General features: G+C 42.2%; 9 protein-coding genes and 2 long non-coding RNA genes across 19 annotated transcripts; 7 read left to right on the top strand and 4 right to left on the bottom strand.

Moving 5' to 3' along the window:
* Positions 1-512: 512 nt before the first annotated feature.
* prkcha (protein kinase C, eta, a) lies at positions 513-23539 on the top strand. The gene is made up of 14 exons (XM_086126485.1): positions 513-1115; positions 7719-7782; positions 8677-8830; positions 8914-8948; positions 9028-9101; positions 10475-10604; positions 10704-10840; positions 10926-11054; positions 11173-11346; positions 12794-12948; positions 15126-15264; positions 17247-17435; positions 19554-19700; positions 19794-23539. The coding sequence occupies exons 1-14, from the start codon at positions 762-764 to the stop codon at positions 19941-19943; spliced, it is 2031 nt and encodes a 676-aa protein (XP_085982611.1). The 5' UTR covers positions 513-761; the 3' UTR covers positions 19944-23539.
* Positions 23540-25092: 1553 nt separating this feature from the next.
* Positions 25093-25756, bottom strand: LOC147196268 (uncharacterized). The gene is made up of 3 exons (XR_015102617.1): positions 25525-25756; positions 25251-25388; positions 25093-25171 (listed from the first exon to the last, which is right to left on the bottom strand). It is a non-coding gene; the product is annotated as an uncharacterized LOC147196268 (long non-coding RNA).
* Positions 25757-25927: 171 nt separating this feature from the next.
* On the top strand, positions 25928-41342 carry hif1aa (hypoxia inducible factor 1 subunit alpha a). Its single transcript, XM_086126484.1, has 15 exons — positions 25928-26238; positions 32026-32216; positions 33500-33651; positions 33839-33923; positions 34383-34492; positions 34937-35130; positions 35282-35388; positions 35516-35663; positions 36626-36942; positions 37032-37231; positions 38691-38810; positions 38899-39155; positions 39249-39348; positions 40082-40169; positions 40262-41342. The coding sequence occupies exons 1-15, from the start codon at positions 26207-26209 to the stop codon at positions 40423-40425; spliced, it is 2265 nt and encodes a 754-aa protein (XP_085982610.1). The 5' UTR covers positions 25928-26206; the 3' UTR covers positions 40426-41342.
* Positions 41343-41616: 274 nt separating this feature from the next.
* On the bottom strand, positions 41617-45884 carry LOC147196265 (serine protease HTRA2, mitochondrial-like). 5 transcript variants are annotated; one of them, XM_086126492.1, is made up of 8 exons: positions 45273-45881; positions 44372-44576; positions 43013-43207; positions 42905-42937; positions 42373-42487; positions 42202-42271; positions 42000-42095; positions 41617-41854 (listed from the first exon to the last, which is right to left on the bottom strand). In XM_086126492.1, the coding sequence occupies exons 1-8, from the start codon at positions 45710-45712 to the stop codon at positions 41689-41691; spliced, it is 1320 nt and encodes a 439-aa protein (XP_085982618.1). In that variant the 5' UTR covers positions 45713-45881; the 3' UTR covers positions 41617-41688. The 5 variants fall into 5 exon arrangements, with proteins under 5 accessions (XP_085982618.1, XP_085982619.1, XP_085982616.1 ...); XM_086126493.1 differs by having other exon boundaries at positions 42379-42487; positions 45273-45880; XM_086126490.1 differs by having other exon boundaries at positions 42905-43207; positions 45273-45721; positions 45826-45878.
* Positions 41896-44080, top strand: LOC147196266 (uncharacterized). Its single transcript, XR_015102596.1, has 2 exons — positions 41896-42297; positions 42394-44080. It is a non-coding gene; the product is annotated as an uncharacterized LOC147196266 (long non-coding RNA).
* Positions 45885-46435: 551 nt separating the features above from the next.
* LOC147196264 (rho GTPase-activating protein 11A-like) lies at positions 46436-54663 on the top strand. The gene is made up of 11 exons (XM_086128168.1): positions 46436-47179; positions 48210-48277; positions 49025-49121; positions 49210-49466; positions 50624-50787; positions 50875-51015; positions 51429-51602; positions 51688-51817; positions 52323-52431; positions 53026-53140; positions 53234-54663. The coding sequence occupies exons 1-11, from the start codon at positions 47051-47053 to the stop codon at positions 54622-54624; spliced, it is 2775 nt and encodes a 924-aa protein (XP_085984294.1). The 5' UTR covers positions 46436-47050; the 3' UTR covers positions 54625-54663.
* Positions 54664-67243: 12580 nt separating this feature from the next.
* LOC147196263 (gremlin-1-like) lies at positions 67244-68979 on the top strand. Its single transcript, XM_086127540.1, has 2 exons — positions 67244-67489; positions 67771-68979. Exon 2 carries the CDS (start codon positions 67772-67774, stop codon positions 68321-68323), a length of 552 nt encoding a protein of 183 aa, XP_085983666.1. The 5' UTR covers positions 67244-67489; position 67771; the 3' UTR covers positions 68324-68979.
* A 1642-nt stretch (positions 68980-70621) lies between these two features.
* Positions 70622-117411, bottom strand: LOC147196262 (formin-like). Of its 3 annotated transcripts, XM_086126748.1 has the most exons (19): positions 117293-117411; positions 114980-116581; positions 110582-110748; positions 106752-106872; positions 105558-105619; positions 103459-104132; positions 99966-100107; positions 94898-94985; positions 90813-90874; positions 90563-90651; positions 89299-89428; positions 89077-89223; positions 88925-88984; positions 88734-88854; positions 83740-83832; positions 77336-77387; positions 73745-73894; positions 71903-71984; positions 70622-71813 (listed from the first exon to the last, which is right to left on the bottom strand). In XM_086126748.1, exons 2-19 carry the CDS (start codon positions 116469-116471, stop codon positions 71769-71771), a joined length of 3777 nt encoding a protein of 1258 aa, XP_085982874.1. In that variant the 5' UTR covers positions 116472-116581; positions 117293-117411; the 3' UTR covers positions 70622-71768. The 3 variants fall into 3 exon arrangements, with proteins under 3 accessions (XP_085982874.1, XP_085982875.1, XP_085982876.1); XM_086126749.1 differs by lacking the exon at positions 88925-88984; XM_086126750.1 differs by lacking the exons at positions 110582-110748; positions 114980-116581; positions 117293-117411 and adding an exon at positions 106993-109114.
* Positions 117412-119319: 1908 nt separating this feature from the next.
* Positions 119320-203825, top strand: LOC147196261 (ryanodine receptor 3-like). Of its 2 annotated transcripts, XM_086128237.1 has the most exons (106): positions 119320-119540; positions 130567-130686; positions 134156-134260; positions 134791-134811; positions 137253-137267; positions 137629-137703; positions 138186-138264; positions 138720-138832; positions 140001-140100; positions 140584-140677; positions 141861-141935; positions 142256-142412; positions 142922-143086; positions 143367-143488; positions 144069-144249; positions 145458-145593; positions 146259-146354; positions 146482-146600; positions 146714-146847; positions 148005-148246; positions 148357-148549; positions 150919-151135; positions 151211-151315; positions 153360-153463; positions 154081-154164; positions 154260-154419; positions 154655-154799; positions 154969-155171; positions 155639-155813; positions 156506-156714; positions 156796-156995; positions 157265-157331; positions 157410-157570; positions 157647-157812; positions 158313-158399; positions 159064-159290; positions 160597-161407; positions 161569-161769; positions 162737-162839; positions 164014-164145; positions 166055-166328; positions 166424-166538; positions 167388-167520; positions 167727-167830; positions 168229-168364; positions 168442-168628; positions 168785-168893; positions 168981-169101; positions 170227-170396; positions 170719-170939; positions 171164-171254; positions 171810-171950; positions 173977-174140; positions 174237-174315; positions 174679-174768; positions 174859-175005; positions 175102-175164; positions 175307-175382; positions 176885-177008; positions 177085-177200; positions 177279-177346; positions 177426-177547; positions 177708-177757; positions 178504-178564; positions 179651-179889; positions 181597-181678; positions 181770-181900; positions 181996-182319; positions 182903-183143; positions 183209-183296; positions 183370-183462; positions 184639-184653; positions 185720-185890; positions 185962-186021; positions 186236-186370; positions 187386-187498; positions 188915-189011; positions 190573-190682; positions 190758-190809; positions 190874-190924; positions 191001-191100; positions 191174-191253; positions 191330-191406; positions 191506-191579; positions 193188-193205; positions 194279-194359; positions 194447-194535; positions 194638-194766; positions 194856-194960; positions 195189-195270; positions 195386-196716; positions 197396-197454; positions 197810-197981; positions 198066-198152; positions 198220-198417; positions 198932-199062; positions 199145-199187; positions 200249-200376; positions 200438-200498; positions 200574-200720; positions 200873-201007; positions 201078-201234; positions 201727-201791; positions 201885-201985; positions 202699-202750; positions 202968-203825. In XM_086128237.1, exons 1-106 carry the CDS (start codon positions 119493-119495, stop codon positions 203061-203063), a joined length of 14709 nt encoding a protein of 4902 aa, XP_085984363.1. In that variant the 5' UTR covers positions 119320-119492; the 3' UTR covers positions 203064-203825. The 2 variants fall into 2 exon arrangements, with proteins under 2 accessions (XP_085984363.1, XP_085984362.1); XM_086128236.1 differs by lacking the exons at positions 119320-119540; positions 130567-130686; positions 134156-134260; ... (15 more) ...; positions 146714-146847; positions 193188-193205 and having other exon boundaries at positions 148235-148549; positions 194279-194535.
* Positions 203826-211047: 7222 nt separating this feature from the next.
* On the top strand, positions 211048-214671 carry tmem179ab (transmembrane protein 179a, genome duplicate B). The gene is made up of 4 exons (XM_086127036.1): positions 211048-211369; positions 212538-212675; positions 213226-213304; positions 213389-214671. Exons 1-4 carry the CDS (start codon positions 211068-211070, stop codon positions 213560-213562), a joined length of 693 nt encoding a protein of 230 aa, XP_085983162.1. The 5' UTR covers positions 211048-211067; the 3' UTR covers positions 213563-214671.
* c13h14orf180 (chromosome 13 C14orf180 homolog) lies at positions 214297-228066 on the bottom strand. 2 transcript variants are annotated; one of them, XM_086127034.1, is made up of 9 exons: positions 227688-228066; positions 227252-227282; positions 224871-224957; positions 222507-222627; positions 220880-220910; positions 220627-220735; positions 219516-219679; positions 219149-219281; positions 214297-216970 (listed from the first exon to the last, which is right to left on the bottom strand). In XM_086127034.1, the coding sequence occupies exons 1-9, from the start codon at positions 227838-227840 to the stop codon at positions 216753-216755; spliced, it is 1047 nt and encodes a 348-aa protein (XP_085983160.1). In that variant the 5' UTR covers positions 227841-228066; the 3' UTR covers positions 214297-216752. The 2 variants fall into 2 exon arrangements, with proteins under 2 accessions (XP_085983160.1, XP_085983161.1); XM_086127035.1 differs by lacking the exons at positions 227252-227282; positions 227688-228066 and adding an exon at positions 226030-226654.
* Between the last annotated feature and the right edge of the window lie 6927 nt (positions 228067-234993).

Here is a 234993-nt window from a genome sequence, read left to right as displayed (position 1 = left end):
ACACTTTCAAAGATGCTCACCTTCTTCATAGTGCATGTATGAATGTACAGTTATTGATAAGATAAGAAAACCTTTATTTGTCTCACAATGGATAAATTCCCAAAGATAACATGATTCAAGCGTGGAGGTGGAGGTAATCAACACTACACAAAAAACACAAGAAGAAACACGAACGTCAAATCATTCAAAATTATATTTATATTGTTAGGTGAACCCCAAAATGTGAAGATTATCTCAGGTTATGTGAAATATTTTTGTTGCAAACGAATAAATGTAGCCCTACTCCCAAAAATGTATGACGCACCACATACACACGCACACACAAAGTTGGGTAAACGTTCAACTCCTGACTAGGTTGCCCGCGAGATGGCGCTGTAGGACTTTGGGGACAGGGAAGAGCGATGGAAGCTCGAAATGATGCACACGGATATTGTAGTTTTTTCGTCACACCTATCGCCCCATAGACCCACGTGACTATAACGTAGCCCTCCACAGCCCTGACAGGTGTTTTTTTTTTCCCCCAGAGTTATGCGGAACTTGTACGTCTCGATCGGCGTGTGTTTGTTGCTTCCTTTGTTGAGGAGTCAGCCCACTCGAGATTCAAAGCAGAGGAAGCAGAACTACAAACAAACAGAACTACAACAAGTGCACTCAGCATGGACGCAGCGGCAGTGTCCTCTCGTTCGTCTCGAGCCCTCCTTTAAGACCTCCTGTTGGCTTCGTTCTTTCCCTTTTGATATTCAACCTCTCTAGTGGCAGGCATGAAGTTTTACGGCCGTATCCAGCTCCGAATCGGGGAAGCGTTGGACCTGAAACCAACCACTTTCTCCCGGCGCCACTCCAAGATTTTCATGAAGAACGCCTCGACGAACATGGACCCGTACATTGTCCTTAAAGTGGACGATGTCAAAGTGGGTCAAACTCACACCAAACAGAAAACCAACTCTCCGACCTACAATGAGGACTTTTCCTTCTCCGTGCAAGACGGACAACACGTCGAGCTGGCTGTTTTCCACGAAACCCCCATCGGATACGACGACTTTGTGGCGAATTGCACCATCCGCTTTGTGGACCTCATCACGAAAGCCAACACTGACAAGTTCGACGAGGGATGGGTGAGTAAACGCAAAAGGGGGTCACAACTGGGGGCCAACTACAATGACAGCGCTCCACCAAGGCCGGAAAATCCTCATTTGTATCTGAGGTCATTTGTGGCTCCATCACCTGCTGCAAATTCATTATTATTCACCAATTGTTTACAGATAAAATGAAGAGTAAGCCAATGAAGCATTCTTTGTTCCATCCATGAGTTAACTATTGTCCTCTCGTAAATGTATTCGTGGTTCGTATTAACGAATTTTAATACTCACAGATTTAAAAAACAAACAAACAAATCGTCCTTTGAGTAGTGAAAAGCTTAGCGAGTATCTGTTCTTGTGCTCACTCCAAAGTATTGCTTTTGTGGTATCCTGTGTTATCTTTGTGCCAAAGAGCTATGTTAAAGTGAGTCGAGAAGGTTCTTCAAGACACAAGTAGTGCTTTGCTTTCATCTTTTGGCATTCCCGGTACTAAGGAACGATTTTGGATAATTTATTAGACAAAAGGTGCTTTGCCACCATCTTATGACATTTATAGACAATATAAACCTTTCATGGCAACGTTACAAGGTTTCCCCAAAATCTCAGTCTCTCAAAATGCTCAGTCTGTTTGAAATGGCCACTTTAACCTCAATACAACACACAAAGAATTTGGGAAATTGGATGCCAGTTGGATTCAGAAAATGGAGCTGACAGCATATGAGGATGATGAAACATCCGATTACTATGTTCCAGTTTTTCTTTTTATATAAAAATGTTTTACCTTGACCAGAATACTGCATTGCATGTTAGCCAAAGGTGCAATCCTGGTGGATTCATCCTTGTAGAAAATAAAAGCAAGTTGCCATGACTACTTCGGTACTTCCGGCAGAAGTTGCTTCTTCTTCAGTGGCCACGGCAATTGTATTGTATGGTAACTGTATTTTATGTTCATTTATGTTGCTACCTCTTCGCCAGGACTCCATTGAAAAAGAGGTTTTTTAATCTCAATGGGATATTTCCTGATTAAATTAAGATGGGAAACGAAATTAAAAGTTAAACCATTTTCGACTCACAAGAATAACTTGTACCTAGTTATTAAGCGAACATTTCGTCGAAAGCAGAGGGGATTCCGCTACCATTTCTGAATGCAGCCTTTAATCAGCAACTTCGTTATGATCACAAACAGACAAAAAAAACCGGACAAAAATAAAGTTGTAGTTCTTATCTTAACAAGAAGAAAATGATGCATTTTGTTTAGATCAAAAATACAACTCGTATGTTTTTTTTACATTGGGTAAAATTTTATTCTTTAAAAAATGGGACTACATTCTTGGAAAAAAAAAGGAATCTCACTCCTGCAATAACATGCTTGAATTTTTTCTCCCCTTTAATCTCTTTATCTCTGCAGGGATATCAGATTTATGTCCTAATGCTATCAGAGCTTTTTGAGAACCACTGCCTTGATCAACTTCAGCCTCAACAAAATGATAAAATATTAATTTTCAGGATTTCAATCCTTTAAATTGCTGATTAATTTTTTGAACAATTTTTAATGACAAGAAAACTCAGCAAAAAATATTTTTTTCCATATAAAAGGTAATAGAGGGATGATGTTTTGATTGTTAATAGAGGTTTGTACAGAATATGTCAAAGATCAACAGAAACATTGATTGCATCTTTCATCACCACTCAAGCCCCCGTCTAACCCTACTATTTATTAAATGGAAATCTTGTGTAGAGGTGGTTTGTGTGTGTGTGTGTGTGTGGTGGTGGGGGGGGTAAAAAAACGAAATAATTCAAGTAATAAAATTGGAATGTAAAAATCCTAAAACGTATGCAATGTTGGGTAGTTTTGCGGAAGAGTAATTCTGAACCTGAAGTTCTTTAAGTGATTAAACAGAAAAAAACCATGGGTTTTTGTCCTCAGGGTAGAGTAAAAAATAAATAAATAAATAAATATACACACACACACACACACACACACACACACGTATGTATGTATATATATATATATATATATATATATATATACACACACACACACACCGCCAAAATATTGCATGAGTGTTTGACATTGTTGACTCACACCTAAGTAAAGAGAAGTTAGCCACGCCCGACGGACCTGTTATGAAGAGGGATTTTTATATTTTTTAATACAAGCTTTTCTGGTCATTTCCTTGTTGGTCATTAGTCATGTTTTTTTTAAGTCAAGTCAACTGTATTTATAGAGCACTTTCAAACAGTCATCGCTGCATACAAAGTGCTGTACATGGAGCAATTTAACATGCACAATAAACAGTAAGACAAATCGGTAATAAAGGCGGTAGAAAGCACCAAACAGAAAAACCAAGAACAAATCTAAGGTACATACATCATACATACATTTAATGTACATACATCAGCATCGACTTCTTAACAATGTTTGTGGAATGAATTGAAGGAATAAGACTGCCGTATTGTCGCAATAAATGCCATTTCTGGTAAACTCAGATATGACTGTCGGCACTGATCCCACCCTTCTTCATCATCAACTCAGAAACCACAAACACATCTTGTAAATGTCACTTTGAAACACACCCACCGCTGGTGGGGGGGAAGTGAGAAGTGTGTGTGTTCTCTCTGTGAGCAGTTAACACGTTTCAGCGCCAGCCCAGATGCATAAAATCTGTCCTGGACTCACCAAATATTTTTAGCGACTCGACCAAGTCCAACTGTGTTTTTGATCCCTGAAAATTAACGCCCTCTTTCAAATGAAAGTCAAAGTTCAGATAATCAAAATAGGCACCTGATTGGTTAACCTAACCGCAATGGAGTCGGGCACAGCAAACCCTGCCACGGCGACGCATTCATGGTCATTCTTTAGCTTCGTGTTCATCGCTGTTTTGTAGTCTCCTCTCACTGCTTGGTGCAGTTTGCTCCACCCCAATCTCCTCATCTCTACCCTGAGGTCGACCACAAAAGCAACATCGTTTTTGACATTTTGTTGTTGATTAATAAAGCAAAGGCTTCCGTGACATTTGACAAGAGTGTTGAACTTAATGACTTTTCTCAAATTTTGTGGTCAGGAAAATAGTATTTTTCTGTCTTATGCTAAATTCTTGATCTCATCTGGACTTGGACTTAGACTTGGACTCGAAGCTTGAGACTCTGACCTGACTTTGATTTGGAGCTTGATGACTCGAACTTGACTTGACTACAGCTCAACTACAGTTGCAACTTTTGGTATTTTTGATTAAAAATCGGTTTGTTTTCTGCCTTTTCTTCTTCTCTGCTTCCCTAGAATAGATCCGCCTCATTTTCCTAATTTCCTCACAACACACCAGCAATTTTGTTTCGCTAATTGCCACCTTCTTCCTCAGTCAAGTCTATACTCGCACAATTGGAAGTGGGGCACTCAGGAGAATCATGATAAGTTAGCCATTTTTCTGTGGGATTTCTTTTTTTTTTTACTGTGGAAATTAAGACCAAAACAATTATGATTACGAGGGTTGGGCAATTACCAATATCGGGTATCAGTATTGGGCTGATTCAAGGCATCGGGTATTCGTGAAGGCTGCCAACAACAGCCACAGATACTTAAAGGCCCCATAAATCTGACATTCAGTAAGTCCTCCTTGCGAGCAGTCGTTGCTATACTGCAGCAGTTAGAAACGTGGGCAAATCATGTACAACAAAGAATTAAAGGTTTGTTGATAATTATTTGTCATTGTTAATCAAAATGTGATATTTTAAAACTACTGGTGGTATCGGTGAATAATCATTGGTGAAAAAAGTGATTTATTTCACAGTTTTTAGAAGACACTGGGAGTCCCTGGATATTTGGGGCGCCGGGACATTCTTGTTTGCCTAATGATAAATCCGCACCTTTCTTTGATCCAACAAATAAAAGCTTCAATATGATGATCAATATGTGTGATGCAAAAGTGAGTGGAGATCGTAAAATTCTCGTGAATGTCTGCTGAAAGTTGTGTGTGTATATATACAGGTGTATATATATATATATATATATAATTTTTAAATTTGTGTAGTTAGTCTCTCTGAGCTGCTGTTTGCATCTCTGTCATATTACACAAAATAATGCTCCTTGAGTCGTGCCAAGGTCTGTGGTTCAATTTCACATAGCTGATGACTTCTTCAGATATCAAACTAGTTCAGACCAAATCAACGGCAACTCCACTGCTTGCAGCCAAGTAGTGCACTCCATTTCGCTTAAGATGCTTCAATATAATCGATTTTTTTGCCATTCAATAATGGTTAAAGCACTGCACACACATCCAGAAATGGCAAAATAAATGTGTTGGTTCATAAGCTTTGACCTTTACAGAATTAAAATTAATTCACCACACAGGTGAACAGACATATTGATGATAATGTGCAACGATAAAGAGGAATATTGCAAGGGTCACTCTCTTATCTCCTGGCATCTTTGCCGAGTCTCTGAAACTTTTTTCGCATGTGGCCAGTCCGCATGCCCCACTGGTGTGTTCACGTTGCACACAAAACACGAAGCGCTTCTATTTAGGACAGGAAAGCAAAATATGTGCTCATATTCAAGTTGTTATCACCATGACATTTAGACCCGACTTTTTTCCCTACCCACTTAATGCGACTTTGCACCTCATTGCAGTGAATGCTGCTTGCTCGACTGAAACGGCCATCTGCTTTAAAAAAAAAAAAGAGAGAATACTTAAGATGTTAAGCCTTTAGAAAACACTACCCCCCCCCCCTTCCCCCATCTACAACTTTAGATAGCATAAAAACTTCTCCAATATTGTTGGGCTGCTGGTGTCAGATTCTGAACCAAACCGAATAATGTTTTGGATTCCAAAAATACAGCCTCAGTCAAAGTGAGATAACAAAAATATTTATTACAGAAAAGCGCACCGACAAAGTACAAACTGAAATTGCTGGCCAGAAGGAGCCAGGAAAAACAAAACAACTATGCATAAAACAAAAAGCAATTACAAAGGCAAGGTACAAGAGATCACTGCTTATATACAAACAAAATATCACAAATCCAATAACGCAAAACCAAAGCTCAAGATCCATAAAAAGGAGTCATGAAAATACTTACAAAGCTCAATGACAGAACGAGAGCGACTATGAAATCTATGAAGTGGTCTAGAATACAACAATTGAAGCACAACAGCGAGCAAGATCAATAATCCGACAACCGTTTGGCAGTCCTGAAATCCATGTCAGGTTTGATTGGTAAAGGCAGAACAGGTGCGACAGCTGGGGGGAAACGCCCTTCGCTCCAGCCGGGACTGAAAACAAAACAGAAAGACAGACACAACAGATGGATATTGAATCAAATATGAAGTTACCAAAGACTAATACTGTCGATCACAAGTCAGGGGACGTGGTGAATGAAACACTTTTAAATTCTTTCAAATTAGATGTCAAAGATGAGTTTTGATCAGGGCCTGCCAATCAAGTGCGACATTACACAACCGTTTACATCAACTTTTGTGAGACGCCCACTTCCAAAACTTGACTGACACGAAATTTCCAATTTGAGTTCGTCATTGTGGGGACTCACTTTTACTTTCAGACTCGGGACTGCTTGAGAGCAAACGATAGCTCGCCTAGTCTTCATGCCAGCGTTGGGATTGGCTCGACTGCCGAGGGGCGGCCAAAATCCGGGTTGAAAAGTGGGCTTGATCAGACATTACGACACCTGGGAATGTTTTTAAAGTGAAGAAAAATGAAAAATGTCTCCATTTTCAGCAGCCCCAGAAGTTGAAACCGTAGACGCTTTTCCACGCCTTCATGTGTTGCTTGTTTTTTTTTTTCGTTCTTTTTTTTTTAATTGTCTTCATTTTACTTTTCATTGATTGAAAAGCAAGCTTTGTTAGCTTTATATCCGGCCAGTGACTTGGTTTTTGAGGATTAGTGAATTTCATAAATTCTAAAGGAAGCTGCAATGAATGCCTTAGCAAAGAGCTGCAGGGAGGAAACTCCCAACTTGGGTGATGCCCGTGCGCACCACACATCAGGCGACGCTTCCCTGCAATTCATTTCCACAGTCTTAAAACGTACGACTGTACTTCCAATGGTGTGTCTTTGTCCAAAGCTCGAAGCCGAGTCTTCAACCTCATTTTCATAGTTTTCTTTAAACTCTATTGTGGTGGTGGATGAAAGCAAAAATTATGAAAATCTCTGTTCTAATCCTGTTCGCGTCATGCGTTTGTGAGACATCGCTTAACAGCTGCGGCACAGGCCTCCACAACCAGCGCAACCTGCCTGACCCGCTTTGTTTTTTCTGTCAAGGTTTTTAAATTCCTAACTCATTATATACTTCCAGGAACTAGTATGCATTTACCCACACATACAGGAACTCAACTGTCTCTTCATCACACTTTTCTAATACACTCATTACAATATGTTTTTATTTTCCTGGTGAATATTTAAGCTTTTCGTGCGCCCCGTAATAACCTGATAACACGGTAAGCCGTCCACTGTAGTAACCGCTGTCCCTGAAAGGGTCAAACATACCTTGTACAGTACATCACACATTGATTTTGATTTGTTATCTTGCGTTCTATTTCTTATTATGCCTGAGTTGAAAGATAAAGTGCTGTGGTTTATATCTAAATTGGCATTCCCGTGCAAAATGTTTTGCATCTCTGTCTGCAGAAGGACTTGGAGCCCGAAGGCCGCATTTACGTCCTTATTAAGCTGAACGGATCCTTCATAGATGGTGAGGTCACTGCAATGCCATGTCTTGTTATCTCCTCCAAGAAAATGTTGGTTTGACTTCTTCTTTGACTCTGTTCTAAATAATAGGTAGCTAGTCTTTGAGTATCAACCCTTTCATGCACCCTGTAACCTGATAACCTGTCCACTCTAGTAACCGCTGTCCCTGAAAGGGGTTAATTAGAATGCACACGTTAGCGCAATTTGCTACAGTATGTGCATGCAGGTGCCCATGTTTCAATGTCAAAGCAAACCTAATCCAGACTGCACATTTGGAATCAATTTCAATTCAGTATACTGCTCCTCTGCGCTCCGTATAGGACAGTGTTTACAACCTTTATTCAGCCAAGTCACGGATCTTACCTCGTTGTCACGGCACGCCACCAAACATGTCTCACAAAAAGTATACGCACTAAAATAACAATGATGTTCTCTCATTGACATGCTCGGTTTGACACCTGGGCCTGTTCGACCGAACACAAAGCTATTCTGTTGTCTGAACGAACACAGACTGATGGACAGGTTACACTATACCTTCTGCCATCTCGTGGAAAACCTGTCGCTCTATTTTGCTGTCACCAGAAGATGAACAAGAAGGGATTATTTGCAGTAAATAAATCTGAATTTTGGAACCAAATGGGTGAAATTGGACAATCGACGACGAGGCACAGGTTGGGAGTCGTTGCCTTTGAATGCTTCTGTGTCATAATAGACTTGACAACAGGCTCGTATGCAAATTAGACAATGGTTGTTTTAGCGTGACTCGACTAGTTTGGTAAGTATCAAATCATTTGTATCTAAGATGGATATGAAATGTTACCTCATGCGGTGATGTGAACTTCCTTCCTGGTTTGTCAATTGATTGTGTGCTTGTCTTTTTTTTTTTTTTTTTAAACAGACGAGGCCATCGTGATGCCGGTAAACCACAAGGAGTTCAGCAGGAAACGTCAGGGGGCCGTGAGACGGAAAGTCCACCAGGTCAACGGGCACAAGTTCATGTCCACTTTTCTTCGCCAGCCCACCTTCTGTTTTCACTGCAAAGATTTCATCTGGTGAGCAAGTCGGTCAAGCCCAGGTCACCGCTGCTTGCATAGATTTGAAACTTAATTAGTTTCGGTCATGATTTTTGTTACAGGGGTGTTTTTGGAAAGCAGGGCTACCAGTGCCAAGGTGAACTTACCGTCTTCCCCTCCTTACTGTCGAGCTTTGCTTCTGATTTTGACTTTTTTGTTTTTCCACCCCCATCTAGTGTGTACATGTGTGGTTCACAAGCGATGCCACGAGCAAGTTGTCACTGTGTGTCCACGCATGAAGGGGTCAGAGGTACCATCACTCCCCTATGTCTTTTGTAGTACCTGATTGTAGGGCCTGACTGATAGGGATTTTTAGAGGCTGATGTAGAGGCCAAATACAGATTTATCGGCCGGTTAATTTAAAAATCTGTCATGCATAAAATACTTAATTTTTTTTCCCACGTACATTTCAATGGGTGTCAATTATACACGGATTTTCGCTAGTCGCTGTTCCTCGCGATGAGTTTATAAATATCTTGTTTCAAAAATAATAATAATAACCTTCCCTTTTCAGTTCCCCCAATGCATTGCGTGGCGCTATACATTTAATTCATCAAGTTAACCCATGTCAAAAGTGTGTTTGCGTTACCGGTTGTTGAATGCGTGTCATATTTAGCACATTTATGTTGCCCTGTTTTGAAGTTCATGATTATTCTTCCATCCATCCATTTTCCGAACCGCTCAACCCTCACAAGGGTCGCAGGGGGTGCTGGAGCCTATCCCAGCCGTCTTCGGGCAGTAGGCGGGGGACACCGCTAGCCAATCGCAGGGCACACAGAGACGAACAACCATGCGCGCTCACATTCACACCTAGGGACAATTTAGTGTGTTCAATCAGCCTGCCATGCATGTTTTTGGAACGCGGGAGGAAACCGGAGCACCCGGAGAAAACCCACGCAGGCCCGGGGAAAACATGCAAACTCCACACAGGGAGGCCAGAGCCGGAATTGAACCCGGTACCTCTGCACTGTGAAGTCGACGTGCTAACCACTGGACTACCGGGCCGCCATGATTATTCTTTATTTATTGATTTAGTAACAAAGCGTGACTTTCGTTTGTGCGTGACATCCTTGCTCACCTAACCGCTGCTTGTAAAAAAAAAAAAAGATTGCGTTTCATTGATGAACACATTTCATGAAATATATTGAAGAGTCAAAGGTCATTGTATAGATTGATGCGTCATAAATAAGGAAGCCGGTGTAACTTGTGTACAACTGCTGTAAAGGGTTCGAGTAGATGGTAAAAACAACGGGCAAACATCGACCATGCGGCCGATGATTTTGGCCGATGTTGTAAGGGCCATAATCAGCCGATTTAATCGGCCTGCCCACGAATAGGTCAGATCCGACTTGAGTCTCTTGCTACTGGAAAGTACATGAACCACATCGTAGATGCCACACACTCTGACACACATCTATAATTTGTCAAGGTGGCTCGAGAGATGCAACACAACCTGATTTAAACCTCATTTACAACACCTATCCGCTGTTCTATATTTTGAGCGATCGACTACTTCATTGCTTCTTGTTTATTATCTGTTCAAGTGTCACATTTTTTTGTGACTATATTTAACGCAGCATGGTGGAAGCAGCTCTTAAACGTCACACTGTGTCACTTTTGCAGTACGTCAGCCCAGGCTTCAGCATCAACATTCCTCACCAGTTCCATATTCACAACTACAAGTCACCCGCTTTCTGTAACCACTGTGGATCGCTCCTATGGGGATTTGTCCGGCAGGGCCTACACTGCAAGAGTAAGACGCCCAAAATCAAGATTTAGGCAGTAGTTTCTCACTCTGCTCCTGTCTACAAGTATATCGTATCATTTTGTGTTCTGTGATTTCTCATTCCAGTCTGTAAACTCAATGTTCACATTCGATGCGAAGGCAACGTTGCACAGAACTGCGGCGTCAACACCGTGGAGCTGGCCAAAAAGCTGGCAGAGATGGGTATACATGCCGGCGAGCTCTCTGAAAGAAACACCTCAAGAGTATGAGAATTTTCGACAACACAAATTCTGCTTCATCGTGGTTGTTCTTCCACCAATCTTTTTCTCTTCCTTTTTGCCTTTACAGTTCGGTTCAGGTAAAACCAAGATGCCCTCTGAAAGGAAGAAGAGTGTGAAAAGTCAGCCAGAGATGCCTCAATATGGAATCTCAGACTTCACATTTCTTCAAGTGCTAGGCAAGGGGAGCTTCGGCAAGGTGGGAAAGACTTCCAGGGGGGTGGCCGGAAATGTGGTGTCCAATAATGACTTGATGGCCTTTCAGGTTAAAAAATAAATAGATACATTTCAAAAATGCATGTGTGACATCTCTGCAGGTGCTGCTTGCCAGACTCAACAATAGAGAGCGGGTTTTCGCAGTCAAGGTGCTGAAAAAAGACATCATCTTGCAGGACGATGACGTGGAGTGTACCATGACTGAAAAGAGGGTGCTGACACTGGCCAGCGTTCACCCGTACCTCACTCAGCTCTACTGCTGCTTCCAGACACAGGTCAGTGGAGACGCAAGACACACACATACTGTGCATATGTCTGTTTACGCTAACCTCTTATGGTTGAATGTACAGGTGACTAAAAGACACAGAAATTCTGGAACACTAAAATATGTTTTGTAGGTGTTTGTGTAATAGCCGTGGTTTAATGTATTGCTTTGGTTATTTATTGTGTGTATTGCTTTTGTGGTTCTGTGGTTGTTTTTGTCTATTTGGTTCAGGTTGGCGCAGATGTATTTTAGTATTTATCAATATTTGGTAAGTTTGTCATGTATTGTTGCTTACTTGTACACCTTTTATTGCCCCTTACAATTATCGTTGTTGTTTTAAAATACACAAGAACTTCTACAGTACTCAGCAAGAATGACTATGAGTGTCCTTTTTATCCGTACTGTCTCGATTTCACTAAAACGTAGCGTTACTAGACTTTCATTGGCATGTTCCAACCTTTGCAACATGACCACAGTTTTTATTCCCCCAGTCCAGAATTGCGTTACATTAGTTGTTCAGCAGAGGGCAGCAGAGGAGACGGTATACTTAGCTCTTTTTCCACCCCTGGCAATCTTAACCTTCTTTTCAATGTTTGAGCCTTAATTGTCCTACTTCACCCAGGTTTAAAATAGAGCAGCGCGAAGACGAGCATTAACACCGAGGCCACTCCCTTGAACCTATTCACAGTGCGGTCAAGTGGCTTTTGTTCCACCACATCATGTATTGTTTTAAACCAACACTGGAAAGTACACTGTGTGTGTTCAAGTGAAATTTGAAGAACATGACAGGAAATTGTGGTGGGAAGTTGCATCTGCCTCCTCCAGTTTTTAAACTTTTTTTTTTTTGACGGTTGTCACTCGTTAGTAAGGGAGCTCATCAAGATCAAAACGCCAAAATGTGATACAGCACCAATATGCCCGATAATAAGATAAGAAAACCTTTATTAGTCTCGCAATGGAGAAATTCCCAATGACACATTGTGTGTGAAGTGTGTTTACATCATGCAACCACTGTAAAAATAAAGTTTTAAGAACAAAAGACAACTGAAAAAAAGTTAGTCCTATGCATTATTAAATGTAGAACTGCAGACCACTCCGGTTTTCAGCAGTGCACTCCTTTTGCTGCCTGTCTGACCAACTAATGAAGCGTTACAGCCAGTCCCGTGAATCACATCCTTGTATTTCAGCACTACGTATCTACCAAAGCCTGTAATGAGAAAGAAAGATTTATGGATTTGATCAATTTTTTTCCACCCCACTAACTTCAAACCACATTTAGTTCTCCAGCAAGCCATTACAGCCGCGTGAAGTGTATGAGCTGCCCGCCATGTCCTTGAAGTGAGCTTGGCCTCGTGACAAGTCATGACTGATAACACGAGCGTTTCTCCGGGGCCACTGGGTCTGCAACTATAAGTGTATGTACACAAATATATGTTATATCCTCATCTCATATCCAGGACCGTCTGTTCTTCGTGATGGAGTTTGTCAATGGTGGGGATCTGATGTTCCACATTCAGAAGTCCAGAAGATTTGATGAGTTCCGGGCATGTTTCTACACCGCGGAGATCACCTCGGCTCTCATGTTCCTGCATGGCAAAGGCATCATCTATCGGTATGAATGACACACACACACACACACACAAAACAATTCCACATACATCTATAAAACTTATGGGAATGACTAAATGGAAACGAAAAGGAATGAGCAAATACACAGCAGCAGGGAATAAATAATTATTCTGCGAACGAATATTCCCAGAATGTTGATGAATAACCCACATGCAGTTTTAATTTTTTTTTTTTTTTTTTTACTTTGTACAATACAGTGCCTTGTCTTCTGTTGCGTCCATCCATCCATCCATGCATTTTCTAATCCGCTTATCCTCACAAGGGTCGCGGGCATGCTGGAGCCTATCCCAGGTGTCTTCGGGCAGTAGGTGGGGGACACCCTGAACCAGTTGCCAGCCAATCGCAGGGCACATATAGACAAACGACCATTTGCGCTCATAATCACACCTAGGGACAATTTGGAGTACCCAATCAACCTGCTGTGCATGTTTTTGGAATGTGGGAGGAAATCGGAATACCCGGAGAAAACCCACACAAGCACCGTGAGAACATGTAAACTCCACACAGGAAGGCCGGAGCCAGAATCGAACGCTGCACATCTGCGCTGAGAGCCGGACGTGCTAACCAGTCACCCACCGCGCCTCCCTTCTCTTATGTCAATTCAGACTTTTTTATTTTTACTCTTAAATCTTTCAATTTTGTGCTCTTGAAATATCTTTCTGTAAATTAATTTGGGGTAAAAATCACCCCTGATGCATGCTACTGTGTGGGGTCATATTGAGCTTACCCTCAGCCTCCTCTTTGTTTTCCATGTACTCACTGAATATGGTCAACCCCACCCAACACTTGCTGAGGGCTCCATGCCACGACTTGACGATAAAGGGCATCATGTACTCTGTCAAACCTGAGTTATATTTATCAGGCTAATGTGTCCCGTGTCAGCCATAAGTGCATGTTATAGCATGCCTGTTGGTTGCAGAGGGCTCACACAGGTTGCATGCTACAACCGCAATAACACACATCAAGCCAGGATAAGAAGAACACTCAAGCACTCTCGATCTATGATGTTGTGTAATGTGAAGTTTCTCTCGTAACTGCTGTAGCTTCAGCTATTGTCTTCTCTTGGATGATAGGAATCCTGTTTGTGGTTTTTCTTGCAAATACTGAACTCAACTGAAACAGTTTACAATGTTCCAACGCTTTAAACTGCTGCTTAGTGACGGAGGAAAAAAAACAACTCACCGTCTGGAAAAAAAAAGCTCAGTTTCTGTGTCATGTTCTTAGTCACTGTTATTTGGAAATTTGGTTATTTAGTGCAGCTTCATGTTGGACCTTGCAAGCTGAAAAAAAAAATCCAGATCAATCTCAGCTGGTCTGGTAACTTCGGTCTGGTAACTGGAAGTCTTTTCGTTCAATTTACATGTAACTTTCAAATAATCAATTAGGTTGCTTTTTGCGCAGTGAGCATATAGTGCTGTTTCCTGGCGAGTGTTTATTGCACTTCAACAGTTCTTAATCTTCCTTTACGTGCACTGCATCAGACAGAGAACAGAGAGCTGTCCTGAATATTGTAGCAGAACCTACATACCTACATACACAAGTTATTTGTAACACCTTTCTGTATGATGCACTACAGTTCTATAACTCATAAAAAATATCGAGAGAATTTCACAAAAGAACAATGTTAAATCAATACTTCTCTCACAGTGTCAATCAAAACCGAAGCATTGTTCTCTTTGTAATGGGACTTCTCGACAGCTGAGGTTTTATTTGTTCACTGACGTTTTGACCTTACGAAATGCTGCTGACACCAGGGATAGATAGTTCAATTCTGCAGAAATCTACGTGTTAGTAAGTTACGTGCAGTAAAATTCTAACGCTGTTTATCAAGCTTTTCTATCATCTATAGCACAGTGCTTGAAGCTTTATTTGATCATTCTCCAACGGGGCAATCGGTCAACAGAATGTTCCTTTCCTCTTCTTCGCTGTCTGTATGCCGCTCATACGCATGACAAATGCTTCTCTCACATGACAATTGGCCCTCAATCAATCTTTCCTCCCCGCTACAGATTTTGACTAATTGTCTGTTGGATTTTGATCACTGGCTGGCTTGCAGCCACTTGCTCGCAACCCATTGATCTATCTCCAGGAGAAAGATGATCATGTCACAACGCAATTACTGTGATTTTCAATTGTCAGTTTGTTTGTGTTGCCTTTCAGGGATCTCAAGCTGGATAATGTTCTCCTTGACAAGGACGGCCACTGTAAACTGGCAGACTTTGGCATGTGTAAAGAAGGCATATTTGAAGGCATCGGAGCGAGAACCTTCTGCGGTACTCCTGATTACATTGCCCCAGAGGTCAGTTCAGACTTATCGAACTTTTTAAATGACAGAAAGGCAGACATGGTTGATGCCTTCTTGTAACCCACATGCGCTCTCATGTGGTCATATGCAAGGCCCCTCCCCCTTCCCAGCACAGACAGACTCCCTCATGACTAACTGGAAGCCAGCAAACCTTGGCTTGGGGTCACATTTTCAACACTGCTGGAGTTCATATCTATTTGGTGGAATTTTCCTTAACCTAAGCATGTTTGGCCTTCACGACAAGAGAATATTCGTGCCTGGCCCATTACCCTGAAATGGCATGCACTAAAAAAACGAAACAAAACACCTGAAACATGAAAAATTGCTCACTAGAAGATCTGACATGAAAAATAGTCATGTTGCTGGGCCACAATACATTGTGTGCCCATGACAAAGGAGTGTTTGGTCGTTTTATAGCTACTGGAAGAACTTGAAGACAAAGTCCACGTTCAAAACATTGTGAGGGCACTGAGACTGAGCTGCTAGGATATTGACCTTACGAGCCTATTCTTACAATTGTTCGCCACAAACCAGCACAATCTACTCATGCCTGAGACTCTTATCACTCTTCTATTACGTAGATGCACCGACCAAAAATCCACTGACAAGAAATTTGTTGTTAATTTTGCCCATGGTCAATCAACTCAGTTTAGTCAAATGCCCATTTGTTGATTTTTTTTTTTTTTTTCACTCTGCAGGTATGTACATTATTCAGCATAATGCAATACTGTATGACCAGTACACCATCGGCACCAGCATGTTACCGTACTTGGGTATGGTGGTCACTAGTGTCACCATTTGAAAGGACTACTACTACTACTACTACTCCCAACAACACTCGTTTCCTCATTTGAGGAGTTCTCCGGTTGCCTCTGAACTGTGTGCAAAACAAACAAGGGTTTATGAATATGTAGTATGTGCATGAAACCTAGTGTAGTAACTCAACTCATTATCTCACTGATGCCAGGAACATCCTGTTCCAACCCATGTGTTGAAAAGCGGCTTGAAAAATGTTTGCAAGAAAAACATTATTTGAAGTAGAAAGTCCCAAGCCCTGATAAATAGGGAGGTTTTGAGTCAAATACTTTGTGACTGCACATAAGTAGATTTTTTCAGGGGCTTGAGGGTTTTTTTTTTCTTTTTTTCGGTGGGGGGGGGCATGACTCTTCACTTTTGCTACCTACATTTGAAAATGTAGCCTTCACTCCTTACTTTGTCGAAATGAGTTAGTGGTCGAGATGTTGATCGATTGAGATCTTGAGTTCCTATAAGACAAAAAAAAAGAAAGAAATGCAAGGAATATGGACCAGGGAGCATTAGCGATCTTCAACATCCTGGGTCTTATTTAAGAGAATTGTTTGATGTTGTTGCCGATGAAAAAGATTGGTGGTGAATGCTTTCTCTTGTGCATCCTCTGATGTTCAAATAATTTGTCTCGGATCTGAAAAATCACATTGCAGGGTGTTTTCTTTCAGTAGTTATCATTAATCATTCAACCCCCCCCCCCCCCCCCCCAAATGTCAACATTACTGTGTTCCATTACCATGAGAAAATTAGCAGCGTTCACGTGAGCAAAGCTGTGGGAACATTATTATTTATTTGTTATTTTGGAGGCATAAAAGTCTTGACTCAACGCAAGCTTACATTTTCAGAACATTTACTATGAAATAAAAGAGGGAAACGATTTTGTATTCCCTCCATTGTTTACGGTTGTACAAACAGATATTGTAAATAAGTGACAGTAAAATGTAATTACTAAGTAAAGGTGTTGAATAAGTACCTTTGCCACTTCTGGCAAATTGCACACACGAACACATACGCACAAAAGCGATGGCGAGGGATCCATTTAATGTTTCTACCTCACAAGAATAGACCAAACATCCCTCTGCTGCACCTCATGTAGTTCACATTTCCTGGAAGACTCCCTTGGCCGTGATCATGAATGTTGTCTGCCGACATGTGGCATTGTTTCACAGATCCTTCAGGAAATGGTGTACGGCGCCTCTGTTGATTGGTGGGCGCTCGGAGTGCTACTGTACGAGATGCTGCAAGGCCACGCGCCCTTCGAGGCCGAAAATGAAGATGACCTCTTTGAGGCCATCCTCCATGAAGAGATTGCTTATGCCGCTTGGCTCAGTGTCGAGTCCGTGAATATCCTCAAAGCTGTGAGTCTCTCTATTTACTGTTTATATTCTTTAAAAAGGAACATTGATTTAATTCGGGATGTGAGTCACTTTCTGTCCTTGGCAGCCATTAAATCTGCTCTGATTGCATCTGTTGGACTCGGATGTTTTTTCCACGCTGAACTAATGATAGAGAAAATCCATTTCTCACTTGGTTTGTGTCCCCCATCGCGCAGGACAAGACATTAAGCCGCGATCATTAACAAAATGATCAATTTGCCACATTCCTAAGTAGCTCTTGCAGAACCAGAATTGAAATGGGCTACGTTCTGCTTTGTTTGGTTGATTATTTGTCACGCTTCAGACTGACTGAGACACTCACTGCAGAGTGGCGGGCAGGCTTACAAGCGCTTTGCCGGCCAGCTGTTTGGACCACTTCTTACATAACTATATTAAGCCATGGTCCACTGCCCTGTCTCAGCGAACTGGCTATAAATACAACAACGTGGGCACGTCCCCCGTCATTGGCTGTGCTGCTTCACTAACCCATGTTGTTACGCCAACATGCTTGACGAAGTATTGCGCTAAGCTCATTTGTGTGTCACATGTTACATAAAAAGTCCTCTAAGTGTGAGCGGATTTTGAACGTGCTGCTCCATTTATAATGACAGACGATCGCCGCAAGGTTCTCCTTGTTTCCGTGAACAGGTTCAAACAGTTCCTGTTATTCTATTGGATCTATAAGGGGTAATGCTGATATTTACAGGATAAGTTCGTGATAAAAACTCACTTTATTCAAGTACCGGTAACTGGAAGTTCTTTTTTTAACTAGCATCAAGATGTGCTGGAGAGAATATTATCTATCCAGCATCTTCATGGAATCCACAATCTAAAAATGACTTAATTCAGTTCATATTTGGAGCTAGCAGTTACTTTACATGGATTTTCGAATCGAAATAAAACATTTGCATTTACTTTGGAAAACAGTGATCAACATTTTTGCCTGTTTTCTGACGTGTTACAGAGCAAACCCCTCACTGAATCCTAATTAATTAGTGTATTCATTTTCCGCACTGTTCATTTGAAAGAGTCTTCTATTTTTGAATAAAGGGTTGGAAATGGAAACATGTTTTTAAAAAAAAATCAGATTCATTGACTAATCAACAAAATCATCGACAGATTAATTGATTATTTAATCGTTAATCGTTAGTTGCAGGCAGCCCTATTTCTAGATTCATGAGAGGGCATGAGAGCTCTCCATTGAAAGCCACTAAGCCAATTGATTTGGGAAGTCTTATTCATCTGTCTAGTGACTTGGTGTTTATCTCGTGGCTGTCACCGGGGAGTGAAAGGCTCATTTGTTTTGTTGGCCGAGTCTGAATGTCATTGCCAGCCTTAAGATGTGCACCTTGTCCCCAAAATACATTTGCTTATTCGCTCTCTTGCTGAAGGCGAGTCAAAACAGTCAGTCGTCTTTCATTTTTGGCCACACCCCGGAGCAGCTGTCAGAGCTGGACCCGTGATTTACGTTTTGATTGTTTCTTTGTGTACAACACCAGGAAGCTGGAACGGTTTCAACACTACTGTTGAAACAAGCTGAACTTTTCTCAACTGGTGCGTTGCATGTTGTGCCAAGAAAAAAAATCTGGGTGTGTTTTTGTGAGTTGGGAGGTGAGGCCTTACTCACTGAATGTCGACTTGCATGAGCTTCAGTTCACCCTCTGAAATCGTTGCGCTGTAGTGAGAGAGAGATACTTTCTCATAATGTCTTGGATAGATCACAATTTCAAGTTCTTTTCTTTATAACGTCGTACTTAATCTAGTACAGGGGTGTCAAATTCATTTTTGTCGTGGGCCACGTTGTCGTCACTATTTCCCTTGGAGGGCCGTTATGACTGTTAAACCATATAAATAAGTCAACTACTGTAATGAGGGGTTTGGTAACAAGAAAATGCTAACAATATCTCTCTTATTTTGGTCCAGATTTTAGCAATCCGCATAGAAGTTGACATGTTTGATTTGCTTTCGCGGGCCACATAGAATGATGTGTCGGGCCAGATCTGGCCCCCGGGCCTTGAGTTTGACACCTGTGATCTAGTATCATTTTGTGGGATGACACGTTTTTTTTCCCAACTTCATCTCCATTTCTTCAATACATAGCTCCTGACCAAAAACCCACTCCAGCGGCTGGGTTGTGTGCCATCGGAGGGTGGTGAAATTGCTGTGACCAGCCATGCCTTTTTCAGAAACATTGACTGGGAGATGCTGAATCGTAGAGCCATCGAGCCACCTTTCAAGCCCAAGATCGTACGCCACACATCCTCCTCTATAAATACCAAGCAGACGCGATGCAGTTTATGTGATCATCTCATCTCGACATATACCTTTTGTCTCTCTCAGAAAACACCAGAAGACGTCAACAACTTTGACCCGGACTTTACAAGAGAAGAGCCCACCCTCACGCCAATCGATGACTCCTCTCTGTCCTCCACCAATCAGGATGAGTTTGAAGACTTTTCATACACTTCACCCGAAATGCTGGAAAACTAAGAGTGTCAGTGCTGATTTGCTAATCAGCCTGTGCTCTCGGTCTATGTCCAAGACAGTTCTCGGCCGTACAGTATGACTCTGTTACATTCCCCACAGGCATGAGAGCGTAAAATGGATTGGAGTCAGTCAGACACAGGACACGCTTCTCAAATGACATTTTGCTTGGACTGACTACAATATGGCGTGATGGACTTGTACATTTTTTTTTTTTTGCCAAACTGTATGTATGTAGTTTTCTACCGTTGAAATAACTCACATTATGGTTGACTTGGTACTTCATGTTGTGCTTCAGCAAATTGGGCATAGAGTCATCTCTTTTTTTTACTTCCAGCAATTTACTGAATGACAAACTGGCTGAGTGTGTAGAATCATTTGTGACACACACCACCCTGGGCGGCGAAAATCTTTTTTCCCTCTAAGCCACTCCCACTAGATAAATAAAAATAAAATCTTGTATTGAAGAATGAAGCTTAAAGTTGGCACTCTACACGATGCAAGTGGGAAGATATTATGTTGTTAAATGTAGACTGAGACAGTATTTGTTTTTGTTTTTCTTATCAGTCACAGTCTAGCAAACTCATGTCACCCCTCCAAACTCTACCGATCATGTTGAGGATGATGCAAGATTTCATTTGTGGTAAAAGCTCATGTGAGTCATTCTACAACCTCTGAACTTTTAAAAATGTTGACATACATTCGTCTGTTCACCCAGGATGAATGCTAGTGATATTTTTGAACTTGTCGGCAACTACTGAATTATTTCTTATTTCTCTTGTCGCTTTACAGTTGCAGTCATTTATTTGTGGCTCCTATCTGTTCTCTGTTTCATTCCTCCAAAAAACAAAAAGTGGTATTTGGCAGCCATTCAGTATCTGGGAGCCCACTGTAGGCCCTTTTACAAACCTGTAAATTAGAACTTTGTACAGTCCTAGACTAAAGCAACAGGCTAATCATCGGGGGAGTTGACTGGGAACTAGTGAAGAATAAACAGGAAACACTATGTCATTACCGTCACTTTTGATCCAAACCGGAAGACATGACAGGGGTGAATGATGCTTTTGCATGGTGCCTTGAGAGCATAGGCTCCTTTATAGGCGATACAAAAATCAACTTTTCAAACAAGAAAGAAAGAGTCTTTCTTCTTCAATGGCAGAATCTTAAACAATTCTGCTACCACATGATGAAACTGCCCCCGATGTGGAATGCACCTCCCTTAAGAGCACAACTGTACTTCCTGTTAGCTTGAAGGAGGAAGCCTGCATTTGTTTATCTTCGACCCCCTACTATGTGGCAATTGTCTGACAACTAACAGCAGTGTTACCTGTTTATTCGGAGCGGAGTGAAACTGTTCACAAGTGACCACATTTTGCACCACTTACTATATAATAAAGAAATACCCATTAGCACACAATGAGGTTTAACTCTCTCAGAATCGACGGTCTTTATTGACACTTATTGACCTTAACTCACGCAGCTCAGCAAGATCTACTCGTTTTAAATGCTGTAACTTTCAAGCTCCAGTGTTGGTTTTCTGAGATTGGCCATAAAAATCAATCTTATCCAAGGTGTAATGTCTTGGTCCGAAGGCCTCGACGGCCTACTAATATTCAGGACATTGTGTTGTGCCCATGATGGTGAATACCGTACATGGTAGTTGAACGAATGAGACCCAAGATGAAATGGCCTGGCGGTTTGTTTAGCCATTAAGGCGGCCCAGTTTGGCAGCTTTCCTCAGGTAATGTAGAAATGGGAGGAGAGATTTAAGAGCCTTGTCTCAAATTTCATTACTGAGATTAACTGATGGCTGCCAGCATGTCTGTGTGTGCCATTTGATTGAATTAGGACAGTCCCATGTGCATTGGCCCTACAAGTAGAGACTGGAACAAAAAAAAAAGAAACTTCTGTAGAAATACAAGAGGTCCACAGATGAGGCATTTGAGAGCGCCAAGCAAAGACTCACAGCTTTAGCTACCTGCCTGAAGAGGTACACGAGAGAGGTCGAGGCCAGGAGAATAAACATTATGTTCTCTGATAACTCAGCTAAAGTCTCCTATGAGGCTGTGGAACACCACTCTGGAGGCCAGCTCAAAGCCAGTTGCACAGGTAAATATGCTCCAAGGCAGATTTTAAAAAATTGTGGGGTTTTTTCAGCTATTATCTCACGTTTTCCTAATATGTTCTGTGTTTTCCTTTCACAAAGGTATTGGACTGGTCCATGCTTTACGACCAACAGAAAGATCCTTCTTAATTATGTGGAAAAACCTCTGTAAGCATTTACCCTTCTTGTTTGAAAAAACAATTGTCAAACCTGTCTCAAATCCTCCATGCAGAATTATTTAGAACACAGTGCAGAGAAGGGGTGTCTTTTTATTTCATGATTCCATTAATGACTTTTCACACGACTTGCATTTTGTTCCCAAGTTGGGAAATCTAAAAAAAATGAAATAATCAATATCGAATTTTTTTTCTATTTAAAACTAAAGAAAGAGCATTTTTGTATTGAACTGCACTCATTAAAAAAAAAAAAAAAAAAAGAGCGGGGCTACAGTATTGGTAAAATCCTAACAATTGCAGGACATATTCAGTGTTAGCCTAGTCAGGTCAAGGACCTTTTAATGAGTAAACCATTTGTTTTGCAATCATTGACATGCATACCAAAGCCAGTGAGTAGTTTTTGGTGTGGTCAAACATGTAAAAATAAATCCTGAACACTTTCTACTATACATGGAGCACAGCAATCTGCTGCTGCATTTTCCCACCGTCAGAAGGGGATGCAAGGTTAAAGGGGAGGCAGGGGCGCCTGTCTTCCTTTTCCTGATCCACAACAAAGCATTTAAAAGCAATATGTGAAAAACATCCGAGAAAAAACACACAGTGGGTTTAAAACCAGGGGTCACCAACCTTTTTATAAACTGGAAACTACTTCTTGGGCAATGATTAATGCAAAGGGATGCCAGTTTTATATGCATTTTGAAAATAAATTGGCTAAAATGATTAAGGGATAAATTATCTCATTGCACCTTTGGTCATATGCTCCGATACGGACCTTTGAACTACACCGTGGTGCCTCGAGATATAAGCAAAATACACATTTTGGGAGATATAAGCTTTTTTTAGATATTTTTTTGCTTTGAAAAGCAAGCACAAATTATAGATGCAGGCAGTAAACACAACCAAACGACTCATGTCACAACAAGCAGCGGTTTGGCAGTTCGAGAACAACTTTCAAAAACATAACTTTGCCTGAAAAAAGGCTGTTTGATGCGCAAAACATGTACACAGACCACAAAACAATACTAACGGGTCTATAGTTCTTATTTATTGTGAAAAACGACCAATATTACTTCAGCTGACTGAGTCATTCATAAAACTCTTCTTCATATGTGTCGCTGTCCATATCACACTGCCATCACACTGCCCCTAAGCGGCCAAGGAAGGCACACCAGGAGGAACAGCAAAATGTCAACTGAACCGAAGTGTTCAATACTACTAACAGTTTAATACTTCACTTTGTATTGAATTATTTTGCTGTATGTTTTCATAAAGTACATTTTGGAGTGTTATTTATCCTCATTAAAACACATTTTAAAATTGTGCACCAAGTTTGAGGTTTGTTAGCTTTTTTTTAATTTTTAACAAACATGGAAAAGGCAACATGAAAAACTTGTGAATCGTTCCAGAATTGGATGATAATTTAGGCACCAACAACAAAATTAGATAAGAGATATTTTGTCTTATTCCATATTTTTCTGTTTTGCGCTAAAAAATTATTGCTGAATAAATGATTTGCAATTAAATAAAGTTGTAGTTGAATAAAAATTAACTTTGTGTAATGCTGTACTTAAATTAAAATAGTAGGGGTGCAAATCAATGCGGATGTTTTGGAGAATTCATACTAGCTGTGTGAGCTGCTACATGTGTACTCACTGGTCAAGAGCAAATTTAACTACAATGGATCCCAGATACAGTACGTGCGGATTCACATATTCGCATATTTGTTTCAATATTTTTTGGTTTTTTTGGGCGGGGGGTTAATGCTTGTTGGAAATTTATCCCCCCCTCCCCCCCAACAACTTGTAGTGAGGAGTTGTTGGGTTTGTCTTTTTCCTTTGCATTTATAATAACCGTAATGCATGACTTCACAAATAGCAGGGGGTCTACGGCAGTGATTTCCAACCAATGTGCCGGGACACATTGTGTGCCATGAGAGCTCTCAAGGTGTGCGGTGGGAAACTATAAAATTTTATCTAATTGGTCAGAATTTTCCATCCATCCATCCATCATCTACCGCTTATCCGGGGCCGGGTCGCGGGGGCAACAGCTTTAGCAGGGAAGCCCAGACTTCCCTCTCCCTAGCTACTTCTTCCAGCTCTCCCCGGGGGATCCCGAGACGTTCCCAGGCCAGCTGGGTGACATAGTCTCTCCAGCGTGTCCTGGGTCTTCCTCGGGGTCTCCTCCCGGTGGGACATGCCCGGAACACCTCACCAGGGAGGCGCTCAGGGGGCATCCGAATCAGATGCCCAAGCCACCTCATCTGGCTCCTCTCGATGTGGAGGAGAAGCGGCTCGACTCTGAGCCCCTCCCGGATGACCGAGCTTCTCATCTTATCTCTAAGGGAGAGCCCGGACACCCTGCGGAGAAAACTCATTTCGGCCGCTTGTATCCGGGATCTCGTTCTTTCGGTCACGACCCATAGCTCGTGACCATAGATGAGGGTTGGAACGTAGATCGACCGGTAAATTGAGAGCTTCGCCCTTTGGCTCAGCTCCTTCTTCACCACGACAGACCGATACAACGTCCGCAGGTCAGAATTTTTTTTTTTTAATCTATAACAAATAGTTTGTCTTTCCCATCTATCTATACCGGCAATGTATCGTGGCAGACAGAATAAAAAAATTATCTTCTAAAAGAATGCAATTGACCTGTGTGGCCACTTTTTATAACAGTTCTGTATGGTGGTGTGCCGTGAGATTTTTCAAACTTAAAATGTGTGCCTTATATCAATAGAGGTTGGGAATCATTGGTCTACAGAATAATTTTAAAAAAAAAAGAAAAACTTAGACAATGATTTTTTTTCTGATAATTTGAGTAACAGAGTTCCATCGGTTTAAGTGACACACTACAATAGGAAAAACTGGAGAGGCTTTACCTTATCTCTCCTAATGGTCAAGGCAATCAGCTTGATGATAACATTTCTGCTGAGTCATGTGGCTCACTTTTCTTTTCATCTGCAATGGATTCAACGGTTTTAGTAACAAGATTGCAGGTACATTCATCCATTTTCTAGCGGGTCACGGGGGCAGCAACCTTAGCAGGGAAGCCCAGACTTCCCTCTCCCCAGCCACTTCTTCCAGCTCTTCCCGTATCCTGAGGCATTCCCAGGCCAGGGAGGCATAATCTCTCCAGCATGTTCTGGGTCATCCTTGGGGCCTCATGCTGGTGGGACTGTGGCATGTAAAAGTGGGTAGTTGCCGAAAGCATTGATATAAAAGGTGTTTACTGACACTAAACGGCAGTGAGCACAGAGTCCGACTCCATGCATTTTATTGAACACAACAGGGACATGCCCGGAACACCTCACCAGGGGGCGTCTAGAAGGCATCCTAATCAGATGCCCGAGCCACCTCCTCTACGTGGAGGAGAAGCGGCTGACTCTGAGCCTCCTCCTGGATGACCGAGCTTCTCACCTTATCTCTAAGCCCAGACACCCTGCGGAGAAAACTCATTTAGGTCGTTTACAGGTACCTTGAAAGACACAATTTCAGAGCACAATTGCTACTTTTAAAATATAGTCCGTGATAAAACAAAATGTTTTCACGGTTGCGAGCAACACATATCAACAAAATAATAACAAAAAATTCCCCATCCCCCATTATATTTGGAATTTGTCATCAAAATGGGAGGCCAAAGTGGAAAAAAGCAATTTCAGGGTCTGAGGGCGCGTCCACGGGGGGCTGCTCATGTGATTGCGCGTCCCCGCGGCCTACGCTGAAGTCAGTAATCCTGCGTTCGTGTAGTTCGAGTTTCCAGTTTTCCAGCGTGGCAACGCTGCCAGTTTTGGACGGACGAATGGCCTGCCTATAAACGGCGAGAAGACTTGTTTCCTCACAAAATAAACACACCGATAGCTCATACGAACAACACTTAAGGAGCGAGAAGCCCACATCGGCGAGAATCTGTTGGTGTTTGGCGTCATTCGTCGACGGCTACGGAGACAGCTTGACACTGATCGAGCGACACAACTCGGGTGCTTTGGTCCTGAAATGGACACGGGAATTGTACCTGAAAAGAAAAGGTAATCTATACGATCGTTTAACGCTATACACGGCCGTTTGTCAAAATACGTGCGCGGTGTTTTGAACTCTAGAATTAGCGCGATTTTACGTGTACTCTTCCTGCGTTTACGACGATATAATGTATTTGATAGCTTGTGGCTAACTTGACTAGCTAGCGAGCTTCTGACGCCCCTTTGTTGGTCGGGTTTACTTTATTTCCCCGAATGTAAACCATTTCTAACTGAATACGTCGATGTAATTTGTAAAGAATCTCTTTAGAGTTTGTTTATTTTTTGGTGATCGGCGAGACTTTTCCTGACACGTTTTATCACAGTAATAACTGCTGTCAAGGTTTGACGTTGTAGCGATTGGTGGACCTTATCTCTGGTGAGCATTGCTGTGTTGTGGTTCTTGTTAAATATGTATAAGTAGTCGTCTGGTAACGTCATAGGGTCGCTCTGGGTTATTACTGTGCCAGGCACTTGGTGTAAACACGTCAACAGTAGTAAGAACACAGTAAGCTAAATATTGACAGGCGTCAGTAGTAAAATTGTTTGAACACACATCTGAAACCAAGCAGGCACTTTGTCCATGATAATATTTGAAAAGCCAATTGTAGCTTTGTAGTTACTCCTCTAACATTCTGTTTTAGTGACCAACCAATCAACAAAGGAATCAAGAGATTTGCATGCTGCACTTGATGTCATTTTTGTGTGTTTGCCATTTACATGTTGAAGTAAAGTAGCAGTGATATTGTGTAGTATTTTGTCCCTTAAATAAAAATTAACAGCGATGTTGTTAGAGCCCAATCTCCTGTGGCTTTACTTTGCTTACTTGCTGCCAAGTTGAAATTTGGCACATTGTCCCGTGTATAGGTTGAGTTACTTGTCTGATAATCCAGTGTGTGTAGTTTGCCAACTACAGTGGCTGTAAAAGTCTAAACACTATTGTTAAAATGCCAGGTTTTTATGCTGTATATAATGAGACCAAGATAAGTAAAAAAAAAAATATTTTTTTATAATCCCAGCACCTCATTGCATTGTAGAGGTTATAAATCCCGTTGATGTTGGGAAAAAAGGAAAAGAAACCCTTAGTCTCAGTTTTTCATATCACAAAAATCTGGAATTTGAACGGGGGTATATGGCTCCTTTTCACCGTCATTGTCGGTTATTGGCTTCTTCATAGTTGTACTCGGGTTTGATGCAAGTTATGTTGCCCAGTGCTATGTTGCATATTATTCCCGCCTCATCTCTTAATCACCAAGGTTTGACGTCAGAAGTAGTTGCTAAATTTGTGTAGCAGGGGATTTTTCTCCAACTGCTGAGTCCACTTCATGCCTTTATAACCAATCCAAGACTGTGCACAGTTTGGCGAGCTAGACAATCAATCCTTGCCGGAAGATATTTGCTTCCTAACTGGAAATCACAGGACGCTTTTATTCGGAGCATGTTCATATTTTAGGTGCAAGAGTAAACTTGACATCACAACATATGCCAAAGATACAATATCCCTTACATTTTATTACTCTTCTTCTGTCAAAAGCAAATTATTAAGTGGATGGATAATGCTCCTACAATAGCCACCGATGTTGATGTAGCATTCGCTGCCTTAGCCTGGGTGAAGGAATCAACAAAGTAGTATTGAGCCATAACCAAAGTCTTATTTGAAAACAAATGTTGTTGTAGTGTCGGTCGCAATATGCCAAAACAATATGAAAGTAGCACTGAACTGTGCCGCAACCATCAGCCTATGTGTTTGAATGAACTCTCACTCTTGTATGCTTCCTCTCTCCCCACCCCTTGACTCCCCCAACCATTGTTTTCATTTTTCTGGGGCAGGTTGTACCTATTAAGTCAGTTTCTCTTTGTCAGTTGCTCTGTACACGTGTGCGTGTGCGACGACAATACACAAACATCCATTTATTCATTCAATCACTACTCGGACTGGAATGTCTGCATTTAAGGCCTTCGGGAAATCCGAAATTACACAACTTCTGAACAACACTACTGTGGTTGGACAATGTACTTGACTTGACTTGGTGTTACTCAGTGATGATTTCATGTGCCACCAGACTCTTTTTTTGGGGGGGGGGGGCGAACATTGCTTTCATAATGTGCAATTTTACATTATGGAGTCGGGCTGGACACTGTTAAGAATCTCATCGTTCAATTGCGACCCTTTTGCATGAAAATGTGCACATAGCCTAACGGTGCATATGGAGTCCAAAAATAAAAAAACAAACAAACGAACATGACACTGAGAAAGTAAAGTATTTATGAACTTAAATTATATGTATTTCCTCTTGGAAATTTTAATACAATAAAAACAAACCATAATAGCAACTTATCTGTGCATACTGTATGTGCACAAGTAAAAAACAAAAAAAAAACATCCAATCCAAATGACCGTAAAATTTGATGCGGCTGAGGAGGAGGAAGTGCATTCAGTCACAGGACTCAGTAGGAAGCAAAACACCGAAGGGTTTCATGTGCAGTAAATAGGCAGGAGACTACTGTTTTCACCACCAGCCTTCTAAACGGGTACTGATACGGATCAAAGCTTTTGAGATTATTCATCGCTTCACCGTCTGAAGTGACAAGAGTTCAGAAAGTTGCAGAACGTGCGACTGGACCTTGTCGCTGACCACTTTTTTTATATTAGCAATAAAGCTGCAATAAAAGATAACGAACAGATAGATCTCCTCCGGAATGTTGAAAGTGCGGTGAAAAGACACTCGGACTCAATTTGTACTGTAACACAATGTTGCTTAAGTCCACAGCAAAGGTAAAAGTACACTTTAAAAATGCCTATCAGCCAGCTGTATTGTCATACTGCGGACGCCCATGTCACTCACCAGGCCCTGCCATTTAAAGCCACACACATGCATACACAATTTAAATTGATCTCTTCTTTTATTTATAATTTTATCTGTGGTTTTATTTTTCTTTCTTTTGTCCTTGATTGTAAAGTGTCTTTGAGTGTTGTGAAAGGCGCTTATAAATTATTATTATTATTATTATTATTATTCAGAGTCACAGATGCTATACTATAGCATATACTGTATACTATATAGCCGCTATATAGTGTTGAGTTAAAATATTTCATGACCTAGTGCCGACCTTGGGGATGGTATTGTAATGTTTGCTAATGCCAAATTGAATTTTATTTTATTACTCAACTAATCACTGGGATAACTTTTAGAACACTAGCTAGCTGCAGCCATAATACGGTATTGTATTGTGATGCTGTTTTTGACAGCACTCTAAAAGAAAAAAAAAAGCACTAAAGGAACACTTGCAGCCAGTGAACAGAACACTGAGCGAGTGGAATGTTGGCACCATGTTTAGAATGCCGAGTACTGGCGGTCACTCTTTTTTTTTTTTTTTTTACCCCTTTCTTTGCTGGAGTCAATCCTCTTTATTTGTTTTTTCCCCAGGCTGCAATTAGGGTCTGCTAATTCCTTTTTCTTTCTTTTTTTTTTTTTTTTATCCGTCAACAATGGTCCTGACCACAATGAAATGGTTCTTTTCAGTCCAGTCTGGCTTTTATTGGAGAAAATTGGATAATGAAATGCGTCATCTCTAGTTGTGTTATGCGTCCAGTTTACTACAATGTCACCAACGTGGTCCTTGGCCAGACATTTTCAGCTTCCTCGTTTTCTCACAGAGCTTCTAGTTGTGGGGCATTAGCACATTAAATCATACATTAGACAATCTTTCCTGTCAAATTAAACAGTCGTGACTGAGAGTGATATCTCAAGTGAAGTGTCAGTCCCCCCAAACAAAAATACCTCCGAAATCCAGTTACTGGTTGCAGGGATTTTAACTGCATACTCTTTTCTTTCACTGTTAATCTCCCTTCCGCTGGTTCACATTTGGTTACTGGCTGGAATACACTATGTTCATTCACTCGTAGTGTTTATTTATACTGTATTTGAAAATTACACAAGGATATTAAAGAGAAGCTAAACCATACTGTATGTGTTGAGGTTTGTAGCGTTGAACTGCAGATGACTGCTGGCCATGCCTGACCCCAAGTGCATGAGTATTGTTATATAACTTTGGCCTCACGCCTGGGGAAAGTGTTCATATCTGCTGGGGATTGTTTTTTCTTGGTCTTTCTGATAGAGAGCGAAAGCAGTGTCTATCTCGATCATAGGTTAAACTGCATTTTTTTTCTTAATTTAGTCAGACAAAAAGCAGATTAACCATGATGCTGCATCTTACAGTTTAGAATGTTGAGTAACAAATCATTGATTGGATGGAAGACTCTGCTTTTGAAAAAAAAATCTTTGTGTTTTGAAAAGGTTCACAGTGGTCAGTCTGAGAAAGACAGAATTTTTATCTGTGTAAATGTCAAGTAGCGTAACCCAAGGGTATCAAACTGATTTTAGAGTCGCGGGCCACTTGGGAGTTACGGCTTCGCTCGGAGGGCCAGTGCAAAATCGCAACGTTATTTAGGCGGTATCTGCACTAATATCATGCGGCCATTGTTTCAAAACTTGCCAACGTTTATTGGTATGATCTAAATCGGAAATAAGAGTCCATATGCCTAAAGAATGTTTGGTTTCATATCGCGTCGTCAAATCACCTCCAAGCTTTGCTCGATGGCTGACATTACAATGATTCTTTAATATCCATCCATATTGCTTGCTGAATTCATTTGAGTCGTTAGTGACTTTGACATAAAACAAGAAGCAGAAGTGTCAAAAACATATCGCAACAATCTGACTGCACCCTATGAGGCTTACTGATAATGTGACGTAAATTTGTCAACGGTATTTGTTGTATTCGGAAGGTGCTTGGGAAATTAGTTTCTCAACAATGTGGAGAAGATGACTCCACTCAGAATGGCGAATTGTTCAACTGGTGGACCTCTGAAGGTGGCGTCCACAAATTATCCAAATAACATTGCAATTCACATATTGCAGACGTAATAACAGTGGCCTTTGATGTAGGTATCAGGAATTGTCCAAGCATGGGACTCTCTAAATGGCAGGTGAAAGTTGAGGAAGGGCTGTTTGTGTGCACGCTCCCAATCACCTGACTGTTCCATCATGCAGAGCTATTTTTAGTTGTTCTCACTGCTTTGACTGTGAACGTGTGCAGCCACAGATTTTTTGCATATGCCTCATTTTCTTCTTAAGACATATCACTAAGGCTCCAACTGTCAAGTATTTGAATAATCTGTCTATTTTTTGGATTAATTGATTTATTGAGTAAACATTTTAAAAAATTCCACTCCTTTGTGTGTGTGTGTGTGTTTGTTTGTGCGGGCACGTGTGCACGCACGCATGTGTGTTCAAGAGGTTCGGATCACCGGTACCTTGTGGAAATGAGCTGCATGTGCTTGTCAAATTGACATTTACTTTGTGAAACAAATTAAGTATAAACTTTTGAATTTATTTTGGTGTCCATTTTTTTCTGTACTGCCATGAAACAGCATTTTTATTAATTAAAGTTACTTAAAACAAGATAGAAAAAAAAGTAGTGTGGTCACTGTTTGTGGTCTCTTGAAATGGTTCCGGTTTTTTGGCTAATTTTGTAGCCTGTTAAGTTCGCCTCCTAATCAAAATATGTGTTGCGCTTTGGCCTTCTGCTGCACCAAGACAGAGTGAACGTTCTTCTCAACCAATCACAGTGACGGAGCACACTCCTTCGCAGGCCAATCGAATATGATGACCGTGATCCTGATGATATCTTAGCCGTTTGCTTTGTTTTCTCTCGCAATGTAGATCCCGTGTGAAGGGGTGGGTTGTGTTCTCGTGCACCTCAATGCATGATTTACCCCCCAACTGTCTCCTGCAGGGTGAGCTCGGAGCGAAGGAAGGAGAAGTCAAGGGATGCGGCGAGATGCCGGCGCGGGAAGGAGTCCGAGGTGTTCTACGAGCTCGCTGAGCAGCTGCCATTGCCGCACAGCGTCAGCTCCGGCCTCGACAAGGCCTCCGTCATGAGACTCACCATCAGCTACCTGCGCATGAGAAAACTGCTCGGCACTGGTCAGTTGCTGCTTTCATATACGGCCAGATAATATTGCTATCATTGTAGGAGGTCTCGGTGGAAGGAATTAAAGGGTGAACATATTGGCCACCATATTGTTGCCAGTCAATTGGAATCCATGCATTTCCAAATGAGCTATTTTCGCTAAATTAATCCAAAAAAGCACCATCTTGATCAAAATGATGTTCAATTGGAAATTGTAGATGCAAAACAAAAACAAATAAAAATCGAAATCCAAATTTGATATGCTCTCACTGATGAAAATTTTTGGAACCTGTCCCCCTGCAGCCACCAGCTGCAGACATCAAAGTCTGCGCTCATGGCGACCTCCCAAACATACAATAAGCCTTTTATTCTCACAAAGATCTAAAACTATCCAAACTTTCAGTCTTTAGGTGACATAATGTGACACTATTTCCACGAAGTGCGGAAGAGGCGGAGTTTTACAGCAATTGTCAGAAAATTCAAGTGTTGAGCATTCAAGTGTCGTCTGCAAACTTCGAGAAGTTGACAACTGGGCTCATTGAGGTGCAATTGTTAACATGGAGGGACAGGAACAGCAGGGAAAGGATGCGTCCTTCGGGTCCTGGTGCTGATGACGCGTGTGGGTGATGTGGTTTCACTCAGCCTCACCCGCTGCGTCCCGCCCGTCAAGAAGCTGCAAATCCACTGGCAGGTGGAAATGCCGAGCTTCGAGGAGAGGAACTCATGCATGATGATGATGCAGAGCTGAAGTTCCCGAAGAGGATCCTAGCGTAGGTCCTTGCGCCATTGAGTTTTTCCAGGATGAATACACTCCCATGTTGACTGCATCATAGACTGACATGTTGCTCAGTAGGCAAACTTCATGGGGTCAAGATGGGTTCCTCTGAGGCTCTTTAAGTGGTCCAGCATGAGGTGGCCAAAGGAAATGATGACCATTGATGTCAGAACGACAGTCCTGTTGTCATTCAGTCCCGTTACTACTGCAATTATCTTGGGGACTGTGATCATGGTGCCGTGTTTGACGCAGGGTGGGAATTTCATCCTAGATATAGGAAATCAATAAACATACAGAAGACTTACATTGCACACACTCAGTAATCCTGTGAGATGAAATTTGAAGCCTTCCGAAAGATCACCAAATTAAGAACTGTCAATGGTAACAGAGCCAAATGAAGCCAAAATTACCTGAACTAATTTACCACATTATCCAGCATTCATATTTCAGACATGATGCGCTCTTGAAAACCGTGGCTCATTTAAAGCTTTAATTTCTCACTTTGCTTTTCTGTCCCTCCAGATGAGCCGAAGCCAGAGGAGGAGAGTGAATTGGATACACAGTTGAACAGTCCCTACTTAAAAGCTCTGGAGGGCTTTCTAATGGTGCTGTCAGAAGATGGCGACATGATTTATCTCTCGGAGAATGTTAACAAGTGCCTCGGCCTGGCACAGGTAAGTCTGAATCGAAAGTGTCAGCGTTAAGTGAAGTGGAGAGGAAACCGTCTGAGTCTTGTGTTAGTATTTTTAGAAGCAATGAAGTACTGATACTTCTCGATAAAGAAGGTTAGAGGTCACCAAGTTAACACTGCATGAAATGCTGATGTGAAATGTCTTCACACTCTGTCTCTGACTTCTGCAGTTTGACCTGACTGGGCACAACGTGTTTGATTTCACACATCCCTGTGACCAGGACGAGTTGAGGGAAATGCTGGTCCACAGAACAGGTACGCAGCATTTTACCATCCTAACTCACAAGAGTCAAATGCATGTGAATTTTCCTTTTGAATACCGGAAGAATTTGCTCTATCACCATGCCATTCCTATGTTGCAACACAAATGCCTTTGATTATACATTTCATCTCAAGACATTTTAGCATACAAACAGTATTTCTTTGCATAGCCCCTTGAGTGACTGGGGGCCAGTCCAGGATGTAGTGGGCCTTTTAGTGTGCCATCTGAGAGAGGCGTAAGTTCCTCACAACCCTCAAGTGGTAGAGAAAATAAACGGGTGGGCTTCATCAGTGGGCTTTGTATTTCATTTTCGGAGACAATGAAACACAGAGTAAAACAAAACAAAAACATTAATCGCCAGGCACTTTCAATTCTAATCACTAATAGAAAATAGAAACGTTTCAGGAAATGGTGAAAGATCTCATCTTCTCAATGGACTTTCTTCATTACAGGCTCCAAAAAGACAAAGGAACCAAACACAGAGCGCAGCTTCTTCCTTCGAATGAAGTGCACGCTCACGAGCCGGGGCCGTACTGTCAATGTCAAGTCTGCTACATGGAAGGTAATGGAAGGTCTTCCTGGTCATTATAAGAGTTGGACTGAAACCTTGATAATGATGTGAACTGCATGTCGCCAAGTGTCTTCATCACTCGTAACCCAATAGCCAATTGAAAAGCAAAGTGGCCATTAGTCAGTAAACTTCATTTTAATCCAAAAATAGTCAGTCTATAATTCTATATGTGCACAGATGTCAACATCTGATAGGCCATTAGCAGACCCTTCTGACTCAAGCCCATGCGAAAGGCATTAACCATCGAATTACTGAGCTCGAATTACATATTTATATCATGACAATTCCATACCCTAAGCAGAATTTACATTTTCCACTTTAGTTGCCTGTCAGCACGACATCGAGAGTGCTTGATCACGAAGACAAATAATCTGGAGCGTGGAATATACTTTTGTTTGATTCTAAGAGTAGCCCACTCACTCTTCACGTCTTCAGGTGCTCCACTGCTGTGGACACATGCGTTCACACAGTGGCCTCAACGAGAACGACCACAAGGAGCCATCGCTACCCTACCTGGTGCTGATCTGCGATCCTATTCCACACCCTTCCAACATCGAGGTCCCTCTGGATGCCAAGACCTTTCTCAGCCGCCACACAATGGATATGAAATTCACATATTGTGACGAGAGGTGAGCGCGCATGACTCAGCATCATAGTCCTACTTGTTGCCTGTCACCCCCACAGCAATCTCTTTCTCACTGGTGCCTACTGCGAAATTTTAAGGTTTGACTTTTCATTTGAGGTTGCAGTGGAATTTAATCATTCATTGTGCTCCCTCAGGATCACTGAGCTTTTGGGGTATGATCCAGAGGACCTGTTGGATCGTTCTGTGTACGAGTACTATCACGCACTGGACTCAGACCACCTCACCAAGACTCATCACAACTGTAAGCATCACTGCTAAGACCACATGGGATCTTGAATGTAGCCCAAATATTGTTGTAAATAACCTCCGACTGCAGCGTTTTGGAGAGTGACGTACCATCAACGTGCTTGTGCTTGTATTTGTTGCAGTGTTTGCAAAGGGCCAGGTCAGCACAGGCCAATACCGGATGTTGGCCAAGAGAGGAGGTTTTGTGTGGGTGGAAACACAAGCAACTGTCATCTACAATAATAAGAACTCGCAGCCGCAATGTGTGGTCTGTGTCAACTTTGTCCTCAGGTACCAATGATTCCTTCATAATAAGAAATAAATCATCTTTGGTTATAATGAAACATTTTATTTTCAGTGATGTTGTGGGTAGTTAAAAAAAAAAAATAATAAATAAATAAATAAATATATATACACACTGTATATATATATATTTAAATATCACTCCTTTTTAACAGTAAATAAACACATGCTCTTGGGGGGGGGGGGGGCCGAGCCCTGCCACCAATAAAAAAATGGGAGTACCGTAATTAACACCCAATGGAAATATAAATTGTATTTTATCAAATGTATAAATGCCAGTATTAACAGTTTAAATCATTAATATAATACAAACTGTGATCACAAAATGCCTTTCATCACCCACAAACTCATCGTACAACATTGCCATTAAAAAGTAAATAGACACAAATGGAGATACGCATGTATAGGCTTGTGAGCGAAAATATACTCCTGTGAGTTTTTTTTTTTTTTTTTGCAACCCAGGCTTAATTTATATGTTGAGTCAAGAAGTATCAAATCAACAAATGTCCTTCGCGCACACTACTTTCCACTTTTGCTTTGGCGCCATCTTGTGGCATCCTAGAATGTGACAGCATGCCTCAAACCATTAATAGGAGGCAATTTTAGTTGAGGGTCGGGTCCACAGAAAAATAGGGTGAATATCGCTGATGTTGGGGCGAAACCTCTGTTTGGTGAATGTCATACATTTTCACAAATTCATACTAAAGATGCTCACGTGTGTGTCCGCGCGATTTTTTTATTTTTATTTTATTTTTTTACAAATTCTTGACCAGTCTGAAGCGTTGAAAATGGCTTGCTGTCTTTGACGATGTGATGTTAATAATTGAACAAATGCTGTTTTGTTTGGTCTTTTGAAAAGTGATGATTTTGGAGGTACAATAACTCATGTGACCCATATGTGAATAACAAACTGTGACTTGGCGCGGGTTCCCTGTATCCCTATTCTACAGTGGCATCCAGGACGAAAAACAGATCTTGTCCCTGGAGCAGACAGAAGATGTGAAGCCTGTGAAGGAGGAGCAGAAGGATCCCGAAAAGGTTGTTGTGCTGAGCTGCTCATTAGAGAAGTCCCCAACCCTGCTGAAAAACAAGGAAAGAGAGGAGGAGAAGGCTCCTGAGCTGGATGTGATCAAGCTGTTCACACAAACGCTTGAGCCAAAGCCAGTGACCAGCCTGTACGAGCAGCTGAAGGAAGAGCCCGAGGCCTTGACTTTGCTCGCCCCAGCAGCTGGAGACACCATCATTTCCTTGGATTTCAGCTGCCCTGGTTTGTGGCCTCATACATACTTGGAAGTCCTTTTGACTGTACATGTATGGAATGCTTGCCTCCTAACACCTTGCTGTCCTCTACTACAGAATCTGACATCCAGCTGTTGAAAGACGTGCCCCTCTACAATGATGTGATGCTTCCTGCCACCAGTGAAAAGCTGGCACTGCCTCTTTCTCCTCTGCCGCCCAGCGAGCCCCTCAGTGTTGATGTCACCGCTGTGAACGGGAAAAGTGACAACTATGTCGGGCCCGTGTCCAAATCAACAACCAGCAACAGCACAGCAGAGGTAAAGCCGCCAAAAGCTCAATTTAAATTCATTTATTGTTGTAATCCACCAAGATTTGGATGTACCGTATTTTCACGACCATTCGGCGCACCGTATGGTTGGGCGCAGTCTCATTAATGGGTGCTATTTCTGTATTTTACACATAGACAAAACGCACTGTATTATTGGGCGCAATTTTAAAGTGGTAAAACATACGCCAGCTTAAACATACGGCATGCATGCGCGCACGCTAAAAACATGTTAGCTTGAAGCATACGATAGCATGCCAAGACATACAGATACAAGCTAAAAACACGTTTTTAAAAAGGCAACGAAGCAAAACGGAGTTCCGTTGTATTTTATTTAGCCATCGTACAATGTACTCACGTTTTTCGATCAATCATCACCCAGAAATCCATCAAAGTCCTCATCCTCTGTATCAGAATTGAACAATTGTGCAAGTACCGGTAATCCATCAAAAACGCCGTGTTCCTTCTCGTTGTCAGTCACTCTCATTGCCATGTGGCTCCACAGAAATGATGCCAAAAACTCGAACAACAGTGCAAGCAGACACGTTCGTCCAAGCAGCCACAATCCATTCGCAAATTGTGGCGTAACTCGCCCGGCGCTGCCTCTCACTCTTTGTAAAGTTGTGTTTGCCATCGATCATTCATTGTTCCCATGCCGTTCGCAACTTTACTTTGAACGCTCGGTTGATGCCGATGTCAAGCGGTTGGAGTTCTTTAGTCAAGCCTCCGGGAATAACGGCAAGCTCAGAGTTCATTTGCTTGACTTGGTTTTTCACCGCTGCTGTGAGATGGGCACGCATGCCAAAAGCATAACCGATGGCTTGAAGTTTGAACTGAGCTTCGTAGGCGTGTCTCTTTGTAGAATTTATTTTCGGGGGTTCTTAGAAACCAAAACCGAAGTTGTTTTGCAACAATGCACATAGCCACACTCTATACAGGTGTTGGTACCTGCTTGTGGCGTCCCTTTAGCGTCCACTTACACGCCCACCCTTCACTGATTGGCCGACTTCTTTGCCGCATGCCTGTCCACAGTCACTTCCGCCGTTTCTCTATATAAACAGCGTGTCGGCTGTCAGTCAGGTTTTGGAACTCAGCGCATACACAAGACGCTCCGCATCATAAGGCGTCCTGTCCATTTTGGAGAAAATTTAAGACTTTTAATGGCGCCTTATAGTCGTGAAAATACGCTACATTGAGTTTGAGTTCACGAATTGCCTCGTTCATGAACAAATTGCTTTTTTTTTTTAACCTTTCTTTATGTTCTTGTGTATAGCTATTTTTCATTAAATGAATGGGTACTTTAGAGTAGTGTATGGTATAAACTTTCACCTATGTAGAATACATTGTAATTGCAGTTTTACGCACTTCTACAGTGGACTGCAAGACACAATCCAGATAATGCATTTGTTGTTTAATTCTCAAATAAGAGGCAACTCAATTTCAATCTATAGGTACCTCCTCCTCCAGACTTTTGCTTGACCATGGACCCGGACATCTCTGACTTTAAACTAGACTTGGTGGAGAAGCTGTTTGCCATTGATACACAACCCAAAACCCCCTTTACCATGCAGGTAAAGAAACCAGAAAGGATGGTCTTGCTCATGATTGATCTTTCAAAACAATGAACACAAAATGATACAATGGTTCTCTTCCCGAAAGGCAATGGAGGACTTGGACCTTGAGATGTTGGCTCCCTACATCCCCATGGATGATGACTTCCAGCTGCGTAGTGTGAGCCCCGAACAGCCGCTATCTTGTGGACTACTTGTCAAATCGCTCGAGAGCTCGTCACACGCCACTCAGAATCTGCATAACGATCTTGGCCTGCCCTTCAGCACGCCAAGCAGTGGCACCACGTCCCCGACACCGCCTGACCGAGTCGCTGTTTCCCCCTCTTCCTCCAGCCTCATTAAGAGGTAAAGGTTCCACCATATGCTCTAGCTGCTAACCTCGACGCCCAAAGTTTTGCATGATATGTGCGGTAGTATCATGTCATGTTTGTGCCGCAGAACGCCACAATTGGACAAAGAGGTGTCCCTACGCACCCTGGCAGCTCAAAGTGCACAGCGCAAAAGAAAAATGGATGACATACGAGAGATGGTTGGCCAGGTAACATTTTGGTATTCTCACATCACAAGTGAAGTCTTCGTTATAATAGTTGCACTTAGTGGGCCCACAGCAAGATTCTGGCGAAAGCATATGAATAGCCAGAATTTGAGGTGCACTGCGTTTCATTTCGAGGAGGTGTGTAGCTGTGAGGTACTTCCAATCGTCGTCCCTTGTTCTGTAAAGGGAACCCTCATAATTGCCCCACCATATTGAATAACTGCCCCTGGTTATCATCATTTTCAGGGCTAGTTCTGCAACTGAAAATACACATTTTTTTTCAGATATTCATTGATAGATCATAAGGGTATGGATGCCTTTACCCCTTATTACTAAAAATAAATAAATAAATAAAAAGCCTGGATTTTTGTTTTAGATAACATGTCAGAGATTACATTTCATGGAAAAAATTAAGGTTCGGAGATACACAAGGTCAAATCATAGGTCAAGTTGCTAAAATATGCACCAATATTCAAAATGATTGCAGATTGGGAATCCCTGTTGAACCCCCTGTTATGATTGACCTCTAATTTGAGATTTAGGGTTGTGCCGTCACTATGAACAAAGTACAAGTCTCGTCAAAATCTAAATTTGCTTGGTTAATCCCACTAGGTGATTTGTCATAGAACAACACTTAACTGTTTATTTGTATTGGCTGGTGGCAAGCTGGGTCACATGAAATGACGTGGGCCAGATGCGAGTTTGACATCCAAATTAACAATTGATGTTTTTCCAGGAAACTTTGCCTAAGGAAAACATGAAGCAAGGGAAGAAACTGAAGGTTGAGTTGGGCACAACGCAAACTGTACTCCTGCTGCCTTCAGGTTTAATTGAGGACATTCCTCTTGTGGATTGTGCCATTGGTGGCTTTTGTTCCATTCTTAATATGAGCTGCCGTCTGTTGTTGTTGTCGTAGATTTGGCGAGTTGCCTGTTAGGCAGCACATCAGAGGCCACCAGGTCCCTCTTCAACCTGCCGCAGCTCACCCGCTACGACTGCGAAGTCAATGCCCCGTTACAGGGCCGCCAGTATCTGCTGCAGGGGGAGGAGCTTCTGCGCGCCTTGGACCACGTCAACTGAGTCCGCTGTTGGACTTGACACTAGTTTCTCCTTCTCATTTTCCTTCTCCCCCTGCCCATTCTCTTATTTATATATCTGAATACGTCCAACTCAAGTTTGGCTGCTGTTTGCGCACATTATGTGAAGTCCATAGCATTCCACTGTGACAAACGCCATAGCAGCATCCGAGTCACTTCGGGGAATCACAAGGTTCCAGTTTGTTGATTCTTTCGGTTTCCATTTCTCTCCTCCTGGGAGTTTCTCAGCACACGACGCCTCTCAGATGAGCTTTTCCAGCAGGTCACCAAGAATCTGGCGCAACTGCCAGCAGTGTATTGTAAGCTTCAGTCGCACAATTTATATTTTCTTAAAAAGAATACTGTTACCAGCAAAATATATTAAGCCTTTTTAAAACTAGTTTTAATGAAATTTGAACACTTTAATTTTTTGCTCCCACAGTTTTTTGTCTTAATATCCGTAGTCCACAAATATGGTTAGAATGTTGGCTCCATTTATTCACCGTCTTGTCTTGTTAGTCTTTGAATACATTTAACTGTGTAGCAGTCCAGTACATCAGCCACTTTATTACTTTCCTGTATGTGTGTTATTGTATGTACTGTACACCAGCGAAACTAACTTGGTTTGAGTTCTCAAATTGAGCTCTGCCAAAATATGTAACTGGGTTTGCGTTGCTTCACATTGCTTTTTCTCCATCAACCAGGATCGGGGTGGCTTTTTTTTTTTTTAAATTTTAAAGATGGGTTACACTCAAAACACAAATAAGGGGGATCTGAACAGGCTGCATTTTACTGATGTGATCATAGCACCATTTGTAATTTGTCCAACATCGCTCAGTTAATTGTAGTCTGTGTAATTGAACAAATAATCAATTATACCATGCTTCTTGTTACTAACATTAAATGGCTGTCTTACAATTATTTCATGTGTCATGAATTTACACCGTCAGAAGGCGTTGAATGAGAAATAGATGAATGTTTATCAAATCAAATGCTGACTCGATAAAATGTGAAAACATTTAAAAGGAGACACAGTACACTGCGTCCCCCGTCCCCCCCCACACGTGCGCGCGCACACATTTTCAAAAAAGGTCAGCTCACAAAATTTTACGTACAATTTCAAACTCGATAGGTGAGCAGGCACTCTAGAGATACAGCTATAAAACAGAACAAAAATATAATGGTGATTCAAAAGTCAATTTTACATACCATGTGCCCTTTATTTCCAGGCAGCTATATAGAATGTGAGATGTGGTGTGGCTGCTTTTCACTCTGTGTATTCAGGAGTCATTTGCAGTTGAAGCTGCTGTTCTCCTCGTTGCACCACCACTGTGATTTTATCACGACCACGCACGGCGGCGTAGATCTCCTCTGAGGTGTTCACCTTCACTCGATTGATCTCCAGCACAACATCTCCCGGCAGCAGTCCGGATCTGACAAAGATGACAGTGTGGGTGAAGAGTAAAAGGTGAGATGTATTTTATTGTATGTTCTTATGATTTACAGTAGTTCTATGTTATATATATATATTGTATGGGCTGCCACTGATTGTGATCCACTGTCAATATGTCTGCTCACCTGTTTGCGGGAGAGCCCCTGATCACTCCGAGGATCAGAATTCCATGTGTCACTTCCGGGAAAGATGCGTTTTTCAGCTTCAGCTCAGCAATGATGCTAAGGCACAAGGAGAGATACAACACAAAAAAAGGTTTCAGATGACAGTTTAACTGGATTGGAATTTTTTTTTCTCTCTCCCAACCCTTGCACATAAAAAGCTGACCTCGGCGTCAGTGTTAGCATGACGACGCCAATGTACCGCCGCTTTGTCTCGGACTCGCCAAACCCGGAACCTATCATTTGAAATTGGAACAACAGGGTGTGTCAGTGTTAGTAATTTCCAAAGATCTCTTTTCACTTTCTGCACAGGAGGCATGAGGAAACAAAAACACACTTATACTTTTTCTTTTGGCAGCTTGATCAAGGAATAGTCTCAGACGATCGGACGGGATAGCAAAGGAGATGCCCGGAGTGACTTTCATAGTGTTTATTCCAATGACCTCGCCATCCTGAAGAAAAAGTCATATTCAAGTGATCAATACAGGTGACAATCATGTTGGACAAAATTATTTCAACTAATTTCCTGTCTGGATTCATGTACGGAGGGGTGGGTGTGTACCGATACCAGCCTTATTTTAAAGCATCAGGTATGGCGGAGGCGGCTGCCGATACCAGGCACCAATACCAAAACCAGGGCAAAAAAAAAAACACAAAAAAACAAATTTGTCTGAAGTCTTTGTTCACCATTTTTGTCAATTTGTTAAGTAAAATTATACACATCAAAAGTACGAGAGGTATTGGTACCCAGTATTGTTGAGTACTCAGAGTGAATATCGGTCTGAAAAAAAAAAGTGGTTTAGAACATTCCTACATGTATGTGAATCATAGTTTGTCCACCCCTGATTTAGAAAGTGGCACCAACTCACCAGGTTGATGAGAGGACCTCCGGAATTGCCAAACTGCAAAATCAAATAATCTTCATAAGACACATTGGTAGTTACACTGTCTGCTTCGTCACTGTAGCTCGCACTCACGTCGATTGCCGCATCGGTTTGGATGTACTCCATGTTCGAGTTCGACAGGCCAAGCTCCTTACTGCCCCTCTGCACTGAGCTGATGATGCCTGATGTGATTGTGTTCCGTAACGCAAACGGGCTTCCCATGGCCACCACAAACTCTCCTTGGCGGACATCAGATGAACGGCCAAGTACGAGTGTGGGTAGGGGATTCTGCGAGTCAGGGTAGGGGGCAGGTTAAACCTCTGCTGGTTTGAACATAAAACACTCGAACAAGTAAAGTTTACTTGGACACCATAATCCGGAAGTCCAGAATATGCTAACCAGTCCACGTGAGAAAAAGATGTTACAGAGCTACTGTGAAAATGCTTTACTTATGAAGGGAAATCACATTTGTATGTGATACGTCACAACCACATCAGAGTATGTTCATTTTATTGATGCTGATTCCCGTATGTAGGCATGCGCTTAAAAAAAAGATACATGATAATTGTTGCAAATTATTCTGTGGACCGTCAATTTATGTCTCGCAGACCTCCGCAGGTCCTGGGCCCCAGTTTGAGAACCGTAGTCTGTAACCTTTTGCTGCAACTTGTAACTTTGAATGGCCCGTAAATGATGTTGCTATGTAATGGCCAATTTTTAAAAAACGGATGCTTTATGACACAAGCTTCATCTTCGTGCAAGTGACTCCTAAAAATCATGTATTTGTAGCGATAAAGCAAAGCGTGGCGAGTCACAGATGCTGAAATACACTAGTTAAAGAATGGGGCTGAGATTGTCTCCTTTTTTGCCCATTTGCTCACTTTATGCTTTTACAATAAAATGTAGGTAACGCGACCAGGGCAATCCCGCTTCTCCCTTGACAATCGCCCCGTTTTGCATTTGTGGCTAAGTCAAATAAAAATGTGCCAGCTCAAAATATGATTTCCCAATAACACTATTGTAGCGAGTTTGTATGTACGCAACTTGTGAGTCATCGACTGGAATGTTTTTCACGATCGTCCAGTTTTTTTTTTTTTTAAAACGGTGGAAAAAATCCTGCACTAAAACATTGAAAATAAATTCAGTCCTAAAAACTGGAAATGTGTAAAATGTGACTTTTTTTAAAATTACAAAACTGTTTTTGTTTCTGATTGCTAATTGAGACTTGAAAACATATGATTATTAGTGAGAAATGACTACGTTACAAACAAACCACATAGAATTCCAGTTTCAATGCAAAAAAAAAATAAATTATAAAAAATATACCTAAATATTTTGTTTAAAAAACGCACACACAAACGAGGCATATTGGGCACATCCCTTTTTAGTGTTGCGCTACAATCTTTACTGTCCATGAGGCGTGCGGAACAAATTCTGCCTCTTTTTGCTCACCTTTGCAGAGATTTTGATGGTGGCGATGTCCGCTACCGGATCGACATCTTGCACGGTGGCGTGGTACATATCTCCATTAGTGAGCTTGACACGAACACCTCGCTTATTGGCCACCACGTGAGCATTGGTCACGATAAGGCCATCACTGCTTATAATAAAACCAGAGCCATTGGACACTGCCTCTTCCCTCCGGGAAAATGGGTGTCTATTTAAAAAAATATATATATAAAGGGCGAGTAGTTTACTTTTATTTCAAAGAATCACACAGAAAACTCAGTGACAGATGTTTAATGAATGAAAAAAGGTCTGTGTTTGTGAGCAACAGTACAAGCACTCGAAATTTCATCTTGCCAATAATATTTACTAATTTCTTTTGTCTTCCATGATAGGAGACTAATTATTTTTGTTTTTACTTTACTATTTACATTTTTGCCGATTTTCTAACATGCTACAGACCAAAGCAGTGACTTAATATGAATTTAATTATTTCTATTTATAATAATGTCATGTTTTTTAATAAAACGATGGAAATTAAATCAGGTTTTTAAAATCCGATTCACTAACAAAACAAAAAAACCCAACAGATGACTTGATTAAATATTTGGACCCCTTCTACATATTACAATAAATCTGACTTCTGTCTCACAATTTGAAATTGTCACTCAAAAGCAAATGGGGCCCTCAATATAATGTCTAATGAAAACAAATAAGTATGGCGGTAACTGACAGTGCCTTCTTGTGCACTATTCTATTCGAGGTCGTCATTGTGTCAGGATATATCATCTTGTGACATTTTCTTTGGTGGTGTGCCTGGAGACTTTTGTAGTGTCATAATGTATATGTGCATTGGCTTGGTTGGAATACTGTCGTGACATTTGGTGCCCCGATTATGACAACTCACCTTCCCACAATTTCGATGTAGACCACAGCCGGCGTGGACTTTTCCACGACATCTGCTATGAAGTTGTATTTATCCCGAGGGGTGTCGGGTTTAAAAGGAGAAGCGCACTGAGCTGACGGCAGGATGCGTTCAAGTATGCCTTGTGATTTGGGCTCAGTTACAGGTCCGCCGTCCTCTCGACGATCCAGAAGCGCTAGAGAAGTGCACAGTCCCAAACCCAAGGACAATGAACGAAGCAGACTGGATTGGCTGCGGTCGCCTTTTCCTTCCCTGTCCCAGGTCGGGTCCCTGCGGTCCAGTTGTGTGTGGTCGCCAGGGCCCCCGTGGTTGGATATCAACACCGTAGAGACCCACCGGGTGCCTGCTATCTCAGTTCTCCAAGTGTGTGTCCTTAACGCCGCGAGGAAATGCCGACTGAAAACAGCCGAGTTTGCTGCCATACTGCATAACTTAATGAAGAGGAAATACGAATAATTTGAATGGCATTAAATGAAATGATAGGAAAATTATCATTAGGATTTAAATTGACAGGAATTATGAAACAACAACCAACCCGAAAGTATGCTGCCTGTATTTCTTCCTCTCCTCTTAAGGGCGATTGACAAACTGGATATGTCCCAATACCGTCACCGGCTGGACTGGAGTGAAAATTACATTTCATAGATGGATAGACAGATAGCTTTTGTGGAAAAAAAAATACTCAGCTCTTAAAGTAACATCATGACCAAAACTGAAATTCAATAGGCCCAAGTGTTTTTCAAAACGGTATTCCTAAAACATAATGATTATTTGACCTCCACAAAAACTTAAAATATAGCTGCAGGCAATGTGTTTTTCTGACCGTAACATTGAAAATAGTTTTGTTTTATTCAGAGTGGAAACGAGTGAATTTTAACACTTGGATCACTTTTCAAATGGAGCTCAAAATGTTCAAACAAATTTAAAAAAAAGCAAAATATGTGGATAAGTGTTTCAAAGAATGGATGGACGGGTGAAAGTTGCTGGAGGTGCTTGTTGGGGGGGAGTTAGAGTAGTCTGAGAAGTTGCTGCTGGACCTGAATGAATGAATGTACTCTATAATTCCAACGTTCGTTTTTGACATCACAATCAAGTGACTGTACAATGTTTATGTTAAAATTGGTTTGAGGTCCTCAGGCAGGAAAGAGTAATGAAAATATCGCTTCACCAATGGGGCAAGCCTTGACATATAAATCAAGCGCACCAGAGGAAAAAACGGCATTCAAACCTTTTCCAGCCAATCAGATCACCGAAAGAAGACAGCGCTGTGGTTTGAATACACTGTGGAAACAGTCGGGTAAGTGGAGAAAAATGGCTACAGAGGCAATGTAGGCGAAAGCTAATCAATGAAATCTGTACGATGCAAGGTGGTCGCTGCTTTAGAGGTCAAATTGAGGTTTTCGAATGGAATAATAATATAGATTTTTTTTCTTAGCGACGTGAATGTTTTTCTTTGCGGCTGGCTAAAATTAGCTTCGGTAACTGCATTGCTAGCCATATGTACTTGGCAAACTCACGTAACTCTCGTCGACTAGATTAAAATTTTTTTGTAATTTTGGACTGAGAAAACGTGTTCGTTTTTTGTTGTTGCGCTTCGTGTCATAAAACGTGATTGAATGTTTTTTGTTATGTTTCCTCACGTAATGATGACTTAACTACAGTTTGTTTAAAAAGACAGAACGTATAGGAGTTCCACGCTTTTTGTGAGAAGAAAGTGAACGTCGTTTTTAGGGTGTAGTTTAGCAGGGTAGGAGACGAAAATGATGGTCGAGGAGAGAAATGTGGTTCGCCGAGTGGCTGTGCAGCATCTCCGTACAACGTATGGGATCAAGACAAAGAACTGGAACAAAAACAAAGCAGCCAGTTGTAAGTCAACAACAACAAACTCGGTGAGTAAACAAAGATGATGTTTACATTATATATTACTTTAACTTTGCTCTGTAAGCCTATGTGCAACCAGTTTATTTCATAAACTTAAAATTGAACGTGTTCTGGCTACAGTCTTGGAGAATACAAACAACAGCATATAAAACAGGATAGATTCGAAGCCAGGGTTTTTTTTTTTTTTTTTTTCCCAAATTGGCCTGGAGTCACAAGATTTGTCATCACGAGACTTGATTCTGTTTGAAATGATCCTTTACTTCCCCATTTGGATAAGCTCCAAAGAAACGTGCAAAAAGTCTGCATAAAAGAATGCTCATTGTTGGGGACCTGGACAAAATTCTAACACAAGAAGACGGTGATGCAAAATCTCCCAAAATACACAATGAGCACCTTTTAATGGAATGTAGCACTGCCAAGTATAACCTCAGTAATAACAATAATAATAATAATAAAAAGAAGAATCCTACATTTATAGATCTGCAACAGCATCACTCAAGTGTAAAAGCCACATTTTTGATACATTATTGATCACATTAGATGAGTGTACATGAATATTGTTTGACATGTTTCAATGAGCGGCCCGGTAGTCCAGTGGTTAGCACGTCGACTTCACAGAGGTACCGGGTTCAATTCCAGCTCCGGCCTCCCTGTGTGGAGCTTGCATGTTCTCCCCGGGCCTGCATGGGTTTTCTACGGGTACTCTGGTTTCCTCCCACATTCCAAAAAACATGCATGGCAGGCTGATTGAACACACTAAATTGTCCCTAGGTGTGAGTGTGAGTGCGCATGGTTGTTCGTCTCTGTGTGCCCTGCAATTGGCTGGTAACCGGTTCAGGGTGTCCCCCGCCTACTGCCCAAAGACGGCTGGGATAGGCTCCAGCACCCCCCTTGTGAGGATTAAGCGGTTCAGAAAATGGATGGATGGATGTTTCAATGAGAATCTCAAGTATGCAATGCCATAGATATTTCCAGATTCAATTAGGTCTGCTATAATTCTAATCCTGCTCTATTTTTTCTTCAAATTGTTTCCCCTAGACCAAGGTGTTTGGAGTGCCATTGGAGATTTTACCATATTATGACATGGCACATGGGAGCGTGCCACGGTAAGTCCATTTGCTCTTTTACATGTACAGTGGAACCTCCAAATTTGAAAGCCCCAAGATATGGACAATTTGAAGTTCAACCCAGATTTTCTGGGGAAAAAAGTCTGCCTCATGTTTCATCATCATGCTTGTCTGAGACCTCAACTCAGTAAGCATATCAAGGATAAATTCCTTAGGAGTGTTTTGCATTTTCTTTGGCTTTGTTGGGAGTTACAGTGATGACACCAGTGAAGGGTAGCAGTGATCACAAAGAACCAAAGAACTGGTCTGTCTTTCTGACACGCATGATCATTCACCAATTTGTTAAACGGCTGCAGTTTTTTTTTTTTAATGAGTGTAAAAGCCTGCATATCTTCTAGCGGAATGCATTATGAACCGTAGGGGGTCACATGTTTTGATAAATATACCTGCCAGAACAGATACTGAAATTAAACATACCAAGAAAATGATTGTGCCAAACCACCAGCAGAGGGAGGTGAAGCAACTCATCACAACATTTCATACTGGGCCTGTCCAGTGGCTAACTTGCTTTTTTATACTTACATGAGAGATAAAAATGAATCTGAATATGAATGGTGACAAATGTAACCTGGAATGAATAATCGTTTTGATCGTATTTCCTACAAAATGGTGCCATGTGGCAGAATACAATTTGGGGTGATCTAATGTGTTGAATACTGGCAACTTGGCAAGTCAGCCCATACAGTATTACAATTGCGCTTACATAACGTATCTGTGCTGTCCTAGCTTTCTGGTGGATGCATGTATGAAGTTGCAGGCGCATGTTGACACAGAAGGCCTATTCAGAAAATCGGGCTCTGTTGTTCGCCTGAAAGTCCTGCAGGTGAGTGATTGGTGACTTTGCTCTCAATGTGTGACCATGACCCCTTGAAATGGGTTTCCGACAGCTGGGTTTTGTTGTATGTTGCCAGACTAAAGTGGATTCTGGTGAGGAGTGCCTGTCTACCGCACTTCCCTGCGATGTGGCCGCCCTGGTGAAGCAGTTTTTTAGGGAGCTGCCAGAACCTGTTCTGCCCACTGAGCTGCAGGAGGCCTTCCTCAAGGCCCAGCAGCTTCCCACCAAGGAGGACCGCACCTCTGCCACCATGTTGCTGTCTTGCGTCCTGCCTGACAGGAGCCTCAGTGTTTTGCACCACTTCTTTGAGTTCCTCCAGAATGTCTCCAAGAGGTGCTTGCATTTCCTTTTTTTCATTTGACATTGATGTGGGGCGGCGTGGTGGTCCGCCTCACAGTGCAGAGGTGCAGGGTTCAATTCCGGCCCCGGCCTTCCTGTGTGAAGTTTGAATGTTTCCCCCGTGCCTGAGTGGGTTTTCTTTGGTTTCCTCCCACATTCCAAAAACATGCATGGTAGGTTAATGGAACGCTCAAAATTATCCCTAGAAGTGATTGTGAGCGCGGTTGGTTGTTTGTTCATGGGTGCCTTGCGATTGGCTGGCAACCGGTTCAGGGTATACCCCACCTAATGCTCGATGACAGCTGGGATAGGCTGCAGCTCGCCTGCAACCCTTGTGAGGATAAGCGGACTAGAAAATGGAATGTGGGAGGAAACCGGAGTATCCTGCGAAAACCCACGCAGGCTCGGGGAGAACATGCAAACTCCACACAGGATGGCCGGTATCGAACCCACGCCCTCTGTACTGTGAGGTCGGCGCGCTATCCACTGGACTACCGGGCTGCCTATTGCTAATCCACAAAAGAAAATTTAGTAAGCCTGTTGTAAAATATTCCTGCTGTAAGCACAATTAAGCCATGCCTGCCACCTAGTGGTGAATGCTGATAATACAACTTAACACTAAAGGCACCTGCTGCATACTTGCAATTTGGAACATGCAGATTTGCAAATTTTTCTTCCTCTGTGTTTTTAAATTATTTTTCCCATTTTCCTGCATTTAACTCCAGTTTTTCATGGAAAGTGTATCATGAATGTTAATCAGCGTTATCGCCAGTGGCCCATCCTTCATCTAAACTATCGTGAAAGCATAGGCGATTAAATAGCGTCAAAACGGGTCAAAACATGCTGCACTAGAGATACGGCACTTACAATTAAGTGAGCCAACTAATTGCCGACTACATTTGATGATGTAATCATCTAAATCGGTGAAAGGAAGAGTCTGCCCCGGCCGACCAATGGTATGTAATGCCATAATAATTTGCATAATTGATGTATCATTTATGTGCTGTCATTTCCTCATGTGGATGTTCATGGATCTATTTTTGTGCAATTTGGGCAAAATTTAACTCATGCTTTGTCAGTAGACACAGTCATACTGGATTTGAGTCTCAATTCTCATTGTATCAATGCCTTGTGATATCGTTTGATTCCAGGAGCGCAGAGAATAAGATGGACAGTGCTAACTTGTCCGTAATCTTGGCTCCCAATCTCCTCCACTGTGGAGAAGGTACAGAGAAGATGAACGCCAACACAGAAAAACGCATCAGATTACAGACGGCTGTTGTTCGCTGCTTCATCGAGCACGCTCATAACTTTGGTAGCACTTGACGCGCATCCTCAGCTGCTGCTCTTCTCGGCCTCAGTCTGGTTTAACTCGAACTGTTCCCTGGTCTGGGCCTCACAGGTGTGCTGCCAAAGTTCCTTGAAGAGAAGGTTTCGGACGCGATGCGCCGTGAGCCAGCAATTCTGTCACCTCTGTTCAATGAACTTAAGGAGCTGGACCAAAACTCAGGGATGAGGGGGAGACACAGACACAGTCTTGGAGGTAAGATGTGATTGTCAGGGATTCAGTGTACGAGTGGGCATCATGATCAACCATGTTATAAAAAAAATTGTTGGATAAATTGTGTAGTAAAGCAGCTGATTATTTATTTAACCACCAGGTTTCTGCAAGGAATATTAATAATGTCTCCACTGTTATTCAATGTCTATGTTTACTCATCAATTGTTGTACACATCTTTAGGAGATCATTGATTTAATCTCAAAATGGAGGACACTCCTTGGTAGCAACCTGCCAATCACAAATCATCCTCATAGTCGATCAAGCGCAATGAGTGACGTGCACATGCAACCAAAAACTAAAGGCTTTGTCTTCATCTCTGTTGAGTTGAAGTTCCTCAAGTACTTGTGGTTGAACCTTTGTTTTTTTATTTTTTTAATTATTTTTTTATTATTAGTCTTTTCTTCTGCCACTCCTGTGATTGCGACACCATCCTCCAAGAGAAAACTACCTTTGGATTCCGGTTATTCTTTTGGATTCTCAAACAAGAAACGTAAATCTGTCAAGAAGAATCTTGGGATGGAATTGCTTCCCAGTTCCTTGTTCAGCGGCACGTCCACTCCCGGATCAGGTATTTTGGATTGCTCTCGAAAGTCTAGCAAAACGTTCTGCTGTGTGGTTTGCTACAAGAGCGTTCCCTTCTGTTCTATGTGAAGCTTGCAGCGCCTCGGGGGTGTTGGATTCATCCCAAAGTGCTCTGTCCTCTGATGGGAAGTGTCAAAGGCAGCCAGCCACATCAGCAAGGAGAAAGAGCAGACGACTGAGCGGCAGACATGTAGTCAGCAGGTGACCACTCCACACGAGCCTTCATATCTCAGTTTTCACACAGAGGACACATGATTAGGTAGACCCACACAAAAGCAACGAGTCGCAATACAAGGACTCCATCCTTCTTAATGGCATTTATTTAATTCCAAGACACTGGTGGCAAGACTCGTCGGAAGTATTAACGTGAATTCATCATAAAACACGTGCCGCATTTTCTGCACTATGAGGCGCATTTACAAGCATTCAATTTTCTCAAAAGCCGACAATGCGCCCTATAATCCAAAGTGCCTTAAAGAGCAGAAAATACGGTAACTACGTGCAATAGTTGAAGTCGTATTTTAATGTTTAAAACTGTTGAGTATTTTTTTTTACGATATACTGTCACCTGGTGGCATATCATGCAAATATTCTGTGTGGCTGTCAGAAAGCAGCGTGAACATGTATTGGGAAAGTAATTGAATGGTCAACATGGCAATAAATTATGTATATATTGATCATTGTATTGGTTTATATCCTATTCCAGAGTTGAATCTGGAAGAGCCGGCTGCTTTTCTCCCAAAGTCAAGAAGAAAGAAGCACAGCGCAAGTCTCTGCGCCAGCGTTTCAGTTTGGGGAGGAGCCACAAAGACGCCGTAAGTGCGCTCCACTGATCGGAGGAAGTCAACGAATGAACGATGGGGTCATCTTTGTTCTCCCGCCAAAAAAAAAAAAAAAAAAGCAATATTTTGCATGTTTACGGCGACTGAGTTTACATTTACCGGTAATAATTTTAAACTTGATAAATGCATCTTCTGGTTGTTCTCAGACTTTTGAATTTGGGGTAGGGTATGATGGTACACAGCTAAAATATATTTTTGAAGCCCAATCCCCAATCGTTTTTACGACACTAAGCACAATACTTACGCGGCACAATCTAAAGTATAAATATGGTATTTGTAGTGAAATAATTTTGATACATTGGGTGAGTGGTCAATGAATAAGAAATGTATTAGAGTTAAATGTAATCACATTTTTGACTTAATAAAACCTGCTAACCACCAAGAGCAAAATCTAATTTCTTCCCTCATCCTCTGAAGAACTAACTGCAAAAGTCATCCAATTAACAAAGAATATTGCGTTCGGGGTCACATCTGTGGGTTCATTTAACATTTTAACACGAGTCCTAAAAGTCCTCTTGACATCTATTTCATCTTTTATTTCTCATTCCGTGCTGGTGGCTGGTGTAGGGATCCGAGTCCATAGGTTGGCGACTCGCCACCCAGGAGGGCACCACCGGTTTTTGTTTCACCAAAGAGGCTACGTTCAAGCCATCGCTGCTGCCCACAAATGCACAATCCGACAGTAAGTACCTGAGGGTGCTTGTTTCTCTGCGTTGCTGCTTTAATACTTTGACCCCTTGCTTGACTCATTTCTGCTACTGTCCCACCCCAATAGGTTCAAAGTTTATAAGCAAGTCTGAGGACAACTTACTGACCCCCCAGTGTAAGCCCAGTGCCCACCACACCTCATGGAGCTGGGAGGCCCCCGGAGAAGCACAGCTCTTTGCCGGAGGGGCCTTCCCTGAAACGCCCACAAGTGTTTGTCTGAAGAGCCATTTCATGTCCGAACCCGCCGTTGTCGTGTCCAAACCTTTGACTGGGTCCAACATGTCCAAAAAGCTGTGTTGCGCTTCCAGCGCGGAGAGCCTGGAAATGGAATCCTCCATTTCCAAAGCCTCGTGCCGGACAGTAGCATCCCCGCCGAAGGTGGAGAGCGCCCTCGTTGAATTGGGAGCTCCAACACCAGAGTCCAAAACGCAGCTGTCAGACAGTATCCTGCTACCTCCGCCCAAGACTCCCCCAGTTGTGCATTTCACTGAGAACACATTCATGTCCAAGTTGCCACCTCATCATGAGCTAAACGTTACATTTGACATAGCCGCCTTATCACCTTTGCATATTGATAGTATCGTTTTAGATTCTGCTGGGAGTTGCAGTCCTGCTCAGGGTTCATTTTGCACTGCTGCTGTTGGGCACAATAGCTCAGCGATGGGTGGAAGTGACGACTCAGCCGACCAGGTTCGCTGTAGCAGACTGATTGAAGCTCTAGACGTACAGAGTCCGGCACACTTTAGGATTGGTATCTCGCCAGGACTCCGGTCCACCCCCTACGCGCCGCGCCTTGAGCTTGCAGATGAGCAGGGCACAGCATATCGCGAGGATGTGTCTTCCTCCAAGGCTAGCACCCAAATGCAACATCAACCGCCACACGCTCCAGATTGCCGCCATCCCCGAGTGGCAGAGCACATTCAACATTTCAACAAACTGACCCTTAAATCTCCCAGAGGCGCCGAGGCCAAACATGTCAGGTCGCCGCTCAAGTTTCAGCGCACTCCTGTGCGTCAGGCCGTCCGGAGGATCAACTCTCTCCTCGGAGAGAACAGCAGACCCGCTCGAAATGTGGACATGATTGACACTCGAGGCATCAAAGCTGTGAAAGCTTTGAGCTTGGAAAGCGGCCTTTCCCCGCGCGCACAGCTTCAGCCATCCAAGGGAGAGGCTCAACTGGTTCTGAACAGTGCCAAACCGCTGAAGAAACCGCCCCCTGTCCCACCCAGAAAGCCAAGCCTATTGGCTGCTAGAAGCACCACTTCTGCTCTTGGCGACATGACCAACAAGTTCCAAAGCAGGGCCAATGGGGACTCGTCCATCCGGCAGGCAGCAGCAGCGCAGAAGGTTGTTTTGAAGCAGCTCGCAGAGGATGAGGTGCGACATTATAGAGGTTCACCCAAAAACCCTCTGAACCAACCACGACTGCTGCCGGCTACGAAACCTGTTGATTTGTAGCAATGCTTCTTTTGCCATCATAAATTACAGTTGATTTGAGTCTTATTGATGTGGGATTTAATTTATTTGTGGCTTCAATAGGTGGTGCGTATATTGTCATGGCCTTCTCAAGAAATGACGTGCCTTTGCCTTCCGATACTTTCCTGTAGGTTTTAGTTTGTAGAGTGTTGGTGAATCTTTTTTTCGTGGTGGAATTCCTGGAAATTGTAATATCCCTTTAATTTATGCATTCTATGGCTATTACTGTTTACATTTGCTCATGTTTTTCTTTTTTATTGTTAAATTGCTTCTTGTTTTTGTACGAGGCCAGAGTAAGTACAGTTTTTGATGGGGTGCGGGGGGATAGCCAAATATTATTCAAGAAATCAGAAAATTCCGCAACCAGTAAAACACACGTGTCAAATAAACTCAATAAGTACCTCTAAAAAATGTCAGCGGTCATCTTGTTGCACAAAAGACAATATCTTAGCAGCCACTAGAGGAGGCTGCATTACCATTTCTGAGTTTGTTGTGCTGTCCAGGACGACTCGCTGCAAAACAAATGACTTCTACTGTATATACAGTAAATACATGACATATTAAAAAAAAATGTAGTGAAACTTAATATACGCATTGAAGTGAAGGCTGTTCATTTTAATGATTTCTCAAAATAATTAGGGTACGAATACCAACGTTTAACACTGGATTTCTATACATTTATGTCTACATTTTGAAACGATCAGTTTTACATCCTTCCTAGAAAATTATAATGCCCCATTCACTGGTAAGCTCTTTTTCGAACAGGGCCACGTGCCACTCATGTGATTCTTCGGCGCTCGCTGCCTACAACGTTGGTAAGGATGGGATTTTTCGGCTCTTCAGTGATCCGGTTCATTTGGATCGGCTCAGTGAAAAAAGCCGGCACTTTTTGGCTCTCAAACGGCTCTTTTAACTTTAGCTTTTCTTTTAAATATTTATGACAAATTTAGCATACATTTTGATAAATGACTTGGTGATCTAAATATTGCACTCTACTGACTGCAAATAGCAAGAATTATCAAGCAAAGAAATGGCTTTTTATGTAATTTATTGAACATTAAAGAGGATCCAAAGTTTGGAGTCTTTTTAATTTTGTTGCTTGTTTATTGTTTGGAGTCCAAACAGTGGATATTCCACAACTTGCACCTTATTAAAAATATTCATTCCGTGTCGTTTGTGCATTTTTTTCACTTTTAAATTAACCTGCGGGCCTAATCAAACCTCCTTGTGGGCCGCTTCCGGCCGTATGTTATACACACCTGATTACTATAGTAAGGCGTTTTTAGCCGAAAAAACCCCACCATTTATAGTAAGGAGTTTTTAGACGAAAAAAAACGACCATGTATAGAAAGTCGTCTTTAGCCGAAAAAAATGACCATGTATAGTAAGGCGTTTTTAGCCCAAAAAAACGACAATTTATAGTAAGGCATTTTTAAGCCAAAAAAACCCGACATAGTATAGTAAGGCGTTTTTAGCCCGAAAAAACGACCATGTATAAAGGCATTTTTGACCGAAAAAAATGACCATGTATAGTAAGGCATTTTTGGATGAAATTTTTAGCCGAAAAAAACGACCATGTGTAGTAAGGCGTCTTTGGACAAAAAAAAATGACATAGTATAGTAAGGCGTTTTTAGGCCGAAAAAAACGACCATGTATAGTAAGGCGTCTTTGGACAAAAAAAAAAATGACAGTATAGTAAGGCATTTTTAGCCCGAAAAAAACCACATAGTATAGTAAGGCGTTTTTAGGCCGAAAAAAATGACATAGGATAGTAAGGCGTTTTTAAGTCGAAAAAAACGACATAGTATAGTAAGCCGTTTTTAAGCCATAAAAAATGACAGAGTATAGTAAGGCGTTTTTAGCTAAAAAAAAACGACATCGTATAGTAAGGCGTTTCTAGCCCAAAAAAAACGACATCGTATAGTAAGGCGTTTTTAGCCCGAAAAAATCGACATAGTATATAGTAAGGCGTTTTTAGGCCAAAAAAAAAAACGACATAGTATAGTAAGGCGCTTTTAAGCCGACAAAAACGACATAGTATAGTAAAGCGTTTTTAGGCCGAAAAAAACGACATGGTATAGTAAGGCGTTTTTAGGCCGAAAAAAACGACATAGTATAGTAAGGCGTTTTTAAGCCGAAAAATACGACATAGTATAGGTAAGGCGTTTTTAAGCCGAAAAAAACGACATAGTATAGTAAGGCGTTTTTAGCCCGAACAAAACGACATAGTATAGTAATGCGTTTTTAGGCCGAAAAATACGACATAGTATAGTAAGGCGTTTTTAAGCTAAAAAAAAAAGATCATAGTATAATAAGGCAATTTTGGACGAAATATTTAGCCGAAAAAAACGACCATGTATATATAGTAAGGCATTTTTAGCCCAAAAATAACGACCATGTATAGTAAGGCGTTTTTGGATGACATTTTTAGCCGAAAAACACAACCATGGCGTAAGGCGTTTTTAGACGAAATTTTTAGCCGAAAAAAACGACCATGTATAAGGTGTTTTTAGCCGAAAAATTCGACATAGTATAGTAAGGCGTTTTTAGGCCAAAAAAAAACGACATAGTATAGTAAGGCGTTTTTAGGCCGAAAAAAACGACACAGTATAGTAAGGCGTTTTTAGCCCGAAAAAAACGAGATAGTATAGTAAGGCGTTTTTAGGCCAAAAAAAACGACATAGTATAGTAAGGCGTTTTTAAGCCATAAAAAACGACACAGTATAGTAAGGCGTTTTTAGCCCGAAAAAAACGACATAGTATAGTAATACTATACTAAAACATACATAGTATAGGAAGGCGTTTTTAGGCCAAAAAAAAGACATAGTAAGGCGTTTTTAAGCCGAAAAAAAACGACATAGTATACTAAGGCGTTTTTAGCCAAAAAAAACGACATAGTATAGTAAGGCCTTTTTAAGCCGAAAAAAACGACATAGTATACTAAGGCGTTTTTAGGCCGAAAAAAACGACACAGTATAGTAAGGCGTTTTTAGCCCGAAAAAAACGAGATAGTATAGTAAGGCGTTTTTAGGGCAAAAAAACCGACATATTATAGTAAGGGGTTTTTAAGCTGAAAAAAACGACATAGTATAGTAAGGTGTTTTTAGGCCGAAAAAAACGACATAGTATAGTAAGGCGTTTTTAAGCCGAAAAAAACGACATAGTATAGGAAGGCGTTTTTAGGCCAAAAAAAACCGACATAGTAAGGCGTTTTTAAGCCGAAAAAAAACGACATAGTATACTAAGGCGTTTTTAGGCCGAAAAAAACGACACAGTATAGTAAGGCGTTCTTAAGCCGAAAAAAACGAGATAGTATAGTAAGGCGTTTTTAGGCCAAAAAAAACGACATATTATAGTAAGGCGTTTTTAAGCCGAAAAAAACGACATAGTATAGTAAGGCGTTTTTAGGCCGAAAAAAATGACCATGTATAGTAAGGCATTTTTGGATGAAATTTTTAGCCGAAAAAAACGACCATGTATAGTAAGGCATCTTTGGACAAAAAAAAATGACATAGTATAGTAAGGCGTCTTTGGACAAAAAAAAAATGACATAGTATAGTAAGGCATTTTTAGCCCGAAAAAAACGACATAGGATAGTAAGGCGTTTTTAAGCCGAAAAAAACGACATAGTATAGTAAGGCGTTTTTAAGCCATAAAAAATGACAGAGTATAGTAAGGCGTTTTTAGCTAAAAAAAACGACATCTATAGTAAGGCGTTTCTAGCCCGAAAAAAACGACATAGTATAGTAAGGCGTTTTTAGGCCGAACAAAATGACATAGTATAGTAAGGCGTTTTTAAGACGACAAAAACGACATAGTATAGTAAGGCGTTTCTAGCCCGAAAAAAACGACATAGTATAGTAAGGCGTTTTTAGGCCGAAGAAAATGACATAGTATAGTAAGGCATTTTTAAGACGACAAAAACGACACAGTATAGTAAGGCGTTTTTAGCCCGAAAAAAACGAGATAGTATAGTAAGGCGTTTTTAGGGCAAAAAAAAATGACATATTATAGTAAGGCGTTTTTAAGCCGAAAAAAAACGACAAAGTATAGTAGGGCGTTTTTAGGCCGAAAAAAACCCGACATAGTAAGGCGTTTTTAGCCCGAAAAAAATGAGATAGTATAGTAAGGCGTTTTTAGGCCGAAAAATACGACATAGTATACTAAGGCGTTTTTAGCCCGAACAAAACGACATAGTATAGTAAGGCGTTTTTAGGCCGAAAAAAACGACATAGTATATAGTAAGGCGTTTTTAAGCCCAAAAAAAAAGATCATAGTATAGTAAGGCAATTTTGGATGAAATTTTTAGCCGAAAAAAACGACCATGTATATATAGTAAGGCGTTTTTAGCCCAAAAATAACGACCATGTATAGTAAGGCGTTTTTGGACGAAATTTTTAGCCGAAAAAAACGACCATGTATAAGGTGTTTTTAGCCGAAAAAAAAAACGACCATGTATAGTAAGGCGTTTTTAAGCCGAAAAAGTCGACATAGTATAGTAAGGCGTTTTTAAGCCGAAAAAAACGACATAGTATAGTAAGGCGTTCTTAAGCCGAAAAATCGACCATGTATAGTAAGGCGTTTTTAAGCCGAAAAAAACGACACAGTATAGTAAGGCGTTTTTAGCCCGAAAAAAACGAGATAGTATAGTAAGGCGTTTTTAGGGCAAAAAAACCGACATATTATAGTAAGGCGTTTTTAAGCTGAAAAAAACGACATAGTATAGTAAGGTGTTTTTAGGCCGAAAAAAACGACATAGTATAGTAAGGCGTTTTTAAGCCGAAAAAAACGACATAGTATAGGAAGGCGTTTTTAGGCCAAAAAAAACCGACATAGTAAGGCGTTTTTAAGCCGAAAAAAAACGACATAGTATACTAAGGCGTTTTTAGGCCGAAAAAAACGACACAGTATAGTAAGGCGTTCTTAAGCCGAAAAAAACGAGATAGTATAGTAAGGCGTTTTTAGGCCAAAAAAAACGACATATTATAGTAAGGCGTTTTTAAGCCGAAAAAAACGACATAGTATAGTAAGGCGTTTTTAGGCCGAAAAAAATGACCATGTATAGTAAGGCATTTTTGGATGAAATTTTTAGCCGAAAAAAACGACCATGTATAGTAAGGCATCTTTGGACAAAAAAAAATGACATAGTATAGTAAGGCGTCTTTGGACAAAAAAAAAATGACATAGTATAGTAAGGCATTTTTAGCCCGAAAAAAACGACATAGGATAGTAAGGCGTTTTTAAGCCGAAAAAAACGACATAGTATAGTAAGGCGTTTTTAAGCCATAAAAAATGACAGAGTATAGTAAGGCGTTTTTAGCTAAAAAAAACGACATCTATAGTAAGGCGTTTCTAGCCCGAAAAAAACGACATAGTATAGTAAGGCGTTTTTAGGCCGAACAAAATGACATAGTATAGTAAGGCGTTTTTAAGACGACAAAAACGACATAGTATAGTAAGGCGTTTCTAGCCGGAAAAAAACGACATAGTATAGTAAGGCGTTTTTAGGCCGAAGAAAATGACATAGTATAGTAAGGCATTTTTAAGACGACAAAAACGACACAGTATAGTAAGGCGTTTTTAGCCCGAAAAAAACGAGATAGTATAGTAAGGCGTTTTTAGGGCAAAAAAAAATGACATATTATAGTAAGGCGTTTTTAAGCCGAAAAAAAACGACAAAGTATAGTAGGGCGTTTTTAGGCCGAAAAAAACCCGACATAGTAAGGCGTTTTTAGCCCGAAAAAAACGAGATAGTATAGTAAGGCGTTTTTAGGCCGAAAAATACGACATAGTATACTAAGGCGTTTTTAGCCCGAACAAAACGACATAGTATAGTAAGGCGTTTTTAGGCCGAAAAAAACGACATAGTATATAGTAAGGCGTTTTTAAGCCCAAAAAAAAAGATCATAGTATAGTAAGGCAATTTTGGATGAAATTTTTAGCCGAAAAAAACGACCATGTATATATAGTAAGGCGTTTTTAGCCCAAAAATAACGACCATGTATAGTAAGGCGTTTTTGGACGAAATTTTTAGCCGAAAAAAACGACCATGTATAAGGTGTTTTTAGCCGAAAAAAAAAACGACCATGTATAGTAAGGCGTTTTTAAGCCGAAAAAGTCGACATAGTATAGTAAGGCGTTTTTAAGCCGAAAAAAACGACATAGTATAGTAAGGCGTTCTTAAGCCGAAAAATCGACCATGTATAGTAAGGCGTTTTTAAGCCGAAAAAAACAACATAGTATAGTAAGGCGTTTTTAAGCCGAAAAAAACGACATAGTATAGTAAGGCGTTTTTATGCTGAAAAAAACGACAAAGTATGGTAGGGCGTTTTTAGGCCGAAAAAAACGACATAGTAAGGCGTTTTTAAGCCGAAAAAAACCACATAGTATAGTAAGGCGTTTTAGGCCGAAAAAAACGACATCGTATAGTAAGGCGTTTTTAAGCCGAAAAAAACGACATCGTATAGTAAGGCGTTTTTAGCCCAAAAAAAACGACATAGTATAGTAAGGCGTTTTTAGTCGAAAAAAAACGACCATGTATAGTAAGGCGTTTTTAAGCCGAAAAAGTCGACATAGTAAAGTAAGGCGTTTTTAAGCCGAAAAAAACGACATAGTATAGTAAGGCGTTCTTAAGCCGAAAAATCGACCATGTATAGTAAGGCGTTTTTAAGCCGAAAAAAACGACATAGTATAGTAAGGCGTTTTTAAGCCGAAAAAATCGACATAGTATAGTAAGGCGTTTTTAGGCCGAAAAAAACGACATAGTATAGTAAGGCGTTTTTAGGCCGAAAAAAACGACAAAGTATAGTAGGGCGTTTTTAGGCCGAAAAAAACGACATAGTAAGGCGTTTTTAAGCCGAAAAAAAACGACATAGTATACTAAGGCGTTTTTAGGCCGAAAAAAACGACACAGTATAGTAAGGCGTTTTTAGCCCGAAAAAAAACAGATAGTATAGTAAGGCGTTTTTAGGCCAAAAAAAACGACTTATTATAGTAAGGAGTTTTTAAGCCGAAAAAAACGACATAGTATAGTAAGGCGTTTTTAGGCCGAAAAAAACGACATAGTATAGTAAGGCGTTTTTAAGCCATAAAAAACGACATGGTATAGTAAGGCGTTTATAGGCCGAAAAATACGACATAGTATAGTAAGGCGTTTTTAGCCCGAAAAAAACGACATCGTATAGTAAGGCGTTTTTAGCCCGAAAAAAACGACATAGTATAGTAAGGCGTTTTTAAGCCGAAAAAAACGACATAGTATAGTAAGGCGTTTTTAGGACGAAAAAAATGACATAGTATAGTAAGGCGCTTTTAAGCCGACAAAAACGACATAGCAAAGCGTTTTTAGGCCGAAAAAAACGACATGGTATGGTAAGGCGTTTTTAGGCCGAAAAAAACGACATAGTATAGTAAGGCGTTTTTAAGCCGAAAAAAACGACATAGTATAGTAAGGCGTTTTTAGGCCGAAAAATACGACATAGTATATATAGTAAGGCGTTTTTAAGCCGAAAAAAACGACATAGTATAGTAAGGCGTTTTTAGCCCGAACAAAACGACATAGTATATATAGTAAGGCGTTTTTAGGCCGAAAAATACGACATAGTATAGTAAGGCGTTTTTAAGCCGAAAAAAACGACATAGTATAGTAAGGCGTTTTTAGCCCGAACAAAACGACAGTATCGTAAGGCGTTTTTAGGCCGAAAAAAAACGACATAGTATCGTAAGGCGTTTTTAGGCCGAAAACCCCCCGACATAGTATAGTAAGGCGTTTTTAAGCCGAAAAAAACGACATAGTATAGTAAGGCGTTTTTAGGCCGAAAAAAAACGACATAGTATAGTAAGGCGTTTTTAGCCCAAAAAAACCGACAAAGTATAGTAGGGCGTTTTAGGCCGAAAAAAAACGACATAGTAAGGCGTTTTTAAGCCGAAAAAAAACCGACATAGTATACTAAGGCGTTTTTAGGCTGAAAAAAACGACACAGTATAGTAAGGCGTTTTTAGCCCGAAAAAAACGAGATAGTATAGTAAGGCGTTTTTAGGCCAAAAAAAACGACATATTATAGTAAGGCGTTTTTAAGCCGAAAAAAACGACATAGTATAGTAAGGCGTTTTTGGACAAAATTTTTAGCCGAAAAAAACGACCATGAATAGTAAGGCGTTTTTAGCCGAAAAAAACCCCCATGGATACTAAGGCATTTTTAGCCGAAAAAAACCGACTATGTCTAGTAAGGCATTTTTGGATGAAATTTTTAACCGAAAAAAACGACCATGTATAGTCAGGCGTTTTTAGCCCAAAAAAAACGACATAGTATATATAGTAAGGCGTTTTTGGACAAAAAAAAACGACCATGTATAGTAAGGCGTTTTTGGACAAAATTTTTAGCCGAAAAAAACGACCATGAATAGTAAGGCGTTTTTAGCCGAAAAAAACCCCCATGGATACTAAGGCATTTTTAGCCGAAAAAAACCGACTATGTCTAGTAAGGCATTTTTGGATGAAATTTTTAACCGAAAAAAACGACCATGTATAGTCAGGCGTTTTTAGCCGATAAAAACGACCATGTATAGTAAGGCATTTTTTGACGAAATTTTTAGCCGAAAAAAAACGACCATGTATAGTCAGGGGTTTTTGGACGAAAAAAAACGACCATGTATAGTAAGGCATTTTTGACCGAAAAAAATGACCATGTATAGTAAGGCATTTTTGGACGAAATTTTTAGCCGAAAAAAACGACCATGTATAGTAAGGGGTTTGTGGTCGTTTTTTTCGGCTAAAAATTTCGTCCAAAAATGCCTTACTATACATGGTGGGTTCTTTTCGGCTAAAAATGCCTTACTATCCATGGTTGTTTTTTTCCGGCTAAAAACGCCTTACTATACATGGTAGTGTTTTTCGGCTAAAAACTTTGTCCAAAAATGCCTTACATGGTCGTTATTTTTGGGTTAAAACGCCTTCCTATTAATGGTCGTTTTTTTTCGTCTAAAAACGCCTTACTTTATATACTGTACATGGTCGTTTTTTTCGGCTAAAAACGCCTTACTATATATACATGGTCACTTTTTTCGTCTCAAAACTCCGCAATATACATGGTCGTTTTTTTCGTCTAAAAACGCCTTCCTACACATGGTCGTTTTTTTCCCCTCTTAAAACGCCTTACTATACAAGGTCGTTATTTTTGGGTTAAATTGCCTTCCTATATATGGTCATTTTTTTTCGTCTAGAAACGCCTTACTGTACATGGTCGTTTTTCCGGCTAAAAACGTCTTACTATACGTGGTCGTTTTTTTCGGCTAAAAATGCCTTACTATACATGATCGTTATTGTTGGGTTAAAACACCTTACTATACATGGTCGTTTTTTTTTCGTCGAAAAACACCTTACTATAAATGGTTGTATTTTTTGGGCTAAAAACGCCTTCCTATACATGGTCGTTTTTTTTCGTCTAAAAACGCCTTACTATTCATGGTCGTTTTTTTTCTTCTAAAAACGGCTTACTATTTATGGTCATCTTTTTAGGCTAAAAACGCCTTACTATACATGGTCGTTTTTTTCAGCTAAAAACGCCTTACTTTATATACATGGTCGTTTTTTTCGGCTAAAAACGCCTTATTATATATACTGTACATGGTCGTTTTTTTCGGCTAAAAACGCCTTATTATATATACTGTACATGGTCGTTTTTTTCGTCTAAAAACGCCTTCCTATACATGGTCGTTTTTTTCTTCGTCTAAAAACGCCTTACTATACATGGTCGTTATTTTTGGGTTAAAACGCCTTCCTATTAATGGTCGTTTTTTTGTCGTCTAAAAACGCCTTACTTTATATACCGTGCATGGTCGTGTTTTTCGTCTCAAAACTCCGTAATATACATGGTCGTTTTTTTCGTCTAAAAACGCCTTCCTATTCATGGTCGTTTTTTTTCCCTCTTAAAACGCCTTACTGTACATGGTCGTTTTTTGGGGCTAAAAACTCCTTTCTATACGTGGTCGTTTTTTTCCAGAAAAAAACGTTTTCCTATACATGGTCATTTTTTTCGTCTAAAAACACCTTACTATAAATGGTTGTATTTTTTGGGCTAAAAACGCCTTCCTATACATGGTCGTTTTTTTCGGCTAAAAACGCCTTTTTATACATGGTAGTTTTTTTGGCTAAAAACGCCTAACTATACATGGTCGTTTTTTTCGGCTAAAAACGCCTGACTATAGATGGTTGTTTTTTTTCCGCTAAAAACGCCTTACTATACTGTACATGGTCGTTTATTTCCGCTAAAAACGCCTTACTATCCATGGTCGTTTTTTTCGGCTAAAAACGGCTAACTATATATACAGTGTCGTTTTTTTTTTTTAGGAAAAACGCTTTCCTGTACATGGTCGTTTTTTTTCGGCTAAAAACGCCTTCCTATACATGGTCGTTTTTTTTGTCTCATAACTCCTTAGTATACATGGTCATTTTTTTCGTCTCAAAACGCCTTACTATACATGGTCGTTTTTTTTCGTCTAAAAACTCCTTACGATAAATGGTCGTTTTTTTCGGTTAAAAACGCCTGACTATATCCATGGTCGTTTGTTTTGACTAAAAACGGCTTACTACACATGGTTGTTATTTTTGGGTTAAAACGCCTTACTATACATGGTCTTATTTTTTTCGGGTTAAAACACTTTTATACATGTTTTTTTCCGGGTTAAAACGCCTTATATACATGGTCGTTTTTTCGTCTCATAACTCCTTACTTTAGGTCGTTTTTTTCGTCTCAAAACGCCTTACTATACATGGTCGTTTTTTTTTTTCGTCTAAAAACTCCTTACGATAAATGGTCGTTCTTTTCGGTTAAAAACGGCTGACTATATCCATGGTCGTTTTTTTTCGGCTAAAAATGGCTTTCTACACATGGTCGTTACTTTTGGGTTTAAACGCCTTCCTATACATGGTCTTATTTTTTTCGGGTTAAAACGCTTTTATACAAGGTCATTTTTTTCGGGTTAAAACGCTTTACTATACATGGTCGTTTTTTTCGTCAAAAAACGCCTTCCTATAAATGGTCGTTTTTTTCGGCTAAAAACGCCTTTCTGCACATGGACATTTTTTTTGTCGAAAAACACCTGACTATACAGTACATGGTAGGTTTTTTTTTTCGTCTAAAAACGGCTTACTATACATGGTCGTTTTTTTCAGGGTGCACTCTGTTGTTCCCACTGGGGCCGGGGCTAAAGAACCTGCAAAACCCGAAAGGATATATCGATCATCATGTCAGAAACATTTCGGTCTCAAACTCAAGCAGAGGGCCCGCCATTGGCAAGGGAAAACAATAAACCCGGTTTCGCTTTCCAATGTCAGCTAACAGCAGTCAGAATCATTGTAAAATTCGACCGCAAACTCGCAAGCTCGCACCCATCGTCGACGGTGTTGACAAGGTCTTTACGAAATGTAAGGGCGCCATCTACTGGTGACCAATAGGAACGACAAACCTTCAACTGAAGTGGCTTTCAACTTTACAAGTACTGTGCCACCGAAAAAATACAAGTCTCTGGCCACCTTTATCAGGTGCTGTCTCACCATGTTTGTCAGGCATGTCCAGCTCCGGGCCTGGAGGGCCACTGTCCAGCCTGTTTTCCATCTCTCCCGGCTGCAACACACCTGATTCAGATGATCAGCTCATCAGCCAGCTCTGAAGCAGCATTAGAACGTTCTTGATTATTTGAATCAGGTGTGTTGCTCTTGGGAGAGCTGGAAAACAAGCAGGACAGTGGCCCTTGAGGACCGACTTTGGACACCCCTGATGTTGTATGTCTTTGTCGTTGTGTTTATGATCCTCTGGACGAGTTGGAACTGGGAAAGTCAATTCCTTAGTCTGTCTGTGGCTGCGCAGACGCGACGGAGCATGTGCTCAGCATGCACTCCGTGCAGTCCCTACCAAGACCCTCGCTGTTCCCCTTTCTCTTCTGGTCTACCTCTCTGAGTACGGCAGCTGAGCCACTGCCAAACCTCGCGTTAGACACGTGAAAAAGAGAGAGCCATAGAGAGAGGGAGGGAGAGGGAGAGGGAGAGGGAGAGAGAGAGGGAGAGAGAGAGAGAGAGAGAGAGCGAGAGAAGGATAATGACAGAGCTGGCTCTCGAGGTAGGGTGCCGACTCTCATCGTTCACTTCAAAGAGCCGGCTCTTTGTACCGGCTCGTTCGCGACCGACACATCACTTAACTTTGGTGACCCCTGAAATAGACACTTAAGTACTGTGCGCTTTTTGATCTTAAACATGGTGTGGTTGAGTGTGACGAGGGTGGAATCAGGTGTCCTGTCCTCTTGGTCCCTGTGACGTTTAGAATGCCAAGTTTGGTCCCGTTCTGCATGACCCGCCTATTTGGTTCATGCTCTGTACTGATTGTCCTGCCTACTTGGTCCTTGGAATGCATCTAAGTATCCTCCACGCCTCCGGGCTTTGTGATGTGATTGTCCTGCTTTCCTTATTCGCTGTGAAGCGTTCAAGTGTCCTCCCCTACTTTTCCCTCGCTCCCTGTGATGCATTCAATGGTCCTGCCCTCTTTGCTCCATGTAATACATTCAAGCGTTTCAGGGGGCGGAATAAGTTTAGATTTTCTCCATATCGTTGTTAGCCAATAATGTCGAAGGAAGTGTTGTTCGCATCTCAGCTGGCAGACATTTAAAGGGGAGACAGTACGGCGCTGCAGCAATTTCTCTTAGACCCCGTGCTCCCCTCAAGTCTATGGAGGACTTGGTCTCCCACCTTGCCAAGGTCCCCGCAGTGTACAGTGGACAGTGATTGTGGGTGCCCGCCTCGGGAAGGTGCTGCTGAGGATTGACAAGATCCAGTCATCGCCGCATTGAGGATTGCAGGTCGGTGAATTCGTTATCATGACACATTATGACAATCTGCTTATTTATATGCCTATACAGCCACTACCTAATTATTTCTTTCTATCTATATCGCATGCAGACAAATGCATCAATTTTTTTTTTTTTTTTACTTCCAACTCAACTTCTACCAGTGAAATCGCTCACAGAGTAATTACTGCAATTCTCCCACAAAAGGAGCGTACATTTTTTCGGGCACTTACGTGTATTTTTGTCCATACTCCAAACGACTTGTGGCTGTTTCATTCTCGTCTCTTGTTCAGGATGGCCAAGTGGACGGGTATCATGTGCAGCACGCTGTTCCTGCTCGTCGGCTTGCTATCCACTCCGGGGGAGCCCAAAAGAAACAGAGGCTCCCAGGGCGCCATTCCTCATCTCAACAAAAACAGCCCGAACGAGTCGGAGCGCCAGCCTCGACCCCCGGGGACCGGCTCACGGCCCCGCCAGAGGCAAGGCTCGTCCTCTCCGGCAGACGAGGTTCTGGAGTCCAGCCAGGAGGCTTTACACGTGACCGAGCGGCAGTACTTGAAACGGGACTGGTGCAAGACGCAGCCCCTCAAACAGACCATCCACGAGGAGGGCTGCGTCAGCCGCACTATCATCAACCGCTTCTGCTACGGACAGTGCAACTCCTTTTACATCCCAAGACACATCCGCAGGGAGGAGGGAGCCTTCCAATCGTGCTCTTTCTGTAAACCCAACCGCTTTACCACCATGACTTTTACTTTGAACTGTCCCGACCTGCAGCCGCCCACCAAGAAGAAACGCATCCAGCGCGTAAAACAGTGTCGCTGTATATCCATTGACTTGGACTAGCCAACGCGTAAGTCAAACGTAACGATAATCAACGTCGGTTTCTTAATGAGGTGCAGTTTTGGCCCCAAAATAACATTGACCTCTCTCACAAACCCCAAACCGCCCCTTCTCAGTCTCACCCAAAACCTCCCAACACACACACTTACACAAACCTCGTGATAAGTAAGATACACTTTGGGTGTGAGTGAGATTTGTTTTACTGTATGTGAGTGAGTACGTGTGTGTATTTTAGTTTGTCTGTATGAGAGGATGATTTTGGTGACAGCTTTTTTTTTTGTGACCGTAAAAGGTTTTAGGCCACCTGTGAGAGGTTGTTTAAATAGAATGTAATTTTTGGTCAGTGGGAGAGGTGTGAATGTCAGTTTTGTTTGGGATGAGTGGGATTTTTTGGGGGGGGGACTGGATTTTTTTATGCATCTTATTTTTGGGGTGAGAGTGATTAAAAAAACGTTTGGGCGAATGTCAGTTTTTTCTTAGGAGGGTGACATATTTTTTGGAGGGGGGTCTGTGAATGTGAGATTTTTTTTCATGACAGGTTTTCACATGATGAATTAGGTTTTTTTCTTGCATGTGAGTTTTTCTGAGTGCAAGAGCTTATGCGTGAGGTTTTTTTTGGTGTGTTTGCAATAATTTTTTTGGGCCAGTTGGTTCTTTAATGAGCGTGACAGTTTTGGGGGGGGGGGGGGAGTGCAAGAGTGTGCGAGTGTGCAATGTTTTTTTGGGGGGGGATGTGATTGCTGGTGAGTTTCTTTTGTTCATTTTTTTTAGGTGAATATTACTTTTTGCCAAGTGTGATTTTTTTTGGGGGGGGGGTGGTGAGTGTGAGAGGTTGTAATGATTAATGAGTTTGAATGATTGATGTGATAAATAAGTGTGTGAGTTTTTTGGTGTTTTCTGCATGTGCCTTAGGTTTTTGGGTGAGTGCCTTTATTTTTTATTTTTTGGGCATGCATAGATTTTTTTGGGGGGTGAATGCGAGAGGTAAACGGTCAGCCTTTAAGGCCCCTCATATATCTTCATATTATTTTCCTTGCTTTTTGAGAGGAAAGAGGAGGAAGCAAGAACACACGCTTTTATCTCCTGTTTGGAGAACGTCGCATCCAATCTTCCCTATTTTCCTTTTGCACAAAAATGGTGGACATATAATGTTAAAGTTCGAAAACTATTTTGACCATCTAAGTTTTAAGACGTCTGGAATGGAGGCACTTGGCTGGACGGTAATGCGCACGCTTTTTGTACGCCTTTCCTCACCTTGGCTTATTTAAGAAATCACGCAGACATTGTTAAATTCATCTTTTATGTTTCCACTGTGTGGAATTGGGAGAATGAACAGCAACATTTGAAAATGGAAAATGTGATTTTTTTAAAATTGTTATTTTATTATTTCAAGAATGGTTTTAAGTTAACCTTAATGTGAAAATGTTGAGTTTTGGTTAGCTGGATGCCAATCGGTCATAAAAGTACAGTGGTGGTTTGTACCCCATGAAGATGAACTATGTAGATGTTACATGTAAAGGATGTTTGGTGTACTCGTTAAGTTATCCCTGAAAAATAGATAATAAATGGATTCTGAAATATTATGCATGTTACTTGAATCTTAGCATTTTTTTAAACAAAAATATTGGATGATCCACACATTGAAATTGGCAATAGCGTTTAAAAATCATTTTCATTTCATTTTCACGGACGATTGAATGGAATGGTATTGTTCAATCGTGCTTTTAGAATTGCCTTTTTAAAAATGAACACCATGTAGCTAAATGCATTGAACCAAACTATAAATAAAGGATTAAAGTGCTTTGGAAAGGCACAATTTCTTACAACTCTTTAGTGTGTTGCGTGGTTAAAAAAAAATGCTTCAACCATAATTTGTTGTGGTTATTTGACAGACACGTGATTTGAAAAAAACGCACTGAATGCTTTTCCACAATGACTTCACAATGATTAAGTTGTTGGAGCAGATCTATTTTTGGCACAGCAAAACAAGTAACGTTTTTCATTTTGATAGCCTCAAATTCATAAAAAAAACAAAAAAAAACCCCCCTGCTTAAAGCATCTTCCAACAGCCTAACAAGTTCCACATGTTTACAACACTATTCGCTTATTTTAAGAACCTTCCAGGAAATGTTCAAGTAAAAAAATAAAAGAAGCCAGATTCGATGACCTCATTCTTACTCAGTTATTAAACGGCTGAATTTATCACCACCACCACAGGTTTCTTACATTAATATCATGTTCTTGGTAGCTTTTTAAATCAGCACGATGGGAGCGATAAATGAAGAGAATGCTTCTGTTGAGTCAGCATCCAGGAATTTATTCTTGAAATTTAAAACAATTCCATAAAATGAGAGCTGTGGAAGAGCTTCCATCCACTGACCCAAAAAACGGCTCGTCTTCTTGTTTCCTTCCAGTTCTGCCAAAAAATTGATTTCCCTACAAAATAAATGGCACAGGTGGAAGCTAAACAGGTCACTGGACATGACATGCATCTTTATCTGTACTCTAATAATCGAGGTCCCTCTGAGGTATTCTGATAATCGTGGCTTTGGGTTTAAATATTCTGAACCGTGCATTGTCAAATTCATCCAAAAAAAAGCTCCCACTTTACAGGTGCATGCTAAAATATCCTCTTATCCAGCGACGTCTCTGTATATTAAAATAAATCATTTCTTACATAAATAGACTTTTCTCGAATGAGAAGCGTATATACCTTTTCTGGACATAAAACGTGGCCACATGATCAAAAGGCTCGAAAAACAACAGACAGAAATTTACAAGCTTGCACAGCAAAACGGGCATTGCTGTATAACAACCGGAAGGACACTACAATCGGGGGTCAACTTAGCTATTGCAAGAAGAAAAGTGCTTCAAACTTGTCACCCAACGTTGGCGCCGGTGAGGCATTAGCAGCCTTGAAAGTACATTGAATAAGTGAGTGCATGTACCTGGGAGACCTAATACGTGTATGCGTGCGTAAGTAAGGAAAGGAAAACTTTCGCTGCTCATATTATGCCTCAATAGCAAAGCACCCCGTCCCCGCCACTCCTCCCGCGACAACATACTGACTTCAAAATGATCGAATGAAAGCTGCAGCTAGCCGCAGCAAAGTGTTGGGCATCATTTCAAATAGCAGCTCGAGCGCACAAACAAACTTGAAGCGATTGTCAGCCCAGATGAGGAACAGAATCCATTTTCCAGGAGGAACCTGATGGATGTGTCAGTAGAACCATGAAGTGACCCCCCCCCCTCCCCCCCTTTGAGACCTTTCACAAGCTGGCCACTAAGAGGGTCACACCGCGCTGGATGAATGAGATCCACCTTTGGCCTTTGGGGCTCTCATCACTTGGGCTTGTGTCAGCCATGCAACCTTGCAGCAGACTCTTCGTGTACCCAAAAGGTCGAGGCGCGCTGTTCGGGGGCTTGGGTGGTGGGGGGTTCAGGCCACTCAACTGGACGACACGCTTGACTCCTTTTGCCGCAGCCTCTCTTTCTGTGAAGCGCAGACGCAAAACTCTCGGGCACAACATCCAGAGCAACATTTTGGAGGCGGACACACTAAACAAGATGGGAAAGCCTTACCAGACTGTTGGCGTTAATCTTCTTCGTTTCGACTCGCTTCTCATCTGTGATCTTTTTGATGTTTTCTTGGGCTTCCTTCAACCTTGAGGGAAACATTCAGACCATCGTTGATTGTCATTGACAGTGCTGCGGAAGAGTTTTTGCCCTCTTTTCAAATTCTTTTCTTTTTTTGCGTTTCCCCCACTTTATGATCATGTAAATATCCAGCAAAGATAACCCAAGTAAACATTTTTAATTCAGAGTATCGTCAGATACTGAATCTGATCGGATCACTGCCCAATGCATATATTATCCTCACGAGAGTAGCGTGGCATGCTGAAGCCTACCCCCCGGTCGTCTTCAGGCAGTATGCGGGGAACACCCTGAACTGGTTGCCAGCCAATCGCAGGGCAGACAGAGACAAACAACCATTCACGCTCACAATCACACCCGGGCACACCCGGGGAGTGCTCCATTAACCTGCCATGCATGTTTTTGGAATGTGGGAGGAAACCGGAATACCCGGAGAAAACCCACGCAGGCCCGGGGAGAACATGCAAACTCCACACAGGAAGGCCGGAGCCGGGATCAAAGCCACAACCTCTGCACTTATTTATTTCACTTGCATTCAAGACTCTTAAGACGCTGACACACTCCCCGCTCATCTCCGGCTCGCGCCCAGTCAAAGCCCCCCCGAAACCTGCTTGCTTGATGCGATAATGAGGCAGCCTTGGCTTTTATGAGCCCGCCAAAAAGGATTTCAAATAAAGTTAATTGTACATTGGCACAATCAGCTGCAAGTAATCTGTGACTTCATACCGCAGTAAACCTGAACTGTATAATTCAACTCCAGCACATGGATTTGTGGTAGGCGACTCCATCACCTCATGGGGAAATAACGCCAAATTCCAGCTTGGAAACGTATTGGAAAACGAATCGATATGCGTAAGTATGAGACCAGGTTATGCTGAGGCACGATGGCACCACAAAGATACTTCCAAAAGCAACATAAAAGTGACCGTTGCGCTTCTCGCCGTCTTCTCCGCACGTGCAGCGTTCTTGCCCTTTGGGCTGCTTGTCCAGCTTCATTACAGTGTTTATCAATTCTCCAGAGTGCTCTGCCTTTAACGGCCAGTGGCCTCCATCCACTCGCTAGTAAAGACAGTCGGCCGCAAGGAGAGTTGGTGGAATACCCCCCCCCCCCCCGCAAAAAAACCCCCCACCCCAGGTCAGAGGGAAACATCATAAATTCAGGACGCCTCCTCTTTGATGGCCTCCTTCTCTGTTCTAATTACATCCCAGCATCCACACGTGACCCATGCACAATCAAGGCTAATTTTGCGCGATGCTGACAACTTGTTAAGCAACTGTCCCAATGTGACAAAAAAAAAAAAAAAAAAAAACCCAAAATAGGTGCTATTTTGTGGATGTGAATTTCAAATTGTTGAAGTTAGATTCTATCTTATGGTTGCCTTATTTAGCTCAATGAAAAAAACAAAACACAAAACTGAATATAATGCAATGGCGTTTTACATTAATGCCAATTACAAGTGCAATCATAAATGAGAGATTTTTCACTTTGAATCATCAATGTTGTTCTCTGACAACATTAGCAAAAACATCGGGTTTCTAACCAAAAAGCGGAGAAAATGAGCTTTGTGTGAAAAGAAACATGTCAGGCAGAATAGTGACTTCACCGCTAATATTTTTTCGCTTTTATGACATCTCAAACTATAAAACAAAAAGAACAAGACTGAGAAAGGTCTTTTGATGGCAAGATAAATTACTTTTATACAATTGGGTTAGGGCATTTGGGATTTGGGCGTTTGGGCGATCTGAGGCAAGGAAGCGGAAACAGCTCACCTCTCTTTGGAGATGTTCTTGCTTTGGCGTACCCAAGCGTTCTTGAAGTCATTGCAGAACTCGTACCACAGCATAAAGACGTGACTCGGGTCCACCTCTTTGTCTCCTGACTTTGGTTTCACCCCAAAGTAGTTCACCATGTCCCGGAACCTGTCGAGGGAAATGAGGCATTGAACACGTAACCCCCCAAAAGATCCCACAAAATGTTGAGAACTTATGTTTGATGCATTGTTTATCTGTTGTAACAATGGATCTTGCCCCAAAATGCTACACAATGGCAAAGCAGTTTTATTTCTCCATGGCGTGAAATTCTATACCAAGCAGTTTATTCGGGTGTTCCCGTTAACTCTTGTTTGGTGTCCTTTAATGGGTTGAACGACTAAAGTCTTATCCAAAACTAGGTACAAAACAAGATATTATGACCATTTTATTATTTGTTCTGAGGAGCCTTGGTTACTGTACATCCACTGTGGAACGGACATGAGTTGTCGCAAAGCAGCCAACATGAAATTTCTTTGCAAAAATCAGAGGTTCGGCTGACTAAGAGGCGAGGAACTGGAAACAAAAAAGGTTGCAGCCTGCTGGGCCACAGGGGAAGTGCCAGTAGCGGTGGGCCCATTATCACATTGATCCCAGCAGCACGCACGGGCGGGAGATTTGATCGCCTCTCCGACCCAAACATGAAAGATGTTCTCGGCGGGCCTGTCTAAGAGGTCATGAGTCAAGCGATGCTCCCTTTTGTCGCACATGGGCACTCGCAGAGTTTCTGACCTCTGGATTGAAGGTAGCTTTGCGACGCTAATCTAAGGCATGTTCACAGTGAATGAAATGCTGCAAGATGTCGCCCAGCTGGGGAAAGAAAATGGACTTCTGCCTAATCCTGCTTCCCATTCCTGCAGCCCGGCGTCATTTTGTTGCAATGCTTCAAAACAAACAAAAAAAAAAGAGAACTGTAGATCATGCCGCTCCAGCTCACCGACTTGCTCTGGCACAATGACCTGAGTCGATCAGGTCCTCGGTTGACCCCTGGGTCATGGTGTCAAAGCGTGCACAAATCAAGCAACGGTTCCTTTTCCTTGTACTCTCCGGACGGAGCTCACGTAAGAAGCAGATCAACGAAACTTCATTTGAAACAGATGGAAGAGCGTTCGCGCATGTGTGTGTACCTACACAACATAAACACAATCAAATAGAACCTGGCAAACCTGCTAAACTTCACACACACGTTAACTGTACTGCTTCTCACATTGATGATCAAGTTGCCGTGCAAGGCTTTACTGCGGCATTCCTCACTGTCAGCTGTGTATATTCCAAAAAAAAAAAAAAAAAAGATGCATTACAAAACCAGGAGAATCGGGGAAATATTTGGCCCAACAGGCCGGCCTTCCTTTGTAAAAAAAATGAGAGAAATAAACTGTTGCATCCGAGAGTGAGTTTGACAAGTCGATACATGGGAAACCATGTCGAGCAGCGAGCGGGAGCACAACCGCAAATGCTGATGGATCGCATACCAAATGACACCGAACAGGGTGGAGGCAAATTAAGACACGGAGCGTGAAATCATGGAATACCGTCGAGTCATTGAGACAATAAAAAAAAAAAAAAGTGAATAACACCCTTGACTGGTCACTAACCAAACAAGCATGCGCAGTCACGTTCACATCGATGGAAAAATGAGGAGTCTTCAATTAACTCAAGCTAAGGTGTTTTTTGGGGTGTTATGCAAGGGAGCAGGATTACTCATCCTAAATCCAACGCAAGCATGGGGCGGGGGGGGGGGGGGGGGGGGACATGAAACCACTTGCTGGCCATGACCTAAACAATAATAGTCGATTAGAGATGTTTTGACGCGGGCATCAAATCTCCACTCGGGGCATCCGGTGTGGACTTTCCAAGTCGTCTTGCGTGGCTTTTCTGCAAGTGCTCCCACTTTCTTCCACATTAGCGTAAATGCTTGTTTGTTTATATGTGCGCTGCGATTCACCGATCGCTCGTCTGGGTGTACCTCGCCTCTCATCCAAAGTCAGCCGGGATAGGCTCCAGCTTACCTGGTAAACTAACAAAGCGCAATCGATCTATGGTGGTTGTTTCGACATACCACTGATGGGTTCAGCTGGTTTTATATTTTAACATTTTCCGCACAAGGTATATATATATATATATATATATATATATATATATATATTCACCCATGATACTGTGCTATGGCATCTGGGAGCCCTTTAAAAAAATAGATGGCATTATTTTGCTGTTGTGGTTGTGGTAACTGTGGCACATCTCTTATAGAAGTGTGACTAATATTATTGTCAATGTGCCCCCACTCTCTGACACAGACTCTGGCAGGGGAGCTTCATTCGACTCTGCCTGGTCTACAAACGTGCGCCAAAGCTGCCTGGTGTCCATGTTTCATCTCGTAGGAAGCCTTGACAGAAATGTGAGCAACGCCGAAGGGACCCCATCAGAGTGTGACGGAGCGAAACCGTAGCGTGACGTTGAACCTTTGAAAATGTTACGGGGCTTTCTGTGGCCATTAGCAACATTGCGCAAACATCTTTGTGCCGACGTAGCCGATTTCAAAATTTCACGGAGACAAAATTGGACAGCCAATCAACAGTACAGTGCAATTGGCTGGTAAACTGTCCAGGTGTGACCAGCCTCTCGCTCAAATTCAGCTGCGACAGGCTCCTAATGAGGACAAGCGCCAATGTAAAATGAAGGATGGAAAATGAGAAGACAGAATCCAAAAATGAGCAGTTGTTCATGTTGCTAATATGTGAAGATGTCAACAAAAAGCAGTGGGTGCCTTGCGGCGAGACTCTTGCTGGCGTCTCAACTCCCAGCCTCCCGGTGAGGCTGAGGTGTCAGGTAGCGCCCAGGATTGCTTGTCTATTTGCTTTCTTAACACCATGCCATAATGTTAGCACGACTGCTGCTGCTGCTGCTGCTCTTGCGTGTTGGGAGTGACCATCCCTCATCCAGCACAGATGTGAGAGCCCACCCAGGCCCCAGTGAGCCCGCTGACGCCCATATTCATCAACAGCGTGTCATTTTTATGAGGTGGCTTTCTGGGAACCTGAGAGAAAACCCCCCCACCCAGCCCCTCCACATCTCACTTGGCGCTCGCTCAACCTAACACCAGGCAACCAGCACCCCCCCACCCGTTTCGATGAAATAAGAGGAAACTTCATTAAAAGTGAAGGGACTGACAGCCATAGCGCCCTTTTGATCAATAATCGCCTTCAAGTTCAACACCTTCATTCTCGTCGTGTCCCTCATGCACGAGATGGTGTCAGGAAAGAAAGTTAAGAATACGGGAAGGAGGCAAAGGCCTCAAATAAGCAAAATGATATCTAAGTAATGAGTAGTATCCATCGCTGTTTTTTTCCCACCTAAGATGAAGATCAAGAAGTTTAGCACATGCACATTGAGGAAATGATCAAGTTATAAATCATGCTAACCTTTATAATACGACATGCTAAATAACCAAGATGTGTTGGATACCTCTTCTAAAAGAATGCCCCTGTATCACTCAAGACTTGAAACTAAAATGAAAATTTCATTTAGCCTCGAGTGGCGGAGTTGCTCTCATACCTTTTCTGTGCAGCATTGAAGCGATCCTCTTCCACTGAATGCTCTGTTTGCGCTGTAAAAAATAAAAAAGAGAGAATATATTGTCTTAGCCTTTCATACATTGATGATGCAAGTGATGGTTCTTTTGGCCGCCAAATAAAATCCACAGCCCCTCTCCCACTCCTCGCAAAAATAGATTTCCAATTTTAATCAATTGGTCCAACCGTGGCTTATCGAATTAGCAAAGGACAATGACGTTATTTAAAACAGCTTTGCTCTTTGTTTTTGTTTCCCCTTCTGGAACTTGGTTTATTTCTCCTCAAAGCAAACAAGCTTTGAAACAATTGTTTTCCCAGAGCATTCCCTTGCATTGACTTTCACAGGATTCTCCATCCATTTGCAGCACTGCTTATCCTGAACAGGGTCGCGGGCGGTGCTGGAGCCAATCTCAGCCAAACTCGGTACGTTTTTTTTCAATATACTGTATTCTTTTCTTGACAGATAATAAAATAAATGCTTGTTTTTGGTTATGGTTTTGGTTTTGCTTTGCAGTCCCATCCATCCATCCATCCATTTTCTGATCCGCTTTACCCTCACAGGGGTCACGGGCACCCTGAACCGGTTGCCAGCCAATTGCAGGGCACACAGAGACGAACAACCATCCACGCTCACATTCACACCTCGGGACAAGAGTGTTCCATGAACCTGCCACGCATGTTTTTGGAATGTGGGACCAAAGCAGAATACCCGGAGAAAACCCACGCAGGCACAAGGAGAACAACGCAAACTGGCGGAGCCGCAACCGAACCCCGCACCTCTGCACCGTGCGACTGACGTGCTCACCAGTCGACCACCCCTTCGAGTCCCATACCATCAAAATTCATTTGTCGTGTGGAGAAATTCTATTACCTGTTTGTGAGCATGTGGAACTTGTTGAATACTCCTGGACAATGGTGAGCGGGGACATTGGCCTATCCGGTGAGCACTATGGAAACTGTTTACAATGGTCGGTTGTTGACTACTTTACCTTGAACCAAGTTAATAGCAGCGAAGGAAGCAAATGCCAGTTCGGTGTGTACGTTTAACAATTTAACATTATAAAATGAAACATAAAACCAAATGGACTGGCTAGCGTTTTGTTGAGTCTCTTTCCAGATTTCTTGATGTACAAGTGAGGCAAGACGACGAGGCGAAAATATTTGCGGCGAGGAAACGCATGTCTCGCACAATGATTGACTCAGTGTTTGGGCTCCTTTCTTGTGGTAAGCAAAGCAATGTGAAACGGATTCCACTCATGCTGTACACTTTTTAGCGAGACTCAGAATTGCTCGTCGTGTTTTCTTTTTTTATCTTATCGAACAAAATGCTAACTATGGAGATGTACGGACGTATATTTCGACTTGACAAGAGACTTCAGAATAATCCCCACCCAACTCAGGTGTAGACCAGAAGAGGGCATTGTGTCCATTGCTCATCGTGGAATTAGACAAGTGATGACAGTAGAAGAAGAACAATGGGCAGAAAGCGTGTACGCTGTAAAATTGGACATGCCACCAAGTGTTGACGCGTAGGAGTGTGAGAGTGTGACGGCGGGTGTGTCGGGGCGTGGAGCAGCGCTCCGTTAGTGGAGGTGTACGTGTGGACCGCGAGTGGGCTCAATCCGGGTTGAACAGAGAGGCTCCTGTGGACGCTTGCCATGTAAAAGTGTCTAAATGCAAGGCAGATGTGTGCGCCGAGCTAGGCCGAGGTGCAAGAATTTATCTCGGGCCAGAGAGAGCCTGTGATCTCAGATTTATTGCATTTTTCCAGATTCATCTCTTTTACAATGATGGGGGACCTTTCCTCCTTCGAGATTTAAGAGGGGGAAGTCTCCCAAAATTTGTTCAAAGGCCGATTTGGGGGTCTTTTGGGAAAAGGTAAGCTTCACACACCGAACCATCCACCCCTTCCACTTTATTCCTTTTTTTTTTTTTACATGTATGTGGACCACTGTGCTAAAGTAGCCCTAATGAAGGGAGGGGCTGACCATGTCTGGGATAGAGGGAGGGGGGCCATGACCAATAGCGTTAGTCACAGTGGGGGTCAGGCTGGCGCCTGAGGTACTCCTGCGCCGGGGCTGTGTAGAGGTGGCACTGGAGCCGAGAGGTGGGGAGGGGCAGGGAGAGAGAGACAGAGAGAGAGAGAGAGGCCAGAGCATGCGTGAAGTGTCTCTTTTTGCGCTCCCTATGTGTAAACATGAAACCAGTAGTCGCTAAGGAGAAAGTTATGAGACGTGCATGCTGAGAGGGACAATAAATTTGAGCTTTAAAACCCTGACACACTTTTTCTCAAGTCCTTTTTCTACCTGCTGCTCAGATAACAAAGAAAAGAGAGGAGACGATTGGAAGAGCGATGCCGAGGACCTTTGGGGCCATCCTTTCCTGTCTGACTTACCGGTAGCTCCACTAGACACGGATGAAGACGTGAATGTTATGCAAATCACTTGTTTCAAAATTGTGACTCACTGACAAACATAGCCTCAAGGGCTACGATGAGACTTTTACACCTTTGCACAAAACCAGCATGATGAGATTAAAAGCGGGAACTTGTTTTCAATTAGCCATTGCCAGTATTCACCACACGGATATGTCCGTCCAAATCTCCCCAGAGGTTTCAAAGAGCTCCCATTAAAAAAAGGGAATCAAAAGGAGGATCATTAAAGTTTGACCGCAACTGATTTTTTTTCAAAATTCTTTTCGAAGGGAAAGCTGCGAATGATAAGGACACAGGAAGACAAAGAAGCATTTTAAAGACGTGCAGTCTTACGCGATTCCATCCACAATTTAAAACTGACGTCTTTCAAACTTCAAAATAAGTCAAAAATATCCCAATCCTCAAAAACGACACAATTATCAGGCTCTTTTAACGACTGAACATTATTTTTGAAGTAAGGGGGAAAAGAAATCATTTCACACTTGATGGGTGGGCAGCCAATTCAAATGTCAAATTAAATATAAAATGCAATTCTCTGCAAAGGAAATCAGGTTGAACGATGACATTATCACTGCCAGCAGAAACCCCAGACAGCATACAAGAGGGATGACATCAGAGAAACGTTCCTTTTTAAAGCGGTGTCATGGCATCGTTGCCATATCCTCCCTTTCCTCCGTAGGATTTCATGTTTTCAATTCTTGTCCAATATTTCGGAACCGACGAAGTTTGGGAAATGAGAAAAGTAATGAATCAAATAATGTGCACATTTTGTTAGGAAAAACAAGTTTGTGTTGTCAAGTGTGCTTATTATTGTGTGAATGTTGAAGAATGCGATTTTCAAACCATTCAAACGCCAAAAGATTTCACAAAATTCGATCGACCATGAGGAGCATTTTGACACGTTGCAAAAATTCACATTTTTCCTCTATTTCCTCATTTTCCATCCCCCAAAAAAGGCCTTTGTGTCAACGTGCCATTCAACATTTGAAAAAAAAAAAGTTTCTCCAAACTGTTCAGGTCAATTGATACATCTTGAGATCCATTTTCCACATTCCTCAAAAAAGGCCACATTTTTTTGCAAGAAAAGTCCCAAATTGAAGAGATATGTGACACATTGACATCTTCCTTTCACATTCTGTGCCCAATTCAAACCATTCCAACTTCAAGCTGTTCAATTTTCAGGAAAGCTGGGGGAACGATTCCCATTCCCCACATTCCTACTTTTCCCAACAACCACCCAATTTCAAAAATATTTTAACGTATTTACCTCCTCCTTCCACTTTTCGTGGCCGATTCAGACCACTTCGACTTTTAGTCTCACATTCAACATTTTAACAAGTCCATTCATGACATGGCGTTTGTGTTCAGCAGCAGCAGCGCTTCCATTCACATGCAACTTTCTACACAAACGGCACATTCTGGTTCGAACATGTTACACATTGGAACGGGGCAAACAATGAAAAAGAAGTTGAGATTTTGTGTGAATGTGGTTCCCAAACCGATGCAGAGGGGGCGGGGGGGGGAAATAACGAGGGTGCTGCTGTCCATAGAGCACGGAATACAGCAATCTCCATTACGAGTTGTGAGCAGCATGTGGGATGACATCAGAGCAAACGGACTGGCCGTTCAAGGTTTAAGAAAAAGAACGGCGCTGAAGGAGCCCCTTATTTTCTTTTATGAAATTTGAATCTCTTGTGAAATTTCATTGTCTGCTGTTTAACAAGAACTCTTTGTCTGAAGTGGCTCCAAAGCGAGGCAAGCGGCACAGTGAGACAAGAGGAGAACAGCGTGTAAAAAGCACGGCTCGCTTGCATTTTGGGAGGGATCCGCTGTTGAAACAGGCAGAGATCATACGGGGGCGGGGGGGAAATTGAAGAGGGAGAGCGAGGGGCTTTTGGGTTCACCTGCAGGCCCCCCTCCCCGCTGCGAGGCTCTCCACAGGCTGGGTTACAGGTCAGCGTTTCCCGGGAGCGCGATGTTCACCACACACTATATCTGTCTGACCATACCCGAAGCACGAGGACCCGGGTCGTCCTCAACACATCTACATATGTGGGTCTCGTGGATACGATCCAATTTTTACAATGTGTCAAACACATGCATCTGCGCCGGGCTAGCCGGCGTTTACCTGGGTGACAGATCCAATCACTTTGATGAGTCAGAACGGACTAATCTCCGCCGTTGTTTGATGTGCAAACGTTTTGCTTTGTTTTGCCGTTTGAAGTCACAGAATCATCACAAAAGATGATTACGTGCCGTAACATCCGCCCATCCCCTCCCCTTCGAAAGATATGGGCAACAGCTTGTGGTGAAAAAAGGCAGTTTACACTTCGCAACTTGATGTCCAGATGTAGTTTTGTCATGTTCTGGTCGACTGCAACTTTCGTGGCTTGGAATGCTTTTAAACCTTTTGGGACTTTTCCACCGCCGCAAAAATAAATAAATAAATAAATACATAAATATGTCACCACCGATCCTCACAAAGCTCCTTTAGAGAACTCAACCCAACTGATAGCTGGTTATTGATCAGTACATCTTGTGTCAGTCTATTAGCATGTAATATTGAGTCAAAAAGCTCCTGTGACGCTGGTCCACAGTCTTTACAAGGCGCCGGCTAGAGATGCCCCTTTGCTTTACGGCAAGAAGGAGTACAAGGGAGTCATGATGGAGGCAACGCGATACTTTCTACAGGCCAGTAAATCCTCCTCACGCTGTCTTATGACAGCCTCTGGCTCGGCAACTCCACAAATACACTGAGAAGGCATGGGCACAAACCAGCTGAGAGCCTGACGTGTCAAAAAAACAAAAACAAAACATGTATTTATGTTTTGTTTTTGTTTTTCTCCTTTCAACCTTTCTCATTTTGAAGGCTCCATAGTCAGCTTCTTGACCATCGCTTCTGCTCTTTTTTGAAGAGGCAGAGAATTTTCACGAGACAGGCCATCTCACCACGGGCGCTCCTCCTTTTACCTCATCTGAGTTTTAGTAGGTGATTTTGACTCATTGAGAAAAGATTTTAAACGTTACATATCTATATTTAAAACTCATTCAGTACCAGCCAATTCTAGACCAAATCTAAAAAAGACGTTTAAAAACGTCTTTGGGAGTGAATGAGTGAATATAGCATAATATTGAAAGAGCAGTGATTCATTTGTGGAATCGTGGAAAAACAAACTAAATAATAAACAAACAAATCATAGTCCTTTATTTGACATTGACAAAAAAAAAAACCCTCTGTTGTGACAACTATGACAAAGTGGAGTGCACTACTGATTGAGGACTACTTTCAAAGAACAACAACAATTATGCCTTTTAAGCTTCTGTGGTACATAAAGTTTAATTTGTCAATTCTTGGTCAGACGCCCTGCAAATCGACTTTGGAAACAATTAGAAACTGTGTTTCGGTGCAGCTTGAACAATGCGTTAGCTTGAGACAAATGATTGACAAGCATTGCAATTACTGCATTGTGCTCATTATAGGTATGGGAATTCACTCATGTAAATCAAAAGTAAAGCACCAGAGTGCCGACATACAACATTTCAAATTTACAAAAGGTGCGAGTCAAGCGTCATTTGAAGATTACCGTCGTACTTTATTGTTGTTCATTTGATTGTTTTTATTTCTGGCTTTTAACTGTTTTTCAGATACATATATTCAGTAATTATGACTTTGCTACTTTCAGGGCATAGTTTGCTTCTCGATAATGATTGCATGCTTGCGTACAAATTTGGCTCATATCGTCACCATCGGAATGAAACTCTTACCAGAAAGAGAAGATACTGCGAGGTCTGTTCAGAAATGAACTATTTTCCAGTGACATCGGTATAACAATAGGGTGCGCGTGTTGCACACTGTACATTATATGGTGTGCACATGCGAGTTTGTCAGAAAACAAAATCTTTGGCGACAGCATATTTACAACGCGTTTTCATAAATTGTACAGTTGACTCACCAGTGGAAACAAAGCCCAGCATCTTCTCTTTGAATGGCTGGAGGTGTTCCTGTGCGGAGGTAGCACACACCCTCTGTACATCTCGCTCGCAAGCTGGGGAAGGAAAAAAAAGGAGGTAAATGATCAATTATACACTATTGGAAGGGATTAAAGATGTAACACAGCGGTGCCCAAAAACAAAGACGTTAAACGAATAACGTAATGCTAAGAAAGCAATTAGGTGATGAAAAAAATAAAATAAAAAGAGAGCAGCAAAGATGCTGACGGTGAAAATTTTGGTATGGTTCCGTCGGAGGTGACTGTGCATGTGCGTGTGTTGTGTTTCCGGATGGGTTTTCGCCGCTGTGCCAAATGACGTGACTCGCACGCGCTTGCAGGAAACAGCCGTGACTGAGCACGTTCCAACCGATACCTTTCCCACTTCCTGTCAAAAGTAAGTCTGGGATGCGATACACACAGATGCTGGATGAGAGAACTCTGGCACCATGTTCCAACCTGTAAGTCATTAATGGCTGCAATAAATACCTCCACTTTCGAATGACTAAATCGCTACATTGTTTTGCAACAAACACAAGCGTTAAAAGCGCTGCGTTGTCTCTTTCCGACGTTTGCACCTGCAGCTCACTCGATTACATCTTTTATTTACTGGTTGTCTAAAGAAATTGCAGAGGAAATGTCTGTTTTAACTATGAACAGCGAGAATCAAATTCCCTTTCTAAATCGACTAGAGCAACACTTATAATATATAAAATTAAAAAAAAACAGACACCAACACACCCACGCACACACAAACAAAACAACCAAAATATCCTGTTTCGAAAAACCACATTTCCTCTGCAGAAATACCCCAACTCCAAAAGACCCATTAAAATCAAGAGAGAACAATTTTGAAGTGGTTCTGCTCAAAACGTGGTCCAGACTCCAGACAGAAAACTCTGCATGAGGGAATACCACAAAGCCACAGCAGCTGTAAAGAATACCACTTCTCTAACTTTTGGAGAAAAAAACAAAACAAACAAACAACAACAACAACAAAAACGGTTCGTTCATGAAACCTAAATTCCCAATTAACAACATTTCTTTGATTGAGACATTGTGTACTTTAACCTCATTTCTACATCTATAAATCACAGATGAAAGCATGGAAAATTAAGAGGACGCTCAGTCAAAAAAATTTCTTTCCACTAGTTTAAACAGTAGTGGAGGCGCACAGAACATATTATTGTAAAGAAAAAAATTGACTTGACTTCCCCTTTAAGAACAACTTGAGAATCATTATGTTTTTTTTAAATGGCATTATTTTAGTGGTGCATGTTTTCATTTTGCATTTTTCTATCCGCTTTATCCTTACAGGGTCGCGGGGGTGTGCTGGAGTATCCCAGCTGTTTTCGGGCAGTAGGCGGGGGACGCCCTGAACTGGTTGTCAGCCAATGGCGGGCATTTTTCTATATAGTTTAAAAAATACAAACACTAAAACATCACAGCAGCAATATTGACCAACATACTATATGTACACACACTCTGTCAATGAATAATATAAATACAACATCTGCTCCCATGAATCGGACTGCCCATTACCTATGACCAATGACCTAGCTACCTCGCTACCGACCTCGCCAAGTGTAAGCATTCAAATGACATGGGATGCGCAAGCAAACTACATCCAACTAAGACAGAGATTCCACATTCAACTGGAGGTTTTTCAGACAAAATGGAGACGGTCGATTTCTAAGATGTATTTAATACAGGCAACGAGAGTGTGTGAAGGTCAAATGTTAGCTCTCATGTAACTCGAGTGTTTTTAATACTCACTTGACAGACAACCACAACTATAGATTTTTTTTTTTTTTTTTTTTGCTAACTGTCTCAACTGGTGCTGGTCAGACAGACAGTCTGGGTCATGATGGGAGCCAGCACCGATCTTTAAAGTTAGACTCAGCGTCTTTAACTGCCAAGTTTCTTGCCACCTAGATATATTGGGGGGGAAAAAAATGCTGGCATGCTTCTGTCGTTTACAGAACCAGTTTGGTGATGAATGTTAGCGTGCGTTTTATAGGTTGGGTTAAATCAACAAACCCCCGAGAGAATTTGAGCCTTTCCCGAGCCAACGGCGATCTGCAAGCGCATCCAAGCGGGAGCCCACACACAAGAGATAAACACGAGTCGGATAACCCGCAGTCCTTAAGTTGCACTTACAAATGTTTCGCACATTCTGCAAAAGCCCTGCGGAGGAGCGTCCACCGGTTATTGCGTGAAATGAAGTCAAATGCGGGAGGCTGAGGGGCGGTAAGTGGTAAGAAAAACAACTGACATTTAGCTTATTGAGTTGACCTTCAGTCCACACTTGCCTCCACTTAGGAAAATGAAAGTACAACACAACAAATACAAAAGAATAACTATTCACTACAGATGAGCTGCTGAGTGGATGGCATGGACTGACAAGAGTTGATTTATACTTCATAACCAACGGTAATCGAACAACTATTCATTCATGATATTCACTGAATGCAGGCTTTTTACTGCCCCGTTTGTCGCCCTAATTTTACTGTGAGCACCTTTTTATCAGTTGCACGGTTTGGACTGTTGGGTGCTACAGTGCAACACGGCCGCGTATGAGACTTCACACATGGCGTTCCGAGCGCAGCCCGCATTGTAAAATGGACTTCAGACTAAAGGCCATGTTCGAAACTGACATTAAGGGCCATTTAACATCAGGACCCTGTCTGATTTGCCACAGTGATGAATGCCTAACTGCGGGCCAGACTTTCTGTGAAACACTAAACTCCCCCGAGTAGCAAAAGAACCGTGTTTCTTTTTTTTATTTTATTTGAGCTACGTGGGATCGTCATCGCTCTGCTGTCCACTGTAATTAATGAGAATGCAGTAGCAAGTTGGGTTTGAATTGTTAATCCAATGGAAAAAAAAAATAAAAAGCTAGCCAAATTTTGACGACATCCAAAAACAAAGAACTGACAATATTTTACATTATTGGTGGCAACTCCAAAGTGACGTTCCAGGAGGTTTAGATCCTTTGGGTTTGATCCACTCATTGTTCTCCCCCACAGTGAGGTCATCAGCCTCGCCCCAAACAGGAAAGCCCATCCAAAGTGGATGGAGTTTCTGCAGAAGCAAAACGGCAATCTGGCGGATGGCACCCCAGACACCTATTGGAACAATGTGTGTACAATATGATCCCCCCCAAAAAATGTCTGTTTTGTTCACACACTACTGCAGACTTAAATATATCATCACAAGAGACAATATCCCATTGATGCACACTGTCAACAGCAATTTGGAAGCGTGTGGGCTACACCGGAAGAGATGTGCTAACACCAAGTCACCTGACCGTTAACCCAAGGTCAGAGAGTAATGACACTGCAGTCGCCATCTCAGGATGAGGTGAGGGGCACATAGACTTGCTTGAGAAAGTCAAATCTCAAAATGGGAGTCAGTGTGAGCGTTTCACACTGTCAACAATGTGTTAGCGTTGTAATTAAGACCAGTTGCTTTCTTCGGGCGAGTTTATAACAGGCAGGCATAAATATTTATTCCTGGCGGCTGCACAGGATAATAGCCGGTGGGAGTCATAGGTGGGGCTCACCAAAAGTCCACAATCCAACGCTCGCCTTGTGATGCTTATACCCCGGAGGACTACTGTGCCAGACTGCGCTGCGACGGATCAAATACGAGCGTTTCTTGTGTTGCATTTATTGTCTTCGGGTCTTCCATTTTTCCCTCATAAATGAGTGACAGCTTGAGGTGGGTCTGGCTACTTTGGGAGACTCTTTGTATTTTAACCCCAGGTCAGAGAGGAGAGTTCTTTTAACAGCGATCTAAAAAAACGGAGGGGAGAACTGAGAGCAAATCTAATTGCTTTCACATGCCGTATTATTGGTTGATTTAAATAACCACAGACATAAGGGGAACACGGGGGCTTCGCCTTTCACCTCTCTGTGGCCTTGGCTGGCCATGACGGACCGGCTAGAAAGTCGACTACAACTTTTGAAACTTTGTAGGTATATAATTAATTAATGCAGAGGGAAATCCTATGCAATGTCAAAAAGGTTAATTTTGTTTTGTTCTGGAGTTCTAGGGGCAGCCCGGTGGTCGACTGGTTAGCACGTCCGCCTCACTGTGCGGAGGTGCAGGGTTAGATTCCAGCTACGGCCTTCCTGTGTGGAGTTTGGATGTTCTCCCCGTGCCTGCGTGGGTTTTCTCCGGGTACTCCGATTTCCTCACACATTCCAAAAACATGCATAGCAAGTTAATGAAACACTCTAAATTAGGTGTGAGAGTGAGCATGGATGGTTATTCGTCTCTGTGTGCCCTGTGATTGGCTGATAACCAGTTTAGGGTGTACCCCGCCTACTGCCTGATGACAGCTGGGATCGGCTCCAGCATGCCCCGCAACCCTCGTGAGGATAAGTTGATTCGAAAATGGATGGACGGATAGTTTTATTCTCTGCTTTTAAGCAGTGCCGATGTAGGAATATTTCGCTATCCTAACATGGAAAATGTCAAAAATACACGTGCTGAAAAGTGTCACACGAGTGGACATGCATAGATGCTGAAAAAGCTCAACCAATGAATGCATTTGTTGAACAAGAAGCACAAGTTTCCCCATGTCTGATCTTCCCACGTCTGTCTGATCACGTGCCACTCTCCACTTCATCTCGACTGCATCCGAACTTGGCTGGCACTGACAGCAGTGTTACTGCATCTGGCAAGACCATCTGGATCTGACTGTTTCCAGTTACGCACATTCTGTGTCACTTTGAAACCTTCAGTAATTTTGATAAAGACATGATTTTTTTTCCCCCCCTTTCGCCTCTCTTTTGTACTCCACTGGGGTAACTGCTTCATTTACCTCACGACCACACCAACATATTTGAATCTAGTTTGCGCTTATGAGACACATGACAACCAAAATCTCAACAAGGGTGTGTGACGCAGAAATGAGAGCAAGGGTTACGGTTCGAAGAAGGTATGCATACCTGTCAAATCTTTTTTCATGCTCCTGATGTCCTTCGTTATGTCTTCGAATTTGACCTGTGCAGCCTGGAATAATATTTGTGGTTCCGGCAAAGGGTAGACACTCTTGCCTGAGCCAGCGTTCTGGAGGAATAACACAACGATTAAATTGAGGTATTTGACGAACATGTTTGTTCAACTGAAGAAAACTCACGCCATCAATATTTCGCAGGTAGTACAAAACCACATAATCCACCAGACTGATGTGACTGTCCTGCAAAATAATATTTTTGGGGGGGGGGGGGGGGGGTGAATAATGAAAATAATTGACGCAGCATTTTGAGTGTTGACTTAGTTGACCATTACCCTGCTCTTGACGTCCTTTAATTTGGGGAGGATCTCAAGTGAGAAGCCATCAGCCTGACCTCTTGTCCTGTTCCCTCCATTCATGTAGTTCCCAAAGGCCAGAACGACACCCATTACATTGTGCACAGTCTTGCACTCCAGCAGTTCCTGACAAACACAAATACGTAAACACACCTTGATGACTGAAAGCCTTACGGTAGCATAACGAAGCGGTGTTCTTACGTTGCATATGCTCATCGTAATCTCCACCTTGGAGCGGATGGAGGAGATGGTGTCGAGGAAAACTGACTGGAAGATGATGCAGTGGGCACGGCCTTCAAAGTTGGGAATCTGTGAGAGCTCATACAGGAACCTGGAAAACACAAGGGGAGGAGGAGAATGGGGGGGGGGGGTGAGATGTGTTATGACAGAATTAAACAAAACGTCTAACAGGAAGGACTATTCCGGGTTCTTGGCAGGCCACGCTTCCCTGCGCAGGACCGGCTGAGTCAGTGCCGGTGCACCCTGGCAGGCCAAAGTCATGGGTGGTGTCGCTTGGCTGGCCTCGAAAGAGCTGCGGGGTCGGTGGGGAGAAAGGTCCGAGCGGCGTCCAGGGACTGATCAAAGTTGGCCTCGGCCCGACGCGGGACGACTTATGTAAACAGTGGAGTGTCGGAGGGGAGCGGAGCTGTAACATCCTGTGTGATTAGAGCCCACTGACACTGAGTCGGGATGACTCAGGCAGCCATAGTGACAGCTCTGGTCAAACATGGAAATAGGAAGACCAGGATCAGCGGCACCGCTCGATCCGGGCCTCATTAACTGGCCCGAACTACTTAACCTTGACGACATGAAACCGCAGAGGCGACCCTTTCACACACCAAAAGAACTCTTTTCGAGTCATGCTTGGAATTTTGACATTTTTCCATGAAGATAGCGCGGTGCTCTTGAGTCAATGCAAACAAATCATCTCAGCGACAGCTTGTGTCTTTATAAGTTGGGTTTGAACTCAAGACAACACAAGACACCGGCATTTCTGACAAGCAATTCTGAAGGATGTGTTTTGCTTTAGCTTTTTATTTTTTCAACCACAGAAGGGTATTAATGATGATAAAGAAGAGCACTGCGATAGTGACCGTAGAACCAAGAATACAATACAATATGAAGCATAATGTACCGGTACTGTAATATGAAGTGGGAAAGCACACAGGTCTAAGTACTGGCTGCTCAATAAAATATTGCTGGGATAAGAAAGATATGGAAAACCTCCCTATCTGATTTAATTGCGCTGATTCCAAATTTGGACTTGATTTGAAATCAGCGTCAGTTGCCACACTTTCCGAGAGAATCAACTAATCAATGTCCAGGAAGAAGTGTTTGACTTGAGCGATAATGTGATTTGTTGTAGTCATTTCCCATTTCAATCAAATACAGTATTTATTTCACCTCCCCCTAGCACAGACATGGCACAGTCTGAATGTCTGAACATTGTCAGGAGTCATCTTACTGTTCAGGTTTGTCCAGCAGCTTGACCTCATCCTCTTTGGAAGTCTCATAATGTTTCTTGATCCTGTCCAGCTCGTCAGCAGTAGCCCTCTGTGATGAAAGCACACGCCATCTTACAGCAAATCGACAGATGCAGAAACCCCTATATGCTAATAAATGTTGCCAAACTCGATGGACAGCAAGACAAACAGATTTGCGATAAGCATGACACAAAGACTAAACTTTTTTTTTCTGGATGTACCGGTACTTACATTTTCATACAAAGCCTCAATGGTTTCCAAATCCACAACAGAGTTATCCACAGTAAGAACAGCTGAAACAGTAAACACAGTATTAATGATCAACAATGAGTCTAATAAATAAGTGAATGAGAGAAGATCTTGGCCGAAGCTTTCTGTCTTTAAAGCTTTCCCAGTGCATCTACGGGAGGACCAAACTTTTGTTCCTCGCTAGTAATGGAAACTTAAAATGAAATGTTGTTTCGTTGTAGCAACCAATACAATGACATATGACTTTCAGTCAATTTGGATTGAATTAAAGAGCAACGATTAAAAAACAACAACCAAGCACTGGCTCCAATTTAGTGATGCTGTAACTGTAACTCGGCAAGAGCCAAAACATTTTTGATTACAATGTGTGTGATTTACAGTATGTGCTTCATTTCCTATAACAGGTTTCGCTTAATCTTCATCATGTGTGGCTCACATAAATATGGATGACAGCACTGAAAGGGAAAGTAACTCCTGCTCTCTGTCTGGAGAGGCGTCAAAGCTTTATTACTTGGCATGGGAGGAGGGGGCACAGGAATCATCTATCTATCTGTCTATCGATCAATGCTTACACACACTCTTTTCCATTTATCTATCTATCTATCCATCTTCCCATCCATCCATCTTTCCTTCCTTCCATCTCTGCATTTATGTGATTACACTCTTCTGCTGGGCTAGTAACAAGTGACCATGGCCATGTGACATGAAGTAACCAGGAAAACGAATCACAGCAAAACTGTTTATCTACTCTCTTCATTTTCATTTTTATTTAAAAAGAAGAAGAAAAAAAGGAATCCCCTGTCATTTCTGCTGTCAACAGTGCCATTGGCAGAGAAGTGCAGTAGGAATTTACTTTTCTTTCCGTATAGAAAAACACCACAGACTTCAATTCAGACTGGAAAATGTTGGTCCAAATGCTTCTCCATTAATACTAGACAGACCTTCTCTTTTCAATCCTGCACTGCTTCCAGCTAACAAGGTCATATGCTGCATTCTGGTTCCCAGCTGCTGCCCTTGCACTGAAGCTGTCAATGTGGTCACCATGTCTGGTTCAGGGGGAGCGCTGGAGGTCCATTTCCTACATCTTATTAGAGTGGATTATTCAGTCCCTCAGCCATGCAGCCGTCAATCACACACCAAGGGGGGGCCTGCTCCAGTGTGCATGGCAACGCTCTGATCCGAGGGGAGCCGGATATCTCTCCACGGCGACAGATCAAAGCTTGCCTGCCAACCAACTCACACCCTCTCCTTCCAGTTTTCACTCATCGGCTTAGGTGAGGAAGTGTGTGTGTGTGTGTGTATACAGGGGGGCTTAGGTGTTGCTTGTGGGAGACCCTCCTAATGCTCTTGAACCATGGTGGCCCTTGAGGTCCCCCAGTCACTCAGATGGCTGCAGTTCAGCCCGTCTCTTTAACTAGAGGACTGTCTTCTGTTCTTCCCTGCTACCTTTGTTCTGTCTTTTCCGAGTCTTCTCCCGCGAGAATGAGAAGGAATACTTGAAAACGTGTTTTAATACGTTAACGCATGTTTTAACTAGTTTACATGTATTTGAAGCATGTGGGAACAGTTAAGCTATTAAATGTATGTGGTTTTTGCAGGTGGATCTGGAACGAGCCACCGGTGATTAACGTGGAGTTCACTGTTCCAATCCCCGGCAAGTAGGCCAGGGGATGTAGAAGAATCCTTCGATGCATTAATTAAAGTGTTTTACTATAGCTTTAAATTGACCATTTTACCTCGACCTCCCATTCAAGGACACATAAAACAGGCGCAAGTAAGGTGTTAGTGTTCATTTTTAGGAAATAACAATGACAAGGGAGTCAGGATTCAGGAAAAAGAGGCAGAGGTGGGAGTCACATACATGCAAGACACCGGGAAGTCTCAAGTCATAACCCGCAAGTGGCAAGCAAGTCCCAAGTCATTGTGGGGGGGAAAAAATCAAGAAAGTCAAGTTGAGTCAAAAAATGCTCAGTCATAACATATGTTGGAGTGATAATATATATTTTTTACTGACCATACCACAAAAAGTAAATTATCTCAGCAAAATTAAATGAACAGTTCCATCGCTAAAATGAAATGAAAACTAGCTTATAAAATGAATAGCTACACTTAAATTATTGAGAACAATACGCGTTCTTTTTTCACAGAACTTTTTGTAAAAGCAGCACACTGTTAATATGGTGAATGGATGAATGGAAGGCGTTAACTTTGTGCACTTCGTAAGTTGCCACTTTTTGACATTGAATGAAGTTGATGTTCATTTGTTTATGCGGGCATGACCACATAAAATATGGCGGACACAGGTGTCTTTGGCGTCTAATCCATCACTTTTTTTGCCTTTCGAAGTATTATTTATTATTTTATAGTCGGAAGTAATTTGATCAAAGATTAGTGATCTGAATTACCAAGCTAACCTAGCTAGCTTCGTCTCATCTTAGATGCGTCAGAAAGATCAAAGGAAACGTGGAATTTGTGTGTCTCATCTTTTGAGTTTCAAACTTTGCTGTTGTCTTTTTCCCAGTTTGATCAATAATGATCATCCTTCAATCGCAACAAATCTTTTTTGCTTTCCATAATTGATTGCTAGCTACACACCACTTTGCTTCTTTTACATTCTGTGGTTAAGGTGCAAATAAGAGGTACTGTCCTAGTGCAGATCGATTCACCTCATTTTTAAATAGAAGGCACAGGGGGGTAGTTTGGCATGACTATGTAAACCGAAACGCAACAGTCGAAACAAACGGTTTCGACAGTTTTCACAACGCATCCCACCCCTAGTTACATTTACCTGTCTGTGGGTTTTGTCATGACGTTGTTAATGAGTGACGTTGTCGGTGTTGGGAATGCATTCCGTGAGATGCATACCATATGTTTTGCCATCTTAATTTTGTCAACGTCATCGACAAGATTATTATAATTCAAATGAATGATCCTTGGAGTTACTCTCATGCTGTTGGTGTTAACGTTGCCACTTCACACCATCTCATGACACTGCCTGGATTCCCAGGTTGGCGTGAAAGGAAACAAAAGCCCTCTTTTTTCTTTCCTCCCTAAAAAGCCAAACCATGTTAAATGCAGATTTCAAACTATAAACGAGATAGCTTGTCTAATCATGCAGTTCAAATCTAAGTCAAGTCGAGCCTCTGAGATATCAAGTCCTAAGTCAAGTCAGTTACAAGTTTTTGGTAAGCGAGTCGCAAGTCCTAAAAATAGCAACTTGAGTTTCAATTGCGTCAAATCAAAAGAGTCGTGTCCCCCATCTCAGGAAAAGAGGTCCTACGGAGAGGGCAAGCGGGTTGCATGCGTGGCTTTCTTTGCTCGTGTTTTATGTGGTTGCTTCGTTTCTGCTAAGTGTTGATGGTGGTTTTGTTCATGCTTAGATCATTAGCGGGGTGTCAGTCCCATTAGGCTTGTGGAAACCGTCACTGGCTACAATAAACAGATCCGTTGGCCGCGTGCTCAGACTACCAGGCGGCAAGCACTCCCCGCCGCAATCCTAGCACAGGACCCATTCCCGGCCCACCTAACGCTGTCCCGAATGCACTATTTTATGTGTTTACATGCACGCCTACATTTTCCACAGATTATCCACTAAGCATGCGGTCCAACCGTGCAGTTCTTCAATTGAGGCAGAAGGCTTTCTGATTATAAACAGTGAAGAAGGGATCTTAGCTCCACTGGTATGTCCGCTTGCATGCCAGTGGTGGTGTCTCACATTTTGACAAATCGAGGCATTTTCTTTCCCATCATGGAAACTGGAAAAAAAAAATCACCCACATTCCACTTGAAAGGGAAACAAATACTAAAACGCCTCTCGAGTTACAAATTAGAAGCTGTCAAGTTTGTAGGAAATTATCCTGCGCTGTTGAGCTCCCAGTTTAACATTAAAAATACTTCATCTGCATTTCATTAAGAGCCTTTCCCAATTTATTGGTTAATGGAAAGATTGGAAAGTCTGGTTACTGATCGAGAACACGGCATCTAAATGTGATCTCTTTGCTTCAGGCATTAAAACGATTGTAGACATGCTGATAGCATGCAGGAATTTTCCTTTTTTTTTTTTTCACCTTGCTGAATGTCTTTCATTTCCAGATGCAGGCTTGATATGAGGATGCCGACAGCTTGTGAACGCTTCCCATCCAGCAGCTTGATTATCTGGAGAGAAACCAAAATTCTTTGCTATTGTTAGACAGAACAGAGCATTGCTATGTACTCTCTCACTTCTACTTAATGCTACGTTGTCCTGCTCCCATTTCCTTCGGATAACAGGATATGGACAGTTTATTAGCATGGGCCAAAATAACCGATATAGAAAAAGCAAAATAACCTTTCAAAGAGCAACTAACGACTAAAAAGTCTGCGGTGGGTGCCTATCGTAAATAGCTCTTTATTCACCACTTGATGGATGAGTAAGGCAGAGAGCCGAAGTTGGGAATCATTTGCACTGACCCAACAAAATGACAATGTCACGACCCATCAGTGTGACACAACCAGCTGAGAAATGCCCTGCACGCTCCAAACGGGAAAAGTGCCTTCTCCGCCTCACCATCGAACACGTGTGACATATCATCAAAAAATATCAAGTCGCTCTGAAAGTACAAAGGCATCAGTGGCACCATAAAAGGACAGTCTAAAAGAGCGAGGCAACAAGAAGCATTTTTTTTCTTTATAACAAACTATAAATTCACAGCATTTTTATTTGTGCCTACACATGGTCACAATTACTTATGGGTGAATTAGCTGTAAAGCCAAAGAGAGTTTTGGCAAGGTAAGGCCCTGCTCTAAAAGTTAATGTGTCAGGCTTCTTCATTAGGTATTATGGTGTTGTCGGCTACTGGGTTGTCCAGTGGGAGCTGCCGTGCAGAAGCCTTAGAAGTGGGTATTGCATTACAGGGCGTTAGTGGGTGCCATGCTGCTTCCAGCTCTATTACCTGGATCACTGGGGATCTCGCGCTCTATGGACACGGGACGGCTGAGTACCAGGCTTTCCGCAACACCTCTAATTAACCGCTTTAGACGGGCCACACTTAAAGCGGCCCAGGAGCCTTTCCCTCTCGCTGTGGCTGTAGCAACTTGCCAATTAGCCTCGACAGTTAAGCTAATGAGAAAAGACAAGTGATGCTGAATGTTTGGTCGCATTCATAGAAGTTTAGCTAAGGTAAAAAGCGAAGAGTCCGACGCTGATGCTAGGACAGGTAGACATCAAGAGCAAACGTCTCCCTCCTGTGGAACAAAGGGGAACTGTTTTATCTTTAAGGGAGGGGGCGGGGGGTCCGGCGGCACTCTCAAGAAAAGCCAAATAAGTTTCAAGTGGAAAGGCAAAGGAGCTATTAAAATGAAACGCGATCCCGGCTATGGCTTTTGACACCACGTGAAATCAATGTGCGAACTGCTTTGATTGTCCCTCTGATATTTTGTGACCTCCTTTTAGATATTGGATGAGATCCTAAATGGGCACAACAGTCCAAAAACAACCTGATCTGATGGGTTTTGAGCGATACCCTGTATGCACATCAGGGCATTTTTTTCCCCTACATATTGTTGAAAAAAAAAAAGCTGGTTTGAACAAAAAGATAGACTACTTGATAATTTATTTCAAATTGGGCTCAAAATTGTTTCTTTATAAATGTTTAAACATATTCTGGTTTCAGAACTTCAACTGAAGACTTTTACAAAATACTAAGCTTATTTAAACAATAGAGACAATCTAGAATTACACACTTAAAGCTGTAAAAAGGTATACACTGCTACAAATGGCATGCATTGGTTACAGTTTAACTTGTAGCATCAATCTCCAGGAGAATAAACTTGTCCAACATGCATTTTAATCACTAAATGCATGTTGGACAAGTTTATTCTCCGCTTGACCTCAGCAGGTGAAACAGGCAGTCTGCAGAAAAGGTGGAAATGTTGATAATATGTAAAATCTTCCCAAAATGTAATAGAAATATCCTTGGAAGAATGCCCCATAAAAAAAGAATCGAGACAATATGGGACATTGCACACAAAATTGCAAACTTAAATGCCAAAAGAAACGAATGTCATTGGCAGAGGTAATGATCGAAGAAGAACGTGGGAGAAGAAGCAGGTGGCCGACATTACTGACAGTGGGAAGAATCAAGCAGTTTCAATTTGCACAGCTGAGCAGCACTGGTGACCGTCTGCCCGACTATTTGTCTGTTATCACCTTGATAAACTCAACAAACCCCAGTCTCACCCGATGGTGTTCATCTTACACCTACTCCCAAATATGTCTTCAATAAACGGACCATGACTGCGCATAATTCATTCCCATGAAGCAGTTAAAAGAGTTTCTTTTGTTTATGGAGAGGCATAGTCGATTCACATTTGATTTGTGGAGGAGATTGCCGTTTTCTTTGACTGATTTGATTTCTCGCTCCCTTTGTCATCATTCAATCAAGACCGCAGTGACAGGCAAACTGTTTGCTCGCACCCTTTCCAAATTCTATAGGTGCACAGCCGGTAGAGTGAAGCCACATGCCTGCAATTACAGAGAATGCTGTCCGCTCTGGCAAAAAAAAAAAAAAAGCTCTCATCCGTGTCGGCTCTTCTGCTTTGATATGCGAATCAGCACACAAAAAAAGGATCCAGAATAAACAAGAGCTTTGATTTTTTCTCTTTCTTTCTTTCTGTGGCACACATGATAAAGATTATCACTCATGGAGGCATCAGCAACATCCCCCAATGTTACACTTACGCTGTGCGGAGTTGTTGGAGATCAGTGAAGTGGATTATATGCATAATGTACGAATACATTAAAGTCCCCCGCCCCACTCGTCTCCTCTGACTGTATTGAGGCCCCGGGCTGTAGGGATAACGTGATCTGGCAACACTTTTGGAGCAAGTGCATAAAATGCTGAAAGACATGCTACCATCATGCTCGCGCACGCACGCACGCACGCACACGCACTGCTCAATAAATGATTGCTGAAATTCATTTGTTCCTCTAGAATCTTAGTTTGCAGGAGGGAGGATGTTCATATTTAAAAATCAGCTTTTGGGGGAGGCTATTTCGACACCCTGTAAGGAAATTCAAGGAGAAACTACCCCCCCCCCCCCCAAATTTTTAAAAAGTTCAATGAACGCTCATGAGGGGAAATCACCTTAGAATGGACTAAATTAAATAAGTGGTTTGATGGAAATACATTGTTATTAAATTCAAGTTTATACTGTTGGGAAATTGCAAGGGGAATGCTGACATAAAGATTAGAAGGTATTCATGTGGAGAGTTTTTGGGTGACATAACTGACCACGAGATATGCTGGAAACCTCACATAAAAAAGATTCAAGTCCAAGTAGCCAGAGGTATGAGCAAGTAGCCTCAGCAAAAAAAAAAAAAAAAAAAATGGATTTCTTGAATTACAGAGCACTATAATGTTCACTTGTTTGGCCATATTGGAATTACTGTGGAAGGATTTGGAGGTGTGCTCGGGGCAACACCTCGAAATCCTCACTCTGACTGTTATGTACAATCCAGAAAAGAGTTATCAGAATGGTTCATAAGTCAGGCCATACTAACACTTTATTTATAAATGCCTGCCTCATAAAACCTTTTGACACAATACAATTTGAAACAGCCACACTGGACAACTCACAATTAATTTACAGAAACGTTTCACCGATAGAGAGAGGGTGGGTGGGTGGGGGGGAATATTCAAAGTAACTACAGGGGGACCGTTAAATCCTGTTTCTTTAGAAATGTGAGCCACCAAAGCTGTAGTTAGTGAAAGACCAAAAAAACATGGAGCTGAAAATGAGCATCGTGGGTCCGATTAAATTTAATGTGTTATTTTTCACAGAAGGATTTTACATCGGTGTGCCAGCAAAGTTTCCACGCTTTGGGTCAGACTTCTGCAAAGCTGATGTCAGTCCCGACAGGAGACAGTTGGAAGGATTTGTGTCTGGTTGTGGCTGCCTTTGGTGGCTCAAATGCTTTTGCCACTTTAAGAGTGACCAGACTGAATGGGGTGATTTGAGAATGGAGACCAAGAACACCGTGCGTGCGCGCGCGCGCGCACACACACACACACACACACACTGCACTTTGTGGCCCTGTGGACCCATGTGGAGCCTTGACAAATTGATCAGAAAAGGGGACGTGTATAGATTTGGAGTTGACAGTCTGCTCGGACACCGCAGTCAGGACCACAAGGCGGCCAACATGCTGACATGGCAATGGCTACAGCAGATGTTCGGAACTGCAACATCTGACAAGATGTTTAAAGCATTAAGCGGTTAAGTGAAGGGTGAGGACAGTGGAACCTCTTAAGTCGAATGCAGTACAATTTGAAATGCCACCAAATGTTTGTGGAAATCCACCTCTAACTTCCCTCAAAGTACAATGGTGCCTTGAGATACACCGTTGTGATGCATTAATTAAGGCGTTTTTTTCCCCGTCATTTTAAGTGCAGTACATTTAAATTTTATTGATTTTATTTTCTTTATTATTTTAATTAACATTATTTTTACGACAGTTTTTGTCCCCTACGTAACTTTTTAGAAAAAAACAAAACAAAATGAAAAACGCAATTAAGCTACTGTATTTTAATGTTGCTTATTATTGCGGTTCTTGTAGAACTACATTTTTCTTTTTCTTTTGAGGTGGCATTGGTGCAAAACATTTGAGAACCATGGATTTAAGACATTGCCTATACAGTTAATAAAGGTTCTTCTGATGGCGGCTGTTTGATCTGCATTTTTTCTGTTATATTCCTACCTTTTGAAAGTGCCCGGGAACAGATTTTATGCAGAGGTTAGGGCACAAAAAAGAGAAGAGAGAAAAGTAACAGTGTATTTTATAGTCTCCCACAATGAATATACAAAAGGAGTGAACTCATAAAGCTGAATTGTGTGTTTGCCCAATGCTATGACTAACAAATGCAAACGGCAGTCTGGGGGAGGGCGAATCTTTCCTGTGTCACATTGTGTTGTTTCTTTAATTTATAACCAACGGAGAAGGGCCTTGCTTAAGCAAAGCAAGATAAAAGATCATTCCAAGGGGAGAAAAAAAATAAACAAACACCCTGAGGCTCCTGCATTGAGCAAGATGCATACGTCTGTAATTTCCAGGAATAAACAAAACTAAAAAAGTAAGTGGAAATGAAGTCCATCTACCTTCTTTGCTTTGGCTTTCTTCTCATACGTGTCTGACAGAGGTTTCTTCAATGGCTGAGACGTGGCCTTGGAGAAAAGATCTTCAAACTCTTTCGGATCAATGATGTCTGGCTCCTCTAGAGACCCCCACAAAGTGTTGTTGCTGAAAAACAAAACAAAAGAACAGAACATTTGCAGGAATCAGATGAAGGCTCAGATTCAGCTTCCTAAGCAGGAATCGTGTGTTGTATGTGTGGAATATTACAGATGTTGACTGAACCGAGCCACATATTTTACATATTCATTTCCACTGTCAGACCAAAAACATGGAGCAAAACCTTCTAAACCAGACTGTACTCCGCTTAAAAAGCACTGGTTATGCCCTAGGTGATAAATACAACCACACATTGATGCAAGCTTGTTTGTGTCCTTATGGAAGATTTCCAACAAATGAACTACAATGAATTCAGAAGTTGCTGAGTAACATGGATAATAAAAACAAACAGATGTAGAAACAAGAACATGCGCTGTTTAAAGTTCAAGAGGATGTTTAACACTCTGCTGTTACCAACACACCAGTCATCTGCTAGCCCTCCTAAATTATGGTAATCAAATCAAGAGACAATACTTTCACATCCAAAAAGGAATGAAAACACTGCCTTGTAGTTTACCTCTTATCGATCAGTCTTTTACACTGTGTAAATGGTCCAGCAGGTTAAAGTGTAACTAAACATAAAACAAGACGCTTGGACAATTTTCTAGAGGTGTCAAATTATCACATTAATTGTGAATAATTAATGACAGTCATATTAAGCACGTTAATTTAAATTTTAATCTCTAACTATTGTTTCTGTAAGTGGGATTTTTACAAAATCCCTTTTTATGTGTTGGCTTCCTGTGTTCGAGTTGTTGAGGGTGGGAAACAATGGTCAGTCACATTGGCTGTCATTATGTTTGGGCTTGTTTAGCATAAGCTGATAGGCTACCATTTGAGTTGGGAGGGCCAGGTAAGCAGCGGTGAGGCTTCTCGGCCCCAATGAATGGAAAATGTACATTCCAAAAAAACGCCCTAACAGCACTATTGATAAAGGGAGAGTGGTGTGCCTAATTTGTAAGAAGGAGTTTGCTTACCACCGAATCAACTCAAGTTTAGCCTACCACATCAATGCAGAGCACCCAGTCGCGAGTGCAGCCACAGCTAAAATTCACACCGAAAGCGTTAGCAATATGGCGAGCCATAGCAAAGCTCTTCACCATATTAAACTCGAGAATTTAAGTTTTCGCGGCAATTTTTAGATGAGATTAAAATATAGATTAATTAGATTAATCAATTACAGATCATAATTAATTAATCTCACTTTTTTTAAATCTCTTGACAGCACTACAATTTTCTTTGACAGATGATAAAGCTAGGTAGCTAGCTACCTTTACAGTTTAGCCTATCTCACCTCTCGTTTTTTTTTTTCTCTACTCCAAAATTCTGGAAGTAGTCTAAACACGACTCCGTGGGGGGACGAATGTTGCCATCTTGGAGGACTGACTATCCAGACTGTGGTGATATGAGATTGCCACTAGTTGCTGACTTTCATCTCAAAATCTCTCAGTATTTAGACTGCCTTCAACGAAGCATATACCTAATTTTTCCAGAATGTGGCCAGGCTCGTGAAAGCATGAACATTGTGGAGGAGGTCCAAGTCTGCTGTGACTCAGAGAGGTAACAAAGTGAAGAACCTCGCCCATTTCATCCACTCAGTCAGTCAGCGTACTTTAACTCTCTTGTGTCAGTTATCGTTTGAAAATAATTGTGCTCATGGCTTTAATTAGAATCAGGCTAGTATGTAATAAACATAAAGGCAAAAAAGAAAAAATAACCACTAACAGAACTTTCAGACAGATTTAACCTCGTCTACCTAACTGGCTACTAAAAACAAAAAAAAGTGCTGATGGGCTTCTCATGACTTAAAGTTCACAAGAATTGCTAAGTGGGCAAAATTAGGGTTGAGTCTAACTGACCACGCCAAGACGACATGTTCCCCAAAGTTCTGAGACCGAGTTCCATTAAGTCTCAAAATTCCACAGACAACTCCGTTACTGAGTAGACTGAATGAATGTTGTTCTCCTTCATTCAGTTGTCTGTCGTCTAAGCTGCCAGCTAAGATTTGTGCTTTGTTTCAAATTTGAGGACCTGGCAACGTTTCAAACTCCACACTCTTCATAACATCACACCATTTAAAAAAAAAGATCACACAGCTGATCCAGTTAGAGCTAAACCCTTTTAATACGCCTTAACTCGACACTTTATGGCTACATTTATAGCTGCTGCTGTGGTGCCTGGTCCGGTGAGAATGCACGGACCAAAATTTAGCTTCCCCCAACTAATCCAGCCATGGAAATACAAGTTCATAAAGTTGAACGCCTGGCACTCATGAGGCAGCAACCACAACCACAGTAAATGGGCTGGATAATCCACTTACAAATACAGTCTCTTGAGTACAAAGGAATGGCGCTGAGGTGAACAATTTGTCCTGGACAGACCCCCAATTCGCCATGTTAAAAATACCTGAATTCACAAATTGCAATTTTAACCATTTTTAAAAAAAAGATGAGATATGAATGTTTCAAGGGGAGTCAAGCTAATGATGGTCTTTACAATAAATAGATTAATATTTTCTTTGTTTATTATGAGTGAAGAAGTAAAATCCACCCGTTTTTGCCTGTCTTATTTTGCCACTTGCTGTTGACTGAAAATGACATCACAGTTGCTCACAGCTCAGGTAACGACCAATCACGACGGCTCAACTTCAGAAAACAGATGAGCCATAATTGGTCAGTACCTGAGCCCTGAGCAACAGTGATGGCATTGTAAGTTGACAGAAATGGCCTTTTTCTTCTTCTTGGAAAATGTTGGTCATAAAATTACTATTTTTAACTACAACTCCACTGATAACCAATTTGTTGCTGGCTTTTTCTCACAATATGAGTAGGTTTTTTTAATCATTTGTTGAATAAAAATCTTGAGCCAACGTGCATCCTCAAGCACTTCTTCCTTCTTACTTTTCTGATTGATATAAAAATGATTTATTAGATACAATCACATAACGGGGTAGGACTAGATACGTTTTTTACTTCTTCCTACTCCCTTGAACATAATAACTGTGTTGAATGAAGATTGATTTCTTTCTTTTTACTTTTTTTATCTACCTTATTTTCTGTCAAATTATTACTGTATATATGTTTTATGTTCAATAAACAAACAAACAAAAAAGCCAATGCGCTGGCAATAAATCACTCAGGATTGGCTCAGTCCCTTTTGGACCCAGGGCTGGGCTCGCTCTTTCACCCAATTCAGGTTACTTTCTACTCAGCACTTTTTAGAGTGTATCATTCCTTGCCCTAAAAAGAGCCGCTACCTGTATGATCAATACACTTAGCAATGATGTCGCAATATTTTATCATTACTGAGTGGAAAATTCCATCCATGTTATGGTGAAACAGATTCATACGTTGCACATACTTATCGTCATGTATTTGAATCCTGGTCCAGTACAGAGGCTTCATGGGACAGGCGGGCTCAATTGCAGGCTTCCGAGGGGGCTTTTCGAACATCTTACTGAAACTGAATCCCCCCATGAGTGGAGGTGGTGGGGGGTTGCCGCCCGGAGGAGGGGGAGGAGGCGGAGGTCCTGCTCCAGGTAGCCCGGGAGGGGGAAGCGGTGGGGGTGGCGGAGGGCCACCCCCGGCGAGTGAAGGTGATGGCGGCGGCGGCGGCGGTGCTACAACATTGCCCGGCAGAGGAGGTGGAGGGGGTGGCGGTGGTCCTGAGGGGCCTGGCAGGGGTGGCGGAGGCGGGGCTGGTCCAGCAGGCCCCGAGGCTGTTTTGAGCCCCAGACTGAGTCCGATAGAGTCCAGGTTAAGTTTTTTCGGCATGTTCTGGCTGACTGCTTGAACGAGACCGCCCGCCTCACCCTCTGGGCTCTTGATGAACGTCTCCCTGTCTGTCTGGATCCCCACAGTTCGGCTAGTTTTACTTGTTGGGTGGTCAGCAGTTGACACAGCCACGTCTCGGGTCTGTCTGCCCTCCACACTGTAGGTCTTGTCTTTTTGCAACTTGGCAATGACGCCTTCAAGGTTTGATAATGAAACGGCATGCTCGCCTCGAAGTTGGAAGATCTCAAGCTCAAAATCAGACTGTAAAAGCACAATAATGGATATTATAGTATCAGCGGAGTTTGACCTGTGTGTGCATCACAGGGTGATAAATGACTTGCTCAAAGACAATCTATAGCAACCGACAGCTGACATTTCAAACAAGAAAAAAAAAATGAAGAAAAAGCAAAGTATTGACTGGAAACAACAAGGAAATTGTTGGGCAATGAACCTTACACATGTTCCTTATTAACTTGTTTCACTTCGAAACAGCATGAGGCACGTTCCAACTCTTTGTTGTGGGCCGACTGTTGTACACTTTTCTCAGTCTCGGCATCAGTCTATTAAGGAGGGTATATTAAAGCCTGCAAACAGACAGACTCAGAAAATCTTCCTGAGGTCAGATTTTGATCGGGGAAATTGCCAATGAATCGATTCCGAACTGTCCAACTTTATGAGAAGGCGGAACATAATTAGGTGACAATAATGTGAAAAAAAATCTGGTTAGTAGTGTTTGTAACTGACAGTTCCTTCTACATGTGTCAATATTTTATATCATCATATATTTAAATGTTTTAAAATGCCAAAGGTGTTTGAACGTCTTCCCACCAGTATGTGACTTCACAGCGCTCGATTGAGACACCGTCAGTTGATCCCAACAATCAAGCATTTCCAGGTAAATAAACCTGCACTAAACAATTGATCACATTTTCAAATTGATTTTGTGGTGCAATTTTAATTCTTTTCGTCTATTTCTGTATTGTTTTTCAGTATCCTTCAACTAATCGTATTATGAATCCAGTTTCACTTTAAAGGAGAACCAAACCCAAGATCTCAAAACTGTTACATTTTAAATGCGCATATTTTCTTTATCTACTGCTGTTGTCTTAAATCTATTATGGTGGCATTCTAAAAATATATGTTTAAAACGTCAGTCTGCTCTTGTGTGTGTGAGTGGGGGGGGGGGGGCATGTGGTTAAGGAGTTTATAATCTCGCAAGACCCCGCACCCATGGATTCGCATATTTGCCGATATCTATATTTTTCTTTTGTTTTTGCCCCCCCCCCCCACCCCGTCCTCTTTTTCATGGAAAACGTGTACTGAATTTTTTTTTTGAAGATTTTTTTTCGATATTGGCAGATGGTCGTACACTGTACTAAAAAAAATAATAATAATTTTGTCAATATATTCCCAACGACAAGCTCTCTGGGGGTAATATCTGGATTCGACCTTGAATGGTGACCATTTAAAATTGAAACCGCGCCCTCATGTAGTGACTGAAGTTCAGAAGCAAATTGCGTAGAGAGGCGTGTACCAGTGCTGTGTGGCTGTGCTTGAACATTTCATGCTTACTTGGCGCCATCCTGTGTTCATAATGTTAAGTACAGTAGTTGATTTCCCCTGAGTTTTTTTTCTAGAGTACATGTAGAGTAGTACATTTCCACCGTTGAGTCTCATTGTACTTACATGCATTTGCTCCAAGTCTTCCTTGCATTCCCTCTTGAGCTGCAGGAGGGCAGCCTGGTGCTCTGAAAAAAAAAGTATAGTGCATTTCTCAACCGGATTACATTTTGATGACACAGCAAACACATTTGTCATCATTATTGGTGTTTTTGCACATGTACAGACAGAATAACTACGTAATTGAACACAAAGAATGTTGCATTTCTTGCTCGACAGCTGCGTTTGATCAAACGATTGATAAATCTCCACACGGACAAAAAATGTTGGTTGGATTTAATCAATTTTAGTGTGCAAAGTGGTCGCAATAAATAATATCATCTTGATCCAGACACATTACAAATACTGTAGATGTATAGTCTACGAAACAATTCATCTTTTATTTTATTTCGTGCAACCACTTGACGAAATCGAAGTCGGCAAATTCGGCACATTTTTTGAGTGTATGAGGGTTGGGTCATTGTTGACGGAAGGACCGGTTTTGCAACTTGGACAACCTGTTTTTAATCGTGCAGGTGACAGAGTGGTGCCCTAAACAACATTTTGTCACGTCAAACATGTCAGAAAGATCATCTGTTGATTCTGATAAAAACTGTAAAGACAGAACACCTCCCCCCCATCTAAACCAGGATTCATTCAAATCAATTCTTATAGTATCAATGGTCCGCATTAATTTTTTCGGCACTTAGGAGCATCGTTTCTCTTAAAATGTATTCTGTTTATGATCAACATGTAAAGCTTTGGAGTGAGTTAAAGGTTTACCCCTTTTGGTGACAATAATATAGTCCAACATGTGAGATGTCGTGAAATTATGTGCATGATCATACCAACAAATGGACAATTGGAAACAAAGATTTCGCAGTGTCAATCATTTCTGACATTTTGATTTGAGTGTAGCCACGCAAATGTGCGATGAGGAACCAACTGAAGTGCAAAATACTTATCTTAGATTTATTTGCGCGATTCAATGAATATGCTGTCAAATTGCACATTGCTCTTCAAAATGCCCGATATTGGCATCCAAATCCTAAAACCAAAACAGTTCCCATGTTTTATTTTGCATTTTGATTCTTGCGCGATCCAGTCTTCGAAAAAGACATGTCAGCATCAGCGTTCATTCTGTGTCATTTCCTCGAGCCACAGCATTCTCTCGGCTCACAGGGAGCGCGGTAAATACAGATAACAGTGTCTGGTTTTTACCTGCCTCGGTGTACTTGAGTCCGACCTTTTCTTCCTCATCTTTGGATTTGGGTGGTGGCCACACAGCCTGCAGACGACCCGGAGTTCGGTCCTCACTGTCCGCAGGCGACGTAGTCTCCGTCTGTCAGAGCAAATACAATCACGTTAGTATATTCCCGGAAAAAGTGGAACAGTATTTTTTTTTATTGCCATCATAAATACGTTGGATGAAAAGAAACAATAGAGGGAGGTTATGACATACGTTAGCTTCTGTGGGAGCTTTCGGTTCCCTGCTCAAAGCTTTGGAGGTTCTCTCAAAAATAGATCGTAGACTTTCTTTGTCATTCTTGATCTTCTTTCTCACGGCTTCTAGATCCACAGGTTCATTTTTTTCCTTTTTGGCAGACTTAGGGCCAAAAATACTTCGAAAAGCATCATACGCCAAGTCAGAGGTTTTCCTGATTTCTGAATGTGGGGGTTTCTCTCTTGCCACCTCATCTCCAGTCTCAAACTCTTTATTTTTATTCGGTTCTGGATCAACTTCCTGTCCTTCACTTTTGGCTTCATTGTGCTTATCAAGGTTAAAGTGCTGACTGTTTTTCAGATTTCCTGCGAGAGGTTTAGACTCGAGGTGTTTTTTGGTTGGAGCGGATGTCTTCTGCTCAGGTAGGAGCTTGGTTTTGTTCACCGTCTTCTTCAGACTGAGCAAGGCCAGGTCAGTATCTTTCTCACTCTGCTTGATCTCTGACACAGTCTCTCGTTCTTCCCCTACTGCTCCTTTCTTCAGCACCCTTAGGCCACTAAACAGAGCTGGCATCTGAAAAGAATGAGGCGAAGAGTGGGACGTGTCCTTGGATTGGGGTGAGATGGACGAGGACACATCCGGGGTCTTTGACGAAAGTGAATGTTGAGGTGAACGTTTGGCACTTGGTTGGTGATCAAGACCAGAGGAGAGCAATGTTGTTGTTTTTTCGACATTGTCTGACTGCTCCTCAAGACTTGGGGAGGGGATCGCTTGGCTCGAAAGCGGATGGGCGTAGTTTTGCTCACATGTTCCAGATTGATGTGATGTTGGGGATACATTTGTATCACGGCCTAGGATCACGGAGTCAACGGGCAGAGAACAGTTCATTTCTTCAACGGTGCCTTTGGTTCGTTTACTTCCATCGTCTTCTGTGCTAGATGCTTCGGCTCTGTTAAATATCGAAGCCGTGTTCTCTGTGGGAGCTGATAAGATGGGGAAAGTTCGAAAGTCGGTGCTTTGGCTGGACCTGTCTGCAGATAAAAATGATTCCAAAGGTGATGCCTTCAACCCATGTGTTCGAAACTGCGGAACATGTAACTCCGACTCAGTGGCACTTTGCTGTTCATCTTCATCACCGCGGTGCATGAGATCCTTGCTATCCTCGGGTGAGGTTGGCTTCCTGACAATTATTAGCTTCTTTGACAGGCTTTTATTTTCAAGTCCCGCCCCCTCTTCCTCATTTTCAGAGTCACTATAGGTCATCACTCGAGTCACCCGGACTGAATCTTCGTCCAACCAGTGTGACAACTCTCCTTTAACCGGACTGTCAGAATCCTTGTGACTTTCACCACTGTCAACATTTTGTTCTCTCGAATAGGAAGCAGCTTCATCCCCCGGAGAGAGAGCATCACTCTCTTTCAGCGCATTTTCACTTTTGAGAGTTTGACATTCTTCAACATCTGACAGTTCCTTAAAAGACGTCAGCACAGCCGGCTGCACATCTGATCCTAACCTCTCCCTCGTGAGAAGATTGTTAAAGACATTTAATAAACCAGGAGTGGGCTTTGGTCCATGGTCATATGAGAGATTCTGTGAATTGTCCATTCTCATTCGAGTGTCACACAGACATAGAGTTAAAAGAAAAATCTTAATATGTGTCCAAGCCGCGGGTCCCAAAGCTGCTCCTATTCCACCTCAAAAATTGGCAAGAAACAAAAAGGTCTTTGTACGGACGAATCTCCTCTTACCTTCTAAAAGAGTGCACCAATAACAATTCTACTGCATGTGTGACAAATAAACAGGTTGAATCTAAAAAGTGTTCATTGTGTCAGAGAAAAACTAGCACCGGTGCAGTAAAAAAAGTTCTATGACAAAGTTTCCTGTGCCGTCAATCTGTTCAATATCTGGATCGATATCCTTTTGTAATCCTGATGGGAGAGCAGAGGAGAGTTCAACATTCACAGAGCAATTGCAAATATTCCCACAAGGTGAGCTGTATTTTCCATGTTGATGATGTGGATTATCCTTCTCTCAGTGCTGCCGTAAAGTATGCGGTCCATGACTGAGCTGTTCCTTTCGGTTCACTCTTTAGCAATCTGTTTTGGCGAGAAGGAAAAGTCCAGGCGACTGTTGCGTGAAAAAAAAAAAAAAGAAATTTCAGGTTGTGGGAAGCAAAAAATCTCACTGGTCTACCCAGTCTGTGGACGCCTTCCACTACACCACGTCCCTCCCTTTCTGGGAGGGGACCTGTAGCACCAGCCATAGGTGTCTGATTACCTCACGTTTAGAACATGGCAGTGTGGCAAAGTAGGAACCACAGAAGGGCGTTGTGTCTTCAGCTGGAGAGGCACGTACAAGTTCAGTGGCTCTGCATCGCAGCAAGTAGTTACTGCATTGAAGAGCGTGTGAACTTTAGCTTGTGCGGTTGTAGACAGGAGTAGCTAGCATGCTAACGTCAATAAACCTGTTGTGATAAGTCACATATCAAGTAACAGTTACAGAGCGCTGGTATTGAAGTGTGACTCAACGCGACTGCCATTCGTGGTAACTGCACTCATAAAACACGTCACTTTCAGCTTATTTGCGATTCTGATCCGCTCTAAATTGTGCTGGTTGTTTTCCTAGTTCCAGGGAGAACTTGCATTCCTCTTGTTGCTCTCAGCAACAAAAGGTCATTGCCTTTAGAATGCCACAATCTGCTTGATTGAACAACTAATCTGTAGCCATGGAAGAATGTGAAACAGAAATGTTTTGACGTGGGCACTGTAATCAGGGCGAATGAAACAGAAAGTTTCAAAACCTCTAGATTACTTTCTTGTTTCCATATAATATCGGGCGTAAACAATTCAGATCAATATTCATCAGTCATTATCACTATTTTCATCATTTACAAATTAAATTAAACTACGAGTGTTTACCTCGGCTCTAATTTGTTTGTATTACATTTTGTATTATTTATAGGCGCTTTTCAGGACATTCAAGAGCTTCATCTGAGAAAAAAAAAGTCTCGCATTGAATGTGGGCTTTAGACGGATTTTGTTATGTAATCAAAGTCGTATTCCACACACACACACGCACACCCACACCCACACCCCCCCCTAAATCCCCTCTGAGTCCCTGCTCAAACAGCATTGATTGCAAAAAGTACTAATAGTATTTCGATTTCACGGACTGATACAAACCCATAAAATACCCACATCTACCGAAACCACATCTAAGTAATCTACCCTCATCAGCCACAGGAATGAATACCTCGATCAAATACCATCTGATTAACTAGGAGAGGCTTCATAGCAAAAGTTATGTAATGATTCTGTTGGGTAGGACATGGTCATGTGTTTTTTTTAATTATTACACATTTCAAACTTATGTTTGCTCGAAGAAGGCTATACATGTGGGAAGTTCTACAATTGCTCAAAATGGTCACCATAGTTTGGACGGTTGTGATTTCATTGTTACAGGGAATCATAGCAGGTTTGGCGTAGAATCTGTCTGCAGATTAAAATCTATGACCTTATAATCCATTTCAAGAATTTGCGATCATGTGCTCAGGAAAAATGCCAGGGCTATGTGGAGAATGTGGTGTGCAAGTTTAAGGGAACCTCACCGTGCACCCCAGCTTGGGATAATAAGGTGTATCCCCAATGATGTCATCCTCAGGCGGTGTAATGCGAAGGAAATCAAGGTGATCGGGGCGGGGAACACAGGACAAGGGCTCCTGACGGTCATCGGCATCGAGCATCCAAATATCATCATGACGCAGGAGGGAGTCCTCTAGTGGAGGGGATACACACATACAGACAAGCCCAGAAAAATTAGCAGTGTGTTATGCATGCAGAGTTGCTGAGCTACGCAATTAAAGATTTGATTTGCGCCGACTGGGCTGGGCAAGAGCTGGATCGACCACTCGGAGACGCTGCAATGAAGATTTCTACACTGACCGACCGGGCCAGGTTCAGAGGGGGAGACCCAGCTCTCCGAGGGCGTCCCCCTGCACCGTTTTTCCATCTTCTTAAATGGACTTTTATTCATTCTAACACTGTGTAATATTATATTGTGTCAAATGTTGCCGACTCGGCATCCATTGCAGCCTGGTCATCTTGGAAGGGGGATTCTCCCTTCTGCTGCCCATTCTCAAGGTTTCTCATTTCTCCCCAGATGAGTTTTTAAAAAAAAAAATTTCCTTGTCCTACTGGGGTTCAAGACCAAGGGATTTAGTGAATATTTGTCAACTATGGGCATGTGAGGTCCTTTGAGAGTGTTTGTGATTAAGGGCTATATAAATAAATGTGACTTGACTAAAGTTGTGCTATGTAGCCGGTGTGGATAATACAACTGGCTTGAAAGGAGGCGTCGGAATCGTTTAACATCAAAGATACAGCAATTGGGAGTCCTGTTTTTCTGCAAGCCTCAGGGCATGAAGCTATTTTTATCGGCACTTACTCAGCTCTCTTCCTACGGGCCACACCAGCAGTAAGCTATAGTGAGCCTATAAAGACAATTCCAAAAACACCTTTCGCTGATACAATTTTAACTGCAGGTTAGGTGTGTAAAAAAAGAAAAAAAAGTCAATTTGTGGGCCTTGCAAACACAGAATAGCCTGCCCACTCCTGTCAATAGAAAAACATGCGTCTTAAGCAGGATCTAGTTTTCTAATTCCAGACTTGTGATTGGCTTGCTATGTTTCACATTATCATTCCAAACGGATTGATTTTTGTATTACAATTTCAGTGGCAAACTGTAAACACTACCAACCGAGCATCAAGTATCATTGAAATAAAATGTGGGGACTGCAGTGTGGACGGTGTAGACTGGTTTGCACGTCTGCCTCCCAGTGCAGAGGTCACGGGTTTGAATCCGGGTACTCCGGTTTCCTCCCACATTCCAAAGACATGCATGTTAGGTTAACTGAACACTCTATATAGTCCCTAGGTGTGACTGGAAGTGTAAAGGGTTGTTGTTTGTCTATGTGTGCCCTGCCATTGGCTGGCAGCCAGTTCAGGGTGTCCCTCGCTTGCTCCAGCATGCCCATCACCCTTGTGAGGATAAGTGGATCAGATCATGGATGGTTGGATGGACTGCACTATGACTGCAGTCGCCCATCACTTGCTTCTAAGAGATTGCTCGTCACTTTGAACAGAATCCTGGAATCTGAGTTTAGGCCAAATGACTTCAATTCAGTCATGGCACACACTTGGACAGCAGAGGAGAAAAGAGTGCCACAGTGAAGACTGCTGACGGCGGGTGCTCCCAGACGACTCAATTAAGTAAGAAGAGCATTCCACTAAAACTGGATCATACCCATCCATATGTACATCATGTTCTTTGGCAAGGTCAGTTTTATTTTGCTGTGCAGCTGTAAGTGACAAAAGTAATCAAATTGAAAATGAGCATCTGTCACACCGTGTGGGTGTTGCTGTGTCATACTCTAAATTGGCTAAGTCTGTCTGCGTTTCGCATGGCACAGAAACCTTTGAACGTCAGGTGCTGACAGGGTGGCATTGTCAAGGATGAGGGATGAAGCCACTTGACACTGACTGGTCATTACTCAAAGGATGCTGCGAACTGAATCAAGGTTGTTCGTTTCTGTGTGCCCTGCAATTGGCTGGCAACCGGTTCAGGGTGTCCCCCGCCTACTGCCCGAAGACAGCTGGGATAGGCTCCAGCACTCCCCGCGACCCTTGTGAGGATAAAGCGGATCGGAAAATGGATGGATGGATGTATATTGGGCTCAGTTAGATACAGAAAACCTAAAAGGAGAACCATCAAAAACTAAACTGTTTCATTGTGCAACAATACCAAACATGTTGGTGGCAAATTATTGCAAATGGCCTTGGGTGGATGATTACAACTGTTTCTCATTTTTGTGTAAGACCTTCAAACATATTCGCCAACACTGCCCCATTTTGTCCAATAAAATGCATAACATAATCAGTCAAAGTCACGCAAGTGGGCCATATGGCATGTTGAGAGCATGTGGCAGCTTCCACTTTCCTCCACTGCTTTTACCCAGGATGGCGGATCATCAACTTTTGTATAAATCATGAGAAATGCAAGGCTTATTATAAATCATTGAGCTGGTCTTGTGGCCTTCACAGCCGTTTCACCACACATTTGCTGTGAAAGACGGACCGATTGACCGATTGCTCTGTATACGGACATTGGAACCACAGAGAAAAGGTCTCCGATTCTCTGAGAATCAAAAGCAGAAAACGCAGACTAACCCAGAGAGCTCCCACACATCATTTTTCATTTGAATTACAATTCTGGTGGCAAATGGGAAGCATAAAATGGAGGAATATTAAAGAGTGTCTTTAGTGGGATTGACAGCCTACCAACTCAGGCACAGACAATTTGCTTAACCTTATTTCGCTTCACTGGTAAATGTAGATTTAAAGCCGAGTAGACACACAATAGATCCGGTTGTAATGACGATATACCAAGATGCTGCAGGGGTTACAGAGAGATAACTTTGGGCTGTATTTCTCTGCAGCTGCGTGAGACATATGGAAAAAAAGGGGAACATTCTTAGCTTGTGTCGGCAAAGTCCATTTAATCAGCTGAAAAGAGCTGACCCTTGTTCTCAGTGGCCTAACAATGTTGCAAGGCAGCCCACATTATGTTGAATGACATCTTGCAAATAGAAGGAGCTCTTGCACTGCTCAGATTCATGTGACCTTGCTGGAACGTACGGGATAATCTGATCAGAAAAAAACTGCCTGACGACAGACATCAAATATGTCAGGTATTAAGCGGGAGGACTAAAGTGAGAGACAGGACTAAATAGAGTCTGGCAAGTTAATTGGACAAAGGATAGATAGCTTTGATTAAACCCACGACAAGTCATAATCTCTCCTCTTTTGCGGTAGATGTTTTGGAACATAATGCGCCGTGAATATCGAGTCCTTTAGAGCATTTAAGTTGATTTTAAATCTCCTCTCAAGCTAATCAATTCACATTTTTACCTGGCGCACCCTCCGTCCCCAAAAAAATCTAACATGAAAGTAACACCAAGTTTATCAGTTCACATTTTTACTGGTTGCATAAATAAATAAAATAAAAAATAAAAAAATAAAATGCCATTACACTTCAAGGTAAGACTACGTCAACATGCCCTTCACTGCTGCCCCCAAGTGGTCGAAACCATGAGGTTTCGACCCTTTTCATCATTGAGCTCTGGGTCCTCATTTAAGTACCGGAGCCGAGTGCTGGAATAAAAATTCAAAAACCGAAGACAGGCGATGAAAATAGAAAGAAAAGCTGTCGTGAAGAAACTCCAAATGCAGGAGATAGCATGAAACGCACGGGATAAGGATTTCCAAAAAGACGTTTTCCAAAAGAAGGTCATTATAATCCTTTTTCATACCTGCCGGTGACCCTTTGTCAGTTTCCTCTTACTGTAGGCGTTTGGAGAGGGTGGGGGTTGTGAGTTTAGAAGCCTCTGGCAGTAAATTGGCAATGCTTCAGTTAGCGCAGTGCTCATGAGAACCATGGTCGGGTGGAGGTTTGCGTCAAGTTTGAGCCTTTGATCAGAGACACTAATCTCCGACTTGGCCGCAGTGCTTAGAGAGTTAAAAAGGGATCATCAACCAAATTATTCTCAGAGCCCGCCTTGCTCTTTGTATAACTCTGCTGGGTAGCTTTTAATTTGTAGGGGACGTCACATGTCATTGTTGAAAGAAGAAAACAGACCACTGACACATCCTCGACTGAGATCAAAAGAAATTATGGCCTAAAGCTGGAAGGGACAAAGTAAAAATTTGAGTAAAAACAGAGGAAATGAGAACTTCAGGCCACAATTAAGAGTACTTAACTCATTCACTCCCAAAGACGTTTTTAAACGACTTTTCAGACTTGGTCCAGAATTGGCGGGTACTGAATGAGTTTTAATCAGATTCGCTCTATCTAAAGTCCTGAAAATGATGAAACATTCAATGTCAACATTAACATCAAGATTTCATGATGAGAATGCACGTGTTCCAAGCGGGTATTCCAAATTGCTCACCTGTGGTTGTGGAGTTGCCAGAAGAATTCCATTTTCCGGAGTTGCTCGGCCGTCTACTGAAATTCAAATCCAAATGCGCGACGGTTCGCCGGTTGCCATTCTTGTCAGCCACCTCGGCGAAGAGTTTGGGCTCATCCGTGTTGCTGTTGCTGTCCCGATCATGGTCTACATCTTGATCTGAGAGCAGCACTATGCGGTGGTTGAGGTTGGGGCTCGGTGATGGGGACGGTGACATGCTTTGGAGACTGTTGGAGGCAGGGAAGGATGTGTTGAAGACGCCGGCGAGAGAAGGCGAAGATGGGCTCTTAGTGCGAGCTTTAGCTAAGGGTCGCAGTTCATGGGGTTGGGAAAGCGGCAAACGCAGCCCCTCAGCAAGCTTGTGACCAGTTTTTTCTCGGCTGACTCTAACATGAGTCTCTCTGCTTAATTCTCTCGATTGTCCATACTTCTTTGTGTGTGTGCTGGTTCCTGGGTATGAATCAGAAGACCCTGACCCATCCGGGCTTGTGTGACTGACACGTTGTACTTTCCCCTCCAAATCTTGCACTTTAACGACCAACCGCACCCCTCTTTCATTCTGGTCGGCTTCACCTTGCAGCTGCTGACTGGACTTGACCGTCACGTGCTCCGGTGGAAATTTCTTGACAGGCCGGAGGTTAGTGCCGCTTTCCCTCCGGGTCAGGCCTTCCATCAGACTGCAAGAGGCTGATTCAAAACCCTGCTCACTGTCATACTCTGAGAGGTCGTTGCAGAAATCCACGTCTGAGTCGAACGTCTGGTTGCCCTCAATAAAATCCCAGCTCTCTCGGGTATTCTGAAATGGTTCCTCTATGGGCAGGACAGGATTAACAAAAAAACTGTGAGACTCATGGAGAGATGATGATGTAGAAGGAGTCTCATCCATTGTAGAGGCTGTGTTTACACTATTCCTAGCAGGAAGATTAAAGGATGGAGTTCCATTTGAAACGTCCGTCTTCATCTGACAGTGCAGGGAATACTCTGCACTATCGAGCCGCTTGCCTTCCTTCATCTTCATCTTTCGGCTCTTTGTTGCCGTTTGCTCAAGAGAACTTAAATTGCTACTGCAGACAACCTCACCTCCACGATCAACCTTCTGCCCCTCGGTGTAATCCTGCATTTTCCCGTCCTGGTTACCCATCTTGACCTTGTTGGCACAATTCCTGCACAAGGATAAGAGATCGACCAGCAATTGGTGGTGCTCTGCAGCCAGCAAGGAGAACTCTGCAACAGCCGTCTTTGTTGCCCGCTGGTAGCTGAGGGGTTTGCCCAAGGAGTTGGAAGACTGGACTCTTTGTTTGGACGCAGCGAGATCCTCATTTCCACAGTCATGGTCATTACAAGTCCCGGCAGAGGGAGCGGTGCGACTCTTGTACTTGAAGCTTGGGACCGTCCGTTTAGGGAAATATAGGCTGGTGTTGCTGAGCTCACGGATGGGCACATAGAGAAGTAAAACAGTGTGTGTTCCCTCCATGATGGGTGGGTGACATGTTGTTCACCTAAGATCACGCAGGAGGCGATCCACCTACCGATGGATTTGACTGATGGATTTGACTGCTCACCGTATGGCCCATCCTTAGGCTGCTACAGAATAAACAGCAATGCATTTGACTAAATACATGAAAAACACATGAAGACAAAAACACTTTTATGGACAGCCATTTTTTTAGACCGTTACATGATTAGCAGCATTAAATACAGTTTTGAATTTAAATATAGTTTTGAATTTGTCATGTTGAGTGAATGAAAAAAATAATTCCTGCGGTCAAAGTCAGTGGTTAATGTGTCGAATCATAAAGCCCTGCAATACGTCCCTTTTCTCCTTTGACATGATATCACCACGAGAAAACTCAGATGGCCCATACAGACACATTATCTTCATTTTACTCGTGTTTCTTTTCATTCCCCGTTTTCAGTAAACCGTGAACGTTTTTCTATTTTTATCAGCGATGGACAAGTTTTAACACTTGGAAAACGCACGTCTCATGTGTACATCCCAGTCCTTTGGTGTTGATTTCACCTTGCAATAAACAATACTACATGCATTTCCTTAACACCGTTCGCATAATTTGTCTTTCGTTTGTGGCGCTGCTCACCAAACTGCCGATTCAATTCAGAAATATTGCGCAATATTCACTGCAAAATGCACACACAACACAGTTTGATGTCCTAACCAAATATACATCATCTTGAGTTTGCGGTCCACAATGGAAGGGCAAAGTGCGCAATGTGCAAGTGCACCGGCAGTAAGTTAAATCGGAACACCTCGTCGAAACAAAGCAGAAATTTACTTACCCGATTCACTTGCAATGAATGCTTTTTTTGGTCATGTATGTGTTGGAGGCTTGCAGCCAGCCACAAGGACTGACCGCGGATTTACTGGGCTCTTCTTCGATGATTGACAAGACTCGGATCCAATAGGATTTGCACTCCCAACTGTGATGTGATTGGCTTATTTTCAATGCCTGTTTCCAAATATTTTGAGCCAGTGGGTCTGCAACTCGCAGGCAGAACGAGGGAGCTATCGACAGCTAATGATGATGTGTTACGGTCACATTATTCCACCTTTCAGTGTTCCTTACAATTTGCGGTAACACGCTTGTAGCGAAAACACGTGGATTATGTTTCTCTTTTGTCCCCATCATTTTGTTACAACAGTAAAGCTAAACAGTGACATCTAGTGGAGAAATATGGTGGTGAATCTTTCAGGCCCTATTTGGATTCATTTTTTAAATGCTTTATTTATCCATCCATCCATCAATTTTCCGAACCACTTTATCCTCACTAGGGTCGCGGGGTGAGGGGGGGCGCTTTAGTCTATCCCAGCTGTCTTCGGGCAGAGGCGGGGGACACCCTGAACCGGTTGCCAGCCAATCGCAGGGCACACAGAAACAAACAACCACTCGCGCTCACACTCACACTTTGGAGTGTTCAATCAGCCTGCTATGCATGTTTTTGTAATGAGGGAGGAAACCGGAGTACCCGGAGAAAACCCACGCAAGCACAGGGAGAACATGCAAACTCCAGACAGGAAGGCCGGAGCTGGAATTGAACCCGCTACTGTACCTCTGCACTGTGAAGTCGACGTGCTAACCACTCCACTACCGGAGTGGTTACATCATGCTGTACATCATGAGAATGACACACACGTAATCTATTTCAGGTCAAACCAATTTGTCATTGACTCTCTCCTGCAGGAAGATGTTGCCAAAAGTGCTTTTTATTAAAGAGTTCATTTCAATTTGCAGCGATATCGCTATCTTGGCTATAAAGAAGGAAAGTAGCCATATCACCTTTTTGACAATGAAAATTCTTTACAGTGAGTGATTGACTGTGATGATTTTTTCTTAGCATGAGGAGGTTATGGTCAAGTATTTTATTGTTGAGTTTCCAGTAACTGCAGGTGATTAGGACACACAAGGAATTGTTCACTTCAGTCAGTTATCAAATGACCTCTCAATTTATATTTGTTTCATGTATTATTCAAGTTTGCAACTTTGACTATGAAATGGAAACATCACCTAAACGACAGCAATCCTGTAGCCAATTGTTTCTTGAGAAGATTTGGTCAAAGACTATCTTTTTTTTTTTAATTGGCTGTAATCCGGCCAGTTTGCAGCCAGTTTTCATTGCCGCGGGGATGCAAAAATGAATACATGAATCCAATTTAATTGAAAAAAAAAACTACATAGGAATTTAGCTCTGTGAATCTGGCATTTTTTACGCCAGCAGAAACGGCCTGATGGTTCAACCGACAAACAATTACATTATGTCGGGGGTGGAAATTCTTTGGAGCGTTGTAAGTCACTACTCTTACACTAGAGAGCAGCATTCGATTTAATAAGAAATCTCCTTCATTGAGAGCAGAAATACAGTCTTCACACACGACTTCACTATCAGGGACTATATTTTCCATTGTTAAAATCATAGACGTATGAATTTTAGTGAGCTGAAATGACTGAAATCTTTGTTGGTTAATGTGTCGTTTTTAGAACGTTTTCTTGTTTCACGATCGCGCAGACTGCTGTGGCCAAACATTGATTGTTTAGACGTGTTGCTCATCTGAGCTGGTAAATGGAATCGGACGCGATAATGTGCTCGCTTTTAAGGTCCATTATGCAAGCTTTCCGAGAGCAACAGTATCGAAGAAACAAAGAATGCTAATTGTTAGTCTTGCTGTTTGTAAAGGTAATACTATTCCTGCATTGGCATCTGAAGGCGACGTCGCTGATTTGTCTCTGCTTCTCCTTGTTTCCGCGCCACGCCGTCCACACGGTCGGCCAAACCAGCATCAGCATCATCTTTGAGCAGCAGCATCCTCTCTGCACACTCCATGTCCTCCCCCTCCCCACCCGCCCCCCGGGGCCACCGGTGAAGGAGTCTTGAGCACCGGGATTTGGCCGGCAGTCTCGCCGCTGTATGAGCGTGGATTAACTGTGTATGCTCACGTCGACCAGGAAAAGGAGCCAGCGCCTGAGCGGGCTCACTTGCAGCCATGGCTGAAGGTGGGGAAGGAGAGGATGAGATTCAGTTTCTCAGAACTGTGAGTACACGTTTGCTGATGTGCTGCTCTGCAGACTTGTCTTTGTCGAAATGTTATCCTCATCCCGTGCAAAGGAGGCTGTTTTCTGTTTCAATCAAGTGCCCATCGTGTGGGGCGTTTTTGTTTCAGTCATAACATAAAGAAACTGCTCGAGCCTTGTACACATCTTTAAGACGGTGTTTATAGTGCCGTATTGTTTGTGAAACATCTTAGTTATTACTTCCTGTGCTATGCATAAATGCAGTCTTTGAATAAATAACTTTGGGAACAAGTCCGTCAAGCTCATAATACTGTATCTTAAATCTTTTTTTTGTCAGCGTAGTTACAGTGTCTCCGTAGTGCAAAACGCTCTTTATGAAGGATGAACTACAGTATGATGCTATATTCTGTACGCTCACAACCACAAGATTTGATATGCTAGTAGCCAACAGTTCTTTCAGGAGTAGTCACAAAAATCTGCCCTTGTAAGGATAATCATATTCAGTTTTGAATGACACTGGCAGGTAAATACAAATTTAAAATCAGTGTGTAGAACATACTGGACATCATACGGTTAGTAGTTTGAAATGTTTTGTGATACTGTACTTTTTTTCAGCAAAGGGTTGAAGCTTTTGTGCTCTAATACATTAGAATCAGAGGGGCATCCAATGGGTTCCTTACACTATCTCGCAACTCAGAGGGGAAAAATACTAAAGATATTTTTAATTGTTCTCCCCGGGCCTGCGTGGGTTTTCTCCGGGTACTCCGGTTTCCTCCCACATTCCAAAAACATGCATGGCAGGCTGATTGAACGCTCTAAATTGTCCCTAGGTGTGAATGTGAGCGTGGATGGTTGTTCGTCTCTGTGTGCCCTGCGATTGGCTGGCAACCGATTCAGGGTGTCCCCCGCCTACTGCCCGAAGACAGCTGGGATAGGCTCCAGCACCCCCCGCGACCCTAGTGAGGATCAAGCGGTTCGGAAAATGGATGGATGGATGGATGGATTTTTAATTATGCAAAGCATGTTTATTAGCACAACGATACAACTACAATTATATATATATATGTAAAGGCATTATTTGAGATAGCGGTAGTCTTCTGGATCTTTCCGGTGTACCTAATCTTATGACCAGTGAATGTATTTAAATGTGGGGCCATGGCAGTGGGAGCAGACAGTTGCTCCAGGCTTGGTCGGTGCAGCAACGGCAGCATGAGTCCATGTAGCTAGCCGTAGCAAGATTCAATGTTCATTGTTATTTCTGATCGTTATGATAAGGACAGACAAGGGACTCGGGTTCAATGTGATATGCAGCGTAGGCTGTCTTGGTAGCAGTTTAAAGAAACAGGAATACTGTTGGCAAAAATAGATGATGACATAATGTGCCCATTTGTGGTCGAATTCAAACGGAATCATGTGTTGTCTGAAAAGAAATCCTGATAGACCCCCAAGCCAGTAGGAGATGATATATTGGAAGTGTAGCAAGCATAGATGCCGCTGATTTCCATTAAATTAAAATAACAAAGGGTTCCTACTGTATGTCTTTGTCGTCTCCGTTTACATACCACTTTTTTTTTTCAATGAATCATCAATTTCTACAGATGTCAATAGGGATCCGAGAAACATGGCCCTATTTTGAACCACTTATACGTACTGTAAGTGATGGAGTCTTGAATGTGTAGTTGATGTACTTTCTTCCCCCAAGAACAGCAGTGATCTTTTAAAATGTTCCTTTGTCTCATTCACTGTCGTCTGATACCCCCTGCTCATGTGTCCCCACAACCGCTCAACCTTTTAACCGCAGTGCATAGAGGTCACCAAATCAACACGCTTCCTGCTACAAAAAGGAGCTGACATTTCTGCGCCATTGCTCTTCTTTTCTGGAAGAGAATGTCAATGGCATCATTTCATAATTGCATTCTTTTTTTTTTAAATAGGCAAGCCTATTTTTGGATTTGGTACTTTTAGGTCAGTGAATAAGCTTGGTGTGCATGTGTGTGCGGTGAATGCAAATGTGGAGATTTGTGGTGCAGTCAGGCTGCACCAGACGTGCCACAGCAGAACATAGTACAGATATTATTCATCAGTCCAAGCATAACGTGGACACACACACACACACACACACACACACACACACACACACACACACACACACACACACACGTTTATGTAGTGTAGGTGCTCAATTTACAGCTCATTCCTGCAGAAATGAATCCTTAACATGGGTACATGTAAGTTTGTACAAACAGAGCAGCATGAGTACACACATGCAGGAGACTGTATGTGCCCTGCAGTTAAGTCCCTACTTTGGGTTGCCTGGTTATGGAGGCCCTATGTTCCTTCCAGGCATCCAAATGTCATCTGTTATTGGAGTCAAAGCGCTTGATAAAGCAGTTTGGAAAATGCTTCTTCTCTAACAACAGAAAGTAATTTCCCTGGAGTGGGAGCCGAAATTACCCCTGCCGGACTGCTGCCTATAAAGCCAACTCTGTGGGAGGAGAGAAAAAGTAGTGAGGCAACGGTCGAAGTTGAGTCGGTGGTGGGTAATTTGATGTTGACAGGAAGAGGAGCAGTGTTGATTGTGAGCCATGAGACTTTGCATCCTCCAAACTATTTAACTCATTCACTGCCACTGCCATTGACGGCTATAGAAGTCAAAAGGTCCACTATTTTACCATGGGCTGGCAATGAATAATGTGTTAATGTCCGGGGGCTTCTTATAAGGCTGCATAGTACATGCCACAGGAACCTGCCTAAATCCTGTTTCAAATTGGAGTAGCCCTAAGATGCACCAACACTGGCTTCATAATGAGCAGGGAATAATATGAATGGAACATCAGTTTATGGTCAGACTGCTCATTATCCACGAGTAGTTCTCTAAATGGATTGGGAGCTCACTGTGTGCCGTGTCATTAGAGTGGACATGGTAGGGAGCAAGAGGAGGGATTCGGAAGAGCATGCATGCCATGCGATGATAAGTGCACAAACAAACACAGCCTCATTGGTGGGGGGATCCCTGCAAGGCACATATAACATTTTGGCAACTTATTATCAGTCTAAGTGGGTGTAGTGAATTTGAAAAGGCCAGGCTGGCTTGGTGACCAACGTGCTGTGGCAGCGCTCGGCGTGAACAGAAGTCGCGGGCAAGCCCACAGACATGCCTGCGTAAAGCTGCTGTAATGAGCGATCAATCGTGACACCAAATGAAGAAATTTCCGCAGTAGTGTCAGGAGCATGCAGTAAGCAGCCCTGATTGATCCTGTGTGTCAGAGTGTGAATATTTAACAAGGCAGTGAAGGAAGCTTCCCTCTGCGGACGGCCCTGTTAATTTTTTTGTGTTGAGGTCGTACCTCTGATACAAGTCCTGTGATGTGTCCTCATTACTTGACTCATTGCTGTAATTGGTTGTATACTGATTGATACTTTTATTTGATGTTGCATTTACAGTAACAGCGCAGATTCAGGACACAATTATAAATTTGACCTGTGGGATTGTGCTGTCGCTGACGGTATAGCGGTACACACGCTGGACTTGTGTCCTGGCAGCGTGGATTCGGTACCCACTCAGTGGCGGTGTGAATGTGGATGTGAATGTTGGTTTGTCTCTATATGTGCCCCTGCGACTGGCTGGCGACCAGTTCATGGTGTAGTCTGCCTTCTGCCTGAAGTTAGCTGGGATGGGCTCCACCGACTCCCCGGGATGGATAGATGGATGGGATTGTGCTTGCACCAAACTCCAATTTCAAAAATACAGTCCAGGTGCATCCAACCATAGCAAATTATAGCCTGATTCTTTTAAAAAAGTGTATGTCACAAGCTAGAAATGATGGGGTTGGTCTGACCATATCTTAACTATTGAAGACAATTCCTCATTACATGCATGGAGGAAGTCTGTTATCCTTCCTCTCTCTCGAGAAGAAGAGCAAACCGTGCAAGCGACAGCCGCGTTACCACAGAAACAATGTCAGTGTGTCGCATTTTATTCATTAAAAATCTTCCCTCTTTTGGCTGCGCTTGTGAATCATTCTCCCACATGCATCACTTCCGCTATCTGCCTGTAATGGGGTCCAATGTTCTTTTTTCTCTCTGCGCCCTGAGTAAGCCATTTAGAGGAGTGTTAACTGCAGCAATCTTGCCCTCCCTTGTAGGAGAAGGTGGAAGTTTCTCTGAGGCTCAAGGCAGCTCCTGACACAAAATGCTTCTCTGTCTTTATGCTTCTGGCAAGGTTTTTTTTCCCACCAAAGCATGTTTTGAAATTGATTCAACTGGTAGTTTGCCTGAAAACACCCCAAAACAAAACAAAACTGAACAGTGACACAAAATTATTCAGAGCCTCTTCAGGATAGATATTTTTAAAAAATCAGACCATTTTGATGAAATACCTTGTGCTTGACATCTGACGTTTTTGTCATAAGCCTTGAGTAGCCAATCCTAAGAATTGTCAGTTGTCACAGAACGTTTTCCCACTGTCCTGTTTTCCATGTTCTCCCATTCTCTCCTCTGATTCTTTCCTAAAGAGTCTCAGCTGCGCTTCAGAGTTGGCACGTGAACTCTTCACCTGCGTATCACCACAGTCCCTGAACAAATAAGCTTGACATAACAGTGTCTCAGCTGTAAGTCAGTCTTGCCCCCCCCCCCCCACCCCCGCACGTAAAGCTGCACTGATACATGGATGAACGTGGAGGAAGAATTGTAGTCAAGGCAAGCTTTAAAGGCCATTCATGGAATGTACGATAAACATGTCAAAAACAGGGTGTTTCCTGGCAAAATAGTAACACTTCAAACACTTCATCAGTTCCTGTATACATTTTTTGATCAAATAATCAGCCTGACCTCAATATGAAAAAAAATCCATTGAATAACATATGCCACAGCTTAAGCATGAATTCCCCGGTGTGAGGCAGGAAAATCAGGGGACACTTCATGAGGTACTTGCGCATGACAACACATGAGAAGAATTGTATTTCTTTGAAAAGTTACTCATCCAAGTGAAAGCAGCGGTGGTCATATATTGACCCATACAAAATCAATTACACGAACAAAGTCCTGGAAAACTCAATAACTTAAAGTAACAACAAAACACACCATGACAAACAAAACGACGTGACAGCAGCAGAAACAAAACAAAACCATGACAGTAACACAACAATCTGACGAACCGTGGCGGGCGTGGCAGTCCTTTTAACAGAAAAGAGCTAATGACATGATGACCAACAGGTGCAAAGCTGGAGGAGAAGCACTCCAGTGCCACCTGTTGGTCACAAACGGAACAGAACCATGACATATTCAACCATGCTAGAGTAAAGAGTAAAAACAACATCAACAAAACAAAAACACAGAAAAAAGACCCCCAAAAAATGTGATGAAACAATTTCTGGAGAAATTGCATGTGAATACCATATGTGCCTTAAGGATTCACACAACAATAGCACAAGAGCGGCATCAAAAATTGTTTCCTTTGTTATTTTGCTTGAAAACTGACGTACCAGAATTTGCTTTGTGTACACAGTGCAAGAAATACTCCCCCACTGGGCCTCCAAGAAGCTTTTTCACCTAAAAATACAACATGTTTCACAAAGAGTCTCAATTCCCTTGGCAAATGAGGGACCGGAGTAGGTGATTGTTGTTTGTTCCTCCTCCCCGCCAACGACAAACCCCTTCTAAAATGCTGCCATATCCCCCGAATGCCATCAACATAGTGTTAGTAAAATACATTACTCATTGTTCAGCCATCTAATTGCGAAGCACAATCCTTTTTGGAGAGGTGTTTCTTCCTGTATTTTCTCTTTTAGTGCAATAGACTGAAGGCCTACAGCACCCTGATGACAAAAAAATGCTTACCTGCCAAATTAAATTTACAACTGTGGAGGAAAAGCAACGTTGCGAGTGCCTTTTAGAAACTATCCCCTCAGATGCTCCAGTGCCACTTTCACACTGAATGGAAATATGCTTTCATTCCGTTCCCGTAACTTCGATGTCGGACTGTACATGTCGGGAAAATCAAAGTGTCTGTCTGCATGCTTGCAAACACGCCTCCCTTCCTTGTGGTTTAGCATTAAACCTTGATCTGGCTTGTGTTTCTATCATGGGGGTGTGTAGGCGGGATTGTGGTAGCTGCGTCAACTAGGTAAAATAATTAGCTTACCGTGGAACCAATTAACAAAACAAAACATGTCATTTTAACAAGTGTCCAAAGTAGGTTGCGAGGGTTTTATTCTGTTCCCAATGTCTCATTTAGTAGTAGTCTGAAGTTTGTCGTCCCTTTTCTGAGCTTTAAACAGCTGACTAAGGGTCCTTTCTCATAGAGTATGCTCACACTGCATGAGTGACCGCGTGTGAGTGGAGAAAACGACAGGTGAAACTGCTGGCCAGCTGCATTTTGTTCTCCAGCTGTAGCATTCTGTCGAGTACAAAGTGTCGGCACGTGAGTCAGCCTATGTACACTGTCGCTGGCTGGCAGTGGGCCCTTGGTGAAGTTGTCCTCTTAGCCATAATTGGGGAGTACATTTTTACGTTGGCACTGAGGCATGACGGGTGTCCAAGCATGTTCACGCTCACTGTATTTTCCGCACTAAAAGGCGCACCTAAAAGTTTTGCATTTTCTCAAAAGCCGATGGTGCGCCTTATAATCCGGTGCGCCTTATATATGGATCAGTATTCAGATTTCGTGGATGTAGTATTTTAAAGGTTCTGTAAAGTGCTTTATTCCAGCTGTGAAAACGCAATATAAATAAAGCTGTATTGTATCGAATTGTATTGTAATGTATTCCTTTTAGCGTACCTCCATCGAGTGGATGCATTACGCAACCCCAGACACGATTGTAAATTCCATTCTATGTGCCTTATAATGCGGTGCGCCCTATACAGTATATGAAAACTGTTTTAAAATGGCCATTCAATGAAGGTGCACCCGATACTCCGAGGCGCTTTATAGTGCAGAAAATACTGTACTCTTTTTTTTTTGTTTGGGAGAAAGAAAATGGCTTTTGCAGGGGAACCATGATATATTTACCGTTTTGCAAATTCGAATTCTAATCTGAGAAATGTACCAAAGTGCCTGAGAAATGCCAAGATTCCTATTACGTGAAACCAAAGATCAAGAGCAATAATAAAAGAATGAAAATACAAACAAGGATCTATGAAAATACAGCTCTGTGATGGATGCTCTCGGTGTACAGTACCATTTGAAAGTGAAATTTGGTACCGCTCTGCCACAATGTATATCAGACTCAAACGTGTCATTCATGCTTCATGCATGATTTTCACAGGATTTTTGGTTGCATCAAGTGACAGCAGGTAGAAGTAGATGGTGCTGCACTTTGACAGGACGTGTGCTACATACAAAAAGAGGGAGCCGAGCTTTGGCGGGCTCTGGCCCAAGTTAGCCCTTATGATGCCTCTCAGAGAGTCCATGTTTAGTGATTGGCTTAGAGTATTTGTGGGGAGACGTTCAATAAGCCCTCCAGTCACTATGCAAAAAAAGTCCCCCAATGTTGTCTTTTCCCCATGCATGCAACGAGGGTGATTGGTCCAAACCAGGAAAACGCAAAGATGGGAGTGCTCATTGATATGCTTTTGAGCTACTCACACAGGTCTCAGAGGTAAATGGATTTTACAGTGTTGTTGCAGGATGCACACAATGGAGATGACAGGATAGATTGACACAGAACAAAGGAATAAGGGAGTGTGTGTGTGTGAGGTGGGGTAATATCATAACCAAGTCAAATTCAATCTCAAGGTGCCCTTTGGAGACTCAACTCAAACCTAACATTCTTTTAAGATAATACAATTATTCTCTTTGATGAAATTACAGAGCTGTGGGTCTTCAAATAACATTTATATCAGTGAGCTCAAGATTTTTTTTTTTTTTCAATTTGAGAGAGGGCGTTCGGTCTCACGCCGACGTTAATGTCACAAGATGAAGTCAAATGCCTTAAGGGTTCCAATCTCTTTTTGGTCCTTGTTGTTGCACTTTACACAGTTTTGTGTAATTTTCAGACATATGGCAAATTGTGGCAATCCCCCGAACTCTTATTGAGATTAGGTTAAAGATGAGAATTCTTACTTTTTATTTCTATACAATTTCCATAAAAAAGTAATGACAAAAATGACAATTAACTTGTTTTATAAGAAAATGCTTCATGTGACATTGTGCAAAGAACCCCCCCCCCAAAAAAATATATATATTTATGGTCATATCAAACCTCACTCTCATAAATTTGAGTCAGGTTATTGAACTGGCCTGGATGAGAGCTGACAAAAAAAATGTGTCACGCATATCAGGGCCCTGAGGCTTATTTTCGATTTTCATGCAGCTCTTCCAAATGAACAAATGAGGAACTACAATGTGTGTACGTGCATGCCAGAGATACACGGGGCATCTTTCATTGCACTTTTTCATCAGGCTGCACTGTAACATACAGTAGAGGCCTATGGATATTGTTACTTTATTACCACCGCATTCTGCTCTCAGCACACTCTTTTAAATAATGCATCTGGCTGTTGTACAACAATCTTCCGCCCCCTTTACTTGTTCCATAACGCCACATATCAGCAGATTTCTGCTTAGTCTGCTATCACAAAGAGTAACTAGTATGAGTTCAGCGTTTATAGTCTTCACTCGCTATCATCAAGTTTATGCAACAATGGCCCTGCTTGCTGTTTTTTTTTTTTAGCAGAAGTAGCTTTTCGCAAAGGGGATAATTGAACTGATGTGCAATCAAGCTGGCAGCAAGTGCTTAGCAACAGTGGAAGAAAACTGAAGCACTGCAGTCAAGGGATGCCAATCATCTGCATGAATGTTGTATAACATTATTACTCTATTTACATGCCAACGTAAATGTAAAAAAAAAAAAAAAAAAGTTGAAATTCTCACAAACCATCACGTGCAGTTAGAATAGTAATGTAGTCCAAGCAAAATATACCACAGATGTATTCATTTACCCAGGCTATTACTTATTTTTTAATTTTTTTAATCCTTGAACGTTACAAACTCAATGAATTGCTTCAAGCTAATTTGCACCATACAAACAGTGTAAATAGCCTGAAAGAAATTGGGTGGGCTCAGCCATGGATGTGTTTGATCATCACATTTAGAAAGGAAAACCTTCCAATTAGCCAGTTGAGGGAGAGAAAAACAAATCTGTCTGCTTAATGTTAAGCTTTAACTCTTTGCGGTGTACTGGAGTGCTCAGTGTTAGATTCGCAGCATAGCATGCTACGCTTGAGGAATATGAAACGATTACGCTTCCTCTTAGGAAAATGTGTTTAGGATTCAGAGCGTTGCTCAATGATTCTTTGACGATGCCAATACAGTAAGTAGTCTGTTGACGTGAACCACTTCAGTAAATGTCTAAAAAAACAGAAGCGACAGCAGCAGAGTAAGATGATGTTGTTTCGTATTCTTTCGGCACTCTTCATTAGGGTTTGAGATGTGTCAAATTAACCATAGCATATTGATGATCATAGTCATATTAAACATAGAATACTCTACATGCATTTACCGGTGTGTGTCTTAGATCAAAGTAAAATGTTGGGAGCAAATTGTATTTAGTCTTACAATATCTCCTTCTAAGGGCGTTTTGAAAGCTTTTAGCTAGCATAAACGAATGGCTGTTGCGGTCTTCGCATTAGTTGTTATCGGTTTATCTTGGGTCAAGGGGAGCAACCAGAATTTAAAACCTTGCTCTAAAATAATGAAACAGACAAGTCAAGACAAAAATAACAATGAAAAATGATAAACACAAAATAAACAGTACATGATAATTAAAGCTGGCATTGTCATTGCCAAAACCTCACGATTTTGATTCAATTTTGATATTTTGGGTTGTGAATCAATTCAATTTTGAGTCTTCAGGTTGCGATTTCATTCCAGTTGGTATTTTAACTGCTCCAATATTGATTTAATGGCATGGGAATATGAGAGTGATTTATACCAGACATAATTGTGGAACTAAAACAGTTTTGGAAAGAGTAATGGTCCAAAATTCATGCTGGCCATTGTGCTAGTCTGATATGCATCTATAAGAAAGGTTTGGTTGAGGTTATTGCTGCTAAAGAAGGCTCAACCAGTTATTAAATCCCAATATTTACATTTGTTTTTTTTAACTGCGATTTTACATTTAAATGTATTCAATAAAAACACAAACATATACATTATACTGTAATTTTGTGGTATTACTTTAATTTTTTTGGATTAAGTCAAGTCAAGTCAAGTCAACAGTATTTATAGAGCACTTTCAAACAGCCATCGCTGCATACAAAGTGCTGTACATGGAGCAATTTAACATGCACAATAAACAGTAAGACAAATCGGTAATAAAGGCGGTAGAAAGCACCAAACAGTAAAACCAAGAACAAATCTAAGTCATGCTGAGTCGAATGCCAAAGAATACAAGTGAGTTTTGAGGAGGGTTTTGAAGATGGGCAGCGAGGAGGCTTGCCGAATGTTCAGTGGGAGGTCATTCCAGAGAGAGGGACCAGCAACAGAAAAGGCTCGATCCCCTCTGAGCCTCAGTTTAGTTCTTGGTACTTGTAATAAGGTCTGGTCCACAGACCAGAGGCGCCGGGCAGGTGTGTAGGGGCGGATGAGCTCAGAGAGGTAAGGTGGCGCGAGATTATTCAGAGATTTGAAAACAAATAAGAGGATCTTGAAAATAACTCTAAAATGAATGGGGAGCCAGTGAAGGGATGCCAGAGTAGGAGTTATGTGCTCCCTCTTACGAGTACCAGTCAAGTTAGATAACTAACCACTGTATGTAGAAATCAAGGTAATGTCAAAGAATTAATATATTTTCTTACCTTTGCAACTGTGTAAATACTAAATATACCAGTTTGACGCTGGTAGAAAGCCTCCACTGAATGCCTCTTCAGTTTAGCATTGTCATAAATCATCTGCCTGTTTGCATTCACTATAGCACTGCCAGAGCAATTCTGAACCAATGAAAAATCCCAGGCTCCTAGATCCAAGTGTCCTGGCCAAAGGATTTGGGGTGGCTATGGGCTCTGCATGAGTGCACACCCAGATTGAAGTCTGTTTCGTCTTCACAGGATGATGAAGTGGTGCTCCAGTGTGTGGCCTGCATCCAGAAAGAGAATCGAAAATTTTGCCTGGCTGCTGAGGGGCTGGGCAACCGGCTATGTTACCTGGAGCCCACGTCTGAGGCAAAGGTAGGCACACACACTCCTCTCTACCTTGCGTTTGTCTGTCCAGCAGGTCAGTCTTGTCAGTGTCTAACTTCCATCCATTTTCAACCACTTGTCCAGTTCATAGCCAAGGGGGAAAAAAACATGCATGCAAGCAAAGGGACAACGTGCAAACTCCTTAAAGCAAGGTCCACACTCAGATTCAAACCCAGAATTTCAGTCTGTGTGGCTGATTTAGTAACATCACTGTCATTTAAGGGCTTATTCATGCTTTCTGGATCAGTGTGTCTGTATGGTGCTCATTGGTCCATGTGACACGGATATTGTCATCATAATTACAGGGCGATAAAGAAAGCCAGGTTCCTGGTGTGAACTATCCCAAATATTACAAAAAAACTTTTTTCACTTTTTCATCGACCAATATATGCGTGTATGGAATGTTGCACGTTATGAATTGAGCCGCGTGCCCAACTACAGTCCGCATGCCAGTCTGGAGATGTGCAATGCGGAAACAATGGAAGGGCCTGAAATACAGTATACACAAAAAAAGGAGTCAAATCAAATGTACTTTATTGGATTTGAATGTTTTATCAGAAATCATTTTTTTTCTCTGTAAAATCATCTAGTCAGATAATTCCACAAAACAGTTTAGATGAAATTGAACTTGGATGAAAGGTTGTAGTCGCCCAGGAAAGAGCTCTGCTGGAAAAACAAAACATCCATTAAGCTCATTCCTTTGTTGCGGCAAACAGTAAATGAAGCCAACTGGAGATGCACTGAAAAGTACATTACAGTATCAGCTTGCAATTACAGCAGACTCCTTTTATGAGCTTTTCTTCAAGGTTCAGAGATGCCTCTGCCTCTGTGTACCTGCAGTCTGGTGATCATTTCCTTGAATTACACCCCTGGATGTTTTTGATAGACTGTTTCATAGACAGTGTTGTTACTTGGGCTAAATGCCTTCAACATTATTGCTGAGAGGCAAGTTTGTAGCCGACGTTGCAATTTCTAATTGGCCCAACGATAGCTGCTGTATATACAGTTTGTTTACTCACATCACAGCATTTTTCCGGAAACCACAATCTGGTTCACCTTTTGATCCGTCGTATAGAGTCCGGAACAGAATCGGATCCCACAAACACAGACACGGATAAGATTGTTAACAAAAATGTTTATTCATGACAAAAACGCAAGACCGATTAAGTACACAAATGATGCTGGTGACAAAGAACCAGAACAAAGCAAAATGAACCAAAAACGCCTGCAAAAGGCAAGGATAAAGATAAATGTCAATCACTTGTCACTCAAAGGACAAGGAAATCCAATATGCGAAACCACAAAATGAGACATATCAACAAGAACTACGTACAAGGAAAATACTTGCGTGGTGATTAAACTACAAGGAAGAACTATATGAACGTCTAGAATATACCGGCACTTAGAATCAAGAGTCGTGAGCAAGGCTGAATAATCCGACAGCTGGTTGTTGGCATGGCTGGGAACCACTTCCACTCCTGCCAGACACTGAAAAAACAATAGTATTCCCGAAACTGAAAAGACCAAGATTCCTCGTGGATAGAGCATGCGCATAACAAAAACAAATCCTCCATTAATTGGAGGCATTTCGATTCACGTTTATGTGACCAAATATTTGGGTTAAAAAAGGAGTAACCCAGGGATCTTATTTGGGGGGGGTTTTTTTTTGGAGAAACAGAATGTAGACATATTTCTGTTTTTTGCAGGTAATTACATGGTCTTGCGCAGCCAGAATAATAAACATATTCGGGTTTTGAAAGGGTTATTGACTGCATGTAAACCTAGTCAGTGATTGAAAAGATGGACATAGAAAAGAGACATTTTTAGCAAGAGAAACAAAAAGTAAGCACTATGAAATAAGACAATTGAACTGCACTAAATTCAATCTTAACTTAAAAATAACATATTGGGTCCCAGAACGTGGGCCTGAGCAAAGGAGGATGCTTTTCACAATCCTGATCAATTTGCAAACACAGGAGGTATCAATGTCAAGGACATGTGATTCCTGCTGATGTGACAGACGTGAGTGGAAATCGGACCTGAATAATTCACAAGAAATGTAGTACCGGCTACCATTTCAAAGATTATTTATGTATGTTAACTGAGGATGGGTAATGCTCTCTCCTCCCATATTGAGTGTTAATTAAACCTGTGCGATTGATGTTTTCCCCGTATTGCACTCTGTCTTCATTGGTGCTCTGTTTAAAAACACACTCAAACACATTGAAACCAACCCGTACCAGATTAGAAGCTTCACTAAAACTGTGAGCTGGTCTGATAATGAGGCACGGGGCAGCAGAACAGGATGGGCTTGATATACCTTACTCGGTAACCAATTAATCGGACTGTGGATTCTGATTAACTACCAGCAGGTCATTGTCTTAAAAATAACACACTGTCACCGTTTAGATAAACCGGTTCAGGTTGAGCTCTGTGTCGCTTGACATGCAAAGCGATTTCCTTCCTGATCTAGCCTACAATCACAGCGTCGTCCAAAAAACCTCTGGATATGGCAGGGCTCCAAGTTGTACTTGAAGTCTGACATGCACAAGATGAACAGGATATAATAGATCCGATATACAGTATACTGTTGTTTATCCAATTATATGTCAGGTGCAGTGAAACTGCAGTAGTCAGCCATAATTTAATGACTGGGCATCACATTACAACGTCCGTGTGGATATTTTGCTTTGATGGCAAAAAGGTTCTTCAATCCAAATATGCTTGTATGAATAAAATAACCACTTGACGTTATGACAGCTTCTTTGTTTGAATTACTCTCTCACGTTTGTGCATTGTACTCGCCAGTGAATCAACGTACCCCAGATTAATACCCCAGACCAAATGCGCTTGTCGATCGATAGATAACCTTTAAAAAAGAAAAATGGCAACCAAGTCAGAGAGATGTTGCTCATAAGCGTTTATGTGCATCTTATGACAGTTGATGTCAATTTACACAGGGTATGAGCATTTGTCAATGCAAATTTCATTCACTGATTTGCATTGAATTGTGCAATCCAGGGTGAAACGGTGGGCGACTGGTTGTCACGTGGGCCTCACAATGCAGAGGTGCAGGGTTCGATTCCGGTTCCGGCCTTCCTGTGTCGGGTTTGCATGTTCTCCCCGTGAGAGCGTGGATTTGCTCCAAGTACTCCGGTTACCACCCACATTCTAAAAACACGCATGGCAGTTAACGGACCACTCTAAATTGTCCCAAGGTGTGATTGTGAGTGCGAATGGTTGTTTGTCTACTTGTGCCCTGCCGGATTGGCTGGCAACCAGTTCTGTCTGCTGTGCGATGACGGCTGGGATAGGCTCCAAGTGTGCCCTCAACCCTTGGGAGGAATCAGCGGATCAGAAAATGGATGGATGGATGTTCAACCCAGTCCAAAAATGAAACAATACAGTAACGTGTCGTAATTACAAACCCGGGTTCTGCTCTGTTCTGTTGCTGCAGTATGTTCCTCCAGACCTATGCATCTGTACCTTTGTGCTGGAACAGTCGCTGTCGGTGCGGGCCCTGCAAGAGATGCTGGCTAAAAGTGGACAGAACAATGAAGGGGTGAGCAATGCTACACACAAATACAGAAAACACAATTCTGTACTGAAACTGAAACTCAAATCATTTGCCATTGGACACTTACACTGTTTATACTGTATATGTAGCAATAACGTGCTGCGTAAATACAGTATTTGGAAATCATATTCATTTGCAGTGTCTGCAGTCAGCATAGTTTCGAGATGAATAGCCTAAGAAAAGCCACTGCAGTGATCAGTGGACCCCAGTTGCCAAGAGGTCTCGGCCTGCCTGAATATTAATGTGTATGAAGGAAATGCAGTAGTCCAATTTAGCCCTAGTTTTCTTTGGGAGAAACAAACTTTGCAAAAAAAAAAAAAATCATTACCGAGCTACTTCGAGGATAATGAGACGAGTTGCTGCTGGGTCGCACATTTAATCAAGGCAAGGTGAATTTATCGTCATTTGTTTCTAATTCCTCTTAATATTACTGTGTGTTACCTGTCTCCTTGATGTCTATTATTCCATCATGGTGTTTTATTTTCTGTGCTCAATCTCCATCTGCCACATGGTAGACACGCGGCCCGGATCGATGGGTATGTTCACCTCTCATACCATTTCACTTCTCGTCTCTCCTGCATGACGCAGTGAAATGACGCACAGACACGTCACGCTGCAATATTTGTCTTCATCATAGGAGCTGTGGTTGATGTGGATTACTGGTAAATAGAGTTTGGTTCTCTCTGGATATAATACATCAACTGACAGAGATAAATAGAGTTTAGCTCCCTTTCACAAATGTTAATGTCAGGATATCTTTTGTGTCTTGGGGACATTCTGTTGGTTTTCATAGCAGTATCATTTGGTTCATGTTATTCTTAGCAAGATAAGCTTATGCTTGTCACTGTGTCTTCTTTCAGAAATTGTGACTCTATGAAATGATGTAAACAACCCTGAGAAGAAGCTATCTGGAATAGAGAGCACACATTTCCACCAGTAATGTCAAGCAAAGGAAAAAAAACTAGTCTTCTCATCTTTTTAGCCAGTTCACCCCTTAATGCCACATGGCTAATGATGTTGAGAATTCCAATAAATCCTCGACAGTTAGCGGATCATATTCATTGCCTTGACGTCCGAGATAAATGGATGTATCAGGGCTTCAGCTTTGCGGCTGTAACGGGGTGCCTGTGAGCAGATGAGACCATTGGTTCCGCCACTCTCAGGGTGTGCTGGCAGGGAATTATGGGCAGCAGCAATAGGAAAAGACAGCTCAAAATATTAAACACGGAGGTAACGCTCAATTAGACTTCTTTTACCAGGAGTTCAAAGTTACTCCTCTTCACACGAGGGCACTCAGCGCAGAATACCTCAGCCAAGACATTATTCATTTGGGAAATGAGTGTTTGAACCAGATCAGGAAGTTCTTCTGCATCTGATGAAAATAAACATACCCAAAGCTGGAAGGAGCAATGAGTTTGCTCTTGCACCTCCATGTACATTGGGGAAGACAAAAGTCACAAGACACAGCAGCTCGATGATTAAAATACAGTACAGGGGGTCATCTTTATGACTGACGTACATGTTTCGAGATTGCAAATGGCGTCCAATAAATTATGACATCACGCATCACCGATATAAGAAAAAAACTGTCATAAACGAAGGATCCCTTATAGGGCTACGGATTGTTTGAAAGAAATGGGAGTGTCACAGGTGGTCTTATTGCCTTGAGACATTTCTGCCAGTTGAAAGGGCCACGGTCGCCATGGATTCTGGTTCAGGTTGAGACCTTTAAACAGAGTTAGGAGATTATCATTGATTCTTTTAATGTACATGTAGTCACAGGATATGATGTTATAGTGCCTCGGCAAATATAGAGCTTGGAACAGGTGGCCTTATCAATAGATGCTGGCTGAAGCAAATTGCTAGTTGGCTCTGATTTAGCCAGACGATACAGGGGACACATCATGAACGACAAAGATAACACCCCAAGTGCATACCATCTCCACAGAGCTTGATATCCTTCAGTAGGCTGAGATCGGTCCATCAAAGAGACAGCACTGCCCTGCAGACATTTAATGTGCACATTCTTTGCTCTTTTTTGTGGGTCCTTCCAGAGCACAACAGATTGGCTAATAATGCAAACCGCTGCACCTTGAAGGGGGTGGTCTGTCAGACATCTAGCTGTTAGATTAAATATGTCACTTACACAATGGTCAAAAGCTGGATGACATTCTACACCATCCACTGCCTCTTATATCCATTTCGATCGACATGCTTTACCTTTATGGGTCAGTTAGCTATGGCTGATGCATTTTCTCATTTTAGTAATTGCGCCACCAGCTTCTTAAGTGTTTTTGAGCCTCGATCATTCGCACTGTGCTCCCTTTCTATAGATAACTGCCTCACAGTGCTATAAGGCCGGGAGACTTGAGTTTATTGGTCGTGGTGATTGCAGCTAGCTGTGTCTCACTACGTTAAAGTCAGTATACCTCAAACAGCTGCACACAAATCTGGAAGCCAGTGCTGCAGTCAACATCAAATCGCTGGCTTGCTGTTGTCTCGTAGTCAGTGGAGGTGCACAGTTATATACCGTAGAGAGAACAGAATAAGTAAGAGTAAGACGAATGAGTGAATGCTTCCAATGATCAATTGTATAATTTATATTCACTACATGGACAAACGTCATGGGAGACGCCGAGTCCATTATTCTTTCACCATGTCAACCATGTGTCATTGGTCCAGAAGCGAATTGGCTCTGTTCGGTCCCACAACGGCACAAACGGCCATTTCTAACGGCACCGTCAAAGAAAATGCCAAAAGAAAGGAAATTCTAGCGCCTCTGGGAAATTCTACCCCCACACACGCACGAGACTTGCACTTGGCACCAAGTTCGGGCTCTTTTAGTATGGCAGACAATTTTTCCTTCTAAAAGGTATATTTATTGACAGCCATTAAGTATGTTGGTTATTTGTACCAACCACTGTGACAAGAAAGTCTTAGAATAATGAAACTCTTGTCTTACCTTAATGCTTCCTAGAGGCTGATAAGAAAGGTGAGTAATCAAGGGGTTTCCCGCTGAACAAAATCAGCATCAAAACTTCTCCTTCTTCAGCGATATCATTCGTTCCCTTCCTGCATCTGAAACTCCATAATCAATGGATCCGTTCCCTGCTAATATTCACACGACTGACCGTAGTTTAGCATTTTTCCCACATCCCTCTGGATGGATTGCTGGAAAGATGACAAAGTATCCTTGCACATATTTCAGGGGGAGACGATCCCTTTTCGAAAATATGCGTTCCCAGCATGAGGCCGTCTTTATCTGCGAGGATTTCCTCGCTGAGGTCATATATGGCAGCTTCAGATGACATGTCATTTCCATCATGATGGATACATGTGAATTATGTCTTCAGGCAGCGCAGAGTGGTGGCCACAAGACTCTACTGTATGGACACGCCATCCTCCTACGGCACTCGTTCAGTTCCATGGTAAGAAATTGCAAGCCATGAATCTGGATTACAGCAGGAGCAGAATATGGTATATGACAAGACGATGGCCTATTTTGTTTCATATTAACCCTTTCAGGGACAGCGGTTACTACAGTGGACAGCCTATGATGGTAATATCACATGACAGGGTATCATTATTGGGTTAAAAATGGTTCGGCACCATGACATGCATTTACAATACATACTAGGAAAATGACAGGACACAACGGTGTGATGTAAAATGCATTTCCAATTTGCGGCAATATACAAAATTACACTCGCAGAAAGGTTCGATTCATTTGGGTTTGGGTGGTTGCGGATCACCTTGTGGTAAAGCTGGCTCGCTTTGCATTCGTTGAATTCATTGCAACACAATTGGCACATTTGGTCATGGAAGATTTCAGCATCTGCCAGTCGCAGAGGGTTATTTAATGTCTGTGTCTATAAGTGTGTTTCTGTGTGTGTGGGTGTGTTGCTCACAGTACCTGGCTTGTTTGAAGACATCAAGGTCACAGACCGATAAGCTATCATTTGATGTCGGCCTACAGGAGGATTCAACAGGTAAAATCAGAAAAAGAGAAGCTTCATTAGTTTGTTTTAATCCTCCGCAGATTCTCTCTCTGTCGTTCTCTCTCGGCGCCTCCTCTCCCTCTTGATCTATCTCTTGGTTATTCCTGAGCAAATTTCACTGTGTGCCTTTTTATCATCACTGTTAATATTCCTTATAGAGCGCTGTGGACAGAAAATGTATTTCTTTTGTCAGGGTTGATTTGATGTCTCCAACACATTTTATAGTCTTGTGCTATCCATATTCCTAGTCCAACTTCTTATTTACATAGTTACCCCCCCTCCAGTATTTGCAGTTGATGAGCTGTCACCTCATTGTTGAAGCATGTCCCAATGGTGCCGTTTCTCCGTCTTACCATCACCTGAAATCATCTACAGAATTTGAGTGCCAACCGTGGGGTGTTTCACTTTACATACTATTGTATAAGTAAATGTGTACATCGTTGTAGGTGAGGCTTGTTGGTGGACAATCCACCCTGCCTCTAAGCAGAGATCAGAAGGAGAGAAGGTGCGCATAGGTGATGACCTCATCCTTGTCAGCGTGTCCTCTGAGCGATATCTTGTAAGTAGCTCTTGCTTGTCATGTTCATGTCACAAACGTTTTCTTAATGGTCACAAGTACCCTCAGCGTGTGCTCCGATAAGGCTTCCTCGAATGGATGAAAGTCCATATTCCTTCACTGCAAAATGATCATGTGGTTGCCATTCAAGTGCTGTTCGGTGCTTTTGAAAAAGAGGTTGAGGCCTACGCTTTCATCACCTTTTTCTAAACCTTGTCACTCCCTCCAGCAAGGGTTCTTCCATATCATAGCACATCGCCTCCCCTGATCTTTGCATGATATAGCTGCACACTTGAAACCATTATAGCACAGTCTGTGTGATCCATGGCGATGGCGACAGCATCGGCAAGCAGCAAAGGGCTTGGCCTTGAATGATGTGAGCCTGCCTTGTAGTCGCTAATGTCAGTCTGGCAATTTGCGTTCGCTGTCACCCACGCTTTGTGGTTTATGGGGACACGTAGCACCGAAGCGCTGCACATTACTCTGGGGAGAAAGTTCAGGACACAGCTGCCACTCAATCTGTTTGCTGGAGTATGAAACACACGCTACGGACATAACATTAGGTACATCTACAAGATCTAATTCAATACAAGAGATAAAGCCCTATATGACGCCATTGCAAGAAAAATCACGTTTCTTTTTTTTTTTTTTTTTAACTTTTTAATTGTTTATTATTATTATTATTTTGGTTATTTCATTTCATAACATGAGCTGATAATACAAATATTGCGACCACAGTACCTACTCGCATGATGCATCGCAACTCTAAACTGCTGTAAGCTGCAACGTCACTGATAACCACGGTGAAATTACCGTCTCCCTCAACACTGAACAAGATTGTATTTTTAAAGGCTTTTTTTTTTGTTACTTTGTTTTTTTACATGTATTTACCAGATGTTACACATACAGTGCATTTGACAATAAAGCTTATCCAATCCAATGCAGGTACACTGAAATTAGAAGGAAACATAAGAATGCATAGCTTGCATTTGGTATTGCTCCAGTCCGATAGCAGAATACTTGTGGTGTAAATATAATGCACATGAGCAGTGAGCATGCTGTATTATGTAAATATTACTGAATCTTGAAACCGCTCACCTCCCGTATGCTGTTAGTGTTTGGTTGCACATAATGAGCTTAAACACAGTTTGCAATCTTGTGTGTCCTACAGCATTTATCAATCTCCAATGGCAACATCCAGGTGGACGCATCCTTCATGCAGACGTTGTGGAACGTCCATCCCATCTGCTCTGGCAGCAACATAGAGGAAGGTAGACAGCTGAGCCAACACCCCTTCCTTCACGCTGTCTAATTTTCTTCGCCATTTTCAAGATGGATTTTCATTGCTTTGGTTTTCACTCGTCTTGGTGTGAATAATTTATGAACACGACAAAAGAAAAAAGAAGCGCAGTGTGAAAATATACGTTAAAAAATACTCAAGAGAGCAATTGCGCCAAATAGGCCCTCTCTTACCTTAATAATTGCAAAAGTAATAATGCCAAAATTAAACAGCAAGTGAAAAGCCTTTCTTATTAAATCAAATTAATTCTTATGAATGAGCGATGCGCCTGAACTTTATCGCGGTTTGCCTTCTTGATTTTCACCTTTTTGTTTCGTGTGTGCAATGACTTTTTTTCACCTCACTTTTTGCAATCTCAATGGTTCTTTCTCTTCTCATTCAATTCTCACACTGTTGCAGGAATAAAACATGCCAATAAAGGTCAAGTCTCTGTTCCTGCATTTCTCTCCTCTAGGCTACGTGTTGGGTGGCCATGTGATGCGGCTGTTTCATGGGCATGACGAGGTGGTGACCATCCCGGGGTCAGACAAAAGTGAAGAGCAGCAGAGGTACAAAAAAATAAATAGAGATTTATTGCATTTGGTCTGATGTAATTTCCAGGTCGTGCACAGGTGATGGCCAAGAATTCAATCAGTACGATCACTTCGGGGAAATTCAAATACACATTTTGCGATACATTTTGTGTTAGGCATTGCGCGGAGAACCAAACAACGCACATGCTGACGTGCAAATAGAGATTTGGAGTGAAAGAGGTGCACGCACAAAAAGTCGTGGGGGGCGGGGGCAGGGGTGTACACTGCCCTGCTCAAGTGCACCTTGACAGTATCCAGCAAGTAAACCAGCCTCTTTGCAACAAGTATTTTGCTACTTGAATATTTCTCTCCACCGTAGTACTCATCCAAAGCCCACCCGGAACTTGCTAAATCTTCAAAACATTTGGGATGGGAAATATAGCACACCGAGTTGGAAGTGGGTCAAAGCTACAGTCTTGGTCCGGGACTCACCTCAACTCCGTCAAATAAGATTGACAGATAGGGGCCCTAGAAGTAGTTTTTCATTTTTTTCGGTGATAATTTCCACGGGGTCCCAAATCCTTTTGCAACCAATGTCAGTTACCTCCGGCTTCACAAGAGTGAAGGACGAATGTACAAAAATGATCAGAGACGCACGATCAACATCTTGTTGAAAGACTTTTCAGTCCAATCCAATGGGCCAGGTCCTCTACAACCAACACGCTGTGTTATAGTGCTTGTGTGTCTTCCTCCGAAGCACACATTCACCCAGACATGCACGCACAAAGTCTATTTTTAGAGCAGAGCGCAGCAATTGTGGGAGGCCGGATTGAGTAGTGATTTCCATTTTTGGCTTCGCCTCCTTTTGTGCCCTTGAAATGGCACAAAAGAAACACGCCTCGTACGTTTCTCTCCAAGATGTCACTTGGAGCGATGAGCCAAGTCTTGCCAAGTGCTATTCACTGATAGAGGATGTTGCCGCAGCTTATCGGGGGACACATGCGCCTGTCTTTGAATGCACCGGTCGCAGAGTCAATACATGCTAGGCTTTATTGTTCGCGGGCTTGTGTCAGACATCCTCCTTTGATTAACCGTGCGAGAGATGAAAGCAAATGGATGCTTTTGTCTCACGTAGGATGGATGACCTTGACTGTATCGTGGTGTCTGGATATTTCAAGCACCCACAGTTTCTACCTCATGCTTCTCTTTCTGTTGATAGGATAGTCAACTATGAAATAGGTAAAGCTGGTGCCAAGGCCAGGTCATTATGGAGGCTGGAGCCACTCCGGATCAGGTGGGTTGTGAATCGTTTACCTAATCTCTGTTCATTTAAAAAAAAAAAATTTTTTTTTTTTTGGTCAACCTGCTTTTTCCTCAATGCTTTCTTGCACTTTCTTTCCTCTGTCTATGCTGAAACAGCTTATTTATTTATTTATTTTTGCCAGCCATTTGCCAATTATTCTACCTCATCACACGGCACTCTTGATAATTAACAGCCGGCAGTAATACTCAGATCAGCTATAATTAATGGATATTACACTGTCAGGGTTTGTAAAATGCAAATTATCCACGTTCTTGTGACACCTTTACGTGTGTGCACATGTTGCAATTTAGCTGGAGCGGGAGCCATATTCGCTGGGGTCAGCCGTTCCGGTTACGACACCTGACAACGGGACACTACCTGGCCCTGACTGAGGACCGGGGCTTGGTGCTGCAGGACCGCGAGAGGTCCGACACAATCTCAACTGCTTTCTGCTTCAGAGCTTCTAAGGCAAGGTCACACAACCATGCATGCTTTTGCTCTACAAGTTGGCCCATGTCACAAAGGATCACCGGCGCTCATTAAAAACTCCTTCGATGCCAGCCGTTTTTCTCAAATTGGGAGAGCCGCTGCCAGCCATTTTGGACCATTTTCACTAATATTTGAAGGACTACAGAAAATTGAGTTCTCCAGCTATATAGAAGCATGGAAGCGACCAAAAGAAAGCTTTAACCCTCTTCTTCCATCACGAAAAAAAAAGTACACCTTCTACACCTTTTACCATTCTTTAGTAAACAGCAGTTGAATATTGGTAAGTTTCCTGAATATACTTGTTTCCGAGAAAAAAAAGCGCTTTTTGTCAAAGGATGCATTTCAAGCACAACTCTCACTTCGATGCTATTTTTTTGCATTTATCACTGTATTCTGCAAGTGGGCATAATGTTGACTGGTGTAGAAACATTTATCGGGTTAGACACTGACAACTTTGACTTTTTGTTTCCGTCTCCTCCCCTGTCCAGGAGAAGCTTGACCAGAGCCCCAAGCGGGACATTGAGGGGATGGGCGTGGCGGAGATTAAATATGGAGACTCGCTCAGCTTCATAATGCACGTGGCCACAGGGTTGTGGCTCTCCTACCAGGCACCTGATGTCAAATCTGCACGTTTGGGTCCTCTCAAGAGACGAGTGAGTGTCGTAACTAAAGCGCACACCATCAACTTAGAATGTAAAGCAGAGACGGAAGCAAACAGTGAAGTTGATTCTACTTGTATCGTCGCCTTGTCTAAATGTAAAACCTCCCATTATTCAGGGTACATGGAGGCGTGAATGACAAACGATTGTAATTGATGATAACAAACACCTTCATTGAAACAAAGCAGGACATCCTCCTGACATCCTGACGCCCAATGTAGCTTTTCCTCATCATGACAAAAATCTCCCCTTTTATTTCTCTCCCCGTCTGAAGGCCTGTCTACATTCCGAAGGTCACATGGACGACGGCTTGACTCTGCAGCGCTGTCAACACGAGGAATCTCGAGCAGCGCGCATCATCCGCAACACCACGCTCCTCTTTAACAGATTTATCAGGTACGCAAAGGTGCTTCTGCTCCATATTGTGCGGAGCAAACATGCGCCTTTTTTTTTCCAGATGATGTTGTAAGTTATCCTGGTGATGAAAAGTACAAACTCATCCCACGAGTGCTTGCTCAGTGCCGTGAGTCATGATGTAACGTTGCTCCAGATTGTAAAAATATTGGAATTGAGCGGAGACAGCGGTCCATTCATGCTTTTCCAAATCATAAATGTGGCCCGCATATTTTCCAAGAGGAAGCAGTGGAATGTGTAAGCGGAAGAGCTTACTACCTTTATGTCATCAAGCCGCCCATCTTGTGTCCCTTGTGTGCACTCATGGTGGGAAGATGTGAGTGTGTGTCATGCTCCCTTGAGGCGGTGACACACACATCCCCTCACACTCCTCCCATGCCCACGACAGCAGCTATTTTTAGCCAACCAGTGGGAAATCAGCATTTCAGCATAGATGCCCCTGTGGGCTCAAACATCATGCTTTTGTGATCCCAGCCTATCGTCATTTCGAGAGCATATTCATCAATGGTAGTATTTTGTCAACACGCGAGCAATATTTTGCACGTCTGTGTCCCCTTGTCAGGGATCTGGATTGTCTGGGTTTGAAGAACAAGGCACTTGTGGCTCTGCCCATTGAGGAGGTACTCCAAACCCTCAACGACCTCATCACCTACTTCCAGCTTCCTGATGCTGAGCTGGAGCACGAAGAGAGGCAGATCAAGCTACGCTCCCTCAAAAACAGGCAGAATCTTTTCAAACAGGAAGTGAGTTTGAGCACACCAGAACATTTTTGAGTAAATACCTCTGAATTAATTAGTTAACAATCAGGAATTGGGGTCCCTGGTTTTGTATGATTTGGTGTCCCGATACTTTTGTCCTTGTAGTGTCTCCATCAATCCAGTTTCTTTTGGGCTTGTCCTGATTAGAGTTGCGGGTGAGTTGGAGCCTGTCCCGGCTACGGTTTACCAGGAAGTGGTCGCGAGCCATCAGGAGCGACAATATAGTATGAGGCTGGCACGAATGCACTGAGGCATTGCGCACAGCCTCCAACACCCAAATTGTTTTCATCGGTTAGCAAATGATAGCTTCACGCTAAGTGGGGAGGAAAATAAAAAGTATCCAGACTCGTTTTAACTCTGATAATAATCACATCACATCATTAAAAATGTATTTGGATACAACGTGAAAATTGGGCGTATTTCATCATCTATCGAGTTTAACTCTCGAGGTACTGTTGGGGTAATCTGTGATCCACCCTTTTACTTTGCACTCACAAGGTCAATTTGTCACTCAAGTCAGCTGACTCTTGATTTTTCCTGCTGTTATAAATCATCAGCGATTTCCATTTGGTGCGTTTATTATAGCTGATCACTGGAGATACTTGCGTGCGGCATAAATCACCATGATGCCAGCACCGAAGGGGACAAGAGACACGCCAATGGGGGGTTGCCTGTGTGATTGCAATGCTTCCTTATTCGATGTGAATGTCATGTGCTTTTAGAGAGACAACTATATACACACTGTTTACTTTGATTGATTGATTAGGGATTGCCAAAGGTATCTTGATGTGTTGGTCTCATATGCAAACACATAGTGACTCCCTCTAGACCACAGACCCCCGCCCCCCCAACATTTCTGGTTGGTAGCTCACTCTGACATATCTCTGTGGAGATTGCATATTCTCGCTCCGCTTGCATGGTTTTTCTCTGTGTACTGCGGTTTCTTTCCACATTTGAAATACTTGCATGTTAGCTTCACTGAAGACTCCATATTGCCCATGAATATGGACGTGAACGGTTATTTGTGTATATGTGCCCTGTGATTGACTGGCGATCAGAAGTCAAATGGCTGCCAGCTTCCCGCACCCTTCAGGGCAACGGGGGCACCACAGATTCCAGGCCGTGGGGTACATCAAAGGAATTGTCCCAAGTGTACCATTTTTGACAAGCTATTGGTTGGCTTCATTTTGTAGGGCATGCTGACACTCGTGTCCGACTGCATAGACCGTCTGAATGTTTACAACAGTGTGGCCCATTTTGGGGAGTGTGCTGGCCCAGAGGCCGGAGCAGCCTGGAAAGACATCCTCAACCTTCTTTATGAACTGTTGGGTAAGCTATGATAATACAATGCACACATGCAATTCCTTGCCGTGATGAATGGCTTTGTCCAGCTAGAGCCGCGCTGACATGCCATTTAACCCACCCGTCTTACTGACTCTGCACACTTGGGATTGATTTCCAAGGTCGTGACGGTTCAGAAGGTTCAACTTGCACACTCATAAATGTTCTGCTCACCTGTGACAGCTCATAAATTCAATGACGTGACGTCGAAAGATGACCGCATTTCATTTTCATCTTATAAGACAAACACTTTCTGGTTAATTAACGACCAGAAAGCGATGCGAAAAAGGGAATGATTCATTTGTGATCTATTTTAGATTTTTTTTTTGTTCTACAGGAGTTTATGTGGTCAACCTAAATCCTAAATATGACTGTCATCCTGAAGCTACTCCTCACCCTTAGCGTGTGGCCTTCAGAGGCTTATGTACACTTATTTCACTTGCAGGGTTACAATATATTAGTATTTCAGCCATGTCTCGGCCTCCTTTCATTCAGTCCCCCTCCTCCTCCTCCACACATGCTCCTGTGCAGTGTTAAGTGGATTTAGAATTGCTTCTCCATTTTTTTTCCTCTCTGTGTTTGCCTTTATTTGTCTGCCCCTCCATGACTCCCCTTTTTGTAACAAGCATACATTCTTTCCTTATACCATGCAGCAGCGTTAATCAGAGGAAACAGGAACAACTGCACTCAGTTTTCCAACAACTTGGATTGGCTCGTTAGTAAGCTGGAGAGACTGGAGTCTTCTTCAGGTAAGCTCACTGTCATTCTTGTTCATACCGCACATCTTCGTCAGCTGCATTATTAAACATCCCTGATCAAAGATACCGGTTGATGCTTTGCGACCCGTGTTGTCGACTAATTGAAGACTACTCGTAGGCATTCTCGAAGTTCTGCACTGTATTCTAATTGAGAGCCCAGAGGCTCTCAACATGATCCAGAGAGGACACATCAAGTCCATCATATCGCTGCTATACAAACATGGACGTAACCACAAGGTCAGTAGCACATACATCAAATACCGGATGACATCGGTAGAGCGACTGCACTATTATTTATGATATCGCTGCTGCCTCTTTCTCCCCGGCTCCTTCCTCTCCTCTGCCTCTAGATCCTCGATGTGCTTTGCTCATTGTGTGTGTGTAATGGCGTCGCCGTGCGAACCAATCAAAACCTCATTTGTGATCACTTGCTGCCCAAGAGAGACCTGCTGCTACAAACTCAGCTGGTCAATGATGTCCAAAGGTGAGAAAGCCAGTACTTCTACACTAGATGAACAAGTTGTCAGCTTTAGATATGCCAATGTATCGACCAGATTTTTACGGCCCAAGCACCATGCGATGTAACAGTCCACTCGGAGATGTTTATTATCCTTCTAACGAACCGACATAGAAGCAGCCCTTTTGGGTGAATTGTAGCGCTCGTCCTTTCAACAACTCCTAATGGGAATAGACGAGTGAGCACCAGTGGAAACCTGGTGGACTCGAACTAAACGGATGGCTGACACCAAATTGCAAACTTTTTTGTCAATAGTGGATTTGCATGTATGAGGATTTTTTTTTCAATTTCATTCTATATGTTTTCACATTTTTTCCATTCCTTGCCATTTTACTGGAAAATGCATATTGAATATGTATCATCATATTTAAAAATATATTTTTGATTGGGGTGTGGGGGAGTAAAAAAAAAAACGAAAAAAAAAAACATCCGTTGCATTTCAAAGGGTGTCAATTGTATGTGGATTTTTGCTGTTCATGGGCCGGACGAGTCCTTATCCCCGGAGTGGAGGTCCACTTTCACACCTAATGAGGGCGGAGCATGGCATCAGTATGACAATCATTTCATGAAAATGGGGGTTGCTAAGTACTTTTATTAAGATACTTGCGTTATTCTTTGACAAATTAAGAAAATAGTTTTTTTTTTAATTCAAGCAATCTTATGACATTAACAAAACAAACAAACACATCCTGGATACTTTTTTTTTCCAGATCTGTACTTAAATTGTGATAGGTTTTGCGGAAATGATTTTGTGTAAATCTTGATATAGCTGTTTGACTACAATGACTCGTAAATTTGCCATGGGTATGAATGCAGTGAGAAAGCTGACTATTTGGCCTCTCGTCATTATCCAATACATTTAATGTCCTTTATCCCTGATGATTAATGTGTGCACTGAAAGACTGGCTCAAGCGACATCATTTTATAAATTCTAATTGAATCTCTTTGCTCTATTTTAATGTTTTGCTCTGTCTTAAGATGTTGACATTTTTAGAAACTTGCCCAAAACAAACAATTAAATATATTGTCCTTATGGCACACATTGAATTAGATCTGAGAAAGGGACAAATATATTGGAACAAAATTACTTAAAGTGACTGCATTTTTTTTTCTTCCCTTGGCAGTATGAGACCGAATATCTTCCTTGGGGTGAGCGAGGGCTCAGCTCAGTATAAGAAGTGGTACTACGAGCTGATGATTGACCAGGTGGACCACTTTGTGACCAGTGAACCCTCTCACCTGCGAGTGGGCTGGGCCAACACCAAGGGTTACGCACCTTACCCAGGAGGGGGTGAGGGCTGGGGGGCAAATGGCGTGGGAGATGACCTCTACTCCTATGGTTTTGATGGACTGCACCTCTGGTCAGGTCAGAAACTCCTCGTGTGTTTTTCTGAGTCCCTTGATGCATGCAATATGAGTTGAGCCTAGACAGAACTAAAACCCAACAACATCAGCGTGCATTTGTATGTTTCCTAGGACGTATCCCCCGGGCGGTTGCATCCCTCCACCAGCACATTCTGACTTCAGAGGATGTGGTGAGCTGTTGCCTCGACCTCGGCGCTCCAAGCATCTCTTTCCGCATCAACGGACAGCCCGTTCAGGGCATGTTTGAGAACTTCAACACAGATGGACTCTTCTTTCCCGTGGTCAGCTTCTCTGCGGGTGTCAAGTAAGTTTTGAATTACACAAGTTTTTTTTTTTAATATTATAATTTGAGACGCAAGTAAATTTTTCTAGATATTCTTTCTGTGATTCCAAATCTGCACTTGTTCTTTTCTCTAGCGCATCAGGTTTTCAGAACAATAACATCATATGCAATACTGTATAGTAAAATATTTAGTCACCTTTATGAATTAAGGGTTCGAGTCAGCAACAAGTGGACCCACCCCCCCCAACGCATTGGTAAAATCATTCAAGCTTTTATAGGTCAAACTTAAAAAGAGAAAATGAAAATATGTCAACAAACCTGATGCAAAGATATTTTTAAAATTGGCATGAAAAATACATCTTTGAGTAAGATTTGCTGTTGACCAATGTTTGTGTCAGGCAAATATACTCATCACACTTGCGCATGATGAGCAGACACAAGCACAATGAGATGATACAGACAGACACACATTCCACTCCCAAAAAACCTTGCATATTTGAAAGCCATCTCATCCTCCCAACCCACTCCAAGTGCATGCACGCTTGCATCCTGAAAGCCTTGAGATTGGAACACAGGTAAAATTGGCTGGCTGGCCTGCATTTGTCTGTTGCTGTGGCGACCGCCGATAGTGTGGTTAACTTGCATTGATGCAATTTCATGCCCAGGCAGTTTTTCATAAGGACTGGCGGATTTTTGCAATGCCGATTTAACTCTTTGAAGCCCCGAAACATTTGACAGGAATTATAATTTACTGTTTGCTTTACTTAGCAGGATTGGTTGACTGTTTGGCAGCATTACTCAAGGGACACATTGGAACCCGACATTGAGTGCACGTGCTTAGTCTGATGAAATCAAGTACAAGATCAGTCTCGGAAATAAACAAAATATTATTTTTCTCTTGTGCTACATATCAAATATTGTTAATGTCTTATATCCAAGTATACACATTTCATGAATGTTAAATATGAGACAGCATTCTCCCTTTGTACTCTCAACGTGGTGTATCCAAGTAACAATTTTTACATACTCCGTAATGGGGCTGAAACATTAAAAAACATTACACATGCAACATATTGTCACGAATGTGGTGGTGGTGGAGGACCTCAAAAACCAGGCAGAGGAAGGACCAGGGTGAGCTTAACAAATTGTATTAAAACACAGAGAAAACTAAATCCAGAACAAACAAAGTCCTGAAAACAAGAATCCAAAGTAACAAACAAAACCAACGACAACAGCAAAAGGCATGACGTGACGAAACTTCAAACAAAAATCAATGGCAGTAATGTACAAACACTAACCAACAGAAGCAGTGAAAGAAACAATGACCCAACCGTGAGTGGTCGAGCCGGCAGTCCTTTTACCAGAAAATCTACTAATGACATGATGACCAACAGGTGTGCTGCTGTGGGAGGGGCCACCTGTTGGTCCCAAACAGATCAACCCTGATGCAATTTTTTTATTTATTCTTCATTTCTGGTACAAAATCAGTGTGATCACGTTTGTTTTTGTTGTGTTATAATTCATCACTGGGCTTTATTTCTTGCTTGTAAAAGAATGGCTGGTGAGGCATTGAGTCAAATTTAAAAATCCAGCCAAACCTTGTAGTGTATTTCGAAATTTGCAGCCAAAAAAAAGTTTTACAAAAATACACCAGCATTCTTTTCACACACATTTTTCGTATGTTTTCAAATTGGAAATATACAAATTCAGCAGGTCTGTTGATGAAATCATGCATATTATTGGATTCAAAATGAAAATGAATATAAATCGCACGACAAAGAACTAAAACAAAACAATTTCATGTCATTATTTATGAACTTGTTTTTCTTACTCTTCATATGCAGATGAGGCTTTGCCCCCGCTGCCAAACAGGGAATTTGAACCCAGAGCCTTTGACTGTGAGGTCGATTCGTTTGCCACAGGCTCCACCAGTGGTGCTCAAATCCAAAAATGTCCTCTCATACATGGGATTATCAACTGTAACGAATCAAAGCAGAAAGGAAAATTGGCTGCCCTTGTTATTCCTTTCACGCTGTGTGATTTCCAGATGCGGCATTTAATTTGGGGAGTGACGTGCTTGCAAATGAACCCGCTGACCCACTGAACAAAGGTGAAAGTCTCTGCCATTTGTGGCATTCCGGCTCTTCAATAATTGAGGGCTGACTCATTTGCGTCACCACGTTAACGTCACGACATCGACTCCAATCTTTTATTTCGGGCTGCCTCAGGAGGGCTTCATAACAGCGGCGACGGAGACGTTGTTTTTAATACTCTTGAGTTAAACTGGTCCCTCTTCAAGTTTCAGCGTCGCTGATGCAGATTTTTATAAGACCGCAAAGTAAGAAGCATTGTTCCATTGTAAGGAATTAACCCTTTTTTAATGTCATCAGGGTAAGGTTCCTGTTGGGTGGTCGTCATGGCGACTTTAAATTCCTGCCACCATCAAGTTATGCCCCCTGTTACGAAGCCCTGCTGCCCAAAGAGAAGCTGAGGGTGGAGCCAGTTAAAGAGTACAAGAGGGACATGGACGGGGTCCGAGATTTGCTTGGCACCACCCTCATCTTGTCCCAGGCCTCTTTCATTCCCACACCGGTGGAAACCAGCCAGGTAATGAGCGGAGTGTTGGTCTTTAATTGCAAGAATGACATGAAAAAAAATAATCCACTCCGTTTGTGTCATCAGATTGTTATGCCGCCTCATTTAGAGAAAGTTCGGGACAAGCTGGCGGAGAACATCCACGAATTGTGGGGCATGAATAAAATCGAACTGGGCTGGTCCTACGGCAAGGTGAGAGCATTTCCGTCAGCCATTTACGATGGCAACAAAGTCCCCATCAAGATAATAAAATAACAAACAGTCCAGCCATTTTGCCATATTTTGGAGAAAACAAACATCGAATTTACACACATGTTCTTAAGTGAAAAGTGAGTAACTTTAGGATTGAATCTATCACAAAAGCCTGTACGTCATCTTGCTTTTTCTCCCATAATTTGCGTTTCACACCAAAAAGAGGGTAAGTGGAAAGACAAATTACCTTCTCCATGCACAGAGCTTTCCATACCATCTGAAGCTTCCTCACAGTTTATTTGGAAGAAACACAACATGGCGGTCTGTGTTTCAGTGTACACTCAGTCACAACTGACTGTTGTTTCACCCAAGGGCACAACAGGATCTCTCCAGTTTTGGTACAGTGACAAACCAAGAGGAACACTTTACTTTCTTTGCCTTTTCTGCAAGGTGACATTTAATTATCCACTTTATTGAAGAACATAAATGAGGATTTTAATTGAATATGCAAGCACCACAAAGCACCCTGAACATGTAAAAATATAGGAGGCTGTAGTGCTTTCTTGCCTGAAGTGAGAAGTGACGATTCAACCAACAAAATGAATTTCTTTCAGCAGTACTCCCACAGAACAACATTTGTCAGTTCTATTTGTATCGGGGACTGTGAACAAACAAAAAGTAAACCATATTATTCTTAATGTTTTAGGGGTAGAAGTTTAAACGATCATTTACATAAATTACATTTTAACAACAAGAATGATTTGAATTGGAAAATGGGATTTGATTGAAAAGATTTAAGTGCATCGAATTGAACTGAATCGAATCGTTCCACTTTAAGATCTTTTGAGGTACGAATCGAAATGTCTTGTCGTTGAAGGAAATGCCACATTTACAGAACTGACAAGTTCATTTATATCACAGGTGTCAAACTCAAGGCCCAGGGGCCAGATCTGGCCCGCCACATCATTTCATGTGATCCGCGAAAGCAAATCAAACATGTCAACTTCCATGATGCTTGCTAAAATCGCTACCAAAATGTAAATTTTTTATATGGAATAAATTAGATAGATACTTTAGCGTAAGCATTTCTTTGTTACTAAACCCCTCATGACAGGAACTTAAAGAATAGTTGAACAAATCGCTTTTTTTTCTTGCTTTTTTTAATGCTTCCAGTCAGAATGGCCCTCCAAGGGAAATGGTAACCAACATGTGGCCCGCGACAAAAATGTGTTTGACACCCCTGATTTATATTGTAAAATGACAATGAGAAACTCATCTCATCAAACAATATACACCCTCTCCAACTGAGCGGTATCATATCGAATTGAATCTTAATCTCGCCTGTGTGAACCAAAATGAGCCATCGAGCTACGTATCGAATCGACTGCAATTGGAGAAACCTGCACCCGAAGAGAATGTCTCTCTCTTGGTTTATCATGTAGTGAGTGATGAACATACTAAACCTGTTTTGCCCTATTAAGAAGAAATAAAGACATGTTGAATATAGTATGTGTATTATTTAAACACATGAACATCCTCCCTCTATGACTACGACAGTATTTTCTTTTATGAGGCAAGAATTTTCAAAGGTCGAAAGTCTCAGCGAGCTTTCTTACATTCTAAACCTGTGTAGATGTGAAAAACTGCTTCAAAAGATACTCGAACTGTTTTCGAAAGAGCTGGCTGGTGTTCATCACGTCCACGTACAAACACAACTGCATATCTGTGCATGCATTTGTGGTAAACATCCACCATCGCCATGCAGCATTGCCAATAGGGAATTTTTGGCAAAAAGCGCAGCCTCTCGAGAGGCAATACATCTCTCGCTTGGTATTCCCGTCATGCAAGGAGAGGATGTGTTTCTTCGTTGTCTTCCATAACATGTTCACTAGAGCAGCCTGTTACTCTTCATCAGCGGCAGCCTGTGGTATACATTTCTCTTCACTTGTCAGCCCACAGTGACAAGACGTGTAGTTCTGTGCTTAGTACCAAATGCTGTTGGGGGTGGAGATTCATTTGATATACATCTTGTTATTGCCCTTAGATCAGGGATGATAATAAGCGGCAGCATCCGTGTCTGGTGGATTTCTCCAAGCTTCCTGAGACTGAAAAGAACTACAACCTGCAAATGTCGACAGAAACTCTCAAGTATGTTGACTGCTATGGATGTACGTATGTATATATACTGTGTGTGTGTGTATATATATATATATATATATATATATATATATATACACATGGGACTATGCGTTAATTGACGCTTTTAGACGTCAAAGGGTTTGAATGCGTTAAGGGTGTTTTGGGTGTTGTGAATTCTCCATTTGCAGTGCACATGCAAACAAGGTCAGATGTTCTTTGCTCCTGAACCGTTTGTCAGCATTCCACACAACACTTAAATTGGCCTCTAAAAGTCCCACAGGGACCTATTACAAATGTGTTACATAAATACTCTCGACTTGATGCACAGAAGGCCAGAATTTTCCATAATTATTCTTGATGTGTAGTCTGAGCCTCTGGATGATGTCCATGAAAAAGGTGCATTTTGCAACATCCTCTCAGAGGGTGTGAAGACAATTTCACACCCTTTGCAGTCCTTTGGGAATTCCCTTGAGTTTTATGATGGCAGATTTGTACAATTTTCGTACATTACCTCACCCCACCAAGTGTTCACCACTCTAGGATGTACATACGGTAGTCAAGGCGAAGGCGGAGGTGATGTTTGGGATTAAAAATGATCTGTGCTGTTTTTTTTTCCCCCTTCACAGAACTCTGCTGGCACTGGGCTGTCGAGTCGTTCAGGTCAATTCAAATGCTGATGAGTCACTTAAGAAGATTAAACTCCCAAAGAAGTAAGAGTACCGATTTTTCCTCCTCTTCTGGTCTAACCTTAGTCTACAGTCATTTGGCATTTTGAAATCAATAATTTCCTCTTTTTCTCTTGTAGCTTCATGATGTCCAGTGGTTACAAACCATCCCCTCTGGACCTGTCTGACATGAAATTGACGCCAGGTCAAGAGTTACTGGTGGAAAAACTGGCAGAGAATGCACACAATGTGTGGGCCAAAGACCGTATAAAGCAGGGTTGGACGTACGGTATTCAGCAGGTACATTGTCCGTATGTGCTCATGTACAGTGAAGTGGAGGCTCAGCACAAATGTTGATACATTTCTACAATATAAACAACTTTACGAATTTGTAATGGCGTTAGTTCAGGTTTTTTCATTATCCCAGAAGCATGAATGACTGCGACGTTCAAGTTGAAGTAGGTTGCATGTTTAAACATGCGTTTGTGGTATACTGTACGTTTATATTGTTTTTCTTCCTCTGTGGTGCTTTCAGGATCTGAAAAGTAAACGTAACCCTCGCCTGGTCCCTTACGCCCTCCTGGATGAGCGCACCAGGAAATCAAACCGTGACAGCCTACGCGAGGCCATTCGCACCCTGATTGGTTACGGTTACAATGTGGAGCCATCCGATCAAGAAGGTGGTGTGTTACATCTTAAAATGTGGGCTAAATGGACACAAGCATTGAGGAGACGAGAGGCGGAATTGCCAAGTGCCCCAATACTTTTGTCCATGCACATAGCTATTACTTTCAAAACTCTTTTTCGCCTTTAAGAAGCCTTCTCTAATTACGTTGCCACCCCTTCCAGGACAAATGGTTGAGCGACTCAGCATCGACAAAATCCGATTTTTCAGAGTAGAACGCACATACGCGGTGAAGACGGGGAAATGGTATTTTGAATTTGAGGCCGTCACAGGAGGAGACATGAGAGTTGGCTGGGCAAGACCCGGGTGTAAGCCAGATGTGGAACTTGGCACAGATCAGTTGGCTTTCGTCTTTGACGGATACAGGGTAATCGCATCCATTATTACTCTTCTATTTGTCTTTGTCAAAGTAAGAACACAAGTGATTATTTGAACAAATGCATCTCCCTCTCGGTGCTAGAGATCAATGGTCAGATTATCTGATACGTTTTGGCATATCTGCGGGCAGTTCTCAACCGGACGTCTTGACAACAGTCTTATCAATTCAATCAAGTTGAAATGAAGTCATGAAATATGGTGCAATTTTCAGAGAAAGCTTTTCAAATTTGGAACAATTATTTCTTGATGACAAAGCAACCAGCAGTGATTTTGAATCATCAACATGTATCTGAGAGGAAATTAATATCGATATGCACATCATTAGGTTTCAGACAGACTTTCTCACTAATCACTCGTTACTCTTTGCCAAAGACTCATTGGGTGCAATATTGTCATTTTTTTAAAAGGAGGCCTTGAGCAGGTCATTTTCATCTGGTCTTCTTGACATGCGCACAGGGCCACTGTCTGAATTTGGGCGGCCGTTTGTTCGGGCGCTGCTGGCACAGTGGTGATGTGGTTGGCTGTATGATCAACATGGAGGACAAATCCATGATCTTCACCCTCAACGGAGAGATACTTATCACCAACAAAGGCTCTGAACTTTGCTTCACCGACTTTGAAACGGAGGATGGTGAGAAACTGTGTGTTTGTGAAGTGGGATTCAGTGGACACCATTACTACAGGGCAGTGGTTCTTAACCTTGTTGGAGGTACCGAACCCAACCAGTTCATATGCACATTCACAGAACCCTTCATTAGGGAAAAATACAAATATGATTCAAGAAGTGTTCTTTCAGTTTTGAGTTGCTCAACTTGGCATGACAAATCATGCAGATAGGATGCTGAGTCCCATTACCTTCGTGATGCATGTGAATCCAGGTTGTACATATTCGTCCGACCACTTTCTTTTCTTTTGCTCGACATAGCATGTATTTTAAAAAAATTCCAAAAAAAAAAAAAATCACACGACATACGATCATGACATTCACCTGTTGACGACCGAGCGAACTACATTTCCCGCAGCACTGATTGGACAAGCCATGTAACGTGATCATCTGCAGCGGGTGTGTCATAACTAATTGACATGTTGAGTCGGCTGTATCTTAACCTCCAAGGCAGAGGCTCCGTTGAACCCCTGAGACCAATTCCCCGAACCCTTGGGGTTCGATCGAACCCAGGGTGAGAACCACTGCTATAAGGTCACCAAATATAAGACTGCTATCGTCTTGAAATGAAGCCTTCGCATGCGCAGTGTATGTGGCCCATCCTGCAGGTAGAGGCGAAGATAATAGAGGATTTATTGACTGCCCTTGTTGCTTTTCAGGGTTCATCCCAGTGTGCAGCCTGGGCTTAGCTCAGGTGGGTCGTATGAATCTTGGCAAAGACGCCAGCACCTTTAAGTATTACACCATGTGCGGCCTTCAAGAGGGATTTGAACCCTTCGCCGTCAACATGAACAGAGAGCTCACCATGTGGTTCAGCAAGCGTCTGCCAACGTTTGTCAATGTGCCGAAGGAGCACAATCACATCACAGTTAAGACAATAGACCGAAATACCTTTTCGCAAACAACGGCGGTCATTTGTATGGATAATAAGACTGTCGATTCTTCACAGGTGACGAGGATTGACGGGACTGTGGATAGCCCGCCGTGTCTCAAGGTTACTCACAAGACATTTGGCACCCAGAACAGCAACACAGACATGGTGTTTTGTCGACTCAGTATGCCTGTGGAGTTTCACTCCTTCTTCAAGACCAGTCCGGTTATCGATGCGAATGGAGTGCACGATGATGACACCCTCAAAGTCAAACATAGGTGCTTATTCTTTGAACACGGGCCTTTTAAAGTAATGCGATTCAAACAAACAAAACAGACTGTGGGTGTGGGAATTTGTTTCCATTTGGGGTTTTTTCTGTTGTTATTTTCCCTTTTTGTACTGCGGTACAGTCTTGCATAGTTTGTCCAACATATCTTGTAATGATGTAGCGAATTTAAGATTCAGGCTGAAGTGAAGAGCCACCACCTTTTATGAACAAATAAACGTTCTCATCTCAAAATCATCTTTTAAATGTGGTCTTTGATAGGTATCCCCTGCGATCCGTGCGGCATAGTGATGAAAGTAGACGAGTGGACTACAGCAATATTACAACGGTAGTGAAACATTATCAATTAACATGCATAGTAAATCGCTCCATCACAACATTTACACTCTTCAACATTTCCTTACAGTACTACCACTCCGTGAGGGTCTTTGCTGGTCAAGACCCCGCATATGTTTGGGTCGGCTGGGTTACCCCCGACTACCATTACTATAGCAACAACTTTGCCCTCAGCAAGACCAGAACAGTGACTGTGACCTTGGGTGATGAGCGAGGGAGAGTCCATGAAAGGTGAGATTTTCGGTGTGCCACGTATTTAGTCTTGTCTTCAGCGTAGAGGAATCAATGATCAACGACCTTCTGATAGCGTCAAGAGGAGTAACTGCTACATGGTGTGGGGTGGCGATGTGACCAACGCTACTCATGGCTCAAGCCGTAGCAACGTCGACCTGGAAATTGGATGTCTCAGTGACCTCGCCACTGGGCTGGTGAAGTTCACAGTCAACGGCAAGGAGGTATCCACATCCTACCAGGTAACGAATGTGCTTGCTGTAGAAGCTAACACACTCATTGATATTTAAAGATTAATACAACACTGTAGAATGATCTGTGATAGATAATCTGAGAAACATTTCTCGATGTCGAAGAGTGACAATAACACCCTCTGCAATTGTTCATCCATACATCTCGTAGCAGTTTGTAATGGTAATCTTGTCAGGAACTTACTTCCTGTCTTTGCACATTTTCCTAACATAGTCATGACATTTGCATTGTTGATTTTCAGACATTTGACAACTTCTCTGTTTGGCTCTGAGAACTCTTTTGAAGGGTTTAATCTTCTTAAATTCAGTGGTGTCATCCAGCGCTGAGTCATCCTCACTGTCGCATTCATGATGCATAACACACACACGCACATTCACTATCCGAAATGGTGACGTTTTATGATGCCACATTAAGCTGCTTTGCTCAAGTGATACATTTGTATGTGGGTTTTTTTTTTTGTGTGTGATGGCTACTTTTGTCTCCGCTCCAGGTGGAACCAAACACCAAGCTTTTCCCCGCAGTATTTGTGCAACCCACCAGCCCTAACCTCTTTCAATTTGAACTAGCCAAAATAAAGGTACAATTTGTAACTCTTTATGTAATATTTCCAAGGTTACTGTCTGATCTGAAACACAGAATCACTAAGGCTAACATTGTCATCTAACCAGAATTCTGAAAAAAACACTCTGCCAGTCAATGCTTTATGATAAATCAAATGCCTCTTGCATTGTGCTGCTCTGCTTTGTAGCCCAAGTAGAAAATGCCAAAAAGTAGAATGGAACACATATGATAATTTGGTGACAGTCACAATTTTTGAGATTGGAATTTAAAAAAACAAACAAACACATGCATAAGCAATATATACTTAACTGTACCCTTTGATGGAAATAATGTTTAAGGGGAAATCATGATGGCTTTCTCTCTGTAAGTGTCGCACACATACAGAGGAAATTAAATTGCTCTGTCTTGAATAGCTCAGACGAGTCCCTATTTAGCATTTTAATGTCATCATAAGATGCCAAAGGCTACAGTAACAAGATGGGGACTTATGCCATTTGCTTGTCGGAAAATAGGATAAATCATCCACATAACCACATTCTACTTTAAAAAAAGACATTTGTTCAGAAAGTTTGAAATCACTTTCATTTTAAATATTTAAATACCACATTGCGTTTTTATCGCGGATGATCACTCCATGCACGGAGCTCTCTAACGGACTATATGTGACGCCCCCTGCACAGAACGCCATGCCACTGTCGTCAGCCATTTTTAAGAGTGAGCACAAGAACCCGGTGCCTCAGTGTCCCCCTCGCCTTGATGTTCAGACCATCAATGCGGTTTTGTGGAGCCGTATGCCAAACATCTTCCTGAAAGTAGAAACAGCGAGGGTTAGCGAGAGACACGGATGGTCGGTCCAGTGTGTGGAGCCTCTGCAGATGATGGCGGTTCACATACCTGAGGAGAACAGGTATTTAAAAAAAAAAAATTTATTCACTGCTGCCGTATCTGGTTAATTCTCTCAAGACCAAACTGAATTATTACAGTCGTACTGTCCTTCTATTCACAAGTATAAAAAGTTGTTTTTGCTAGTTTGAGTATATTTCCTCCATCTAGTGTTAAAGTCTGCGAAGACCAGATTTTCGGATTTCTCAGAAAGATCATCCGAAGCCGTTATCGTGTGGTGTGCGCCCGTGTGTGGCTCGGGAATTATATTTCCTCTCCGATCTGCTTGAAAAAGTTTTCGGGTTGACGATTTATAAATGTTAAAACGGTTCTATTTCTAAATATCAGGTGTTTACTCTGCGTTATGCATCAGACTCGTGAATGTAAAATACAATGACCAGGAGTGTGACATTCTATCCATCTTCATCAACTGCCATTATTAGAGGGATGCCTTCGACTCGGATATTGTTCGAGGTTGAATAGTTACGGACATGTAACAAAACTCATTTGCATTTCTATTAATTCATCTGTGCAGTAACACTTAATTTCTGGTGGGATTTTACAAGTACCGTATTTTCCGGACTATAAGTCATCGTTTGGCTGGGGGTGCGACTTATACTCTGGAGCGATTTATGGGTGAAATTCTTAACACATTATTATATAATTTCACGTGTTATTTTCACATTAAACCGCAAGAGTCCGCTATAGACTTGTATTAACAAAACCACGATGAATCTGACATAAGCGACGTAGAAGAGGAAGCGCTGCATCTTCTACCTCCGGTGGAGTTGCTTTAAAGTGACACCGAGGATGAAGATTTCATTGGATTTAGTGATTTTGAGTGACATTGATGGTTTGGTGAACTTGTTAGCATGTTATTTATGCTAGAGTTATCTGAATAACTCTTAGTATGTTACTTGAAAATACCAGGCACGTTCTCAGTTCGTTGTTTATGCGTCATGTAACGTTAGCATATTGTACACTTACTCAGCGTGATGTTTTCCATTTTATTTTTATTTAAAATTGTATGTTCTTGGTGTTGGATTTTATCAAATAAATTTCCCCCCAAAATGCAATTTATACCTCAGTGCGACTTATATATGATTTTTCCTTCTTAATTATGCATTTTTTGGCTGGTGCGATTTATAATCCGGAGCGACATATAATCCGAAAAATACGGTAAAAAGTGCTTTTCATGAAGTTTCAACGGAGTTTCTGAAATCTTTTAACATACATGGTTGTCATCAAACAGCGACGACAAATGGTTTACTGGATTTTTCCCAGAACTGTGTATGATTTTCAATATACATATCTATTATATCTATTTAAAGGTGTGTGGACATCATGGAACTGTCCGAGCAGGAGGACATGAGGGAGTTCCACTACCACACCTTAAAGCTCTACTGCGCCCTCTGCGCTCTAGGCAACACCCGTGTGGCCCACGCCCTCTGCAGTCACCTGGATCAATCCCAGCTCTTATACACCATTGACAACCAGTACCTGTCGGGCAAGTTACGAGAGGGTTTTTACAATCTTCTCATCAGCATCCACCTGGAGACCGCCAAAGGTGCTCGACTCATGATGAAAGATGAATTCATCATCCCGGTCACAGCGGAGACGCGTTCCATCCGTCTCTTCTCCAACGCTTCTAAAAAGCACTCGCCGCCAGGGGTGGGACTGAGTACGTCGCTCAAACCCCGCCTCAATTTCGCTCCTCTCTGCTTCATCAACACCAAACGGGAGCATCACCTCTACAGTCCGCAGATCCCGCTGGATGCATTAAAAGAAAAATCCATTTCAATGTTGACAGAGGCGGTCCAAGGTGGTGGCCACTATATCCGTGATCCTGTCGGAGGAGGTGTAGAGTACCAGTTTGTGCCAATCCTGAAGCTCATCAGCACTTTGCTGACCATGGGCGTACTCGGCAGTGAGGACGTTCACAAAATTTTACGCCTCATTGACTCGAATGTATTTAGGGAGACACCGCATGACAAAGGGCCCGTTGGTACGACTGACAAAGAAGGATTAACGGGGACGGAGGACAAGGCAGTGGAAGCAGGAGAGGAAGAGGCAGCCAAAGAGGCCAAACAGCTGATGAAAGGACTTCTGGAGAAAAGGCTGCCTGAGCCTGTGAAACGTCAGGTGAAAACATGCACACACAAACAGATTATCTTTATTCTGGATACCTGTCCGTCCCATCAACAGGAATGTTTACAGTCAAACTTTCGGTAACAGGAAGGTAAATCGAGTACAAGGGCACTCGATTTACAAAGCATTCAACACAATGTTTGTCTACTCCCCAGATGTGTGAACTGCTACACTACTTCTGCGATTGTGAGCTCAAGCACCGCATCGAAGCTATCGTGTCCTTTTCCGACAACTTTGTCTCCAAGCTACAGTTCAACCAAAAATTCAGATACAACGAGCTGATGCTGGCCCTTAATATGTCCGCCGCTGTCACGGCAAAGAAGACCAAGGAATTCCGCTCGCCTCCCCAAGAACAGGTGTGGCCACTAGACACCGTCACCGCAGTGCTCATACAATGATAATAATCATTGCCGTTATAGCAGAAATACTGTTGTTCATTATTATTTGTTTTTATTTTTATGGCTGTTATGGTTCCATCATTTGGTGATAGTGGGACATCCTACAAACTACATACATTATCGCTCCATATTTGTACTACAATAATAAGGATAGATATTGGGCAGTATTATCTTTGATACTGTAGAGGTCTTTTTTTAAGTGTATGGTAAATTTTGCAGTGCGTACTTTCAATGAAATCATTGTTTTATTGGATTTAATTTCCAAATGTGGAAACACGAGATGAATACGGCTAACATTTCAAAATATCCACATACTAAATGCATTATTTGACGTTTCCTTTTTTTTTTCACTTGTAAACACACTTGCTTGCAGATAGAACAAATCATAAACCACACACATACCTTCATGTTCATATCACTGACCACAGAGTCGGCAGCCTCTCTGGCTCTCTAATTAAAAAATTTATGAGCAACATTTTCTATAACCTACGTAATTTTCCACAAACATGACTAATTTATCTGCATATACTCCAATTCCCAGTGACCTTTTTTGTATCACTGAATTCTTGAATCGTGGCGTCACAGCCTAGTTCTAGTGGCTGTAGTCTGTGTTAAAAGTCCTCTTCATCAATTTGAATCCACACACTTTTCTAGGGAAATACAGCTTCAGTTCTGCAAGCACACATCCGCACTGGCACAAATGCTCACCCAAGCAGACACATGCGCACAGACACTCCACACCTCCCTTGGGGGGGTCACAGCTGGATACAGAGTACGGTGCTTTAATGACTTCCAATGGTCTCCTTCATTCTCACTGCCAAATTGAACACTTGAGCTTTTTTTTTGGTGTTAATATTTCGAATTATTTGCAAAATAATGATTGTGAATATGTAAGAAAATTGTTATTATCCTTTTGATATTTTAGATCAACATGCTGCTGACCTTCAGCACTGGCGATGACTGTCCGTGCCCATCAGATATCCAAGGAGAGCTTTTTGATTTTCACAACCAGTTGCAGCTACATTGTGGTGAGCTGGATATTACGGTCGAAAATCTGATTTTTTGAAAAAACGCTCGTAATGCCAGAGGTGACAAAAGGACTTACATGCTGGACTATTTAAATAAAAGTACAGATTTGTGAGTTTAAAAAAATTGTACGTCAAAATAAACAGTTTCCCTCTTTTAATAAATTGCAGAGTCCTTATACGGAGAAAGAAAATCACAGACATCACATTTGATTCTTTTTTTTTTTGAAACAAAGGAATACCTAGCATTGACTCAACTTTTATGCTATCAAAAATTGTTCTTGACAGCATCCTTCAAATCTGTTACCATTGTCAATAATGGACCCTATTTAAAAAAAAAATTTACTGTCAGGAAATGTGTTCCTTTTTAGTTTAAAACAACTTACTAATACCTCCAGGATGCCCCACCATACCTATGCCAACTGTAGAACTCAGGCTATTTTTTTGGTCGCGTTTTTAATCCATCCGCGTTGTGATGTACTGACCTTCAAAAACCTACAAAATAATATACGAGTATTTATAATATGTATTCATATTGTATCGCGTAGTATGTCATTTTATTTAAGAATACCTCAAATAAATATTTGCAAGTTTCTACTATCTGCAATTAAGTAAATAAATGTCTCTGGTCAACTTTTTTAGGTAAATATGTAGTATGTAACCTTGAAGTAAGCCAAAATGTGTAGGGGCTAAAACTTAGAACGCCAAAGGTTCAAATATACAACACCAAACAGCAGTACATGTGATTTTACTCGATATTTACAAAACTCAAAGTGATCTAATTTCTATTACAAACAAACACAGAATAGCCCTATGCCGAAATAGCGCGACTCACTATTCCTTTTAGCAATTATGGATCACCAGTATTTGCTTTCCTCTTTCGTTCTCTCCAGTGTGCGAACATCTTGCTAAATAATTGAACCGCCCGGCCGTGCACAGTACAACCGATCTAATGGCAGCTTTAGTCCAGCTACACAGCACCAACCTGTCATGAGCTTCCTCCACGAAGAGAAGCAATTAACTTGGAATTACCCACAAGCATGAGAACCCGTTCCTACCGCAGCACACGTCTTACATTTGACATGTACAACCCCATAGGAGGCTTAGCTTGACCTGACATATTGCCACAATAAGCTTTTCACATGATGTTTATGCCGCGTCCCTTTGTCTTTTGGAGGAATCCCGATGGAGGAAGACGAGGACGAGCAAGATACATCCATTAAAGGCCGTCTTCTAACTCTGGTGAACAAAATCAAAGGACAAGCTCATAAAACAGAGCAACCGTTGGAGAAGGAACAAGCTGCGCCATGTGAGTATGATATTCATTTATTTGGGGTTTTGAAGTGTTTGCAGTATATTATTTTCTGATCATCCGGAGGACTCGCTGGTGTTTCCAATTAACCGCTGACATGATGCAAGACCCTGTAATGATAGCATTTGGCACCCCGCTTGTGCAGTAAATCGGTGCCTGCCCCAAAGTTTAGATGACATTTAATACATCCATGCTCCACTTGATGCCAACAGAAGATCATATATTTCACCAGTTGGGAGAAAACAAAACAGAGGTCTGCATCCAGGAAAGAAGCCATTGAGTACTTGCTTAAACGACTACGTCCGCCCCAACCCATTAAAAACTGGAAATGAAATGGTCAAGAAACAAACATTTTTTTTTAAATGGAAATCAGAATATTTTCACGGACAATGTAATCAGAACAAAAGTAGCTGTCAGTCTAAGAAAACTACAAAGTACCTTTGGTAAGGCCAGAGGCGTGTACAAAGGCTTCAAAAAGCGAGGGAGCATAAAAAGCCTAAAAATGCAACTCAAAACCAACAATGCCTTAAAAATAATGTTAGCTTTTAAGTGTGAAAAGGTCTCGTGAACCAAATCACGAGGTTGGCCGAGATTTCCTCTTTCAATTTCTTTGCAATTCCATTATGCTAATGGGGCTCCAGAATGAAGAGCATCATTCAACCGTTTGTGAGGGGTGGGGCGGTGGGGGTAGTGGGGGATAAAAACAAAGCACTTATGATCAAATCCGCTCCTTCAACTGATTAAAGCAATAGACAGGCTGTGTTTGTGCCCCAGCAAATGTGCTGGTTTAGCACAATCACGGCACGCTCAGTTTCCGTTGAAACATAATCCAAAATGCAGAACAAAAGGGGGATTCGTTTTCCACTTGGATGACCTCTTATCAAGGCGCTCATTTGAAATTATTACAGAATCAGTGATATGTACCTTTTATTATTCCACTCATTCTTCTTCTTCTTCTTATTATTATTATTATTGATATTTGCCATTATGTTATCATCAAGTGTCACATTGTTTCTGTTTAGAGATACGAGCGTACACCTGTATCATCGTTAAAGCTGATGCAAGGCTTTTAAATTAACAAGATGCGGACCGCCCAAGTACTCAAAGTGCAATGTCGGAATGAAATTGAGGAGTGGGCATTTGTTTGTGAAAGACTGTGAGGAGTGTTACATAAGGGCTGATTGATCAGAGCACAGGTTTATCGTGGCAGCTGCAGTTCAGAAATGTCTACCTCAGCAGCATCTGGTGGCTTTGGAAAGTGTGCGAAGGGCAGCGGAATAACCGAGGGAGAATTGAATCGCTGCAGGCAAGGCTCTTTTTGTTTAATTCTCTCGCCATAAATAAAACCCTTCATTTTAAATGCGCATATGCCAGTTTTTCCGTTTGTTGGTTAGGTAGTGGGTGTGTTTTCTTTTTCCTTATTATGGAGAGTACATCCATCTACCTTCTAAAGCGCTGGTTTTTCCTGTTCGTTCTTTCCATGGAGGGCGTGAAAGACGCATACACTGTTGGAACCTCGATAGGAGGTATTCTGCTGTTTGGAGTTCCCAGTTTCCTGATTTATAACAAGGTTCAGAAGACGCTGACAGTACTACTGGAAATGTGCTAGCTGCCAATCAGTTTTGATGGGCTGGGGCACGTGGTCAACACTCAAACTCAGGTGACGAGTTGAGCTCAGTCACGGGCCACATAAAATGACGTGGCGGGCCAGATGTGGCACTGGGCCTTGAGTTTGACACCTGTGCATTAGGTTGTTGGATGGAGAAACTGGGATTGTTTAAGATCACTTACAATGGAGAAAAAAAAACAATCTTGCCTCCTTCTGTCTAAGTGTGGACAAATCGGTGTGTCTGCAGGGCGTGTTGACACACATGAAATAGTGTATTTCCTCTAATGTTTCTTGCAGCCAACCTGAAGGAATTGATCTCGCAGACGATGGTCAGCTGGGCCCAGGAGTGTCACATCCAAGACCCAGAGCTGGTACGGAGGATGTTCAGCCTGCTGAGGAGGCAGTATGACAGCATCGGCGAGCTGCTCAGGGCCATGAGGAAGACTTACACCATCAGCGCCGCCTCAGTCCAGGACACCATCAAGCTCTTGGCTTCTCTGGGCCAGATCAGATCATTGCTTTCTGTTCGGATGGGGAAAGAGGAGGAGAAGCTCATGATCGATGGACTTGGGTGGGTGAAACTGTTTGGGTGGATCAGCATTGACCTCCCCCATACAGTCTTTAATACACACTTTATACCAACCGGTACTCTTCTTTCCCTTCCAGTGACATCATGAACAATAAGGTCTTCTATCAACACCCCAATCTTATGAGAATTCTGGGCATGCATGAGACTGTCATGGAGGTCATGGTCAATGTGCTCGGAGGGGACAAATCCCAGGTTTGAAAGCGTGAAAGCTATTTAGGCTCACTCGCCGTGTTATTAGGTACATGTGTACAAAAAAAATACAACAACACTTGAGTGGTATCAGAAATTGCCTTCACAAAGATCAAACTGCACACATTTGGGGAACAAAATCAGCAAGAGATTAATGACATTTATTATTGCAGCTGTAGCGTACCGTGCTGCAGAACTGTCATTATCTCTCATTTTGTGATAACGGTCGTGATTATGTAATGATGAACGGCGGCTGTATTTTATTGTCTGTCGTCTACTCAGGGCCACCATGTTGTTTTTTTCTTTATTAAATTTTAAAAGCTGAAGCAGATGAAAAACCTCTGAAAATCAGTCATTCGTTAGAAGGCTGCCTTATACTTGAGCGTTTCGACTTCACTTTTGATGCTTAGAGGCGAAGAACTTTTACTTCGGCACACACACAGTACACAATGTAGTTTTATGAGGTGAACATTACTTCTCTAAATCTACATGGGTATTGGGAAGAAGAGGCCATAAAAACAAAGAATGAGAACATTATAGGATGGAAGAAAATAAAATCATAAAATCAGTTAAAAATGGATGCTCTTGGTGCGAGATAGTGGTAAACTCTAAAAAGATGGGCACACGGCTCCTTGACTAACTTAAAACTCAGTTTGAGGCACACATTTTGTACACCAGCAATTTGCACTCACTGATTGCCTTCCGAATGGATGAGCTGTGAGGAGTTCATCCTTATTCGAGTCTGCAGTCTGGCAAACAAATGGAAATAACCACACACGCGCACGCACACACACACACACACACTTCCAGACTATTGCAATTTGGCTTCATGTTGTATTTTTCACCCTGCAGGAAATAGCCTTCCCCAAGATGGTGGCAAGCTGTTGTCGCTTCCTGTGTTACTTTTGCCGCATCAGTCGTCAGAACCAGAAAGCAATGTTTGACCACCTAAGTTACCTCCTGGAAAATAGCAGCGTGGGCCTCGGTTGGTGCAATTTGAATTCTGTTGACATGCTACATTTACACATTGCGCTATTACACTATTGTTTGAATAGAGAAACATTGCAAATTCTATATTCTTGACTGTCTCCTCCCACTACATGTCATAACACGTAATCGTTCAACCGCGAATGCAACTGAACAATGGGAGAATGCTTATGTCTGAGGTGTACAGTATATTTTGTGTTGCAGCTTCACCAGCTATGAGGGGCTCCACTCCTCTCGATGTGGCTGCTTCCTCGGTTATGGACAACAACGGTCTGGCCCTCGCACTGGAAGAACCTGATCTAGACAAGGTAGAACTCTTTGGAAATTGCAAAGATTTTGATGCTCGCCATCACCACACAAGGGCCACATCTTGGAACCTGTTGACAATCATTGGGTAAGAGGTGGGTAGAGCCACATGGCACGGATCCTGGAGTCGGGTTCTTTCTGGCTGGCTGGCTGACTGCCTGCGGGATGGCCAAGCGCATCCTTTTCTCCACATAGCAGGGATCACTGGCTCAGTCAAACTGTTGTGGTATAAAAAGGTCGACAGATCCTCCATTTTGCATAACCAAGCAGAAAACAAAGAAATGTCACTTAAAAGGGCATTGTGCAGAATACATGGCTTCTCTGAAACCAAACCCAATGAAGGTATGTGGTTGAAATCCAGTTACCAGTATGTTAGGTTATGTTTTCTCTCCACCTGCAGGTGGTGACCTACTTGGCTGGCTGCGGTCTCCAGAGTTGTCCGATGCTTCTGGCCAAAGGTTATCCAGATATTGGCTGGAACCCCATCGAGGGAGAACGTTACCTCTCCTTCTTGCGCTTTGCCGTCTTTGTCAATGGTATGACTGTTGTTGATATCTCCACTCTGCAGTGTCTGCATGTGTTCTGATGCTTGAATGACTTAATTGTGTTTTAGGTGAAAGTGTGGAGGAGAACTCCAGTGTCGTGGTCAAGTTACTCATCCGTCGTCCGGAGTGTTTTGGACCTGCACTGAGGGGGGAGGGAGGGAATGGACTGTTGGCGGCCATGAAAGAAGCCATCAAGATCTCCGAGACACCGGCTTTGGATCTGCCTGGTTCGGTGCAAGGAGTCAGCTGTGACGTGTGAGCCCATCAGATCAAGCAAAATTTTGTGAATCAACCCAGAGTACTTGGCCATTAGATTAGCTTCTCATCCCTTTTCCCTTCCATATGTTTCCTATTTTAGTTAATGTCAGAATGAAAGTATTTTTTCTGTTTGTGTTCACTCTCAACCTGTAGATCCACTGATGGTGACAATGAAGAGGAAGTGGTCCACATGGGCAATGCCATCATGTCCTTCTACTCAGCTCTCATTGACCTGTTGGGACGTTGTGCCCCAGAGATGCATGTGCGGTCGCTACAAATTATATTTATGTCTTCTTTTTGTTTGTTTTGTTTCTTTGCATTTAAATACTTGTTCATTTGCTGTTTAAAGCTTATCAACAAAGGGAAAGGTGAAGCTCTTCGTATTCGTGCCATTTTGCGCTCCCTGGTGCCCACTGAGGACCTGGTGGGAATCATCAGCATACCTCTCAAAACACCGATCATTAATAAAGGTATAGTCTTCACTCTGAAATGCGATAACATTCACTACGCATGTCCGCAGAGCGCCAAATCTTTCTGCTTGCACCTCAATAAAATACACTTGCACCACAAGTTGGACGTGGTTTTACAGAGTCTACATTTGTAACTAAATTTGCAGATGCGCCGGGGGACATGCTCTAGAAATTGCCCTCGGACCCCAGAATGCCTAGTGACGTGCAGCAGAGTCTACCAAATTCACAAAAATGCTAAACTAGACTTGGCTTGGTATGGAAATCGAAATACACCCAATTTTACACCAAGCTCAGTCTACTTTTTGTGACCAAATTAGCAGGTACGTCAGGTTGGAGGTAGCTCTGTACTCCGGAACGCCCAGTGAGATGCATCGCGGTCTCAAATGTGAGACTAGACTTGCCCTGACACCAAAATGAAGTGATGCCGTATTTACACCGAGTGCAGGGACACTAATCAACCAAAATAGTGTCCTGAGGATTTAGCACAAAAGCAACATACATTCCATGTAGTTCACAAGCTGTCAAACGTCAAATGTACCACTCTAGTGACCGGTTGTATGATATTAAACAGTATTAATTATATTTGCATATTACAACAGGGTGTCTCGTATAACAATGGTTACAAAAGCTTGGACATTTAGAGCAGGGCAGAAGGTTATTGATTTCATTTTACTGCTCATGCCTTTTTAATCAGCCAAGTGCTTTCCTGTGCACTCCCACAGCTCTGAGTAAGCCAGATCGCTTCTACACTGAGCTGTCTTGCTCTATTGATTGATCTGCATAAGCAGGGCAAGATATGCCTCTGATGCAGCTGTGAGCTCTGTCAGCAGACCGTTGTAGAAGACAGAAAAGTCTCATCTGCTGAATAAACAAAGATCCAATAGTGACCAAAGTATTGGGGCTTTTATTTCGTCAACATTCAAATCTTTACCTTTGAATCTCAATTGTTACCAAGAAATATTGGGCAATTCCATGACTCCAACCTTTTGGAGTAGTTTATGACGCATTTTCATTTCTTGTAAGTGTAATCCATGACAGTACTTTCATTTGTATAATGTGCATCCAAGCAGGTTTTCAGGGATCTTAAATCCAAATGAGATACATATTCCTTTTGTTGTGTCTCAGATGGCTCTGTGACAGAACCTGATATGTCAGCCTGCTTTTGTCCGGACCACAAGGCCCCCATGGTACTGTTCCTGGACCGAGTGTATGGTATTGAGGACCAGAGCTTTCTTCTTCACCTTCTTGAAGTTGGCTTTCTTCCTGACCTGAGGGCGGCAAATTCTCTTGATACAGTAGGTAGAAGTGTGGGTAGAGTGTCCTTCTAGCAATTTTAACAATTATTTTGTAGCTCAAAAAAATAGGTACTTTCAATGAAGGTTAATTAAGTTTATCATTGTGACCAGTTGTAATTCTCATTCCATGTTACCGGTAATTATTTGTATTTATAATGTCATATTTCACAAAAGCTTTGGCAAAGGTGCAAGCAAAATCAGTATTTGAAATAAAGTAGAAAAATTGTGCCGTTTAGTTGGACTCTGTATCTCGCCACTGAAGTCTTATTGTCCCAAGTATTCATGAGCTATCGAGATCTAATTTTACCCCCACTCTCCCCAGGAGGGTCTGTGCACCACCGAGACGGCGTTGGCCATGAACCGCTATATCGGCTCAGCCATTCTCCCTCTCCTCACTCGCTGCGCACCCCTCTTTGCCGGCACCGAACACCATGCCACGCTCATTGATTCCACCCTGCACACCATCTACCGCCTCTCCAAGGGTCGCTCCCTCACCAAGGCCCAGAGAGACGCCATAGAGGAGTGCCTGCTGGCTGTCTGCAAGTGAGGAGATCACAAAAAGCAAATGTATCTGCGTCGACGGAGGTTGAGATTAACAATAAATCGGATCTGGCTTGTCTCTCAAGTCAGTGACTGTAGTTCAACCCTTTCATGCACCCTGTAACCTGACAACTCGACAAACTGTCCACTGTAGTAACTGCTGTCCCTGAAAGGGTTAAAGCAACTCAGGGAGGGTGCTCTTATCTCTTTCTCGCCTTTTTCTCCAGGCACCTTCGCCCTTCAATGCTGCAGCAGCTTCTGCACCGCCTTGTCTTTGATGTACCCATGCTGACTGAATACTGCAAGATGCCTCTGAGGGTGGCCAACATATTCTTTACTTCTGTTTCTTGTTTTGTTTAAATCTCTCATCATATTCCCCCCCTATTGCCTTTTCTGCATACTTCAAAATCCTGCCTCATTATCAGACCTCTCCTTGGTACTCCGGTCACCTACAGTCTTACAGTGTGTCGTATGACTAAGATACCAGTTTTATTCCCCAGTGTCTCACTCGCTTGGTGGTACACCTCTGTGCTGAACTTAAAGTGAGGAAGAGGTGGGCATCATGGGAGGAAAAACATGTGGATAAAGCAGTAGATTTTGTGATTACAGTTTTGTTGGCTCTGCTCAGCCACTTCTTCCATCTGAGTGCCAGGAAAAAAAAAAGTTATAAGATGTGACCTGCCTGTGAAATAGGGGAAACACTTTTACGTAGGCACATCCAGAATGAATTTGCGCCGAGCCCGAGATGGTGCTTTTCTGCATTTCCAAAGCCTCTGTGCTTAGTGTTAGTGTTCTCAAAGAATGAGGTGCATAATTTGTAACGCCTTTTAAGTCTTCATAAAAAGTGACCTTTTATCCCCGTTTGTCCTCCAGCTGCTAACCAATCACTACGAGCAGAACTGGAAGTACTACTGCCTTCCATCAGGCTGGGGCAGCTACGGCACAGCGCTTGAGGATGAACTCCAGCTCACCAAGAAGATTTTCTGGGGAGTGTTTGAGTCGTTATCCCAGAGGGTGAGGCATCATGGCCATTTCCTGTACATCTACACTATCCACCAAGTCAACAACAACAACAAAAACAACAACAGTTCCCCATGAAGGCTTGCCAGATGAATCTATTATTAAAAGATAGATTAATGGATATCGTGAAGAAAATATGGGGGCAGTTGGTGTTTGAGCGAAGGATGCAGAAGATATATTTCGATGGAAAAGGATGGCACGCTGCAGAGACGGCTAACCGGACAAGCCGCAGTGAGAAGATTGAAGCTCTAAAATTGAAAAAATGTGCAGCTAATACATGTGATCCAAATATGAATCGGTAACAGGAAAAAATTCATAAATATTTTGTGCTCAGTGTACAATAATTCATAGCAATTTTTCATAGAAACACATTTGTATGGGGGGCGGGCACGTTTATTTTGCAGGTCTACTTAAACATTCCAAAACATAAAACACAGACAGGCATGTCTACCTCCCAGTTTTGAGGTTCTCGGTTTGAATCTCGGCTGCAGCTTTCATGTTTGGAGTTTGCTCGTTCCCCTTGTGGTTGCATCGATTTTCTCCGGGTACCCAGATCTCTCCCGCATTCCAAAAACATACATGTTAAGTTCATTGGAGATTCTAAATTGTCCATACATCTGAATATTTATTTATTTTTTGGTCTACATTGGCTAACGACCAGTCTGGCATATACCCATCGCTGGACAAAAGTCAGCATCAAAGTAGACTCCAGTTCATCCTTGACACTAATGAGGACATGGATGGTCTGTTAAAAGTAGACAAACATAAATTATTTTCTCTTGTTCTTGACAAAGACATTACTGTGATGTTCGCAAACAAACAAAACAATATGAATTACACATAACTTGTACAGTTTACATGTACGTTTAAAAATACAGATTTTACTGCTGGGCAAGGTTCCAGGTTGCTTTTAGCTTCCCGCTGTTCCCTGCTGCTTCAGTTTTGATGTGATAGGTCAAATGAAAAAGCCTTCCTGCTAAACATGCGGTGAGAGGGCCAAATCGCCGCCAAGGATTGCGGCGGGAGTCATAATTACACTACCTCCTCCTACACATGCAAACTGGGACAAAGATAGAAGTCCTATCAAAAAGAATCATGAGCAGGACCGAGAACTAATATGTGATCAGAGTGAGTGAGCAGCTGGGATCTTAAGAACTATAAGGAGCTAAAATATTCTAAAGGGAGTCTTGGGACTAAGACTCAAGAATATTTTCTCAAATTAAAACTAGCACATTCATTATAGTGGCCTTAGGGATCTTCATGACCATTTGCAGTGGTATACTAAACGAATGACCTGGATAATTATGTGCTGTCTTTGACTTTGCATGCATAGAGCAAATTTCATCTGAATTGCGTCGGATTGAACGGAGGTATAATTTGTTTTTGTTTTTTTAAGTTTTGATGTTTATTTTTATTATCAGTAGTATATATGGTCGTATATAAATGGTCATGAAATTAAAACATTATATATATATATATATATATATATATATATATATATATATATATATACACTGTATATATATCCAAAAACTGTCAACGGGCTCAGTTGTACACAAGGAACAGGCAAAACTAAATCTGATGGATAAAAACATCTCTCTGGCAGAGCTGGCAAGCAAAATAGCCCAATTTGTCCTTGGCAGCCAAAGACATTTAAATGTGCTTGGTGAAATGTCTTGACCGTGCACATGATCTATTATTTAAATAAACACGCATGTGTGCAGAAGACATCTTGAGATATCGCAAATCTCTGGACTCAGCACACTTATCAAGAGGCACGCCAGCGAAAAGAGCCTGTGCCGAGCACCAGCCTAAAAAAACATCAATATCCGAATGGATGATATCGATCCAGAGTCTGAAGCATGCGAGCGCTTCAGCTCTTAACATAATTCATCGTTAATGTCTCCTCTACAGCTTCCTCTTTGTCTTGTCATTACTTCATTCGCCTCCCAGCTCTGATGAGCAAGTAATGAATGACAATGCTTCAATTAGGCAAAGCTTTCTTCTTCCTTTTGAGCAGAAATATGACCCAGAGCTGTTCAAGATGGCGATGCCGTGCCTCAGCGCCATTGCCGGAGCCTTGCCGCCTGACTATGTCGATGCCCCTGTTGGTGGAACAGAGGACAAGCCTGTTTCTGTAAATTCTCAAGGCAACTTTGAACCCAAACCTGTCACAACTGCGAAGTAAGCCACACTCGAGTTACATTGTATCATGCTCATTTACAAACTTTTGTGGTCCTAAAGGAATAGAAATAAAGAGACTTCTGTCATTTTTTTAAGCGTTTCCCTCCCGGAGAAGCTTGAGCACTTTGTTAACAAGTATGCAGAACATTCTCATGAGAAATGGTCAGCAGAGAAGGTAAGGCCATAGCGATCCTCCTCAAGCTACTTTTCGTCAGTACAACACTTGAGAAAAAAAAAAATCCCACAACAAAATAATCCATACTGCAATCAACTATGCAGCAATAGAGTCGTGGTTGTAGTAAAAGGACTTGTGAGCCCCTTAATTCTCATGACAACAAGGCAGCTTGTTTATGTACAGAGGAGCAATTCCCTCCATTGTTTAATATTCACAACTGCACCACATGATTCATTGTTGTTTCTGAGCAAAGCAATAAACAGCCAAGTAGAACAAAATCCAAAAGTATCATTGTGCGGAGGATATTAGAGAACAATAGAGAAGCTGCGTTATCCATCACAATCCGCTCCGATTGTTCTCCAGGTGCTGCTTGGGTGGAAATACGGAGACTGTGTGGATGAGAAGGCTAGAATTCACCCACAGCTCAGGACATACAAAGCTCTGACAGAGAAGGTAGGAAACGTCAGATTTAGGATGAAGCCGTATGTGAATCAAACAAAGGTGATCCTCGCTTCTTTCATTGTGTTACCTCTTGATGTCAAGGAGAAAGAGATTTACAGGTGGCCAATCAGGGAGTCATTGAAGAGCATGCTGGCAATGGGCTGGAGTGTTGACCGGGCCAGAGATGGAGAGAGCATGTCCCACCATAGGGACAATGAAAAGCTACGAAAAATCTCTCCGGCCTCACAGGTGTGATGGAAAAAAAAATCTACATATTATAAATACATTTAATACATCAATAGAATAATTTCACCAACTGACTCCACATTCTTTTAACATTTGTAGGCAAATGGCTTTAATCCCGGCCCAATAGATACAAGCAACGTGATCCTTTCCAGAGAGCTACAAGTGAGTGAACAAATGATAGTTTTATTCCTTTTTTTTCTATCAAAGAGCAAAAGACAAACAAAAAGATTACAACACACATACACCCAATTTATTGAAGCAGTATTGAGACCCACATTTCCTTCTGTTTTGTCTTTGGTCCAAGGGGATGGTGGAGGTGGTGGCTGAAAATTACCATAACATCTGGGCCAAAAGGAAAAAGAGTGACCTTGGAAGTAGAGGTGATGTAGAACTGTTGCGCACCATTGTGCTCACTGTTTACACATACACATACATTCAGATGTCACTGTCGAATGAAAGGAACTCTACCTGCTCGTTTGTTTTTTTTAATCTTGCCAAAGTGCAAGTGATATGATCTATTGTTTCTTTTCATTGTATGTCTCAAATTACAGTAGCTCAAAAATCCTTGCTAGTCCCATGCATACAAATAATTTTGGCATCATGGTTTGTGTCAGGGTCTCCAAGGTATTGAAGTATAGTAGGTCCATAACTGTCTGAGGTGCTTAGTTAGCATAAGCCTATTTCAGCAGTTTTCTTTTTCAGAATCAGAATCAATCATCACACACAATGAATTTGTCTCCGGTAGCACAGGCTACACTAGTATTGCAATCACAAGCAACTACGATAAACAAAGACATGACATACAAGTATCCAAAAACTTTCCGTAATGTATAGGTACCATTGTGCAGTAGTTCAATACTATGACGGTTGTGCAGTTGGTGCAGATAATCGTTTTTTTTTAAACGGCCAGTCGTAGTAATTGTAGTACAGCTTTAGGTGTGCAATTATACAGAAAGTCGTTGAGCAATTTAAAGTGTCTGGCGCTTTAGGATATTGACCAATGACAATTGTTCAACTATGGAGAGAGTGGAGCTACAATGATCATTGCGGTAATAGTGTTCCACAGGGGTGTGCAAAAATGCAAAGAGACACTCTAGATTTGAGTTACTGTTTAGGGCGTGGGTAGCTAGACAAGAAGCTGTTTGAATGGCTGCTGATTTTGGTGCGCATGGATCGGTCGCGCTTGCCTTAGGGTAGTAGCTGGAAAAGGTGGTGGGCAGGGTACGGTGGGTCCAGTCGGATTTTCCATGCCTTTGTCGTGGTTCTTGCGCCGTGCAAGTCCTCGAGAGTGGGTAGAGCGGTGCCAATTATTATTTTGTTTTATATCCGCAGTCCTAACTGTCCGTTGCAGTAGCATTTTATCTTTTTTTTTGTGTCAACCTCAAACCAAACCGTAATGAAGGAAAACAGGACTGATTGTGTCGATTGTGTGATGACTGCTGTGTCGAACTGCCTCAGCAGGCCATGCTTCCTCAAGCAGCCTCAGGAAGTACATCCTCTACCAGGCCTTTTTCAAGTTGAATTAAATGTTGACCTGCCACTGGATGTCTTGAGAGACTGTGATTCCCAGGAACTTGAAGGTCTCGACCGTTGGCACAGGGCAGTTGGATAGTGTGAGAGGTAGTGGCTATGGTGAGGGATGTTTTTTGCCTTATGTGAAGGGTCACTAGTAAAGAGGTAAAACCTCTTGATGAGGGCTTTTTTTTTTTACATGAGATAGACACAAGAGAAAAGAAACAGACAAGATGAACATGTCACCTATCTAGAAACACATGGTGGAATGCTTTGGTCATTGTCCAGGCACAATATTTTTTTTGCCCCCATTCCATTTAAGCATCTTCCCGCCCGAATGCTCATGGTTGATCGGACACTGTGCTTTTAGTCGGCGGTACGCACCCTTTGCTGGTGCCCTATGAGACGCTGACAGCGAAAGAGAAGGCTCGTGATCGAGAGAAGGCTCAGGATCTCTTCCGTTTCCTGCAAATCAGCGGCTACGGCATCACGAGGTGGACACAAACGGGACTAATGCGCGTTCCCCGAGGAACTGTTGGCGGGGAAATTATGTAATGAATTGTGTTGCAGAGGTCTGAGGGACTTGGAGCAGGACTCCTCCTCAATGGAGAAAAGGTTTGCGTACAGGTTCTTGAAGAAGCTGCTCAAGTATGTTGACTCCGCCCAGGAGTTCATCTCTCACCTCGGTATGATCATGATTATGTCACAACTAGAACAGTACGAATGTTTGATTCAGTTCTAATGCGAATACTGATTTGATCCAGAGGCCATGGCTGCCAGTGGCAAAACGGACAGGTCACCGCATGAGCAAGAAATCAAGTTTTTTGCCAAAGTAAGATTGCGATGCGCTCATATACGATGTATACATATCTGTGATATGTAAATCTGTCACCTTTGTTGTGCCTCACCAGGTTCTTCTTCCACTCATTGACCAATACTTCAAGAATCACTCCCTCTACTTCCTGTCATCACCCAATCAGAACCAGAGCAGCAGCGGCTACGCCTCTAACAAGGAGAAAGAAATGGTCACCAGGTCACTCTACATTGCCCTGCATGCACACACTACTCTTGTGCACAGCACGAGAGGAACACTCACTGCATGACAACAAACTTGATTGTTTGTCTTTCCTTTGGCTGTTGACTCAATTGTACCTTGTTCAATTTCTTCCCTTTTCTAACTTTCAAATTTCCAGCTTGTTTTGTAAACTGGCAGCTCTTGTCAGACATAGGATCTCTCTCTTTGGTAAGCTGCTTCCTTCTCTGTGTAAATTGTATCTCTCCATTCATGTGTGTGTGTGCCCAAATCAGGACTTCTTAATTGAAATTAAAGCATTTTAAATGACGGCAATCTTTTAAGCTTGTGACTTAAACAAAACCTTCTCTTTCTCGTTATACTTTAGGGAGAGACACTCATAAAATATGAATTCCATTCCTATCTAAAACAATCATAAACGAATGAATACATTGTAAACATATTTGTCACTGGAAAGCAACAACATCCAAAGATATACAGGTATTCTGATTGGAGTAGTGGTAGTCTTTTCAAATGAAAACAACCAATTTTATTTCAATATTATTATCATATTTGTGTGTGTGTGTGTGTTTTTTTTAATGTACATCCCCTCATCAGTGTGCCGCAGAACTTTTTAATCTTTGAGTTGCCTCTAGTGGCACACGTCAAAGCAAGTGGAAATCACACACCGTACAAAATGTTAAGCACCATATGACAATAAAACTGGACTATTTTCCCTTCAGCAGAAATGCTGAAGTTTGGGACACAAATGTTACACAATTGATTGTCTTTTAAATTCAAGCTAGTGCACATTTTTGTTTTCTACTTAACAAAAAAGTATTTTCTTTTTTTTTTTTTTTGCTCTTTGCATTGTTTTTGCATACAAATGTGTCATTTTGTGTGAAAATATGTCATAGTTTTTTTTTCTTTTTTTTTCTCATGCTGATGATTCCTTCTGCATGCTTGCTATCTCCTAGGAAGTGACTCGACCACGATGGTGAGCTGTTTGCACATCCTGGCACACACACTGGATACCAGGTGTGTGTAGACGTGACAGCATATAAAATAAGTCGTATGACGAGCGGCGCAGTGGTTGACTGGTTCGCACGTCCTCCTCAAAGTGCAGAAGTACAGAATTCGATTCCGGCTCTGGCCTTCCTGTGTGGAATTCTACCCGTGCCTGCGTGGGTTTTCTCTGGGTTTCCTCGCACATTCCAAAAACTTGCATGGCAGGTTAATGTGTGTTAACGCTAAATTGTCCCTAAGTGTGAGCGCGAAAGGTATGCCCTGCGATTGGCCGGCAGCCAGTTCAGGGTGTCCCCCGCCTACTGCCTGAAGACAGCCGGGATAGACTCCAGCATGCCTGTGACCCTTGTGAGGATAAGTGGGTCAGAAAATGGATGGATAGAGTAATATTACTGAAGTATCAACAAAGGCACTCTGAAAACATGAAAAGGATTTTCTCACTTTTCTGGTGTACAACGACTATGGCTTTAAATCATTTGTATCTTGTTGTATCTTCATTAAAACATAGTTGTCATGAAATACTATTGCTGGAGTGTCTTGTGGGAGGCATTGGTATTAGCAAAGAGCATCCTTTGGCATTTAATTAAGCAAAGAAGTTGCATGCAGCATTTGATGCCCAAGGCTTACAATGTGCTGCTTGTTAATGCAGCTCAGACATAACGAAGGCCATATTGCATCTCACCTTTCATTTCACCTTTCTACTGGGACACATCAAGCCCTTGTTATTCATTTAACTCTTATGAATTATGAAATGCTGAAAATAGACAAATCATATTAATGCTTTGCATATATTCTTTCTGTACTCCGACATCAGCAAAGTCAGAGTCGGATTTAAACTTTTCATGCACCCGGTAACCTGATAACATGATGAGTTGTCCACTGTAGTAACCGCTGTCCCCGAAAGGGTTATCGTAAATATTTTTGTCATTTATTGAATAAATCTTGATTGTTTCTGCGCAAGAGGCAATGAGCTGGATGACTCGTATTTCATGAACGTTCATACCGGGAAGTGCTGTACTTTATATGGCAAGAGTCATGTAGTTGTTTATTACTCAATATACCGAGTGGTGAAAAATGTTTTTTTTTTCACTATGGCAGAACAGTGATGAAGTCAGGCTCTGAAATGGTGAGGGTCGGCCTCAGGACCTTCTTTGAGAATGCCGCCGAGGACCTGGAGAGGACGTTTGAGAACCTCAAACTGGGGAAGTTCACTCATTCGCGCTCGCAGATGAAAGGCGTGTCGCAGAACATCAACTACACCACGGTGGCTCTGCTCCCCATCCTTACTGCTCTGTTTGAACACATCACGCAACATCACTTTGGGATAGACCTGCTTTGTAAGTTCCCACAGCTGATACATGATCAAGCGCAAGTTAATATGCAGGGAAATGGGATGCTGGTTACATTTTGAGAAAGGATTCGTGGGAAACTGTACTATAGTATGATATACAGTATATTCGTAGATATTGTCAATAAAATCATCTGGATCCAGATAAATCTTTTTAGTCGATCAATCTGGCTCCAGATGACTTTACTTCGTGGAACCAATTAATGGAATAAAAGTGAGTAAATTCAACATTTTTTTGTTGTCCAACTGTGAATAAACTAAAAGCAAATCCAAAACATACTTGCTGAGCTACAATTTTTGAAATCTATTTTTGTTCAGCGATGCATCAACAGGGACTGAAAAGCCAACCATTTGACAGTGCACTCAGATAAGCAAGAAGGTCGTACTAAATTGGACACCTAAATTGCACTGAGATGAACAATAGATGTCAACTGAGTTCGTGGATTTGCAGATGATTTTAAAATAGCGAGATACTTTTTATCGTTTGTGAAAAGTGGATGTGGCCACAGAAAAGACACACTCTGGTAACCACAACGTTTGAACGCATCGTGTTCCCCAGATTGTAATGGTTGTAATATTGCCACAATTTTATACTCCCAAGTGATAAAAGTCATCATGCTTCTTTTGTGCTGTTTTTAGACTGATAGTGTTTCTCATATACTGAAGGGCAGCGATGCGCCATTTGAGGTCACTTAAATCTCCTTTGTCTAAAACTCAAATTGAACCAATAGAACGTCTTGGCCAACATTTTATTTGAAGAAAACCTTTAACTGTAACATCTGAATAAAAGATTTTCACCACACCCAACTACGCAGGAATTGGTCAGACATGTTCAATAAATGACAAATAGTCTTTTGCAACACGGTTCAGCTCGACTTGTTTTTGACAAGGTCTGTTCAAAGACCTGTTGGATAGTGGGTCCGCAAAAGGCAGACTCAGATAAATAGCTATACAAAAATATTAAAAGAAAAGCGAGAGACCGACAAAGTATAAACGGAAGTCACTCGTGATAAGCAGCCAGGAAACCAATTGAGACCAACAAAAAGACGCCTGCAACTGGCAAGGAAAAATTGGAAACCGAAAATCCACAAAAAGAGTCCAAACATACGAACATTGAACTAGTCAAAAATAACTTGACACAAAAAAAGACACGTATGAAACCAAAATGTATCAAGACAAAAGTGACTATGATCTCGAGCATGAGGTCTAAATAATGGCACTTGGGCATGAACAGCAAACAAGGTCAAGAATCCGACAAAGAGAAGCAGAAGTCAGAGAGAGTCCTTAAATACAAAGAATCTTGATTGCATGACGAGACGCAGGTGCACCGCTGAAGGGTCACGCCCAACACTCCAGCTGGTGCTGAAACAAAAACAAAAACAAAGCTGAGTAGAACATAATGTTTTCACTTTGTTTAGAAGAAAACTGTTATCTCCATTTGCCTTGCAAAGAAGAAATTCCAGCAACAAAGAACATTCTAAGATTACCGTATTTTCCGCACTATAAGGCGCTTCGGAGTATAAGGCTCATCTTCAATGAATGGCCGATTTGAAAACTGGTTTCATATGTACGGCACACCGCATTATAAAGCTCACAGATTCAAGCTACAATAGTGGCTGGGGTTGCGTTATGCATCCACTAGATGGAGCTATGCTAAAGGGAATACAATATAATACCGTTTTCATGACTGTTGCAGTGGATGATGTCCAAGTGTCCTGCTATCGGATCCTGACCAGCCTTTATGCTCTGGGGACCGGGAAAAACATCTACGTAGAAAGGTATCCACATGATTCATTGCGATGAATGCTGAAGTTCAGTAATTGTAAATCCATGCCTTGACAGACACGAAGCTTCTCTGTGTCCCCATAGACAGCTGCCAGCTCTCGGTCAGTGTCTGGCCACCTTGGCGGGGGCCATGCCGGTGGCTTTCCTAGAACCGATGCTCAACATGTACAACCCCTTCTCAGTCTTTACCACCAAGAGTGGCCGTGAACGAGCCAGTAAGTCACAAGTTGTACCAAGTCTGCAGTTATTCTAAATAAAATCCATTTCAAAGCATGATGCTTTAATGTCTAATCCACAATGGTATATTTAGTCCTCGGCATTCCGGATTCCGTTGAACAAATGTGTCCCGGAATGCCCCGGCTCGACGGGCTCATAAAGGACATCGACGACATGGCGGAATCTGGAGCGCGGTACACCGAGATGCCCCATGTGATTGAGGTGGTCTTGCCCATGCTTTGTAACTACCTGTCCTACTGGTGGGAGAGGGGGCCTGAGAACCAGCCGGCTGGTGGCAGCAGCATGTGCTGTTCCACCATCACCTCAGAGCACCTAAGCCTCATTCTGGGCAACATCCTGAAAATCCTTAACAACAACCTGGGCATTGATGAGGCCTCATGGATGAAAAGGATCGCAGGTGGGTGCAATGCATTGAGCCATAATGACTCTCATAGACGAGATCTTTTGATGGTAGGCGAACTTGAACACAATTAAACCATTTCAGAGGATAAAGTTTTTTTTCTCAGTCATTTTTCAGCAATTTAGTGATTACGTTCTCGATGATCAATTTCCTTTTTTATTCATATGACATTTGCATACGAACAGAACAGCACACTTTTCAAGCTTCAACAATGCCAGTATTGTAATTCAGCCAAAGACCGGTCAACACTTTTTTTTTTACCGCGCACGTTATTTAATCAGAGATGCAAGTAAACCTTTCAAAATGTATTTATTTAGCGCTGTTTCAGAATCTGTCCTTGTTTTTTCTCTAGCACATCGTTTAACATCCATCTGTTTTCTGAACCGCATAGCCTCACTATTTAGAAATATTTAAGAATGTGTAATCATCACAATATTGTCATGTTCCGTATTTTTCCATTGCAGCCAAAGCGTAATCACAAGGGGAAATAATTGCATACATAAATTACCTTTAATACAATACTGTACATGCTTCTCAAATACATATTATGGTGTGCTAGACTTTTTTGCTTTTTGTCCAGTGTATGTACAGCCCATTATCAGCAAAGCTCGCACTGCTCTACTAAAGAGCCACTTCCTGCCTACGCTGGAGAAGCTAAAGAAGAAGACGGTGAAAGTTGTGGCCGAGGAGGAGCTGCTGAAGGCAGACAGCAAGGGAGACACACAGGAGGCCGAACTACTCATCCTGGATGAGTTTGCTGTACTCTGCAGGGACCTTTATGCCTTTTACCCCATGCTCATACGTTACGTGGACAACAACAGGTTAGTTCACGATGATGGAGCTCTTCAGGTAGACACGATCAGAGTCAAATGTCCCTCTGCTACAGGTCCCGATGGCTGAAAGAACCAGATGCTGACTCAAATGAGCTCTTCAAGATGGTTGCTGAAATTTTTATTCTTTGGTGCAAATCACATGTAAGATCTACACAGGAGCGACTGGATTTATCCGCAGATTCGTCACTTTTGAATGGTCTTTAATTTTTCACAGCATTTCAAACGAGAGGAGCAGAACTTTGTGGTCCAGAATGAAATAAACAACCTTTCCTTCTTGACTGGAGACAATAAAACTAAGATGTCAAAGGTTGGTTTATCAATTATGCACAATACACTGGTATAACAGGATTAGTTATCGCATTGAGTCATGTGGGGAAGGACTTTGTAGGTCAGCAACTAAATACAAACATCCATACACCACAGGCGCATCTCAATAAATTGCAATATGGTAAACAAATTCATTTCGCAGTTGTTCAATTCAGAAAGTAAAAATGACATTTTATGCATTATAGCAAAACCAAATTTCCATATTTAATCTTGAGATGGTGAATCTCGGGAACTTCATTAGGTGTGATTTATAATCACGAACATTATTAAAAATAAATTCATGACATATTTCACTCTGTATGTCGTGATTCTATCAAATGAGTTTTAGTTTCTGGTTCATTGCCAACATCTTTCAATATGATATTCCAGAGTGTCATTTTTCTCCCCATTTTTTCTATCGTGCATTGACGACAGAACAGCCAGATCTCTTCCTAAGGTCTGTCTGGCTATTCGGAACAGTGGTCCTTTTTTTTTTTTTTTTTTTTTTGTCGAGTCCCAGCCTAAACAAAGTCAAAACATTTTCTCCATTGGCCTCGCAAAGAAGAAATTCCAGCAACAAAGAACATTCTAAGAGTCCCGTATTTTCCGCACTATAAGGCGCTTCGGAGTATAAGGCGCATCTTCACAATGAATGGCCTATTTTAAAACTGATTTTATATACAGTGTATACGGCACACCGCATTATAAGCCGCACAGATTCAAGCTACAATAGTAGCTGGGGTTGCGTTATGCATCCACTAGATGGAGCTAGGCTTAACGTAATACAATCAAGACAGCTTCATTTAGAAGCGGTCAAAAAGCACTATAGAGAGCATTTAAAATACGACATCCAAGAAATCAGAATATTGATCCGTATATAACGTGCATCGGATTATAAGGCGCACTGTCGGCTTTTGACAAAATGGAATGGTTTAGGTGCCCCTTATAGTGCGGAAAATGAGGTCTGTAAATGTGTGTGTGCTGTTACGTATGTATGCAAGTAACACTCATCCATCAGAAACAAATATTTCTGTATATTTGTTCACATTGAATGCGTTGGAAGGGTTTATTCAAAACACTGCACACAAGTGATGAATGTGTGTCTCCATTAACTGTCATCCTTATCCGCTATCTGCCTGTCTTTCTCCCTTCCTGTCTTTCTTTCTGTCTCATACAGTCCTTTAAGGAAAAGGTAGAGTGATGCAGCATGTTTACATGACAGCTTATTGGCTCTTAAGATGAAGAACCAGTGGCGCAATGCCTTGTAATTTATAATGAAGTCTTATTATCATGTCCCCTATCTTATTTGTGTCTTCTGCTTTCATGATTGTTGTGGCCTTGTGAATTTCCTTTTTTTGTTTTTGGTTTTAATTGTCTTTGGGGGTGAAATAATGATATCAGACCCTTTGTAGGCAAATGTGCTTTTGTTTGATAGAGTGTGGTGTGCTGTATTTGGGTGTATAGTTGCTTCAAGTGTATATCTTTGTGATTACTGTATATGTATTATGTGTGTATGTTTACGTCAGCGTGAATACACACGTGGACGTGTGGAAATGTTTGTGTCCCTTTGTTGGTGAAAGAAAAATAATGATTAAAAAAAATGAAAACTGAAAAATTAAACTAACTAAAAAAAAATTAAAAAAGAAAACTGACCAGTAAAAATTCAAACAATTGTTGAAAAAAATAAAATTAATGAAACAGGCCAAGACAAAAAAAAAATTGTTGGTACTGCTTGAAAATAGGCGCATTACTTTTGTCAGATTCAAGTTTTTTTTTCTCAAACCACTATGGGTTTTTCTTTCATTAACAGCAGGGTAGCCGCAACTTTGTCCAGGTGTGTATGTACAGTGCTGTTTTGTTTTCAAAGAGTCTACTGCTTCAATTCAGGTGAAAAATTTAGAGTTGTTTTTTTTTCAGACCTAAACAGCTACCGTCCAGCCCAAACCTCTTGCTTATTAATTAGAGAATTCTTTTTCTGGTTAGCAGTTGGAAAATATCATTCTTCAGTGAAGCGTGTGTTTTCCTAGATTGTGTCAGGGCTGAGAAAAAAGTAGTGTGTTGCTTTTAATTTAATCCACCTCGAGAACACACAAATAAAATGATAAAACGGTCTTTAAAGATTTGATCAAGACTGGTGATATGCAGGGAAAATAATTCCTTAAATGCATTCCTAAATGCATTTTGCATTTAGGAATACATTTCTGATATATTGTGTATTTTGTATGGTGACTTCTGTCTTGAATATTGTATCTTTTCAGTCTGGCGGACAAGACCAGGAGCGGAAACACAAGAAAAGACGCGGTGAGTTCTATTCCATCCAGACATCACTGATCGTGGCTGCGCTCAAGAAGATGCTTCCAATCGGCCTCAACATGTGCACTCCGGGGGACCAGGAGCTCATCTCCTTGGCTAAGACGCGCTATCTGCTGGTCAGACTAAAACCCGCTCGTTCGACAAGTGTGCGGCTTTGATCAAACTCAAATTTGATTTGGTTTTACAGAGAGACACGGATGACGAGGTCAAAGATCACATTCGGCAAAATCTTCACCTCAGAGAAAAGGTGAGAGTGGACTACTTTATGTAATATGCGTGCATACTATAGCCATTGCATTGCACTGGCCCTCCTACACTTTGGTGAAATCCAATCTCCACATCGATGGGTGTGACCACCTTGCGAGGGGAAGCCCCATATTTACTCCATATTGTATATTCTACATATTCTACATTACATTTGCTATATCTGTTTGACATGCTACTCGGAAACCCGGTCCCAGTCGGAAGACCCCGCTGTGAGGTGGCAGTTAAACCTTTACAAAGATATAATGGTACGAGTGGAGGGGCCCCCTGACCCTGACAAGGTGGTGGACCGTATCCAGAGGATCTCTGCTGCCGTTTTCAACTTGGAACAGGTAGAACATTTGCATTTTCCCCACATTGTCTGGAGGTGTTGGCAGCAAATAGTTGTGTGTGACATGGAGGGCAATGGCCAATGGAAACATGCCGTTAAATGTTACAATTTTGTGATTTTGAAATTGCAGCCACGTAATCAGTGAACAATACAAATAAAAATAAGCAATTGAAAAAAAGAAATGAAAACCTTTATTTGTCTCACAATGGAGAAATTCCCCATTTACACCAGCAAAATTATGAAAGGGAGAAAGTAGAAGAAAAAAGTATATCAATAAATATAAATAAGCATATTTGGTTGATCCAATTTTTTTTGTGTTTAATTTGTTGACACTTGAACTGAAACTGAAAGTAAAAAGGTACATTGGACAAGAAGTGAGAGTAAACTGCAGTTATAATGTAGTGTGCTTAAGTGGAAGGTTCTGCACCAATTTGGGGTTTTAAAAAGAATAAACTAAAATCATGAGGCGAGACATGCTGTATGTTGGATAAGGATGATATTTGAAAAACACCACTGTACAGTGTCACGTTGTGTGGTGGTGGTGGACCCCAAAAAGCAGGTAGGAGGGAGGAGCAGGTTGTACTCGACGAGTTGTATTGATAAAACACAGAGAAAAGTAAATCCAAAACAAAGTCCTAAAAACAAAACGAATCCAAAGTATCAAACAAAAACCATGACTGAAGCTCAAAACTAATAGTCACCAAAACATGATCGAGAACATAACAGACAAACATGACAGCTACAACAAACAAACAATGACCCAGCACCGAGTGGTCGTGCCGGGAGTCCTTTTAAAGCAATAATTACGTAACGACCAACAGGTGTGCAGCTGCAGGGAGAGCCCTACAGTGCCACCTGTTGGTCACAAACAGATTCATGACATACAGAAACATATCATGGCTAACCCTACCTTCACTCGGTCATGATTCGGTTCTCAACAACATTAACATGATGACAAACACTTGAGGTGATGCCTATTGCATGTGTCAGCGTGAATCTTTTCTTTCTGCTGGCAGGTGGAACAACCTCTGAGATCCAAGAAATGCGTCTGGCAAAAGTTGCTATCCAAGCAGCGGAAAAGAGCGGTCGTTGCGTGTTTCCGAATGGCTCCACTTTATAATCTGCCAAGGTATTGGGAGGAAACAAATCAACTCGCAGGTGTTTTATGTGCACAGGCTCCCCCCTTTGTAGGAAAAATGTCTGGCCCGCAGATGTTTTCAAGAAATACAAAAAGGGACACTAACAATTTCATGCCCTGCTGGTCTGTAACTCAATTACAGGAAGCAAGCTACAGTAGGAGGAAAACAATTATGGGGTTCGAGCAGGAGGGTGGCCACCTTCGATATGTGCTCAGTTGCGACAACCTGCCTGCCTGCAGGCAGTGTATTCCATTCTTTCCCAGTTGTTGACATTGAAATATGTGCCGGCATAGCAAACATTTATTAAATTCTGTTTCCAATGCAGACGTGCTTCTGCTCCCGAATACGAGGTCCCTGCATGTCAAGGATAATACAAAGTTCAGTGAAATTCTTCCTCAATGTCACACTGTCTTGTACTTGCCTCCTTCAGGGACAAAAACAATAATTACTTCCTGAATGCCTATCAACATATTTGGTTGGAGAAAATGCATGAGAACTCAGACTATGACAGTCTACTCTCCGTGCTGACGGTAACGTAGCATTGACCCACGTTGCCAATCATGCGCAACCTCTTGTCGTGAGCCTTTGCTTCCCTTTCGACACAAACCTTAACTTACATTCATTCAAATTGCCCCAATGGTTTCGCCGCTGGTCTGTCTGTTGGTTTATAAGGCAGTAAGGTGTCAAGCAGAAAGACATGATGACGTGCCAGGGTGTCGGTACAATACTCAATTACCATCGGTTTTCATTTTCTTCATCTGATTTCCCTCCTCACAGTTAGTGACACATTTCTGAAATCAAGCGTGTGATGCTCCGGTGTTCCTCTGAAAAGAAATTCATCCATTTTCGATATCGCTTCTCTTCACTCATGTCATGGGTGAGATGGGGCCTTTGCCAGCCGAGTTTGGACAAGATGTGGGCCACACCCTGGCCTTGCATGACAAAAAAAAATCACATTTGAATTTCACTTGGGCAATTTCGAGTCTAATTTACCCTTTCAGGGATAGCGGTTACTGCAGTGGACAGTTTATCATGCTATCAGGTTCCAGGGCACATGAAAGGGTTAATCTACTATTCATGTTTTGTGGAAATTGAGAGGGAGCAGGAGTACCCATGAGAAAATTCATGCAAGCACAAAGTGTATGTACAAACTCCACACGGAAGGCTGAGGCTGACATTCAAACCTCCGAAATGTAAGGAAGGCATGCTCGCCACTTGTCCCAGCGTGCTGCCTCTGAAAGCATTTTGGCTTGACTTTACAGAAATATATGGTGGTTGAAACCGTATTTATGACCAGTGGGATGTACCCAGAACTAACAATTCGAAACCTCTTCTGAAAGACCTGCTTCCCTCCTCTCCTCTGCTTGAATCTAACCCAGGCTAATTTCCTCTTACCCCCTCCCTAGGCATCGCTCTATTAACCTCTTCCTCCTGGCCTATCAGAGAATATGGATAGAAACAGAGGAGTACTCCTTTGAGGAGAAGCTAGTACAGGATCTTGCAGTAAGTAGTTCCAGGATATAAAAGCCTGTCCCGGTGCCTTCGTGATGGTGGCCGTGTGCCCCGGGGGAGGCGTGCCTCCCCTCCTCCTGTTGTACCCGTGACATTGTTGTAAATGCTTGAAGGTGTTTTTCCCACTTGTCAGCCAGGTGGCACGTTTGTGTCACGAGCATGACATGGCGGTTGATGCAGAGCAATACCACTCAGTCGTCTTCTTGTGCAACTGCAGTGTTTCATCCCATTGTGAGAGCATCCAAATCACATTGCCTCATTTTGGTTTTCTGTCTTCATACTTTTGCCATCCCTTTGATGCTCGGATTATAGAATGCACATGGGCAAAGTACCGTATTGGCCCGAATATAAGACGGTGTTTTTTGCATTGAAATAAGACTGAAAAAGTGCGGGTCGTCTTATATTCGGGGTCTAGACATTATACCCATTCACGACGCTAGATGGCGCCAGATATCATTGAAGCGAATGCTGAACTTGACTCCTCAGGCCAAAATGAACCCCTGTCACGAAGAATAAAAATAAAAAAAAGCGATAGCACGAAGAAGAAAAATAAAAAATAGCGGTAAGAAAGAAAAGAGAAGAAAATAATAGAAGAGATAACAGAAAATGGAGAAACGTAGCGACAATCTGGAGAAAAGTGGGTCGAAGATTGGCCAGGATAACCGGCAGCTGAGGAGAAGTTATGATGTAATTTATTTAAGATTTGGATGAGGCAAAATAGCATGCTTTTTCTCTCAAATATATTGTTATAATCATTTGTTTCAGATGTACTGTAATTATTTTCTGTATAAAAATGAATTTGGTGTTCAAAAAGTCATTTTTCAAACTTGTGTCTTGAAAACGAGGGGGTCGTCATATAATCAGGGTCGTCTTATATTTGGGCGGTATATGAGGGGACTGTAGCTTTCCGTTCCATAGCTAACAATGTAGTCGTTCTTGATTGGGGGTTTTTTCCCCCTTTGGTATTCCTCGGCAAAGTACCTCAGCATCCAAATACAATTTGTGAAGGTATTTGAATTTTACACCTGGTATTTTGCTGAACTAAATTATACTGAAGTGCAAATTAACCTACATTTTGAAAACAGACTCTCTAGTTTTGTTTTGCTTTTTCCTCACATAATGTGAAATTGAAACCACAGGGGAAAAACATTTTAACTCAACCCAACTCAACTCAACTGTATTTATAGAGCACTTTCAAACAGCCGTCGCTGCATACAAGTGCTATGACGCAGCGATTACTTTGTAAAATAGTTCAAAAATAGCATATTCTTTTTCTGCTACAAAAGACTGCTGGTACAATCTTTGTGCTCCTGAATAAATAGTTGGATGTCAATAGAACTACAAAAATATCAAGCACTCATTCCTGCTCATTGCCATTCTTTGCTGCATGTCACCTCTGCTTGTGTGTGTGTTAGCATGTTAATTCATGATTGTGCTTGGTCTGCACGTTTCCAGCGTATCCAATATTATTATATAAAGGTACAATCTATATCAGGTACTGTCACAACACAGTCAGGTCCTACCGTCTTAACTAAGGTCATGACTTGTGCAGAAAATACATCACAAAGTGGAGGAGGAGGAAGAGGAGGAGGTGAGAAAGCAGCCCGATCCTCTTCACCAGCTCATTCTGCATTTCAGCCACAATGCTCTCACGGAGTGCAGGTGAACACACGTCATGTGACACAGCATATCATGTGACTGTACATCCTTTCACCATGCCCTATTGTTTGTTTTCAGCTCTTTGGAAGACGATCCTTTATATATCGCATACGCAGATATGATGGCAAAGGTACATTATTGTCTGAACAACTTTGCAACCATGTAGCGGTTTGACATCATATTTCTCCTCTCAGAGTTGTGCTGAAGGTGAAGAGGAGAATGATGAGAGAGAGAAAACATTTGAGGTACGAGTGAAGCAAACTGGACGCTTTTTTTTTCTGTCACACTGTTTAGTGGCGTGCTGAATGTCTTGCCTTTTAGGAGAAGGAAATGGAGAAGCAAAAGATGTTGTACCAGCAGGCTCGACTGCACGACCGTGGGGCTGCAGAGATGGTCCTCCAGATGATTGGCGCTAGCAAAGGTACCTGTCCACCTTCATACACTCACCACATTTGCCACTGTATGAAGTATGATTGACACAGTGAGGTCATTAGGTCGACTCGATGCTATGGTAACCTTCACCCTGAAACTGGGCATCTCGATTCTCAATGGCGGGAACATTCTGGTACAGCAGGTAAACGCTGCTCGGGAACCAGAAACGATTTAAATGGCTACGTCAACCATCATCTTAACATCCTTGTTTTGTGCAGAAAATGTTGGACTACCTGAAAGAGAAGCGAGATGTCGGCTTCTTCAAAAGCTTATCTGGACTAATGATGTCTTGCAGGTAACAAAGACACCGATGCCCACCCCACCACCCTTTTTCAATGTAGTCTAATGAAGCGATACGAATATGAGACGAAAATGTTTCATCTTTCCTTCGTAGTGTGCTGGACCTCAATGCTTTTGAGAGGCAAAACAAAGCAGAAGGTCTTGGGATGGTTACAGAAGAAGGATCAAGTATGTAACGAAAGCAGCACCAACAATATGTTCTTGTTTCATTTACAGTACAAGTCTTAGCCTCCAAAATACCATGTTGTCATTTTCAGATAAAGAAACACTATTCTTGTTTGTTAGAACTTTTTGTTGGGTTGTACATTCTTACTAAAACAGGAGTTATGTTTCGTCAACATAACCTCATATTTTCCTTCCCAATCGATAATTATATTACAGTATAATAGTGCTGTACATAGTTTCTTATTTGGTCCTTGCGGTGTGCCTCAAAGTGAAAGTCTGCCTTCTAGTGTTCACAAAATCCTGCTATAAGTCGGACAGAGAGCAATAAATTAGTACGGTACATCAGTGGCGTGCGGTAAGGTTCATGGTTGGTGAGGCACTGACTCTTTTAGTGTCACATTTACAAATATATAAAGCACAAAGGGTCGCTTATTCAATTGGTTAAACATTATATTTGCGACATGCAGATATACGGCAAGCAGCACGAGCCAGTTGCATGTATCAACCCAGTTTGTGATGATTGCGCAATGCAATGTGCATTTAGAGGTGAGGCTCTGCCTCACCTGCCTCCCCTGAGCGCACGTCCCTGCGGTACATACATACAAATTGTAATTTCCCCATTGCGGGACAAATAAAGGATATCTTAGGATATCTTAAAAGGTATTCAACGTCCGTGATATTAGCTAGTTTCAGGTCAATGACAGGTACGCTCATGATGACTGGCCACTTCAATAGGCACACCTGGCTAATCTAATTATATGTAGGAAAAAAAACCCTGAATAAATGCTCCCTTTAAAAATAGAGAATGATTTAACCATGTGTTGAGAAGTCATTTAACGATTAATTCAACATGCTATGAGCAAAGTTTGGTGATTCAAAAATCAAAACATGTCGGTCAGGCTCGCACAGTTCTCGTTTCTTTGGCCTTGCTGCCCACATCTCCGGGACACTCCAGACCGGCACAAGACGCCTTTGCTCTTTTTGGGTGGCACAATTCCATTTTCATATCATGTTTTTTTGTTTCATGTTGATATTGTCATCACACAGGTGCACCTGTGTTACCGTATGTCCAAGTAGTCCTGTCTGACTGCGGCCAATCAATTACGTTTACTTCGTGACATCAATTAAAATCATGCCCAATACGGAATGAATTTGACTGCAGGTTTGCATACAGTATGTAGACTCCTGGATAACTTCATTAGGTACATTTGCACAATCAATTAAAGAATTTTTAACAATGTAACTTATTGCTTTACATTTAGAGTCAATATAAGTCTTGCGTTGGATCCCATTCGATTGTGCATTTGTACCTAAAGTTGTATCGAAACAAAATATGATCCACGACGCAATATTGGAGCTCATTTCCACTTCACCACAACTCAGGCATAAGTGATGGTAACTGTTTTAATCCTTGCCTGTAGAGAATAGACTGAATTTCTTTTAAAACTTCAATTGCAAGCTTATGTTGCAAATCAATGAATGTAGAAGTTACATCTGGAGTGCAATCATTCTCTCCTATGGTTGTGATTGAATATCAATGTCTTCTCCTTTGCTTATGTCTGCTCTTTGTGTGTTCCTGTCATTTTTTTTTTAATATGTCGTCGGTCGCAGTCAACGTGAGTGAGAGGGGTAAATACACGGTTTAGATTCTACTCTACTCTTCTATGCAATGCTGACATCTTGATTGCTCCCTCCCACCCGTTTGACCCCTCTGATGTTTCCCCCCTTTGCACCCTGAATGCAATACAAGCATCTCCCTATTCCTTATTTACAGTATTAACCCAAGCAGCCGGAACACATGCATGCTCATTTTAACATCTGGTTAATCAATACAGTATATTGTTCAGTCTTTGGTCAGGTGACCCAAATTCCTTCTTCTTTCACAAGAAGGTCATGCTTGCCAGTTGTTTTGATTTGCCCTCATTTGGATTATACTAACCAGTGTCTACTAAGAGTAAAATCTTTGCTTTGTTTGCACCAAACCAATACGTTTTGTCTGGAGTTTAAACAACACTGCTCAGTTGCATTCCTATTACTAGAGTTTTGCGGTACAGCAATTGCCCTCCATCGCAAAGTTTACGTTCCAGACCACCCCAACAATAATAAAAAAACAACAATCTGCTACACAGAAGTGCGTCACCTAATTATTATTTTTTTTTTATAAGGTCGATTACACACAGTACAAGTCAAAAGTTTGGAAACACCTTGAAGCTATTAACTCTTAATAATGTACAGGTGTAATAATGCATTTTTATTTAAAAAAACAAATAAACGGAAGGTCAGAAAGCATCATTCAAATCATAAAGCTGATTGAGAAAATACCAAAACATTCAACAAGAGGGTGAGATGAAATACCGGACTTCCTGTTTTCATTCTTTTTTTATAGTCAGATTTCCATTGTGTCGACTTAAATCGTATTTTGCTATACAGTGGTCAACGTTGGAATTGCTCCCAGAATAAACTGGAGGCAAAAAAAAAAATAGTCATGAACCAAGACAAAAATAAAAATAAAATGAAATCAGGGGACTGCGAACAACTGCAATGGAGGGGTCTTTACTGTATATGCAATTAGCTAACTAGAAAACATCCTTATATACATGCAAAATGAATTCTTCCACGACTGCCTCTATCAATAAACAGAAATTTCATCCGTCCGCTTTACCACTGACACCAACCATTTATTTGGTTCCTTGTCACCGCAGGTTCCAAAGTGCTTCAGAATGACGAGTTCACTAAGGATCTTTTTCGATTTCTGCAACTACTGTGTGAGGGACACAACAACGGTACGCTCGCACACTTAAACCAAATGACAACATGTTATCTCATTGATGAATCTTTAATGCTTAGTGATGTCAATTCATTGTCGTCAGATTTCCAGAACTTTCTAAGGACCCAGACAGGAAACACTACCACAATTAACATCATTATTAGTACCGTGGACTACCTGCTGAGACTTCAGGTGTGATCATCTGCTATGTGCACTTTCTGAAATATATACAGCACATCATGAATTGTCTGTTCTATTTTCCGCTGTCTGATATGTTTTGATATTTCCTGATAGGAATCCATCAGTGATTTCTACTGGTACTACTCTGGAAAAGATATCATTGACGAGGCGGGTCAGAGGAATTTCTCTAAAGCGCTGGCAGTTGCTAAGCAGGTCTTCAACTCATTAACGGAGTACATACAGGTGCGATATCACGACACCTAACAAGACCTCGGTTTTGACCAATCTAAGGACAAGTTATGAATTGATGAACTGTGTCATGTGCTCTATAGGGGCCATGTATAGGCAACCAACAGAGTCTGGCTCATAGCAGATTGTGGGATGCAGTTGTCGGCTTCCTGCATGTTTTTGCAAATATGCAGATGAAGTTATCCCAGGTATGAAATCATGATTTTTCAGATTTTATACAATTCCAGTCAACCAGGTTGGCACCTATTTTTTTCAGCTCATCTCCCAATTTGGAAGTTCAGTTCCTTAACGAGACCCAAACAGGGTAGATTACAGTTCCAGTCCAACGTATGGAAGCATTTTGTAGAATTAGTGCTTAAGACATTAAGAAGAAATATTTATGGAATTATTTGGTAATCAAAAAAAATGTTCATCAGGACTCCAGTCAAATTGAACTGCTAAAGGAGCTGCTAGACCTGCAGAAGGACATGATCGTCATGATGCTCTCTCTTCTCGAAGGTGAAGTCTATCGGATCTCTTATAGCAGCATGTATGCAGAATGCAAAACGCAACAATGTCATCTGCACAATGATAAGATTTGTGTGATGGATGTCCTTTGCTGATCCCATCACAGGAAATGTTGTCAACGGGACCATTGGTAAACAAATGGTGGACACCTTGGTGGAATCGTCCAGCAATGTGGAAATGATCCTCAAGTTCTTTGACATGTTCCTCAAGTTGAAGGACCTGACCACGTCGGACAGCTTCAAGATCTACGACGCCGAAAGCAAAGGTTTCATTTCAAAGAAGGATTTCCAGAAGTCCATGGAGAACCAGAAGCAGTATTCGCAGTCGGAGATTGAGTTTCTTCTCTCTTGCGCCGAGGCGGATGAGAACGACATGTTCAACTACGTGCAGTTCGTGGAAAGATTTCATGAGCCCGCTAAGGACATCGGCTTTAACGTGGCCGTTCTGCTAACAAACCTCTCGGAGCACATGCCGCACGATGCTCGCCTCTCGACATTCCAGGACCTGGCCGAAAGTGTCCTCAGCTACTTTGAACCCTACTTGGGTCGTATCGAGATCATGGGCGGAGCCAAGCGCATCGAACGAGTCTACTTTGACATCAGCGAGTCGAGTCGAACCCAGTGGGAGAAGCCTCAGGTGAAGGAGTCCAAGCGACAGTTCATCTTTGATGTTGTCAACGAAGGCGGAGAGAGCGAAAAGATGGAGCTGTTTGTCAATTTCTGCGAGGATACCATTTTCGAGATGCAACTGGCATCTCAGATTTCAGAGCCGGACCCAGTTGAGCGTCAGGAAGAAGACGACGAAGACGACAAACAGAACCTGGCGGAGAACCAGCATGAGGAGGAGGAGGAGGAAGAGGAGGAGAATGTGATGTTGGAGTCTTCATCGGCCTTTACCATCGCTTGTGTCTCCATGAGAAAAAGCATCTGCCACATTCGCCAGTTGCTCACTTTCAAGAGCATGAAACGGCAGTACAGAAAATTCCGGAGGATGAGCGTGAGGGAGACGGTGCATGGCTTCTTTGCTTTCTTCTGGATGATTATCGCCGGCCTCCTCCACTTTGTGTACAGCTTGGTTTGGGGTTTCTTTCATATTTTGTGGACCACCATGTTTGGGGGTGGCCTCGTCGAAGGGGCGAAGAACATGAAGGTCACGGACATTCTGGGAAACATGCCGGATCCCACTCAATTCGGGATCCACGGCGATGTGTTGGAGGCAGAGAAGATGGAGGCGCATGAAGCATCAGCCTTGACCGAGATGGGTCACATGGTTCAGGGGGAAGTGGCGGAGGCAGACCTGATGGCCGAGCTGCTGAACATCCAGCCAAAAAAGGAGGGTAAACATGGAGCAGAGCCCGGATTAGGGGACGTGTCCGAGGTGGTTGTCGGGGGTGACGCTCCGTCCATAGCCAGCGCTGTCAAGCAGAAGAAGGCTCAGGTGAGTGCCATCGAAAACGGCGGAACCTTCAATCGAACACAATCTGTTCAGTCCGTTTTTCATTCAGGTCGTTACGTGCAATGCAAACCGTTTAGCAGTATACAAAAATTGCCACCAACTACCATTAAAAGTTGAAAGAAATATTTTAATACTCCTCCGATACACGTGTAAGGAACGAATAAGGCTAAAATAAAGTAAAACGACTCACGATTTGAAGATGCCTGAAAGATGGCGATGTTTGCGAAGTGACACTGTCATGTCGTGGCAGAGGTATTGAAAGTGTCACGTCGCTTTCAAAAAACTTGTGGGAGGGGAAAAAAATAAACACAGAGTGCTCATCTTTTTCTCGGTGAAGGCTCGTGAGATTTGGTTATGCATGATGATCGAATGTTTCAAGCTCACGTTTTGTTTGACTTTTGAGGTATATGGGTTGAAATGATTTTCCAGTTTAGCTTTTGGGGTGTTTAACCTTGGAGGTTATATTGCACTACATTTTGTATTTACATGGGTGGTGTTTTTGGTAGGGAATAATTACTGAAGGCACAGGTGACAATATTTAATATTGAAACATGATCTGGTCAAAAATAGGCAATATTTAGAACCGAATCTGCATTTGTAAAATGAGTGCAATGACAATTTCAGCTGTAGGAGTTAATGTCATTGTTCATCTGTTTTCTAGATGGCTGCGAAGAAGAGGGCTTCAAATGGAGACTACAAATCAGATTCAGAGAAAGCAGAGTCAGTGTTTTGTGATTTTTTGGGGGGGTGGGGGGGGGGTTGTACTAAATTTAGAGGGTGGCGGCACTGTGGGTTCGATCCTATGTGGAGTTTGCATGTACCCCCCGTGCCTGCGTGGATTTCCTCCCACATTCCAAAAGCATGACCGGTAGGTTAATTGATCACTCTAAATTGTCCATTGGTGTGATTGTCTACAGTATGTGTGCCCTGCGATTGGCTGGCAACCAGTTGAGGGTGTCCCCCCGCCTGCTGTCCGAAGACAGCTGGGATAGACTCCAGCATGCCCCGCGACCCTCGTGAGGATAATTTATAAGGACTCTCCTGCCACATGTCTCTCAAATGTTTCTTGGTGTAGCTCTGACGATGGTGAGAAGAAGGACCACGACAAGGCCAAAGATGAAGCCCCTCCTGAGCTTTCACTGGAGAAGAAGGTCCCCAAGAAAAGACTCAGCATCAAGAAAGAACCACCGGAGGCCTTCACAGCCAGCTTCTTTGCTGGCTTGGAAATCTACCAGACCAAGATGCTGGTCAGATTATATTTCTATCACAGACCCTCCAATTAATGACCGATGACTATTTGATGGATATTTGTGACTTCTTGCATTTTATAGAACTACCTGGCCAGGAACTTCTACAACTTGCGATTTTTGGCACTCTTTGTCGCATTTGCAATCAATTTCATTCTTCTCTTCTATAAAGTGAGTTTAAAAAAATGCATCTTGCAAATGTATGAAAATAAAGTCAAACAAAAATATATGTTATAAGGTGACTGGCGATAACTCTGATGATGAGGACCCTTGGAATGGTCGAGGGAGAACTGAGGAGGAGGAAGAAGAAGACAGCTCTCTTGAATATTTTATCCTACAAGAGAGTACAGGATACATGGCGCCAACGCTTCGCTGTCTGGCAATACTGCACACTGTTATATCTTTTTTGTGTGTCGTGGGATACTACTACCTGAAGGTACACACATACATGCCCAATGAACTTACAGACAGTACAAATACAAATACGGTTCACTATATTGACAAAAGCATTGGGCTCCCTATTCTTTTATGACATGTTGAAAGCTGCGAGCGCTTTAAAATGACCCCTTCTTTGGCTTTTTCCAATTCTGAATTCAAGATTTCTAACCAGTGCACTCATATCTTCACAAATTTAAAATCAAACAAGTCTCCGGCGAGATAAGACACCCTTGAGAGTCTGTGCGTGTGTCAACATGTTTATAGGTAAAACATTAAAGGGTATGTGCACTGTAATACCCCCCGTGGTTTTGTTTTGCGACATCTTGCGCGGCGACAGTTAAAAAATCCAAATTTTGTTCAACTTTGGATCAGATCACCCTTGGAATTCCGCCTTTCAAGATTCCACTGTTCTTTTGTCTATGTAGCGTGCTGTCCAAATGAAACAATTTATAAAACAGATTACTAAAACACCATGAAGCACTAAATGAATGACTTATTGGTGTGCCTGTAAGGTTCCTCTAGTGGTGTTCAAGCGCGAGAAAGAAATAGCCAGGAAGTTGGAGTTTGCTGGACTCTACATCACAGAGCAGCCATCAGATGACGACATTAAAGGACAGTGGGACAGGCTGGTCATTAATACGCCGTACGTCTGTCTTACCGATTCATATGCTTGTTTTATATTTCCAAGAGTGTCACGTTTTGTTTTTTTAATGCTGTTTTGTCAGGTCTTTCCCCAACAACTACTGGGATAAATTTGTTAAACGAAAGGTAAGGCATTGAGCATTTTATATTCTCAAACCAAACTATTGTATCTGTGGAGTAGCAGTAGTTAAATCCTAAAAGGGTTTGCTTGGATAAGAAAACATAGTTCTTAATTATTATGTATTTTTTTTAAAGATGCCAGTTTGCTTTCTAAGCACCCTAAAAGTGCCTTCTAGCAAGGCACCAAACCCCATTCAGTAAAGTAATAATAATGCAATAATTGTCAACATCAGTGGTGATTGAGTGAATGAAGAATCTCTCTGTGTCAGCCTTGTTTGTCGCTGGTGTAAAATGAATTTCTCTTTTGAGGCTCGATTGTATGACATTAGCACATTGCAACACAGTTGATTTCAGGGTTAGAATGTCTGGTTTACAGTTTGAGATTCTGGATTTGAATCTCTGCTTGTTTGGGTTTTCTCAGGGTATTCTGCTTTCCAGATATGAGGTTCAATAAAGACTTCAAAATATCCATATACCGTAAAAAAAGAAATTCAAGACAACAAACTTATAATTTAGTTGGGCAATTCAACAAAATATGTGAAGTTTGTTTAGCTCCTGTGAAAATTGGCTTGGTTTACAGAACTAATTGTCCCTTATATTGTCCCCCAATTTACGGATTTAAAAACAACTCCGCAAATTGTTTTGAAGAAAACAACTTTCTTGCTTTGTTGTGCTAACTGACATTGTTGCCATAAATATTACTAATATATATTTTTAAGTTGTTCTACTTAAATGAATGAAATACAGGTTGTGCTTTTCACAGTATACCTGTGATTGGTATGTATATATATATATATATATATATATATATATATATATATGTGTGTTTTTTGTCTATAAGTTCCCTGTTATTGGCAAGCAACCAGTCCCAGGTGTACCTACCCCACCTATCAACCAGAGTCAGCTGTGATCAATTCCAGCTAACCTTAATGAGGACATGTGCTATTTTAAAAGAAATGCATGGAGGTTTTCACACCCACTGATACCAAGCATGTAGAATACTAATATTTTGCAAACATCAGTTGGGGACTCATTCCCCTGTTCCGCTGCTCCTGTTTTGCTTGTAGGTGATCAAAAAATATGGCGATCTGTATGGCGCCGAAAGAATTGCAGAGCTGCTGGGCTTGGACAAAAGTGCTCTGGATTTTAATCCGACAGAGGAGGCTGTTACCAAGGAGGCATCGTTGGTGTCCTGGTAAGAGATAAAATGTCTAAGAAGAAACTTCTTGATGAGACATACCTTTTTCTGTCAACAGGTTAAGCTCCATCGATACAATGTATCATATTTGGAAAATGGGGGTGGTGTTTACAGACAACGTAAGTATGAAGGCTTATATTGATGAATACATGCATAAGATAATTGAAGTAACTTCAAGTGCCTTTCCTTATCAGTCATTCCTTTACCTTGGGTGGTACACGACTATGTCCATTCTGGGCCACTATAACAACTTCTTCTTTGCTGCACATCTACTGGACATCGCCATGGGATTCAAGACGCTCCGCACCATCTTGTCCTCTGTCACCCATAATGGCAAGCAGGTGAGGCACAACGTACCCATGACTGTATTATTTTTGTCCATTATAAAAGACGACCAGCCCTGGGTGTAGAACAACTGGTCAACCGTGACCCTATAATGGGATGTTCCTTTCTAACAGATGGGCTATGCTTGTGTGTGTGTGTGTGTGCACAGCTGGTGTTGACAGTGGGTCTCCTGGCCGTCGTAGTCTACCTCTACACTGTGGTGGCCTTCAACTTCTTCAGGAAGTTCTACAACAAGAGCGGAGATGACGACGAACCAGACATGAAGTGTGACGACATGATGACTGTAAGACAACGACTCTAATAGTCCCCCGAGTGGAATCCGTGCAAGTGTAAGAGTCATCTTTCCTCCGCAGTGCTACTTATTCCACATGTATGTCGGTGTGAGAGCTGGAGGTGGCATCGGTGATGAGATTGAAGACCCTGCTGGCGATCCCTATGAGCTGTATCGCATCCTTTTTGACATCACCTTCTTTTTCTTCGTCATCGTCATCCTCCTGGCCATCATCCAGGGTGAGACGCGTCGTCGCGACTGTGCACAGGACTTTTTCCTGATCATTTGGATGTAACCGGCGTGGTAGGCACACCGCTCGTGTATATATTTTTACTACGAGCTTCGCTCTTTCATCCACAGGCATTTCATATCCATTTGAAATTATGAATATGGTTACGTATTGTTGTAAATCACAATCTGTGTCATGGATATCCTGTATTTCCATCGCTTGGCAGCACGTAGTGGGAGGCTGTGTCACACTTGCAGATTTCAGAAATGTATTTTTCTCAATGTTTGGAAGCGTCCATGCAATGAGATAATTTGCAACATTGTGCAACTGCCATTCAAATTATGAATCGCCGCAAAATCAGAAGCTGAGACTGGGCCAGTCGTGAAATATTGTGGGAGAACTTCGCACACTGACTGTCCACCACTATTAAGATCACACACATAGTAGCCTTCTATCCTTCAGTGAAGGTATCCATGAAGTTACAATCTGTTGATGGTTGCAGGTTTGATAATTGATGCTTTTGGAGAGCTGAGAGACCAGCAGGAACAAGTCAAAGAGGACATGGAGGTGAGAGATTTCAGACAAACGGAAATAGAATCAGCCCACGCGATGAACACCCTTTTCCTCCTCATCCTTATGATTTCTTCTCTCTCTCATCAGACTAAATGTTTCATTTGTGGGATCGGAAACGACTACTTTGACACAACGCCTCATGGCTTTGAGACTCACACTTTGCAAGAGCACAATTTGGCCAATTACCTGTGAGTATTCCACTATTAGAATAGTTCACTACAGTATTATCTTTTTCTGTATCTAACTATGATGACGTTTTTAGTTCTCAATAGTCGTACCAAAGTCACTCAAGGCACCCCCATCCGCTGATACAGTAAACATTAAAGAAACTTTCAGAAATTCAATTCTCTGTTGCAGAAAATGTGGAATAAACATTGGAACCACATGACATTGCTTGGCAAGAGCCGCTGAAAGGAGAAGTAATCTAATCCTCCATTCATTCATGTTCTAATCCATTTATCCTCACAAGGCTCGCGGGGCGTGCTGCAGCCTACCCCAGCTGTCTCCGGGCAGTAGGCGGGGGACACCCTGAACTGGTTGCCAGCCAATCGCAGGGCATAGACGAGCAACCATCCGCACTCACAATCACACCTCGGGACAATTTAGAGTGCTTAATCAGCCTGCTATGCATGTTTTTGGAATGTGGGAGGAAACCGGAGTACCCGGACAAAACCCACGCAGGTCCGGGGAGAACATGCAAACTAACACAGGAAAGCTGGAGCCGGAATCGAAACCTGCACCGCCGCACTGTGAGGGCAACGTGCTAACCAGCCGACGTCCGTGCCGCCTCTACCGAACACACATAGCTTCATTTTGTTTTGTCTGTTTTTGTAGTGTTGCTATGACAGATATTTGTGTTTCTCTTTCATTGACTCTGCTTTGTTTCATTTATTTATTCAAGGTTTTTCCTGATGTACCTCATCAACAAGGACGAGACTGAGCACACTGGCCAGGTGCAGCATGATTTGTTGTGATCAACAGAATTACATTGAATCAGAACCGGTGTGACCACACGTGCTAATAAAAAAAAAATCCTTTGAAATTATTGTTTCATAACCTATGATAATAATCCCCTTGTAAATAAAAGCATGCATGACAGTAAATAATGAAACATACAGTCAATTAAGCAATTTGCTACCATACTTTTCTTTGTGTGCGTATGTGCCTCAGGAGTCATATGTGTGGAAGATGTACCAAGAGCGCTGCTGGGATTTCTTCCCAGCAGGAGACTGCTTCCGCAAGCAGTACGAAGATCAACTGGGATAGAGCGGATGCTTCCTCCTTACCTTCTTCCGAATGGGTGCTGCTGCTCTAATCCGCACCATGAACTCCCCTACCCACACTAAGCAGAGTGGGACACAAATGACATGTTTAATTTAGCAAGGAAGTGCGCCATCCTCACTTCAGATGTCAGCCTCCAATTCACCTCGTCAGGTTTTAAGTTTGCAGGGGACAGCATTGCCTTTTACTCTGCCCCCCCCACCCCTCCCACACACACACACAATCATTGCACAGTGTTACATTGTCCTCTTGAGAAACTAGTGGGGTTTGTGGGGGTGTTTAGAGACAGTTTGTCAGTCAAATTATGCACAAGAATCCAACCTGATTATTTAGAGAATTTTGAGACTTAATGCCAAAAGAAGAGTGAAGTGTGTTTGTCATGTAACCTTGCAAGTGAAGTGTTGAGGCAAACGGTATTATGTCAAATATAATTTTTTAAAAATTTGTTTTCCATGAAGTGCCTTATATTGTAGTAGCAAGTCTACATTACAAAGAAGCTATGCAAAACTTTGTGCTGTCTTTTCTTATCGTAAGTAATAGAGTACAGATCCACTTTTCTTTCATTAACATGAGAGAAGAACATGTGGTTTATTTGTTTTGCTGAATGCAGCATACATGCAATGTTACATGTTGTAAAAATGACATCTGAGTTGACTTGGAATTGCTATTGTACGGCCGTTTGTATGTAGTAGCTTTGCGGATTTGTGCATTTCTTTTGATGGAACAAAAATAAACTAGTGCCAGAAATGACTTGCCTCTCTGTTGTTTTTGAACTTCATTTATTTAATATATATACATGAGTATATTGGCCTTAATTAATGTGCAATCCTTTTCTTTATTTTGCCATATTTCAGTGCCGATACAATGTGCCTTCAGACAGGGGCGGTTCTGGATCAATTTCACTGAGGGGGCCGGGCTGGGGCCAGGGGTTTTGATGGGGGGGCACATTCAACCCAGGGCTAAAAAGACAGATTCGAAATCTTATTTGACTTTTTATTTCTTCAGACTTTGAAATTGTAGTCATAACATTACAGTGATGAGAAAAAAACTGTATTAGGAGGGCTAAAATGTCTGCAAGCGTAACAATACGTCTGTTGAGAATATTCAAGCCAGGGGATGATATGGTACCAGCCTGCCGGGGACAAAAATTGCAAATACACTGAAGCTAGATGTTTTACATGCATATAATTATCCAAATTTTAAAAGGCAATGTCTTATATATTGATCCTGTTAAATAAAAATTAAAATAAAAAGGGAGACTAAAAAAGTTACACGCACACACACGCCCGCACACGCACACACACACGCACACACACACACACACGCACACTCAATGCGCGCACACACACACACACGCACACATACACACTCACACACGCATACGCGCGCGCACACGCGCACACACACGCAAATAGCACTGTGTCGTGGTAATTTCCTTCTCTGCGGACTGCTTCTTATTTTCCCGCTCATTTTTAAATGGCGCAGCGCACTAAAGGGTCCGTCTAGAATGTTAAATCACGCACTTTGTTTCCACCTTTCGCGTCGGCGACTCGGCACGACTGCGTAATCTGCGCTCGGAGGGGGGGCCACAGGGGGGGCCAGAATCGGTGCTTCAGGGGCACTGGCCCCCGTTGGCCCCCCCCCCCAGAACCGCCACTGCCTTCAGAATGATGAAAATTATATAACACCATACCTGCTCCTCTTGAAGATACTTTCATGATCATACTGAGCACTATGAGCACACACTGAATTGTAGTCCACCTAAAACATTTCTATGATTCTGTATGGCAAACTACCGTATTATCATTTACACAATTAAATGAAGGCAATGGACCTGAAAGTGAAGGAGATTGAAAAAAAAAAGTACACTGAACCATAACGCGTCAAGCTTGGAATAACCCTAACCCACAAGATGGCACCACAGACCACTGTTTGTGAAAGAAGCCCCAACAGTAAATTAAGTACTTGCACATCTCCTCTGCGCATGCGTTTGAATCGGGGTTTCAAAAAAATGAGGTACTGTACAGTAATTTTTATACAAGAGAGTCCTTCGCGCTGGGAATTTTATTATTTTTTTAAATGTTTTTCTTGTCTGCTTCAAACCAACAATAATAATATGACAGACAACAAGTACCGGTAGTCAACCTGCTCATCACTGACTGAAGTGTGGATGATCAGTAGTCTGTAGGGGGCGCTAGTGCTGTACACTGTACAGCCTCATCGATGATCTCATGGTGGTCTCAGAGGATTTTGTTTCATCACGAGACGGCAGGTGACCTCTTCATCAGTACCACCCCCTCCTTGAGTCCCTTTTCACTACTTTTTCTCCTGTCTTCCAGCATCAACATCAAAGCCTGCCATTATAAACGAAGGCCAAAATTTCATGGTGGGATGTGAGTGACCTGTCTGATAACCTTTTCTTTGTCCAAAAAAGAACACCATCGTAATGTTTGTGATTTGATTCTGCTATTCTGCAAATACATGCTGGGTTAAAAGGCCAAACATTGTCGTATAATTGGCAGGATATGAGCAGATAATTGTTTTAGCCGTGTTTTATTGGATAATTATTTCAGTGTGACGCACTCGTCTCATTATTTAGTTTACAATTTGGGTCCATATGGCATCTGGCAGGTAAAACTTCATTAAGCCATGTTTGCTGAGCTTGTGTGTGTGTGTGTGTGTGTGTGTGAGAGAGAGAGAGAGAACGAGAGACCCCCAATTATGTGAGTGTTACAATGCATGTTTACACTGATGCCATGACATCTATTTACAAATTAGGTCAGAAATTTGAAAAACTCTCCTCTTGGATATAAATGTCATATCTATCTACAGTGGGGAGAACTGGTTCGTAGGCGATCAAATACTTATGTCATGCAATAAAATGCAAATTAATTATTTAAAAATCATCAATTGTGACTTTTCTATCAACCTACATACCGGTACCTGCATCTATCTAGCTATCTAGCGATCATGTTTTCTGTCTCATGTGACCCGGTGCCTTAAAGCACAGGTGTCAAACTCAGGTCCTGGAGGGCCGCTGTCCTGCATGTTTTCCAAGTCTCCCTGTTGCAACACACCTGATTCAAATGATCAGATCATTAGCAAGCTCTGCGGAAGCCTGACATTGAACCTGTTCATTTGAATCAGGTGTGTTGCAACAGGGAGACTTGGAAAACATGCAGGACAGCGGCCCTCTAGGACCTGAGTTTGACACCTGTGCCTTAAAGTGTTGGTCGAAGCTGCACAGTCTTGATGAGCGTACGATCACCAAATTAAACAGCGATAGTTTTTGTGATGTAGGTTCAACCGTGCCAGTATTAGCACATAACAAGGGTTTTATGTTGTATTGGCTAATTGTATGTGTTTAAACAGCACTGTGGATTCAACAGGAGGAGATGAATGGCCTCTATTAAGAGCATTTAATCAGTGGCTGGCCTAGTGCTCTCAGAGGGGGAAGATGAATGTCTACAGGATATTTCATCAGACCTCTCACATCAGTGTGCAGGATATGAGCCTCTAATTCTCTCTGTTTTGTTTTGGCTTGTTTTCAGGCACACAAAGATGGCAGGATTGCTTTACAGGACGCCATTAGAACTGGCACAAAATATATACCTGTATATATACCTGTATATTCAAAAGAAAGCACAGTATGGGACACAGGGCATTTTGTGCATTTGAATATGAATACGAATCCTCCAAAGTAATCTAATTGGTTATAATGAGCTCAGAGGACAGAACATTGGAAAGTGTTTGACACATCCGCCTTACAGTCGAGAGGTTAAATGAAACCTGTGATTTGTCCATTGTGTGAAATTGTGAATGTGAGTTTAAATGCTTGTTTGTTTGCACAGAGATTGACAGGTAACCAGTCCAGAATGTACTCTGTCTCTCACTCCAAGTCAGCTGGTCCAGCTCACCTGAAACCCTGTTGAGGACCAGCACGATAAAAAAAAAAAACAACAACAACAAAAACGGGATGGATGGAAGATGAGCTTATAATAGAGTATTTGGACAAAAGAAATACAGTATCCATATCGTTGATCACAGACTAACTTTCTTAATGCTCGGCAGCAATGTTCCCTCTAAGGTGCGCGGGTGAGCAATTGCGCACTTAATTTGAGCGCACGCGGTGACGGCTGGCGCGCAGCACGCACACACTACATTTCTACACTCATTCCTTCATTTCCACATTACTTTAATCTACAAACGGGACACCAGACTATTCCCCCTTCCATTATGGTTTCAGCAGTGCGACCGAGGGTGAACACTCACTTGTCGGATAGTTTGATGTGTACGTTGACACGCATTCACTCACACTCACCACAGACGAGAGGCTGCAAGCGCTCCATTCGGGAAGTCCACCCTCCCGAAAGTTTATGAGCCCCTTGAATGAGGCTCTTTTGCGAGTTTCAAAGGTCAGGTGACAAGAGTTTTTTTGTGTTTTATTAAATGACATGTTTTCCAATGTGTGAACATAGTTATACAGACTGGTTTAATTAATTATACTTAAAATCACCTGTCTGTTGAAAATAAAAGTCACATTTTTGGGCCAATTTTATTCAGGTCCTAAGTCTCCATTTGATGATATGTTCTATTTTGATATAAAGGTAATTAGACCTGGCGGCCCGGTAGTCCAGTGGTTAGCACGTCGGCTTCACAGTGCAGAGGTACCGGGTTCGATTCCAGCTCCGGCCTCCCTGTGTGGAGTTTGCATGTTCTCCCCGGGCCTGCGTGGGTTTTCTCCGGGTGCTCCGGTTTCCTCCCACATTCCAAACACATGCATGTCAGGCTGATTGGACGCTCTAAATTGTCCCTAGGTGTGAGTGTGGGCGTGGATGGTTGTTCGTCTCTGTGTGCCCTGCGATTGGCTGGCAACTGATTCAGGGTGTCCCCCGCCTACTGCCCGGAGATGGCTGGGATAGGCTCCAGCACCCCCCGCGACCCTAGTGAGGATCAAGCGGTTCGGAAAATGGATGGATGGATGGATGGTAATTAGACCTTATAAAAGTTGCTATGATTGCAGGTTTTGGACAGGTGTGATGTTGGTTTGGCCACCGTGTGCATGTCTGGTATTGCTCACAGTGGTCCGAGGAATGCTCAAGGTGTTTGTGTGCATGCTCAGAAGAATGGAGAATTAGACAGTACATTAAAAGTAAAACAAGTGTAAATATACAATCGCTATCGTGTGATGAAGGTCCTGGACTGGTGTCACACAAAACACACTTCAAACCCAAGCTACAAACAATGAGTTTTCCCCTCAGGTATAAGATAGCGATCATTTAGCAAGCCTAAAAAGAAATCTGCCATCATTTGCTGGATGGGAAATGGAAAAATGGATATTTCAAATCCATTGTGGTAGTGTATCAAATCGCTATTCACTTCCAAATATTTGTGATCTTAAGCGACTATAGCAAAGTGTCGCAAACCTGCCCATGTTGTGCATCTACTTGTCATCAATAAATTGCTTTCTTGTGAGGGCCCCTGCTATTTTGTTGTCCTGCCACGCCCTCCCACTCTCTCTATTTTACCTGAAAGATGATTCTTCTACAATGTATTTCTCAGCAATTATTAATCATGTGTGAATTATTAAACCTTTCGCTGATTAAAATCTGACCAAATAAATTGTGCAGCCGCCGTGTGTTGTTGTAACGTTGCGGCCGACACTGCAAGGACGTGCAGTAGACAATTTGGAGCGTAAATGCATCTCATTTCATGGTGTCCTTGAAAGCACACTTTAGATTGTTCAGCGCGCTCGATAAAGTGTATTTGCTTTGCCGCCTTCGCATCTCATGAAAAATGGATGACCCCCTATTTGCTTTCTGCTGCCCATCGCTCTCTCTCGTCTGAATCCAGGGACTACGTTTGGCTTAGCATCTTCCTCCTCATCTTCCTCACCCTCACACTCCCCTCTACCTCTGTAGTCTGTTTAAGGGGGCCGGAGGTTCGGGAATAACATATTTCAGCCTGACACACTTTTGCAGTTGGTGTCCCCTGGGTGCTCGGTTCATGAGCCCACACATACTGTTTTATTTAGAAGTGAGGCTTTGAGGACTTCTGCGTGTGGGTGTGCATGGAATCGCCCTTTCGCCTTTATTTGGAAAGCCCCGTGGGGTTGTCTGCTCATCCTCTACATTTGATCCTGTATCAAACTTTGACAGCAGACAATCTGTGTGTCAACACAACATCACATTCAGCCAGATCTATTTTTTTTTTTTTTTGTGCGTGTGTCTTCTAAAAAATCTTCTCACAGTCTGGATTCAATGTGACCAACAGTAAAAAAAGTGCTTACAGAAACACATAAAATATATAAAGAAGCTCAGGCAAGAAATGACAAAATCTTTGCTGTCAACATCTTCATGCATGCTCAGCTAACACACAATAACCAAGTTAATATGATAACATGTTATAAATGTGCAGAGGGGTGTGGTGCAAATGAAACATAAATCACATGCAGAGTGGATGCAAAATTGTGCGCTTTGCATGATGGATACAAATAGCCATCTGATGTGTGCACGGCTCTAACATAAATACTTGTCAGCTCCACTGCAGAAACTAAATATCTCACAGCACATTGGGCTATTCATTTTCTCTGATTCCAAATGAGTTGCTGAAGCTGAATCGTCGTTGCTTGGTCCTCAGCAAGTTCTCTTGCTACATGATTTGAATATTTGATTGTTTTGTAAACTGTATTCGTAACGATGCCATTTTGTTAACAGGCCTCCATATAACACAAGCTATATGGTCGAACAGTTTTTTTCCCCGTTAACAGTACTGTACTGTTGACAAGGAAACCACGTACCACACATCAAGCACAAAGAGGACAATTAATGGAAATGATACACTAGAGGGCACTGTAAGCGGTGCCAGTTGGATTTGGTGGTCCAGATGGACCCAGTGAAGCAAATCAAATGAGCACCCCTGGCTCTGACTTCAACACTGCCACTTTTTTTTTTTTTTTTAAACAAACAACACTCAATTGTGTTGGCCAAATGTTTTGTTCGATAAAAGGTAGAACACAATTGTACATTTGATCTGGTCTCTGATCCTATAGGCTGAAATCTAATTCTATACATTATGGGATGTAGTTTAAAACTAATAAATACACAGATGTTTAATTATGAATTGGAAAATTCAGTGGTCACAGCAGCAACCCCTGAATCAATACCCCAAATTAATGGCTTACATTTTTAAATATATTAAATTAATCTAACATGACCATTTAAAATCATGATTATGAAAATATTTTATGGAGCCTGCATTAAATTCATTCATTTTGAACACCTTCGGCACAAGTTTTTTTTCCAATGAAATTCTCTCGGCGTTGTAAAAGGAGCCACTTGAAAATAGTGAGAAGCAACGCCATATAAATGGTGCTTGTTGCAGTAAAATTGGATATATGAATGAAGTAATGTCTTTAAATTAAAAAAGAAATGACGGACTTATATAATGTAAGTCCAGTCAACATCAATGTAGTCGATTAGTAAAAACACAAACATATTACATTGAGCAAACATTAAGTGAATGGTTTTGCATTTTAATAACTAAATACATACATACACAGGAATGCTTTTGACACTGGACCTGGAATTTGGTTGTCTCGTTATTTTTTTATAGAGATAAATACATATAAAAACGTGTGGCTTTAATTTCGCTAAACAAACAACCAACCTCTCAGAATCCAACGCGGGACGAATGTGGTGTAGTCATAAAGCTTACATGCGTATATGTTGATAACCCCGGCGCCGCTCCCCCCCAAAAAACACTTCTATTAATGTCAGGCATGCCAATGACAGTAGTATTTTGCAGAACAGATGTAAAAAGGAAGTGTCAAGACGTATTAGAAACGATGTGGCTTGAGGGCCTCCCGTGCTCGTTAGTTTTCTGAGCAGTGAGTCTTCGAATCACGTCGGTGCTTCGGATGCGACACCTGCCCCCACTGCGCATGCGCAACCTCTGCAGGACCCTGCACTGAGGAGGGAGACGGATAAAATGGCTCTCGATAATTTAATTTTCGCTCAGTGCATTCTTTATTTTTTAGCCTTCCTGTTTGGGTTCATCGCCGTGGTGCCTCTGTCCGAAAATACGGAGGACTTCGGTGGCAAATGTTTGCTGTTCACTCGTGGGATGTGGCAGAATGAGAACATCACGGTATCGAAGCAGCGCTTCATCGTGGAGGAGTGGGGAGCACAGTCCTCCTGCAGCTTCATCGCTTTTGTCGGGATAGCCTCCCTCATATTGTCCGCAGTGCAGGCCTGGAGGCTGCTGTTCTTTTTGTGCAAAGGACATGACGAGTGAGTACTGGCCGTGCCCATGTTCTCATTTCAACATCGTCCACATCCAACGTCCCGATTGCATGCTACTTTGAGCATCACAAACAGAAACACAAAAGAATCTGTCTATCTGTCATGCTAGAAAAATGGAGGGAACACATACTGCCAGCCCACGCCTTTATAGGGCTCTAAGCATAACTTGATTTCATGTGTTGCAAATAATAATAATAATGATAATTTCATGGATTGCATGATGGTAGCTGGAGGACCCCAAAAAGCAGGAGGAGGGTGGACACAATGTATTGAACAAAAACAGGGAGTACACTGGAAAAAAACCTAACCGAAGTATACAACAAACAACATCCTGAAAACCACAAGGAACCAAAGTAACAAACAACAGAAACCTATGACAGAAGCAAAACATGACACACACAATGATCTGACCAAGACTGACAGAACCCAGGGAACTAAATACAAGCAAAGTGACGAGACAACGAGAAACACCTGGACAAGACACAAAGGGTTCCGCGAGCTGATTGGTTCAACACAAACGACTCCGATGACGAGAACAGGTGGAAACAAAAAGGGCACACGAGGGAACAAAAACAAATGTAATCTCAACAAATACATGACACATAATCAGTTTTTTGGTCTCTAATGGCTAGGAAACCCAAACAGCCACCAAGTTTGCTTATGCCTTAACTTGGCTGGGACTTATTGTTACAAGGACCAAGGCCCGCTGCAAATTGTGAAAAATTCGCAAGTGACATCCCCTAAAGGTTTATAACGGAGCAAGATGCCATAAGATGGCACAAAACAATTATTTTAAATTATTTTCAACACCTGAACTCACGTCAAAATGGTTCCTTGGCACAAAGTACAACTAAGTACTTTAGTGAAGCTCCTCAAATAACTCACACCTAGATGCCTGGTGGCACCAAAGTTCCATAAAAGTTTGCGATTATGTGAAATGGTGAATACTCCTCATACTCTGGCTTAATAACATGCATGTCAGGATAGTGGAAGACTCAAAATTTTCTATCGATATGTATGCGAGTGTGAATGGTTAGTTCTCTCTGTACTGTGCAACAGGCTCCAGTCCACCCAAGACCCTAATGAGGACAAGCGCTGTAAAATAAATAAATAAATGGGCGAATGGATAATAATTGCCCACCATTTTTTTCTGCAGCTCCATCTTCAATGCCTTCCTCAACCTGCTAATAAGCTCCTTGGTGGTGTTCACCGTCTTCCTGTCGAGCACCATGGTCAGCGTGGGATTCAATTTGTGGTGCGACTCTATCACCGAGGGTGGCACCATGCCCAGCAGGTCGGTGAATGACCCACCACATCTTTTTTTAAAAATCACAAACCACAAAATAAACAAACACAAAACGAAAGACGAAAGGCTATGTTTTGATCCAAGTTGGATTTCACGTAGGTCAGCCAGAGTTCCGAGCGCGCTTGGCTGATAATGTAAACCAACGCTGGTCACTCGTTGGTCAACCAGATTTATCATTGCGGTGTAAATGTAATGTTTGAGGATATGACTTCAAATGATGAAAAATAAACACACGTGCTAATGTTAACGAATGCTGAAATTATCACGTCGTTAATAAATAAATAAATAAATACCGAAATAAATAAATCCTTCTGACTTACTGAAAAGAAGCAGAGTTTTTTTTTTGTTTTCAAAATTGCATTCTGTCATTGCGGTGTGCATTTGAATTTGATTAATTGTTCAGGCTTATTTTCCAGGTCCCAAAAGTCACCACTAGACACGACACGTTAGTCATCCTGACATCTAGGTTGATACGTGCGCTACTGAGTGTTCTAGTTCTATGTTATTTTGTGACAGTAACGTGTCCTATTTTACGTAGCTGTGAAGATATGCAGGACACTGACCTAGAACTCGGCCTGGACAACTCTGCTTTCTATGACCAGTTTGCAATAGCTCAGGTCAGTTCCCCTGTCATCATCCCAAAGAGCCAACAAAAAACCTCTGTCACTCGTCATGAAAACACATTTCTGCCCCTCTTGCAGTTTGGCCTGTGGGCCGCGTGGCTCACTTGGCTTGCCATCGCCGTGCTGGCCTTTCTCAAGGTTTACCACAACTACAGACAAGAAGACCTGCTGGACAGCCTTATCCACGAGAAGGATCTGCTGCTCGGACGCTCCTCTCGCCGCAACTCGGACCTCAAAACCGGCCTCATCTAGAAAGCAGAAGATGCACACACACACGCACACAAACACACACTTACAGTTTCCTGCCATGAGACTCGCCAATGTTTGCCTCTGTTGACAATCAATATCAGTTGACTTTTGCTCCCGTTGTGCAGAGAGTGAATAGAAGGGTTTATCTTTGTCCTCTAGTTGATTGATTTCCCCCAAAGAAAATCCACAGGTTGTTGTTAATCCTTCTTGATGAGTCCATTCACCCACTCGTTTCTCTTTTAATCTGATCGTCGAGCTCGTACCAACGCCAGTCGTTGCAAATGCACTCTCCGTTTGAGACTCAGAAAAGGTGTTAAAGGCTTGGACACGTGGTCGGATCATGTCTTTGTAAAACCTTGTGCATGAGACCAAATGCATGGCAAAATAATATTACAATTGCTTTTAGATTTAAATGGATCATACCGTATATCTCGTTTTATATGCCAATCAATGAGACTCTTGTGTTATTCGAAATCCACACTTCATCCTGCATGCTGTGGCAAAAGTAATAAAACAGCATGCTTTTGTGATGTTCCCGCACTGAATGATAGTTATTAAAAAAATAATAATACAGTAATAACTGTACTTCTGCAGTCTGTCCCCAAATCCTTTTCGCAACTTGTGTCAAACCGTATCTCCGGCTACTCCCTACTATTTACTGTCAGCATTAAACAGTCATACTGTGTGCCATAAAAGAAGCGGAAAAATGACTGCATGTATCTTACAAGAAAGACGACCACCATTGGATGAGTTTTATTCCAAACAACTGAAATCATAGAAGAGAAGGAACCAAGAAAACCCTTCGTGAAGGCACTTCATACAAAGTGACCAAATGCGAAATGCTACCAAGCTAATGTGCGCACAAATGTCTTATTTTGGGATCTTTTTTTCAAGAATAACCCTTATTTGCTTCCATATAGTTACTATATATTCAATATTGCCTTGACATAATCCACTCTCCATAAAGTCCATGAAGAATTACTCATCATTGGTAAATACGGAGACATCTGTTATTGCTCATAACGAAAAGTACACCGTGTGTTGTGCTCCTATAAATTAAATGTGTATAGCGGTGTGAGTAATGCTTTGATAAAGGAGACTCACATAACTGATTCTATTTGTCGTTTGTGTATTGCCTCAAAATCACCAAACAAGTTGAACATGCTCCAACTGTAACTCACCCTGACATTGATCGGACACCACAAATGAAAACGGATTATTGCTTTTGGAATGAAATATAACCTATAGCCCAACGTCCACAATGAGAAACTTTATACAAAGTCTGATCAGATGTGCTTTCCAGATGGATTGTCAACCGGTCTTGCGATGAGACGGAAAGCAATGTCCTTCTCTTCCTCATTTCACCCGAATAACAGCTGCCAAATACACTTATAGGCCACATGAAAGGCACCTACACGAGCTAATGCGGTCCCATACAAGTACTGCATCTAAAAATGCAATTGTCGTGGCTACAATATTACAAAACACAACTCAAAAACAGTGTCAAAATTGAGCGTTATTGTCTTTATAAAGACGACATCACTGATGTAGCACTTGCACTGGATTGTGCGAGAGTGTTGTCACTTTGTGTCCAGTAAATTGAATATTATTTACCTTTATCAAAGGACAAGTATAAAGCAGAATTTCATGATATTTGTTACTGACACATTCAGTTTCATGTCATCTATACACAAATCATGTACTGTACAAAAATAAATACTTGCATCATACAATTATACAATCCGTACAATAGAGGGCAGCTGCGGAATCAAGTGTGGCAAGGAATATGTGAGCGTAAATGTGCAAAATTGAAGAATAGGAGCAACGAGCCGGAGCGACACCATTGAGGTGTTCATGCATACGTCACATACACACGAGCATCAGTGCGGGTATGAAAAGACATGTGAGCATTTATTCGATATCCTTGTTATCCAGCTTAAGGTCCATGTACTAGTAAGCGCTTTGACTTCACTAATAAGACCAGGCATGTCCAGCTCCAGTCCTGGAGGGCCACTGTCCTGCCTGTTTTCCATCTCTCCGGGCTGCAACACACCTGATTCAGGTGATCAGCTCATCAGCCAGCTCTGAAGCAGCATTAGAACGATCCTGATGATTTGAATCAGGTGTGTTGCTCCTGGGAAAGCTGGAAAACAGGCAGGACAGCGGCCCTTGAGGACCGATTTTGGACACCCCTGAATAAGACAAATAAACACACTCATAGAATGTCCGTATCTTATAGTAATTTGTTTCCACTAATGTGTGACATTTTTGCACAGTGGTAGAACAACTTTGACATCCTAGTATAACTACATACTTCTAGTGAGACAATACGATGGGTTATGTTGGTGCTACGGGTGGGTGCTATGGGAGACTACTATTACATAATACACGATTCCTGTTTGGCGTTGCTAGTACAGCACAGTAATTTAGTAAAAACGAGCACTAGCAGTGGAAAAAAAACATTACTAGTATTGGTGAATTGTCTTACTAGTGAGGCCCAATGGCTCAATCTTAGCGACTGGTGGAAATCCTGTGCGGCGTGTGGCGTAACTTGGAGGTAGGTTAGACCCGATGTTGGTAATTTCTCAGATGAATAAAGGCCGGCGGAACTACGAGAGGATGTACTGCGCCACTCTGGGAGTGGTCACAGCTGACTTCAATCATGGCCAAACAAAGCAGCTCCTTTAATTGCCTTCAAATGAAGTGCATTTGTTGCATATTGGATTCTTGGCATGAGCCACTTGGAGACCGCCCAAATGTCCCTGATCGCTCAGCCCCCCCCCCCCCACCCTCCCATAGGTGTGCCATCCAATGGGACGATTTAAAAAATGTAAAACAAATATTCAGCGGGTTTGCTCACTGTTGAGTGACTAATGGTTTAAATGTGTTGTGTTGGACCACATCTCCCTTGCGGTTTACTTAGACATGGTGTGAGCAGCCGTAAGATTTAAAAGAAATTGTATCTCCACCAGGCGCATCTCCGAGGCATTCCTTCTGCTGCACTGTCCCACCCAACATGGCAAAGACTGGTCTGCCAAATTGTCAAACAAGCGCATGGTGCAGATGCGTTGTCTTTGAATATTCAGCGTACTCATTCATGGACTTTAAGCTGGATATCAAATAAATCCAACAGCTTTGCACACGTGGGAGCTGGATGTCTCACCACAAAGGATGTCCCGTCCTGTGACTGGTTTCATAACTGCATGGTCAACCACATCCAACAACCCCAAACAAGCTGCTTCATGTGAAGCAGGTAAACAGCCAGAGTGGCCTCCAGCTGCTCGCACACTCGTTGTGGATGTCGCCGGCCTGTGCAGTACATGGCCACGCCCAGGAAGGACATCATCAGGAACAGGCAAGTGAACAGGAACAGGTGAGGGCGGGAAGGCGTCGTTTCATAGGCTACAAAGGCTACACGTGCACACACAGAGACACAGAGACACACACACACACACACAAAGAGACACACACACAAGATTCAATAAAGAAGACGATTTGGACAAAAATAAACACTCGTCCTTGTTGGCTCAAAACTAATTTGAATGTTAAGTGTCATTCAGGGCGGCCCGGTAGTCCAGTGGTTAGCACGTCGACTTCACAGTGCAGAGGTACCGGGTTCAATTCCAGCTCCGGCCTCTCTGTGTGGAGTTTGCATGTTCTCCCCGGGCCTGCGTGGGTTTTCTCCGGGTACTCCGGTTTCCTCCCACATTCCAAAAACATGCGTGGCAGGCTGATTGAACACTCTAAATTGTCCCTAGGTGTGAATGTGAGCGTGGATGGTTGTTCGTCTCTGTGTGCCCTGCGATTGGCTGGCAACCGATTCAGGGTGTCCCCCGCCTACTGCCCGAAGACAGCTGGGATAGGCTCCAGCACCCCCCGCGACCCTAGTGAGGATTAAGCGGTTCGGAAAATGGATGGATGGAAGTGTCATTCACACTGCAGCATTGTCACACACTCACTGTGATCGTGTTAGAAGGGGAATAAGACAAGTCACTCCCGCTCCACTACATGCCTGAAATAAGGAGCTGATCATTTTGTTGTATGTTTTGTGTGTCGTGATTCCTTATCCCTGATGTATTAGCCTGAATGTATCCCCCAGTGTTCTTGAAAAGTAATGAACAACGATGGTTCACTAGAAAATCAAACATAGCCCATGATGCATTGTGCTGGTATGGAAAAAATATATATTTTCAGTTTGTGGGATATTGTTTGATTTTCAGCACGAGAAACATTTATCAGGGTTGCCCCAAATATATGGATTATAAGAATCATATATGTAGAGCAATACGTCCCCCCACAGATAGACATAAAATACATTGTTTGGATTAACCTTCTCAGGGTCAGCGGTTATGACAGTGGACAGCGTATCATGTTATCAGGTAACAGGGTGCATGAAAGGGTTAATATTGTAATAAACTTATAAAAGAATATACAAACTATAATGCTCTTTAATTTCTTTGGTCAATGCTTTGCACAGAAGGCAAGCCAGCTGATCTGGTACATTGCAATTATGCAATAGCAATTTCTTACCTAGTGACGGCAGGAATAAGTGAATGATTCGATACCCAGCCCACCTGTGATGTTTGCTTAGTTCATCCAAATTTTAAAAAGCAAATAAATAAATAAAAATGCAATACTGCTGACACTTGCTCATGCATCAAGTGAGACTTACCACCTGTGTCATCACAGGAAGGAATGTCTGTGAAGCCGACAGAAAAGCAGCGTGTCAGGTGGAAGGAGGAAAAATTTGGGATGCTCTGCAGTTACAGCTGGCTGTTTAATCTCTGGAGATTTTGCTCTCCCGCCAGAGGAGACTTTTTTACATGGATAATTAACTGAGGAGAAAGTCTTTTGCTAGTGTCTATCAGATATCTATCTGTATTGAATTCATTTATTCATTTTGTCATAGCAGTAAGACAGTACAAAGTCCTATTATTTGGTGCAACCCGTGCACCTTCTATTGTAAATGGATGAACGGGGGAAGTTTGTATATGGCGAAATGGCAAATGGTATGTATCTGTAATCAAATACAGCGGAGCTGCTGCAATCCATTTTGGTGCACCTTTTTTCGGATTTAGAAAACATGATCCGGAATACATCTGTTCCATGATCCCATTTTGACCATCAATAAATCTTCCCTCCATCCATCCATCCATTTTCTAATCCGCTTATCCTCACAAGAGTCGTGGGGCATGCTGGAGCCTATCCCAGCTGTCTTGGGGCAGTAGGCGGGGTACACCCTGAACTGGTTACCAGACAATCGCAGGGCACATAAGACGAACAACCATCCGCGCACACCAAGGGAAAATTTAGAGTGTTCCGTTAACCTGCCATGCATGTTTTAAGAATGTGGGAGGAAACCTGAGTACCCGGAGAAAACCCACGTCTTGTATGATTATCATGCTTGACCGCCATTGAAATCAAGATGTTTATGCGACCTCTGAGGATTTCATTGAATTTAGAAATGTAGGATATAAGGTATGTGTTGACGTTATTGGACAGGCTGCAAAACGTTTTGATGTGAGTAAAACAGATACGCCAGATGGCAGCATAGTTTCTTTCAGTCACATTGTTGTCTTGTTCCCTCACCATGAACCGTAGTCTCGGGCTCCCGGAATCGAACCCTCCGCTTGCCTTTCTGGCTTTGGGGGGCTTCTGTGACTGACCCGTGAGTGGGGCTTGGCTTCTTGAGGATGGATGTGGGAATTCTTCCATTGACGAACTGAAAGTGCAATCGGAATGTTAAAGAAATTAAATGAAAAAAAAACATGCAGGCTAAATTGTTACTTTGACACGCTTTCCATGAGGCAGTTCAATATGCATGTAATACGGTGACAGAGAGTGGAAAGGAACTGTCTCCCTTCAGGACAAACAAGTGTGTGTGTCCTTGTACTCATGACATTGTGTGTGTGTGTGTGTGTGTTGTGCGTGCGTGCGCAGGTGGATCTGACTCTACCTTGTTTTCCGTTTTGTCTTCCTGCTGGTGGCAAAAGTCCTTTCTGTGGTGAACCTCCGAGTATTTCTCCGGATGTAACTGAGGAAAACCGTTGACGGTTTCCCTGATTGACTCGGCAGCAGCGAAGCGTTTGGAGAGCGCAGACACACGCTGACCCAGGGAGTCTTGCAACACAACCATAGTCACACATGACTACTTCCCAATATTGCATCACACTGCAGGCTGCTTCAAAGGCAAGTCAAACAACATTAAACATCCAAACTTTTTTTTTTCTGAGCATGTTGACTGTGTTCACACCAGCTACAGTGATACAATCTTCAATTAAAAAACAAACAAACCGTTCGCTGATACCAATAATTATTTTAGCGACTGCAGAATAATGTGTTCTATTGTCAAATGAGGTCACAATAATCTTCAGTTTGGTTGCCCCAACTTAAAGCTTGCCTCAGCTGAACACCGGGTATGTTTTGTAAGCATTGTCAACAATGAATGTTGAATGATTTGCATGCTGTATGTGAGGATTAATGTGATCAATTGATAACGCCACCTGCTCTTGTAGAGGTTGACTTGAACGAATGGAAATGTGGACCCAAAAGAATAAAAGGGCAGTCATGATTATTTTCCCGTATTTTTCTGGTATAGGGTAAAATGTCTGCAGGCTTGATTATTAAAAGCAGAAGCGTTCTTCATTGCATAATCAATTTATCATGTCAGGCATAAGCTTTCTTCTTTGCGAGCATAATTAATCAATCAATCACTCAATATCAATATAACATTAATAATAACATTGATGATAAGCGAATGTATGATAACTAAAAATAATCAACCTATCAAGGCTAAATCTCGACTGTTCATGTAGTTCTTGCAGCTCGGTGAAGAAAATTCAATGAACCTAACCTAATGCATGGTGTACCCAGAGTACAGTAAACCCAAACAATGTACACAACGAATGCCCTTTGTTTTATTTTGAAAAAAGAGATCCTCATATCCTATGGTTAGACGCCATATGTATGAGCGCACCTTTTATCTTGTTTTGTCATGTAGCTGAGTCGGCTGCCAAAGAATCTCAACAATGTCGGCAAACCCATTCAACGAGACAAGTATGACCTACCTGAATATTCCGTTTTGCCAATCTCGGCATATACTGTGGCCATGAGCTCCAGGCTTCTGGCAGTTATTGGGTGGTCGTTACCAAAGGCCCTCTGGTGGATTTTTGCAGCCTAAAGGGAGTCCAAATCAGAACTGAATGTGTCAAATATTGACAAAATAACAATTGAACCTTTCAGGGACAGCGGTTACTACAGTGGACAGTTTAGGTTTTCAGGTTATCATAAGTGGTGCATGAAAAAAGGGCAGTCACATACCTTTCCACTGTACTCTAGCGCAAGATGAGGTCTATAATGGGGTATTAAAAAAAAAAAAGAAGTAATTAATCACATGTAGCCTTGCCAAGGATTAAACATGTGCCACCCACAATATCAAGAGATAAAGTGGGTGGCACAGATACAGATAAAGAGATAAAGTCTTTGTGGACTAAAAGATGGTCACGTTGAAACCACACCCGCAATATCTGACACGTGTCTCAGATTTATAGAATGTAATTCTTCATGTCGTACTGTATTCAAAATGGCAAACCACAGTAGATCTCATTTCAATTTGATTTCATCTTTGCGGTTGAATAAAATGTTCCGAGTGTCTGAATATGACTTTTGAAATCTCTGTTCAATTTCAACTGCTGCCAAATGTGAAATATCGATCTGAAACAAACTCACTGGTTTGACTCGGCTTGTTTTCTGTTTTCAAAGAGAAAATTGAAAACCAAGACCGATGTGGGTCAACTGGATTGGCTCGTGTTAGTTGTCACGTGAACGTTATATCTGTTTCACAGTCCGAGGTGCAGCACTGAGACCAACCTCAAAATGCACCTGCTGGGATTAGATGCGGGTAGGTTGCTGCCTGGGGAGGAAGTGCAAAATGGATCTATTCTTGCCTGCAGGTTGTTTTACGGGCTTGTGCTTGTCACCCATCCTTTTGGTGTTCATCCAGGTGGACACGATGCAGAAAATATGCAGGTCAACCAGCCGTGTCTCCTCATATATGACCCGTCGCCGTCAATGCGCCGCACTCACACCCTGACGTCTTGCGTAATCATGTCGAGCAAGCTCTGTTTAGCGTGACAGAATGTCAGACTCGCTTTTCCAAAGCCACACTTCCCTTCAATTAGTAATGGCCGGGTGTCAAATTCCCGGCTTTTGAACGGCCCGTAGCGGACACCTGATCGAGGAACACCAAAAAAGACTTCCCTACGATATTGCTGAAAGAGTGATGGCGGCATTGATGCTTTAAGGCGGTATTCGTTCTAAGATAACTCATTTTATGATTGGAATTTTGCATGTCCAACTGTATTGCCACGCGAGGGCATTCCCTGAGGTACACAGCAGAAGTTGAACAACCGTTCCATTTCTACGACAGAAACACCGCAGCCAAACCTCTACGGCACCAGACCTCTCACCTCCTTAGCCCAAGCTCGGTCACCAAGTCCTCAAAAACAACAGACCGAGACACCAGGTCTTGTGTGGTATTCCTCCTACCGTCGTACAGTGCTGTGTTGGTGTTTTTTTTTACAGTTATGGCTTAAGTAAACTGTGCCTTATAAAGCTAAAAAACAACTATATATTTTTAAAGAATTCATTCAGTGGCAGCTATTTTCAGAGCATTCTTTACCTTACCACATGAACATTTTTGAAAAATATATCAATCACCTGGCATTGAATGCCTGGATTCTTAAATTTGTTTTTAGAATAATTGAAAAAATGGCCTTGAATGAGTTACAGTGAATGGAACAGTTGTGGTTGTTATTTCAAAAACAAATGATTTGCATGACAACCTCATAACTGCATCACAACCTCTGGTGGTTCAACAGCCATCAACAAACTATGTCCATCTGAACATTTAATGGCATCTTTATTCCTCAGTGGAAGTTTTACCTACTGTTTGCTCATGATGCAAAGCTGGGCCAGGCGCTCGAGGTTCTCTGCCTGGGATGCTTGCTCCGAGAGTTCCTCTTGGGTCGCGCATCCTGCGGAGCCCAGTGAAGGCTCCTCCCGGAGCCCTGTTTCACAAATACAGGGCATGGGATCACAATCAGACTGCCAACAAAACACTCAGGCTATCAAAGTCCTCTCGAGTAGTTATATGCAGGCTTTAAAATAAAGAAAAAAAATAGTATCGGAGTATCTGGTACTTCTGAGAACACAGAAAAGCAACAACTGAGAACTGGAGACAAGAGTGCAGAGATATGGGTCGAAGAGATCAGATAAGGGGATCAAACAACACACTCGCCACACCCACTAGAACGCTGTGACACACATCCGTGCAAGGTGAAACAACAAATAGAAAGTCTGTGGACACGCTTCACACATTAAGTAGGGGGTACATGAGTTTAATACGGTTAATGCCCATTTGAGAAAAGCGAGCTAGTGATCAATGGTATATTGAAGTATTCTGAAGCAAAGCGACACACAGCTTCGATTGAAAGTCATGAGGTCATATGACCGCCCAGATTTCCCCTCCACTTCGGGTACGATACACAGCGCTTGTTTCTGCAGCAAATGCAGAAGGAGGCAGACATGCAGAGCTGAGAGCAAGATATAATGAATGACGAGCGCACTGCTGATAGCAGCTCAACTCCCAGTAGGTAAACAAACACGGAGTCACGGCAAAGAGGGCCTTCGGTTGCCTTAAGAAGGTCAATTTTTTCACGTTAAAATAATTTTCACAATAATTCAGATGAAGCTATAGCTGGCAGGTATAGATTTCCTTCGTTTTTTTAATTTTTTATTATTGCAGTTGTTCTGGGTGTCTTTGGTGCATTTCTCAGATCAGAATTTAAATTTGGGAACACGGTAAGCTCTCAAAACAATTTGTACTCAACATGCAAAACATCACGGTTCCCTTGCAAAAGCCAGTTTCTTTCTCAAAATCCGAAGTGCATTGCTCAAAAGTAAATATTTGTGTTCACAGACCATGTGCGTGCCAACAGGGGAACATCATCTTTGTGTCGTTGTGTATGGATAGTACAAAGTGTACTCTGGAGGCTTGTTCTGCCGCTTCACTTGACAATTTCAGGACCGGTACTCCAAATTGAACGTTTGAATATCTGTGGTAGATTGATTGTTCGAGACTGGGCAAGATTCACATTTCACTTTTATTTGGTTGCAGCGTAATTTGTTGACAAACCATCTCATTGTGGTACGGAAAGGAAAAGACGGCACTGCATAGCACAAAGATAATATGGATTTAAAAAAAAAATAGAGATGCAAACATCGGGCAATTGCCTTATATAAGGGAAAATTGTACATGCAACACGATAGGAATTACAGTGTCATCTTCTTACGGTCTTTGGCCACAAGTTCTCATTCGCATGACAATTATTTCTCCTTCGAGGCAGGGAGGAGTAAGTGCTTATCTTCACTTGCAATGAGCTATTTCTGGAAAGCCGCTGATGATTGGGTGATCTCAAGCTTCACATATTTCCCTTTATTAGAAAAAGTCAAGATTCACCTGAGGAATAAAAGTCTCATCACCGCGGGCGGGACATGATTATTCCTACTAGTTGTAGTGATAGTATCCTTATTCTTTTATTTCCTCATAGTAGCTATTTTTATATTGTGAAATATTAATGTTTATGGATGTACTGTATATAAAGAGTGTTATGTTGTGATTTTAGTTTGATTGACGGCAAGTCTTATCTGCAACAGCCAAAATAATGTGAGGTATGCAGGCTAAAGGCTTCTTTATACTCGTGCGAGCAAAAAAAATGTGCACATGTGACAAAATGACGTGGGACAGAACAAGTAGATGACAAAAATTCAAAAGAACTGAGAAAAACTGGAACATTACCGTCAATGGTTGGAGGCTACATCATTATCACGAGGCATATGACGTCCAGTCCAATTCAAATTTAAGCGAGCAAATATACTTCATTCCCTTTGAAAGTGTCAAAACATTTTTCCAACCTGAATTTTGACCACAAGATTCAAATGACTTTTGGGAACCGTGTTATGTTGTTGCATAAGAATACCTGTACTATTAACAGGGCAGTTAGGTTGGATATTATTCATCATAAAATAAATGTTCATACTCTGTAGCAGCAAACCAGACGAACAAAAAAAAGACCCCCCCCCCAAAAAAAACATCCATTGCAAGTTAAATGATTTTGTGAGTTGATTGCATTTGACTTCAGATACTTTTCTCCGATCTCAAAGCAGATATAGTGAAGTATACCGATTTTTGGTGACAATAAATGCGTCTCTATCCCGAGAGCTCAAAAACACATTGTCATATTGAACTTGCCTGTGCTCCCGTGTAGAGCCGTGAGCTCGATCAACGCCACCTCGTAGAACATTTTTTCAGCTTGAATGAACTGGAGGGCCTTCCCATCTGTTTATATGGGTAAAGGATCACTCAGTTGTCCAGTGGGATGAGTCAGTTGTTGAAGTTAAAAACAGCCCTGTTGCTCAGCTCAGCTCTGTTTCTTGTGTCGTTCCCCCCCTGCGCTCATCACGAGAATGACCTCTACCGGCTGACAACACTACAGGTTGTTGATGAGTTCTGGATTTCAATCAATGTTACCGTATCATGACAAATGGAACACCTGAAATGCATTTTTAAACCGAGTATGCGGAGTCCTGTCATTATTTCACAAAGTACTACATCGCGTTTGAATGTTGGCCTTGTTTGGCCAGACGCCAGTTATTTCTGAGTACTGTTGTCATCAAAAGCCTCTATTAAAAGCACCTTCAAAAATAGGGTCTTCTTACGTTGTCAGAAAGACTCCATTGTACTGGGCCCTCTGTGAAATGACACCAGTGATAATTGTCAGGTGAATTTAAAGACCACGTGCTTAAAAATAAACACTGCCCCTACTGTCTAAATGACCTACTTCAACCACATCCCTCACGTGCAAAAATAATTGCTCGGTGTTCACCGGCCATGTGACTTTCCATTCCTCATAAATAGTTACATCCAGAAGTATTTGGACTTTGAGCAGAGGGGGAATACATTTGATAAGTGGTGGTAGACTGTTTGGGGGTAGGGTGAGGGTTGCGGCCATCATTGAAGGTCGGAGCACTTCCTGTGCCCGCTATATTTAGCCTGAGTGGATCACAACAATGGAAGCAAGAAGAACTGCACACAACTTAAGCGCTGTGCTATCACTGAGCACTTACACTAACAATGGCACCTTCGTTTAACATTGTGCACCATATATATTTTTTTTCATTTGTTTCTATAGAACAAACGTTCCCAATCTTTATTGAGCCGAGGCACATCGTTTACGTGAGCTCATGGCACCTTGCCAAAGGAAAATGATGCACTTATCTCACTTTACTAAGAAATTTCCTGAAATCATGATACTCATTACTGTATACTGAATACTGAAGGCCTGTTTAGTTTCACACAAAGCTATGCAGTTATATGAATGGCAACAGGTGGCTACACAGGTCAATTTTACCTTCTGCCATCTGGTGAAAGCCCATTTAATTGTTCCGTCTGTCACTATAGGTTGCTGGCAAAGATAGATGTAAAAAGATAATTAGTTGCTAATTTTTTTGGACCACTTAAGTGAAAGTGGATAATTCACTGGGTATCACTGCAAGAGACTCGAAGAGATGTAATTATACTGTGTGTTGGCCCCTCCCTCTGCCTCATCACACCATAATTATAGGAAATACTGAACACTGGTTTTATCTGATGTCCTTCTTCATTGCCACATGCTTTCCAGGAACCGTATCAGGAAACACTCATCAACCAAAACAGCTTCTGGCTGGGACAAAGGTCCCTGCACTGATAACCAAACAGTAGGCCTACATTAACCGGTTAATGTGCCTTCACTGTTGAGTGTATACCAGCAAATGTGGCTCAAATCTTTAATGTGAAAATTCAGCTTTTGCGCAAGTGAGAAGAGACAGTCAATACCGTTTCTGTGCTTCATCATTACTTTGACCTTGTTTTGCAGAGGGCCACTGGAAAAACAACAATCAAAAACAATGCCGAGGAAAACTATCATCAACTCTTTCAGGTTCCACGATTCTTTATCATTTTTTTTTTGTGGTTACGCAAGGCCACTAAATATTCAACAATTTAACACATGGACATTAATATTGATGCCGTAATGTAGTAATGTACTGTAGGGCAGAGGATGTAACCCTGTCCAACTAGATAAGTGGATAATGTTTCATGCTGCTGGGGTCCTGCTGATTGCTTGAGCTGAAGCGACACTGAACAAACGACGCCATTTAAACAATGGTTAGTGAGGGGTAGCCACTGTTTCATGTAGCAGGCCAGTTAAGAGTCGCAGTGTCTCAGTGACAGGGGAGAGGAAAATATAAACCGACACCAAACACCTTCTGTTATCCCTATGCTGTATAACGTTGAGCTTTATGGAGGCTGTTAAGTGGCAATGGGCAAGCTAGTCAAGTGCAGATAGCCGACAAGTTAATTAGTTCACTTTGCCGCTCTGTTGTGCCAAGATAAGAGCCTACAAATCCTCTTACCACTAATGCGTGAGCTTTAGACAAACACCGTATCATTGCAGGACAAAGGTACCGTTATGAACCTGTCAACAGATATTGACTCCCTCTCCTTACAACCCTTCCATTTGTATTGAATTCTGTACATGATCTATGTCCGCTCGAGGGCTAGTAAACGTAAGAGAGCTAAATTGAACAGGATACAGTTCTTTTCAGTGATGAACAGTTCTGCAATCTGAAAAGCACAGAAGAACAATCGAGGGTTAAAAACATTGGACGATGTCATGAGTTGTCAAACAAGTGATTTGTTATCGCCTCGAAGCATCCTCGGTCTGCTCATCATCACGTTACCGTTCACGTTCGTCTGGAGTGGACTATGTTTTGACATCTGGGACATTCCTTCATGGACTTATCAGCAAAAGAAAAATCCCTCGCAGGCCTTGTGAATCCCATACAATGGCAAGAATTGGTATCTCTTTAACAATAGCGAGTTTCTTTTAAGCTCTAAGGGTGCTCTTTAAATCAGCACACGTTCAATGCAGACGCACACATTTACCAGGCGTCAGATTTGGGTGATGCACGTGGGGAATATGCAAACAAAAGCAATTTATGGGACAACAACAATGTGAAGCTTGTTCACCTGGTGAAGGCAGATGGGCAGAGAGGTGAAACTCTGCACGTGGGTCAGTCCAAGCAGGCAGCTTAGAAAGCAATGCAGGGCGGCCTGGTACTCCCCCTGCTGCTGGAGCTGCTGTCCCAGCTCAAACAGGCCCTCCCTCCCCACACTCAGCATCCCCAGTCCCAGCCGGAGCCGGCACTGCCTCCCATCAGAGCACTCCAAGATGCCCAGGACAAATCAGCACTTCAGCCCTTGCATCAGCAACTGACGACGCACACTAACTCGCTATCCGTCCCCGAATGTCCCGTCGAGGACAAGTAAGAAGGAGCAGGCTGAGGGAGCTCCGGCAACTCACACTGATCACATTCATCCCCTTCCCTCTTCCCAGGCTGCACCAGGAAAGGAGGACAGAGGAAGTGGAGAGTATTTGCTGGTCGAGTGGCGGAGCTCTGGACCAATCACAGCGGTGTATTTTTCAGACGCTTTTTCCTCCCCCCCATCAAAGGAGAAAGTACAATGTTGTGATGTTGACATAAAATCTGTCTCAGCCCTTCCACGTTAAGATTAAAAAAAGTTGTCCTTTTACTTGATATTTTAACAATCAAGCCTATATGGGCATGTTTAAAACAAAAGAACTTTTTACTTCCACCATTCTGCTTTCACGGTGGGAAGAGGACTTGCCACAAGCTAAGGGAGAGTGAAAGCTGTGTGTGTGAGTGTGTGTGTTTTACATGAAAATGCCAGAGGGACATTTTCCATCCAGCAAGCCAACAGATGTAAGCACAGGGCCACTGAGATCTGCGTCAGCGAGAGCGAAAGAAAGAGAAAGAGCTCATCACTGTTCAAACAGACACAACAAATATTTATCCTTCAGGCGTGCACTCTAAAAGTATTTGCATGCAACCCACGGCACTCTGCCAACTAACAACGCCTGCGAGAAAAGTGCAGAGAGTGACGGGTGTACACTTCACACTAGCATGCAGCCTGGGTTAAATGACTGGGATAAGAGAAAGCAAATGAGCAAAGTCAGGGTTCATGAGTTTCTAGTGCAGTGAGCTAGCTAGGGATTTTAATGGTGGTGAATGCAAAGTGGATGAAGATTAGAAGCATTTTGCATCTGATGGCAGGTCAGACAGGAACTGAACAGTGTGGGTGGTCTAAACGATTTCCAGCACTTAAGATTATACAGTCCTATCAGAGGTGGACAACACAGACGGGTGCATGTTCTTACGTCAGTGAGCATGTCACGTAGCATGAGGCTGACACTCGGATGGAGGGGAGGCTTCTTGGCATCAGACAGTGTGGTCACCTCCTAATGGACCGATAACGAGAGGCATTTCCTCATTACAAGGCGGTCAAGCGGAACACATTGCATCACACACCAACTGACAGTATGGATTTGAAGATCAGGCAGTAGATAATTGACATCACATAAGTGGATGAATTTCATGGCTAGTGGTGTTTTGTTATGTAGGGAGCAAGTGCTTGTTTTAACCCTTTCATGCACCCTGTAACGTGATAGGCTGTCCACTGTAGTAACCGCTGTACATGAAAGGGTTAACGACAAAATAGTTTAAGCCATCTTACGATCGAATAGTTAAGGTTTTCATGCGCGATGGTCAACTGGTTACCGCGTTGGCCTCACAGTGCAGAGGTCATGAGCTTGAACCCGGGCTCTGGCATTCACGTGTAGAGTTTGCCGATGCCTGCGTGGGTTTTCTCCGGGTACTCCGGTTTCCTCCCACATTCCAAAATCATGCACGCCACGTTGACGGAACACTCTAAATTGATTGGGAGTGCGAATGGATGTTTGTCTACGTGTGTTTGTCAAAGACAGCTGGAATAGGCTCCAGCATGCCCGCGACCCTTGTGAGCGGATTGAAAAAATGGATGGATGGATAAAATGTCTTCAATCAAGCATGCAAAACTGACATGCAAGAAAACTTTGTATTTCAATTAGTTTGAAAACCAAGCGAGATAAAGCAGTTGATTTTTGTTTGGTTCCCCCATGAACGCCCCCCCCCCTGCCCCCACCCCATATATAGATAGATAGGTAGCGAGCTACCTTGCCAGAGAGATAGATAGGTAAATACATAGATAGAAAGATAGCGAGCTAGCTAGCTAGCCAAATAGATCGATCGATCGATCGATAGATAGATAATGTTGAATTGCACACAGTAAGCATTGAAATGACTTTATATCCTTGTTTAGTTCTCTGAAGAATAGACCCAGTTCTTTGACTTTAATACCTCTACCTTGTGGCCAGGGCATTTACATTGGTGTCGTATTCTGGCAGTTTAATAGGCCTGGACCTGACACCCCCAGCTACTGGAAGGCATTTTATGACCTCCATGTAATCAGCAGTAAATGCTGCAACCATCTGTCTCTTTTTACTCAATTATCTGACCCACTGACTTTACTGATAAACACTGGCCAAGTCAGCAGCACAGCCACAAAGATCCCAGCTAAAGTTATCACATCATTATAGACACTTTTTTTGGGAGGGGGTTGGGGTTATCTCATTCTCATTTCAGCAGAAGTAACTTTGATCAGTCATTTTTGAGCTGAAAATCAGACTGGAGAATGAATCACCAGAAAGTCAAGAGGTTCCATTGTATGAGAGTCACATTTACAGCACACTAAGCAATGCATGGCAGAGTCAGCACTTAATTGCTCAAGTGCTGACTTTCAAACAGGCTGTTTAACTTGGCTTGCATTGGATTCATCACCGTCACAGTCAGGTAAAAGCAAATCATGAATTGCCGGTTAAACCAAATGCTTCGACATCTCTACCTCTGCTGGGTTCATACATTTTTGCTCCACTCTTACTCCCCCAAGTGGAGACCTTCTAAAACTGTGCAACCCATTCTCATGAGGTGTCTTTTTCCTCCTGTACAAATAATAATATTAACATTCATCATCATCAAAGCTAATTTAGAAATTAATGACAAAATGATGCTAAACTTTGATATTTTTAACTCGTTGTATTAAGACAGATTAAAATAGATTGCAATGTCCTTCAACTGATGCAATAGAAAACAATTGAAAGATTCTGGTATGATTACACGGGTAGATAGGATAGTCACTGGAAGGGGAGAGGTCCAAGCTCATTGAACTTTTTATTTACAGTCAACACGAACCTGTGGACAATTTCATCATGGGGAATAAACAGCCAGGGCCATGTCCTTCACCAGTGAAATAGATCAGCCCCTCTGAGCAGGAAACAACACTAATAAAACATTCTGGCACGTGGGTATAAAACCCCAAATAGCAGGTGCACACCTCCACAATACTCACAAAAGAGCGCTGGTTCAAGCCATGATTTAACCGGTGTTAATCAGTTGGAAATACAGTCAGAATGTGTTTGTGACATGTATGTGTAATGATGGGATGAATACTTGAATTTATGTTTTCATGAAAGTGAGGAGTTGAATGTTTTTGGAATGGGCACTGTACAAAAAGAGCGGATTTTTTTTAAAAAAAAATTGGAATGTAGAAAAAAAAACCCATGATATTTTTTCTGAATAAGGAAAGTAATTATTTTACATGCACATTGAAATCTGAATCAAAAAACATCACAAATGTACTGTGGCATATTTGAATTTACGTATAGAAGCACTTAAAAATGCAATTATCCCTGACGGCGCACATTTTGGAATTGGACTCACATTCGAAGTAGTAATACACCTGAAGAGTTGCACAAAACTTCTGTGGCGTAATTGTAATTTATCATGTCACACGAGATGACTCCATAAATTGTACCCGATACCAGTCCCCCCCCCCCCCCCCCCCAAAATAGGCTATTTGGCTATGGGATGGGAGCACGCTCTGCACACTGAACACACACCCTCTCAGAGCAACGTTCTAAACCGCGCCCGTGATCAATTACGCACCTCTCCCATTCTCTCAGCTCGCACGGTCACGGTTGGCGCGCACAACGCACACACTATATTTCCACACTCATTCCTTCATTTCCACCCCACTTTAATTGACAAACAGGATGCTAGACTATTCCCACTTCCATTACAATTTCAGCAGTGCGACCGAGGATGCGCACTCAGTTGTTGTACGATAATTTGATGCAGTCATTGAAACACATTCACTCACACCGTTTGTTTTTCTACTCGTGCCCTGCGATTGGCTGGCGACCAGTTCAGGATGTTGTCACCTCCTCGAGGGCCCCTATCCTGCATGTTTTTAGATGTTTCCCCTCTGCCAATGCACCTGCCTCAAATGATTAGGATTGTTATCAGGTCTCACGGAGTTTGCTGATAATCATTTCAATCAGATGTGCCGGAGAAGCGAAATGTGCAGGAGAGCTGCTTTCGAGGACTGCAGTTTGAAACGCGCGCATTACAAATTGAAAAATAAATCAAGTCAAGTACAACTTTATTGTCAAATGAAACCTCTCCATTGTAAGGCTTCAAACGGGATGTTCTTGGAGGGAAGTGATCGCTGATCTTGGAGCATAAGGTTGCAACCAAACCAATATTTGCAAACTGTATATAATTAAAATCCAAACAAATCTAATATAATAAGAGTGTTCTTGTTATTCTGCTGTATTTGCATTATGCCAGAGTGATTTTGATAAGGAAACCAAAACCACTTTAACGTGATATTGACTCGCATCTGAATAATCCATTCTATGACTACATTTGCCCCGAAACAAAGAATGGATTAAAATGACATTTTAAAACAGGTGCTTGTATGGGAAATGGTTCACTTTTTTTTCCTCACAAAAATAACCATCATGATGTACGTGCTAGTTTTGACCATCGTCTATTTGTCATTTCAACAAGGCTACTCTCCTTTGTGCAAATCATGCTGTTTTAAAAATTGTGTTCTGACTGTTCCCATCTGGTTCTGGCCATAAAGCATGAGGGAATGACATAGCCCTCTCGGGGGAAATCTATAGTTTGTTTGGCGGGAAACGGGAGGTGTAAACAAACGGAAGGCAGCGAAGAATTTATGACTTTCTGATACAGACCTCTGTGTGGTAGGGACAGTCGCTACTACTCAGTCATAGCTCATTGTGACAGGCTGCAAAAAGACGAAGGAATTCATAGAAAGTAAACTGACAATGGTCTCACTGAAACTGCAGCTCCTCCTATTGTGCAAAAAAAAAAGTAGTAAAATGGTCAAATTAGCCCTTCCGAAAATCAGCACCTCCAAATCTGAAACAATGGTCCTCAGTTGGAAAAGAGTGGAGTGCCCTCTCTGTGTTGGGGATGAGATCTTGCCCAAAGTAGAGGAATTTAAGTATCTTGAGTTCAGGACGGAGCGGGAGATCGACAGGCGGATCGTTGCAGCGTCTGCTGTGACGCAGACTTTGTATCAGTCTGTCGTGTTGAAGAAGGAGCTGAACCAAAAGGCGAATCTCTCAATTTACCGGTCGGTCTACGTTCCTACCCTCACCTATGGTCACGAGCTCTGGGTCATGACCGAAAGAACGAGATCCAGAATACAAGCGACCAAAAGGAGTTTTCTCCGCAGGGTGTCCGGGTTCTCCCTGAGAGATAAGGTGAGAAGCTCGGTCATCCGGGAGTGGCTCAGAGCCGAGCTGCTTCTCCTGCATGTTGAGAGGAGCCAGATGAGGTGGCTCAGGTATCTTATTAGGATGCCTCCGGACGCCTCCCTGGTGAGGTGTTTCGGGCATGTCCCACCGGCAGGAGACCCCGGGGACGACCCAGGATGCCTTGGAGAGACTTTGTCTCCCAGATGAGTTTGCTCTGCTGTGGAGCAGACTTTCCTTTAAAAATAGGGTGGGAAGCCCAGTCAAGCCGCTGCTCCTCTTTGTCAAGAGCACTCAGTTGAGGAGGCTCGGGCATCATGTTAGTATGCCTCCCTGATGTGGTTTTCTGGGTGCATCCCACCGGATTAGCAGAAGACAATGGTTGGATGGTAGTACCGGAACACGCTGTCATATAGCTTGATCCAGAGTATCCCAAACATGCTGAATGGGTGCCATAGCCCGTGAGTTAGCTGGCTATGCAACAACTAGCATGATTTTAGCTCTCAGGAAACTTTCTGAGTCATGAAAAGCGAAATTAGGTGACAGATGCACGGCGGATGGTTTCAAATAACATTTTTTTACCCAGCTTGCCACCAAAGCCTTATTTGTAGAAAACAAATATTTTTTTTAACTAACGTTGATACTTAACCACCAAATAAATAATAAAGAAAATCAAAATATAACATTGTGATTTTCAGATGATGGTGGTAGTAAACGCATTTAATAATTGAGTAAAACGCTTAGCAGATTACCCTAAATTTAAGGATTATCGGGTTATTTTACTGCTCTGAACATGAATTATATTTGACACATAAAAAGCAAACAATGTGACGACATACTATACACTGCATGATGTTGCCCATTACATTGGTATGCAACCATAGATGCATTGACTTTTTATTGCCGTTTCCCCTGACCATAAAGCCGGGGGGTTATTGTTGCAGCTAACACCCCGATGCAGTATTTTATTGTGGCCTAATAAAAATGAATTCATCTACAAACGCTTGATGGTTTCCCCTCCAGGAAAAAAAGCAGCGGTCATATTGTAAAAATTCATGATAATTATCTAGCAATATTGGTTTTATTACTGCAGGATGTATCCCAGCCACATGCTGTTTTCGCTGATAATTCTAATGCTTCACTGCCACATCAGGAGGGGAGAAAACAATCATGAAGCAAAACGAGCGCACCCGCGAAACACCCGTCAAGACAGGTTGAAAGAGATGTGCAGCACAAGGAGGTTTTAGCTTATTTTGTATACCGTGATATTCTTTTGTGCCCAAAGTATAATGTATGACACCCCGAGTGGACAGTATACCAGATTCCAGTTACATTTAGGTCACTGTTGGGCAAAAATATAAATAATGTACTGCATATTGCTTTGATATGTTATTTTACATTGGGTCTTTTTATTTCCAAAAAACTGTGCAAGAATAACATTTGAACATGGCGTACTGGGGTCTTGGATTGAACCCAAATTTAAAATATCCTAAATATACAATTAGGGATTTTCTCTTGAAAAGGGAAATATCCAAAAACACAACCAGAAAGGGAACAAACCCCGTCAGATTTCTTCATAGTGCACACAGTGACACGTATCTGCAATTAATGCCAAATGAAATGAATTCAAGCCTCCAACCTTCCAGTGTCCTTTTTTTCCAGCAGGTTTGCCAAGGCATCAAGCATTTTTTTTCTTCCCTTTATAGCTATTACACTATTCCATTTGTGCCCTCTGACCCACAGTGATGTCATATTTTCAATCCAATTCCGAATGAAATGGACAAAGTGAAATCCATGGGGTGTCTGCGGAATAGC

Source organism: Hippocampus guttulatus, chromosome 13, assembly GCF_054856545.1.
Source record: "Hippocampus guttulatus isolate MCC_2025c chromosome 13, RoL_Hgut_1.0, whole genome shotgun sequence".
Lineage (NCBI taxonomy): Eukaryota > Metazoa > Chordata > Actinopteri > Syngnathiformes > Syngnathidae > Hippocampus > Hippocampus guttulatus.
This window is presented reverse-complemented; position numbering and strand designations above follow the sequence as displayed.

Excerpts from the sequence above, each read along its gene's own strand:
- prkcha (XM_086126485.1), top strand. The coding sequence starts at position 762 with ATGAAGTTTTACGGCCGTATCCAGCTCCGAATCGGGGAAGCGTTGGAC. Across the intron at positions 12,949-15,125 it reads GGCAAAGGCATCATCTATCG|GGATCTCAAGCTGGATAATG; the intron begins GTATGAATGACA and ends GTTGCCTTTCAG. Across the intron at positions 17,436-19,553 it reads CCGTGAATATCCTCAAAGCT|CTCCTGACCAAAAACCCACT; the intron begins GTGAGTCTCTCT and ends TTCAATACATAG.
- hif1aa (XM_086126484.1), top strand. The coding sequence starts at position 26,207 with ATGGACACGGGAATTGTACCTGAAAAGAAAAG. Across the intron at positions 39,156-39,248 it reads TCCTCCAGCCTCATTAAGAG|AACGCCACAATTGGACAAAG; the intron begins GTAAAGGTTCCA and ends TTTGTGCCGCAG. Across the intron at positions 40,170-40,261 it reads TGTACTCCTGCTGCCTTCAG|ATTTGGCGAGTTGCCTGTTA; the intron begins GTTTAATTGAGG and ends TTGTTGTCGTAG.
- LOC147196265 (XM_086126490.1), bottom strand. The coding sequence starts at position 45,712 with ATGGCAGCAAACTCGGCTGTTTTCAGTCGGCATTTCCTCGCGGCGTTA. Across the intron at positions 42,488-42,904 it reads GAGGTCCTCTCATCAACCTG|GATGGCGAGGTCATTGGAAT; the intron begins GTGAGTTGGTGC and ends CTTTTTCTTCAG. Across the intron at positions 42,272-42,372 it reads TGCCAAAAGAAAAAGTATAA|GTTCCGGGTTTGGCGAGTCC; the intron begins GTGTGTTTTTGT and ends TTCAAATGATAG.
- LOC147196264 (XM_086128168.1), top strand. The coding sequence starts at position 47,051 with ATGATGGTCGAGGAGAGAAATGTGGTTCGCCGAGTGGCTGTGCAGCAT. Across the intron at positions 47,180-48,209 it reads AGTCAACAACAACAAACTCG|ACCAAGGTGTTTGGAGTGCC; the intron begins GTGAGTAAACAA and ends TGTTTCCCCTAG. Across the intron at positions 51,016-51,428 it reads ACACAGACACAGTCTTGGAG|TCTTTTCTTCTGCCACTCCT; the intron begins GTAAGATGTGAT and ends TTTTATTATTAG.
- LOC147196263 (XM_086127540.1), top strand. The coding sequence starts at position 67,772 with ATGGCCAAGTGGACGGGTATCATGTGCAGCACGCTGTTCCTGCTCGTC.
- LOC147196262 (XM_086126748.1), bottom strand. The coding sequence starts at position 116,471 with ATGGAGGGAACACACACTGTTTTACTTCTCTATGTGCCCATCCGTGAG. Across the intron at positions 89,429-90,562 it reads CTGCTGGACAAACCTGAACA|GTTCCTGTATGAGCTCTCAC; the intron begins GTAAGATGACTC and ends TGTGTTTTCCAG. Across the intron at positions 83,833-88,733 it reads CATGAAAAAAGATTTGACAG|CTTGCGAGCGAGATGTACAG; the intron begins GTATGCATACCT and ends TTCCTTCCCCAG.
- LOC147196261 (XM_086128237.1), top strand. The coding sequence starts at position 119,493 with ATGGCTGAAGGTGGGGAAGGAGAGGATGAGATTCAGTTTCTCAGAACT. Across the intron at positions 156,996-157,264 it reads ACCCTCAAAGTCAAACATAG|GTATCCCCTGCGATCCGTGC; the intron begins GTGCTTATTCTT and ends GGTCTTTGATAG. Across the intron at positions 197,455-197,809 it reads TCAGATTCAGAGAAAGCAGA|CTCTGACGATGGTGAGAAGA; the intron begins GTCAGTGTTTTG and ends TTCTTGGTGTAG.
- tmem179ab (XM_086127036.1), top strand. The coding sequence starts at position 211,068 with ATGGCTCTCGATAATTTAATTTTCGCTCAGTGCATTCTTTATTTTTTA. Across the intron at positions 211,370-212,537 it reads TTGTGCAAAGGACATGACGA|CTCCATCTTCAATGCCTTCC; the intron begins GTGAGTACTGGC and ends TTTTTTCTGCAG. Across the intron at positions 213,305-213,388 it reads ACCAGTTTGCAATAGCTCAG|TTTGGCCTGTGGGCCGCGTG; the intron begins GTCAGTTCCCCT and ends CCCCTCTTGCAG.
- c13h14orf180 (XM_086127034.1), bottom strand. The coding sequence starts at position 227,840 with ATGCTGAGTGTGGGGAGGGAGGGCCTGTTTGAGCTGGGACAGCAGCTC. Across the intron at positions 227,283-227,687 it reads TGCCCATCTGCCTTCACCAG|ATTGCAGAACTGTTCATCAC; the intron begins GTGAACAAGCTT and ends TGTGCTTTTCAG. Across the intron at positions 219,282-219,515 it reads AAGACAAAACGGAAAACAAG|TTCGTCAATGGAAGAATTCC; the intron begins GTAGAGTCAGAT and ends TTGCACTTTCAG.